Below are 280,796 nucleotides of genomic sequence, written 5' to 3'. Positions count from 1 at the left end.
TTTGCCTAACAGTTAAGTGAGGATCTGAACATCTAACCAAAGTGACTGGATTAGTATAGACTCCAATAAAAACTCTGAGAAATAGGTAACAGTTTTACCAAATGTATTTAAAACCTTGGATTCTTAGTGCCTGGAAACACTCAAGATAGCAAACAAAACGTTTTCTGAAAATACTAAGAAAAAGATGAAGAAATACTACCTTGAGCCGCAAGTAAATGAAAAATATTTTTGCTTTTACACAATGTAAAAGAAGATTCTAATTCCTTTGGATGCAAAAATTAGCTTGGAGCATACATAAACATCTGTCTCTAGAAACTGTTTAACAATGTTTGTTAGTTGTTTCCCTGACAGTTCCCATTAAAACTGCAAAATATTGGGGCATACATGGAAGGTACACAGATGAAAGCAAAATAAAAAGCACAAAACATTAAACAGCAAAGAATTTCTATTCATTGGCTTATAAATCACAACATAAAGCTGACCAATAGAGCAGACTATACAGCTAATTATTATTAAGATACATATCATTCTATCATCTAGCCACTAAGACAGTTACAATTAATTTTAGCTTTTGAATGTTTTTTGATAGAAAGAAACAGAACTAGTGTTTCATTTTTTTCTGTAACTTTACAATACAATTTATATAAAGGCTAAAGTTGCAGAAAATGACAGTGCTTCTAAAAGCATACATATGTAAAAAACCTGCTATACTGGATATTGCTAAAATGAAGTAACATAACAGCAAATGACAAATGCCATTCCATGTTTTGAAGTATGATGATACATACGTCACTAGTAGAAAGGGCTGAGAGATTCAATTGCACTGGTGATCCATGGGATGTCTGCAGATTTTTAAAACAGTAGTAAACACCAGCCTAAAACAAAAGACATCTAAATATTGGACAGTTGATGACTTCCAGATTATGACTGTAGTAAAGACCGATTCTTGGTGCTACTGGAGAAAAGCAGCATCAAATCATTGCCCAACCCCGGATGACGAATTCAGAGGATATTCTTATATGTGACTGTTATTTTTGTTAAAGAGAAATACATAATGCACAGCAATGGGAAAACAGCAGTGAAAAATACCCACAATCTACCACGTAAATTTCTTCCTTAAAATCAAGCGTGCAATTCTACCCATTGTCAGCCTGCAACAGTATTAATTTCTGTTGACGTTATATAAATAATTCCAGCAGGGCACTTTCAAGAGCAAGCCGTATTTTGTGTGTGCTATTCACTACTGTTAAAGGCCCTCTGAAGTGACTGGTTGATTCTTCTTGAATTTTAGAAGGGTCCACATTTCTGTACTAACTTCTCTTTTTAAAAAAATGCCTCTCATCGTGTTGTGTTCTTCTGCCCCTCTTCGCAATACCGCTTTTAGGAACCAGTGAGGAGACGTGAACCCTGTGGCACGACTTGAGCCTGCGTTCAAGGCGAAGACGTGCCATTCTTTCTCAAAACCTGCTGCTTTTTTCACTGTTTCTAACATCACTGGAGCCCTTTCCTGATTGGCAGCAATTCCATTTATTATATCTGAGTTAAAGTAATTGTAGGACACTTCATTTATGAAGTCGCTGTTCCTGACACGTTTTAAAGCCCATTGCCACCGTGCATTACATACTGTGCCTTCATTACTAGCTACCAACGTCTTTACTGACATGTATGTCATACCCTCAGAATATCAAACATCTTCTGGATTGCCATATTTTACTCAGTCGGGCACGTATCAAACAAAGGATATTGATGCAAATTATTCCCTAAATTCTTGGAATGTAAAAACAAACCAATTTTTGTCAAAATGGTAGGGGGAAAAACTCATTCTTTGGAACACCAGAGGGGCTACAGGTGAGCACCACAAAATGGCGGTGATAAGGCAGGGGAGCGAGTCCCCCCGGTGGAGGGGTGTCACAGACCGAGACTGTGAGGTGGCCCTTCTGCATCTCGGGTGCCATCAGCACTGTGAAAGTGACCAGGCCGTGGTGTCTCTGTGCCGGCTGAGGCCATGCCGGTACAGGAAGGGCGAGGAGAGCCAAAGACAGCAGTCCAGGCCTGCACCCAGGGCCGTGAGGCGGAGGGGGCCGGAGCATGGCTACCGCCTCGCTCGCTTAGCTTCGTCCCCTCCGTCCCGCAGGGGAACAGGGGCTGCGCTGAGCCGCCGTCAACCTACTCCGGGAGGAGCCCCGCACTTAGGGTGAAGGACCTGCTTCAGCCCCAGCGGGGCCGGGCACCGCTTCGCCGCTCTCCTTCACCGCCAGCCGCACCCCGCGCCGCAGAGAGGCGGGAAAACGTCCGTGCTGCTCTCGCGATCCTGAGCAGCGGAGCGGAGAGGCGACGCGGAGGCGGCTGCAGGGTGCGAGCCCGGCCGGAGCGTGCGGAGCGGGCAGCGCAGCCCCTCAGTGGTGCTGTCACCTCCCCGCCGCCGCTCCGCCGCGCTCCTTGCCAGGGCAGGGCAGGGTGAGGCGCGGCAGCTGCCGGCTGTCGGGCTCTCCGCTGTGAGCCCTGGAGCCCTTTCACCTGCCGGGAGAAGGGGCTGAGTCCACATTGTGAGCGGGTCAACGCGCAGCGCCCGGCGTGGCCCGGGCTCCCCCTCGGGGGCATATCCGGGGGGCGTGTACCCCCCAGGAAACACCCGTTTGCCTTATCAGTGCGAGGTGTAAAGGGGAGAAGATCAACGTTCTCGAGGGAGTCGGGGCGGCCCGCGGCCCCGGCGGTGGTTGAAAAGCGATGAGGATGCTCCATCTGCCGGGGAGAGCGCGCAGGTGGGCGGGAGGGGGGGGAGCAGCGACGCTGGAGCGGGGCTCCTCCTGAAGACACACACACACCGGGTAGCACTAAGAGACTGCATCGTGTAACCTCCTTTATCCACTCCCCGGGTCCCACGCGTATTCCTGACCCAGCTAGGAGGCAGGTGTAGGATTGCATAAAGCATCCTTCCCTCCATACCTCATGTCTGAAGGTGCAGCCCAGCCCTTCAACAGTTTAAAAACACATTAAAGTTATTACATTTCACGTCCTGGGACAGTGCTTCCCACTGAAGAAAATGCTGGCGAATGTTACCAGCTCCACTGAGCACAGCAGCCTTGCCACTTGCCTCAGCCCAACTTGCGCTAACAAAACTGTGTGCCTTTATTTATTGAGGTCCAGCATTACAAGGCAAAAATCACAGCCTGGGCATGGAAGAAACTAGAACATGATTCTTCCATACAAACTGCAGTAGCAACGAGGTTGTTTTTCCCTTCCTATTGAGATTACTAAGGCAGAGGATGGATTTAAGTCAGTAAACAAAGAAAAACATATGAGGTGGATCACAGGGTTGAAGGGAAAAGACATCAGCTTGACTGATGGAAGAATGAAGGACGGGGAAAATAGAAGCAGGATGGAAGAGATGAGCAGAATATTTCTGCCCCCCGCAGCACGGGTACTGGCCAGATGCAATGTTGCTTTCAGAAGAGTCAGTTGAACCATCAGGAAATGCAGCTTCAAAGAGAAAGAGATGACCTACCTAGCTTCAGATCAGAGATGAAGGAGGGGAAAGAAAAGAGAGAGAGAGAGACAAGTGGAAACCAGCATGTTCTTTTGGAAGCCACCCACTGGAGGCCTCTGCTCCTGGCACACTGGCGAGGCTTTGTCCTTCCCGAGAACATCTCCGGGCAGGAACCTTTCCCTGCCTAGCTCCACAGGGACACTGTTATTCCTAAGTGCCCCTGGGCAATTGCTGCTTTGCAATCCCCAAATCATTAAATAAAACCCAAGGAGAAATTGCTTCAAAGCTTTGTCCTGCCTTAAGCAATTCTCTTAAAGACACAGCCCTCCCTCCAAAACAAACAAACAGACAGAGCAACAGATTTCTAGAAGTATGAACTTAATAGCCGAGTAGCAGGTAACAATGATTTCCATAACCGGCGTCCCTGTAATTTAAACAGCGGTGCCAAGGGAGGCTGAGGTTCCCACAGACCGAGGGACCCAAGCTCACCAGGAAGGCTGTCAGTCATTTCAACAGGCTTTGGGTAAAGAGACGGCCGGGACTTCCCAGTTAATTCCCCCTAAGGACTGCCAGGAAGTGCTCCCCAGTGGGGCCTTTCAGGGCCTAGGAGCTCATTTAGCCAATCTATTTATTACAAGAACTCCCGACTTGAGGTTATCCTTCTGCACCCACCAAAAAGCAGTTTCTGAAGCTGCGGAAAGGAGGGCTTTGTGTCCCATTGGTTCCACATTGTTTTGCCTTGCTTCTGAATAGGATCCCTAAAAACAAAAGGAAATGAAAAATCCAAACACAAAAAACTAAGCCGCAAGCAGCTACTTCCCGGCAAGCGGGAAGGACTGTTTCTAGTATCATCTCTAGTAATTCATCTGTGATGAATGAGTTGCATACCTCTGAAGACATACGGTCAGTTCAGGACTCAGAAGGGGCTCCCGAGCCAGCTCCTCGCTGCTGGCAGAGGCCCAGGTCGCTACTGTCAGCCCCGACTGCATAGCTGTGTAAGATGGTGGATGATTCCCCATCCTCATATGGCTGCTCTGGTATAACCCTGCTCCTTGGAACAGCACCATGGCTGTCGGAGACCAGGCAGATGCCCACCCTCAGTCATGGCTCCAGTCCTGTTTCCAAGCCCGAGCGGTGACAGGGAGCTGGACCAGGAGCTGCACTGGCCTGGCCGTGATGCTGCGGATTTCCACAGAGCACCCAAACAGCAGAGGTGCTCCCTCACAAGAAAAGAGGGACCCCAATTCCCCAGCAGTCTTCACCTACAGGGAGCAGCCTTCAGCAAGGGCTGGAGTCCAGCTCAGTGCCAGGGGCCAGGCCAGCCCTAGCACCGTGTTTCTCTCTAATTCAGCCCCACACATCAGCCCCAGAAGCGTTTAGACACTACACTGCTTCTTGGTATCTAATCCTGGTTCTTCACCCTCTCTCAAACACACGAACTGTCCCCATTCCTGCTTTCTGCTGAAAAAGTGCTTTCGTGAGAGCCTTCGTCCCCATCCTGGAGGAAGATGTAATGAAGGGCTTTTTTTTTTTTTTTTTTTGCATTTCCATAGACATGAAATAGTTTCCCATATGACTTCTGCTCTCAGCTGCCTGCCTCCCAAGGGAAAGGACCCCCAAGAATGCCTTCTTTTCCCAAAGGATCACTTCCTATGGAGAGGGAAAAAAAAAAAAATAAAAGGTAGTAAAGAAGAGCAAGATAAGAGAATGAAAGGAAAATAAGAGGAGGGATGGAACAGGATGGGAAGGGAAGGGAAGAAAGAAAAGAAAATAAGAAGAGAAAAGAAAAGAAAAGAAAAGAAAAGAAAAGAAAAGGAAAGGAAAGGAAAGGAAAGGAAAGGAAAGAAAAGAAAAGAAAAGAAAAGAAAAGAAAAGAAAAGAAAAGAAAAGAAAAGAAAAGAAAAGAAAAGAAAAGAAAAGAAAAGAAAAGAAAAGAAGAAAAAGAAAAAATAAAAGAAAAAAATAATTTGTTGGAATTTTCGGTGAAAAGCCTCATGGAAACCAGGGATTTTAAGCAGAATGAAGATTTTATGTGAACACCCCTCAGTTTAAAGGACTTGGTGCTGTGCATGATTTAACTGCAAGTAAAGCCAGCAGCCAAACAAATCCCGATGGATCAGGGACTTTAAAACCTGGCCTATAGCTACCCCTAAAGAAAATTAAAGGTAAACCTTGGGCAGTAGAGCCTTTTTACCCGCAGCCCTGGCCTTGACCACGGCACTGTACAAGGAAGGTCTTTCCTTACCAGTCTGAAAGTAATTAATTTTTTATGAGTTTTCATAAACTTCGTTATTCTGTCATCAAATATACCAGCCGTGGTCTGACACTCCGTCTCATAGGTAATCTAAATAAGAACAAAGATTTAAGGAATACATGGTCTGAGAGTGGACATTCGGTGAACATCTCTGTTGGACCAACAGCATTTTAAGGACTCTTTGATGGTTTCAACTGTTATCAGTAACTCAGGTGAGGATCCAACTTGCACCCTTTCGCTAAATTAAGGAGATTACAGCTTTAAACATAAGTCTTTCTAGGAAGAAATTGAGTGATTGATAGCTGCTATTTCAATAATTATAGCACTCTTAAAAATAAAAAGGCAAGGACGTGAAGCGCATCGAAACATGGGCTGTTTCCCTACTAAGCATCACCCGGAGCTCGAGGTACCTCCCTCTGCCAAAGCTCCCGGGTGGCTGGGTGGAGAACGCTTCCCAAAAGCCCGGACCGAAATATAGCGGGTGATTCCCCAGGTACCCGCCCGAGGGACTACCTGCGCCCCGGCCTTGCCAGTAGCGCTGCCGGTTCGGCTAGCAACACTCCATGAACTCCCACCTCTCTGGCAATCCTGCCGAGACTTCTAGAGTAGGGCTTCTCCTTCACAGAGGTATTTTTTTTTAACGCAATACTTAACGCACATCAAAGGTTTAAAAAATGTATTCGCACCTCTGCTGCGTTTGGCAACTCCATCTGGATGAATAATCCCCAGGGACTGAGATTCTCGGTCCCAGGACAGCTGCTAACTGCTGATATTAAGATGTATAGATATGTTGCTCAGCATATTTTAGCTTTAAGGCTCTGTCCGTAGGCCAGAGTGCACACCGTTTCTATGCAAGCCGTCGGAATGGTGTGGATTGCTGGCAGTATTTTTGATCTTTTTTTTATGTACAGTTTTATTCCTTGTTCTCCTGTGGGTTCATCTCTGCAGGGTTCTGAATCTCTGCTCCTCACGCTACCTGTAGCAAGGGTCAGAGTCGTGACCTGAATTAAGGTAGTTACCACTGCCGGCTGTTAATGTCACGAGTAGTGTCCCTATTATATGGGGCGTGGAGGAAAAGAAAAAGGTGGGAAAAGGCAGAGGCGAAGCGGACACGACCGATCGCGCCCAGGCTCGCAGGCAAGTCTAATGAGACACAGAGCTGAGTCGGGAGCCGGGACGCCTCAGGACCCCGGCCTTTCCCGGGAGCCGCTCCCTGACGCGGTACCGAGTCCCGCGGGGGTGGGGGTTTCGCTCCGATCGCAGCTGGGGGCAAAGCCCGGCCCGGCGGTAAAGCGGGGGTAAACCTGTCGGGGTCCCCGCCACTGATGAAAACCCCGAAGAGGTGGAAAAGGGACGGAGCGGGGGGGGTCTTGAAGCTGATGTCTCTCGGTATTGGTAGCACAGAACCTCCAGGTCCTTCCTCAGCCAGCGACAAGCGCGTCCCCGCTGGGCTGTGCCACTTCCCAAACACAGAGCCCGGCGTTCACAGCTGGAGAGGGCGCAGAGCTGCTGGGGCTGGGCTGATATTCCCTCACGGGTCACCCTTTAAATGCTTAACACAGGATTCCAGGGTCCATTGTGGTGTTGCCTTTTCTTTTTGTTCCTCTCACCTCCCAGAGCTTCCAGCATCTCCTCATCCGGGCCGGTTTCTGGGGAACAAAGCCTGGGGACCTAGGGGAAAGCCAGCCCCTCACGCCTGCGAGGTGCTCTTGCTGCTCCTAATGAGGATTCATTTCTTTAGCCTACAGTCCTGGCTTTCATTATGGAGCCTGTCTCGGCCCGTTAATGGTCGTTAGGCTGCAGCCCAGTAACTCCCTCGCCAGATCATGTGCATGCTAAAAAAAAAAAAAAATTAAAATAAGCATAATAAAAAATGTCTTCAGTGATGTTAGTCATCATTTCCATCATCATCATCTGGCCTGTCTAAAGTAGCTACCCGTTAACACAAACATTTCACCCTTCCACCTCTCTCGAAGCAGAGGTTTTTCTCCACCAGTCCCGGTTCTGAATGCTTTGCGAGTTCCGGGGGGCTAGCGCCTTGCCTGCACTGGGCTCTCCGTCTTTATTCCCGCTGGCTCAGACCGAGAAGGTCTGGAGAGGTTATTTCTTTCCGAAAATGTTATTTGGGATCTTTCGTTGAGCTTTGCTATGGCAGAGAGGACAGGGATCCGGAGGAAGGGGACTGCAATATTTATAGTTGCTATTTTCCTTTTCTCTGATATTTTTTCCCTCACCCATTTTTTCCCTAAGCAGATCGGCAAATCAAACCTGGGTCTGTAAAGTGAAACCGAAGAGTCTCCCCTTCTATATTTTTACTTTTTGTGGAGTGTCTCTGAACTCGTGAGTTTTGTGTGTGCTTTTATGTCTCCTCAGCTCTGTCGGATTTTATGAAAATGAGCAGTATTGAAAGCTTTTCCATCCCGCTAGCTGTGAGCCTCACATAAATGATGTAAATGGCTCGAAGGGTTTTTTTCAAGTGAACTGTGTAGATCTGTGAAAATAATATCAGGGTTTTCCGTCAGAATGAGCTTAGCACTGTACTGAGGCATACCATAATCTGACCCGACACCTACGACCATCTGCGCTATCTATCTGCCTTCTGATTTACCAAATCTTCACAAGCAAAAGACAAATTGTACTTGATACTAAAGAAAAGACGCCGAGCCCCAGTCCAGCTTCATTTCTGCAGAGAAATGATTGGAGAAAATGTAAATCTGTTTAATTTCGGTCTGTGGGCAACTAGCAAAGGAGCTTTCTTGAATAAGGGGAAAAAGGAAAACAAAAATAAAATGAGAAAAAATAAGAAAAAGAAAAAAAAAGGAAGAGGGACAATAACATGATATCAAATTAAGAAGGGATTTCTTTGACAAGCTTTCTAGAAAAAATGCATGGCAAAGAGCAGAAGAGAGAACATATTGAGCTTAATTCAAAATATATGCTGCCTTTCGGAGCATGGTCCCTAATGTTGCCGGGAATAAACTGCCACCGAGCAGCTAGATGTAGAATAAAAAGTGATTGCCTTCTTGATTTCCTCCGTTCTCTCCAGAAAACAGCTCGTACCCTCATCGCTCAGAAAGCGATTTCATCCCCGCCGCGACGGCCGGGGCTTGCTCCGCTCCTCCGAAGGGGCGGATCGGGAAAAATCCGCGGGGAATGATTACTACTAGGTGATCAATATTTCAAAAGATTCCAGAAATCTGCTTTAAGTTGCTGTCCTGACCTACAAATGACTTCTCACTCCCCGCGACTATTCTCGGCGTCTATTCAGGACCATTCAGCCGAAAACAATAATGTTAAGATATATGTATAGTTATATAAAGCTTTAGTTGAACGGAGAAGGGCACTGGGCTCTTTGCAGATAATTTCTCCTCTTAACAGAGACGGACAGTCACCAACAAGGGGAAGGGGAAAGGGGGAGAGTTTTTCCTAAATCTTGGCTCTTCCTGCTGTCCTCCCGCTGCACCGATTGTCACTGACACCCTCAGCACCGACACTGTCACTGTTGCGCAGTCGGTTTTTTATCGGGTTTCTCAGCTCTGCCTTATGCTCCTCTCCAACCCGCGGTGCTCAGAGCTGCGTGCGTACAGCCCCGGGCCAGAGCCCACAGCTTTCCTGTGGACGGTGCAGGGGGTACCGGTCACTCCATCGCGGGGACCGCTCCCTCCAACTTCCTGGCAGGAAACCGCAGCCGGTGTCCCCCTTCTCCTGCTCTGCCCCTGCTCGGGCGGTGGCCCCGGGGGAGCGGAACGGGACAGGACGGGCGCCCCGGGAAGCGGGAGGGGAGCGGGCGGGGAGGTGCCGGCGACGACGGCGCGGGGACTTCCGCCGTGATTGGCAGCAGCTGACAGTGAGTGGCAGCCCCGCCATGGAAACCCGGGAGCCAATCTGACGAGCCCCGCAGCAAATCAGGCGCTCCCGCAGCAGCGCGGCTGCGGCGCGGAGCCGGCTTGTGCCTTTTCTGGTTCCACTTTTTTTTTTTTAATTTTTAATTCTTTCCTTTTTTTTTTTTTTCTTCCTTTTTCTCACTTCCCTCCCTCCCCGCCCGCCCACCCTCCCCCCGCTCCATCCTCCTCCGCCTCGCCCCTGCCCACCGCCCCCAGTCGCCGGAGCCGCCGAGCGCTCCCCATCATCTCTCTGTCCTCTTCCGTCCTTCCCGCGGCAACTCCGCCAGCGCCGGAGGAGGCAGAAGCGGAGCGAGGGGCGGGCGCCGGGGCCGCTGCCCGCTTCCCGGTGCGGGCATCGCCGGGGGAGCGCGGAGCGCGGAGCGGAGCCCGGCGCCGCCTCCATGTTCCAGCTGCCCATCCTCAATTTCAGTCCGCAGCAGGTGGCCGGGGTCTGCGAGACCCTGGAGGAGAGCGGGGACATCGAGCGCCTAGGGCGCTTCCTCTGGTCCCTGCCCGTGGCCCCTGCGGCCTGCGAGGCCCTCAACAAGAACGAGTCGGTGCTGAGAGCCCGGGCCATAGTGGCCTTCCACACGGGGAACTACCGGGAGCTCTATCACATCCTGGAGAACCACAAGTTCACCAAGGAGTCTCACGCCAAACTGCAAGCGCTCTGGCTGGAAGCGCATTACCAGGAGGCGGAGAAGCTGCGGGGCCGACCCCTGGGGCCGGTGGACAAGTACCGGGTGAGAAAGAAGTTCCCTCTGCCCCGCACCATCTGGGACGGCGAGCAGAAGACACATTGCTTCAAAGAGCGGACAAGGCATTTGCTGCGGGAGTGGTACCTGCAGGACCCTTATCCCAACCCCAGCAAAAAGCGGGAACTGGCCCAGGCCACGGGACTTACCCCCACGCAAGTGGGCAACTGGTTCAAAAACCGCAGGCAAAGGGACAGGGCGGCAGCCGCTAAGAACAGGTAAGGTGCTGCCCGTCCCGCCGGGACACAGGCCACCCTCCATCCAGGGAGACTTCTCTCGCCGGGGCCGGGGGTTTGGTGCGACGCAGCGCGGCCCCGGACAGCCCCGTTGTGGGGACGGGAAAACGACCCCGGGAAGTTTCGCCCCGGGAAATGCAGCGAGATAACGTAGGAGCAACGGGAAAAACCGACAGTTTTTTATCTATGTATTTATTTCTAATAGGGGGTTCCCCTTGGCCGCTAGCGGGGAGCTGGACAAGGGCCGTTCCGGCTGGCGGAGCTGCAATGAGCCCGCAGGACCCGCCGGCAGAAGGGCCGCGTTTAGCGGCCGAAAGGAGAGAAGCCCCCCTTTTAAGTTTTGCTTGGACATATAGGAACCTATTTCATATATGTTTAGCCGGAGCAGAGTCGGCAATGTTCCTTTCGGGCCCTGCTCGTTTGCAGGGAGCCGCCTTGACCTAAACCCCGCCGGAGCCAGCCGGGATCGTTTCTCGGAATATTTTTCTTATTTCTCTTCTCTCTCCCATTCTTCCTTTCTTTATTTTTCTTTCTTTCTTTTTCTTTCTTTCTTTTTCTTTCTTTCTTTCTTTTTCTTTCTTTCTTTCTTTCTTTTTCTTTCTTTCTTTTTCTTTCTTTCTTTCTTTTTCTTTCTTTCTTTCTTTCTTTCTTTCTTTCTTTCTTTCTTTCTTTCTTTCTTTCTTTCTTTCTCTTTCTCTTTCTCTTTCTCTCTTTCTTTCTCTCTTTCTCTCTTTCTTTCTCTCTCTCTTTCTCTCTCTCTTTCTTTCTTTCATTCTTTCTTTCTGTCTTTCTCCCTTTCTCTCTCTCTCTCTCTCTTTCTCTCTCTCTTTCTTTTCTTTCTTTTCCTTCATCTTAAAGAAAATCGCAGTGTTACCCCTACACAAGCTGAAGCCCCGGGAAATGGGGAAGGGAGTCCAGTCCCCCTTTATCCCCCCTCCAGCAACCCGGGTGGGGGTTGTCCCCACTTGTCAGCCCGCAGCCCCGCTGAGCGCAGACAGGCAGCTATACATCGGGGAAACGGGTGCTATCACCCGCAGCCCGTTTCCGTGGGCTGAGAGGGCAGATGTCAGGCCTGCTGGAGGGGCCCCGCCGCACGGGAAATGCTGCAGGGAATTACAGGGCCCTCGAATGGGACACACACAGAGACAACTGCCTCCTGGGTGTGTAGGCCGAGGAGCAGGGCAGGCCCTGGCGTGGGCATCAAGTTCCTCGGGCAGAGCCTCCAGACTGACAGGGCTAACTGGTGTGAACTGGAGGTGGGGGCAGCGGAGCGGGGGGGGGGGGGGTTGAGAGAGCCCCGGCGGGGAGACGGGGGGCTGCAGCCGGTCCCAGGGCACGGGGCCTTGCGGTGATGCTGTGTGTGCCGCTTCCTTGCAGGCTGCAGCAGCAGGTCCTAACGCAGGGCTCGGTGCGCTCGCTGCAAGCAGAGGAGGAAAGCGGCGGGGAAGCGGGGGGGGCAGCCTCCAGCCCCGCAGCCAGCCTCTCCAGCAAAGCGGCCACCTCCGCCATCTCCATCACATCCAGCGACAGTGAATGTGACATCTGACCCACCGCCACGGCAAACCGCGGGCTGCGGGGAGGGGGGCAGCTAAGCGGTGCCTTCCGACACGGCCGGGGCAGCTGGGCTCACCATCACCCGGCCGCGACGGCCAAAGCGGGGTTACGGGGCGCTCCCCTGGCACAGGCCGCCCGCCCGCGCCCCCTTCCCGGCCCGCAACAGACTGCATCAAAAAACGTGGTAAAAATCGTTGTCGCCTTTATTTCTAAGGATTTGCAGAGTTGATGCCTAAAAAAACCCAAAATAATAAAAGAGAGAGAGAGAGAGAAAAAATAAAATAAAAAGCCCAGGAAAAAAAACAAAACCCACAACAAAAAACAACAACAAAAATCCCCGAATGCCAAGTTGTAAAATGTCTGAGCGCTGCCCTTATTCCGCGGGGGTGTTTCATGTTGAAAAGACGCTGTTCCTTTGGTTGGGTTTGGCTTTACTTTAAATTACGTTAAATTTGGAGGGATTTTTATATAAATGTATAATACGTTTATTTACTTATTTAAGGGATTGCTATGGTAGATTTTTTCTATTATTATTATTATTAATTATTATTATTATTATTTTTTGCTTGTTCTCTGTGTGCACAGGTGACTTGTAGAGCATGTGCAGGACGAAATTGTATGAAGCAGCCTAAACCCATAATAAAATATTTGATGAACGACCTTCGCATCTGCTTTGAAATGACGGTGTCAGTCTCAAGCCCGCCAGGTTACGCAGAGCACATCTCCGAGGCCACGGAGATTTCAGCATCATCTCGGCAGCATCCCAACTAGCCGGGTCTCCGTACCGGCGTGATGTCTTTGCAGGGCAGGGAGCCGGGGGAGGCGGGATGCTGCGAGAGAAGTGGGGCCCAGGCTGGCGGAGGATCGGGGAGACAGGGAAGGGAAGGAGAAGGCATCGCCGCGGCTTCTCCTCTCCCAGAGGCCAAGGCTCTGGGGATTATCGTCGGCAAATTTTCGGACAGGGACGAGGGAAAAGGAAGGCAGAAAAAAAAAAAAGGGGGAAGGGGGCGAATGGTTGGGGACAGCCCATCCGGAAAAACCAAGCTTCCTCCCTCACCTGGCAAGTGCATGGAGAAGATGCGTAATTAACAGCCCTCCATGCCCGGCAAGGGCCGGATCGGGGGCGAAATAACCCCAAATCCCAGTTCCTGCTATGTGCCCGGGGCTGTGCTCACCACTCCCCTGCCTCGCTTTGTTTGGCGGCAGCTTTCCTGGAGGGCACCAAAAGCCAGGTCTGAGGAGCGTGCTAAGCTTTTTCCCCCCAGCAGAAGGATTTTATATTATACAGTTTGACATTGATCTTTAAATCGCCTGAGCTGTGCTTTTTTTGTCTGCTCGGTCTCATCGCGTTTACTTCCCTGGCCTCCGAGAGATGCCTCCCCGGTAAGCTGATTGCTCGGCTCGGTTTTTTTTCGGAAGGCGAAGCCGGGCAGAGCAATGCCCCAGCTCTCCTGCAATGGCACAGGGGCCATTTCAGCTCCTTGATGGATTGATTCGGTCGTGCTGCCTTTTCTCGCGAGGTGCATTCCCGTCTCAGCAGTGGCTTTTTCTCCTCTGTTTGCATTTAAAGCCTGACAGGCGTTGGCACCGCCGGTGTCTAAATCTGCATTTCATCCCCGATGCATGTGCCTTGATTTTCCCCACTGACAGGGACGGGACAGGTAGCAGCTATTTATTACCTGTCTTTTAAGTCCATTTACAGGCAACTGTTTTCCCCAGCGGGATGTAATTCAGGGTGTCGGAAGAGGCAAATGAGCCGCATTTTGCGAGTGCGGGAAGTGGGGGCATCTCGGGGGGTTCCAGCTCCATTCTGGGAGGAACCCACCTGCGGAAGGGACTGGAGCGCACCTTGCACCCCAACCCTGCACCCGAGTCCTACTCCAGGTTTGTTGCTGCTTAAATCCCAGCGGATTTTTTCCCGACAGAGCCAAGCAAGGGCAGCCAGGCTTTGCTGCTCAAACCTCAAACGAGGTCGGGGTTTGCCTTGGTTTGGGGGCAGCGCTTTTCACCTTCGAGGGGGTTTTGGGAAATAAAAGCGGTTTGCGTCCTCAAAACAGAATCTCCTGAAATAAACCGTGCTCTTTCTTTTCTTCCCCGGGAATCGGTGGAGCGGATTGCCATTTCTGCACTGGCTCCTGCGGGCATAGCAGCGCTTACTGCTGGGGATTTAAGCTCTAGAAAAGACGTATAAAGAGGTGGAGAATTATATTAATATATTCGCTCAGCCTCTCACAACGTAGAATTTCTAAGTAAAAAAAAAAAAAAAAAAAAAAAAGAAAACCCAGCCAAGAAACAAACAACCCCTCCCCCCAAAGAACAACAACAACAAAAACACGAACAAAAAAAAAACCCTGGAATTTGGACAACTTATATAATTAATATTATGTATTTCGACAAAGGATTTGAAGGGTATAACGGGTACTGGACCTCCCCAGTGGGCTGGAGAGGGACACAGCACAAATCAGCCCTTTGGGACAGAGAGGAGTGGAGCGCGGAGCCACTCTGAGAGGAGCAGTCCCGGGTCCCCTTCTTGCTGCTGTGGGAGGGTGAAGAGGACTGAGCATCTCCCAGCCTCACTCATCCACAAGGCCCGCGCCGGCCGCCTTCGGTTGTACCGGTAAAACCCACGGAAGAACCTCGCTTCTCTCCCCTCTTTCTCCCTCTCCTTTATATTTTTTTCTTTCTGACCTTTCCCTTCTAGCATTGAATGGGAATGCCTTTCCTTGGCATTTTCAGCATTTTTATTTTTTCCCAAAAATCAGCCCAAGCCATTGCTCTCCCCAGTCTTCGGCTGTTTTAAATATAATAACAATTATAGTCGAGAAAGGGGTGGGGACCTTGTATTTACATTAAACAAAACGCTCAGAAAAGGGTCTCTAAAAAATCTGCCTTGACCCTTCTCTCTCTATCAAAAGTGAAGTGAATGGGGAGGGTGGATAAGAGAAACAGCTTTTCCTCTCTTCAGCTTGGGGAGGGAGGGGGGGAGGAGGAGAAATGTTTGAATATTTCCGTTTCTTTTGAGAAGTGGGGCAGCCCCGGGCAGGGCTGAATGGGAAAGTCTTGTAAGCGGGCTGGGAGGCTGTCAAACTGCTCAGGGTAATCACTGCTAATGAAGGGGTCTCCAGGCCTCCCTGGGACAAAGGATGCTTACGAGTGCTTGCCGGGGCTGAATAGCTAATAAGTTTGCAAGGGGAAAGAATGAGTGCGCTGTCCGCAAATTGATTTTGTAAGAGAAAAAAAAAAAAAAAAAAAAAAGAAAGAAAGAAAGCAAAAAGCTTGCAGGTTGGGCAAAGCCTGGCCCCGGTGCAGCTGGGGACAGAAGACCCACTTATCCGGGGCTCATTGTCCCAACCCCGGCACTGCAGAGGAGGGCTGCTGCTGTTTGCGGTACAAACCGGTGTGGAAGGAGGGCTGGGGGATGCAGGAGCCTTGGAAAAGCCACACCAGCCTTTCCAGGCTGGAAGTCCTGCCCCAGCTGCTGCTTAGCACACCTGGGTGCTCCCGCCCCAGTCTTTGCGCTCCAGTTTGCACAAGCCTTGAAGAGAGCTCACCCCGGGCCCATCCCACAGCCCGATCCCACAGAAGGGAGCAACTGTGCCCTAATTGCTCTGTCACCACCTTTTGCCCCTCATCCAACTACAGCATTTTCTTTGCAGACAGAAAAAGCGGTGGGTGTGTGAAAGCTGTTGAGTATTTTGCCACTGCCAGCACCCTCTTTGGCTGATAGGGCTCCTTTACAAAGGGTCTGCTTTGATTTGCTGGCCTGGGAGCTGGATGATATCAGAGGTTAGATAGGAGACTGTGTTCACCGAGAAGTGTGGGTTCATTGAGAAGTGCCCTTGTGTGACAAGAAGACCATGTACTTCATAGCTGGGGAAGCATGAAAGCAGGCTGCATTTTGGACCTTTCACGGATCCAATTAAAGGCTTGGGAGGATCAAATTCTATCGCAGATCCAGTTACCCCTGGCCAATGAAGGGGTAATACCCTGAGAGAGTGCATAATACTCCCCAGTGATGTCTGTACCTGCGGGGCGCTGACATTTTTGTATTTGTGTTATTTCTTTCTTTTCCAGAAGATACAAATATATTTGCTGGAAGGGAGGTTGGAGGTGTGGGAGGCCAAAGGGAAAGGGCACTGTGTAGTGCAGAAATTGCCAGATTTTGAGTTGTCGCCTCCCCAAGGCCACCCGGCAGCCCCAGCACCCACAATGGAGCCCAAACCCTGGGCTGACCTTGGTGTACTCCCACACCGAGGGGGCCCGGAAGGTGAGACCCAAATGGGAATCAAGAGAAGGAATATGTCATCTTCAATGCCCTGAGGGATACAGCACTTCGCACTCTCTCAGCATTTATTCTCTGCACTGGAGTGACAGATAAAGCCCTTGGATTTCTGTTCCCTTCTGTTTCAGGACAGGCTGCAAGACCTCCAGCAAAAGGCCAGGAAATAGCTTCTCTTCCTTCATCACTTGCTATGCTCAGTCTAAACCCTCCCAAAAGGCAGAATTCTCTAAAAAGCCCATTGTAATCCTGCTGTTTTCTGGTCCATGATATGGGCCTGTCTGGCACACATCTTCCCCTGCAAGAAATGCGGCTTGGAGGAAAGTTTACAGCTTCAAACCTTATAAAAGCAAAGTGGGTTCACATATTTGTTCCTTCTGCCTCTTCACAGAGGTTGGGGAGAGGCACTGTTGCCCCAAAACCCCCTGCACTTAGTTGTCTCATCACATGTAGCTGAGCTGGTGCTACTCCATCCCAGGAGTGGCATCCCTGGGGCACCAGCCCTCACCACCATTTCCACTGTTTTGGTCCCAGAAAGCCTAAAAATGGTGCCAATCATTCAGTGCTCTCCCCTCCCAGGCTTTTCTCAAACTACATAATCCAAGGGGCTTTTCTTGCAGCTTGGGATTGACCCATAGTGCTCAGCTAAACCCACCTCTGTGGCCTTCCCCACTCTGACCCAAACACATGGCACGCATGGAGCTGGATCTGCTCCCTCCACAGGAAAAAGAGTCCCCTCTACAGCAATGCCCAAGGAGGGGTTTGGTGGAACCTCCCGGACTTTTTCCCCACTGTGCCTATCCCAAGCCGAGATGGAGATGGTGTCAGACAAAACTGGGAGCTTGCTTTATTACTGGGAGCTTATTTTGGGGATACCCAAAATCTGGATTTGCAGCTCACCTTCAGGTAATCAGGACAGCCTTGCTGGCAATGAGTCTAAATGGAGACCAGGTTCCAGCACAGACTCCTGACTGGAAAACTTCTGGCAGGGTTTTAGCTCTTCATTGTCACAGTAGAGATCTGTCATTGAGCAGGCAGCCACTTTGTTCTGTTTGCACTATTAAATGCCATGTCCTGGCTCTGCTGCCTGCTGCTTTGCAGCCCCCTCATCCTCCAAATAGGATGGCCGTGTTCATACTGCTGATGGGAAAGGCTCTGCACCCCGTGCTAACTATTGAGCTGTTCCCAGGGACCATGCAGGGCAGCTCTGCTTGGTCTGAGACAGCCCTACGCCAGGGACTCTTCTAATGTTTTAATAGGCTAAGTCATGAACCTTAGTGCCCTCACACGTTTTAATGTACAGATGCAACCAGACTAAATCACCTGAGACATCCCAAACAGCCTAAAGGATTTAGGCACATCTCCTAATTTCCGTTTAAAACTGTTCCTCTTAATTTTTTGTTTAATTTTATTTTTTGGGGGAGGCGTGTTGTTAGCAGTCTGAGAAAAAGGGAAGATGTGAAAAGAGGTTGTCATAATCTAGTGGTAGGAGCAGAACAGGAATATCCATTCATCCTGAGCACCCATGCCTTATTTGCACTACTCTCAGAAGTTCAATCCCTTAGAAAACTTCACACAAGCTGAATGCAGGTTTTGGAGGGCAGCCTCCAGGAGATACACAGCCGCTGCTGAGATCTGCATCTGCATCCACACACACAGGTATTGACCAGCAGGACAAGCTCCTCAATCTTTATTCAATAACTCCATAGTAACCCACAATGACACACCATCTGGGGCTTCACTAGGACAAGTGGGAAGTTTTATTCTAGCACTACATTCTCTTTTTCAAGATAAGTTGATTTCAACAGAGAGCTCTACGGTGGGAGAGCAGGACATGATTTTTTTCAGCTGGAAGACTTTTGCTGTATTGAATGTTCTTCTAATAACTATTAGCGGCTCCATTTTGAACAAATAACACCCTATTCCTCCTAATTTCACTTATTGAAACATATGTGCTTCTTCAGAAGCCATTATTAAAATGATTTCATACTGCATAGCTGTAACACAAGGTAGCCACAGATGGAATGACATCTTTTCTGGAACATCATTCCCCATTAAATGTACAGCGAAGAAGACACAAACAGCGATATACAGGTCCAGGGTTTTTCAGGCATTTCAAAAAACCACAAGGACATGCAACTGTTCTTCAGGGAGATAACTGCTGTGCCTTGCTGGGAAAAGCACCTTCTCATGAATGTCTCTATCAGGACACCTGTATCAGAAACTGCTCTTCAGGCCAGGTTGTTTCTTAAGTCAATTTGAAGGTTTTGTGGGTTGTTCTTCAAAATTACCTTGGCTTGCAATCACTTTCTCATGTGCCTGCTCCCATGCAGGCTGGCAGCAGGTCCCTGGAGCTGCTGTGGGGATGGAAGTCCCCAAAACTGATGTGAAGGAGATTGATCTCCGCAGGTTGCTGGCAGGGTCAGTGGGAGAGAGGAGTTCTCAGGCGGGTGACTCAGAGCACCTAATCCCACTCTAGCAATAATCCAGCACCGTCAATCTGTCTCTGTTGCCCAGAGAGACAGCCCCACCCTCCTCCCTCTCCATTATTAGCAGTGAGAAGATCCAGGCAGTTTCAACCAAGATCAGTTCTCTAATCAAGTTCACCGTCTGTGAAAGCTTGTCTCTGCTTCTTGACCACAGAGGTAGATGAGAGTCCCAAGGCCAAAGCTGAGTTTCTGTGAGTACTGTTCCCACTCAGTTGGTGATCCTTTTTATCCCCTGACATCCACAAGCACTGAAGGAGCAATGCTAACCAATTTGTTTGTTAAGCTTAAACTGCCAGAGTGTTTCACAGCAGACTTGTTTGGAGGGTCACTGGTGGGTCAGAAGTACTTCAGAGTTGCAGTGGTGGGATGTCTTCTGTAGGAAATAGTTCTTGAAGCAATACTAGAATCATATTGGTACTTATGAGCACGTAGTTCATAGCCCCTTGGTGGATCTGCTCACCCATCTTCAATTCTTGAAAGATGTTTTTCCCAGTAATATTTCACTTTATTCCTATGCAATGCCAATAAACACTCCTATTACAGTATTTTAGTTGGTCTCTGCCACTTCTTTTGGCTTTGCTTCTGCTGGAAACTCACTGTTTCCAGGAGCTGAGTGGTCAACAGACTCATTTCTCTGTTCCAAAATTTCTTTGCTAAAGAGTTGAGCTGCAGGAACTAAACTAAAAAACCATGGGACTTGATGGATATGATTCTTCACCCTGGACCCCTGCAGCATTAGGCCTTGCCTTTCACTCACCCTTCATCAACCACTGACTTTCAAGTATCTCATACCAAAACTAAGTGTTCGTAGGACTGCGGCTTAAAATAGATGAAATACAAAATACATGTTTTATAACGCAGCCTCAGAGTAAACTGAATGAGCTGCTCTGTCTGTGGCTTGTGTTTTTTAGAGACAAGTATTTGTTCTATTACTTATTGATGTTGCTAATTGCCATCTGAGGGTTTGAACAGCAGTGGGAGCAGGCTGCATTGCTGGATATGGAGCCCTTCCAAGATAAATGAGCTCTGAGAAGTAAAGAATTTGCTGTGGCAGCCCTGAAATATGTGCTGCATTTTATAAAAGCATGAAGAGCTCTGCATCTCCTTGCAGAGAGGTGCTCAGTTATTCTATTTAGGAAGCCGCAAAAAATAGTTGCTTCATTTTAAAGTCCTCAGTTTGAAAATGCTGGCCCAAAAACTCAGGTTTGAGGCATGCTTGAAGGGAGGAAAAAAATCCATTTTATAACATTTTTTGGATGTCTTTGATTTTGGAAGATCAAATTTGAACACTTTGTCTCAATGTTCCCTGAATCAAAGACAGAAGTCTTCTCCCTTTCTCATGCCACCACACCTCACACACACATACACACACAAAGGGAGGAGAGGGAGGAGGATATGAGGGATATGAGGGACAGAGCTCTTAGTGTTCTATCTGAACTAAATGTCCATTAAGGAAATAAATATGCTCAAATAAAAAAAAAGAAAAGAACCACAACATTGCATCCAGGTTAGGCATTTAATAGGTTATTTCTTTACATGTGCAGTATACATCTTTTTATATAGCTGATATCCTTGTATTGGAGCATGAACATTAACCTCCTACAATTCACCTTGGTTTGCAAACTGTAAGAATCAATTCACCTAAGATGGATGTTCACATCTAGTTAGCTTTCTGCATTATCTCAGCTGGAGAGGTCACTAAAAATAGTTGTATAGCACTTTAAATTTTCAACAGGGAGACTTTATTATCGTTTAGATCCATCATCGTTACTTTACCTACATGGTTCTTTCAGCTGAAATAATGCACAGAGCTGGTAGTGGCTAAGTGTTTTCAGAGTTCATGCACTGATGAGCAGGACAGCTTGGACAATATCTGAATTGCTGGCAACAGCAAACTGAGCAAGCTGCATGGGCAGTGTAACACTGGTTCAGTAAATCCCCACTGCTTCAACTATTTCATCAAAAATGCCCTTTTTTTCCTGCTCTCCTGCACCACAGAAGCAAGACTGAGCAGTCACGATGTGCTACCCTGATCCTGCAAACCGGTACCTTCATGAGTAGCAGTCCTCGGCCTTCCCACTGCTCCCACTAAAGTCAACGGGGTATTTGTGCCAAGAAGCATCAGGGGGCTATGGGGTCACATTCGCATTGTACAAGACAAGGCGAGAGAAGAAAAGCTGTTCTTAGCAGTGCTGCAGCATGATTTTCATTCGTTACCTCTATTACTTTTAACATTTTCCAGTGCTTTGTAAGGAATAAGTCACCTTGACGAGGATCTCATGGCCTTCCAGGCATTAGAACTTGCTGTTCACGTGTCTCCTCTATATGTCACTGTATATATATAGGTATGCATTTTGGCTGTTCAGGTTTGTTTGTGTTACCAGATGACTCAGTCATTACGAAGTTTCTAAGTTTCACCTTCCAAGTACACAGGGGTGAGATCACAGTGCCTTGGCACCGTGCCTTGGCCCAGCCACTCATGCTGGTATTGCTCATCTTGTTTGCACTTATTGCATATATTTATTTACGCAATGGAGGAAAGGCTCAGAGAAGATGTGAAATGCCTGGAAGCACCAGGAAAATATCAGGAGGCACAAAGGGCATCAAAGCAGACTGACTCCTCCATTACATTGAGAAGTGTGTGTAATTAATGAAATGCTTCTTTCAGTTCTTCAGTAGAATGGTAGTAATTATTTGCTGCATAAATAAACAGTCTTTTCTTCAGCACTAAATGCTGAGTTCTACATTGCATCTCACTGTTAATTCATGCCAGATCCAAACACATCTTAAGATTAGCAGATAGGTTCCTGTTGACTTCGGTGGCCATTAGATTGGGTTCTGCTACAATGACACAAAATCGCATTTTTCAGAAAGACATTAAAACTTTTGTAAAAAGCAGCACAGTGGAGGCTAAGCAAAATCTTTCCACCCTTGCAGTTCTGCATTCTAACTCCACAAGAGGCTGTGCTGCCAGACATTAAGAAAATCCAGAGAGTACCTCGCTGCCTTTGAGCTTGGTGAAATGCGCTACAGCTTTCCTACTGGTGGTAGAAGGAAAATGTCTCGTGATGGGTATCAAAACAGATACGACTTTAGCCATGTCAAAAGGAAAGATGTTGACTCATATTTCTCAGTCTGAGTGGTATGTCAAACGAAAGTTAGCTGTCAAGCAGAAGTTTGGGAATATGTTGTGATTTAGCTTCAGCCAGTAACTAAGGATCATGGAGCCATTCACTCACTCCTCCTGAGTGGGACAGGAAACGGACTCAGAAGAGTAAAAGTGAGAAAACTCATTGGTTGAGATAAAGACAATTTAAAGGTAAAGCAAAAAGCACACACCAAGCAAAGCAAGACAAGGAATTTACTACTTCCCATCAGAATGCAGGTGTTCAGCCATCTCTGGGAAAGCAGGGCTTCATCACGTGAATGTCCCCAGTTACTACTTCTCTTCTCAGGTTTATGGTGAGCGTAATGCCATATGGTATGGAATATCCCTTTGGGATCAGCTGTCCTGGCTGTGTCCCCTACTAACTTCTTGCGCACCCCCAGCCTGCTCACTGGTGGTATGAGAAGCAGAAAAAGCCTTGGCTCTGTGTAAGCACTGCTCAGCAATAATGAAAGCAGCCCTGAATTATCAACACTGTTTCTAGTGCAAATTCAAACCATAGCCCTGTACTAGCTACTATGAAGAAAATCAACTCAACCTCAGCCAAAACCAGCACAGAACATTTTCAACTCTCAATGTCTTCTTGAATTTTGGAAGAAGTACACACCTGAGGGTGGTTTGTGGCCATATTCCTGTCTTTCATTTCTGCCTCAAAGAAGATTCAGGAACTGGTCTTCAAAAATATTGCTACCTGAATTTTTTTGTCTTGCAAACATTTGCTCACAAGTCCTTCAATGGGTGTTGTTCATACAAGCCAGGACCAATTATAGCCAGCTGGCATCTCCTAACACCACAGGATGGAAGCTGATGGACCTTTGAGTAAGGGATACACCAGTTTAACAAATCTCTGAGTAAAAGTCAGAAAATGCAGAAGTCCGTAAACTGGGGGCTATGTTGACAAGATGGGTTGAACATGGCTTTTACGCCCAACAAGGATGAAGCACATGGATGGCCCAGCACTACATACATTCACATTTGGCTGTGTCCCTGCTGCAGCCCCAGTTTACAGCCTCCGGGGCTCAAACTGTGTCTCAGTGGCCTACTACCCACCCCAGATTTCTGTGACGTATCTTGAAGGAGCATTTCCACATCGAATTGCCAGCAAAGTGGCTTTGCAGAGCATGGGACTGCAAACACCTTGGTCCATGTTGAGTGCAGAGCCTATTGAAACCCTGAAGGTGCTCTTGGTGGACAGAGCACTATACATGACGGTGAGCAAGAAGCAGAGGAGCCAGTGCCTGGTGTACAGACCCTGATGGGCGCTATAACACATTCAGATTTATTTGCACCCTCTTTTTCACCTCTGTAATCCCCTCAGAGAGTGTGCAGTGAAAAAGGTTGGCATCAACCCCCACGTCTCTGCAGCTAATTTCAGATCCCAAGGCCAAGCATTCCCTTTCTCCAGTAGCATGAGTACATTGCCTGGCACTACCTCTGTGGCAAAAAATGGGTAAATTCAGGCTGAGGAGAGGAGACTTTGCTGGAGCACACAAAAAGCAGCAAGCAGGATCTGCCCCTTTGCCTTTTGGGAAGGGGCAGCAGCCTGGATTAGGGCTAAACGGATTTGTGCTTGCGGGACCATGGGCCTCTAATTGGGGTTTGTTGTTTTTTTTTTAATTCCTGTAATCCTGGATGATTTGGAGCAGATGCTTCGAGATTACTGCCAGGCCCAAAGGTGAGTGTGGCAGAAAACAGCCCATGCCTGGCTGGCCTGGCTGGCAGCAACGCAGAGGGCTGCGGGTGTTGCTGTGCTCAGGGGACTTCTCTTGTTCCCCCTGCTCAGAGGGGCCATAGCACAAGTGGGGATTGGCCAGAGCTGGGTTTTGGCCCTGCGTCAGGATTTGGGGTGACTTGAAGTTGCCTTTGCCCTCCCAGCAGCTTGTAGCTGCAAGGGAATGGAGCCTGCTTTCCAGGAGGTGGTTGATGGGAAAGACAAAGCCATATGCAGTTGCCAGAGACACTTTATTTTTCCTGCCTGCTCCCCAGCATGTGTGAAAATCCTCTGGGTGTTGGCAGAAACCCTCACACCTGAAACCCCAATGTGAGGCTGTGAAGGTGTCCCACCAGCCAGCAATGGCCTTGGTGGGTTCTGTGGGTGAGATCTTTCTGTGTAACACATCAAAGGATGAGCCTTCAACTGCTGTCAAGTATGACACATCAAATATTGATGTGGACAGACTTTTTTAGCAGGGCCTGTTGTGATAGAACAAGGGGTAATCATTTTAAACTAAAGGAGGGCAAATTTAGGCTACGTATAAATAAGAACTTTTTTATGATTAGGGCAGTGTAATGCTGGCACAAGTTGCCTGGAGAGGTGATAGATGCCTCATCCCTGGGAACATTCAAGGTCAGGTTGCATGGGGCTCTGAGCAACCAGACCTGGTTGAAGACATCCCTGCTCATTGCAAGGGAGTTGGACTAGATGACCTTTAAAGGTCCCTTCCAATCCAACCCATTCTGTGATTTTGAGATTCATTTATAACCTGCTATACCAGGCTTGGCTTGGCTTAGCACCGTCCTGCAGCATTTCTCCAGGTCTCTGCTGGAGTTGGGCAGCTCCAGTCTGGCTTTTGCAGGAAAGACCAAGGAACCACATCGGCCAGAGCACAGAAAGAGGCATGGGAGAGGAAGGCAATGAGTTTGGTCCATGGAATAAGTTAAAATTAAGTTTCCTTTATACCAACTCAGGGAAGTCTAAGGATATCTCAAAAAAACCCCAAACCCTAACAGTCTATAGCCGCCTTGTCCACAACGTAAAATTTATATAAGATGATGCCCAGGAATACTTGAAGTCTTTGGGTTTTGTTGGCCCAATAGGACTCCTTGCTGTCCACTCTCCAGCTCTTGCTTTCTCTGTCTTTTTACAGCTCCAGGTAGGATGAGCTGTAACCTGTATTTGATCTTTAGGAAATGGTTGCCTAACCTGACACAAAATATTAAGAGCCTGGATCCGAAAGCAAACCCATGTTTGTGGGTTCCAGCAATAATTTTGCAAGACTAATGCTGCAACCACAAGCAGCCATTTAGGCTAAAATCTCTGTTCTGATCTTAAATATTTAACAAATACCATACAGAGATATGTAATATCTGCAATATTCATAGCCTCAGCAGCAGGCTGAAAACACTTGGATTTGGCATGGGGTTATTTAAGGTTTTCCTTTGAAGACCAGTAGATTTCCATTGCTTCTTTGTCATTGAATGTTGCCATACAACATTCATAATGCAACTGATAATTCATAGGCCATTTGTGATATGATGGCCCGGAGATGGTTTCAGTAAACAAAAGCATACCTTTAATAGCTTAAACAAGATGTAGTGTACAGGTGTTCTTGTATGAGGCAGAGATTAACTATGATTATTAATAATTACAAGTGCCAAGCCAGGAAAGCACTTAAGCACAATCTCATATCCCATTGGTTTCCCAGGGCAGCCTCTCCATCAACACCCAGGAGACTTCAGCATGTACCAGTGCTCAGCACCAGCCCAGGGTGCATGGGAGCTGGAACTGTGATGCCAAGAGTGCAAAAACCCTCTCGCGTAAAAACTGCTGCACCAGCGGATGACAGTGATGTTTGCCTTGTGGGGTGAGTGTTGTCTTCCTTCTTCACTTGGAAAGGAAGAGAAGAGTTTATCTGACAACGTTCACATTAAAGGTTTGTATAGAAAAGCTTACAGCCAGGCAGTTTTATCACTGCTTGACAAAGTCAGCTGCTTAGAGAGGCTTTGGGTCAGGCTATTTAAAGGTGCCATTGATCCCCAGCCTACGCTCTGCATTTGCAAGTCTCCTCAGCTGAAAAATGTGAGACCTCAGGCCTGCTGAGGGTGATAGGGAGAAACGGGGTCCAGACCACCCAGAATCCAGGAAAACATGAACGTGAGAGTGAGGACCAAAGTTGTATATGGAGGTGTTTGGCCTAAGAAGGAGATACAGATTAGCAGAGCTGTGTCTGTGTCCCCACATGCAGTGTCACACTCCAGAGGTGTCTCGGTGCTGAGGCAGGGCTCACCTAGTTGGCACCAAGCATAACCTCTTACAGCATAGTGGTGACTGCATGGCTTAGCCACACAAATACCCTCCTTACCTGTCCTGAGCTGCACCAGGGCCGGATCAGACAAGGTGGCTGCAGGTACAGGCAGCAGTAGCAGTGGGTCCCTGTCCTCAGGCAGGATCCCTGCAGAGGAGCCCATGGCCAGGGTGAGGGCAGATGGAGGAGCTGGAACAGTCGAGCTTTAAATTTTATGTCTCCTAGACAGTGTCATGGATGCAGTGGTGCACTTATAAGAGAGAAGCAGCAATACATTTATTGCTATAAACCAGCAATTTAACAAAAGTGATAGTAAAAACAAGATTCAATGGCAAGGTACACTGGAGTATTTACTGCATAGAGGACAGAGTCAGATAAAACTCCCATTGAGTCATGAGGTTCAGAGAGGACCCCTTTGCTTTCTGACCCCTTTGCTTTCTAACCCCTTCTCAGAGAAAAGTCTAGGTGCAGCTGGATCAAGATTTAGTCTCAGATTTGGCCAGTGATTTATGTCTAAAAGATTATATGTGCTGTGCAATCAATCCTTCACATCACTTACTTAATATTTCCAAGTTTAGCATGCTGTTAACCACTTACAAGAATCTGTTGCAGCAGGGAAATCTCTCAACTTCGAGGCGTAACCTTGGGAGGCATCGTTACTCAAGGGGAGAACCTGCTCAGATTAGCCCTTGGTTATTGTATTGTTATCTGTCTACCCTGAATCCTGTGTGTCGGATGAGGCTGTCATCACCAGATGCACCCATAAACACCACCACTGATATTTATCATTTGAGCAGATTTACAGGAAATAAAGGCCAGACTGGCGGGGAGAACACCTCCACAGGCAGGCACACCTCAGGGCTACAGTTCCTGCTTAAACCTGCCGCTAGCTGATTAAAGTTGCTCCCCTTGACTCAGACCCTGACTCTTGGCCTCAGTCAGGAGCGAAAATGCTGGGGGTTTGGGGCACTCTTGCTTTGTGTTGCTGTTCTGTGTGAAGCTGCCTTCACCCCTCCAGCCACCGCTTAGCCGAAAAACAAGTCTCTGAATGAAACGTAAGTTCTAGACTATGCTGGTGGGGTCTAGGTCCGGGTCGGGATTCGGGCGAGAGGGCAGTGGGGCAGCGGAGCGCCCTCGGCGGCCCTGGTCCCGGCCCCAGCACGGAGCAACAGCTCCACCGTGCGCAGAGACGGGAGCGCAGGACACCGGCCAGGTGCAGCTCCCATCTGGCACGTTTATGCCTTTTTTATCTTTTTTTCTTTTTTTCCCCAACTTGATTATTATTATTTATTTTACTATTATTAAATAAAAAAAGCAAACCAAGAAAATCCCACTGTTTCAAAGGGCATCTTGTCACACAACTCTGAAGGAAGGATATCTTCATTATTGCAGGGCTAGAGAACCCACTGCTTGATATTGTCAGAATTACAGCCTGCTACACTGCATTTGTCAGAGCCTGCAATAATTCTGCGTGGGCTTGGTTATTTGCTTTTGCCCCACGTTTGAACGCTGACGAGGGACACAGGCTCTCACTAATGACCCTTTTCTGTTTCTTCTGAAAGGACAAGGTCACAGATTTGTCATTGTTTGGTTTGAGGGCTGCAATAATTCAACAGCTGGAGTTTGCCTCTTGCCAAAGCAATCCAAACACAATAAACCACAAAGCCATACTTTGTGCTCACTCAGATATGCTTACTCAGTATTCTATCCTTTTGATAGATGTTCATGCTCGGTGCCAAGCATGGCCAGGTCAGTGCTCATCCAGGGCAGCCTCTGAGCATTGTAGGAGCGGGTTTCACATCCACAAAGCTTAGCCAGCAGCTGGGGCAAATGCTGTAGCTGAAGCCCAAGCAGTCATGCCTGTGTGATGCCAGGGTATTGCTCTCATTAATAGCTGTGATGGGGCAGCATCTGAGGCTGCTGCTCCTGCTGGGATGGGGACAGCTTCAGGCACACCCCAGGGATGATGTGTGTGGGCTAAGGGCTGGCAAAGCTCACGTCCCAGACTGGTGAGTGAAAACACGGGGACATACACATAAGAAGGAGGACCTCTGGGGCCAAATAGGTTTTGTTCACTGTTCCCCACTCCCTGGGGATTCTGTCTGGCTTTGCTGTTCTGTAAAAGGCAAACCTGCTTCAGTTGGTACATCAACCCTGGGTCAAACTATGAGGTTATTTCTTCCTATTCTCTGGCCCACCTGTATCCTTACTGCAGTTGTTTGCAGGGAGGGGAGCACATTGATTTCCTCAGTGACCTCCGCAGGTATTTTATGTCTGTGGATGCCCTTCCCCAGTGAGGTCTGGTGGCCAGACACGCCTGCAGCCCCCAGGAAGGCAGAGGTGGGTGTCAGGCCAAATCCCTGACAAAAATCCCATCATGCAGCCTCCCATTTTTCTCTCCTCAGAGATGTCTCTGGCTCAGTTATGCCAAACCATTCCAGGAAAGCACTAAATCCTGCCTGTCTGAGCTCGAGGAGGGGAAGCCCAGGTCTTTTGATGCCACCTTGTGGAAACCTCGCTATCCTGCCGTCGCCAGTGTCCCCAGGCATCTTGGGGACACTGTTGTGTGCAGCAGGCTGGAGTGTCGATGGCTGGGGAATATTTTGAGATGAGGTTGGGTGCAGCTGATCTCATTTAGGCTGAGGCATGCACAGAAAAGCTGCTCTGGAGCGAAGAGGCTCACCCCAGCGGAGCAGCCACGTGAGGGAGTGCAGGATGTCCCACTGGCAGTTGGCATTAGTTGTGTTGTCATCGCAGCAGTGGCAAGAGGTGACACGAGGATCGTGAGCCTTGTGTCAGATCAAATGATACACTCAGGAAAAACCAGATCAGCTGCCGGGCATGTAAGTGCGTGCTTTGGCTTGTGCTCATTGTACTCCTCGATCCTCCTGTGGCAAGTGGCATGGCAAGAAAAGCAGCTGCTCTCAAAAGGATGGAGCAACCTGGAGCGAGCCTTGAACAAGCTTTAGGCACATAAATCCAGAACTGCAGTGAAAACCTTTGTAAGCTCAGCAGCCAGGCAGCGAGGTCCAAATCGCTGCCCACACTGCTTGGAAAAGAAAGTCCCCTATGCTCGCACTGCTGCCATGCCTGCGCTGGCCTGGGCTGAACAGCAGCCTGCTGGCCAAACCCTATCTCATGGAGAAGGGCAACCAGGTAATTCACTGTGGGATCTTGTCACCAGGAGTGTCCGTGTCATTTTAATATCTGAACAGCATCAAGGTTCTCATTAAATGCAAGCACAGGGGCTTTCCATCCATAAAATCCCCCCCACAAAAAAGAGGAGGAGTTGTGCGTACCCCTATCCATTGCAGCCTTGAGAGCTTCAAATGCATTCTTCCCAGGAAAGCACCCTTGCCAGCAGGCTACAAACTGCAGGCTGTGGATTTGTTGGAGGGTAGGAGGGGAACATCTTCCCTGCTGTTCAATCTGGACAACAGCAAAGTTGAGTATTTTCCTCTGCTGCAGTTTGCCAGGTTCCTGCTTTACTGTCTCCAGTACGCAAAGAATTTGGCTAACCTGCCAGATAAGTCAGTGCCTGAGTGGTGCTTCTCTGAAAAGCAGGCAGAGCTTTTCCCAGCCATCACACAGCATCAGACATCCACCACATCACAAAATTTGCAAAATCCATGCCTTAAATCTTTCTGAATATCTTGCTTTAATATTGCCTGATGACATGCGACTCAGTATTTCTGCTGATATCAGTATCTTCTGACACCAAATACAAGCATATTATGTCATTTTTAATTTGTAAAGTATGGGCAATGAAAAGTATCTTTAAAGTCAGAAAATAAATAGCAAGATGATGTATTTTTGTCTGTTTTCCTGTATTTAACTTCATCTTCCTCTTATGTGGACATGGTCTGGCTTACAGTTTAGAAACCACAATAACTTTAAGAACAGTAAAGGCTGCAAATTAAATTACCATAAATCAAATACAGTCAGTAGGACCTGGCTGATTTACGCCCAAGTTGTATTTTGGGATATTGGCTCTTCCAAGGTGCTCTCGCAAACTCGTATTCCCACCTGGGGTACTTTGGAGGAGTAAAACCCACACAGGAGGTCAGAAGTAAAATAGTGCTTGTTTTCCAGATGCAGACCTGGAAATCCAGCAGCATGATTGCTGCTTTGGGAGAGGAATCCCAGGGGTGCCACTGTACCATTTGCATGGTTGAAAAAGGGATTTATTGAGAGGATGAGGAAATATCTGCTAAATTCTGTCCTGTACCATGAGCCTGCAACATGCTGGATATCAACAAGTGTGAAATCTCACAGAAAGAAGACTTAACCAATGCCAAGCCAAAAAGTTGTGCAAATGTGACCCTCTGAAAAGTTAGGCTAGGATTTCTTTTTCAGCAGCGGTCAGTCTGTAGCTTGGTATAAATGTTATCACTTGAATATCCCTTGTTTGTGCCATTTGAATAGGTACAACATACTTTCATGTTTTCCTTTCCTTTGAAAACCTTCAGGATTGAGCCATAAATTGTATTTTCACATGAAATTCAGCTCCTCTGCTCGAGAGACCACATAGATGAACAGTAATATAATATTCCTTCCCAAGTCTGGCAGAAACGCATCCGCATTCATAAATTTAAACATCTGGCTCTACTGCAAAGTAGGTCAGAGCTCATCTGTCACAGAAGGATTTGTCAGAGATAGGGGGAATTGTATTTTCTCCCTCCTGTCTCATTTGTGTAGCAGCAAAATAAGAGCAGCCATTCCCTCCATCAGTGCTGGGAGGTGGTGGTTGTTCTCCAAGGGTACAAATATTCCCTTGCAGTGGAATTAAAGCGTGACTGGTCCCCTACCTGTGTGTCCTGTACAGCTCCCTTTTAGGTGACGCTCCTCATATTGGTCTGTGATGCCACACCAGTCCAACCTGCTGCCTAAACCTTAGCACAGGTCAACAGGAAGAAAAGAACATGGCATAGTCTGTATATCAACTGGTGCTGTGGCTGCAGCTGGGTGTTCGCAAATGTGCTGTGGGTAAACCTATCACCCCATCAGGTGTGACCGTGGCCTACTTTGTGTTGACCAGCTCTGGGACTCCTCTATCTCTAACCTGAGCATCATTCCAGTCTGGGAAAAAAGGCTTTAAAACAAATTTTATAACTACAGAAAATTACAGGGGAACAGTTTCTTGAATCAGCATCACTGGGAAGTCTCTCTAACAGCCCACTCTGGAGGGAAAAGCCCCCAGGTCTGGGTGTAAGCTCTGCAGCTCCTCAGTGTGGTCCCTGGCATCAGGTCAGCACTGCAGCATTAGCCCATTACCTCCAGCCCCATCAGCATGTGCCCTTCCTCACACTGTCAGCAGAGTTCCCCTCACTCCCAGGTTCAGCCCTTGGCACCAGCGTGGGGTCTCCTGCCCAGAAAGCAGCAGCAGGAATGTTTTGGGCTGTGTCATGGGATGTCTCAGCCCAACCGCATTGCCCACCCCAGGCAGCTTCCAGCTGCTGATCCTGCCCTCACATTTGTACCCATGCCTTGCGCTGGGAACAGGTCCCAGAAACCCTTCAGGCACGTCCCAGCCTAAGGGAATACCCGAAGCACATACTCCAGCTCATAGGCAGTACAGCAGGGCCGCTGTTGTCTCCCAGGCCTGCCAAAACCCCCAGCAATTAAGATCTTTTCCCTGCAGTCATCAAAGGACTCTGTGGTTCCCAGCGCCGGCAGCTGGGAGCTGACTCAGGGGTAGGTGAGCGCCATCAGGCTGAGCCCTCCGAGGCGGGGGGCTGCTTATGAAACGCAGCGGTGACCATGCTGCTGGCAGCTGCTTCCCTCTGGAAACAGCCTGGCAGGGGAGGGCTAACCTTTGTCTCCTTCTGGGAAAGCTGGTGTCATCCCCGCAAGGGCGTTCCCAGGATAAGGCTCATCCAGCTTTGCATCCCTGTGCTGGAGCTGGTGTTGAGCACAGCGGGGTGGCAGGGAGGGTAGCGCTGGTTTGGACACAGAGCAGAACCTGAGACAGCCGTTTGGCTCTGATTTACTGTGGAGTTGCAGAAAATTGGCAGCAATCAGTTCAGGTCTCAGTTTTCTAATGAGGGTTATTCAGGTAAAACCAAGGCAATGGGTTGTGAATGATCCTAGGGCCTGAGTAAAAAGTACTGATGGAAGAAGAAATGGGGGAATGTTGAAAGGTGCAGGGAAAGCTTCAGCCATGAGATTGAATGGCTGACAAGGAGTAATAAATCCCCCCCTTTCTCTTTACAATTAAGAGAGGTCAAAAGGAAAGTAGGGAGTGGAGCCTGGATGTAAACACCCATCCATCCCACAAACGGGATGGGCTACCAGGCCTGCTTCCAGCTCCTCTTAGAGACTTCGGTTGTGTTTTTTGGAGGAGGCTGGCACTGCCTCGATGCTCTCTGCCAAACTGCTGTGCCTGCAGGAAGAAACAGTCCCTACCCCATCCCTTCCCCAGCCTCTGCAAACACGGCTGGCACAGGGCTCAGGGAGTTGCTGCCTTCAGTTTATTTCCAATTGGCGAAACAGCTTGGAAGGAGAAGGGCTGGCTCTGTGGAGCAGTGGAAATCTCGCTCTCAGCCCTGCCCTGGCTCGCTCTCCCTTGTGCAGGAAGAAGCAGGCAGGACATGAAATGGCCGTGAGGCATCTGCAGGCATATGTAGGTCTCACTTAGGGCTGGAAAACAGCTATGGAGGGAGCTGAAGTGGAGGACGGACAGGTGTGGAGAGAGGGAAGACTGCTGCCTCCTACTCCAACAGTGCCAGCTTGCCTGGAAAGCTTTCTGTAACAGAATTTCACAACAGCAGTGAAAAGCAACAGAGAGGGCTCAGCATCCTCGCTCTGGCCAGGACCAGAGCTGCTGCTGGGTCTGTGGGTGCACAGAGGCACCAGGGCACAGGCAGGCACCAGCTCCAGGAGCATAGTGATACCTGGGGACAAACCTCACCTCGGCTTGTACATCAGCTCATGGACCACCCAGGACACCATCACCTTTCTATAGAAAAGTCAAATTCGCGTCAGCCTTAGAGAGGTTCAGCCCTTTTTAGAGTGGGGTGAGCTGTGTCCATGGAGCTGATGTGTGGGGATGCCCTTCTGGGGGCTGTACCCCACAGGGAAGAGTAGGAAATCAGGAGGAAGAGACAAGTCCCAAAACCATAAGATATCTGAGATATGTGCCTGTGCACATACGGCCATATATTTTCAGCCGTCAGCTGCTATGAATGATGGTAATCAATGCTTTGCTATTCAGGGATAAGGGCAGCCAAGTCACCCCCTGATATACCTGTATGCAGATGCTTGTGCAAGGGAGGAAAAAGGGGTGGCATAAAAAACAGTGAATCAGACAAATGAGCTTTTTTTGCCACGAGAAAGGACAGGGAAGGATGCCTGCAACATTGCAGATGTCCCACACTGTAAGTTATTTCCTGGGCGAGGCTGCGCTCCATTTCTGAATACAAATGACCCAGATTTCTCCACATTAAGACATGAATGAAATTTTTCCCATGATTTTCCGACACTCACTTTCATCCCAAGCAGTGAGCAAGCTACAAAATATCAGCCCTGCCTGTGGACTAAAAAATCTGTAAAAAAAACACATGCAGAACACTTGGTTTTATTGCCAAGTTTTCAAGCAGGAGGGACAAGACTTGGTGCCTGCAAAGTGAAACATGTACATTTCTTCTGCTGAATCAAATTCAGACTAGATTGACAGCCCCAGTCCTTGTGGTCAGATCCATTGAGGAGCACCCTGCCCTCATCAGCCTTCAGATGGGGATCCCCATTCCTGTGCATGGTCCAAGAGCAGCTGCCATCTGCTTAGTGACGTGACCTGGTGTTGGGTCCAATTCCAGGAGCTGATGTCTGTAGCACCTACACAGCAGCTCTCGTGAAGCCATGCAGACAGCTGGACCTTGGCCTCAAACTGACCAAAAATTAGTTTGTTTTGGTTCTTCTCAGCAAACTGAAGTGTTTTTCATTTTGATCTTCCCCCCCCAAAACCTAAAGGATCCTGACAGCTTGGGCTGTTGTGTCAGTTGACTTTTTAATCCAAAAATAATAACATTTTTTATGCAAAATCCTCAGCCTGCTCTGTTTCAACTCTCCCCAGAGCCCCGTAACTCTGTGTGTGCAGGGATGCCTTTGTGTCCTTTGGCACACTTTTGCATATGGAAAGAAGAAAGAGCTTTTTCCCTACCTGAATGCTCTCTCCCGTTATTGAACCTCTTTGAAGCTGAGCCATAAAAAAACCCCATATCCAGGCACAGAGCTTCCAACCAGCCCTTTTAAAGTCCTAAATGCAAATTTCTCTGTATTTTCACTGGAAATGTGGAAGGCTGCTCCAGACTATTTAGTCGCTTTCAGGAGTGGCTCTTCACATAAATACCTATGGACCAGAGAACAGGTCTGTCCTGTCCGCAGGGTATGAGCATCTCCTTGCCTGGGGCTCCCTTGCTCCCGCTGCAGACACAGGGTTGCACTATGCCTGTGGCCACATGGCTCTGGGCACCTCACCAGTGAAAAGGCTCTGTAGGATGGGAAGAGGAACAGGGATGAAATCCAAAGGAATAAAATAAATAAAAATCTGTGCCCTTGCACCGGAATAAACAATTTAACAAGGGAAGCTGGGACAGTTCTTGCAGCAAATGCAGGCACGTGCTTGTGCTTGTCTGAAATTCAGCAGCCGTGATGGGGGATGTGAGATGTGTATGGGTATAAGAAAATACCCAGAGCCACCACAGCTTTCTAATGTGTGATATCACAGCACCTTTTTCATGCTGCCTCATTTTTCCTCCCAACTAGACACAAAATACAGTAAAAGCTGAAGCTGGGGAGGAGGATTATTGTAGCCCTGATGGCAGCAGGTGAGAGCAAAGCCTCACCTACTACTCTGCCTCTGTCACATATGTACTCTTAGACTGTCAGCCCATGAAGCATCGTGATGGCCCTGTCCATCTGCTCCATGAGTATGTGTCTTAGCTAGAGCCCCAGAAAAGCTTGAGAAACATTTCTGAATAAGCGGGTAGAAGAAGATGCAGAGAGACATCCAGGCACAACATATGTGAGAGGGTGATGAGCATGGAAGGAACAGATCTAGACTTGGGTGTATTTATCCTAAAACGCATCTAAAAGAAAACTTAAGTTTTAGTAGGCAGAGGCACTGAATGGCCATGTTTGATTCTCAAGATACTCCAAAGCACAACTACCCTGGCAACCAGGTCAGATGGAGACATGGGAAAAGCAGCTCCCAAGGCTGCTAGAGATCCTTCACATGACCTTGAGTACATCATGTTTGTCCCTTTTAGTTCCTCAGAGGTAGGTTAACTCCTTTCCCTGGCCTTCTTTACCCTTCTACTAGATCTTCTATTAAAGGAGGTGATGCATTTGTATAGCAGCTATGCTCCTAAGTGGGGCAAACACTCTGCTCATCCCTGGAAAGCAGTTAAGATGTCCAGGTCAGAAAGAGAGCAGGCAGGAAGGCATGCTAGATCATCCAGATCTTCTCCTCTCCTGGACCAGCTCAGTTGCTTCAGGTGATGGTCCAGCAGCTGGTCCCAGCCCAGCTACATGAGAATGCCTGCCTGTTCAAACACAGACCTCTGCCCAGCTACAACCAGGAGGCACCTTGGGAAAGTATAAAAACAAGCAGCGAGAATAAACATCCGGATGAGGGCTGAGGAGGGAAACCAAAACACTGAGAGAAGCCAGGAATAATAAGAACCAAAAACAAATAGAAAAGAGCTAACGGGAGCAGCAGATTTAAAAATAAAATGAAAGAACAACAGCAGGGTGGAGGGACTGAGATATTTCAGGGGACTGGCAAAGTGTGTGGGGCTTTCAGGGCTCAGTTTTACAGCCATGGGGCTCAGCTGTGTGGCAGAAGCAGCCTCTCCTCTCACTGCCTTCTCTCCCAGATGTTGGGGAAGATGGAGACAGTAGGCTTGGACTCCCAGGAGCTGTCTGGTTAACAGCAATGACAGCAGCCTGCTGCCCACCCCTGCCACATCTCCCCTTAGGGACAAGCATTTTTGCTATGGAGGAGCAGGATGCAGATGTCCCAGGAGCAGATGCCCCATCCAAACCCTTCTCAGCTCCCATGAGAGGTTGCTCATTCCTCCAACCCACCAGTGAGCTGGCCCATAGGGATTGGCAAGGCTGGGACCATGTCTGCTCAACCCAAGTCCTGGGGGAAGAACACGTCTCCTGTACACCCCAAATTAGTCGTGTCCTGGCTAGATCTGTACCCTGGCTATCTTGGGAACTGCCCCAGGATGGCTCTGCAATCCAGAGCCGTTAACTTGCTCTAACATCTATATCCACAGATGAAACCACTGAAAATCAAACCCCTGAAACATTCTTTGTTGGTTCAGATTCCCTGAAGCACTTCAGCCCCTCAGGCCTGGATCGTATGAAATCAACAGGAGAAAACAAATAATTTCTTTCCCTCCGCCCAAAGAATTAACTTGGCTTGCAGCTGGAAGGTTGTATTGGATGGACTCTGCACCTGGCTGGCAGTGTGGGGTGCACAAACCCTCTGTAGGGAGGCCATTTTGGAGATAAGCCATTCAGAGATGAGTTTAAACCTTCTCCTCGGAAAACACAGCAGGGCTGCTACCTGCCTCCACTTTCTCCAAGCTGACCATAGGGTTCCTGTGCATAAGCACCTCCTCTCCAAGGAGGACCCAGACCCCTTTAGGACAGAGTCCCTGCATGGGACATTGAGACATTTGCTTTTTCTTTGGGGTTTCCCCCATCTTTCATCTGTTGTTCAGACTGGGAAGCTGTCTCCATCACCTTTCTCTGTCACCAAGGCTCCTCTCACCCTGGCACTTGAGATATGGCATTTCCGTGGTGGGACTCCAGGAGCTGCGGGGAGTCTGGGAGCATACTGGAATAAAAGAATACACTTGGGCCATCTCTTGGCCTTTGACTCGAAGCAGTTCCCTTCTCCTGAAAGCAAGACGAACTATGTTGTGGTGCTTCTACCACGAGGCCCACCACGCCAGACCTCCCCTTTCACAGAAGCCATCCAGCCTCACCAGTGCTGCAAGTCCATGGCCACCTAATTGAAACCGATGGTGAATTGTAAAGATGGGGGGAAATAAAACAATAAAACCAAATAAAATCAGTCTGGATGGAGAGCCAAGAAGGCCACGTGCCAGGAAAACGAGACACTTGCCAGTTTGGCACAGAGTGAATATTTGGCCTGTTGAGATGACATGCTGGCGCAGAGCGTGCTGAAGAGGCACTTACTATTTCAGGGGGAAAAGATAGGTAGGGAAGAGGCCAGGGACAAGGACCAGACAGAGCCCAAATGATGACTGAATCCCAAACACGCATTTAAGCATGAAGATGGGTGTGGGGGAGGATCAAGACACATCCCTGCCAAGGACTTGGCTGGTGTTTGTCAGCACAGCCTCATAAATGACAATACTGCAGCTGCTACAGACAGGCTTCCACCAAAACCAGAGCTGGAGTTACACAGAGCAAGGGACAGTGCTCACCAAGCCCATTGAAAGCGCAAAGCAACAGGAAAGGGCTGGGGAGAACACTGAAAGGGCACGGAGGATATGCAGCCAAGAGTGGCATATGGTGCACCAGACTTAAGAGTCAGAGGTTCAAAAGATGGTGAAGGTCCCAAACCCCTTTGCCCTGTGCAGGAATGAGACACCCAGATCAACACTGAGTGCTAAAATAGGGGTGCAGGGCAGGCAGATGCTCAGGTGCTCGCCATATACGCCACACCCTGGCAGGGCAGCAACCCATGGGCCCTCACAGAGGAGATAGGGGGGCTGTGCATGACTTTCCCCACTTCCCACCTCTGGCAGTGCATGCTGGCAGAGAGCACGGGCTGCTTTCCAGGATCCGCTCTCTCCTTGGCTCTTTTCCCTGGCTCCCCAGGACACGGCACAGCAGACAGCAACATGCCCGCCTCTCCATGGGCTGGTTTCTTATGACCCAGCGTAAGGAGCCTGTGAAAGGAGCAGCCGTGGCCAAGTTTCCCCTTGTTTTTACTTTCCTGGTTTCATTTTGTCTGGGTCCAAGTGGTGGGGTTTCAATCCAGCCTTTTCCTTCTGTGGCTCTCCCCACTGGTCCCAGTGGTGCTGTAAAAAAAAGGTTAAGTCGCAGGCAGCCGGCACCTCCCTGGCTCTGAAAGCTGCACCCGGCAGGATCCCGGCCGGACCCTGGGATGGACTTGCAGAGGACTAATGGAAATGCACTGCTACTTTGAGTCTCTGCTGGGTCATTCAATGTGTGAGTCTGAGCTTTCAGCATGGGTTTTTTCCTCCCTAAAGTCCCCCTTTTCTGTCTGTGCACTTCTGGATGTGTGGCCACACCAAGGCTGGACCCGCTGAGCTTTTCCAACAGTTTTCTCCTAAAAAACCCAGCAAGTTCCTTCCCTGGGTCTGTGCACCCCAGCCCCTGTCACACACCAACATAGCTGCACCCTTCACCCTGCAACCTGCTCAGGATCAGGCTCTTTGCAGCTCTCATTCCCAAAAGTGCTGCAGCCTTCATTCCCAAAAGCATGTCCATGAGACACTAATGCATTTCAGACACTAGCCCTCACGTGTAAAAGATTGAAAAGCAAACACAGGCTCACTGCTCTCTCCCCACTGCAGCCAGATTTGCTGGGGCTGAGTCCCCTCCCCTCCCCTCCTCTCCTCTGGGCATTGCCTGCCCAGCTGCACAGCATCCCCGCAAGCCGACAGGATGAGTGACGGGTAAACAGAGCTTTTCCATGGAAACATTTGTTCAACAAAGAATTGGAGATTTTCATGGCAAGTATCTGGTTTCCTCCAAACTTTTTGTTGTTGTTTCTGAAAGCTGCCCGACCGGTCTGAATCTGGCTTTCACGAGCATTTTTCCCCCTAACGCTTTCAGCAGCTTGGTTCTCCCTGCTCCTTTTTCTTTTATTTTCTTTTTTCTTTTTTTTTTTTTTCTGTCTCCCCCCCCCTCCTTTGGGTTTCTAACCTTTCTTAAAAAACACAAATGGAGGTGATGGTGTCTGTTTTGGGCTTTTCTACAGGGCACAAACTCGCCTCCCTGAGAGATTAATGATAATGGTGGGTGACCCAGGAAGGGATACTTGGCTTTCTGTGCTGATAAAAGCTTGAATGAGAGAGGTGGGACTAGGCAACCTGCTCTGGGCTACGCCTTCTAAAGGACACACAGAAGGAAGCAAGAGGCTGTCCGGGAGATAAGAGAAGATGCTTGCAGAGTGCTTGTGTCCACATGGAGTGATGTGAGAGTGCGAGGACGTCGCCCAGCCCTACGGGCCTATCCCACTCCATCCCTTTGACCTGAAGCTGCCTTTCTCCCTCTGTCTTCTTCGTGCTTGATTTTCTTCAAGCAATTCTGCACTGATCCTTAGGCAGACACGGGTTGCTCCCGGAGTGTCCCCGGCGGATGCCCAAGGAGCCAGCTGGGTCCCCAGCGCACGGCGGAGGTGACAGCAGGTGGCACTGCAGCCCCAGAAATGGGCCGGGAGCTGCTGCCCAGCAAGGACACGCTCACACCCCCATCCATACCCACACTCTCTCCCACCCACATCCACACCCACATCCACACTCCCACCCACAGTCCCACTCCCAGTCCAGGGCTCAGGGAAAGCAGCCCCCCTCCACTCCAGGGTTCACCCCCTTCTATGGGACCCCAACAACCCCCATGATTTCATGCACTATGAAGAAGGGATATTATTCCTAACCCATGCCAGAAGAGGGTGCCTGGGGGAAATCCTGTGCTTAGTGGGGGTTTGGTGCAGTGGTAAGTCCTGGAGCAGAGAAGCTCCCTCCTCACTCTGGGGGGAGATATGACTTACTGCTTGCTATTTGGGGTACAAGAGGCTAAACATGCCTGTTGGTTGCGAACAGGGAAAGCAGGAAGAGGCAAGCATTCCAAGAAGTCAAGGTAGCTCAGACAAAATGAAACCACCAGCTGCTGCATACTGGGGGGAGTTATGGAAGAACATGAGTTGCTGTAAAACTGTGAATGTGAACACAGAATTAAAAACCAAAAAGAAACGTACACCAACATCTTTCAATGAACTATACTGATTTATGCCAGTAAATTCATACCAATCCCTCCAGTTGTGCTAAGAATATAACCAGGGATGTGCCATAGCCTCTATTCCCATCCTATAACCACTCTGAGTTCAGGCTTTATTTTTAGCCCAGCTTCCTCGGAGCCGTGTCTGGTCTGATCTGATCTCTCTGGAGAGATTTATTCCTGCTAAATGCCACTCCTCCTGCTAGAAACTCCCGTTCTCCCCAGTGCTGCTGAAGGAGTTGACCTTGTTGAGCAAATTTGAAAGATAATCTGGTGAAATTTGGAACAAAACTGACAGCCAAATAGAGAAGAGAGACACCTAAAAGTGCATCCCAGGGTGAGATAGACAAGTGGCATTCAGACATCAGAATAGCTGGTTGATGGCCCAAAGGATGTCAGGATTGCTGCAGGAGGAAGGAAAAGAGGGTAATTTTCTTTCTTCCTTTGATTTGGCTGGTGTAGTATTGCCAAGCTCTTTGTGACTTGCTTTCAAGCAGTTTGCTGTGAGCGTTCAGTGTTGGTTAGTGGTGTTTGGTCCCGTGATGTTGTTTCTGGCCAGCAGTTGGTTGAGCTCATGTCTTGTAATTAGTGGGTGGGCTTGAGGAGACCACTGCGGCTTCCGATCTCCCCGGGAAAGGGAGAAAATAAGCAGGATTAAGGAATTTTAGAAAATTACAGGCATTTTCATTTCACATAAGCTTTGCCAGGAACACCAAGCCCTGGAGAAGGATGGCAACCGCAGGATGCGTTGCCCATGGGCAGGACTAAAGGACTTTGTTTCTCATCATGGTCACCCAAATAACGCTCTGTGTGTGCCTGTGTGTGTGTGCACAAATACAGAGTTGTCTGCCCAGCAGTCCACGGGCCAGCTATGGCTGTGGGAACATGGTATCTCTGCAAGATTAAAGGGATATATTCCATCTGCAAACACAGTTTTACACAGATTTCTTTTTCACAGCAGGATTGCTGTAACTGGAGGACTTGGGGGATGCAGAGGGATGTTAAAGCAGGGGAGCACTGGCTCTTGCTCATTTTTAACGAGGCCAATCTGTTGAGGTGACAACACTGTGTCCCGACCAGCCCACCCGGGCTGTCAGACCCCAGTTGAGCTAATCCCCTTCTTGCTCACATGGTTTTTCCTGCAGCAGAAAGAGACTGAAAACCAACCACAAACTCCCCAGGAAAAGGCCAATTGTGAAGCTGCAACAACTGAGCAAGAGCCTTAGGAGAAGACACAGTATTTTTCACTAGTGTCTCTATTTGTCCCTGGTTTAAGGGTCTGTCAGGGGGTTGAGACCCTAGCTCCCCAGCCTGTCTCATCCAATAACCGAGGGGACTTTTCCACTATACACATTCACTCAGCAGCATCTAAAACTGATGAACAGTCAGTACTCGGAGCTAAATGCACAGAATAAATGTAAATGCTGTTTCAGGTGGGCATCCATGCTCCTGCTTCTGTTGCAGGGTGCCAAATCTGACCACCCTGTTCCCACCTCAGAGGAAGAAAGCTCTACTTCCAGCATCACCAAGCAATTCCTTGCTGCTATGTTTCCGAAATAACAAGGTTTTCTCTGGACAGGATTTGATGACAAGTTTTGTCTTGAGAGAAGGACCGATCTGACATTCAGAGCAGAAAGGATCTATCAGCCAGACGCTAAGGCACATGCCCCAAAACATGGCTTTTTGAGCTACAATAGACACAAAATAACAATGCCTACTTTATAACTGCAAACACGTATCTAATCCTGACTTACGAGGCAAGTTGTTCTGCACAATGGCTCTATCAAGTGCATTTATTTCTATATATACGTGTGTATGTGCATGATATGTTTATGTATTCTGTCTCCCATTCAGAGTAGGTATTAATCATATGCTGTTCCACCCAAACAATATTAGAAGTGGCCTATGTCTCTCTGGTGATGACTGCTTCCACCATCACCCATGTGACTCTTGTTTGCAGGCTTGTTGCACCAGAGCTGCCAGCTGCAAGCCCGTGGGCCCTAAAGGAATTTTTGCTAAAAAGGAGCCAGCTTTGGGCAAAAGCCCATTGGTTTTCTACAGCAGGGCTTCAGGCAGCAATCATCACCCCATGGGGACATCTCATCCTGGAGACAGTGCCTTTCGCAGACATCCCTGCTGTGCTGCATGCACCCAGCACAGGAGCAGCGCGCTCCTTCAAGCCAACCAAGGACTTCTCTCTCTTTCTCTCTCTCCCCCTCCTTCTTATTTAGCAAAATAACCCTGCGATTATTTTTCCACATGAAAGTGTCTGCTGTTCAGGTGGACAATCTGACTCCAGCTGAGCCGCCTGGAATCCCTGTGGTTTTGATTTTCAGTGGAGAACAATCTTATCAGCCCAGATTGTACACAGAGATAGGGAGCCTTCGGGTAGGGTTGCATAAGCACAGATTGCCTCAGCTGGGATGAGGAAGGCTCCGCTCACTGTATTTATTTGTTTTCCCCACTGTGGGTTTCAGGTTCTCCTGGTGACCACCATTTCAGCTCTCTTTCCCCACTCATTGTTTGAGCAGCCGAGCCTTCCTCATGGATCACTGGGCAGGAGGTTCAATTTAAATCTGGCCTCAGCCCTTGGCTACTTGCATATTGCCTTGAGAGGTTTCTTGCATATAGGGGATTTTTCCCTCTCCCATTATGGTTATTCTCTGGGCAAGGATGCCATGGCCACCAGTTTGGGATGGATGTGATTCCCCCCTCCCTTGGCACACCTGTTTTGGCCTCTTCCTCTCCTGTCAGCTTCTCTTTCAAATCTGCCAGCTGCGTGGGCACCTTGTCTCCAATTGCAAAGGCAGGATATATGGTTTCCACGGAGGCCATCAGCAAATAGCTGTGACTACGTAACCCTGGCAGAAGAGGAGGAAGAGGACGGAGAGGCATCCTGAGCAAAGCAAAGCCCCAGAATGTCACCCAGAGGAGCACCAAGGGGTGCAGGCTCAGAGACTTGGGCATCTGAGAACAGCACATGCTGCAGTGGGTGTTGACATGGGGGTCCCATCCCATGTCATACAATGCTTCTCTCCCAGGGCAGTCCCCTCACGTGCCACCCAAGGGCACAGGGTGGCAGGGACTGAATGCACCCATGCGACCTCCATGCTGATGATCTGAGATGTCACTGGACCTGGCAGGAAAAGTCACCGTAAAAGTCAGAGCGTGTCTTTTGGAAAATGTTTTATGTTTGGAGTTAACCCTGCAGTGGCATGGGAGCCACCTCGTGTATGTTGAACTCCTTTTGCTGTGGGAAAATCTTGGTCTTGGTCCAGTCCACAGCTTTTGCTCTTTCTGTCTCTTTTTCTCCTGGTTTGGAGAATTTTAAGAAATCTCCCTAGTACTGATGCCTTCAGATCATGTAACATCACCTCTTTTCTTTCTCTAGGACCGATTATTAAATTTAACACATCCGTAAACCAAAAGGGACCACTGTCCAACCAGAACTGGTTGGACATCTGGTGTGCCATTAGCCCAGATCACGCCTACTAAACATCTCCCAGAAATTCATCACAATGTGGGGCATTGATTCTCCTCCTTCTAAAAAGTACACTCCCCTTTTAGGCTTGAATTAGGCCATGAGTGGGTGCAGGGTACGGGGGTGACCAGCTGCTGACCATCCTTACCATGATCATCATGTCTGGTGTCATGGGCTTTGGCCACACGACCATCCCCACCAGCCCAGTACCAAGTTCCCACAGGCTGGTGACAATTGAGCAGGCCAGCAGCACACCCCCAAAGCCCATGTGCTGAAGGTCTCCTCCAGCCCAGGTTCTGCCTGGAGGTGAGGAGCTCAGAGGCAGAGCAGAGGTGGGGTCTTGAGCAAGCAGCCTACAGCTCCCCATCACCATGCTCTTGCTTTGCCTTTGCCCTTGCCTTCCTGGCAGTTTCTTGAACCTCATCCAAGTTACCCTTCAGACCTGGAGGCCTCAGAAACAGATCCCGCACACAAAGGTAATAGATGGAGCTGCTACAGCCCAGGCTGGCAACAGCTTCTTGGCCAACATGTTGCGCTGGGTATGTCTGCCTACTTCATTAGGCACTGTGTCTCCCGGGGACAGCACAGCTCCAGCATCCCCACGTCCTTTGCCTGTACTTTTCCTGCCAAGAAACAATACAGCCTCCCTGCCAAGCACCTCCTGGGCCTTCAGGGATATTCCTCCTGATGCTGTCTCAAGCCTCATCATCTCCCCCTCCCACAGGGGCAGCAGCAATGCATGTCCCAGCCTGAGTTGTCCCAGCAGTATAACACCACCATGTGCTTTTCTTCCCTGTCACCCAACAGACTCCAGACACGATGGGGAGCAGGGCATCCACAGCTCAGCTCCACCACAAAGGGCATGTGGCACAAACCACCAACGGTCCTGTGTGCCAAAGGTTGGAAGCCACCATACCAGGGGCAGAAGTGTCCCCTGCAGCTGGGCACTGCTGAGCCCACACACCATTCCTGGCTCCTGCTCACTTCTGCTCCAGGAGAGGAGTGACACTGGCAAAGCCGTGCTGAGGCAGGCAGAAGGCAGCCTCTGGCTACAGAGAACCGAGCAATCCACGGCCAAGTGGTTGGGCAAGTTCTGTGATTTCTTCATGCGGGCACCTCTGCCCAGCCCCAGAGGGCTCCCAGCTGGTGCTCTCTCCCTCTTGCACACTTTGTCTCCCTGCTTCCCAGCCGGCTATGGGAGATTAGGCATATGAAGATCTTAATTCCCTAAATACATCTCTGATTTGTTTTAGCCTGATGCAGCCCTTCTCTTGGATGAAGCACACACCAAGGCTATGCCCATCCACAGCCATGGTGCTGCCACAGAATCCCTCCCATGCCCACACAGATAGCAGTACGGGTAGCTGTGACACCCAGCACCCCATACAGGGCAGCAGGAGTGGCAGGGGGAGAAGCATCCCTTGGGACTCAGAAGAAGCACTCTGATGGCTTGCAGATGTGATTTCATTTTTCAGTTGTTTCTAATTCACTTGGGTAGTTGGGTTGGGTTTTTTTTAATTCTAGAAAAGAGACAATTTCTTCAGGGAGTGTTAGCCACAAGCCTCATCTGGCATTGTGTTTTAGTCAATTGGTTTTGTCTTGTGTTATTAGGAATAGTGTATTATATAATGATAAGCTGCATTGACTTATTATGGGGACTATAAAGGGAGGCAGCCCTGGGCACGTGGAGCACCAGCCACCAATGCAGGACAGCCACCCCTCCTGCTTCATCATCTGCTTTTACTCTGACCTTCAGCAGGCCTGTCGTCTCCCTGGGTCTCAGTTTCCCCTCATGTAAAACACTTCAGCTATTAGCTCAAAAGCTTTTCCTTCCTTAAGTCAGGAAAAAAATAAAAAAAAAAGATATTTTTTTCCTTTTTCTTCCATCGTAAGAAGCAGATGTGAGGATCTTCTACAACTTTTCTATCACGGCTGAAAGCCATCGGAGTCTGAGCAGGTTTGGGACTGTAGCAAAGCAACCCTGATCCCTGCAGCACCAGGCTGTGGGAGAGAAGCTGAGGCAGGGAATAGGAAGTTGCAGCTCTGCCCATGGAGGCATTTTCCAAAAGCACTGGACAAGTGAAAGCAGGCAAAAGTAATTGAACCAAATCTGCCTCTTTAACCTGATTATTAGGATTGGGATTATATACTTGAGAAAAAGTTCAACCTCTGTTTAAAATCTGGAGAGGTGGGAGCAAATGCTAGAAACCATGAGTGACAAATCCAGCTGGAAGGAAAGACAGGGTGGCAGGGGATGGGGTTCAGCTTGGTGCCGTCTTTCCAGACAGCTTTCAACTGCTGTTGAGGTAAAAGGTGATAATCTCTTGGGAGCCTGGTAATTTGCTCTCTCCATCTGAAGATTAAAGCAAATTTCCATAAATAGAATTATGTCCAAGTCCAGTTGGGAAAGATGACAGTGTCTCAGGTTGCTTTGTATACTTGAGAGGAACCAAAGCTCCTGTAGACCCAGCCTCTGACACCTCTGCTCTTCCCACAGAGCACCTGGTGCCCTCAGAAAACCTGAAGGCTTTGGCCCCAGCAGGAATAGCAAAATCCACCTTTGAAGATGGATTGATGCAACCAGGCTGGCCAAGTACTGCTTTGGCTGTACCTTTATTGCTCCTGATGCTGCTAATGGCATCCATGCGCATCGGGCAGGCTAAAGCACCTCCCTCTGAAGGCAGTGTATGCAAGCACCCAGCCACCGGAAGCATCACCCTACAGTGGGCACTTCCTCAGATGCAAAACCACCAACGAAGAAGCATACTGGCTGGGCAGACAGGGAAGTTTTCCGTCTGTGCCTGTGCAGTGTCCGTGAGCTGCTCTCCAGAGGCAAGCAGGAGTAACTGGGAAGCTCAGAGGTGAAGAGTTATCTCAGGCATGTGCTGTTTTCTTTACAGATCTGCAGAGTCCGAAGCACTTCAATAACAGTTAAACAATTGTTAAATAGCACTTTATCTTCAGGCTGGATAACAGCACAAGCAGCTGCTGGCTGCCTAGTGACAGGCAGCTCAATAAAACCATCTACCCAGGAGGGAGTCTAGATGCTTTGGCCCAGTCCTGCCTGCACTGCACACCCTGCCTCATTCCAGCTGCTGGCATTTCCAAACCTGTGTGCTCAAAATGAAGCCCTGACGTCTGGCTGAGCAGGCCCGGATTGCAAAGTCACAGAGCACAGAGGTCCCCTAACCACATCGCAGCTCCAGGCTCCTGCCATTGCAGCTGGGGATGCACAGGCTTCAGGGAGCCAGGCCTGGAAATACTGTTTAAATCCATTGGCTGAGTGAGCATCCGCTCCTCACCGCGGGCCTCTGTGGAGGATTTGCTAGCACGTGGCCCAGGACGGTGGGGGCTGAAATCAGGACCATTCCTGTCCCTCTGCGGGGCCGGGGAGGCAGCAGGTAAGGGGAGCTGGGCAGGGGCTGAGCAGGCGTGTGGCCCATGCACGGCATGACACTGGCTCAGTGTGACCAAGGAAATGAAATAGGGGGGGGAAGAAGGCCTGGCTTTCTCTCCGGGTGTTTGGTTTTATACACTGCATTTCCTGGTTGGGGAATCTAAGCATAACCCCCACTCCAGGCTGCCCCCAGCATGGAGGTAGGCCGAGAGAAACATGCTGCCCGTCTGCCTCTGCAGGAGGAAGAGGCTCTTATGGTAGAGGTGACCTTTCTAAATCCCTGCTTTGGACAGACATTTCCAATAAATGCTGAAGAAAAGCCTGCCAGTTCCAGCTTTCTCAGCCTGCTCTCCATTTTCCTTCCATCCTCTCCAGGCTGAATTTAATCCGAGAAGGTTCCTTTGAGCTTTTGTGTGTTGCTGGGGGAGATGTGGGCGCACAAGGGATCGCATTACAACTTTCATTTCCTGAAATGTTTGAGGGAACATCCAGGGTTTTATCCACACATCAGGCAAAGTTGAGAGCTCGGATTTCAGGTCTTGTCACTCAGCTGTCACCAAACAAATGAGCCTCTCAGAGCTGGAGACGGAGGGAGCTACCTGCTATTCATGACCCCAAAAGCAGGTGATCACTCATGGGAAAAGCAGGTAGAATTAATCATTCCGCTGTTCTCCATTTCCTCCCCTTTTTTGGCTGACCTGGACACAGTGTGAAATCTGTCCTGGGGGGTGAACAGGAGCGAGGGGGGGATTAACTCCTTCCTGCCGGTAGAAATACAAAGCAGAGCTAGGTGAGAAACAGCCCCAGGCTGCCTCCCCAGGTTGGCTTTGCTGTGAAAAGCTTGCTGCGAGGTCAAGCCTAATCGAGGAGAGCTCAGCAACCTGTGCCTGGCTCAGCTCCAGGGCCTCCCTGCTCCCACCTGCCTTCCCTGGCCCCTTCCCCTGCTGGAGGGGCATTTCCGGGGGGGCCCTCAGCACCCTCCATTCCTCCTTGCCACCATCCGCCTGTTGGCAACCTCATCCTTCTCCCTATGAAGTAAATAGAGAGTCGGGATATGGAAAGGGCTGTACTGAGCTGTCCTGCTCTGCAGCCATCGGGCCTGGCAGCAGTCCCGACCCGCAGTTCTGTGAGGAGTACAGGGAGGGTTTGGGCAAGGGGGACATCCCCTGGCAGCTTCCCACTCAGAAAGTCAGCCCTGCCGTTGCCTGTGAGCAGAAAACGCATCTGCGTTCTTTGCTTTGGAAATAACCTTGATTTGCGAGTCCCTGCTTGGCTTCCTCACTGCTCAGGGCTGGAACCCCTGGCAGTATTTATCCTTCCTCTTCACCGAGTGACTTCGGGAAACAAAAACCAAAACAAAACAAAAAACAAAACCAAACCAAAACAGAACAAACAAAAAAAAAAAAAAAAAGGAAAAAAAAAAACCAACACATCAAGAAAACGGAACTAGAGCTTATGCATCCTCAAGACCCAGACCCCGCAGCTGCTCACCTTAAAAACCTCCCCCTATTCCCTGGGTGGGTGCCCCTTTCTGCCCTAGGGGCCGGGAGCGGCTGCGCGGCTTCGTGGCACATCTGAGGGGCTGGTTGAGGCCCCCACTAAAGGCGACGAGGGTCCTCGGCAGGGCCAGGGCCACGGCCCGGCCTGGCCCTGGGGTCCCTGCGGGACGTGCAGCGGAGTCCGCCTCAGGCTGCCTCCGGGGCTGGGCTGTCGGGGCTGGTGTGGCTGCGCTTGGGGAGAGATCCATGCTCCCATCCCAGAACATCGGGTTTTGTCTCGGCTCCACCCGCGATCGCTGATGGGCACAGACACGCGGATGCGCGTCCACCAGTGTGGCTTGTGCGCCCAAGCGCGGGACTTGCGCCCTCCGCCCTAATCCCTCAGAGCCGCGTTGGATCCTGCCCAGGAGGGCTGGGGGTCCCCCACCGCCCCAGTCGTGCCCCCCTCCCCCCCCCCGGCAAAGGATCGTGGGCGCAGGAAACCCTGCAGGAGCCGGGCTGGGCAACCCGATGGGGCAGGCGGGGCCAGGCCGGAGGGAGCAGCCGGAGCCGAGGAGGGAAGTGGAGAAAACAAATCAGCAGTCCCGTCCCGAAGCGGGGGGGGGGGGGGATCCGCGGAAGGCCCTGGAGCGTGTCCGTGTACCAGGGCCTGAGCGGGAGGGACGCGGAGCGCTCCGGCCTGTCAGGACCCTCCTGCAGAGGGTGACATTTCTCCATGGCCCAAGACCCCGAGAACAAACACGGGAACGACTTAAATAAACACGCACTTAATGATGCGAAACGCTAACAGGGGGGGACCGGCACCGGCTGCACGGCCGCAGCGAGGCCCCGACGGGGCGGGCGACGGGAAGGAGCAGCTCCCTCCCGGCCGTACAACCCCCAGCAAGCGGCTCTGCGGGTGCCCCATCCCCCCTCGGTTAGGAAGGCACCGGCTGCCCCCTCAGCCCCGAAGCGTCCGCTGGGTCGGGGGTAAGGGTAGGCAGAGGGACAGGGGCTCGCTCCGGCAAAGAAAAGCGCAGCCTGGGTGTTCTGCCATCAGCGTTGTTTAATTTAGACTGTTTAGGTACAATAGAAAATAAACCTGAAAGCACATGCGATTTTTGGTAACAAATACTCATCATCCGCGGGCTCTCTGCAAGCCGGAGGGGAAAGCAGAGAACGGGGCCAGGCGGGAGCGGGCAACAGGGAGCTGCCGGGGCGGCCCGAGAAGCACCCGTCCGGGGGGAAGCGGCCGCCAGCTCTTATTATTGTTATTACCCTAATTTTAGCCACATCGATGCATTTCACCACGGATTAGAAAGAAGCCGGGGGTGGCGGGAGCTCGCTCGCTGCCTGCCTCGCCCGGCCGCGTTAAGACATAGGCACTTGGTAAAACCCTAATACTGCAGCTCTCGCCTTTTTCTTTCTTTTTTTTTTTTTTTTTTTTTTTTTTTTTTTGGCTTTTTAGTTTAAACTACATCGAAATCCTTCCGGTAAGGCTAAATATGAAAAATGTAAACGTAACTCCCCGCCCTCCTCCCGCCACAACGCCGGGCTCAGCGCAACGAGTCGCTCCCTCTGCCCCCGGCCCAGCTCACCGCCGGCCCCGCAGGGACACGCCGGGCAGCAGCAGGGATGCGGCGGCCGCCCCGACCTCTCCGCGCTCGCTGAGCTGGGATTTGTTTGAGTGGAATCGGATCCAGCTGGGGTTGGGTTTGCTTTTTCCTCCTTTTTTTTTTTTCTCCTCTCTCTTTTTTGTAATTCCCGTTGGGACCAGCTGGGTTGAACTCGAAGGGCTGAGGGTTTCTGCTGCTCCCTGCGTTTGGCTACCCGGAAAAAAAATAAAAAAATAAAAAAAACCAATCATGGTGATGATAGTGGGAGACACTGTGAGGGAACTGGACCAGGAGCCGACATGGGGTTGTATGAAAAGAGCCGAGAGTCCCGTCAAGAAGCAGCGGGTGAGCTGTAAACTCGGGTGCTGTCCTCTATGTACAACCCAGAACCTCTGTCCCCGAGCAGAACCGCCGCTCCCGACCCTCTGCCAGCCCGCCGCGGGCCTTTAGGATCCCAGATCCACCAGGCTGGACGTGAGGGGTCCCAGCAGCGAGTCCTGGAGCTGGTGGCCTTGGAGGCTGTGAGGGGTCTGGGATGCCGCCAAGCCGCCCAGGGAGTAGCCGGAGCTCCTGGCGTGGCTGAGGTTCCCCTGCAAGAGCAGGACCGAGTTCTGATCCGGGCTTTGGGGAGGAGAAAACTCTTCCTCGGAGCTGGACATGAGGGGTTTGCTCCCGTCCAGAGGCGAGAGTTGGTTCGGCTTGTTGGTGGCCGCGTTGTTGTTTTCCGTGTTCTCCCTGCAGAAAGGCAAAAAAAAAACCAAACCCACAACGGGGACGTTATGGCGGGCGAGAGGCGCCGGGTATAGGTTCTGGGCTGATGCCCCCAGTAAATCCTTTGAGTTCTATTTCATTGTGACAGCAGATGCCTCTCTCCGGAAAGAAAACAAAAATGTAGAAGAGCCTAATATTTTCATAACGGACCGTCTCAATTTCTTTTTACCCTCCTAGAAATAGGTGTGCACCGCACAGCTCCGTAATTTGGGTGAGGAGGAAAAGTTGGACGGGGGGGGAGTGGGGTGGAATTCTTTCTCTTTTTAACTCAAAATGAAAGTGCGGCCAGGGGACGAACAGGGTGAGGGATTTTCTCTACGAGGCTCGGCGGGGAGGTTGCTGGAGGAGACAAAAAGCGGGGCGCTGCCCTCCCTGGTTGTGGGCTTCGCCGGGCCGAGCCGCCGCTTCGCAAGGAGGCCACCCCGGGCGGCGCCGCCGGGGGTGCCAAGGGTGGTCTCGATACGGAGCGGCGGCTCGGCCCGGCCAGCGCGTCCCCGTCCCGGTCACCCTCCGGTTCCTTCCCTCTCCATCCTGGGACTTCTTTCTCCTCCTCGGGCTTCGGAGTTACCGTGCCCGATTCCCGGCAATACCCGACCGCTTCCTCGGAAGCTCCGGGAATGCATCATTCTCGGTTTACTCCGGGCGGCAGGCAAGCAAACAAAGACCGCGGAGCGGCCTGGAGAGGCCGGTGAGGGACTTGCTGCTCCCTCCGGGCAGGTGGGAAGGGGGGTCCGGTGAATCCCGGGTGGAAAACCCACTTGGGTTCCCGCGAAACGACAAAACGCAGGGCGGTTTGGGGCGGGGGGGTGTAGAGATGGATTTGGGGGAGTGAGTTATTTTTGTTCGGGGGAGCGGGGAGAAAAGGGGGGGAGGGAGGGGATGCGGGGGGGTGGCACGTACCTTTCCTTCGCCTCCGCCGCTCGGTCCCGCTGCCTCCGGTTCTTGAACCAGTTGCTGACCTGGGTGGTGGTGAGACCGGTGGCTTCTGCCAACTCCCTCTTCTCCCGGGGGGACGGGTAGGGGTTGTGGGCGTACCATTCCCGCAGCACTCCCCGGGATTTCTCCTTGAAGCAGTAGCTGGTTTCCTCGCCGTCCCAGATGGTGCGGGGCAAAGGGAATTTTCGGCGGACGCGGTATTTGCCGACGGCGCCCAAGGGTCTGCCCCGCAGTTTCTCGGCTTCCACGTAGTGAGCCTTCAGCCAGAGCTGCTGGAGCTTGGGGTGGTTGTGTGGCGAGAACTGATGGCTCTCCAGGATCTTGTAGAGCTCGCGGAAGTTGCCGCGGTGAAAGGCCACCACCGCCTTGGCCTTTAGGACGCTCTCGTTCTTGTGCAGGTGGTCGCAGGCCGGCAGCGACCAGAGGAACCGGCCCAATCTCTCCAGGTTCCCCCCTTGCTGCAGCACCTCGCAGACGCAGGCGACCTGCTCCTGAGTGAAGCCAAACGACGGCAGCATCGACATGGCCGGGCACGGCGGCGGCAGGAGAAGGAGGAGGTGGCTGCAGGCACCCCGCGGGAGCGCGGCTGCGGAGGGGCGTGGGGAAGCCGCCCGCCGGACCCGGGCCCTGTCCTGGTCGCGGCCCCAGAGCGGGGAGGCGCGGCAACAGCCAGGTCTGGCGGGCGAGCGGGGATGCTCGTCGCGCGCCGGGGGGACTTTGTCCCGGCTCCGCAGCCGCCGCGCTTAAAGCGCCCGAGCCCCCGCGCCGCGCTGATTGGGCGCTCGCGGCTCGGCCCCCGCCGTGGCGGGCCTGGCCCGACCCGGCCCGGCCCAGCCCAGCCCAGCCCAGCCCCCCCCAAGCCTAGCCCGACCCGGCCCGGCGGGCAGAGCCTCGGCATGGGCGGGCGGAGCCTCGCGGCGAGAACCCGGCCCCGGCAGCCGCGGCTGCGCTTCTCGCCGCCGCCTCTGCGCGGGTGCGGCTCCTGCCCTGTAGGCGGAGCAGGGGGAGCCCCGCTGCCCGCGCCCCCGGGCGCACCTCGGGGAAGCCGCTGCCGGCAGATTTTGAGCTTCTTTCCCCAGCTTTATCGCCCCCCCCGCCCTCCTCAGCCCGCTCCCGTCCCTTGCCAAGCCGTCCCGTAGTTAATTACCATAATGTTGGGTTGAATAAATAATGTTTTAGTGAGGAGCTGGGTGATGCGCGGGGCCCATGTGCCCCCTCCCCCTCCCGTGCGGCTCTCCTGGCCCCGCTCGGCCCTGGGGGAACTCGGGGGGGGCCCCGCGGAGGCTCCCCCCACGGAAACAGAGCAGGCAGCAGAGCTGCACGGGCCGGCAGCGCTTCAATTAGTCTAATCCTCATTTGCACACCTCGCTCAAAGCAATTATATAAAAAAATTAGAAAACAATTACGCTCCCTAAACAAAGATAATCCATTGTCGGTAGCAGGGATGGGCTGGGAATTGAGGACAATGCGGGTAGATAAGGGCTGGGGAGCGGTGCGAAGGGGGTGTCTTTATGGCTGGATTTATCTTTGATTAGATAAGCCGAAACCCGTATTTCAAGCAGGCTCCAGAACGCTTTTGATTCGAGAACGAGTTTGCTCCGGGGACTCTAATAACCATCGCGGGGCTCTTTAAAACCTGTTTGTCTTCGCTAAAGACATTCGGATTTATTTGACTTTAAATGCTCAATGTTAAGAACAGCTTATCCGTGGCAGAGGCGGAGAAAGGCTCTTGCTGCCCGCTCCCTGCCCGCAGCCTCTGCCCGCGGTACGATATGGGAAAGGCCGGTCGCGATATTTTCCTAAATCCGAATTGTTGTGGGTTTTTCGCACGTACTTCGCGGCGCGGGGCTGTTTAAAATAAGCCTCTGCCACCCAGTCTGTCCAGTGACTTTACTATGCGCGCTGGAGTCAGGGCGCTTCTATATCCCATATCCGTGTGTCTGGTAATTTTCCTTTACCATTTTATTTTAGTACTTATGATGTTGCAGATGAAGTCTTAAAGAGCTGCAATGTCCTCCCAGAAGGAATGTCTGCTTGGAACAGATCCTTATTGACAAGGCAGCTGTGCGGGGACCGGAACGGAGCCTTAAACCCGGCTCTAGAATCAACTAATACCCTAAAGTCTGGAGCAAGTGCGCAGAATTATAACGCCTGGGCTCGCAGCCCCCGTCCTGGATGAGCAGCGCCCTGCTCAGCCCGGGAGGTGGGCTCCCCAGTCGTCCTTTTCGTTGGCATTAATTTGTAATTATTATATCATTTCTTTCTAATAAGGTGCTCAGCTCGCGAAAAGCACGGACCTAAGCGTTTATACCGTCAGGACGATGAGGAGAGAAACGCAGATCGGGGCTGTGGAAGCTCCTTGTCATTTACTGAGAGCTTTTTTCTCTTGCTTTCACATTTCCCCTCTTTATTTTTGACTTTTTTTTTTTTTTTTTTTTTTTTTCCTTTAAGAGGCCGACCAAACCAAACACCGCTCTTGGACTAAGCAAATTATCCCGGTGCGTCCAGCGGTGGAGCGGACAGGAGCGGGCGAGAACTGAGCTTCCCCGCGATTTCTGAGCGAGACTTTATTCCTCCGTATCACCAAAAATTGACACTAGGAGCGGACAGACTCGCCGGGGTCTTCCTGGGAGTTACACACCGCAGGCGGGACCCGGTCAGCATCAATGTTAATTATTGTGGGGGGTTGGTTTTCATCAAGAAAAGAAAGATAAATTTGAAACCTTTCACTAGAAAGCAAAGAAAGAGGTACATGAATTCCCAAAGCACCCACCCCATTTAGCCATTGAAAATCACCCAGAAAGAAACTAGTTTCGAGGCACTCCAAAGACAGAAATAAAAAGAAATAATAAATAAGCGAATGCAAATACAGAAATAACAGCAACACCCCATCGGCGCGGAGCCGCCACGGCCCCTCAGTCGTTGTTTTCGAGGAAGGAAGGGAATAAGGAGCAGCCCGACGGGATCACCACGCTCCCCCGGCACCGGTGGCTTTGCACCGCCGACCCGTTTCCCCCGCCGGGGCCGGGGCCTGGCACCTCCGTGTCAGCGGAGAGGAGGCGGCCGACCGCGGGACCCTCCGCCCGTTGCCTCACTTGCAGGGGCATCCATCGGCTCGGTTTGTGAGGGGAAATTTCATTTATTAGCTTATTTATTCGATGCAGTGTTACAGAGCGCGGAGCCGGGATGAGGACGAGTCCTATGCAGCCCTCCGCGAGTTTTCCTTGATTTCGCCAGAAATATAAAACAAAGCAGAAAAAATAACCCGAACACGACTCCCATACCCCCCCGCCCCGGCCTTAGAAATAAAGCTCTTCCCCAACCAAAAATAAATTTAATATTTCTTTTTTTCTGTAAGTGTGAGGGTCTGGAGGAAACAAACAGCGCAACGAAATCAAATAAGCGACATTTTTATTTTCCGGAGCCCCGTCTCACGGGGATGATAACAGGGGTTGGAGCCGGCGGGGCAGTAACACAACGCTGCCGCTTTCCGAACCTTTCGAAGGCGAAATCCAAAACCGGCCCATTAAGTCAATGAGGTTTGTGTTGTAGAGGGCTCCTTTCCCATCCACTTGCTGTTCTGAAAAATAGATCGCATTTCGTTATCTGGAGTGAGGATCTGCAACGTGATACCGGATCCGAGCCGCCTTCCCCGCCGAATGCGCGGGGGAGACAGCCAGTGCCCAGGCTTCTCCCGAACAATAAAGGATTTGTGTTTTCTTTCTCTCCCTCTGCCCCCTCCCTTATTATTCTATTTTTTAATGAGGAAGGACAAACCCCTCTCCATATGCATCACTCTTCTCTCGTAGGAGCCTTTGGCCCTACGCGCCTGCAAACCGGTGTGCGACCTTTAGTGACTCGAGAGTAAATTGCCCTCCAGGCACCTGTAAAAACAAATCCAAGCGCGGGACGGGGACGACGGGACCGTGTCCTCGTCCGGGCCCCCAGTGCCTGAGCCCCGGGGTACTCGACTCCTACGGCCCCACGCCGAGAGGGCCAGACCGGGCCGGGGCTGCCGAAGGAGGGACCGGCCGGGCCGGGCCGGGCCGAGCCCAGACAGGCCGGGATGGGCCGGGGGACATGGGGCAGTTTAAGGCCTTCCCGGCGTGGTCCCGGGGAGGGCGATCCCCAGGGCACAAAGGGCTCTTTCTTTGCGCACTTACCGGGACATTTTTCAAAGGATTAGAGGTGATTACGCTTTGGTTTAGGGGTTTTGTTTTCATTTTTCTTTTCTCTGCGAGATAAGTCTTTCTGTCTCTGTCCCCCCACACACACTTATTTCCTCCTGTTTATGCCGTAGGACACCCCTCCCCGTCTTCCCCCTTTTCCTGCTCCCCAATGTACCCCCTGGATGCTGATTCTTTTAAGCTATGAAGAATTTCCTTTTGGGAGGTGAAACCCTCCAGCTCCTCCTGTTCAGAGGAAAGTGCTAGTGATGGTAATACAGGGTGACACTAAATAAACAGTTAGAGCAGAGCTGGAAAGATGGAGTTAATTATCCAGTGAGCTACATTTAAACCGAGACCAGGAGGGGCTGATTTGTTTTGGCGCAGGGAACTGGGAAGGAGACGAGCCACCGAGGTCTTCTTGCTTCTCTTTAGAGGCTCCTTAATTTGTCCTTGCAGTCGCCAGCCCAGGGACCAGCTGCCCATGGCCCGATGGCGGAGCCCGGCAGTGGGCCGAGGTCCCGACTGCCCCCCGCCCGGTGCCCGCCGCCCGGGAGGGGGCCGGTGCGAGCCGTGCATGGGAGCGGGCGAGCTTAGGGGGTCTGGAAGGGGGGGTTTCCCCATGTTTGTTTGCTTTTTCTTCCCCAGAAGTTAGATAAATTACCGTCTCTGCGGCTCGCCAGTGCCTGTGCTCCTCAGGTAAGTCTGCATATGAGCAGCAGCCCCGCGATGTGCTTTTGTGTTTTAAATTTTCCCTCCTTGCTTCTTTTTCTCCTTTTTTTTTTTTTTTTTTTTTTTTTTTAAGAAGTCTGATATTAATAATCCCCGTATGCCCCGCTTTCCGGGTCATTACGGTACTGCTGGTCTCTAATCAATCCTAATGCGATGGCAATTGGAGTCTCTGATGAATGCATCTCAGGTTTCTTGTAATGGCTCTACCACATTTTCCTGGACCTCCTTCTTTAACCTGAGATGCCAGGGGGACGTCTCCGTTCTCAGCTGCTGATTACTTCAAGATGTTTGTGCTGGTGTGGAGAGAGAGGGAGCGAGGGAGGCAGTCTGCCCCTGAATAATCTGGAACTGAATTGGATGAGCCGTTTCCTAAATCAGAGGACAACGGCGGGGTTTAACTCCTTTTCTGCACGGAATCCTGCCGGCTTGCCTTCCAGCCCGCACCGGCTACGCTGCATCCCCCCCTTGGGTTCCTGTCCGTGTTCGTGACACGACCCGCAGGTACCCACACACCTCCGGGGTGCGCAGCTCCCTCCGTCAGCTGCGGACCCCCCATACAAAGGGGGACCCCCCATCTCCATCCTCTCAACACCTCCCAAGAATCCCCGTGCCGCCGGTCGGCTCCGTACCCCGCACGCAGAGAGCTTTGCCCCACGCCGTGTGTGGGAGCTCCAAACCTGGGATGGGGGAGGAAGACTTCCGCGGGCGCGCAGGGACCCGCGCAGCAACGTGTTATTAGCAAGGCTATTCGCATTTTCGAGGCATTGTTTTCCTCCCATTTCTCAGCATAATGGCATTTGCCGTAACCCGAGACAATGATAATTGTAATTTCTGCCCGTTTTTATTTTATTTTCTATTTTTTTAATAAGCTAATGCAGCTCAAGCTGGGAGGTGGTTGTCGCGGCATCGATCGCAGCTTCCTCGGAGCACCGGAGGGAGGTTCCGCCGAGGTGCGGCTCCTCCGTGGGGGAAAAACACTCCCCGGGTGCCCCTCTGCAGCCTCTCTGCGGCGGAATATGCTCCAGTGCAACGCAACAGCTTCGGCTGCGCTCCTATAAAACGAGGCTGTGCTGGACGGGGGGTTAAGTGTTTAAACGAATAATTCAGTTTCTCCGCGTTTGGATGCGATGTAAAAATTAATCCCCAGCAGAAAAGCAGCGAGGGTTGAAGACGGCCCCGATTGCCGCCGAGTCTGGCCCTGCGTGGGGAGGTAGGAGCGCGGGCGCGGATGGGATGTCTGTGCAGCGCGGGTGAGTTCTCGCTGTTCCAGCCCAGCAGCGCCGCATGGCCACGGGTGAGTCACTCGCTAAAGCGAAATAAACCATGGACATTGCCTACCCTCCGCGCCCGCGGCGGCACCGCTCACCCACGCGTGGACAAACCCGAAAAAGCCTGCGCGGTGACTTTAGGGGAAGAAGGCGGGAGCCGGGGGGCGGCAGCCCCCTCTGCACCCACGGGGTGCACCCACGGTGACGCCCGCCCATCCCACCAGCGGCAGGGACACCCCCCGTCTGCACACGGGCCTTCCTCACGCGTGGCCGGGGCTGGACGCCGGGTGCACGGGAGCGGCGTCCTTCCTTAGGTGATGCTGGGGCAGGGAGGCGTGGACACTGGGAAAACAGGGAAAACAAAACAAAACAAAACCCACCAAAACAACCCCCCCAAAAAAAAACCGACAAAAAAAATCCAACACCAAAGCCAAATCAAACCAAACAAAAAAACAAAACAAAAACAAAAACAAAACCAAAAACAAACAAACAAACAAAAAAAAACCAACCAAAAACAAAAGAAAAAAAAAAAGAGGAGAGAAAAAAGGGTGCGTTCAAGGCATTGCAGTGGTGCTGGAAAAAAAATTAAATTGAGGAGAGGGCTTTGGAAGGCTTTTTGGAAGTGGGTTGCCAGGCTTCCTCCTCGGCTCCTGGCACTGCCCAGGCCAGGAAGGGCCCCCCATGGTCAAAGGGGGCAGCCTCCAGGGGGACAGAGGGAGCCCCATCACCCACCCCCCACCCCCCACCCCCCCAACCCCAGGCCTCATCACCTTGTCCCTGCAGCTGCAGTGCGATTCAGGGTGCAAACCTGCCCCTTTCGGGTACAGCTCTGTGCCATCTTCCAGCCCAAATCCATATCCTGTACCCAGGTGATGAACAAGGCACTGCGTGGAGGTTGCTGGAGTGGCAGCGGGGTGCAGGGCAGGATTTACATACAAGGCTCAATTTACTTCTGCGCTTTGCATTTGGGCGCTGAACGAACATTTTCTTTGGTTGGGCCAAGGGAAGAGGCACTGCAACCCCTTGCATGGGCGCATGTGTGATTTTGAGAGGGCAGCCGGGCCCTGTGGCTGGGCAGCCTGTGGGGATAAGGGGTCGGGGGATGAGGGTTGGGGGCCCATCCTGCACCCGCGGTCTTGGTGTGTTTCTGAGCGAGCCGCGGGAAAGGGACCTTTCACCCCTCATTAGTGATGCCATTAGTGGCTTGGCAGAGCGGAGCTGAGGTCATGTTACATATGGCACACAGTCTGTTCAGCGCCGGCAACGCCAGCTTTGAAATTTTAGAGAGGGGAAAGGTCACCTTGCGTAAGCCAAGGTCTGGAGGTCCTCCGCTCTGTCTGCGCCCTGGGTGGGTCTCCATATGCCTCCGTCGTCGCCAGCCTCGCTCAGTCTGGTCTTGAGAGGTGCTCAGACTGTCTTCTTCCTCCTGGGTTTGCAGGAATCACCTAAATGAAGAGAATACTTTCACGCTGCCTTTCCTTTTTCCTTTACACAAAGTCTCCCCCAGCGCTGTTGGGTTGGTTTTTTTTGTCTTTTATCTTCCCCGCCTAAACCTCTCTCTAACAACTGATTATTTTTTCAAACAACATATAACACAGCTTTCCAGGAGAAAATGAGTTGTCTCTGTTTATCAGCAGATCTGCCCAGACAGATAAGTTTACCCTTCTCAGACCTGGGTATATAATTTCATAGACCTTCAAAAGTGTAGTGTTTCCATGGTGATTAAAACTTCTCACTCCTGAATCTTGCTGGGGTATTTCAGGTTTCATGACACTGGATCTTAGAAAAGCACATCTGTACAGTTGTATTTTTTTCTTCTGAACAGCCAAAAAAAGAACAAACCCAGTATATTTTGTGTTTGGAAATACAGAACACATTACGTTAAATTAGTTCCTGGTGTAATTCACTACGCTGAATTTCAGTAGGATCCTGCTGGGGCTTCATCAGGAATGGTTCCAGAGGTGGTGACTGAGGAAGAACTCACCATTTTCCCACTTATGACAGCTGACAGTGTAAGTTGTGCCCCCTCTCAGCCCCGCTGCAGAACCCTATTTTGCAAGCTTTGTTTTTTAAATACCCAGGGCCTGATACTTAAGCTCTTAAAGCAACTTGGACGGGGGTTTCTGGCATGCAGCTGTTGCAGAAGGATCTTCAAAAGGACATTTGCTTCTACACAGGTCATAACTGAAAAAGCCTTAAATGAAATAGATGCTTATCTTGAGAAGCTGGAGCTGAACCAAGAAGTGGTGCAGATCCAGGATACACCTTTCCGCCTGCTCCAGTGGGGCATCTGAACAACCGCATTAAAGGGAGCTTGTTCTGATTTCCTACTAATAGGGCTCCTTGCATGGATTTTAATTTTTAAATAGGAATAGTCTTCGGCTGCCTGAAAGGAGCGGAGGTATGAGACGGCTTATTTTCAGTAATGGAGATGCTGAGATCTGCTTATGGTTTTTGACACAAATGATGTTTTTTCTAGCATGAGGCTAAACTGCATTCTTAGTTATTGAGTGCAAATCTGTCGATTTAAATGGAGTTCATTGCAAGTGGGAGTGGGATATAGCCATAATTTTCCACTGCTGTCTGATCACTGTAGTCTGAAGAAAGCAACATATGTATAATGGTAGCTGAGATGCAGGAGGGGTGGAAGCTTTCTACCAATGAGAACCACATTAAATAATTAATTCCCAATTGCCTTTCTACATTAGTGCTTTCAGCTAAAAAAGCTGATCGGCTTTGTAAAGCCCCAGGCAATGAAACATTTGGTGCATTGTCAGTCCAAAAGTGGAGGTAATAGATATCCAGGCTGGCTGGAAAAGTGTTACTCTCCATCCTGTCATTTACATATTCCAGCTGTGAAGCCTCATTCCTCATCCCCTCTTTTGCCTTACTTTAGTTTGACAGGACAACATCTCTTCTGAGGTGGCTGCTGAGGAAGCCAAAAGTATATTTGTTTTACCAAAACGAGAGGAACTTAATGTTTGAGTCTAAAAATGGAGTATATCTCTTTAATCAGCAGACCAAACCTGATGGGTTAATAAGGAAAAGGTTGAATTTCTTCCTCCATTCCCCCCTTACCCCATCTGCTGGTCCCCCAAGCTCAGCCTGTCATCTCGGGTCAGGTTGGGATCTTCAGGGCTCGTATATCATTCACAATAAAGATCTTGCCGTGAGAAATGAGTTAACAAGCCTTTTGATGTGCAAGTCATCAGAGACTGCTCTGCTCACCTTCTGAGATGAATATACGTGTGCATGTGTGTATAAAGCTGAAGAAGAAAAGGAAACGTTGGAATAAATTGCCTGGGGAGGTGGGAGATTCTCTGTTAAAAACAGGTCTAGACAAACATCTGTCAGAAAATACTGCCGTCTATTTGATCTTGTCTTACAGCTGGGGAAAAGACTGAATGGTCTTTTGGTGGTGCAAAGTCCTTTCCAGCCATGAGAGACCATAAGTATATGCATAGATAAGTGTGCGTGTGCGTAGGTGATTATCTATCTGTGTGTGTGTATATATGAATATTGCCACATTTTTGGCGACAAGCTCTTGGCCTCCATTATAGTTTGCGGCAGTGACTCTTGCAGGCTAATTACACATAGGTCTGCCGTCTCTCCGTTTCATTAAATTTGAGTTTCAGTTCTGTTTAATGTCCTTTATGCTTCAAATATATCAAATCACAATGTCTAATCTACCAGCTGTATTTTTCTCCCCTCCCCTTTCTTTCAGCTCTTTTAATTCCAAGTGAAGTTCCTTCAATTCTGTGAGCTTTTTCATGATTCCATTTACTCCCAAAGCACATCTGTGAGCCCACTTGGGGTTACACTTCTTGAGCTAAGGTTATGAGAGTGGCAACTTATCTTTATTACAAGACAAAATAGATGGGTGCCTGGAGAAGCTGTTTGGCTGAGCAATAAGACAGCATGAAAGATTTGTTTAGGGTTTTTTTAATCACTATTTTTGCATATGATCGCTTTCCTAAGCACCCCTGTGCTTTAAAGACAACATGGCCACAGTCAATGGTGGCACCTCTATAACTTCGTTTCAAGCATGCAAACCTCGGCAGGACCCCTGGTGCTGCAGGCTGCATTTGAGAAGTGTGTTGGCAGCTTGCTTATGTTTATGCATGGAGGACAGGCAGTTACCAAAGGCCAGGGCTTGTGGTCCTTTACACAGGAGCCAATATCAAATACTTCTATTAAAATTCATTTGAAAGCAAGTTTTATCACTGCAACACATGGGGGCTACCCTAAAGACAGGGTCTTGGGTGACTCAGCATTGGAGATAGAGGAGAGGCTATTCCATGTCTTATGGAATGGCTTATATGCCAGGTAGGGGAGAAAGCGTTTTGCAGGGGTGGTGGAGAGGAAACTGTATAGTAATTCCTCTGTCATTAGCCCCAGAGCACACTTGTGCCACACAATGCTGTGATTCCCTGCGACACTGACACCTCCCAGAAGCTGTGTCTCTGAACCATGCAGAGTGGAAGCACGAGGTGCTGCAATGAGTTGCAGGGATCAACATCAAACTTTGTCGCACAAAATGAACCCTGAGTTTCTGAAGCCAAATGCTGGGATGAGCCGGACTGCAAACTCTCTGTGGTCTATGCTTTTAGCCCTTCCTACCAGCCTTCTGTAGGTGACTTCTCTTGCCAGTCCATCTTGTCCTTCCAAAAGAACTCTGTCTCCCATAGAAAAAGCATGAGTACAAAGTATAGCAACCGCACTCACTAGCTGAAATTACCAGCTACTGCAGCATATATCAGTACAGAAGATTGTACTCTGTGATGGCCATGGAGGGGACACTCCACTACCTCTGCCAAGACCAAAGCAAGGCAGCAGCTTCCAGCCTGGGGACAGGCAGGGGCAGTAATCCCTGACACTGCATGAGCACAAGCTGCCAGAGCTCATGAGTTTGTCTTTGGGCAAGGTTTGAAGAGCAACTGTGAGTTAAGCTCACCTTTTGGATGTACCCTCTTGGCAGATGTTGAGTTGAGCTCTTCTGCATGTTCATTCAAGGAATGCAAGCAACAGGGAGAAGAAGATAACTTATGAGATCCTTGGGCAGTATGGTGTACAAAACCAGCAGGGCTTTTCCACAATGTACTACATCTCAGCTCATGGTGGGACATGAAACAGGTTTTGACATCAGGAAAAGCAACTCTTCAACCCAGCCTCTGGCAGAACTTGGTTGGGCAGCTGCGTAAAGGCAAAAGTGAGAGAGGGGATTGCAACTGTCCTCTGTGAACACATCCAAGAGGAAAGGGCTATTTAGGGGGAAGAACAAAACAGGCACAGGACCGACGAGCACGGTCTGTGAGCACACACAAGCTGGACATCAGAGTAAGGTCTCCAGTCATCCATATGTGTCACTCTGCAGCAAAGGGTGATAGAAATTGCACTGATTTTACAAAGGACCTCAGTATACATATGAAAAGGCTAAGATAAGGTATTCCCCTGCTCTAACCCTTAGTATTAAAGCATCACTTTTTATAAGGTTTGCTTGCACTGAGTCAGGCAGGCACGACACCAAACACAGAACTTCCTGGTCAGCAGGTCCTTATTTGCTGTTCCAGAAGCGGCACATTTTCATGCACCAGAGGCATCAGCCATGTCAGACAGTCTTCTGGGGCGAAAGCTGGGGAAGGAAGGGGGGTTGTCTTCCCCTTTTTTAGTTTTCTGCATTCCTTTTGCTGGCAAACCATTACCATTGTGGCTGAGGTGGTTTGTCTGATGCTTCTTGGGTTTGTACTGCAGCCAGTGCTTCTGATTCTGTCTGGCCACATATTGTATTTGGCTGGTTGTCTCTCTTTAAAAATTCCTCTTTTGTTTCATTTATTTTTCTCTGTGGCATTTTAATATCTCACAACAGGCACCTCTGCAAAGAGTTTAAAGGTCTAAAACTGAACGGCTATTTCACAGACAAGCTTTAATGCAGGTAACAAATAAGAACCCTTTGTAAAAGAGAATTTGGGGAGAATATCTTGAGTGTGGGTAACACTTCTAAAACATTTCTTCCACAATACTGAAGAATTACAAACAATTCCTGAGCAAGAGTACATGCAAACCAGCAGGAATTATTTAGGTAATTAAAGACTTAAAACAATTTAAGGAGAAACTAGGAGAAAGTGAAGCTGTATCAACCTCACATGGTTTCTACAGTGATGAAAGAAAGTTCATATACATTTGGATGGGGAGTGGATGCAGTTCAGCTATGGGAAAGGAGAGAGAAGCCACAAATCCTTTATGCTATTTATTCATTCAGCCCTCTGGTAGAACAACCATTGGAAATTTAGTTGGGGCTGTCTGGAACTGACTCTGCACTGCAGACCTGGCCTTTTTATTGAGCTTAGTGAAAGCACTCCAGAGCCTTGCTTGGCCCTGGGAGGAGCTGGATGTTCAGCATTGCACAGCCAACAGACTTGTGTAAGAAGCAGCGATCCCTTGGCAGGGAGATCAGGAGTAGGTTTGTCCTATTGTGGACTTTTGTAAATACAGTTTATCTCCAACGCCCTCCTTTTGGTGACTTCAGGTAGATCTTTCCCCTCCCTCACCTTACAGGATTTTTTTTGGGGGGGGCCACAGTTCCCAAGTTCTCCTATTCTCTTTTGAAACTTTCCTGCTGGTAAGTCTGGGGAGCTTCTTACCTGGCGGGGAGCCTTTTCCTCCTGCATTGATCCTCTCCTGCCTGGCATAGCGAAGGGGATACATAAGCAGGTGCTGGAAGCCTGCAAGGGCAGGTCGGGAGTGACTGCAGCTCAAAGCCCTTCCCAAGGGCTGGTTTTGGCAAGTGCCAGCTTGGCCCAAGGGCACAGAGAACTCTTTGCCCCAGGGGAAGAGCATAGTCCTGGCTGCATGAAGACAGCTCACCATGGAGCTAGTGTGCTGCAGGATGGGCTGAGGCTGTGGTTATGCCGAAAGGTGCTCAGTTACAAGGTCTCAGGAAAGTGGAGAAATGAAGAGCAGGGGGATAGGAGCATGGATTTGGAGTAGCTAATAAATGCACAGCTTGATTAGGAAGTCAGAGCCAGGCATTTGAGCCCTGGTCTCCTCTCCTCTCCTTTTCCTGGTGCTGACCCCTCTTGCCATGACTGTGATGTAGGAAGCCACTGGAGTCCACTATAGGAAAAGTAAATATTGTTGTTTCAAATAGAAAATGGTTTATTCTATAGCAGAACAGAGGATGCCTTCTCTTTGAGAGGCCACACTGAGCTCAGAGAGGGGGAGTTATAGCCCACACAGCTGCCAATGAAGCTGCTCTTTCTGGTAGCTGCAAGCCCTGCTGCTAGACACATCACCTTAAACCCACAGGGGATGTGTGTGGGGCTGGTGTGAACACGTCCATTGGTTCCAGAGACTGCCCATCACCTCCTTCCTGCAAGCAGGTCTTTTGCTAGGGTTTGGGCTCAGTTCTGGGCAAGGTGTTCAGGGCAGGATAAAGTCGCATTGATGGGAGCTATGCAGGGCACTTTGCAGCTAGGAGCAGGCACAGGAGCCAGTGGTGCTGGGGGAAAGGAAGGGTACAGCCTCTGCCCTTTCCTACTGAAGCTGTGTGACCCTTTGTATAATTGCTTTAGCTCTGATGGCACCACTGTGATTTACAGCACTAATGCTTTGATCCAGAACATGTTGGACCATGGGACATGAATTAAAATGTGAGAGATGACTGTAAAGCACAAGTTTCCATTCATGGTCAGCTATTTGGTGCAGCCATGAGTGCAACCAGGTGTGAAGATCTTGCAGAAGGTCTGAACAGATTTGTTAGAAAGTGAATGTGAGCACAGCAGAATAAGTGCTATTAATAGGATTTACACAGATTAGTAAAATAATCTGTGCATTTCAGATTGGATTTCATATTATGGAAAAGAAAATTAAGCCACATGCCATGCAGATCTTTTAGGCAGTTATTTGTGAGTGTCATCTATTTGCCGGCAGAAGTGACTGCTCGGAAAAGTTACGGCAGCTCCATTAGTGAGTCAGTGACACCCGCTGTGAACCCAGGCAGGGAGAGTGTCTTGTGGGGTGCAGAGCTGTGCTGGATGATTCAGGAGACAACAAAGGGAGCAGCATGACAGTCATTGCTTATGCAATGGCTCTTAAAATGCACTACTGGGTGGAAAAGTGTCCAGGCTTGGCTGCATCACCACTGGTGCAAAGTGGTCCTCCCAGATCAGCTAAAATGAATAGGGAAGAGAGATGTGAAGAAGAAAGGCTCAAAAGTAATGTTTCTTCTCTAGACGTGGCCTGGAGAGGAGCAGAACTCAGTAAATGTTATTGAAGTGGGAAGGAAAAGGCCTCTTTAAAAGGGCAAGGGCAGAGTGTTATTGCTGTGCCCTGCTCACGCTCCTCCTGGTGCCCTTGTACAGGAGGTGGGAGGTGGGCAGGAACAGAGGCGTAGGAGGGATTAGCTTCTGGAAGGACCAAGCACCCAGGCTAATTTTGAGATGTCATCTGTCTAAGGGGTAAGTTTAATAGTATCTTAGCAATGTATTATATATGTTACATATATATGACATGTCACACATTTATACATTATATTAAATATATTATATATGATTTATATATATTATACATAGTGTATGTATGTGTGTGTGTGTATATATATACACACACATATATACACACACATAAAATACCTGCTCTACCAGTAGTGCCTAGCCTCAGTTTTTCAGCTGTGCCATCCCACCTGGGTGAATTTCAGCACAGATGAGAATTTCAGTACCTCTCACCACAGGGGAGGGAAGTGCTGTTACTGCCATTGTATTGATGGGGGGATGGAAATCCAGGACTTCTGGTTCCCAGTGGTTCATATCTGCTAATCTTGGAAGTTATTGTTCAGATTGCCTCTGAGTCAGGCTTGAAAAATAAAGGATAACCGACCTTTCTCCTTGTGCTCCTTCTTACTTTGCAAAAATACATGCTTTTGGAACATTTCAAACCCCATTATAGAATCATAGAATGGTTAGAGTTTGAAGGAACCTTAAGGATCATGTAGTTCCAACCCCCTACCATGGGCAGGGACACCTTCCACTAGACCAGGTTGCCCCGTCCAATCTGGCCTTGAACACTACCAGGGATGAGGCAGCCACAGCTTCTCTGGGCACCTTGTGCCAGTGCCTCACCATCCTCACAGGGAAGAACTTCTTCCTAATATCTAATCTAAATGTACCCTCTGTCAGTTGAAAGCCATTTCCCCTTGTCCTATCCCTACCTGCCCTTGTTAAAAGGCCCTCTCCAGCTTTCTTGTTGGTCCCCTTTAGATATCAGAAGACTGTTCGAAGATCTCCCCTGAGCCTTCTCTTCTCCAGGCTAAACAAGCCCAACTCTTTCAGCCTGTCTTCACATGAGAGGTGCTCCAGTGGAAAAATACCATTACCCTTCCAAATTACTGTTTTAGGCCAAAGCTTTAAAAGTCAGAATGAGCTGAGCAGCCCAGATTTTTCTTCTTGCAGCATCTTGTTATGTTGTGCGAATAAAAATCTCAAAGTTGATTTGGTTTGCCTGGGAGAACAAGCACTTGCGAATTTTCTTGGACCAGGGTCGAAGTTGGCAGCTAATGGCACATGAAGAAGGTTTCTCTCCCTGTTAGCCTGCCTCCTTTCCTGCAGCCCTTGAGGTTCACCTTGTCTTTGCCATTGGTGATAACTCAGTTGACAACCATTTGTTACAACAGGAGGCATTTGCTTATGATAATTATGGCTACACTGAAATGCAGGTTTGTAGGCAGATGGGTATTTACGTGCGGTGTTGAGCTAGGGCTTTGAGTAACCTGGCATGGGACTGCATGTGCTGCCAGTCTCAGTGGCAGTTGCCAGATGCTGTGTGCTCTGGAAATCCTGCCTGAGTTATACAGGAATTAATTTGCTTGAATTCCTTAATAACAAAACTGGTCTTACAAGGGCTGATTTTAATAAATGCATTTGTACACTATTTTGGGGGGTTTGTTTCTAAGCCAGTGAAATGTTCCCTTAAGTTATACAGAAATATATATATACATATATATTTCTTAAAAAAATAGCTACTACCTTTACTAATTAGACTGCAATAGCCTAGTAAATTAACCCAGAACGGATTTACAGACGTAACACACCTACGCAGGGAATGACATTAGCTTCTTGAAGGCTACTGTAGCCCTTCTCCTTGTCTTGCCCTTCTCCTCCTCTTGCCTATAAATGTAATAACGTTCCAGTTTCATTTTAAGTTTATGGAAATTTGGATCCAAAGGCAGCTTTGACAGATATTCTCCTGAATTTGTGGACCACTTATTAATTTTAGTTATGAACTGCTACCTTTTTTGATACCCTGGTTTATTCTCTTGAAGTGTCTTGTTGCACACAGTGCTGTCAGACCCAAAGGTTCGGAGACAGTGAGACAACATCAGCTTTGAAATAAAATGCTTATATTCCATTAGATAAATGTGATATACCCATATTTATACGTATTCTGGTTTGCAGACCTTCAGCACCTCCAGATTAATTTCTATTTTTCAAATACAGGAAGTTAAGAATGAAGTTGAGCAGGAAGCTGTGGCTATACCCCACACTCCTCGCCTACTTCCCCTCTCTTACCAACTACTAAGTATTGCAAAGCTCATAAATTGTGAAAGCTGACAAATCAGAACATTGCTTAAATTTAAGACTGAGACTTGGGGCCAGGAGATTTCAATCCTGTATTACCTGGAATATATCATTACTGACAGACTTGCTGGGATTTGGTTTCTACCAGCTATAAAGTGGGATTCTCAAATTATGTCATGACAGCCTAGTTGCCTTTGATGATATGATATGCCATTTGGAAAGGGAAGAACCATTAGATGTGACACAGCTTGGCATCCATCAGCCTTTTGATGCTGTTCCATGCCTTGATGAACTGAGGAAATGTGATCTGGGCAAATCCCCAGTAGGATGGGTGGGAAATTGTTCTGAAACAGTGATTATCTTGTGGTTCCAGGTCAAAATACCATGATCTCTTCATCAAGGGCTTCTACTCAGCATGACAGTATTTTTTATTGCTGGACAGTGTTTTCAGGAACAGATTGGATGCTGGAAGAAGGTGTGCTTCTAAAATGCAGGAAATACACCAAGATAAGGAAAACTAGAAGACAAGCTGGTGATTCTGCCTGAGTTTTACATGGTGGAGACTTGGGTCCTAAAACACAGGCTGTCATGTCTATAATGGAAGTAGAGCTTGCAAGGCAGGAGGGACTTCTTTCACTGGACTTGGCTCCGGTAAAACCTAAGCAGGAGTGCTGTTTAGTTTTGGGTGGCTCCAGTATTGCCTTTCAGTCTTCGAGTCTCTGTTAGCAGCTGCGTATTTCACAGGGATATTTAATTTATTATGGCTTGTAAAAAGATTCTAAGATTTGAGAACAATTAAGAAATGAACAAAAATAGGCTCTACGCTGTACTTCAATCTGAGGGGTTAGTCCTCCACTCCATCAGGAAATGACTTCCTTGTTCCTTGTGAGCATTGTTCACCTGAAGAAGTCTTGCTTTTGTAACCCAAATTATAAAGACTCAGATTTTTGTGTGAAAATTTGGAAGGAACAGGAGCACTTCTGAGCCATCTGTATGTTAGCAATACTTGCTGCTGTTACTGGGTAACAAACATAAACCAAGAGCAATTGGTCAGGTAGACTCATTTGCTGGAACTGATGTTTCCAAAGGAAGAGGATGAAGCAGGTTAGCCCTGCCTTTGGTTTGCCACAAAAGAAACAGTTGGTAAAGAAGCTGTTCCCAGAAACTAAGGCCAGAAGGGGTTTACTGAGACTGCAGATCTGATGCTGTGTGTAGAAAATGCCAAATGTCCACCTGGCACCTGCGTACCACGCCAGTAAATTGTCAGCGTTTCCCTGGCCAAGCCTGGGGAGGGCTGTCTGGCACGGCCTGATCTTTGTCCTGAGATCAGGCATCCTGCAGCACTGCTGGCTGGTGCAAGACAACCATGCCCAGTACGTGCACTGTGTCCCATGCTCCAGGGAGCGCTTCCAGGCAGGCTGGGCTCTTCTTGATAAAGCGATACCTGGAAATAGGTTGCTGTCAGCACTCGCTTCCAGGTACTGCTGGTTTTGAAAGTCCTGTGTCCCACCTTGCAGAAGTGCAGAAACAGCACAAACAGTGTTTTGAAGCTCTTGGGAGAACATGATTCCATTTCTGGGCAAAAGGAGGAGAAGGGCTTTCGCAGCCTTCAGGAGGCTAATATCATTCCCTACATAGGGGTGTTACGTGCGTAAATCCCTCCACATGTAGATAATATCACACCCTTAGAGTATGCAGCTCTCTTACTGATACTGCTCAAGCAGGCTTCTCCTCCAAGCGTGGCACTGATAGGGCAGTTAACCCCTGCTGCCGTTCTGCCACAAGCTCTGAGCAAGGGCACAGCACGCTCTTGCACTTTAGCAGCAGGCCAGGAATATGCACCTCTCTGCGGGTCTTCACCCTCAGCCTGGTTCACTTACTGAGTTGTGGGACCTGCTTCTATTTAGGCTGCGTGGAGACCTCATAGCAGCCTTCCAGTATCTGAAGGGGGCCTACAAGGATGCTGGGGAGGGACTCTTCATCAGGGACAGTAGCGATAGGATAATGGGTAATGGGCTCAAACTTAAACAGGAGAAGTTCAGGTTAGATATAAGGAAGAAATTCTTTACTGTGAGGGTGGTGAGGCACTGGAACAGGGTGCCCAAGGAAGTTGTGAATACTCCATCCCTGGCAGTGTTCAAGGCCAGGCAGGATGGAGTCTTGGGTGACATGGTTTAGTGTGTGTGGTGTCCCTGCCCACGGCAGGGGGGTTGGAACTAAATGATCTTAAGGTCCTTCCCAACCCTAACTATTCTATGATTCTATGTTGCCTGCAAGAGGGAACAGAGGTTGCCTCTTCTGCAGCTCTATAGTGAGCCTCGAAAGAAAGAATTTTTCTCTTTTTTTTTTTTTTCAGCCTTAATCTGGTCAGTACTCGCTTCCATCTGCATGCATACAGCATGCCAGACAATGTTTTTTAACACAGATAGCCTGTATATTTGTGTGTCATTGCAGATGTGCTTGGGTTGGTAATAGAAAAGTGTTGCCTTTTAGAACTGCCTTCTGATAAACCTACATGCGCTCGTTTGCTTAGGCAGCAGTAAATAGCAAAATCCCCAGCATCTTCCTAGGACATGGGTAGGCTCTTAGTTTGTCGTTTGTTCTTGATTTGTTATTTTAAGACACCACTGGCTTAGGACATGCCAAGAGTATGCACAGCTCAAGCTTTGGACTAACCCATCCTCGCTTCCTGTGAACGTATCTCTGTCAGCTCCTTGTACTTTGTGGGAGGTGAGTTGAACCCTTCTTGAATTGCCTTGATCTGAAAGTGTGTGGCTTTAGAGGCCTTCATGGCCCATGTGGGCATCACCTTGATGGCGTGACTCAGGCAGGAATGGTTTCTTTGAAGCCTGAGTCTTTGCCGGCTCAGTGATCCTGGTCCAGGGCCAGTCTAGTTACTGCCACGACTTAGCTAGAGGCTTATGTGGCTATTGGTCGGCATCTGAAGGTGGCTGTAGACATAGTAAATAACTGAAAGAAGCAAACTCCGCTTTGGCATAAGCAACAAGTCCTCCTGCTGCTGTCAGAGGGCATTGCATCCAAGCCGGATTTGGCTCCTGGCGATGCGGAGTGAGCCAGTGGGCAAAGCAACAGGGGGAGTCAGAGACCTGGCTTTGTCCTCTGCCTCTGCCACCACTGCCGGCACCCCCCTTCCGGGCAAACCACCTCTTCTCTCTGCGCTCCTCTTCCCTCCCAGCTAGGGTTGCTTTTATTTCTGTGTACTGTAAGCTCCTCAGGGGACAGGCTGCATTTTACAGCTGCAAGCAGTATAAGGGATACCACTAACACTGAAATAATTGGCTGTCAGCTTGCAGAGCAGAAAAGAAAATGGTGCGGTGTAACATTCTGGAGTCCTTTTGGGTAATAAAAGATCTATTGCAAAGCACTTTGGCTGCAACAACAAAGCTTATTGATTAGCCCGAAGTATTCCAAATTGGGTCTTTCTGCCCGAGAAGTAGCAGGATGAAGAATTAAAGTACTTACACAAGAGAATATTGTATATGAGTTATTGAGTAACCATCAGCTCTGCTCAAGAGCTGCTCAGTTCCTCTGGACTGCTTGCAACTTCTGAACATTTTATCTTTTTCCTTCAGCATTTGCAGGCGTGTGCCAGCTTCTGTAGCATATAAACTAGGTGCTATTTTTATTGAATCTGGCTTTAATGTAGTAGATTTTTCACACGTGTGTTGGCTTTTTATTGTTGGTCTCATTCCTGAACTTTCTGGCACCTCTAAGTGTAAAGTCAGTCATGCACACATTGTTTGGCAGATGAACTCCTATTTCTGGGAATCATTTTCCTTCTAAAATGTATTTTTATATTAAAAATGTGATCTGTATCCATAACCGAGATATAATGGCCTAAGACTCCAGCCCAAAGATTTCTGCAGCCAGAGATCACCACAACAGGGGATGTAGCCCTGGAAGGAGACCTCTGCTTTCCAAGCTGTGAGCATTTCTATTAAGATCTTGTTTTACTGACTCAGCCTCTGCCTCTTGGAGCTGAAAAATTCCCTTCTGATCTGGCACTGGGAAAAATCCAGCCAGAAACAGACAATAAAAACTTCAGTCTTCCAACACTGTCTCTCTTCCCAGTTCATCTCCCTGCTAGATCAGTCTCACTGAACCTCTCTACTACCAGCTTTATCTCAGCTACTGGTGTGGCAGCCCATGGTCCTCTCTTTGGCATCCCCGGACCCTGTGTGGAAGGCAGGGGGTTGGTGAGCTGGCTGACCACCCTTCCAAAGGTGCTCTTTTTCCCCGTCTTCACACAAGCTGTCAGGGGAGAAGTAACCATGGCTGTGTGTGGTTTTCTCGCCCAGGATGACCTGGAACACATCTGCAAAGCTCTCCAAAGTAGCAGGAATGTGCTCCGTTAGGACATGATTCATCCTGCATACTGCATGGGTGGCTGCTCGGGGAGAATTTTGACATTTGCATACACTGAAACTTTCCACTTCTCGGTTGCCTTCAAACCCCTGCACTTTGTTTGGTGGAGCACACAGGGCTGCACAGGAACCCCCATCCTGGAGGGGATCTCTCTCAGCTGGAGCTGACCCAGCAGGGGCAGTTCTCTCCCTGGCTGCATCATGGGGCAGAAATGAGAGGAGAAGCTGCTCACAGACAGATTGAAGGATGGCTTTAGACCTTCAGCCCCTGCTCCAAGCAAAGCCGGGACAGAGCTGCCATCCAGGGGTTGACTGGGAATTTGGTATCTGCAGGGCAAGAAAATATCAGTCCTACTGCTGGGGCAAAACCAAAGTGTTGCAAAGGGAAGCGCTATGAACAGGACTGAGTCATGAGTGCTGCTTCTGGGAAGGAAAAGGAGTTGGGCAACGAGGCAATTGTCTCTCTTTACCTTAGGGCTGCTCCCACTTAACTGGATTTACTTTGGCAGCTGCAGAGTGAGAGCTGGGTCAACCCCAGGCGAGAGGTGAGCGATATTCCCAGGGCTGGGGGCTGCTTCCTGCACTTTGCCACCCAGACTGCTGTCAGCAGTGCTGCATGGAGCCAGCGGGACACGGCTGCATTAACTGGGAAAGATGGAGGAATGGTGAATAATGGTATGGAAAGGTAATGTCTTAAGTGATTAAAAATGTAATTGGCATATACAACTGGATCTGACTATTTTGAAAAATAATCTCAAGAGACCTGATCTTGCTTCTTATGGCCTAAATACAATTTAAGGGGTGAAAGGGTGGCATGTGCAGGCTGTTAAGTATCTCTACTGTAAATGTACAGCACATATGTACAGGTTCATGTGCTTGAACTTACTGTTACTCATTTTGGCACCAAAACCGTAACTAGGCAATCCTGGTACTTGGAGCACAGATCTAAAGTAATGTAGTAATGTGTTTAAATCCTTTAATATTGAGAGAACATAAAACTTCAGGCTGTTCTCAAAAGACTGTCAAAACCAAATCTGATACCAAATGCAACATTTTAAAGAAATTTTTCAAACAACACAAATCTAGCAGATAGGAAATTATCTACCCCAGAAGAAACCCTGACATAGAAAGTATCTCAATGTCATGGAAGCCATGAGTAAATATTGACTCATCCTAACTAGTAGGCAGAAACATATTTCAATAGTATCTATCTAATTATGGTATAAATTTGGTTTAGGACACAGATTTAATAGCTAGGTTTGATACAAAATAGAAGATTCATGTTTTTTAATTTAGTATTTTAGAAGCAAAGTTAAGGTTTGCCAAAACCCACTCAACAGAAAATCTCATTCCAGCTTAAGTAGGCTTTTGACTGACTTCCTGGTGAGCAGATACTTCTAGTGGCCATCACCTTCACGATGAGTTGTTAAAAACCACCTCTACCTCAGATTGATTTTCTAATACCCAATTCAAAACCCCCACATTGTAGGCAAATAGAAATATTTACACAAGGTGTGTATAAATATAAAGTTTATTCAGTATAGTGTTTAGAAAAATAAGTTCACATCATCTCAGAATACAAATAAAACACTTAATTGTCCAGGCACAAACCCCTATTACAGTACAACAAACATACATACTTTAGATCTCTTTGGTTGGGTAATTAAGCACAGATACGTTTGATGACACACTCTGGGGTGGCATCACCTAACAGTGCAGTAAAGTCTTCTGATTATTCCCTCCTCTAATGCGTACATTCCGCTTAAATTTTATATTTGTTGTAAGGCACAATAAACCCATATCGCAGAAATAACTGGTTAGTTCTGGACAAACAGTACATGCAGCAGAAGAACAAACATCCTCTGAATGTGAATTCTGAAAGTCAGAAGATTCACCCCTTCCTTGAGTTCAGAAATTTAAGAAGCTACTTTTAAACTACATGAAACATACAAGTAAGGTATAAAAATATCCTTCAAGATAATAACTGCTAGGAGATACAGGAAGACTTCAGGTCTCCTTGCTTGCAAAATGTCATTACCTTTGTTTCCAGAGTTGTAAAATTACTATTCTTTATGAGATGCTTCTCGATCACAAGCACTCATGCCCCGGAGTCCTGCACACATATTTCATATGAAAATGAAGGGATGCACCCTCCTGGTTGTTCATCTGACCTTGCTAAGAAAGATGCACAGGCTTTGGTTCCTGTGCACATTGGCCAAATTCTGCCCTGCTTTATTTAACTGAAAACAGTTACTGAGGTGAATTTGCAGGATTTGAAGTAAGAATCTGTCCATTATTGTCATTAATCTGGGATTGACAGTAATAACAATAAAGATGGTTCCAGCCTTATTTTTGGGTGAAGTAGCTTTTTGAATGCATTTTCCTGAATCCACAGGTAGGGTAAAGCAGTAAATGAAAGAGGTATACGCTTTGATAGACCATGATCATTCAGTTACAACTGTCTGAGTGTCAGCCTTGTGCACTGGTTCATACTGCCACCATATACTGGGTCGAATCCATCCCTGATCCAACTCCAGTGAAATGAATGGACCATATTCTCAGCTGGCGTGAAAGAACATTAAAGTCAAAGGAACTGTGCTAGTTCAGCCCAGCTGAGGACTTGGCCGATAGCTGTCTGTGATTTATGTGGCTGAAATGTCCTTTTAGGTAAGACCACAGGAATAATGCTGCAAATAGTCCAGAAAGAGTGCCCAATTTATTTCTGGCTCTCTGCAAAACTCTGGGTGAAACAGAGGCAGCTTTAATTAGAAGTAGTAAAGAGCAAAGGGTTTCCTAACACCATGTTTTGTAGCATTTGCTTAAACTTTAAGCATCTTTTTCAAAGCTGAATCTGGGACCAGAGAAGTAGTGGAAATTGTCAATGTTTCCTGTAAGATTTCCAGTGGACTTACAAATTGCAAACATATATGAAGCTGAAATGATTCTTTATTCTCATCTGTAACAGAGAGGGAGGGAGAAGAAGGAACACATATGCCAGATAGACATACCTTCCATTTAAACAACAGAATGTGTTAAGAAGGACTGTCTGTGGAGCTTGGACACTCACTGCCATTTATGCATGTGGGTGATGAGCATCCATACCCCCTAAACACCACGTAAAATCCTCAGTTTGGGGATCAGTGGAGCAATGCCTTATTTACAGCAGCCAAAGATCCAGCCCCAGACGCTTTTCGGGGCTTTGCGTACTGTCTATTTAGAGCAGTTAGCCTGCTTGCTTGAGGGCCACATAATAAAAGCTGACCCTTATTTTACAGTAGGAGTAAAACTACTATTTAAATATCTATTTTAAAAACACTGTACCGTGCAATGAGTCTTTATATTGTGCATATGTACCTGCAGAAAACATGAGGTTATAACTACCTTAATCTGGAGGGAATGACACTTATTTTCACTGGGAGAAAGAAAAAGTAAAACTTAATAATAAGTTACTTGATATCTGGAAGACTATAATAGAATAATCTTACTTTGCCCCAAACCACAGCTTTTATGTACATCCTCCACTCCCACTGAAGAGTGGGAAGTCTCCTATTAGAAGTACCAAACACTCCAAAATGCGCATCACTGTAACAACATACACAGTTTTCATGTCAACTGTGCTGCAAAGCCATGGAATTCAGAGGCTCAGTAACACAACAAATACAAAGGAGGAAAAAAAATAATAATAAAAAGTAACAGGTACTGGTGGAACACCACAGTCTTTTCAGTTACAAGACTGGATCGCATTAACAACTGATTGCTCTGAAATACTCTCTAGCTTGCCTCCAAATATAGTCTGAGCTTCACAGACCAAACGTTAAGCCAGAAACAAGTCCTTCAGAGCCACGCATATGCTCTCCATTAACATGACAATGATACAGGGTCCTTCCAATTTTCCAAACAGTTGCACAAATTCACGCAAAGCAGCTACTGTTATCGTCATCATCATCACTTTAGTTTTATGTGTGAAGAAGAGGTGGGAAGCAGATTGCTCATGCTGGAACTCAGCAAACAGAAAAACAAGCAGAGCAGAGAGAACTCTGGCCTATCTGGGTCCCTGCTCACGTGGAGATCCCCTGAATGTCAAGGGAAGTTGTGCCAGGGGAAAATACAGCTCCATGTTCTGCTTGTGGTAATCTCCACTTTAAAGCACTTGCCTTAAACACTCTTTTTGCTCGGGAGCACATGAGGACAGGCAACTGCTAATGGGCTGTTTCTGTTTGCAGAGCATCAGTGACTCAGTACAGCCACACAGTGCACCCCTTGCACACTTGCTCTTCCCTTTCCCTGTACTTTTCCCTGCACTTTTCCCTGCAGCCCTTGGTTCTGGCTTGCAGCATGGACTCCAGTGCTTACCAACAGAGCTCAGATTCAAGGTTCCACAGAATACCTTGCACGCTGCATTCAATATAGTGCAAAACAATAGCGAGGATACCTATGCCATGCTCATGGTGCACAGAAAAAAAACATTGCTCAAAGGCTTTCCACAGAACCAGTTAACAACCAAGACAGAAACAGACCGGGATGTGCTACCTATCTATTCTTTTTCCTTGCAGTTTTTTTTTTGTCCTTTACAGTGATCTTGTTTTGTCCTCAGCCTGATTCAGAACCCACAGAAGCTTATGAAAACATTTTCCATTGCCTTCCAAAAACTTCAGACCAGGCCTCTGATGAAGATGAATACATGCTTTAGTTACCGTATATATTCACATTAGCATAAAAAATAATAAAACAAAACCACAAAGATTAACAGCATGTCATTTTCATACACCTCCATTCTTATTATTATTTTAAAGCTTAAGGATGTGCTTTTCCATGCTACAAAAACTCCTCTGGAGGAAAGGTAAGATTTGTTCGACCTGCCCATAGCCTACCTGCTTCTGTGTCCCCAGTGAAGCACAAAGATGCGAAAGGAGACCCATCGCCAGCCAAGCTGAGACCATGGCTGCTCCCATGAGCCCTTTGGGCAGCTGTAGTTCCCACCACCAGCCCCACGCTGCTTCTTCTGGAAGATTATATAAACGCACACTTGAGTGCACTCCTGAATGGAGGCCTGCTTGCCTGAAGAGCAGCTGAAGCCCTCTCACACAGGCTTTTTGGCCAATGGGTCCATGTAGACATGGGGCTCCTTCCCTGGCCTACCCATCCAATGTTTCCTGCTCAGCTGCCTGAGGCTGGAGCCAAGACCTCTCCCTTGGCGTAATGGCTCTGCCCATGGAGCCTCTCTGGACTCCTCCTGCCCTGCTGACGTGGTGCAGAAGGACCTATCTTTGGCTCTCTGCACTGCTAGCAAATGTCACCCACAATGACTGAAAGACTTAAAACTCTTCTTACTCGTGCAAGCAGGGGCACTGAAGTCAGCGGATCTACTTGCAGAAGTAAGGCATCATGATTTGGCCCTGAGGACGGATATTTGCAAGTCAGTGTTTTTATTCCTCCTGCCACTGTGCTTTAGTAACAAAGATAAGGCCACTAGGAAGAAAGGCACATGGAATTCTGTAAAAAATACACAAAAAGGTTCAACTAATTTGCAAATTACTAACAAAACAAACAAAAAACCCCTGAACACAAAGACAGAGGGGGTAGAGACAGGGGCCTCCTGGGTTTGTGAGACTGGGAGTTCATTTTCTAGTGTCAGTGTGATTAACATTTTACTTTTACAGCCTATTGCTTGAAAAACTACAAAAAGTAAAACCTTGTCAAAATAACTATGCTTACTTCCTGCTCAAACAATAAAAATAAATTAAACAGCCAGAAAACATTTTCCTTTTCAATGCATTATGTCTAAATTGAAAGGGAACATACACCATAAATAAAATCCATTGTACTAATTTTAAAAAAAGTCTCCTTTATAAGAACTGAAACAATATTTACATTCATACTGGAAAGAAAGCTTCCGAGTTGCATAATTAGAGTTTCAAATGCTGTTTTTTCTGGTGCACTGACAAAACGCTAGCTGTAACACTTACAAACCTGTAAATGTTTGATGCAAGATTTTTGGTTTGAACGGAAGTCTGCTGGGAAAAAGCAAACACACCAGTAGCAATATTATTGATGAGTTTGTTTCACTTCTTAACCTCAAACAACATAAAAGCCGGCAAGGTATCGTCTTAGAGTTCCTTAGAAATTTCTCAATGCCCATAAACTAGAAGTAAGCAGCAAAAATAGCTGCATTATTTCTACCTTTTTGGAGCGAGATTTCTGTTTTCTATCTAACGTCAGGAGTGTATACTTACTGTTGAGAGTATGTTGTACTATGGAGAGTTTAGTTAAATTATTAAGGTAGTGTCTTGTAGTTAAATCTGTACCCATTTGTTCAGTACTTGCTCTGGCATTTCCTTTCTCCTTTAATCTGCTTAAAAGAGAACACTGCATGCAAACCAAGTGTGGCAACCTAATTCCATCGCTGGAGATTCCTTTGTACATTGATGCAGATCACTTACGTGTTCCTCTGTTTTCTTTAAATGAAAAAAGCCCCAACCACCAAACAACAACAACAACAACAAAAAAACAAACAAAAAAGAACCCCACTTGGTGTTTGTTAGGGCCTCAACAGGAGACTTATCTATTAAAGACAGAAAGCAGAGGAAAAAACGTTACAAGTCTTGCATATCTTCATCCATCTGAACTGTCTGCAGTTTTGCAAGTTCTTTTTTGTCCGTTTCCAGTTCTTCACAAACCGTGTCAACGATGTTACTCATAACATACTTGGATTTTGAATCCAGCATCATTAAATTGCCAGTTGACTTACTCTCAGCATTAGGTAAGAAATTCTCTTTGACATCAGGTACGGCTTGCAGAACTAACCTGTGCTCTCTGACAAAATCTTGATGTACTTGTGCAGAGGGGTGGCTGACACGGTCTCCACTTGTAGAAACTATTTCTCCAAGTGTGGGTTGTGCTGTAGAAATGGACAACAAATCTTGACTGGTAATGAGGGAACAGTTCTGGAGGGTTGCATAGTTAGTGTTGCTGATAGATATCACTGTAGAGGTACTGGTCACGGGTGATGACATGGACTGGCTCTCCGAGATACCAGAGTTCAGTTCTGCAGCATTTAAAAGAGTAGGTGGTGTGAGGGAAAAATTATGTGAAGGTGTTACATTCACTAACGAGGAGGCCAGGGACTGGAGTCCTCCACTGGATATATTTTCAGAAGACATGTTTACATTTAGTTGCGTGCTCTGACTGACTGGCATCAACTGAGAAAACACAAGGCTTCTTTCCAGTCCTTCTTGCTTGACAGAGCCTACTGCCTGGCCTGAATTTGGAACTGTATAAACGACTGCGCTTGGAGTGAGGGGACTGAAGAAAACCTTTCCTTGCTGCACTGTTGAAGATTCAGTCGTAAAAGTTCCCCCATCAGATGCACTGGGACTTACTGAAACATTACCTAGAAGAAGGGAAGCAAAACAAAGGAAAACACAGATTACAGTTTGCAGACAGTTGTGGAGACATATTGTTAAGACATTTTGGTCTCTTTTTATGTTTGCAGGACATACATATGCTATTATATCATGCAGCACAGAATCGTGTTGTTTGTTAACAGGTGAGAGAAAATCTGATACTAAGAAATAAAAACTGTTAACAGAAACTGCTTTTAGAAAGAAATTAAAAAAAAAAAAGAGAGAGAAAGGGTTCTGGTATATTAGGTATCTTTCAGGCTCTCATGAAGTGGCAAACAGTCCTCAGCCATGTGATTAAAATGAACGTGCTTTGGCCTTCACTAGTTGCCACCACTCAATTTCTATCTAAAAATAGAATCATGAAAGGCTATTAAAGATAGTTCAGTGACAGAGTACAGCTTGTGTGTGGGAACTTGAGGCACATCACGTGAAATCCACTATTGTTGGGCAGAACCTACCTGAGCCAACCTGTAGAGAAAACAACAAACCCCAGTAACTTCTGTCCGGCTAACTAGGCAGTCCATCAAGCACTCAGAGGTATTGCCTTTCATCTCACTTTATCACTAATTTCTAAAAGCCTAACCCTACCACATCCATCATGCTGTGTAAAAATCACACAGCAACTGCCTACCCTTTTTGAAAGCCACAGCACTGCCTGCGTGATGCTGTAGCTAGCCAAAGCAAGAAGAGGTGGCCAGAGATGACCCGAAGTTGGTTTTACTGGACGTGCCACCTAAGTTGCCATTATATTAATTCCAAAAATAAGATATACTGGCTCTTGGTACTGGGTCCCAGTTCAAACACCTCCCTCTTACAAAAGCAGTTTCATTATAATTTTAAGAGGCTACACTTCGAGACACCTAAAGTTTTTAGAACAGCACTGAAGATAAATTTCTTCCCTGGGAAATATTTTATCCCTATTAATTTATGCTAATCAATGATATTTTTTGGAAGATATGATTTGTGTAAACCAGAGTAGAAGTGAGGTAATTTGAAGTTACCTGGTGATATAATTTATTGTACCTTACTTAAAACACCCTGCAGCACACTGCAGCTAGACTAAACAGCCAGCTGTCCATCCATCTCATATTAAGAAAATCAAAAAGAAATCAAAGCAGCAAATATGGGTCTTGACTTTTCTCTGCACCAGACTAGATGTACGGTGGACCGTTCTCCAGTGGGAACTGGTATTTTAAACAATGGGAAAAATATTCAGAGAGGAGCTTACTATGAATCTTATGACTTTCAAACACAACAGTTCCCCATTACTTAAGGGACAGAACTTATTTTCTCACCTTTACTGGCTGTCAGTTTATGCCTTGGAGCATGTGGATTAAATGGCTTTTGTAATTACACACGGTATTCAGACTAAATGTCTTCTTTTTTCTGTCTTGGTTCAGCTATGTACCAGTAACTTCCAGTGACCGTGTGTCACATTTTAGGATCTAATAATTGTGCATCCATTTAAAATGTGTTTGTAGACCTTCAGTGTTCCTTCCCATATCATAGCAAGAATCACTGGCTCTCTATACACATTTAATTCAAACAAGCTAATGTGAGCACAGTTTCATTTTCATTATAGTACTCACAGCTCCTGAAAGTAGAGAGATTCATTTAAATTTAATCATTTTCATAACCAAAGATATTGTGGCTAATGAGTAATAAAGCTGTTTGGTTGTGCTTTATAACCTGCTTCAAAACAAGGATCCAGAACTAGGCTTGTGCTCCCTGGGATTCATCCTGGCTGGCTACAAGTTTCAGTCTATGGTATGTTAAGACAAACTCTAAAGCAAACCTGGGGAGGAGCCTGCACACTTGGCACGTGAACCTGCGATGCCATATTTCCCTTGGACTGAACGCAGTTCTATCCAAATACCCTTGCATTTCATATCTACGAGCTATTGCTTATTTCTATAGTTTCCCTGCAGTTTAATCTTGCTTAATTAGAGGACAGAAAATGTACCAGCATAACTGTTTGGTCATGTTGTGTCTACAGGCATTGAAAATTTGCTTTTATGAAATGCTTTGGTTAAAAGAAAAAAAAAAAAAAAAAAAAGAAAAGAAAACCAACAAACCAAACCAAAAAGCCAAAACAACCACCAGAAGAACAATGGTAACAATTTCCAGCTGCTGCAATTTTCATTTTTGTGAGCCTTCTCATTAAAAGAATTCAGTGGCAAATGGGAAATATTTTGAATTACTGAAATGTGTAAAATTTACAGATATTTGTGAAGACCGGTATCCTGTGATTCCTGAGAACAGCATGAGATGAAAGGGGTGTAAATTACCAGACCTCCTTCTCTGCTCTTCCAAGAGGAGCTCAGCCTCACGCCACAGTCTGCTCATGAGCATAACCCACTATAAAGGAAGTCAAAAGGTATCTTTTGATGTACTGTGTGTAGCCATGGCTGAGATTCAATCCTAGTACCTTGGAGGAAGTGGACTACAGCTTCTAAAATGGTAAGTGTGCCTGATTCCAACTTGTTCTCATACCTTTTACTGTAAGAGACAAAACTTTTACCTTGTGAAGCTGCCACAGAAACAGGAGGCAGCTGCAGAGAAGAAAAGCCAATGCTTCCGTTCAGCAGCTGGCCATTTGTTCCTGAATTGGGGATCTGGACAATGCCATACTGGTTTATTTGGACAGGAGCAGTAAAAGTAACTACAGAGCCTCCATCTTGCGAAGCAGCAGTTTGTACACTTTCCCTTTTCACCTCTGAGCTTGGTATCAATCCCGGGAATGAGACTGGGATGTTGCTGGGGCTGAAGGTGGCTGCTGCGGCATTGGGGACCGAAGCTTGAAGGAGTTTGAAGTCCTTAACATCTTCTGATGAAGATGACAGTATATCAGTAATGGATACCCCGTTGCTCACGACACTTGATGTGGTTTTGGGCGAATTTAAGGTAACAGTCTGAGAAGCCCCCACGCTGAGTCCATTGAGAATGACGCCATTGGGTCCCTGAAGAAAAGAGCTACCATTGAAAAAGACAGAAGAGGTACTGGCAGGCACGAGGTTTCCATTCAACAAGACACCAGATGAGCTCAAGGCTATTTTAGTGTTTCCAAGCTGCTGCATGTAGACGGGCTCCATGTGGCCAGGAAGGCTGAGGCTGGTAACGCCATCAGATGAGCTGGACAGCGGATGGGGAGATAAATCCTCCTGCCCCTTACTGGATTCATCTTCTGTGCTAGGGTTGCCATCTGACTCACTATGGGAAAAGATGGAGAGATGACATTGCATTACCATGGCGTGCCAGCAAGCTCTGCAGCAAGGAGGGCTCCTTGCTTTGATAGAGTTTGGGAAAACTCTCACAAAGAGATTTTTTGTTTTTTGTTTGCCTTTGCAAGGAACTTTTAAACGAATTTCAAGTCAAGGGGAAGGTTTCTTAGAAAAGGGCAAACCAAACTTTCGCTTAAGAGAAACTTTACAGCCTGGGTTATGAACTTGTAAATAAATCTCCCCTCCAATCTGATCCGGGCGACCGAAGGGGGCTGCCTCGGGCCTCCCTCCGCCGGCCCAGCATGCCCACACGTGTGAGAAGCGCCGCAGCCATTTGGTAAATCCCTGGGCGGCACCAGTGGGAGGTGAGAGCGAGCAGGCCGGGAAGCGCCGCCCGACCCCGACCCCCTCCACCCCGGTCCGGGGGCAGGCCCGGCCGCCTCGGGCTGTGCCGGGGGGCGGTGGTGCTGGTGGGCGGCCTTTGTGCCGCGCCCGGCGGGCCGCCCCGGCCCCGCCGAACCCCTTCGCCCGGAGCTGCAGCGAGTTGATATTTTCTGACTGGTCCGCCCTCCACTGCATTTTTCGGTCGCTCCCTCCCCCTCGGTGCTCGCCCTTTGAAGTGTCCCGCGGAGAAGGGGCCGCGGCGGCACAATCGCGCCCTTGGTTGAGAAATGCCTTGGGGCCCTCCGCCGCTTTTTTCCCCTCCCTTCTCCCTTCCTCCCCCCTCCCTTCCCGTCCCTGCCCCGGGAGGAAGGAGGGGGGCGGGAGCGGGGAGGTCACCTCCACCTGCCCGCCTCGCGGCGCCGAGCCCCCGCCGCGGCCCCTCCGCTAGCGGGGAGGGACAGAAGGGGGGGAGCGCGGATCTCCGGGCGCGGGCGGAGCGGGGCCGGGCGGGGGAGGCTCTGCAGCCCCGCGGGAAGCGAACGACAGCGGGGCTGGAGGCAAAGGCCTGCGGCGGGCTGAGTCCGGCAGAGCCGCCGCTGAGGCCCGGCGCAGGCGGCCCCGCTCCTCCGCTGAAACCCGAGCCCGGCCCGCTCCCGAGTCAGGTTTCAAAACAGAGCGAGCGGCGGGACCCCACACCCCCGCACGTCCTGCGCCCGCGTCAATGATTAACTCTGTCAGGCGCGAGAATTAAATAAAAACAAGGAGTGAGGGACACAAACACTCTCCCCTCCCGCCCCATTCCCGCAGCCCGTCGCCCCGCCGGTGTCCGCGGGCTCCCGGGCCGGGGGGAAGGGACGAGGCGCGGGGCAGTGAAGGGGGCGGCGGGGCCGGGAAGTTTCCCCGCGCTGTCTCGGCGCGGCTCGCGTGCCTGCGTGCCCGGGCTGGGTGGGTGTGTGGGAGCAAGGGAGCGGGGAGGAGGAAGGAGGGAAGGACGAGGCGCACTGAAGGTAAGCGCCATGTTTGCAAGGGAAGAAAGAGCCGGGAGAAGGAAGGCAGGCGGGAGAGGGGGCGGGGAGGAAAGTTTGCCCTCACCTTTTGGACTGGGTCTCGGAAGGGTTGCGGTCCCGCTGCCTGCGGTTCTTGAACCAGTTGCTGACCTGGGTGAGGGACAGCCCGGTGATCTTGGCCAGGTTGCGCTTCTCGGCTGGCGAGGGGTACCGGTTCTGCTTGTACAGCTCCTTCAGCGCGTTGCGGGACTTTTCCTTGAAGCAGTAGACGGTCTCCTCGCCGTCCCAAATCGTCCTAGGAAGAGGGTATTTCCTCCGCAGCCTGTACTTGTCCACCGCCCCCAGGGGTCTGCCCCGGGCTCGCTCCGCCTCAGTGTAGCGAGCCTTGTACCAGAGCTCCTGCAGGAGCGGGTGGTTGGAGGAGTCGAAGTTGTGGCTCTCCAGGATGCTGTAGAGCTCGGCGTAGATGCCCTGGTGGAAAGCCACCAGAGCCCGGGCTTTCATTAGGCTCTCGTTGCCACGTAGCAGATCGCTTGGGGGCAAAGACCACAGGAACCTGGCCAGGCGGTCCAGGTTCCCACCTTGCTGCAGCGCTTCGCAGACGCAGGCGACGTGGTCCGGGGAGAAAGCCAGGGGGGTCTGCGAGGAGGAAGAGGAGGAAGAAGAAGAAGAGGGAGAGGAGGCAGCGTGGTGATTCCTGGCCAGGAGTTCCGTGTGGAGCAGTACCTGGTCCGCGGTTCCCCCCTTCGCGGCGGCGGTTGAGCCTGTGTGCTCCATGGGGAACGCGGCCGCGGCGGGAGGAGGCGGCGGCGGCGGCGCCTGGTTGAGGGCTCCAGCCGCGGCCCCGTCGGGGGACACCTTGCTGGCTTCAGAGAGGATTTCCATCACATTTTCCTGCTTGATCTCCACCGCGCTCGTGATCTCGTCCGTGGGGGAGGCAGAAGACATACTTCGGTTTGTTTTCTTTTTTTTTTTCTCTTTTTTTTTCTTCCCCCCGTCCCCTTCTCCTCCCTTCCTATCTCTCTGTAAAGTCCACTCCTCCTCCTGCTCTCAGCCGGCTCTAGCCGATCAGGTTTCCTCCCGGCCACGCAATAACCATTAAAGATAGCTGCTATAGCAAAGTAGTATAAACGGACTCCTCTCCGCAGCTCCCCCCAACGTGACTCCCAGCCCCGCTGCAATACTATATGGCACCGCAGCCTGCTGGCCCGGCCGCGCCCGCCCATTGGCTGCGCCGCGCCGGGAGGGCGGGGGCTCTCGCGTCTCCAGGGCAACCGTCAATCAAGCGGTCCCGCTCCGCTCCTCTGCCCCCTCCCCACCTCCACCTGGAGAGTGGTGCCCCGCTGCAGAGACGCCCCGCGGGCGAAGGGAGGCGGGCGGTGGCCGTGGGTCCCCTCACCTGCGCTGCCCAACCTCGGGGTGGGGAGTATCCAAACTCGCAGGGGCAAGGCGATGGTTACCCGGGGTGAGGCAGTGCACCGCGGCCTCCTGTTGATTATTCATTATGGGGGAGGGCCCCCCCGGTTACAGCCGGCGCTCTCGGGACAGAACAGACCGCTCCACCGCCGGGCAGGTACTGCCTGGTGCAGCTCGTACCTGCTTGGCCCAGCCGTCGCGGCCCTCCCTGCCGCCGGCTGGCTCTGCCTGGCGGTAGTCGTGGCCGGGAGGGGTGCGGAGCCAGGCGGGCCGGGCCCAACGACAGGCGGAACGCGCGGGGCGGCGGGCTGTGCCGGGGGGCCCCTTTGGCAGAGGCACGGTGCGGCGGAAGGCGGAAGGCCCGGATGGAGGCAGCGGGAGGGGAGGCGAAGGGGAGGCAGAGGGAGGCGGCTGCAGCTATGGCCATGGATATGGATGACCTGGGCTGCCCGCGGTGCAAGACCACCAAGTACCGCAACCCCTCCTTGAAGTTGATGGTGAACGTCTGCGGACACACGCTGTGAGTGGGGCCGCCGTCCAGTCCTGGGGGGACCGGAGGGAAAGGGCCGTGGTGAGGGAAGAGAGGAAAGGCTCCCCGGACTGGGCACGGCGGTGGTGCCGGGCGGCGGGGCCTGAGGGAACGGCCGCTCCCCAGGCCGGTCTGGGGGTGGGGGTGACCCCGGCACAGCGGGGCGATTGCGCGGCGGCCCGGGCCCCCGTTTGCCTCTCTATGCGGGAGCGCCGTGGCCAGCGGTTGGGCTTCGGGCCGTAGACGGATCGCGATGTGGGTGGGTCTGAAGCGTTGTTTCCGGCTGCATCTGTAGTGAAATACCGGGAGGGCAGCACCTAGTACTCGGCTCCTGTCCCGAAGGGGTGTGGGGTTCAGGCTATGAAATGGGAAACGTGGAGAAAAATATTTTTCTCATCAACGTAAAAACTTCTTGCTTATATCTAATACAGTGTTTGGGTAATTAAGGAGGAAGAAAAAAGAGGGGTTTTGTTTGTTCGTTTTTCTGGCATGTGAATTCTCCTGATGAGTTATGCTTTGTCTGAAGGTCTGATGCTGGTTTAAATATTTGGAAAATCCCCCTGTAAGCCTGTGCTGATGGTGCTGTTTACTCATTCGTGGGGGTTTTTTTTTGGTGTTTGTTTGTGGTGTTTTTTTTTTTTTTTTTTTTTTTTTTTTTTCAACGAGAGTCATAACTTTTTTTTCTCTTTCCCCAAAAATGAACGTTTAGATAATTCCCACTACAGGCTCTAGCTGATGTAAGTTACACATAGTTTGAACTCTCACTTTCACATCTGGACACCTTCCTTAGTTGGTGTGGAAGTTTTAAAGGATCTACTCTTAAGTTCCTTATAAATACATATTAAAAAATTATATTTTTAAACTACACATGAATTACATACAAAAGATGCAGCCTGAAAGCTTTATTGAATTTGACGTAAGTGTTGCAAGTGAACTGGATTGCAACAAAGGATTTATGCAGTTTTCTTTAGAAAAAAGCATTAGTTTTCATTTGGTCCTGTTCTCTACAGCCACACAAGCACTTCTGCTGCCATGAGTGAAGGTGTGTGGGAGAGTCCAGATGGTTTCCTGGTAGTGGTGGTGTAGGAGAGGGCAGTGTCAGGAGTGCTCCTTTGGTGGCAGTGATGCTGGCTGCATGGAAGAGCCAGCTTTAGGTGGAGTTCAGAAGCTTTTAGATGAGGCTGTGCAGCTTTAAAACGATGCCTTTATCTTGTATTCCAGTGAAGACCAAAGGGGTAGTGGTCTTGATGATCTTCTGCTTTCAAGCTCTAGAGCCACTTCCAGCAGAGGACAGCACGTTTCAGTTTGCTCTCCTGCTTTGGTACTCAGTGTTTGTTTTTTTTTTTTGTAGCTGAGCTTTGCTTGAGAAAATTAGTCATGTTTGTGCTGTACTGCACTGCGTCCAACTGCTGACACAGTATATGGGGTTGATATCATTGTCTTGGTTTCCTTGTGTCTTCTCAGCTGCACAAAGACTGTCTCTGCTTGCCCCAGCTCTTGTTGTTTGCACTTCTGCATTTGGCAAATGTTTTATCCAATACCGAATTGCTAGTCTGGATCCATGTAGCCCTGGGTTGAGGCAGCTAGTGTCTCTGCAGGGTGCTTGCTGGGAAACGGCTACACAGGCCCACCCAGATTGACCTTACCCGAACACAGCAAGGTCTTCTTGGTCCCTCCTTTACCTTCCCAGCAACGGGTGTCTGTGCAGCTGAGCAACACTGCTTTAAAGCATATGTGTGTGGGTAAAGCTGAAGTCACTATGTAAGTAGGATCACTGGATTTCTTTGGTTTTGTTGTGATTAAGGGTTCTCCATCTTGATGTGGTTCTAGTGGGTCACTTTTACTCTGTAATATCCTTGCAATACCTCCTTTAAGGTTGTGTTTTTATTATTGCTTCCATATGATGTTACAGACCCTTCATGCTGGAAGTAATTTCTTTGTAATGGTCAATAAATTCTCGTAATAAATAATCTAGAAGCTGGAAGCTCAGATGAGGCACCTGTGAATGAAGTATGAGGGGAAAAGTGGAGGTAATTGACATTTGTTCTTTCATAAATTCACCGTGTTTCAGGCGTAAGGAAGGAATATTTAAATAGTTCTCAAAGCAAAAGAGCTAACATAAGTTTCTGATGGAGATTTACCCTTCCTGTGCAACCTATTCGAGTAATTTGCTGTTCTTGCCATGAAAAATCCTAATTTCTAATCTAAATTTATTTTGTTAATTTAAGCATTTAGGAATTCTAACGTGTTTTATACACCTTGTGAACTCTTTATTATATGTTTTCTTCAGGAATGTCACATGTTTTGGGGGCTTTCTCTTTGGTGTTTTCAACACTTATGAAATCCTGTTCTTTCAGTCTCGAGTGATTTTTATTTCTTATGTTTTACATTTGTGGGCTGCTCTCATTGATTTTCTTGAGGTTTTTTCCACTTGGTTTGCGTTTTTCTGGAGCACTGGAAGTGGACAGAGTGCTCTGAGTCGTTAGTACAAGAGGCAGAGTCAAAATTATTTCCTATGCTTTTCATATGATATCTGCATTTCATACATCTCAGTAGGACGATGAGTCTTTAAGGATTTTTTTATTTTTTTGCATGGGTGATATATGTGATTTATGTTTAGCATAAACACCGGATTCTTTAGCACTTTACTGCTCAGTCTATTTCTGGGCAGAACAGTGTTTATATTTGCCTTCACTGTGCTGTTATGCGGCTGATTATTCTTACTGTTTTGCTCTGTCAAACTACATACTACTTCAGGTGACTTTTACACTTGTTTCAAGTTGCTTTGGATTCTGAGTCCTTCCATCCGAGTGATTGTAACTGTTCCAGATTATCCTCTGCTAACTGAAGAAAAAGACTTTTCTGTCCTGATATTTTCCGATGGATAATTTATGGACAAGATGTTTTCTGAGTGATTTTTGAAGTTGTTGCTTGCGGCCATAAGAAATCAAACTGAGGAAGAGCAAAATACGGAATTGCTTGCAGTAAATGGCCTCGCCTTTCCCCCTCCACCAAGTTACTTTTTGTAACAGTGGGGAATACTGAAAGGTTATAGCCATGTGGATGGCCTTGCTACCTGTTTTCTCTCTGACTGAAAAAAGAGCTGTTTTCTAAAGGTTTGGGTTTCTAATCATCTCTCAGTACTTCAGTATGTACTGTATTTGTTTAGATTATATGACTCTCAATTTAAGACCGTCAAGAGTCCAGTTAAGCCAAAACTATATTGCCTCTAGTTGCTCTTTTGCTACCTACATAGTTACTGTGTCATTTGAAGAAATTATATTCTTTTGATATGATTTGTGTGTGGGATCTTATCTGCTTCGTTATCTGAAATATGCGGGAGATAAGTTGTTTGTCTGGTTATTTGTTTCGGCATCTTCCCAGGGACTGATGGTAACCCTGACTGGTCCCTGTTTCACTGTGTATTTGGTTCCTTGCTCTTCTGTGCAGGTGCTTTTGCCGTTCTTCACACTGTTAGAACTTAATGCAGAATGGAGAGATGATCTTTGATAACTGCCTTTGTCAGTTTTCAAAGGGTAAATATTATGTCTACCAGATTTGAAAAACTTGAAGTACTCTCTCTTTACTGTAAAACCTGAATATAGTCCATAGGTTTATGGAAGCTCCTTGTCTGCAGAAGCATATTGCTTTTATCATGCTTTCTGTTTAAAGTTTGCTGATAAACATGTATGGGAAATTTCAGAGCCTTGACTTTGTTGTCTTGGGAGTTTTGGAGCCATTGCTCTAACGCGTTTCCCAGTTCTGGCTTGTATTTTTGCTCCTTTTGCTGTGATGTGAGTTACATTAGCCAGTTAATCCTTTTTAGTGAATGAAGATCAATGCAGAAAATGCCACAAATGCTTTGGCATCATCTTTTGGAGATTTTCCTTCCCATTGAACAGTAAGTTAATGCACTCCTACTTTAACTGCTGTTTCACTGCAGACGTTGTGAAGGAATATTTTCATGTTACCTTTGGTATTGCCTGCTGGTAGTTTCATTACTGGTGCTTTGACCTTTCCTATTTTGTGAACTGTGCTGTATGCTGACTAAAGAGACCTTCAGTGATTTGATTTGCAATTGTGCAAAATCTCTTGAATTTCAAATCATTAAAGAGCCTATACTTAGCTGCAATGAATTGTCAGTAAGCTTCACATCTTTCTCTGGGGTTTCAGAGAGCTTGTGGTTCTACTGTTAGTTAATTTTCTTTATTTTGTGGTTCTCTGTTTTTCCCTTCTGAAGAATTGTGAGAGTTACCTTTTTATGCCTTCTGTCAGCCAAGTTGTTTCTATTTTAATGTTCTTAGCCAGTTCCTCCCCTTTGGTTAGAATTAAACTAGAAGAGTCTTCTTTTTATTGTGTTTTTTCTTTCTCTTATTTTTTTTCTTTTTTTCCTTCTCATCTCCTACATAAACAACGGTAATCTCAAAGCATTTGAGAACTTGTTGGGCAATGTATGTCCTGTTTGTTCCTTCTTTTTTGGCGGGTGTCTGCAGTGAAGGTTCCTCTTGCTACAAAGTCCTGTGCTTTGGAGGTTTGGAAGATAATTCTTCTCTTCTGCTCTTTAATTTAAGTGTTTCTCATCTGGGGTAGATCCTGTGTGTTACAGAGTGGCTGCCTGTGCTGGCCTTCTCTTGCTGTGACCTCAGTCCTGCCAACACGTTCATTCTGGAGCTCAACACCACATATGCACATAGCACTTCTCCTCCCTTGTCCTTTGCATATCTTCCTGTGTCAATGTGCTTGACCCTATGTTAGAAGAGCTTGCATTGGCTTTCTCCTAATGCTGCATGTTTGCCATGTTCAGTTCCTCTATGGTCAGTGGGGCTCTGGAATGTGTTCACGTCCGCTTGCAGCAGAGTAGGGGTCAGTGCCCTGATAAGCACAGCAGTGCTGCAGTGAAGATAAGGGGTAGGCAGATGAGTGTGAGAGGATGAAATTGGACGTTGGGTCTCAGTTCTAAACATCCTTCAGGTTGGGCTTCCATTGCAGTTTATTCAAAGAGAACCATGCCAAGCCTTACAATTATGGGATTTTTTTTTTTTTTTTTTTATTCTTTTTTCCCCAAGGCTTTCTTCTTAGTATTTTGTTTTCCTTGGTTATTGCTTCCTGACCAGTATCTCCAGAAGTGTAATACCATGTGTTTTTGGCATTGGAGTAATGTTGAATAAGCCTTTTCCACTATAAATCTTCCCTGTCAGTGAAAGGGAGGATGATAAATTAGCAGTTAAAAGTTGTTCTAGGATGGGACTTAGTATGGAAATGTTCAGTTCAAGAATAATGGATGCCTTTTAAAGTTTATTTTCTCAAGTATAACTGAGGTTCAAGGCATCGGATACTTGGCTTTAAAGATGCTTTTGTGCAGGGGAAAGTGTGTCTAATTATGGAGCAATGCTTGATGAAAGTTCTGCAACACATTAGTTTCTAAGGTGCGCTGATGGCTTTGCCTTCTTTTAAAAGTTCACTTTCAGGAATTATATTCAAAAGTCTTTGTACATGCATGACGGTTTTTGATTATTCACACAATTCCTAATGTCTTTTCTGAGCATACAGATGCTGGGTGCGTGCTTGCCAATGAAGTTGTAATCCACCTGGCTTCATTTGAGACTCTGAATTATCTCTTACTCTGCCTGTTTGGGTTTCATGGCCTGTGTTGAGTTTTAGGAGGCAGGTTAAGCATATCCCACTGATTTACGTACATAAAGAGGAAAGGAAATGCATCCACTGAAAACTGCATTAAAAGAATGTTAAGGTTGTTATTGCAAGCAGGATTGGATAAAGAAATTTACTGTTGGTTGTAAACTTAGACCATATGGTCTCCAACAATCAGACACAAAAGTCTTAGGTGAAAAAAGTAGTTAACTGGGGTTGTTGGTTCAGCTTTGTTGTCCCCCTGCCAGCTGTAGGGAGAAAGGAAATAGGTACATAAAGCTTTTTCTTAGGAGCCAGTCCTGCTGCTCCAGCTACCTGTAGGGAGAGGAAACATGAATGTGCGCAGAACAGCAAAAGAAAAACTCTTTCCTCACTAGTGTCATGCCAGCTGTTGTGGTGCCTCTGGAAAGTGTCTTTCCCAGGCTTGATATCTCTGGGAGACAGGACACAGGTGCCAGAGCAGCCTCCCCAAGAAACTGACAGGCTTGATTTCAGCTGCTGCCAGTGTAGTTTGTTCGTGTGCTGCTGCAATCTTAGATGGTAGTTAATGAACTTGCTCTATAGCAATCTTGTTTGATGTCTTTTTCCTATCCACAAGAGACTTTTGGAAAGGTGTCAAGGCTCCTTATTAAGATATCATTTGTGCCTTCCTTTTCCCAGAGGGAGATGTATTTGTTTCTTGCTTTATTTGTTAATAAGGCTTCAAAATGCAGACAACATAAAACCAATTACTATCTCTGGGCCCACCTTTGTGTTGCTCAGGGAAGGCATCAGTTCACAGAGTTGTGTTGTGGGGATTCTGTAATCTGCCCTGCACCCTGTTATATATATTCCAAGGATTCATTAGGGGGTAATTGCGTCCTCTGAGAAATCTTAATTGCGGTGCTAACGGCTGCTAAAATGAAGAAACAGAGGAGGGGTTTCATTATTTGCTTATTTATTTTAATGTTAGGTGCATTTGGAGTTTTGCGGCTGTCAAGTTCCTCAGGAGCTGAAAGTAGGCACGTCCCTGGTGGATTTGGAGGAGTAGGGACTCATGCCAGTGCATGGAGCTGGAGTTGTTGGGAAAAAGTTTGGAATCTTGTTTAATCTTCTTCCAAGTGAAAGGATCACTTGGCTTCCTACTGCATTCTTCTCTGCAGTGTGGTTCAGGAAAATGCCTTTCTTCTGAGATGGGGGGAAGCCCTGGAGATTGTGGAAAGTAAAATAAAACTGTGTTTTAGCCAAGTAAGTTTGAGTGAAGTATTCCAGCTAGAGGTAGGCAGTGAGGATCTGTCAGACCTGTAACTTTTAACTTGAGCAAGTGGGAATTAGGTGCTTAAATATGTATTTGAAATTTATTTGGCAAGCTTTTTTCTCAAGAAACTATCTTAAATGCAAGATACACAAGGACAGTGATAGTGTATTTAAGGCTGTCATTTGCAATGTAAAGATTGGCTGTGATGTATATGATTTTTAATCATATTTTGTTAATACAAAAGTGGGTGTGGGCTCATGAGTACAAACAGTATGAGTAGTGAACCACAGAAATGTGGATGCAGGAGTTGTGAACAGGCGCGAGGGAAAGAGCCGCTGGGACCTGGTATTTACTGGACTCATGCAGGAGATAACTCATGCTAACTCATGGTACTTACTGGACTCATGCAGTTTGCTAACCTGGCAGAAAATGAGAAGCTTTTTTGGTAAGTTAATGTGGTGGCGTTTGTACAGGACTAGTGAGTTGAAGTGACTTGTGAACAGTTAGGCATCAGAGATGGTGCAAGGTAATCTGTAGGAACATGCATCCACAGGTAAGGTAAGAATAGGGTTGAAGGAGGACACAATGTTAATTTAGCTCGCACCATTTTGTGAAGCTGCATGCTTAAAAATCTGGCTTCTCTGGGAGAGCAAATGCTCTGTTTTGTCTTTTGGCTTGTTTTTTGCTGCTTTTGCAATATCACATCTCAAATAAGATTCCTAGGTGGTAGATCCTTACTTGCATGACAAGTATAAGTAATCTTGGTAGACTAAAGCAGATTTGGATTACATACAGCTAAAAATCTCAACCAGAACAGGAACTTTGTGTGGTCCTAAATGTGGCTATTTTGCTTTGGTGAGATAAGTAATGAAAAATAGGTAATTAATTCCAAGTGATTTACATCTCTGAGAGATTTCTCTTTGTTTCTTCTCTGTGAGTTGGGAATCAGGGAAGTTTTTTTACTCTTTTGTCAGGTGTGCCAGTTAGGTTAGCTGCTGCTTGTGATGAAGCAGAATTACTTTTTAAAAAGTGGAATAATGTATTCCTTCAGAAAGAAAACTTTTCCCTGACTTCTTGGGGCATAAAAATCTAGGGCATCTTTCTTCTTTGTCTTTTTGTTATTTTGTTCTTTGTCTGTTTTTATTAATTTGGATTAGATGCTCTTTAGGCTCTGTTCCCATCCCATTATTCTGCCAGAGTCTCTCCAAGTTAGTCATGGGAGGTGATTAAACTATTGCTGAAATACCCAAGAGGTTATTTCCTCTACCATCCAGTTTTGACAGTGAATATTTACTTTAAAATTTGGCTCTGAATCCTGATCTTAATACGTCTGATGAAGTGGTGTTAATGCCTCAGTTGCTATTATTCTTTTGTTTTAAAACTGACGTATTTAGAAAATCTTCTTCTCTTTTCTCTGTTATCAATTGTCATGCCTGCTTAGTAATACTTCTTGTGTGCTTAGCAAAGCTTGCAGAGTTCAGCTCTTCATTCCTGACAAGTACTTTTCTGAAATTGAAGTTGTGGTTCTGCTCTGAGATGTAACCTTGGCAAAAGGAAAACTATTGTTTATACCCTGGGATCTCCAATCAGTCAATTGAAAAGTAAATTCTTTGTTTCTGAAAATTCAGTCTGGCTAAATGTGCAGCCTGGGATCCTGAAAATGGCTGTGGGGTTTGGGTGCCCAGCTTGAGGAGTCTGCAAACATGCCCAATCCTTTTCATTGGGTAAATGCTTACCAAAGAAAGGTTGAATATGGTAGAAGTCCAGCATGGGAATGGTCCAACGTAAGTGTGGTAAATCTCTATGCCTAAAATAAGTGCTTCTCAAAAAGAAGGCAAACATGATAACCTTTTAAGCAATTTGGTACTAGGTGGGTTTTTCTTTCTTTCTTATAATTGCATCTACTGCGTTACAGTTCAAGCCAATATTGAATTCCTTTATGAGGAAGAAGGACATTTGTCTTGCTTCTGTGTGGCTGTATTAGCTACCAAATGTTAGTGAGTGATTTGCATAGGTTTAATATTTATGAAATTAGGCAAATTTATTCTAGCCATTTAAAAAAGGCCATCTCAGTAATTGTAAATTCACAGCAGAGCAGATCTGAAAGTGCCCTGTTAGGGTACTCGGAAGTTGCATTTATGTGTATGCTCTTTGTTTGGGGCACCGATTGCTTTTTCCTCAGGACACCTGAAGGTGAAGTTTGAAGAAATGCTAGGTTGGCATTTTGGAAACTGAACTGTGTACACCAGTGTTCAGATCTGGTTAGGAAATTAAGAATAAAAAACTTCTTCCCTGATAGGGACAGGCTATGGGACAGGCAGTGTTCTGAGCTTAATTGGTGGATGCTTAAGTTTTTATGTTGCCGGTTCCCTCTACTTTTGTCTTATACATGACAAAATTAGACTTTAAATGTTGTAGCTAAAAATACTATAAAACTATGTTCTAAGTTCTTCCTTTGGATATAACGCATATGGGGGAGAGAATGTATTTGGAAATTCTTGCAGATTCTTTCATGTGGAATGCAGTAAGTTGAGAAGTGAGAACAAGATGCTTCTGCCACAGGTGAACAATGGGCAAGTCATCTGATCTAATCTGGATTTTGGCTTCAAAAACACGTAGAGAATGATTTTTGCTGTTCTCACAGCCCTGCTGCAGTGATGAGCATTACGGTTAAATTATGTCTATGTATGTGCAGAATTCTGGACTTACTGTGGGCCCAACAGCTTCCTAAACATTATAAAGGAAGGTAAGTGGTTCTGCTGAGAGTTAGGAAATAGTGGGATGAGGCACAGTGAGGAGGAGGTTCTTTCTCTCTCCTCTTCCCTCCCCTTTGTTGTTTTTTTTTTTTTTTTTTTTTTGTTTTTTTTTTTTCAAAGAAGCAATGTTGAGCTAAAAGTTCCCCAGCCATAAGAATGTTCTGCTCCCTAGTTTTTATTAATTCTGAGCAGTGCGGCCAGGTTGTCAATCTCACTGCCAGGGTGGCAAAGAAAGACTGCTGTTCCTAGACAGCAAGAGGCAAGGGAGTGGTTTGGCTAATGTTGACACCCTTAGATTGCTGAGCCAGAATGGGAAGTGTTAGGTTGAATCGGGCAGGAAAGTTTGGCACTGGGGTTACCAGTATCATAAGAGTTGCTGGCAGAGCTGAGGTGAATAAGGTAGACCTCTGGTGCCAGGCAAGTACAGGCAGACAGATGTTAAACACCTTTGTCATCCTTATGTGCAATGGGTTGTGTTTTCTGTGAAAAAGAAAGGTATCTTCGTGGGAATTAGAAGCTGCACAGTCTGCAGGTGTAACTAATGACTAGGTAATCTTCAGTGTGAGTATATGAATAGCCTTGTGTAAATAGAAGAGTTCAGATTCTTCTGAGATTAGCTTTCTGCAGGTTTGAAAAGACTGAAAAATAGTCCTTACACACACTGGACAGCGTCGGGAAGGACTGTCGGTGGCAGTTGTATAGTTGATAAGCCTGTGATTGATGTGCTGTGAACTGAGATGGGAAGCTGTGTTTAAATCCCCAAGATCCCTTTGTTCCAGGAAAAAACCAGAAAACTTACCTTTCATTTTGGATGTGGCTTTATTCTGTAAAGTGGGAAAGGGAGGTTAACAGGACTGAGGGCAATGCCAAAATGATGTGGTGTTGCTGTGAATATCATCAGCTGAGCAGGCCTGGAGGAATTTAGGAGCTGGAGAGACACTTGGACAATATGGTCTTGGAGCTTAGTCTAGAATTGCTGTATTTGAACCTTTTTGTTTCCAGACTTTTAACTGGCCTAAGGTTATAGGGATAAGGGGTATAGGGGGTATGACTACATGAGGACTTAAGAGGAGTAGTGATGACTGGGCTGGAGAAGGATTTAGGACTGTCTGGAAAGACTGACAAAAAACTGGAGCTAAGGAACCATAGAGGAAGATGTGAGGTTCTAGGAGGATGAATGCCTGGGGAGCCGGTGGCTGTAGGAAAATCGGAGGTAAGGATAGTGCACATCTCTGTGTGTGTGTGTGCTTGCATGTGTGGTGAAGGGGTGTAGGTGTCTAAATGGCAATTAGCTGAGCAGGGAGTCTGTGCCTGGATTCAAAAGTCTTGCTCAGGGAAGAAGGAAGGATGCAAAAGGGATTGGCACTCCAGTATCTTGCCTTTCCTCATTGGGCTGGAGCAGCACCCAGGATATTTGAGGCACTTTACAGAGCCCTGGGGTGCAGTTGGCCAAGTTCCTGGAGCACAGCATTTCACAAGAGCTCCTGCTGCACCCATCGGATTTCCCTGCAGTAGCACAGGCTGTGTGTAACCACTCCTGCATTCCCCAGGAGCTGTGCTTTGAGCAGAGGAAATCCTATATAGCACTAATGCTCTAAAATCACTCAATCACTAAAATCACTAAATCACTCTCAAATCAGTGATGTGAAATTTGGACATGCTTCAGGCATTAATTATAGTGGCTTAATTTCCTTGTCTAGTAATGTGGGGATAATACTACCTTATGGTGTTTTTGAGAAAGTCAGTTATTTAATGCTGACTATGCATGCCAAAGACAACTGGGGGGTGGGGGGAAAGTAACCATGTTGAAGCAGGGTTTGAACAGGGCAGAATAAACAAGGTGTGAGGATAAACTGGCCTTGTCTGCATGTTCGTTAGCTGAGTGCTGCCTATGCAGAGGGCTGAAAGGGGTGGCAGTCCTAACAAGTTCGAAAGAGCAATCCTACATCTTGGTTCCTGGCAGGACATGCATATTAATTGTAAGGAAAATGTGTAATGCCCAGTCAATATGTTGTGCAGGCATGTTAGAGGAATAGCATGATATTAAGGCCTCTACCCCACTGCCTGACTTGGTTTATGTAAGGTAATAGCTCGAGGGGAGTGGATAGGGAGTAACTGAGTAACAGCTGGATTGCATAAGCCTTTTTTCCAAAGGAAACTGAGCTAACTTAATGTGAATATATAATAACTTTATATTGTAGTGCATGACCACAAGAGGGATCAGACCACTTGAATTTTCACTTTTACGTTTTTGAGTCTGCATTCTCTTTCATGTAGCTTGGTTATGGGTGTTTTACATGTAGAGATTTTAATTGTCTGATCTGATGATTATAATACTAGAAATCTAGTTGAATGGTGGGCTTATGCCTAGTTCGTTTTTTGCCTCAGATCTTTTTCTTTGTTTCAGTCTCTGGTGTAAAAATAAGGCTGTGTTACTGCATGTCTTAGGTAGTTTTACATTTCTACTTGCAAAAGAAGTTAGGTCTTGCTGTTTGCTGAGTAAGTCTTAATTTCCAATACTCTTGTTACGTTTTTTTACTTGAGTATTTTAAAAACATAACTGTGCCATTGAGTTCAGAACCTGTACAGAGTCTGTATTTTATATGAGCTTGATCATTCAAACCTTATTTCTAGGTTTCTACCAGTTCCTCTCGTCTTGAACAGTGGTTGTGTGATTGGCAAATGTATACAAGACAAATGCTGGTCTGGAAGTAAATCATGATCTTAAAGTCCTTTCCAACCCTAACTAACTATTCTATGATTCTATGATTCATTGAATATAATGGACCACAATCACTTTCTCTTACACCTGATTAGTCCAACATTTTATTTTAAAATCCATAAAGTTTTTAGGGATAGGAGAAAGATGCAAAGTTGCCTGAAGGAGAATTACCTTAACTTACTTCATTCTACTCTGTGTCCTTCCTTCACAAATATAGAAGCAGCTATATCATTGAAAATTTAATGAAGCTTTCATCTGTATAATGCTGTGCCTCTACATTCTCTGAAATGTATTCATATTTAATGAGCTTCTAGTTCTAATTTCAGGTAACAGGAACAAGTGAATATAACCATAAATCTGATTTGTCTGTGAACAACATGTCCCATGTCATTTACATTTCGTAGTCATTGATGACCAGTGTGGTATAGTATGGGGAGAGTTGTACATCTGAGCATCAAGCAGCTGCTATTTAAGTTGGCTTTTGACTGCATTTGGTAGTTTGCTAAAAATGTTCTGTCGCGGGCCTTTATTTTTTGCCCATAAAAATCAGCTTCAGAAAACAGAAGTAATGACTTTAAAGCAATGAGGCTGTTGTCCGAGTGTCATAATTGAGTGTTTAGTGTTCCTGTTGGTGTTTGTTTTGTTTGTGTAGGTTTTTTTTAATTCTTAGAAAGCCTAAGGTTAGTTCCTTAGTTAAAAGGTACAATAGTGGGAAAATACTTTGGATGTGTGAGAGAGCTGGTAATACTGAACAAAATATAGAATTGTGTATAATTGATTACAGAAGATGGAAATAGCCTAGGGATAACTATGAAAATATCCTACTGTATTCTGGACAGTTTCAAACTGAAGATTTCTGCAAAGGATTGAATGATGTACTGCTAGTCTTGGTTGGAAGGAGCATCAAGACTTATTTTGCTCTTTCTTACTGAGAGTGAATCATAATGCTGAGAAGATGGTATTCTTTACCAAATTTTATGCAATAGCAACACCTATGAGTACATAATTACATTTTCAATTAGAATAAGAAAACATTAACACTGAAATGTTGTTTTGATCATGTGAAAATATTTTATTGTACTATCTGCATTATTTAATGTATGGTCCTTTTATAATTTCTTATAATCATAACTGACATTTATCCATTAATATTTAATTGGTGTTTTGGAGTTTAATTGCAGAAAAGGACCGTATATAATGCGGTGCTATTGAATATAGGAACATAAAATTTAATAACCAGAAACATTCTCTGCAATTCATAGTATTGCCTTTGTAATAATACAAAAGGCAGTGTAGAGAATGGTATTCACTCCACCCCTTTCTTGGCATGCACTTTTCTATATCATCTGTTAAGAAGTCTTTGAGAAAGAAATCTTAATATGGTACCAAGAGAAAGCTGTGCTTGCATGGCATGTTTTAGTATCCTGATTGCTTTTGACAGGTCTTATTTTCTTGCATTAATTTCCTCAGAGTTTTACACTAGCAGAGCTAATTGTGATGTTTTCCCACATACTTGTTTAATCCAACTTTTAATGCACATTTTAGCAGCCTCACAAATGGAGCGTTGCGTGTATTACATGGATATTCTTACCCTTCCAGGTATGTGTAGCAGCCCCAGAATTTTATTTGATCTTTAACAAGACTTAACACTTGACTTTCATGATCTCCTCTGAGAGCAGATCAAGAGGAGTTGTTGGACTGGCGCCTTTCTGGAGCCAGTGTCCTGGGTGCTGCTAATGCACATCCCTCCAAGTGCCACCGGCACAGGCTTGTGTGAGGGTCTCTGAGGGGCGTCCTGCACAGTCAATTTAAGATGAAGGTGGTAGCGATAGACTTGGAGTTTGTCTTAATGTAGTCACTTTTCATATTTGGCTTGGACTTTTTACAGGAGAAGCTGAAGGTGGTTGAGATGAGGGAGAGGTGCGGGGTTTTGGGTTTTTTCCTTTGCTTTAAATAGTACCAGTTCAAAGGTCTTTAAATGGCTATCCCTCATAGTCTCTGAGTGACATCAGATCTTTTACTTGCCTGTCTGAATCACTGACCTCCTTTGGCTAGGTCAGCTTTTGAGTAGGGATTGTAACAAATGTACCAGTCCAACTTCATTTTGCGATGGTAGAGGGTTTTTTTTGTGCAAGTTTGGAGGGACTGCTTTAATTAAACACCCATTTATTTTCCTTTCCTAACTTCTGCAGACATTTTTTTTCAGATTTTTTTTCAAGATAATTAGAGTATTTTATCTAGAATCTCTTGAAGTATGTATAAACTGTACATGAATGCTACATTCTGAGCATTGTTTCCAAGTTTAGTACCCAGAAGTTAGAAAAAGCTAAAAGAAAAATTCCTTGTTCAGTCTTAGCTTGGTTCCTCTGTATATATGGTAGCATACTATTATTGATGTAGAATGCTATTTTTCATCTTGCAGGATCTGTTTTGTACCATATTCAGATATTTTAATCAGTTATTTAAAAATCAAGTTATTTTTTGGCCATATCGAGTGTATGTAGTGATTTCTTTCTTTTCCTATAGTACTTTGTGTCTCTGGATATAAAACCTTTTATGCCTGTGTATTTCTCCTGTGATGTAAAACATTGCTACCTCCATCTTACTGATGAGAAAAATAATTATGATTTTACAGGAATCTCTAAATTTTCAAGGATGTAACAAGGGGAATGTTAGAACTTCTTTCCCATCTGTCCTTCATCTTCACACAACCTGCTTCCACAGCAAACAAAAATAGCCTTTTGAGAGCCTCATAAGGAAAAATGTTAAACTTAGACTGTGCCAGTCCTATGAATAGTTGCTGGGTGTTTCAGAAAAGGGTATTTGTGTTAGTTAACGTAGTCATTTTTCAGCTTTGCTCTGCAGTATAGTTTTGGAGTTGTTTTAGAAGTTTTATTTTGTTAATACAAATAACTGTTAATACAGTTCTAATGAGCATTGAACTCATAGATGAGTGGTGAATTGTGCAACCTAGTGTTTGGGCAGGTAATATACTAGATCATCTCAGTGCTACTGAGCAAGATTAAAATTGAAGTTTTGGTCCTGGGGTAAAGGAAACTGGGTATAAAAAGAAACAGAATTTCAAAAGGAGTGGGTTTATTAGGGGCATGTTCTGTGAGGCTTTTTGTGTGGGGTTTTTTTTTTCTTTGCTTTTCTTACCACCTCGATTAATTTTTCTGTTATTTATCACACACAGTCATATCAGCACATCTGAGGAGCAGCAAGCTGTGATGCCAGTGCAGGTACAGAGAGGAGGTGGGATACGTAGCAGCAAGGCCTGTTTTGCCACCAGAGAAAACCTATTGTGCAACTGCCCCTCTGTGTGTGTCTTGTGTGGGTCCTCTGTGTGTTTGCTGAGACACTTTGGCAACTGTGTGCCTTCATATGTATGTTTTGACTATGTATTTTTAAGCTTAATTGTGAACAGAAGGCTTCGACTTTACCAAACATCTGTGATACTGCCCTTTCAGTGGTGGTGTTACTGCTTGCACTCAAATTGTTACAACTCTTCCTGCGTTCTGCTTGTAGTACGTTATCAGCTTTGCGATTGGCCTTGCTGGTAAAAGATACTGTTATGCTTTGTACATGAAGACATCAGACTCACTGGTCATGCCTTTTATTTATAAAGGTGATGGGAAGAAAAGATGAGCAGTGATGTGGTTAAATAAATAAGAAATAAAATGACTGACTGCATGTTTGTGTTGGCTACCACTTGAGTCTCTGTGGTCACTTCAGCTAATTGAGGTCCAGATGTTCCCTCTGTCACTTCCTTGTGTGCCTAACCTCTTTTTTTGGTACTAAATGGTGAACCAGTTCACAGAGGTGATCCATTTTAGAGTTTAGACTAGTTATCAGCTGAATTACTCCTTGTACTGCTCATGGGTGCATGTGCTGTTATACAGGTACTAGGACTTGAATATGGGGTGGGGAACTGTGACAGCAGAGATTTAAAAATAGGGTAAACTACTGTAGGGCTAGACTCTACCTTGGAGTTGCAGCAGCCATATATGATACCAGTAAAAAAACCAAAACAAACAAACAAACCCACCAAAAAAGAAAGAAAAAAATCTCTGCATTTAGGTACTTGTGTGTGTTGATAGCTTTGGTGCTTTGCCAGGAGAGCGCTGTCTTGGTAGCATTCCTACAGCATAAAGTTGCCACTTAGGTGTGTGGCAGCCATGCAAAGAAACCTTTGATCTCTGGTGATCCCATGCAATTTCCCCAAGACTTACTGCGGGAGTTAAGATGTTTGTTTTAGTCGACAGCCTGAGCAAGCAGAGGCTCTGTTTTTCTTTTGTGCACGCCACATGGGTTGCATGGATTTGGGTAATTGCAAGGAACTGTCTCCTTGTGTTATGTAAAGTTTATATTCCTGAAAATAAAAGGATCACTTGTGGATTACTGGAGATGTTGCAATCTGAAAAGAGCTATGCTGGGATGGATACAACTTTCTCCTTGAAGCAGGGAATATTTTCAGACCTCTTCTCATTCAGATATTTTCATAGTCCTTTCAAAGCTTGGGCTTGTGGTCTTCTAGCATTGTCACAAGTGGGAATGAAGGCTGGTACAAGTTATAGCTCAGGAGAATGATCATTGCACAGTATGGTACTTGGTAAGAGTGGTTTTTGTTTTGCTTGTTTTTCTTCTCTATTGTAAATTAAAGTGAAGATAAATACAAAGCAAAATCTGGTCATGGGAATGGCAATGAAGCAGGTTTAAAATTTAATGCATCGCAACTCATTATCAAGTTGTTTTTTCTCTTTTTTTTTTTTTTTTTTTTTTTTTTTGAGCAGTGTTTACATTGATAATAGGCAGAGGACCTTTTGTGAGTCCCAGCTCATAGTTCTGTGCGAGGAAAAGTGCTTGAATTAGCTATGGTCTTAAAAGCAAACAAATTTGAGCAGGGGAGGTGAAGATATAAGGGAACAAGAAAAGCACAATTTCCTCCTGACTTAGTTCAGAGTGTCTTGTACTAAAGTGCTTGCTCAGTTTTATGCATTATTTTTCAGTGGAGCTGCAGGATGGGATGGGGAGTAATACTGATGTTAAAGCTTTGTGGAGCGTGGGTTTAAGCATTCTTTGTCCCTTGGCTTGGGAAGCCATCCCACAACTTTGGTCTGCAGTGTGTGCAGGTGGAGAGGAGGACAAGGAGAAGTCATGCTCCCATTAGCCTCTTGAAAGTACTTTGTGTCCCCAGAGTGCTAAGCTTGGGGTCTTTTCAAATAGTAACAGATGCTGTACAGGTGAGTCAGCCTTTTGTACTGAGGGCCAGGTGTTTGACTTATTTTCAAGCTGGCATGCTAGGGCACACTGGCATTCATCACGTTTGTAAACACTTCTCAAAGTTGAGGAAGGCTTTTGTCTTGTAACCGGTTTTCTTTAATGCTCTGGGAATGACTGGCGTGACACATTTTCCCCAGGTGGCATCAGCAGCCTATGAAATACAGAGGAAGCATTTCTACTGTGTGACCTTTACAGCAGGGAGATCTTCAGGAAGGACAACCAAGAGTGAGTGTCTTTGTGTTTTTGGCACTTTGCCCAAATGTGTTCACTTTTGACTCCAGAACAGGGAATTAAAGGCTCCATGTCTTGCACCAGTCCTTTGGGCAGTGCAGTTCCTGTCCATGTTACTCTGCTGTGTGTGAATTTGGTGGTTGACGGGTCATTCTGCAGAACAGGAGGAAGATAACTTGTTTTTTTCAGTGGTGGAAAGATTGTTACTGGTGTTGCTGAGTGGAACAGAGCAGGGCTGAGTCTATTTTGCTGAGTTTTATGTCAAGCTTAGGCTCTCGCTTTTCTGAAAGAATGCTCAAGTTTTCCCTTTTTTACTCCTTTATAGTCTTTGTTTTTGAACAAAGATTCAAGAATATTTACCTGCAGGAAAGAACAGGTGAAAAGTAGTTCTGATTAGTTTTCCCACAATATTTGGTGTAAATATGGCCTCACTGCTGGGGCTGCTTACAGAGTGTAATGTTGGACAGTCCTAGATATACACACTTTGGTGCTAGAAAAAGCAGAAACTCCAGTTACGGGAATTATCCAGTGCATGTAATAAGTGCAGGTTTCTCAGGTGTCTGGATCTGTCTTTTGATTTTATTTTCTTTTTGTGTAGTGGTTTTTTGTTTGTTTTCAGTAGGCCATTGTCTTGAGGGGCCTGGTCTTGCAGACAGTGATGAACAGTTTTTGTTCACTGGTGATACCTGGGGGACTGTTCAAATAAGTGTATGGAGCTGAATCCAAGATCTCCTTGAAGCCCACCAAACACTGAGGTTTTGTTTCCCTCCTTCCTTGAGACATGTGTTGCCACAGGGCCATGAAGCTGGCTTGCCTCTGCAGTAGTAGCTGCCTGAAGGATTAGGGTAGATTTTTTTTTTCACAATATAAAAAGACCTGAACATTTTCACCTTTTGACATGTTGTGTCTAAGAATAGCTAAGCAACAGTTTACAGCTTATACATACATTTTTTAACTTACCTGTGATGAAGTATTGAGTTTTTACATGCCTTTTAAATGGCTATGTTGAGGGTGGGAAAAGTGACTCAATTGTATATTGTCAAAACCAAAGAACTTCTTTTGGCGTGGCCATGTAATGGAGCATTTAGCTTCACTTGAATCTGGTTTTGCTAAAAGCTGCAGAGCAGAAATCCCATGGGTTTGTCTGTCACTGTCAACTGCTTTCTGTGTAGGTGGGAGCACAATGCAGGTGCTGGTGACAGTTTGAACCACTTGACTGTGCCCAGAGTGACAATTGCTGTCTAGCTAATAGAACCAAAACGTACTATTGTCTTATTAGTGCATTCCCATCTTTACGCAATTAAACCACATTATATTTAAGCTGCCTCTGCTATGCACATTCCCACAGTTTTAACACTTTATCATTTAAAGCCGATGAGAATTTGACTGGGACTTAATTCCATGTATATGGTCTGGGTAGCAGTTGAGTGTGATTGTATCTGTGTGGTTGGGAGCAGCTGCCCTGAGAAGTGAGTGTGTGAATAAGTATTGTCAAGGTCTCCAGCAACAGATAAGGCGAAATGACCAGCAAAGAAATACACCTTTGTGAGGGAGAGCCCTTCTTCCATGGGAGCACTTTCAGATGAAAGGTGAAAATTTATCATCTTGGTATTCACTTGCATTAAACTTACGTAAGGGTTGGTCAGCAAGGAAGTTTCCTCACTGTTTAATATGAAGTGTTTAATGCTGAAGTGTTTAATAGTGCTGATTTCTGCAGTTCTTAAAGAAAACCCAGTTGCCTTGGTTCCATTGTGTGAAAGTTTTGCAGCCAAGTATTTGTCAGATCTGGAAACTATAATATAAATTGCTACTAAAGGTGATATTTTGGGGTGAAGTATTTTTTTGAGTAAGCATATACATCTTTAAACCCTCTGAGTCATGTATTCTATTTTTTAATACAAAACAGTTTTGAAGACTCAGCATGTCATTGTGGTGGTGATACAGCACAAGGCACAAGGTGGCACGTAGAGGCATTCTGAAAGGAGGGAAAAGAAGGGAGAATCTTACATACTTCCCTAGGATCACTAAAATGATACACATTTATTCATAATGACCCAGTCGACCCTTGTTGGCAAGCTAAATGAGGTAGGGTGATGCTTCCAGTTTTGGGGCTGGCGTCTGCTCTGCACTGGGTTGACTGAGGAAAGATGCTATGGTAGGGCAGCAGGTAATGGTTATGCTTCACAAGTACAGACAGAGGTGTATTTCTTTTTATGCTGGGTTCAGTCATGTTGGGAATGTGGCCTCATCTTTGTGATTTTTCACAACCGACTGTAGCATGTTTTTAACTGAGGAATTTTGTTAGACTGGTTAACGTTGTACATGGGATTCGGGTCATGCTGCAGTGGGTGTCACCAAACTTGTTTTACAGGGTTTCCAGGGAAAACACCCAGTGTGGTGTTTTCTGCCCTGGGTATGCTGATAGGCTGTAAAAGCAAAAGGCTGCAGCTGCTTTTCAAATAGTTCTGCTGTGCAGTGGCACCATCAGTCATGAACTACAGCCTATGCTGGTAACTGAATTATTTTCAGGGTTTAATTATTGGGTGCATGATAGCTGCAGTAGCCAGGGTGCAATCTGCAATACCTACAAACAATCTTTTGATCCCTTTTTGAGTAATAAACTTGGCTTATGTCCTTTGTGGAAGTAGGTGAGATGAGCACTTCTCTGTAGCATCGTAATGTTTCTTGGAGAAAATGGTGAGCAGTAGAACACTTTATATTTCCATCCAAATTGTTGCATGTGGGTTTAGGGGGTTTAAGCAATTGGGAGTGCCCTTAAGATAAAAGTTGCAAAGTTAAGGAAGTGGCTTAAGGTCATGGGAATCTATGAGCTTTAGAGAACTTACTAAAATTTATTGTAAATAACAGGCACATGGATTTAAATGAACTACCCTGCTAATCAGAGGTATTGGTGATGGTTGAAGGACTAGTTTTATCCATAAAGGCAAAAACGAACCCTTACATGGGAAAAGGTGTCTGTGTAAGCATTTTACAGAGCAGTCATGGTCCTCAGTACACAAATAGCCACCTACCCAGATGTGTGCTACAGCACTCAGCTTGTGCTTTCAAATTTGAAAAATTCAGGTTTCACACAACTGTTCTGAAAACTAGTCCCTAAACCCTGGTGGAAGGACCCTTGTTTGCCTAGGTTATCCCTGTTGGACATCAAGGATGATTTGTGTCTAAAGCTTGCCAGGAGTAAACCCAATAATTCATAATAATACATAATGCCATAAAATGGTGAGAGTAGATAATTCACAGCATTGGATCTTCTTAGAGATTAATTTTTGAGTAGAAGAATTTTATATTTTGTGCATATACAGTTTGCTTTGGCTGAGAATGTTAAAAGTGGTCAGTATTAAGTGGGTACCTCCAAAATATCAGCAATTGGAAGGATCATTGCTTTCTGAAAAACTGATCCTTTGCATTTTGAGTTTCTTTACCTGGTCTCTCAATCTCTGGTCATCATGGAACCTGCTAGTAGCTGTTACTTTCTTGGAGGGTCTGCAGAATCAAAAATTCATGTTTAAAATAGATATATTGATTTTTTTTTTGTTTGTTTTTAGTGAGTGGTGGATGAAGAAATCCTTTTCATTATTGTGTGTGAGCTGCTTATTTGAATGAGACTAGGAGCATATAGAAAGCATAAAGTTCTATTCAAAGGCTTTCAGTCTTCTTAGAATTATGTGCTCAAGGGTATACTCTTCTGATTTGTCTTGACTACTTTAGTGGCACTAGACAATATCAAGTGCTTACTGTGTGTGATTTATATGGATAAGGAAAATACTATGCACGGTTTTGTAGACCAGGAACAATGTTCTTTGCACATGGCTTTAATACAGCTGTTGTGAGCCTAAATAAATGCTGCTTTTGAATAATGCTCACAGATCCCATGTAATTATGGAGCAGTGTGGTGTTTATGAGAGAGCCTGCAGCATTGTTGAATGCTGCTCAGCTGATGTTTGGATAAAACTGATAAGCTCAAATATTGTCTGGAACTGATCATCTGAATCTTGGGGCAGATTTCCATTTCCTTACTTGTTTTCAATGGCTCTTTATTTAATCGGGGTAGTTCCAGTGACAGGCCATGGTGCCCATTATAAGCATAAGGTTGTAGCCATGGATAATGGTGGATTTTGAAAGACTTTTTTTTTTTTTAATATTTCAGTTAACATTATGCAAAAATAGGAATGAGCAAAAATAGGAATGAACAAAAATATTATTCAAAATTAGTAAGTTAGACCAGTCCTACGGAGGGTGGCAAGTGGGGTTTGTGCTGGAACAGGCACTCAGAAATACTTCCAAGCTATTTCCGCACACAGATAATGAGCCACATGCAAATGCCCAGCAAATCCATGCTCTGAGTTTGGTGTTTATGCATGGGAGAAACTCCACATAACAAAGGACAGATTTGTGGATGTTTATCTGACTTCAATATGACAACAATATGATTGTGATCAGCTTATGGATGTTAGGAGACAGCTGTGTGTCATCCTGTCCCTGTCCTTTGCAGTCTCTTGTCCTGGTGTCCTCATCCACTGCTGAGTAACTACACTGGGGTGTTCTGTTTTATGTGGTCTATTGCATAGCTGGTATTGATATAAATACGAACAAGAATATAATGTATTTTACTAAATACAGTAATTTTTTTACTTTTGTCTTTTTTTTCCATTAATCCTTGATGATTAATACATGCTGTCTTGCTTCTTGCTCCCACATTATGCAGCTGATTCTCCTCCTTTTCTCTCCTATTATCAAATATTGAAAGAACGAATATGCATCGCAAACTTTCATCATGATAAAGTTGTTTGAAATATGCTGCAACTCAGAACGATTTGTGTTATGTTTTTGGTATGGTGAGTAGTGTATTTGCTTCCTTAGTCCTGTTTAACCTGTGAAGCTCCTTCTAACTTCACTGAAGTAGGGCTGGTTTTTATCCCTTGCAATCTGTAGGAAATGGCTGAGATGCCAGCATAGCTAATGAATGTCTGACACATCCTCCTTATTTTTGTTTAAAACCTTCCTCTAAAAGTAGTTGCATTGAATGTGACCTTACAATTTAACTTCAGAAAGTTTTTGTGGTGTTCACCCGCTGATTTAATGTATGAAAATAGTAATTGCCATTTATTTTTAAGCTTGAGGAAATAGTTTTGTTTTTTTTTTTTTAATAATTAAATTTACAATGCAAAAATGTGTTCCCTACCAGGCTTTAAGTAGGTCAGGATCTCTACCACCCTTAGAAAGGAAATTGCAACCTGACCTGCTCAATGGCCAGTGTGGGATGGAAGAGGAGGTTTAGTGTGGTTTTCCTCTTTTTTGAATAAATCAAAATATATTTGTTTTTGAGCTCGTTCCACTGGCCACATGTTGGGTATTTCAAGGCATCTCTGAAATATTTATCATGCTGTGCCCCACTACAAATGTAATCTTAAGGTCTCCACTGTTTATGAAGCATAGTCTATATTTTATCTCCTGCTGAGAAAAGATGTGATAATGGTTGTTTAGGGATTATGTGAAAATGAAGTGAGGAATGACCCTTAAAAATTGGTAGGAAGTAGGAGATTCCCAAATGAGACTAGGGAGGTGGGGAAGCTGTTTAAATTGCTACTGTTGGGATTTTTTTAATGAATATCTCCTTTGCACTTACATGTGTGAAAATTAAGATTGGCGAGATAAAGAAGCTTTTCAATAAAATACAGTAAAAGTCTGTTGGGTTACAGAAACTAAAACTAAAGCTGTTAACTCTAATGACTTGCCTTTGTTAGTGCTGCAGTTCCAGAGGCTGCAGCCACAGAGTGTAATAAAGGTCATTAGAGGCTCTGGGAAGTGATGTGATGCAAACCAGCTTTAGGAACAAGGCTAGCACAGACACTGCTAAATAAGCTATCCTTTGCAAGGGGAGAGATGCCTTACTTCATTTTGGGTTCATTCTTTACATCTCCTTGAGCTTCTTAAAGTTAAAAGCCAAGCAGGTTTGTCAAAACCTTAGCGCTGGGTTGCAGAGCTCTCTGTGGCCTGTGGCACATTCAGGGGCAAATGTTCTGCAGCTTTTCTGGACAGTGTAACACATGGCTCGGTAGAAATGCAGGGAATGACCCTGGGGGTCCCTTGCACCTCTGTTTTCGTGTGTGATTACATTGAAGTGAACTTGTTTAGCAAGCCCTGAGTGGTTTGTTAGATTATATATACATACATATATATGTAAAATCTAACATACATATAATTTTTGTGTATATAGTTTTTGTTACATGTATCTTGCCTGTGAAAGAGATTTTTCAAAAATAGAAATGCACAAACCTGTCATTCTTTCAAGCAGGTGGTTTTTTGTGGGTTTTTTTGTGTTTTGGGTTTTTTTTTTTGAGGTTTTTTTTTTTTTTTTTATGCTAGTCTTTCTTTTTAGAAGATATTTACCCAGGTTTATTTCTTTAAGGATTAAGTCAGTATTTCAATGAAAGAGGGTAATAAAATGTTACTGTGGGTTGTTTTTTTTTTTTGTTTTGTTTTTGTTTTGTTTCTTCTGATGAAATTTTCTGCAATTGAGTGTTAAAAATTATTTAGATTCTGCTCTCTAAGGTACTTAAGGACTGCATAGAGATCATTCTTCCTTCTCTGACATCCACCTATTCAAATTGTAATAGTAAAGGCAACAGAGATTTAGCAAGTCATTCTAAATGATGCTTTAGGGCAGGAAATAAATTGAAATTCTAGTAGGGAATTGAGATACAAGGTAAAATTACCTACACTAGTCTAGGAAACTGGCCTGCTCTCAACAACAAAAATACTACAAGTCCGTAGTATTCAAAAGCTACTGGTGCTTTTGGTCTGTCCCACTGAAAATGCAGCAGTCTTGAGAAGCAGTTTGTTCCCTAAGGCTGTATTGGACTAATGAAGAGTCAGGAACAATGATTTGTTGAGTCATGACCACCACCTTTTGCTGCCCTAAAGATCATATTGGTGACCTAAGGCATGGTGTAATACAAGGTGTACAGAAGTACTCATCAGCTAATATGTACTTGCTACCAGAAGATTTTTTTTTTCCATGCTACTAGGATAAATGTCCATATTAAATTATGTGTACTGTCAGAAATAAGCTGAGAATGCTTGCCCTCTCTAGTTCTGAAAAATAACTTGTTATCCTGTCTGCTATCCCACCTGTTCTCATATTGCTTGTAACTGTGCTTTGATTCATCTTTCTAGATGTGTTTATCAAGCAGCTTTTAGGGTACCCTGAAATAACAATGGACACTAAGGGTTGTGTTCTCTCTTCTGTTACTTTTGGATAAAGCTAAAATAGCTGGGTATGCTATAAAAGCTTTGGAAGAGGGAAGAAGAGGACAGATTTTAATAAACAGTATTGGGTGCTGTTGAATTCAGAGCTTGGGAAGAGAGGAACAGCTTTTTATGCCCTCCCACCCAGTGGCTATCCCTTGTAATTTGGTTCTGGAGTCTTATTCAGGCTGAAAGGACCTTTCTGGGGGCCCCTCTCCATGCTGGGCATCTTCACAGGTGGATTTACAGTGATTATTTCCAGTGACACTGGTGAGGAGCCCTCTTTGAGGAGAAGTATTTCTCCTAGAGTTGAGTTGTCTTGCCTCACATGTTATTACACAGTTGGTAAAGAGTGTGCTGAATGCTGGGGGGGATCTTCCATTGCCAGAGTTTTTGACGATGTGAACTTACAGCAGGTGAAGCTGCTCAGAGATTCCCTGATGTGGTGCCTTCCTCCTCCCTTGCTTTGCAGCCCGGCTGTGCTGGTGCTCATGTCACATGTTTGTAGTTGGGGTGTTTCCCTTTGTCAGAGCCCTCTCAGTGTCAATACATGGGTGGAAGCTCTTGAATGGGAGTATTTTTGGTGGGATGCCCTAACCTGTCTGAAGTCTGCAAGAAGTTCAGGTGCTCAACTTGTTGGGACCTAGAGTTCACTTGAGGGTTCTCCTTCGATTCCGCTTTGAGAGCAGATCAGCAAAGCTGTGTAGGTCTGTAATAGTTTTTACAAAAGTGCCTGCCTGTGCTGCTGGGCACTAAACTGCATTGACCGGTACTAAACATAGTCCATGTTCCCTGTTCTTTTCATGCTTTAGCTTTGCGAATGGTTGAGTTCTAAATATGTCTGATTTTCAGGACTTTCATGATAGTGGTGTGATGTGCTTGCTTTGCCTGGGATTTTATATATGACAACATCCCACTTCAGCTTTCTCAATCTGGTCGCTCATTCCTGCCTTCACTTTGCCTGTTGCTATGTGCTCGTACAGGTATTTGTGAACTATACTCTCTCCATTTGGTGAACCAAATGGGAGAGTTCATCTTGCTGAAAAAATACCTCAGCAAATAACCATGTGGCTGCACAAATGTTTTTCTGGCCTGCAGGAGAGGACAGCAGGGGAAGGACAGTGTAGGGCGGTATGAAGGCAGATGATTGATAGCAGCTTCTTTAGTATTGGTGCTTACTTAATATGTAGAAACACAGTTTTGATGTTCTGAGGCTCCATATATGAACTCAAAGTTGAGGACCTCTGCGGCTCAACGAAATGGGAGTTGGTCAAACAGTTGAGTTTGGTCTCTGATTTCTGACAAATTACGTAAAAAGAAACAGCTGATTTTACTGTATCATAACAAAATCTGTGCAGGAGCTCCCACATAGCACTTTGGCGGATTGTTTTTTCAGTCTTTTCAAACCAAGAAAGCTTAGTGGTAGAGGACAGTTCTTTGATACACATTGCTTTTTGAGCGCTGACAGTATTTTCAGAGCTATTCAGAACATGGACAATGCAGTTACTGCTGCAACAGGCTGTTTCTTTTCAGTTGTTTTTAATTGTGTATACACACACCCACACTGTCCCTCTATATTAGAATAGCTTAAGGAAACTGGGCTGTGTACTTTTTATACTTCGAGTGAAATGCAAGCCCCTGCTCTTGGCAGAAATTTGGCTTGGTTCCTCACGAAAGCTGGGAGAGACTAGCCAATGTATGAACGTCATTCAACAGGTACGCTTGCAGGAGATCGGTAAAGATTTTGATTTTTGAGAGAGTGTTTTAAACACTTGCATGTTTCCCCTGGAGACTCCAAATCACTGCTGTTTTCATGGAAAACCTTGGTCATATGCCTCGTTCTCTTACAGATGTGTGTCTAACCAACTTTATTGTCTTACTTTTTGAGGTCAGACCTGAAATATGGGAGTGTCTTGTGGCAAGCCCTCAGTATTGTGATCAGGATATCCCATCATGCCACCTTTTAATTCCCCAACCTCCTCCCCTTTTACCATCTAGCTGCATTTCCTTGTCGTGCGTTCCCACGCCGTTGTTGTGCTCTAAAATGCATAGAAAATACAGAACAGAAGATTTTACTTGTTTTGGATCAAGTAAAAAAATTTGTCATGACTATTTTGGGTCCCCAGAGCGTTTATTTTCAGTTGTCGGTGTTTTAGTTTTTTCCAGCGTGATTTCTGGTGTATGCGGGTGTTTCATAGGACTGATCAAGTGAATGCTCAGAATACTTGAGCTAGCAAGACCTGTCGGCTCTGGGGGCAGTTCAACCCACACTGTTGTATAGGACTTTCTCAGGAGTCCTACATGGATATGGATATGAAAGGGGAAGGGAGCAAGGTGTCTTGTATGAAATTTGGTTAAACTTGTTAACAATAAGTGTGTGTGTGTCTTGTGAGACAGTGAGTAATGTTGGGCTGGATCATGTCTAGAAAAGCACAGTTTCTGGATTTGGGGCAGACATGGAAAGTTTCGAAATCGTGTTGTAAGTTCAGGTGTGCTGTGGGCAGCTGCTAATCCTGATAGCAGCACAACTTGATGTTTGTTGAGAACCCTGAAAGCTTGCAAAGGTTCTTAGTCAAAGAAAATAAAGCATAATAAAAAGGTTATTGACATAGTTGAATTATTATTTAGTGCGTATATTTGCCCAGTAGACTGTAATGGATTTGAAGAGGTTGTTCTGGTACATTGGGTGAATTCTTGGCCGATTTTATGCCTACTCATTGTGAAAGCACTTATTTCTCAAGGCCACACAGCTGCTATTGAAGTGTCAAGAAGTGGCCTGTCAAGTATTGGCCTGTTGTTTGACCAAGTTGACATAATTGTGCTGTAAGACATGTTTTTTTTATGATTGTGCGCTTAATTGGCTAGGCAGCAGTATCTCATAAAGAGCCACTTTAATTTAAATACCTATGGAAATATTTTCTCTATACTATCCAGACTTAATACCATAAAAGGTTCCTTACTTCTTTTTTCTAGTAAAAAAGTAAAGGCTCATCTGTGCTGGATAAATGTGAGTTAAGTTTCAGCTTGCTGCAAACTCTCGTCAGGTCCAAGCCACTTGAAATGGTTTTGTACTGGAGATGTTGAAACACAATGGGTGGTGGAAATGTTTCTGTTTATTAGTAATTGACTCAGTATGTCCTTTTTTGTTAAAAATGTCAGTCATTCAAAGCTGTAGTTCAGCCAGTACCTGGTCTGCTTTTTTTTTTTCTGGCGAGTGCAGTTGAGATGAACTGTTCTGTGTATTGGAGTATGTATATGGGTGTTTGGAAAATAGGGTTAATTGTGGCTGAGTGTCTATGAAATTTTTGAGATGTCTGGGCTCATTTAACTTACTTCTTTCTGCAATATGGATTAGAACTAGTCTGATGGAACTAAAAGAAAAGTGTGTGCATGCATCCTTTTTTCCAAAAGACATAAATAGTCGAAAAGAAGGCATGTGATGCTGAGAACTGACATGATACCAAGTATTGGCAGATACCAAAGTCTTTTTTGTTGTTGTTGTTGTTTTGCTTGTTGCTTAAAGGTGGGGTTAAAATCAGCTGTCTGGAGTCTCAATACTAAATTACATGTTAGCAAAGTAATCTCTGAGATTTTGTCTTGCAGTGTATGTCGCTGTGGACTGAACAAAGGGAAGCCACAGACAACTGGAGATTGGTTTTTAAACACTATTTATAAGCTAAAATTCTCATCTGTTGATTGAGTTATGATTTCTGCCTGAAACCCAAGATGTGTCTTACTGACATAACAAGCTGTAATCTGTACATGGCGCGTGGTCTGCTTGTGAGAAATTTACTAGTTGAAGACTGACCCAGTGTTGGTTTTTTTGCCAAATAAGGTTTTGAAGTTGTCTGCTTACAAAGTGAGAACAACAAAATCACCATTGGTAGAAGTTCAAAGAATTTGAACAGAGGAAGAGGGAAAGAGTAACTGGTGTCTTCTCCCAACTCGTCTTGTATTTGGCAAACAGTGACAAGATGGCCCAAAACACATAGGCAGCTGCCTCTGCAAGTACTTGAATAAAGATTTCTCAGGTTTGAAAAGGAAAAGGCGTATGTTTGTTCCCAACTCTCTGCTCATCTGGGAACTACTGATCTCTTAAACTCCTTTAATCCAAGGCTCTCGGAAGCATTTGGTGTCATTGCAGCCACACTTATTTTTCTTTCCTCAGCTTTTGATCCCTAACCTGTAACATGGGGAAAATTACTTTTGCTCAGTGCCTTTGGTTTTCGGATCACTGATATCATCACAGTTACAGACTCTAGAAAGAACCTGCCTATTAAGCTGTGCCTATTACTTCATCAGCCTAGAAAATAAACCTGCAATGGCCAACTGTATATAGTAGATGAACCCTTGGCTATGTAGCAGAAACCACTGTGGGTTATGAGGACTTGCTAAATGTACTGAAGGTTGCGAAATAAACAGGTTTGACAGCTGCTTGCTCCAAATTGGGCTGTTCTTGTCTCAGTTCAAGAATCTCTGTACAAGAGCACAAAGTTGTCTAGCCCAAGTTAAGCAAAAAGCCTGTGAATGTTTCTAGAAGCATCTTTGATTTAAAATCTAGATATCTTTCTGTAAGCCCTCTCACGTGTGTGTTTTTCTATTGGTTCTTAATGTTCCCTTATCATAAATAAAGAGTCATTCAATTTCTGCAAGTAAATTTCTCTCTGACATTACAATTGAGGAACAAGTGAAAACACATCTTTTTTGTGCTGACTCTTTCCATTCCATTTGTTTGTGGTTCAGGTCTTGGCTATATGGTGAAGGCTGCATTATTGGTTTTTAATCTAAACTGATTTTTCTATAGAGAGGATCATTTGTTTTAGGTGTTATTCTAAATAACAGAAATCTTGGCTATTGAAGCTAAAGAAGAGGGGCTTGGAGATTCTAAATATTTGATAATGTTTAATACTTATATCTACTAAAAATAGCCTTTGTAAAGCAAGGTAGTAACTCATTCTGTAATGTACCTAGTCAACAGCGAAGCCATAAAGATTTTTTTCTGAAATAATTAATGGTTGTGTATCTGAAGTCCTGCAAATTTCTATTATGCTCAGCAAAATCTAAAATTTTAAAAGAAAGAATATCTTGTACTCCTGCTTGTGAAAATAGCTCTTTCTTTATTCTGTTTTGTTTGCTCTCTTGCCAGCCAAGCTAGAAAAGTAAACAGTGCTATCAAATGATGCCAATGTTGTGAGCCATTTTCAACTAGTCAGTGTCCAAGAGGTTTGATTCCTTACCTGCCATCACACCTCTACAATGCCTATGTGTCCATGTGTGGGGAATGCAGGGCACATATCTTGTACTCTTTGAAGACACTATCCAAAACAAACACTCAGTTCCAGTAAGTGTAATTTAGTTGATAAATATCTAACAGTTTTCTGGAGAGGAACCTCTGCTTGTTTTCTGCAATGTACCAAAAACATTTTTAGTACGATCCTTATCCTGAAGTCCTTGAACACTGACAAGAGGACATGTAGTGCTATTTGTGCACTACAAACCATCTAGATGCTTTATTATTTGCTTTCCTCAAAAATGTGGTGTCATTTTAGACTGCTTAGAGATCAAGCCATTTGTTTTAATATTTCATGGGGATGAAAGAGAAGAACAAGGAAGCTCAAACCAGTGTCCATGCAAATGAAAATGAGTATGCTCATGTTTATTATCCTGATGTGCTAGACCAGGAGACTTTATTGTTCCTCGAGGTGTTGTGATTGTTTTTGTTGGTGGTGTTACTTAGTCTTCCCCTGTTGGCCATGCATGTGTAACTCCCTGGGCATTTTCTAATATCTGCATCCAGTTGATCCTTCCTCCTCAGGGGAGGACTCGTCACACTTCTCCCCTGCTCCAGTATAGGTCTCTCATGGGGTCACAACTCCTGCCAGCAAACCTGCTCCAGTGTGGGCTCCTTTCTCTATGGGGCCACAGGTCCTGCCAGGAGCCTACTCCAGTGCAGGCTTCCCACAGGGTCACAGCCTTCTTTGGGCATCCCCTTGCTCCTGCATGGAGTCTTCTCCAGGCTGCAGGTGGAGATCTGCTGCACCATGGACCTCCGTGGTGGACATGAGGAGGCGGGGGGACATACTACCTTGCCATGGTCTGCACCATGGGCTGCGAGGAAACCTGTGCTCCAGTGGCTGGAGTGCCTCCTCCCCTTCTTCACTGATCTTGGTGTCTGCCAAGCTGTTTCTCTCGTTTATTCCCACTACTCTTGCCTGGCTGCTGTGGCTCCTGTGCAGTAACTTTTCCCCTTCTTAAATACATTATCCCAGAGACACTATCACCATCACTGATTGGCTCAGCCTGGGTGGTGGATCTGTCTTGGAGCTGGTTGGCATTGACTCCATCTGACATGGGGGAAACTTCTGGCAGCTGCTAATAAAAGCCACCCTGCTACCAAAACCTTGCCATGCAAACCCAATACATCAGGGTAAAAACTTAAATCCAAAAGATAATGAAAGATTTTAGTGAATGTGTGAAATATAATACAGATCACAGAGCCTGTACCACCTCAGTGTGAAAAGAATTGACAGTATTGCACCCTGAGTGCTTGTTTAGATTTCATGTAAAGCTGTATACTCAGTATTGAACAATACTGAACAATATATGTACCTGTTTTATAAGTATGAAAATTTGGCATAGTTGGTTTCTATGTGCAACGTATATGCATATGCATTTAATATATATATGCATATAAAAGTTGCTGATTTAAGGCCTCCAATTTAAGAAAACATGTGGTCATGGTTTGCAAGGGAATGAAGCAGATGGTTTGCTGCCTTGCTCGTTTGGGGAAAGCTGTATGTGATGTATTGGCCAATAAAAGTTGCACTGAATAATGTCCTGCTTCCATAGTCAGACTGTCCTTTCACTAAGGCAAATGAGAAGGGTTGGACTTGCAAAGAAATGGAAGAATCCCCTGAACTGATGTGGTTTATGCACAATGTGGGAACTGTGTAATGTCAGCAGTAGTGTTGGGGTGACCGCCTCTGCTGCCTGGGATGTCTTGGCTGTTGCATGGGTTGGATGCCTTTGGGGAGGTCACGTAAATTGCTGCATATCTTTAAAAAAGGGGGGGAGGAAGTTATTCTGTACTTATAAATTTTACAGTGTGAGGTTTTTGGGTTTGGATTTTTTTTTTTTTTTAGTCACATTTTGAAATCTTTATTTCAAAACATGAAACAATTTATTAAACCCATCTTTAGTGAAATCTGCTTTCCTGGTGTTTGCGTCTGCTCTGACTTCAGTCGTCTGTAGCGCTTGTTTCAGAAGGATTCAGGAGATGTGTTTTTTTCCTTCCTCAAGAATGGGGTGGAAGTGTGTGGCTAAACACATTTGCCATCACTGGGAAAGCAGCTGCAGTTTGTTGAGGCAAGGATGACAGACTTGCTAAGAAGTAAGCTTGGGATCTGTGTGTGTTAAATCTGTCTGGAGATACAGAGGAGGCAGGATTTGGAGAAGATCCAGGTCTGCCCTTGACTTGTCTCATATAACCTCCTTTGAATTCAGAAGGAATTACCTACAAATAAATACGAGGGTGGGTGTGAATGAGTGAGAGTGGGATCACCTGACACAGGGTTCCCATAGTGAGGAGTTAACTCTTTTTTTTTTTTGGTATGGAAAGCTGTTTTCCAGCCTTAGAAACACTGGTTCCAGTTTGGGAAGACACTGAAGCACTTGTACAAAGTGCTAAGTGTTCTTCAGAGGAGGGGTTTTTCTTTCCATGGTCAAGTCTTGTGTAAACTTGAAATGTCTCTGATTTAGGGGAAGGGAGCAGGGAAGTGGTTTCAGGTGCTACTATCTGCATAATGTCTGCACACGGAGACCCTGTACTGTTGGTCCTTAGGCAATACGATGACTAAAAAAACCCCAAACCCCCCAATACAGACACCTGCACTAGGATCTACCTGCCAAGTTCTGTAGGTTTGCACTTACTTTTTTTCCTCCCTGTGATTTGGCTGCTGTGTTCAGAGAGACACATAAACAGCATAAGCTGCCAAAATGAAGGAGACCATGAAACTTTTCTTATGTATTGGGCTGTTGCATGCACAGACGTGTTAGGGGAGGAAGGAGAAAACCCTTTCCCTGCCTTGCCTTCTCTCTTGCATTTAGTGCTGCTTCTCCCATAACAGTGAGCTAAATTATTTGCATGAAGTATGTATCTTGAGTTGATGTTCAGTAACTTCTAAATTTCAGGCCTAATGTGCTAAAAGGTTTGATCTTTTCCTTCCTAGATAAATTGCATTTAAATGTTCTTAGTTTTCTAACTAAAGGAATTCTGGAGCAGGAAAACATCAAAATAACTTCGAGTTTGGTCTTTAGTGTTGGCAGCTGCTGTGCATTTTGTAACTGTAGTTCTACTTGTATTAACCAAAAAAAAAAGCTCCATTTTATTTTTTAATTGTAAGATACAATTGTGTTTGTTTTGCACTTTCTAATCTTGAAAGCAGAAGCCGGGTTAAACTGGTTGATCCTAGCCAGCTCTGCCTCTGTAAGTACTGGAACCAGTTTAGTTGGAGGTAGGTCAGCAGAGTGAAAGTTTTGGTTAAGATCCTTCGCAACCACGTCAATATTGTTTCTCTGAACTTGTTGAGCTTTTGTGCTGGGTTGGTGAATGTATCATATAGCTCAGCCCTTAATGTACAACTGCTTTGGCTTCGATATAGCAGAGCTATAAATAGAGAGTCTCTTGCCTCCCCTGCAGTAGGAAATGACTGCAGCAGGTGTTGTCCTCTGCTAGAAATTTACACTTTATTAGTACCTAAGTACTTTCTTAAAAAAAAAAAGGACTTTCTTATTGTGTGTTCTTCCTTTATTAAATGCCAACTTGGCTGGTCAGCAGGCATCTTGTTAAAATCTGAAATCTTTATTAAGACAAAGGAAACAAAAGCAGAAAGGTGTTTTTGGTTTATTTCTGTGCAGCCTTTGTGTAAAGTATATTTTATGTGCAGTTTTAAAAAGTGGTAACAGAAGGCACAGGAGAGCTGCATAATGCTGGTCGCTGGTTAAAATGGTATTTGAATTCTTCTAGCTGTGTTAGGCTGGAGTTTAGCTCAGATTTGTTACAGCAGTTCCTGTGTGGTGCTACTGGTAGATGTTTGAAAGGCTGTGGCAATACTTGTATTGCTGCTTGTGCTGAATAGTACCTTGCACTGTGAATGGCATAAAAACAATAAATGGGGCTTTTTGTGCAGCAAGGTAGTACACAGAGTAAATAAGTGTCCTGGGTTCAGCAGTAGCAGTCAGTTTTTCTCCTTCTTAGTAGCTGTTGCAGCACTGTGTTTCTGACTTTTGGCCTGGGAACAGCTGATAACACTGATGTTTAGACTGACCAAGGACTTTGTGAGTCTCATGCTCTGCCAGGGAGGAGGAGGGGCCGGGAGGAAGCAGGGACAGGACGCCTGACCCAAACTAGCCAAAGAGGTATTCCGTACCACAGCACGTCATGCCCAGGGATGTAACTGGGAGCTACCCGGAAGGGCACGTCCTCTTTTCGGTCGTGCTCTTTTCCGGCGAGCGGTATCATATTTTCTTCCCTTGTTATTTCTCTTATCATTATTATTATTGGTGGCAGCAGTAGTGATTTGTGTTATACCTGAGTTACTGGACTGTTTTTATCTCAACCCGTGGGAGTTACATTCTTTCGATTCTCCTCCCCATCCCTCTGGGGAGTGGGGGGGGGAAGTAGACTGCGTGGTTCTAATTTACAGCTGGGGCTTAAACCACGACAATAAGGATATTGTAGTCTGGTCCACGTGAAATGAATCTGATGGTGTCACTAAACAAGCTTGCACTTGACACAAACCCCATCATTGTGTTTGAATTAATTTTAAGTTCCAGAAAAGAGGCAGAGTTGTTTGGGGCAAGGAGAATAAATGCATTTGCACTGCTGAGATTGTTTCCTTTCAGCCAGTTTGGAGCTCCCTTGCCTCCTTGCCACTGTTGGGTGCTGGAGAAATAGTGAAATCAAGGAGAGAAGCACTGGCACTAGTCCTTACAGTGTGTATGTAAACAACACATAAAGGAAACGATCCTGTGTTTCAGTTACTGTTTAACATGCATCTGCCTTTATACCCCTTCCTTTCTCCTGCAGATGCGAGAGCTGTGTGGAACTGCTGTTTGTGAGAGGGGCTGGGAATTGCCATGAGTGCGATACCCTTCTGCGGAAGAGTAACTTCAGGGTACAGCTCTTTGAGGATCCTGCTATCGACAAGGAAGTGGAAATTAGGAAGAAAGTGCTGAAAATGTGAGTATCACCAGTTAAAAGAACAGAAGGCGGATGAATTGCATGAATCACCATTTAAAAAAATTAACTTACTCCTAGAAGAAAAGAGGAGATAATTTATTTTTTAAAGTGACAACCCATGAAACTGAATCCATTTAATATAGAGGAATTTCAGAGTATCTGATTTTATGCAACAACTGAATTCTCAGTTTAGCCTTGGAGGATTCCTGTGTAGCATTAGAAAATGTTGGGTGTTTCTGTGTGGCCTTCTTTGGTGAAGACTTGCCTCCTAAATGGAGGTGATAAGATACTGCTTTCCCCTTGAGGAGATGAACATGGGAATGGGGCAGGAAATAGGGCCTTGATCAGTTTAGTCCCTGGGGATGTGTTCTCAGAGTTGATGGCCAGTTCCCTTCAAAATGAAATTGACAAGAGAAGATATGTTCAGATTGTTTTCTACTTCACACAGCAACTGCTAGTAAGGAAATGCTTCCTTAGAAGTCTTGTGTTACTAGTCTGTCATGCAGATTTGAGAGCTCTTGGAGTTGGGACAAATGAGGTGTAAAATTGCATCTCACTTTCTGTGGCCAAGAAACAGCGTTCTATAAGTAAAATAAGTGAGCCAGTTGGTGTTTTGGTGGAAGAGTGTCTGCAGCCTAACAAACCTGGGGAGACTTGTGTCTGCAAAAATGTGCGTAAAGGTAAATTGTAAGCTTGGCAGCATTTATCTAAGGCTTAGGCACAGTACTTAATGAATCGTAAGATGTAGGAAACTAAAGACTAGTCAGTCTCACCTCTGTGCCTGGCAAGATCATGGGGCAGATTCTCCTGGAAGCCATGCTAGGGCACATGAGAAACAATGAGGTGGTTGGTGACAGCTTGACCAAGTTTGCTGATGGCACCAAGCTGTGTGGTTCAGTTGATATGCTGGAGGGAAGGGATGCCATCCAGAGGGACCTTGACAAGCTTGAGAGGTGGGCAGATGCCAACCTGATGCAGTTTAACCAAGCCAACTGCAAGGTCGTACACCTGGGTTAGGGCAATCCCAAGTACACCTGCAGGTTGGGCAGAGAAGAGATTCAGAGCAGCCCTGCAGAGAAGGACTTGGGGGTGTTGGTCGATGAGAAAATGAACATGAGCCGGCTTCAGTGTGCGCTCACAGCCCAGAAAGCCAACTGTATCCTGGGCTGCATCAAGAGGAGCATGACCAGCAGGTCGAAGGAGGTGATCCTGCCCCTCTACTCTGCTCTCGTGAGACCTCACTTGGAGTATTGTGTGCAATTCTGGTGTCCTCAACATAAAAAGGACATGGAACTGTTGGAACAAGTCCAGAGGAGGGCCACGAGGATGATCAGGGGACTGGAGCACCTCCCGTATGAAGACAGGCTGAGAAAGTTGGGGCTGTTCAGCCTGGTGAAGAGAAGGCTGCGTGGAGACCTCATAACAGCCTTCCAGTATCTGAAGGGGGCCTACAGGGATGCTGGAGAAGACTCTTCATTAGGGACTATAGCGATAGGACAAGGGGTAATGGGTTTAAACTTAAACAGGGGAAGTTTAGGTTAGATATAAGGGAATTCTTCCCTGTGACAGTGGTGAGGCACTGGCACAGGTTGCCCAGAGAAGCTGTGAATGCCCCATCCCTGGCCGTGTTCAAGACCAGTTTGCATGGGGCTTTGAGCAACCTGGTCCAGTGGAAGGTGTCCCTGCCCATGGGAGGGGGTTTGGAACTAGATGATCTTTAAGATCCTTTCCAACCCAAACCATTTTATGATTCTGCAGTTCTGTGTGATATTACTGAGATGTGGGGAAGTTTTGTCATTGACTACCAACATGGTGATGGGGAAAGTAGTTATAGTTTTCATGTTTGATGATGAAGTCCACTGAAGTTCAAAGTCAAGCTGGAATGAAGTCAACTTAGTTGACTAATTATGGAATATAGTTAGAACAGAAAGTATTATAAAATGCTTGATTCACTTGGATTTGACAGATTACTTTTTTTAGTAGGCAGAAAAAATGTGCGCAACTTGGAATTTGGGCGAAGTTCTTGGGTTTGGATTTTTATACTGCTGGTGTAATGTGTCTTGCTCCACAGACCAGGCAGAATCTCAGCTTTATATTTTCTTGGAAAGAAAGCACAAAATCTTGACTTTGAGAGGCTGTTCACATTCTAGCCAGTTGTCCCTTCATCTTACTAATTTTTCCATCTATCAAATGTTGGATAAATGAGTTCTGGAATGTTCTATTGATGCATAATAAGTGTGTGGCATTTTCAGTTTGCTGCTGACATGCTTTCTGTTGTTGGTGCAAAGCCAAGCTCCTTTTTCTAATACTTCTAGAAAAGCTTTTCTTGTGTCTGTTACTGTTGCCTCTGGCTTTCTTAACAGGTTTCTCATGCTAAAGGGCTGATTTGGAGCTAGGGTATTCTAGTCTCTGTTCTCCTGTTTGTGTAACCCTAGAAAAGGAATTGTCAATTAGGAGGCAAAGATAGCACCTGTTTATGCCAGGCTGGCTCCTTTCCTTTGAAAGAAGCACTTTTGTCTCCTCTGTAAGTATTCTATTTGTTGGTCAGTTGTGGGAGCAACAAAGCACATTGTTGATAAAAATAGGTCAATTCTTAATAGACTTGCAGCAAGAGCCTTACTGAATTGAAATCACATTTTTGTGTGTTTATATAAATACTTGTTTGTCTTCTCTCAAAGATACAATAAAAGAGAGGATGACTTTCCCAGTCTAAGTGAATATAATGATTTCCTGGAAGAAATAGAAGAAATTGGTAAGTCCTAATGCTTGCATTTTTGATGTGCTGTGCTCATGAGACCGTAGCTTTTTACCTTCTGACTCAGCTGCCTATGAGAATGTCCAAGTTGAATTTCTCTAATAGGATTTATCATATTGTCAGATGTTCATCTAATTACCTTTTCCTGTACATTTTAAATCATATTTGCTGAACTGTAGGACATTAAGTAAAATATTTTATCTGCCAGAGAAAAAACCCATGATTTGAAGAGGAAGCAGTGCTTTATATCTGGAAAGGAAAGACTTGCAGGGCACTGTCTGTGCTGCACTGGGAAAGATTAAACAGAGAGAAGAGGAATTGAAATTTTCATTATATGCCTCCATTAGCTTTATCTGCCATGACAGAAGCCATATGGTGTCTTTCATCATTTTTGCTTCTGCAAGTACAGTAGTTGAAGCTGCTTTGAAGCTGATGACCTTACATACCACTGTGGTAGCATTTTATGTTGCTGTGCAGAAGGAGAAGGTTTAGGAACAGACATTGATTTCTTTCTCTTTGGATTAGTTGAAGCAGAACTTTGCCCTCTGGGGAAAGGACTATGTTATCAACAGTTTATTTTCTTAGTTCTGGTGACGTGATTTATGGTGGAGTGATGGATTTTGCTTAGAAAAACAAGGATGTGTTCAAAGGAGTGATTCCTAAATGGTTTGTTTCTTGTTTTTATGAGCTTCTGAGACTTTTCCTTTTTTGTGTCCTGGAGGAAGAAGAGGTGGCTTAGAACATGCAGGAGGGGCAGTGAATGTGATTTGAAGGAAAATGTGGAGATGCCACTCCCTTTCAGTTTCTCAGAGGAGCCCTTGCTCCTCTTTGCGCTGTGGTGTTTTGTAGAAATGTATCCAATACACTTACTGCGTGAGTAATGTATCGTGTTTTTGTTGCCCTCAGAAGGATGAGGCTGGAGAGCTAAATTGTGTGGCTGGGAAACACCAGGCGCACTCTTAGGGCTCCAAATATCTGGAGGAGATGATGTGGGTGTAGTTCTGTTTGCATATTTTTTTGGATGGTGTGGGGGAAGGAGGAAATGAGTAGAAAGAAAGGATACATCTTAGCCAGAGTATCCTGGAAGAATCTCTGTGCTCATGAAAACTGCTTTTTATTTATGTAGCATTAAGTACAGGTTTCCCACTTCCTGCTGTTGCAGAGGCTTTTAGCATCTGCAACAAGGGAGTCAAAGTTTTGCCTGAAATTGCCTTAACCTCATCCATTTGTGCAAAATGTTACTGTTCTCCAGCTCTTGGGATTACGTTGTTAAATTTCAAGTGGTTCCAGAGCCGGCATTACTAAGTTGATTTAGAAGCAGCAGAAATCATGGCTGGTCTTTGTAACCTTGCGAAGAAAAGTGAATTTGTCAATAGTTGTGCTGGCCCTGCAAATGTACAGTGAAGCAGCTCAGCAGATAAGATTTAGGTATTGGAGTTAGTTACCTGAAAGGGATGCCTAAAATACTAAGAGGAGTAGTAAGTCCGACTACTCCTAGTTTCTTCATGTAGCAGCCAGGGTGATGAGAGGAAAGAAGGGGTGCAGTCAGGAGGCTCTTAATTTCCACTGTCAAAGTGGTCATTTATGCTATACTAACTTCAGGCAGATCCAGAAGCTGGAGGACAAGTGAGATTCAAGAACACTACCTAGGGTAAGAATTCAAGCCATGTTCTCCTTTCCTTGGTCACAAAGCTCATTGCACACATCGTGTTCCCCCCAAGCCCTTCCCTGCTTGCACACATGGGCAGAGTTCTCCACTTGACAGTTGTCAAGTTGCTGCATTATTAGAGTTCTTCCAGTGGCTTTGCTGTTCATGTTGCGTATGATATGACTGAACGATGTGTTAGTGAGGTGCCTTTGCATTGTTAACTTCACATTTTACTGCTGAGAGTAGTTATTTATGTTTTTTGAATATGTGAATTCCCTGCTTGCATGTGAAAAATCAGGCTGGAAGATGGGAAAGAAAGGGTGTAGTCATGCAGTGCAAAGTTTTGCCTTGTGGAACCAATGTACAGCAGGTTGGCTGGCGGCCGTTGTTGAAGCTGCTGGGTAAGGAAGCTAGGGAGCCAGAGAAGTGCACTTCCCCTTTCTCCCCTTACCCCAAACTTTCAGTTTTTCTGTAGGAGGGGTGAGGTGCAGCTTTACCCTGTTTTCTCTTTACTGGCAAGCTTCATTTAGTAAGTTGTTGTGGGGGTTTATATGAAGTAGTTGCTTGGCAGAGACAAAATGTAAACTCCTGTATAAGTATACTTCACATGATCCTAGCACAATTCTGATAGTTCTACCAAATGTTACAGGTAGGTCAGCTCCAACATTTGCAGCAATTGCACTGTCTTACTCCATTGATGTGATATATGACCTCACTTGAAACACATTTTCCTCCTTCATATCAGGCATGTTATACCTACAGACTTTTTCTATTTAAAGAAAAGAGTTGGGTGGTACAGCGGAAGTGTGTGTGTGTGGAGGTCAAGCAAACATTAGGGTAGTCACCTCTTAAGATTTCTATTATAAAAAACACATTTTTGAAGTGGTTTAGAATGTAGCCACTAAATAATGCTTTGGGCTAAAATGTGTTATACAAGGCTTTAAATAGAAACCACATTTTAAAGCAGGTTTTCCCCAGAAACTAAAATCAGTTGGACAATTTGAGAACATTGTAAACACAGTTTGTTGTCATTAACACTAAGAAAAAAAATAAAATGAAAGGGTTAAAACCTGCCTTTGGGAAAGATGTAGACAATATCCATCAATTAAGTCAGGTTTATGCCCATATGATAGGAGGGGTAAGATTAAACCTTATAGTGTTGTTACAAGTTACAATCTCTGGACATAATGCAGCTTCTGCTCACTCTTTCTACAAGGAAAGAGTTTCTTTCACTATTTATTTTTTCCCCAAAGTATCTTCATAGACAGTTTTTCAAAACCATTCTGTGTAAGCTCTTCAGAGCAGAGCCCGCCTCTGAGCATGTGTTGTACACACTGCCTGGCACCATTCTCCTGATACCTGAATGAGGCCTGTAGGCATTACCGCAAAACAATTGTTAGTGGTAATTATTGCTTCTTAAAAACGTTCAGTACATTTGACTTGGAAAGAGGCTGCTGTATTTGTGCCCTTTGGATTCCTGTATCTCATTACTCCTCTACGACTTTATGCAATACTGGCTGCCTAGTGACTTGTCTTGCTCAGAACATTTATCTCACAAGCGATCCTTTGATAGGAATAATTTCAGTATCTATAATCACTTGTGGGTTTTGTTTATTGTTCTGTGGTTTTGTTTTGTTTATTTCCTCTGTGTGTGTGCCTGGGGGTGGTACTGCTGGTCCTGACAGTGAGAATAACCCAGCTTGGAAGATGAGCGGCTTGATCGGAGGTAGATTTCAGTCGTCTCACCTGTACAATGATTTTGGTATCACACTGCTCCAGTCAAAATGATCTTTCTTAGACTAGTGGGGCTCATTTATTACTATGTTAAGGTACTTTTCTGGAAAATTACCCAGTAAAAGAAAACTGAGGATAAACAGAAGTAATTATTAATGCCTAACTAGATTTTTCTGGCTTAGCTGTGGGTTTTCTTTTGTTTCTGATAATTATTTTGTTATAATCACAGAAATGTTAGTTGGAAGGGACCTGTTAGAATCTATTTCTTCTTTTCTCTCTGTCACCCCTCTCCTACTTCTCTTAAAAATGCAGGGACCACACATCCAAGTCACCAGGCAAAGGTGCCATAGTAGCTTTGGGCTCCCCAGGCAGGCCGAGGGTGAGAGCTAGCCATTTATGGTGATCATAATTAAGGAGCTGTTTGTAGTAAGGTGGGAGGAATATTGTTTATACAAACTGATACTAGTAATTTTCAACTTTTCAGCTGGCTTATACCAGCAATGCTGATCAAATAGATCTGCATTGTAGCGGAGTAATCATCTGCTATCTTCCCAGAGAGGGTATGTTCCTACTGTTTGAATAATAATGTTACCATGTAAAAAATATTTGTTGTCTCTTAAGGACCTAGGAGAAGTCTCAGAAAATTTGCAGTGTCTCAGACTAAACTAGGGATATTTTGATGGACTGAAAGTCCTGCAGTGGAGTAACATTCATTTGTAGTGCTCTGGCTCCAGACAAATTGCTGTGCGTGCCATATAATTAATATTTTTGTCTGATTTTCTTTTTTTAACTGGATTTTTTTTTCCATTTGTTGTAGAATTGCGTAATGAATGTTGCTGTTTTAAAAAAGCAGTGAAAGCCTCCCTGTAGAGGCTGAATTTTAGTAGCAGCGAATTTTACCTAAAAAGAATGAAATGTTTCAGAAAAACACAATAGTCTTCCTGTTATACTTCAACAGATGTCTCAAGGCAAGTCATTTTATAAACCAACCAATATGAGATGGATAAGTAGATAAATAATTGTTACATACAAAACAGCTTCTGTTTCTTTTCCCTGAAGGGTTTCAGGCCAATTCCATCGGCTTATGCTATATTTCAACATGGACAAAGTAAGTCTGGCTTCTCTTTGAAACCTTTTCAAACTAGCCATCTGCTTTGCCAGTCATATTCAGATCTATACCAATATTTTTTCAGGTAGGTGTAGCATATGAGTTAGGGGTTTTTAACTCTTTATGGTTCTTCTAGTTTTAGAATTGTTTTGTTGTGTTTTTTATTTTAAATATAATTCCTCCAAATGTTCCCTTTTTAAATTTCTGGCAAAACTGGCAGGTACACCCACCCTGACAAAAGCCCTGACAAAGAAGTGAGAAAAGCCTGTGAAGACTTTCTGCCACAGCTACACAACAAAAGCCCATAAAAGTTTCCCACCACAGGCATTTTTAGTGTAGGATGGAAGATGCTATTTTCAGTTATTAAAGGACTGCTATTGATACTGATGCTGATACAGGGGTGTAAAGATCTTGCTTAACACTGTTGCAACAAAATGTGGCTCTTCGATATTTTAAGTCTGAAATGTGGATGACTTAGTTTTGAGGAGCAGATGCTGAAGACCCAAGGTAATGTTCCTCTTCAATGACCATGAATCAGTATTCAATGGGAGAAATTTGCTCTGGCCTTTGAGGGTGCTGGAGGTATGAATCTTTCTAATTGCTGGTGTCCTACGGTATCCTCAAGTGACAGAGTAGAGTAAGATGGATAGAGCAGAATCAGCATGGTATGAGCAGATGTGACTGTTGAGAGGGTTTTACCTGTAGTTTGGTTCCAGCCACAGGATGAAAACAGAAGGGGAAATAAAACTGTCTTTCACCTTGCTGCTAGTAGAGCAGTGGGCGTTTAAGGTGGCTACTGAACATTTCTCAAACACTGATGCAAAAATATATCTCTTACATGGAAATGTTACTTCATATCAAGTAGCAAAATAAACCCTCTTTTGTAAGTAGTTCTTAATAAAGGCGGGCATTGGCACATGTTTAAAACTTTCCTGCTTTTTCTAGTATGTCTCTTAAGTCTTACCATTTTTATTTTACAATTACTAGTTGAACCTATTAAAGGTAACTGAGAAAGAAGAAGAAAAACCTTGAATGTTTCAAGTAGCAATAGTTGCAAAACCTAGGTAGATCCAGCTTATTGCTGGATTATTTTTAGAGAAATACCGAAGATGTTCAGGAGCCTAAAGAGGTGTTTGGCATCTCCTCATGCTCCTCCCCTTGCACCTGAAGGTGGCATCTGGGCATCCTGCTAACACAGCATTTCTCAGATGCTATTTCTTTCTTGTGTCATCACTGAAGAGTTTAGAGAGCTGGTGTGGATTTAAGGAAGTGCTGACATTCCCATGCAGCTGCTGTCATTGCAGAGCCCTGGTCTGATAGTATGCCAACATCTTCACATGACAATTATTCTGTGCCATAATACCCAAATATTAAGCTGCTTGTCAGCTGGGAACTGTAAGATGGAAATTTGGAGGTCAATTTGGAAAATATTATGCCTTTTGGAGAGGGCAAAAAAAACCCCAACCAAAATCAAAACAAAACAAAACAAAAACCCCAAACCCTCCCAAACAAACAAACAAAAACGAAAACCCCTAAAACATTTGAAACAGAGAAGTTGTTTCCGGAAATCAAGGAGTTGAACTTTGGATGGCTTGTTTGGGTTACTGCAGTGCCTGGGGATTCCACCTGAGATGAGATCAAGACTGTGGGGATAGGTGCTGCATATAGCTACAGTACAGAGATACTGCAGTTGATCTGTAGGAAAAAGGAAGCTTTATACCTCTACTCCTGATTCTTATTGGTAGGAGACCTCCAGTATAGAGGCCTGGTTATCTGCCCAGGAGCAGTTGCGAAGCTGGAAATTGAACTCTGGCACCCTTTCAAATTCTTAAATGGCAAAACCAGTCTGCATCTCAGATCTTCCTCCTGAAGTGCTGAAGTGAGGGTGATGGGGTGGAGATGGAAGAGTTCAGCTGATTTAGGACCCGGCTCAATTAAAATGTCAGTCCTGTTGATTGTGTACGTTATTTGGAAAAGAAAAGGGGAATAAATACAACTTTTGTTGTTTTTTTTTTTTGGTGGGTTTTTTTTTGTGTTGTTTTTTTTTTTTGTTTTTTTTTTTTTTTTGTTTTTGTTTTTTTTTTTTTTTTTTTTTTTTTTTTTTTTGTTTGGTTTTTTTGCTTAAGGTTAGGAATTTCTTCAGCTGTATCTTGCCTTGCCCTTTTAGTTCAGTTCAAGGAAGTATTGAATACATTTGGTAAGAGTGAGACAGCATGGTGGTTCAGTACTCCTGAAAAGAGAGTATTCCTATTCCCATCTGTATGCTTTTAGTACTTCCCTTGTACCACCTCTGGCACTTGCCTGACCCCTTTGTTGAGCCAGTTCAGGTTACTGGAGGGTGTCTTTTGACACTGCGAAGCATCCAGGGTGTCCTGGAGTCAGAGCAGGTGAAAGAGTGAGACTTGTCCCTGCGAAGAGGGACATAAGAGCAGGGCTGCCCCTTTTGAACAGTACAGCTGGATTTGAGAACTGAGCTGCATCCCACAACTTCTCTGCCCACCTCCATTTGCTCCCTGCTTTGATTTCTTGCTGTTCCCTTTGTTGCTATTAACTGATTTACTAGTCTAGGCTATTCATGGTTTAGTTTGCCTAGAACTCTTCTAAAAGCTCATTTTTGCTTTGTGGAGAGGATGAAGGAAGTGATGTAATCTTTACCAAACTGAGATATGTGCTATCCTGATGAGTAACCACGGACTTCATGCTTCTTCCTTCCATTTCTCTCTGGCAGCCTTTGTTATACAAATGACTTGGCAGTAGCACATGTGCCCAGGGTTCATTTAGACCTAGTTGCCTGAAAACCTAGGAAGAGGGAACTGAACCATAATCTTGCAAATCCCACGCTAGATTTCACTAGAACCTTTTTCCCTTCCTTGGGGTTTGACTTAACAATGGCGTATTGATTGCACTTTCTTGCAAAGGGTGTTTATCAATGGCTGGGCAAATCTCTCTGCTGCTCTTGTAGATTTACTGTAGCCACGTGACAAACACTCTTCAAGGCCTTGAGTGCTGTATGTTTGCAGTCTTCGATACCTTTAAGGCCATGGGCATGAGCCCAGCATCCACTCTGGATGGTGGTCACCAGGCAACTTTCCAGTGATAATGGCTTTCAGTTGGAATTCACTTGACCCACAATTGAACCAGTGACCTAGGGGTGAAGGCTCAGGCATTGTATCAAATTACTAATCATCCAAACTGTCTACGTCTTTCAAACTGTTGATGATAGAAACTGTTCAATTTCTTGAGGTATCTTCTGTGCAATGTGTAGATAATTGGGAATGTTGTGCTAAACTGTGGAGCTTGCTGGCTGACCCTGCTTGCTCATAATTTTATGTGAGATACAGTCTACCAGTATGAAGAGATATCAAAAGAATGTCATTTAACCTATGAATCTGAATGCATCTGCAGATTCTGCATAATAAAAGTAAGTTATTGAGTAATATGAGAATTTTTTATGTATCTGAGAATTTGAACGGTCTCTAGTCTTTGTGCATTAGATAATCTTAGGAAATGGAATGACTTAATTTCTAACCTTGTCTTAATATGTGTGTGTTTAGGCTAACCTAATTTTACAGGATTACTGTTCTTAGCTGTAATGCTACTTGAAAAGGTTAATGTTTTACAAATACTATAATAATATTAATGTGTATCGTTATCACTATCACAAAATAGGATGTAAGACTCACATTGTCATCTACAGATGTATAAACCTAAAGGAGCTCTGCTAACAGGTTATGTTTAGCAGGTTGTGTCTTTATTTTCAGGGCATATTTAAATAAATTCTGTTTTTGCAATGTTTGTATCTGGTGCTAGAAGGGATAGATAGAGAACATAAGAGTAGTATTTCTTTGTCATAGTCATGCATGCTGACCTAATACTTTTGCTTTCTGTCTTTCTAATATTTATGTAGTATATAACTTGACCAACAATGTGGATTTGGAGAACACCAAAAGGAAAATGGAACTGTACCAGAAGGATAACAAAGAAGTCATTCAGAAAAATAAGATAAAACTGGTTAGTTAACTTCTCCTCTGCCCTACAATTTTTAATCATTAGTTACAGAATTAAAGGATTTTCGAAGTGAAGTACTTTCTGTAATGTCTTAAAAACAAGTGAAAGCTGAAGGCACTATGCAGATTTCACTTTGTATTTAAAAACTGTAATATGCTGATGTTCTGTGCTACTGATATTTAGTGTTGTGTAAAGAGACTACATTGATAGTTGAAATGTAGTCATGCTTTATTTTGGGAAGGGCTTGAAAAGAGGGGCAGGAAGTAAAATCTGCATCTAATACATCAGCATGGCATGAGTGCTGGCAGTGTCGTTGGACAATATCCAGGAGAGACAAAGTTCATTCCTGTAGCAGGACAATCATTCCTTTCTCATCTGAAGGAAAAAAGGAATCCAGATGCAGACATTATGAAGCTCCCAGGAGAGAACTGTAAAACTGAGGGAAAGCACAGATCTGGTTTATGCAAAATTTAAAATGAAGGATGTTGAAACAAACATTAAAAGTTTTGTTCAAGAGCTGATAACAATAACATCAAGAGAATTGTATATATGATTTGTATGGAAAGCATACAGTTCTTTGAAGATCCGTTCATTAAAATACAGCTTAGATATAATTTTGTTCTTTAAAAATAAACTTGTGAGTGTTTCTTTCTGTAAGAAAAGTTTAATCTGTTAAATAGTTTTTCAGTATAAAAATACACATTGTTATCAGTTCTTGAAGGAAAGTGTCTGCCCAGAGTGTGACATAACAAGGTTTTATGTTTGTATTACGGTTGCACTAAGGACTTGCTTTCAAATCAGTAGGGGAGAAGTCCTCACTTCCCTGAAGTCTGCGGCGAAACTCCTAGTGGTTTCTTTAGCGTTAGATTTCACAGGAGGAGATTGGAATCTGAAAAATGTTTGTTTGAACCTCTTCCTTTTAAAGGCAAGGAAATTTCCCTAGGGGTCCATCTCTGATCTGTTATCCTGTCTCTGACACTGTGAAATAGCCTGTGCTTCAGAGCTTGAAGAGACCTGCCAAATCTGTGGCTACATGTCTTACTTTACAATGTAGGTGCAACCTCTTAGGGTCACAATGAGAATAGTGTGCTTTCCCTGCAGCCCACCTTCTGTTCACGTATATGACTCGCAGACAGCCTGTGCGCTAGCTGTGTGATCACATCAAGCAGCACAGTAATACTCTGTACCCACCCAAGCCCCCTGGGTCTTCTGTTTTCTGTACTCTGGGGTCTCGCTGTGCCTAGAGGCTGCCTGGTGGAAGCTGGGCAAGCCTGCGTGAATGCAGACTTACTGGAGATCCGGAGACATTTCCTTTTTTATTTCTTTGTCAACATTTGAAGCATTCAACATTTCTTTTTCAACAATTGAAACTTAATAAAGACTTCATACAGTTGCTATTACAAAAACTACATGATCTTGGCCCTAAATTTACCCCTCTCCCAAGAGCTGCTCTTTTTGGCAAGTTTTGGAATGTCTTTACTCCATAAATGGTAAAAGGTGTCCTAATTTCTTGCCTGAACTTCTTATAGCAAGTCACTGTCCCTTCATTCTTGGACTCACATAAATTTTCCTGTCCACTGTAATAGCTTGCTTCTGAGGAATATAAATATTCTCTGTTCATGTTGGTGTTTTTGTTACCCTTTGCCTGTTTTAGTTTGAATTTGTGTTTGGCAAGTGGAAGAACTGAAAGCAGTATCGTAGCTAAGATCTTAACAGCCTCTTGCAAAAGAACACTGTTTTCCCATCTTTACTGGAAATATGTTGACATGATCCCAAAACTTGTAGCACTGTCTTTTAACTGGAGGTTAAAAATCAGTAGTGGTCAAGTAGAAGTAGTGCATCGTGGTTTTTCTTCATTGTTTTGAACTGATGAATTAATGTCTCCAAAAATCTATGGCCTTGTAAATTATTTTGATCTTATTTCTGCTACTTCTTTCCCCATGAGTATGTCATTGTTTCTTAAAAGTCAAAATACAAAGTTACTGAACCAGCCACCTCAGGATTTAAGTGACTGCTTGTTCTTCTGTCAGCTCTGTAGCCAGTTCCTGATAACCTTGCTACTTGTGTACTAACTCATCTGTTAGATCTGCAGATTTAATGCAGAACCATGTGGAGAAAAAGTTTAAACAGACAGGTTTGGATGAAAAAGTGAAGAACTCGTGGAGGAAGGGTTCTTGTTATAAATTGATTTTTATGTATGATTGTTGTGGTTTAACCCCAGTTGATAAATAAATACCATGCAGCCACTTGCTCACCCACTTCTTCCCCTGTCCCGGGTGGGATGGGGAGGCGAATCGAAAGTATATAAACCCCACAGGTTGAGATAAGAAGAGTTTAATAACTAAAATAAAGTATAATATACTACTAATAATAATGATAAGGAAAATAACAAGGGGAGAGAATATAAAACTAAAAGGGGAAAGGAAAAAAACCCAACCCAGCAGTGATGCACAATTATGATTACCACGTGCAGACTGATACCCAGCCTAGTCCGAGCACTGATCTGCCCTCCCGGGTGACTGCCCCCAGTTTATATACTGGGCATGATGTGCTGTGGTATGGAATACCCCTTTGGCTAGTTTGGGTCAGGTGGCCTGTCTCTGCTCCTTCCTCTCTTCTTGTGCCCCTCCCCACTGGCAGAGCATGAGAGACTGAAAAGTCCTTGATCAGGGTAAGCATTACTTAGCAACAGCTAAAACATTGGTGTGTTATCAGCATTGTTTGCAGACTAAAGCCAAAACACAGCACTGCACCAGCTACTAGGCAGAAATTTAACTCCGTCCTAGCCAAAATCAGGACAATTACAAATCCTGCTTATCTAGATGTAGTCAGTCTTGCATTCTGAGTGGACTACAGTTTTCCCAAGTGTGCCTTCTTCCTTCAGTGTCTGCTGTTCTCCAGTCATGAGACATATGCTTGTTACTTCCTGCTTTGTCACTAGATGTTTAATTGCGCTTGCTGCTTTGTTCAGTCTTGAAATAGTTTTGTCTCAACTCCGTGATGAGTGTTTTTCTTGATTGTCCTTTCTTGAATGTGGTGAAATGTGATTATGTTTTCTATTTACTTCTTGCACTTGTCATCTTGAGTTTACTTAAGGCTTCACCATGTTGATCTTTTTCTTTAGATGTTGAGACTGTGTCTAGGTTATCTTCAAAGTTGACATGACCACCACTGCCCATTGAACTCCTCTCCATTCTGTTTTACTGTTTTGTTTGGTCTTTCTTTCCAGAAGGAATTTGATCTGACTTGTGATAATTCTTCCTTTCTTGTAGTCTGATCTGATTTAAGTTTCTACATCAGTTTACTTATTTCTGACTATAACTTTTTTTGGGCTGGTCCTTCAGACTAGGTCTTCGAGCACTTCCCTACAAGCTTTCTTCTGTTTCAGTGCAAATTCCAGGCAGTCTTTACGTATAAATGTGGAAGAGGCTTGGAATGTCTTCGAGACCCTAAGCTCTTCAGTTCTGTTGACTGAACTAACTAAATCCTGTAATTCTCAGAAATAACCTCAATCAGCAACTTGGGGATTTTTTTGTTTGCTTGTTTCCTTTCATTAAATGCGAAGAGAATCCAGTTTCAGGTGGTCACTTGTTGGTGACCAGCTCTTGTAGAGCGTCACTGCTATGGTTAGTTACAGTTATAAAATGAAAGCACCTTTTCCTGGCTCTGTGGCAGGTGGTGAGGTCTGACAGCTCGTGCATCCAGGAGTAACTGGGCCTTACTGGGACCCATTGGCTTGATCTGCCTGGTGAAAGGGTGTTTTTCAGCATATTCTGGCCTCTATCAGTTAACTATACTTTATGTTACAACTTTGTAAGAACAGATTTTACCAAGCTTTTGGCTGAAATGATGTTTTGCTGAAACAGCTCCTATCAATGAATCATCTTTTTAAGTTGTATACAATTTTAATTATCTCTGCATTTTTACTGAATCTCCTTTTGCTTTAGTATTTTTTTTGTGGGGAAGATTTGGACAATGTTGACTGTATATTTTGTCCTACACCTCTTACAACCAAACTGACATTCTTTTGATTTCCTCTTCTGTATAAATGGTTTAATCCTTTCATTTCCCCCTCTCTGAGCCCTCCTCTTTTTTTCTTTCTTTTCTTTCACTGAGGTTTTCAAATACAGATTATTAAGAAGGTTAAAAAAGGCTTCTCAAGAAGTAAATCCTGAAACAAAAACTAGTCACTTTGTCCTAGTAATCTCTTATTTTTCATCTTGTGTCACATGACTATAATCCAGATGATAGGAAAAATTCCTTGTTTTCTGGGAATGTGGCATTTTTAAAGTTCATGCTTAAATATGTTCTAGCTTTTAAGCTTTTCTGTTAAAATTCACAACTTTGTAATTGCTTATTTTCCTTCTATGCCACTGATAAGCACAGTGTTGTGTGCACAGAAGGTGCAGCTGATGGGAGGGATGGCAATCGGGTATTGTGGGGTTACATTTTCAGTCACCCCAGTTGCATCACATGAGAAGTAGGATGTGTGGAAGCAGAGAGGGGTTTGTTCTAGAGTGAATGTGTCACAATGTGACCCACTGTCATCCTCTACTGTATAAAGAACCAAGACACAGATTATTACATCCAACTGCAGAGAGCAGCAAGGGTAACTTTGCATTGGACCATAAGAGGAGGTGGAATTATCATCCACAATCATCTAATTCGTGTTTCAGACGCGAGAGCAGGAAGAGTTGGAAGAAGCATTGGAGGCAGAGCGACAGGAAAGTGAACGAAGGCGACTGCTCATACAGAAAGAAGAACAAATACAGCAGATCTTAAAAAGGAAGAATAAGCAGGCACTCTTGGATGATCTGGTGAGTAACAAAACCAGAGGCTTTGAATGCTCAGTAACAGAGCAAATAGCGATTACATTGACATTAATCTTCACTATGGTTAAGTCTGTGGCATTAACATACCTGCTTCTTTGTTTCCCTGTCTTACATGTTTTGTGTTACTGTTCTCTCCGTTATTATTCATTTCAATATTACAAACAATTCTGGTTTTGCAAAGCTAAGGACTAGAGGAAAAATGCTTCTGGGATTCATAGACTTAGTTGGGCTCATTGTCCAGAATGTCCAGTTCTGGTTAGGAATTAATTCTAGGAAAACTTCTTGGCTGTTTTAATGCAAAATTTATCCTGGATAATATTCTAGCAAAGAAAAATGAAGACTTTCTTTTAGTATTTGAAGAAGGCTATTTTTCTGCTTCTACATGTTTTGATTTTTGTGGGGCTTTTTTTTTTTTTGTTTATCTGTTTTGTTTTGTTTGGGTTTTTTTTCTTTTTCCAAGTAAGCTCCACTGAAACCTCTTTTTCTGTTGCTAATTCACTTGTGGAGGTATATTTCAGAAATGGCTTTCGTGTGTCCAGCCACTCTAGCAGTTTGTGTATTAGTTGACATTTGACTGCATATCAGAAGAAAAGCTGGTATAAAAGTCTGGATTTCTGTTTAATTCATTGATAATATGAAAGTCATAGGCTTTGACTGTGATCAACGATGACTTGCAATTAGCATAGCTGATATGGTGACTACTCCATGTTGAACCTGATAGCTGAGGTGTGAGGTTCTGTCATGTCTGAGGCCATGGAAATGCCTGCTTCGTTTGCCTTCAGCTGATGACAGTTGCATCTGCTTTGGTGCATGGCTGGTCATGCAGTTTGTGAGGGCATTAAGGGAGATACTAAGTTGGTACATGTGTGCAGCTATGTCGATGTGGTTTAAAGCTGCTTGGCAGATTTAAACCAGAATTTTTCGTATTTCAGTTTATCTCATGTTTATATAGTGTTAATTCCTGTTTTGTGTTCTCAGTTCTTATTCAAGATACAGATGCTTTTCTACTTTTCCTGGAAAAGTAGAGTTCATCTTTGAACCAGTGCAGGAGGCACTGACATGAAGAGAGAGCATCAATCTGCAATTTAGGTGTTTCAAGGCCTCCTGAAGAGCTGCCTTTTTCTAAACCAAGAGTCCTAGCAACCTGTCATTGGTTTTACTGAAAGGAGCTGGTGTTTATTTTATTTCTTTTTTTTTTTTTTTTTAGACAAAAGCAGGGATGAGCAGAAAGGTTCTTTGAAAATCCTTCAAGTCTGTAACTTTGCATCCAGCAGTCTCTTTTCACTTTAAAGCTGAACGTGCTTTTATAGTCCATACTATTACAAATAGTTTGAGTAGTGGATCAATGAATAAAAACTCCCCTATGAGCTTGAATTCAGTAGCTCAGAATGGGGGTTTTGAACTGGTTTTCGACTTATTTCAATCCTGTTCTCAAATACATTGCTAACGTACTACTGGAGACCAGTGGTGATGTGTTGTTTTTTTTTTTTCTTTTGTTATTTACTTTACACAGCAGTTGGTTGTACTGGAAACCTACTTCTCCAGATGGCTTGTGGAAAGAATGGTTATAAGTAATCCCTAAAACATAACCAAAATAGGTTTTTTGGTAGTTTTAACTGTGATTGCATATGTATTGCTATCAAAACATATCTTAATATTCAAAAAAACAACAGAAAGGTGATTTTTAAAGGCTGAGGAAGGAAGCCAAGCATTTTTCAGTTGTTTCTGTTTATCAGGGGGCACTGTCAGCTTAAATTTGAGCTGAGACTTGTTTTGTAATGTTAAAGGTTTATAAAACCAGCACTGAAGTGTTTGTATAATGACTTACAAAGTCTCAGGAAAAGCAGCATTTGTTAAACAAATAAACATTTCTTATGGTCTCTGAATCCCTTTAATGCTGTGCTGCAAATCTGAAGCTAATCATAAGTAAAACTTTATTGAGAAATGCAGTGAAAGCCAAGCATAAGTAGTAGCAGTGTAAAGAATTAGTTAAAAAGAATAAAAAATCTTGTATATGTGATCAGTACTGTGCTAAACCAACAAGGATTAGGTTCTTTTGGTTTGTTGAAGTGAGTAGCTCTGGAGAGGACGCCTTTAGCTCTGGAGAAATTGCAGCATCCAGAAGTCTTGATCCTGAATGTCCAGAGACACCAAGGGAGCTCCAAGCCCTTGTCAGGCCTTGCCCAGGAGCTGGCAGCACTGATGACTGAGCACCAGTCTCATAGCTGGCAGTGCCAGGAATGGTGACCACCACCCCTAAACAGATAACACACTGTCCTGGGAGCATGGCAAACAGAGCAAGCAGTCAGGGCATGGCACGGCAGTTTGCATGGCCAGGGTGAGCAGGAAGAGTCTGGTAGCCTGTCAGGCTTCAGAGGTGAGCTCAGCCAACGGTTATTGAGACAGTGCTCTAGAATGGCATCATCTTGGCAGAACGCAAAGAAAACGAAGTCCTCTATGCTGGCCAGAAAGGACGTGGCGACCCAGACAGAGGTCTCTCAAAACCATGTAGCCATCCAGCTGTCTGGCTGCAGTGAGGGGCCAGAGCCAGTCAGTGATGTTGGATGGTAGCTGTGACCAGGTTGGTGATTTGCTCTGCATGGTGGCAGAGCTACAGGAAGAAGTGGAATGACTAAGGAGCATAAGGAAATCTGAGGAGGAGATTGGTGGAGCTGTACTCTACCATCCCTGAGAGAAGCAACCTAGCCACCCAAAACAAATTAAGGATCCCCTACTTTTGCAGTTGGAAGCAGGCTACTCCTCAGAGTAGATGGCGTATTACCCTCCAGCTTATGTCACCTTCCCAAGTACTCTACAAGATTCGAGGCTCTGCTACTTTCCTGAGAATCAGGAAAGTGAGGAAGGTGAAGTAGATAAGGGATCATCCAGGTTAGAAGAGTCACCACAGAAGAGTCAGAGAATGCATCATATCACGACCAACTCTAGTAGGAAAAAAAGAAGAGTGGTTGTGTTTGGTGACTCCATCCTAAGTGGAACGGAGGGCCTGATAAGTGCACCTGACCAGACTCACAAAGGAGTCTGCTGCCTCCCCGGGTAGGGTAAAGGTCTTCACCAGAAGATTGTCGCATCTTGCTAGAAATGAGCTGGGGTAGAATGTCAGTGTTGGAGGCCAGATCCACAGGGCAACTTAAATGCATCTATGACAATGCCTGCAGCAACAAACAGGAGGAGCTGGAAGCCATAATGCAGCAGGGAATTCATGACATAATCACTGTCAGAGAAATGTGGTGGAGTGATTCGTATGATTGGAGTACTGCAGTGGATGGGTACAGGCTCTTCTGAAGGGATAGGCAAGGAAAAAAATGGGTGGTTGTGTTTTTTTTAACCTTCCACTTGGTTAATCAGGGCTGAGCAAAATATTAAAGTACTTCCTTTATTTACTGTATAAACTCTCTCACCTGTGTACAGAGGATTATAGATCTGTTCTTAGGTGTCTTCTGTGTTGTGGAACTTGCACTCTCCTCTTCAAGAGCCCTTACTTCCCAGGCGTGAACGAAATGGCGTTGATGCGCATGGCAAAGAGTCAGGTTTTTCTTGGGCTGGGGTATAGCTTGGAGTCAAATGATAAGTAAGGTGCTTTAAAGATATAAAGTGTCTCTACTTTTGCCAGAGCCTCAGAAGTTTTGAGAGAAATCTTTCAGAATTTTTTTGCATATAACTAGCTTTGTTCATACTGTTAGTTTGTTTTCCCGTACAAAGAATTGCTAGTTTGGATAAATTCTTAAAGGACTGGACCTTTCACGTGTGTTAATAGTTAACAGAAGGGTTATCTGCGTTTTTGAAAGGACAAACAGTGATGATGTGGTGGCTTGCTGGCGTGGTGCAGGTTTCCCACAGTTGTGTAATCTGGTTACTGGTCATTGTGTGAACTCTTTAGTTGGTAGAAAATTTCCTTTAGTTATTGTACTGGAAGTGCAGTGAACGTTTAAGGAATATGAGAGGGCAGAATGAACCAGAGAAGGCTTCCCACTCTTAACTTCTCCCCCAGGATATTAAAACTGATGATTAATAGAGTCCAACATCCTTAAACTCTGGTGACAGCTAGCAGCACATGCTTCTGCATGGTGATTAGACATGTACAACACTTTGAGGCTGCAGGCTGTAAACTAGTGCATTTGTGGCCAAATTTTCTCCAGTTATAAGAAAATGAGATATCTCATTACTACAAGGCTATTAGGCTTTTAACCTCTTCCTTCTCCATCTCCCAGTTAATCACAGAAATGTGAGTGGGATCCTGTGCCTTAGTTGTTGTATTTGTGACTCTGGACCAGATCTTGTCATATGAGATTTTTTTGCTTTTAGCATTTGCAATCTAGCCATAAGACAAAGGGAATGTCACAAAAATTTGAGAGGAAAAGAAGACTGGAGAGTTATGTGAAAAGTCAGCGTGCAACATGACCGTTTTCCACGATCACTTAAGATTTCTGTAGGCTACCATCAACACCAAGGCATCCTGCAGCATTAAAAACTTCCAGCTTCTTACCCTGAAATGAGTAAATGAAAATCACAGCCCAGTTTATTAAAGCTTGTTTTGTTTTATGAGAAACTAATACAGTTCATGGTTTAATATTAGTTTGGTTCCATGAAACAGAAGTCTATGTGACATTTGAGGCCTTAGGAATAAAGTACTGCTCTAGAGCAGCCCAGGAAGAATCCGTCTGAACTTCTTCCCTGCTCTCAACTCTAGGGTCATTCTAGCTAGGAAGTCTCAAGACTTTCAGGGTGTGTGTGGATAATTGCATTAATTCATTAGAAAATTATTTGGCAGATAATTTTCTGATTCAAGAATGCAGTTGCATGCATATGTGTATGTTAATAATCAGTCTGTTCTGAGAGCTTAAGTAGTTCACTTGCTTAACTATTCATTTTACTACTTTATATATGTATATATATATATATATATATTTTAAAATTGGCTGGCTTCCCTAAAAATAAGTTGGTGAAGGAGAAAATAAATATGCTGTTGGTTGCACTTACAATACTGCCATTGTGCAAAGCAGAGCAAGGATCGTTTCCAAACGGCCTCAGGTGAAATCTAATGGGAAACAATTTCAAACTGGTCTGAGTTCACTGGTATAAAGAATGTGTCTTAGATAAACATCTGATCCAAGTTATAATACTTGGTATTATTCCTTCTCTGATTAAGTTCTAATTTTTTAAATTTTATTTTAATAAATATAGTTACATTGGCCAGTTGGAATAAGGAGCCTGTTATATTGTCTTTAATGTGGATTCTATAAAAATGGTTGTTTGCAGGTTACACTGATTTATGGGGTTGCTGCAGCTTTTTCTTATTACTGAAAATGATCGTTTTCTGTAAACTTTTACTCATAGAGAGGATACTTTGCATTATGCTGCTCTGCTGGTGATGGCCTTTCAGGCACAGCTTGCAGTTTTGAAAAATACTCAGTGTTCATTAACAGTTTTTGGGTTTAGCATTCAAAATTTGTTCCTCATGTTTACAGGAGAAGTCCGATCTTCCTGCTTCATTGCTTTTAGCTCAGCATAAGGACAGATCTACTCAGCTAGAAATGCAAGTGGAAAAACCCAACCAGGTCAGACCAGTCACATTTTCCACTGGGATCAAAATGGTAAGTCTTGCTTGTTTGTTTATTTATTTATTTATTTTTTAAATGCTTTTCAAAAGACAGGATTTCCTTATATGAAATTCAGAGGTTCCTTAAACCTAAATTGCATATTATATGAAATAGACTTTTCTCTTTCAATTAAATATGTAATTATGAATTAAATGAAAAATTTAATCATTCTGCTAGTTAGAATATATGAAATCTTTTCATTGCGTAGTTACCAAAAAGCAAGCTTTATCTCTGTCCCTGCAAGCTAAAATTTTGCAAGTTCTAGGACAGGCTGCACTTTATTCAGATTTACTTTAAGCACTGGAGTAATCTGTGTGTATGAGACAGGCAACTTTAAGAAATGATGCCAAATGGTTAAGGATGCTGTTTTCATTGTTATTAGATTCCAGGAATCAACAAGTATTTGTTAGTTCTGTGGTGGCAGCTGAAGATCTGTCAGCATTTCTGTTCTTTACCATGACATGGTACAAGTACACATCAGCCTGGCTGTGGAAATGTAAAGTTTGGGGGTAATGGGGGATGGGAGCGTGAATTACTGGTCTCTTTTGCACTTTACTGGTTTGCTGTTTTGTTTTAAATCTCAGCTGTTTTTTTAGACTTTGTGTTCTAGAATTGTAATGGTAAATGATGTCTTGAAAATAACCAACAATAATCACCTTCCTCAACAAACCAAAAAGTCAGCAAAGCAAAAGCCCTTGCATCAAATTAGCCTTCCATCAGTTAATCAATTTATTTTGTCAGGGATGTCTGTGCTGGGTTCATTATCCCCAAAAGAGTTCACAATGTAGAAGTGCTTGCAGCTTTCCCCCCATTCCCTCCTCTGCCTCCCCCAAGTAGTTCCAGGTTTTGCAGAGTTGTGCAGATTATTCTCTTGTTTTCCTTCGTTTTGCTTTTAAAATGTGAGAGTCTAGGGGATTTTCTGTTCATGTAGAAAAGCTAGTGGGCAGAAAGGTTTGTTATTCTGTTTAAAACAATTCTAACTGGATGCCTGTACTTTTTCTTGCTGTTTAAATATATTGTCAGAATTTCTTAAAGCTGTTGGTCTTTCTTCTGGGAAGAAGAAGATTAGCATATAGAATCAGGATCATAGAATAGTTAGGGTTGGAAAGGACCTTAAGATCATCTAGTTCCAACCCCCCTGCCATGGGCAGGGACACCTCACACTAAACCATGTCACCCAAGGCTTTGTCCAATCTGGCCTTGAATACCGCCAGGGATGGAGCATTCACAACCTCCCTGGGCAATCCATTCCAGTGCCTCACCACCCTCACAGTAAAGAATTTCTTCCTTATATCCAATCTAAACTTCCCCTGTTTAAGTTTTAACCCGTTACCCTTTGTCCTGTCACTACAGTCCCTAATGAATAGTCTATCCCCAGTATCCTTATAGCCCCCCTTCAGATACTGGAAGGCTGCTATGAGGTCTCCATGCAACCTTCTCTTCTCCAGGCTGAACAGCCCCAACTTTCTCATATACTACATGATGAGGATAATGGAAGTACTCTGTAATGCATCTGTAAATGGATGGTAAATGTAGTATGCGTTAATGGTAATTTCAGATCTGTAGCCCTAAATAGACTTCATCTAGGAATGGTGAAAGACTTGGATGAAGAGATTTCTAGCATCATGACATTTAATTCTTGATGTTTGGAATAATAGGGGATATTCCAGGTAACTGATTGTTACTTTATCAGCGTTCAGAAAGTGTGAGTAGATGCCTAATTTAATTTAAGTTCCAGACTAACAAAAAAAACCCCACGCTGACTGACCTCAGTCCTAGATTAAAAAAGAACAAATAGTAATAATAAAAACAGTAAGTACAGTTAACAATAAAGTTAAGTATAGGAATGTTTGATGTTAGTTACTCCTGTTGATGGAAAATGGATTATGTCAAGCAAAACAGACTTTACACTGATCAAATCACAGGTTTTGAGAAAGATGAACATTTCCATATTTCTTAATAGGGTGCTTGATTTAGTTCTTACATGACATTGTTTTTTAGAATTACATAGAAATTACATTACACAATAATAACAATATTGAGATTCTGCAAAATAAACAAATTAAGTGGCTAACTTGTAATTTCTGAAGTAGTTGTTTGTTACCACAGCATGGGAATATTTCTGTGGGTGTTCTGCTAGGATGCAGTTCAGTGTCTTGAAGCAGATGTGGAATTTCTGTGGATGACATGTAAGTTGGCAGTTTACAGGGCTGCTTTGACAAGCTGGCCTCATTTGAATGAAATGTGTTTTAATATGGCTAAATGCAAAATTATAAATAGAAGAGTAAATAACAGGCTCTGTGAAGAGGATTTGGAAGTTTAGCTAAGCAACGTAACCAGTTCGATCCTTAGCCACAGTGTGTGTATGTGGGGGCTGTGGGTATGTGAATAGTGCAGCAATAAAATAGGAAAGGATTTTTCCATTTCGATGCAGTATTGGGAAGACGGATGGATTAGAGAGTTCTGCTGACTGTATTTTTGAATACAAAAATCAGAATGCAAAGGGGAGCTAGAAAAGTCCATTCAAAAGCAGAAATATATGCTTTGTACTGTGTTCTCTCTCTTGTTTAAGAGAAAGTTAAGATCATAGAATCATAGAATGATTGACTCGATTTACAGTATGACTCAATTTCAGTAAGTACCTCCTTAACACAGAACATACCAAATCAATTGCAATTACAGTGCAACAGTAACTGTAGCAAGAAATCAGTAACCTTAATTAAACACAAAGATCAAGGATGCTGAAGGAGCAAATAAGACCTAAAGTTCACAATGTTCCACTGGTTAATTGGCCGCGCTGTCCAAATTGACTGTGGAATTCAGTGAAATCTCTAGTTGATGTTTTCAGGTTTAGAACTGGGATGTTCCTTGGAAAGTTACTGTAGTCAAATGCAAATTGTTCGTCTCAGAAGAGTTTGTTTTGTTAAAAGCAATGCTGCTTATTGTATGTGATTTGCTGTGGTTGATGATCCATGGCAGTGTATTCTACTGACAGTGTAAAGTGAGTTCCCACCTGGGCACCTTATGACATGCGTATTTTCTGGCTTGAGTGTTTTTCTAAAATCCTGAGATGCTCAGTCCATTTCTTCTGCATAGGTGTACACTTGAAATGTGTAGAGCTGTTGCTGCACTGCCCTTCAAGGAAGCAATGCTGTATAGTTGCTTTAGCTTTGTTCCTCTCTAAGCCGTGGGGAGTACCAAGAACTTCTTTAAAAATACAGTTCTAATTAATGCTCAGTTTGGCTTGAGTTCTGCAAATTAACTATAGTTCCTGTGAAAAGTCTTTGTGCTCACTGTTACAGTTTTGACAGCACACGTTTAATGAATCACTATGTATGTCCTTCCCCAGTACTTTTATTTTTTCCTAATAGTTTGGCCACTGACCTTTTCTGACAAGTGTTTTTCTTAATTTTGTTTCAAAAGAAGGGAATCCAGATAGAGCCAGCTGAGATGCTGGCTAACCCAAAGCTTGTGTTTACACAAAGGCTATAAAAATATGCCAGTTATGGCAATCCATGGAGTTCTTTCTCAGCCTGAACATGAGTTTTTTTCTTGGGATGGTTTTGGTCCAAAGATGTTCTTCAGCCTGACTGATAATCGGACATGCTTCTTGGTTTATGAGCTGAGGCATGCCCATTCTAGTCTCCTGGGGAATGCTCAAGGAAGTTGGCTCATTTAAGATGTCATATTAGCATTGTGCAGTTCCTATGCTTGCATGGTGAGGAGGCAGTGCTTTTCACTTGTAAGCTAAGCAAGAGCATCCCCTATAGCACAAGATAGACAATTAGCTCATGGGAATAGGGTGCCCTTCACTTTTCCCTTTGTTTTGGGTTTGTTTGTTTGTTTGTTTTTCCTTTCAAGTGGAAGCTGATTTTTCTTCACAGTTTGCTTATTAACTTGTGAATTCTATTTCAGTAAGTTGTAACTTTTGTGCACGAAGCATGCCTTCCTAATCAATTTGATTTGCCTCTGTAAGTGGGGTGAGAAAGTGTTTCAGAGTTTTCTGTTTATTGTGCTGATCTTAATAAGAATTATGCTTTGAGCATATCTGAATGTTTAAAACAATTACGAAAGCTAATCTCAAATCAGTGTGAAGCTACAAAGGAAACTGCAGCAATAGTTGCTGCAGTTGTGCTAACAGTTGTTGCAGTAGTGCTAAAAATACTATTTTCTGTTAATGCTTGTAACTTAGATTTTAGTAGCTATCAAAAAGAGCAAACCTTGTTGGAGATGAATGATATTTCTAATATTTCTAGGGCTTATCAGGGGGTACAAACCAAATCTAAGGTCTGGCAATAGAACTCTTCTGTTTCTTGGTGAATGGAGTGACCATTTCAGATTGTGAGGCGGCTTTAATGTGAAGGTAATTTTAATGTCTAAAAGAGGTGCTCATACGCATTGCAAATGAATGGCAGTTTGCAAATGTAGCAGTAATTAGTTTCATTACAGTAATTTAGGGTTTTTAATGTCTCTGATATTTACAGGACTGTTGGAGCCTTTTGCTGCTTGTAGATCTGCACTTACATCACCATTGCGGGTAAAAAAAGCTTAGAAGTGTAGATGTATTTAACTTCAGTTCATCAAACTGGGGACATGCAAACCTTTGAGACTGTGGCCCAGCTATTTACATGTTTGTAAAAAACATGAATGCCTCAGCTGGGCTCAGCTGCATGCTCTCTTCAGCATGTTTCAAGCTGCATACCCTGTCACTTTTCTGTTCCTTCCAGTTTTATAATGTTTCTTGCTCCTTCCCCCAGCCTCCCACGAGTCTTAGCCTCTAGTGACGGTGTTCTTGAAGTAATTTCATGTAGTTAAAAACTTAATTATGTCTAATTGGATTGCCTAAATATGCGGGAAAACAACATAGGTGTCCTCCGGCTGCCACCACTTGGGAGAGCTTGCCTTTCACATTTTATGCCCAAATACCTCTAAATTAATATAATGCATCACTGACTGCTCAATTTCTGTCACATTTTTTGTTTCCTTAATTAAGAGTAGTGGGAGTATTAATATAAATACTAGTGCTTTGTGTTGTACATGCTTCGTCATTACCAAGATGGTTGCCACCCCTCTGAATTTGCGGTTTATATAGATGTGTCAGGGAAGGAGGGGAACCAGATGCCTGGAGGGGATGTACTTGCCCAGGATTAGACAGTAGAGCAGCGGCGGAAGGAGGAATAGGATCCAGCCCTACTAAATTCCTAACCTTGTGTCTCTTCCGCTGAGCCAGGCTCCATCTCCTGTGAACAGGACCCCTGAATGGCAGCAAATTAAGAGTGAAATATCTGCTTCAGCTTCTACTTCCCTGTCCAGATCACAGCAGTGGTCTTACATTTAACTTTCTGTGTGTCTGAAGATTACCAGGATTTTATTCCAGTTATTGTAGTTTTCAGGCTATTAGTAAGTGAATGCTGGGGAGAGAGATGTGCAGTCTGAAGCAGTTGCAGCTTGCAGGAAAGAGCAGTCAAATCAATATTTCAGAGGAATGGATCTGTGTCAGACACAGGATGTCTGCGACACCTCAGGAATGCACACTGCCACTAAGCTGAGCATAACAAGTGTTAGGGAATAGATTTCGTGCAGTGTTACACTTGCAGTATTATTCTAATGGGAAATAATGTTCTTATGTTATATGGAGTTATTTCTTTTAAAACACTGACCTCATCAGCTCAGGTCAAATTAACTGTTGTTCATTATTGCCTTTTCCTGCAATATTGCTTCCTGTGCAAACAACTGCTCAGTGGCTGCTCCTGTTTTTCAGTCTGTTTCTTTTATAGCTTGTGGAGCAATTATCCAAAATCCTGTTCCAAATGCAAAGTAGTCTGTCAAAATACCTTTTTAATCAGTTGTGCTCCTTCAGAGTTGCTTAGACATATGCCAGGTACCCTGAGGTAAGTGAAGTGCGTATCACACTGTGGTTTAGCCTGTAACTATTCTGCAGCTCCCAAGAGTGCTTTGCCACCCTTTATGCATGTCAAGGAACTGTTTCAGTCTTCCAGTCTTGCTTTACCAGTTCTTACTGCTCTGGTTGGGTTGGTTGGTTTGTTGGTTTTGGTGTGTGTGGCTTTTTATTTGTTTTGGGTTTTTTTTTTTGTTTGGGTCGTGTTGTTGTGTTGGTTTTTTTAAGTGCTTTTAGTACTTGCCTGAAGTTAATAAGTAAACAAAGAAATAAAAGTCAAGCCTATTTCCTTCCTTCACTGTTAGCTCAGCTGGTCTACCTGAAACACTTCAGATGGAATTGATTTCTTTGAGGTGTATGCCAGTCTGAGTTTAATTGATGTTTTGTTTTTAATCTTCATTTGGTTTATACTACACATTTCTCTTGCACATTTCTCTTTGCAGATGGGTGGAATATATTTCCCTTCTCACAACACCTAATAGTTTAGAATCACAGCAAAAATCACAACACTTATTTTCAAGAGGAAGTAGTGTGTTTAGGAATATAGATCCTGTTGGAATAGATGTATTTGTTTTAGAAAGGGTGTATGTAAAGGTGAAGTTTTCAGTGGTGATGAGCATTATCTAGACCTCTAGCAGGAGTCTGGCTGAATCCGCACTGTGAGGCTGCTGTGCTGCCGTGCAGCCTTGGTGCCTGTGTGTGCAATGGCTCAGTGCTCAGGCACTGGGGGCTGGGTGTCAGTCCTGTGAAGTAGAGTCCATTGCAGAGGAAACCCAAATATGCTGGTGAGAGGGAAGTCCCTGTGCTTTCCAGCAGGTCTCTGGATGAGGATGCACAGAGAACCAACATTCTTGCCAAGCAGCTTTCCTGGAGTGGAGGTTCACAGGGATGGATATTTGAAAGCAGGTGCATGTAGCCCTCTAACACCAACTCTGCCAGTGGGATTCTGCAGCTGCTGAACAGCTTCTCTTGATTCCTAGTGAGAATATTTATTGCAAGTTGCTTTAGCTTTGAATTTTTGTCATCAATAACAGTATCTTGTTTTAACAATAAGCATTGCATTGATCTGCTGAGAAGGACACCTGTTTCTGAAAAGAAAACAGGGAAAAGAAATGGTGGCTGCTGGATCTCCAGCATCTCTGACAATAAATGTATATGGAATTCATGTATATGAATTGAGGGACACCAAAAATGGTGAATGATAGCATTTGCATTAGGGCTAACATGCTGTATTTAAACTATGATCCAGAGTCCTGTGAGCCACATAGAGCTTACTTAAATCTCATAGGATTATATATACAATATTCTTGCAACTTCCAAGTAGCATGATGGAGAATGATTAGCAGTAGTAAATATATTTGTCATACTAAATCTATGGCCAACTATTTAAATAAAGATGTTTTGTTAAGAGTCAAGCACATACATGCAGAACTGTGCTTAAAGTTTTTGAACTCTGGTTTTGAAGTGTATGCCAGACAAACTTTATTTGAGTGATCTATCATCAGAACGCTTCCTGTGCACTCCAGTCCACAGACTGAAGTCCCAAACATTTAATTGGGTTCTGGCCTTAGTCAGTAACTACTATTATATCAAAGTGCATAAACATGAAGCACATTATGTTGACTTAATGATTTCTATTTTTTTTTCCTAATGTAGGTAAGAAATATTTGGGGTTTTTTTTGGGAGGGTTTTCTGGGGGTGGAAGGCAAAGTAAGTTTTATGGTATTTGTTATTTCCTCTCCCCTCATTTACACAGTGCTGACCTTGGAAAAGGAGACTGGATTTTGCAAATGCAGTTCTGTGTTTCCCTATATCTCTTTGCAGGATTTCTGTTTGGAATGCCTGAGGAAAGATGCCATACTTGAAATTAAGTTGTTTAGTGGGCAGACATAATCAGAACTGCTTGACCCAATTCTGTTTTGCAGTTGGGCTCTTTCATACTGTTCTGTTCGAATAAATACTTGTTCATTTGCTTTAAGGCTCTTTTACATAGCTAAGCAGCAGACATTTATATACACATATGAATATGAGTACAAATTAGGCCCATAAGTTTGCACAGCTGTAATGACTGGAATTCAGTAAATGAATTAGTGCCAACACTGTTAATTGTGTGGGAGTGAAAAGCAAGACCAGCATACTTGCCAGTGAAGTGGCTGCAGCAGTAGAGCAGATCTACGCTTCAGCTGTTACTTTCTGGAATGGAACTGGGCATTTGGGGTTTTATGTTTCTTTTTGTTTGTTTGGTTGGTTGGTTGGTTTTTGTTTTTAATCTCCTGTTTGATTTATCGAGTTGCTCAAGAGCTTGCCTGAGTCTTTACCATCAAATTTTAGAAGCATATCTGTGTGTCATGCAGTGTGTTGTTTTGGTCCCCTGAAAAGATGCTGCTTAGGATGAGGCTTACAGGGAGGAGGCTGCTGGCTGGGCTCAGCCAGGCTGTTGTCTGCTCCCCATCTGCATGGGAGCAGGCACTGGAACAGGAGCTGGGTTTTAGGTCTTAATGTAGGATGCACAGATTCAATCCTAAACAACAGCCAGGCTTGCCACTAGCTATGATAACACAAAGACATGTTGTAAAGTGATCTAGGGAAAATGCCATTTAGGTCAGCCTGAGATCTTCCTGTTTCTGAGCCTTCTAGCGCTGAATATGCTTGAGTAGGTGTTACTGTGAGCAATAAGGAGAGATCTGACTGAAAGAAAGTGGCTGAGAGTCCAAAAAAACAGCTGGCAGGGAAATAAAGAATAATAAAAAATTTCTCAATCACTGTTTGTTTTGGAAAGATCATGCTTTAAGCACATGGAAATGCTTTACACATTTGAGAAGTGCTGACTTCCTACATGCCTTGTGAAGGAACAGCAAATCATTCATATAATGTAAACACATTTATAGATTGTTCCAGTGTAACTATTTTCAGTGCTGCTGTTCTTTTTAACAAGATAAATTTAGTACATAGCTCTTTTGATGCTATACCTTGGCTGAGAGTTGCAAACACCATAAATATTAGAGTTTGTGCTAAATGAGGAGTACAAAGTTATTGACATTTTTAATTCAGAAAGTTATTAAATAGTATTGCTTGATGCACTGCTTAAAAGTAAACATACCAGAAAGTAATGCGGGGGTGAAACAGAAATAGCTTGTCTATAAGTGCGAGTATAAGCAGTCTCATTATGTCTTGATAGAGATGATAAAAAAAGTTAAAAGCAGACAAAGTTCCTCTGTAAGGGTGGAAATTTCAGTCAGGGAAGAAAAATTAATGAAATGAGAACAGCCTTGGTGCCAAGATTGCAGTAGGTATTTGTGGAATTATATAATCATAGTGCTGGGCAGGGTTCTTGAGAGGCCGTGGGGTTCTTTCGCCTGCTGCGAAGCAGAGTCAGGAGTACTGCATGACAGGTACCTGTCAGAATCTCCTGGGCAACCTCTGGGAGCACTTATTGCCCTTGCTTTTACATTTTAGGGGAAACTTAGTAACTGTACGTTTCCTTGACAGGAAAGGTAAGGTCATTTGATGTAAGTTTAATTTTCTCAGTGTCTAGGTAGGTGCCAAAAGCAGCTTATTCTCTGTCTCTTTGTAGGAACTTTTTATGTACTTGAAGATGACAATGGAAAAAGGACTTCACAGAACTAAATATTTTAGAATTTAGATCTTAAAAAAAAAAAAATAGTTCAGATGCCTTTATTGTTACTTAACTCAATGATTAAAAGCATTGATTTCTTCTGCAAATGGTTGATAGACTTGTTTCCACTCTACAGGCTAGATGTGAAATGGCATTCATCATCTGGGATGAGGATTCTTTAGAGAAAGAAATTCTTTTAAAGAGAACAGTAAGAACGTTTAAAGAATTGTAGTAAAAGCAATGAAGTATTTGAAGCCATTTAGGCAAGCTGAAGTAATAATTTTCTATATGTGCATAGAAGAATGTATTATCTTTCTGCCGTCATCCTCTTTTCTTAGCACTTCTCTGCAGTTGTGAGAACATCGCATTTTTCTTCTAATCCTTTCTTCTGTTGCTGCCGATCAAAGTAGTTTTGTGTCATTCCTTCATCTTCTCTATTGTTTACCTGGGGAAGAGCTGGTGACCTGAAATGGCAGAGCTGGGCTAATGGCTTCACAGATTCCTCTGAGTCAGTGGTCACTTGGGTTGTGTCCATCTGTCTGATTTTGAGAGACTTGCTTATGAGGCACATTTGTGCAGACTTACCTCATAGACTAGTTTTATTCCTGGTTATTCCATCTCTCAATGAACTGGAGTCCATTTTCTGATGTTGTAGAGTATATTGACCTTGCAGCATAGCTACAAGATCAGTCATATCACAGAATCCCAAGGATTGGAAGGGACCTCAAAAGATCATCTAGTCCAACCCCCCTGCAAGAGCAGGGTAACCTAGAGTACATCACACAGGAACTTGTCCAGGCGGGCCTTGAATATCTCCAACGTAGGAGACTCCACACCCCCCTGGGCAACCTGTTCCAGTGCTCTGTCACTCTCACAGTAAAGAAGTTTTTCCTGATGTTCACATGGAACCTCTCATGCTCCAGTTTACACCCATTACCCCTTGTCCTATCACTGGACATCACTGAGAAAAACCTAGCTCCATCATCCTGACACTCACCCTTTACATATTTGTAAACATTGATGAGGTCACCCCTCGGTCTCCTCCAAGCTAAGAGACCCAGCTCTATCAGCCTCTCCTCATAAGGGAGATGTTCCACTCCCTTAATCATCTTTGTGGCTCTGCGCTGGACTCTTTCAAGCAATTCCCTGTCCTTGAACTGAGAGGCCCAGAACTGGACCTGTATCTTCTTTCTCACCTGTTCTCAGTGCCTCCTACAGACAAATTTTGGATAAGCACAGCCTACAGCTGGCTTTTCTGAAACTTGCCAGACTTAAAATGTCATGCAAGGGGAGCCAAGAGGGGGACCAAGAGAAATGGCAATAGTGGGAGGTAATCCCTGAAAGAAACGTGGCAGGGATGTTGTTATCAAGTCAGTAGCAGCAGCAGTGGTGTCATGGTGGAGCATGGGTTAAGAACTTGGGGTGTGGAAGCACAGTGCAGCAGGTGAGATGGATGGAGGAGGAGGTGGGAACTTGGATGTGACGTGCTTTGAAGAGAACGTGGGGGCATGGGGCCATCACTCTTGATAGGGGAGATTTGGGGCAGTTTGGCAGAAAGGTGGGAGTAGGATGGGAGTTTCTAGGAAGAAGGGCAGAGGGGCTCCTGCATGAGATTGGGAAATAGGGGAGCTCTGGGACAGAAGGATTTGGGTGATTGGGGCTTTTTGTACTCATCTGTTTGGATTGGTTCCTGTGTAAGAAGTCTGGTCTGTGAGGGCAGCAGGGAATGGTGTGTGCACGCTTGGGTGGTTTCAAATCTGACCCCTCCACAACTTAAGAAGGGTTCTGGTTGTAGGCAGGGATGTACGTGTAAGACTTGTTTTCCACATCATCTTCTTTTTTTGTGTTAATCTGTGTTACAATTTGCACTAGCCTTGCTAATATATTAATTCTCTACAAGGGAAAGCCCTCAGTGTGTTGACTGAGGCTATGCTCTGTGTGTTCATGTACCACCTTTCTGCACCTTAACTTGTGCTTGAGCGAACACAGTAGATAAATGAATGTTCGCTACAGGGTCTCAGAGGAGTTAGCTTTTGAGCTTTAAAACAGCACATTTGTGAAGTAAAAATACATTGACTCTAGTTTTCAACATTCAGTATTTATCCAGGATGCACTCATATTGCGCCAGAGTACTTGCAGCAAAAGATACTTGGATCAGAGAGACAATTGTCTGTACCAAGGAGACTTCAGAAGTAATTTTCCTCTAGAATGTTTGTTCAGGTGCAGAGGGTAGGAGAAAGGGATATTGTTTTAGGCAGTTGACGTTGGACATCAGAAGGTGAACTTCCCTATACGTACCTAGTCTGGACTCAGCATGTCAGGCAAGGTGTCGCTGGAAAGGAATATTGACAGCACTGGCTACTAATGAAGGAGGAATGATGCTCATGAAGAACTGCCTTGGTCTCTGAAAATTTGGCTTATCTTTATTCCTCTTTATTTTTTAAGAAGAAAAATGTGGATAATGTAGTATATCAGAGAATTAGCTATTTTAATTTATTGTTCTACTTTGCCTGAACATAGCTGCTATACAGGTAACTCATATTTTAGGGAAATACAAGGCTCAGGTGTAATTTCTGACATGTGTTACAGTTCAGCAGAATGCGTGGCAGAGCAGTAAAATCCCCTGCCTCTTGCAAAGTGGATAATAGCATGTTAATAGGTTGTATTTTATGTGCCCTCTTTTTATATAATATAAAATACGGGAAGATTATTGTGACTGTGAAGAAACCTGCTTTGACTCACTTAGACAGATGTGTGTAGTGGTATGAGCAGGAAATGGAAGGACAGAGAGCACATGTGGAACAATCTATCTAAATTAGCTGGATGGGGGCCAGGAAACTGGAACTTGCAGCATTTGCAATGGTTAGTAGAAAATGAAGTGATGGCTTTGTGTAAGAATAATGATTCTTGTATTATTCTGGGACAGTGAGGTAGATCCTGCAGGAGACAGATGTGATGTTTGAAGGAGATGCATGTATATTTGGATGACAGTAGAAAGGTAAGTAGGTTGGAGGGAGGAACAATTTAAAACTGAGGGCTGTGCACAGGAGGGAAGCAGCATATATTTTTAGGACTGAGGTCCGTTCTGTTTCATCTCTTGAAAGAGGCAGAAACAAAGAGAATACTGCTGTCTTCTCCAAAGCATAGAAGGAGAATCACAGAAACGTGATCCTCTGCAAGACTGTCAGAGGCAGTGCCCAAGTCAACAAGAGCTGCTGGTCTATGCCATGTAGGCTTGCTGACAGATCTAAAAGGCATCAATGTAGGCATCTGATCCTTGCCATCGTTATGCAACCTTTGGCACTGGGGCATAGAGCTGCCTGTGTTTCTGTAGCTGCAGGCACATGTGCAAAGCTAACATAAGAAAACCAAGCCACATACATTCGAGACCATATATAAAGATTGCTGTCTTGTAATGCTTCCCTGTGATAGGCCCTTGGAGTTCAGACAACCAGTGTTTGAATAACCAGTTAGTAAGTATTTGAAGAATTTTCTGCCTTTCCACACAGGTGGCACTTTCTGTAAGAGCGTTATGGTAGTGGCACTGGGAATGCAGCGTTTTCCCCTCTTTCATTTGGGGTGGGGTTTGAGCCAAATCATGACTGCAGGTTCAGAAAAGGGTTAAACTAGGGAGTTTTATTGTTGGACTTTCCACCAGCCACACATAAACTCTGATATGCGTAGAGTTGGAGGGCTTCCGTGTTGGCTGCTTGATAGAGGAGATCTTGGTATACATCTTTGACATGCAGATCCTGGTGCTCAAGGTCTGTGGGCACTATCTTGAATGTGCTGCACACTAAGGGATTCCCCTTCGTGGTTGTTCCTAGTGAAACATGATTAGGGTTTTCATTCATTGCAGGGGGAGAAGAAGAGGGCTTGACCTGAGAGCTGATAGGATGTAGAAGGGACTAGAGTGGGAACTTTTAAGTTTCCTTCATCTCCAACAAGTCAGTTTTCATTTATTCACCGTAATCTGCCTCTTCATGGGACGACGTCTTGAGCTTGAATTCCTATTTTAATTTATGTAGGATCTGAAGCCTAGATGGGATTAGAGCAAGAATTCATCTCAAATAGGGCAATTTTGAAATCAAGTAGGGCAATTCTGAAATCTATTCGGAATAAGAGGTTAAAAAAAAAAAAAGAAAAGATGCGTATGCTAAAGCCTAATGTATCAGCTTAGTTGCATTGGTAGTGTTGTGTACAGCATCTGCTTTATGCTAATTTTAATGTGTTTTGTGTCAGGTTAGTTAAGTTAATTTGAAATATACAATTAAACAGATGTTCCACTTTTAAAATAACAGAAATATTCTTGAAGAGTGCTGTACCTGTTTAACTGTTGGTTGCTTTTAAACGCTCTGTAACTCACTTAGGCTGTAGCTGAGTTGCCAGATATAACTTTGGCACTAAATCTGTTGAAAAAACTTGGATTTCTTTTTAAAGGACCCTGCATAAAGTATTGTGGTATCTGGGTTATTTTGTCGTGAAGAACAAAGGAGAAAACGCTGCTGCGTATTCTGTTTGGGGAAACCTCTGTCTGCAGGTCTGGAGCTGTGGAAGTGCAGTGTGGACCTGGGAAAGATGAGAGTAGAAGAGTGCATTTTCTTACATCTTTTGTATGGGGAAGCTTTTGCTATTTTGCATTCTGTTGTCTTTGTTTTTGCTGACAGAAAAGGAGGAGCAGGAAAGCTAAGGAATGCCTAGCTGAGACTTTTAGGAAGGAGAGAGAGAACTCATACCTGACACTGCCTGTGGGTGACAGGGGTAGGCACACACAGCAGTTCTTTATTTGTGCAATCAGAGGTATGTGTGTGTGCATTGTCAATTGTCCGTGACAGCTGGTGTTGGGGGGAGAGAGCTTTTTAGGGGAATTCAGAGATTTAGATCAGGGAACATTTGCTTCAATCAAAATGCTTCATTTCCGGTTAATACCAAGTGAGTGTCAGATAAAGCTAGTTCGAACATGATTTTGGGACTGGATTATCAATGCAGCTTTAGAGGGTTATTTGTTTTGGGTTTCCCAGTTTCTCCAGCAGGACATATTTTGCTGAAGGATCAATTAGAAAACCCGAAGGAATGTGGTTAGTGTGAATGACAGGGTTACTACTCTGACCACTTTGGCAGAGTCATGGAGTTTTTTTAAAACTGCCCCTTTCAGAATTCTTTTATGCTTTTATATTTTTTTTTATTCAATTAATTTTGATTTTTTTTTTATTAACTTGCATAAGGGCATGCAAAGTATTAAGCTAAGACCATGGAAAATGACTTTGTAAATACTTTCTTATTGTTCTGAAATCTAATTAAAAACCTACAAACTTCGTCATTCATCATTTTACCATAGGAGCGTATTTCTTATGAAGACAGTCTAATATCCTGCAGCAACTTCGTGGCATTACAAGAATAATTAATGGACCCTTTTAGGGCAGTGTATGTTGCTACAATATGGAATAATACTTCAGTGTTGTAAGTGAATGGTGTGCTAGGAAACACTAATCCCTCGTGTATAGTAACAGGAAGTATAAATATTACTTATTAATAATAATGTAAAACACCTTCACATACATGCTTTTTTTCTGGGCATTTCTACCTTTTTGTAAACAGTGAATTTTAATTACAGAAAATTGGTGAGAAGCAAGAACAGTTTGTGTAATTAAGAAGATCTGTTTATTTAAAAGCCTTCAGAAGTTCTGAGAGATGGAACTTAGCTGCATGAGAGGGATGAATGTTGTGCAATAATGCCCCTTCATTCCCCTTTCATAATAAATCTCTGCAGAGTATTCATCTAAAGGGCTGAATGCCAAAAAGAACAGGTTCGACTTGTCTGTGAGGATTTACACCACAGTAAAATGCACAACTGCTTTTGTAGAGGTCATTGTGAAGGTCACGGAGCCAGTATGCACCCCTGAATGGGAGCAGCCTGTAACAATGGTGTGAGAGGTTGGACTGGGTGAAATCAGTATTTAAAACCTCATATGAAATGTAGCAAGAAGCTGGAATCATTAAAACACATGACTTCAAAACACGTATGTTGTTTTGCAAGAAATGTATGGTCTCTTTTGCAGAAGTTTGCATCGCATACCCTCTGCTGAATGTCCCTCCTGGGTCAAAATGCAAGAGTGTGCTCGGTTCTTGACCATTAACATTGACATAACTTAGCATGTCTAATATAAATACCCTCAAACTGTTAATGGTCGCCTCTACCTGGTTTTAAAAAACCCCTCACTGATACTGAAGTGGATTTAATTACCTGTAATTTGGCACACCTATTTTTACAAATAAGGTCTGAGTTTGACCACAGGGTCACTATGTCTTTAAATAAAAGATGATCATTTCAAATGGCAACCAGCCATCAGTGGGGTTTAGTGCAGAGATTAATTAGTAAACTTTGGAATGCGCTACAACAAATGCAGCTGATTGGCAATAGCATGTGGAGCAGCAACTGGTGGAAAGCTAGTGCTGCTGAGCAGCAGAGGTATTTCCCAAAAGTCTTAAGAGTTGCTGTGATGTACTATGCTTTAAATGGTACTGTGCTGATTGCATCAAACCTCCATTTTTCTATTTGTGCAGTTTAGTAAGCGCACAGATTAAAGAAATCAGATGTGTATTTGGAAACAAAGCAAGCTATCTTTTATCGTTTTGATGTGATTAGGTGCACCCCATCAATGAAGAGTGATGGTGCCCTTAAACAAGAGTTTACAGAGGGTTGTGGTTTGTCTGCAGTGTGGTTTGCAATTTTTTTAACTAGGAGGACAAGTATCAATGGTGCTGTGGAATGCTGGGGTAGGAACTATTTGAAAAAGATGTTGAAGTAAATATGATTTGATTCAATAGCTGTTGCAGTAAGCCATTTCTTATAATTGTAGCCTACTTTTAAAAATTATGTAGATTACCGAGTATGTGTGTTTGCATGATTTATAATTGCTTGCTGACTTTTAAAGTTTTAAGTACATTAATTAGAGAAATTTGGAAGCATCCTATGTAAATTAGCTTTCTAAGGTTGCTTGATCTATTTGGTATGAGTAATGGATCCCATTACATGTTGTCCCTAGTGGGACTATTTTCTCAGTTTGTGTAGGCCATGGGACTGGGGCCCAGATAGTAAAATTAAGATGATTTATGTAATAAGTAACTACTCTTGAGGGCTGACTTGGAAGCCCTATATACTTTTAAAAATCTCTTTTAATATTATTGTAGTAGTCTCTTGATGCCAACCTTTAATTAAAGCTACAGTCAAGTACCCATTTAAATCAGTAAAAAAAAACCCCTCACACCAATGTTAGTGGGTCTTTGCTTAAAAAATAGCCCATACAACTTGACTAGTGTGGTAAAGTTCATTTTACTATATGTATCCTGAGTATTTAGTGAAAGGCTGCCCTTGCAGACCAATTAATGGTATTGCTGAAATAGTAATATGAAATTTTTGATGTAAAACGGGCTGAGGTGCTTGATCTCATAAGATATGGATCATCATCCTGGCTTTGACCCAGAAAATCCTTAAGCATGTGTTTTAGAATTAAGCAAGCTTGTAGTTCTCTTGTCTTAACTCTCAGTTCTGTTACTTTGTTGCATTTCGGTCTCTAGGACACATTGATGCATTGTGGTGGATCTGTGGATCAGGCAATAGAACATGCTGGTGTCTTACCTGGTTGTCAGGTGTTTGACTTCTGAGCTGTTGGAATGGTCTACAGAAGGATGAGGAACCATAGTTGTTGGGGTGCTGGTTGTTTCTCTGGAGGCCTGTTTCTGCAAGCCTCTGCTTCCTAGACGGTTGTGTTTATTGCCATAGGTAATTGCAGTGAAGCGGATGGGCTCAGTTTACACTGTCAGGTTTAGGCTTGCTCTGGCTTTGTTGGACTGGACTTGCAGGCCACGCTCCAGACAAAATAATTGGTGACTGCTCCTTTGACTTTGCGAGGCTCTTTGTGTGCTTAAACTGGGTAGTTTTCTAAGGTGAATCATTGTTGCTGAATCTGGGTCTAAGCCCCAAATAAATATGATAAAATTTTCTGATAGCAAATAGATGTTAGCTCGAGGTGCCTTTAAATGAATCCTGTGTGGAACCATGCACAGGATTGGGGCATTACAGGGTCTTGCAAAACGTTCCAACTGTCAGCACTTGGGAAAGAAAACACAAAACCCTATTATTAATCATATGTACTCTGGAGTTTCTGATTTGCTCCCCTTGATTAGAGTGATACAGTATCAGTTACTCCTATATCTGTAGTGACATTGCTTGTGACACTGAGTTTGTGTTTCGTGTGATGAAGTGGAACAGCGATGCAGATGCACAGTAGCCCAGTGTTGCTGGATGGATGGCTTCAAGGTAGATGGAGACTTGGGCTAACTGGCTTAGGAGGCAACTCTCTGTGGTCAGTCAAAATTCAGCACTTGCTGGTGAGTCTAGAAGTGTGTGTGCACTCTGAGTCAGCCTCTTATATTCCTGTATGATTGTACTACAGATTAGACTCAAAAGGCTTGGCAAATCCTATTTGTGTGGGAAGCTTAAGTGCAAAAACTTGCCTAATTTGCTTTATTTACACCAATATAATCCTGCTTAAGGCCTTTTGGAAGGCACATCTGAGTGAACAGTGTTCTAAGTTAACACAGTGTCTTTCGTGTTCACACTAAAAGCTAGTTTCATTTGAAAAGAGTGTGCTTATGGTTACCTTCTACAAACTTCTGATATATTAAATGTGGAAGAACTCAGTTCTCCTGCATGCACACATCATCTTTTGTGAAATCTGTACTTGAAAGATTTAATATCTTCAGGTTTGCTTTATGATCAGCAGTTCTTTGAACTTGTAAGCAAGAAAGTGTGGATAACTTCAAATATCTATTTGAAGTCTGATTCTAAGGAATGCTTATGTTGGTTTTGACCTTATCATGTGAAGTTTGATTGCTGTCTCAAAATTGCAGTATTCTAGCAGAAATGTAAATACAGTCTGAATTTTTTTTAGGTAACTTTAAAATACATTCTGTCTTAAAGACAGGGACTTTATTCCAGAGATCCTGGATATTCAAACCATAGAAACATATTTCTGTTCGTAAGGGCCCAGATTCAGCAGCTGATGTCTAAATTGGCCAAGCTCATTTGCACGGGCTTTCGTTCAGGAGATACTGATCTGTGCTGGTTTAGACTCAAATATAACATTTTTTGGTAATTGTGAAGCTTCATTGAATAGAGAAGGGCTAAGGGTGGAAGCTGAGTGAAATGATTTAGAGTTTTATGGAAGCACATAAAGCTGCAAGTTGTCTTGTTGTGTTTGGTTTTGGAAAGCACTTATTAACTGCTTTGACATCTCGCTTTTCTTCTTGCACATCTGCTTTAGATTGTTTGCCATAAAAGTGTAAGAATTAATCTTGCCCTCGTTTTTGTTATTGCTACCAGAAACCAAACTATTTTTATTACTACTTATATAGGGATTTGGACCTTGAACTGTTTTCAGAGTTGAGGAGCAAATGAGTTTGTATTAAATTTTTTCCCCTCCCTCACATTCACTCCAAGCTAACGGGTGAAGTTAATTAAATTAGAGTTTTTAAGTGCACAAAGATGTTAGGCATGGCTTGTTAAACTCTGTAGTAAGTGCTATTTTGCTTTATTTGGTCCAATATTGAAAATTTTATGGGAATTCAAATGATCAGCTCATGTTAGTTTGTTTCTCAGTTCAGCAGCTGCCCTGAGCCAGGGCAAGATATTTGCATCATCTGTGGAAAGCTTAGTACGTATTTTACTATATGGAAAAAAGATATGAAAGTCAAAGAAATGAAAAGCTTGCTGCATGTTTATTCCTTTGATTAACAAATGTTCTTAATACTTGTTCTTGGGGCTTCCTTTTTTTCCTATTTATTTCCCAAGAAGCAGTAAGTAGCGGAGGCATGCGATGTCAGTATAAGCACACTGCACTTGAGTGATTTCTTTCCCTGTGTTGTGTATTATTAAATTTCAAGGCATTCTGCTGATGTGGGTTCATCCAGTCCTTATGTCAGAGCATGTAGGAATCTTCCTTTCTACAATGGAAGTCTTGTTTTTAAGGCAAAACTGTCTTGTTATAAGCCTATAGCAGGAAATACTTAGGCAGCCTCTGAGTTGCTCGAAATCTGATGTTTGTGATGCAGTTGCTTTCACAGCAGTCTCCTCTTTCAGAATCTGTGGCGACACTTGGATTTTTTTTTTTTTTTTTTGTTTGAACACAAGTGTTTTAGCAAAGAAGTTCACAAAGGAGCCAGTGAACAAGATAAAACAGATGAGGCATCTCTTTATTTTATAAATAGATAAATAGGATTTTTCTGAGACTAAGTGAAATTACCGTGTGATCGTATCACTGTTTTGCTGCCAAGTTCTATTTGTCGAAGTGAGGTTGTAGATTTTTCATGGCAGGAACTGTTCCTTTTTCTTTGTACTAAGGATGTCTTAAATGTTTCTGGTTATTGTGCTTCAAGGAGTTAAAAAGCCGTAGCTACTGCAACCAGTGTAATGCAGTATGTTAGTTCTTGGGTACGTGGAGGGACTTTCTGCAACCCTCTCGGGATCTGCCAGGGCTTACAAATAGGTTTCTGATCCCATGAAGTTCTGTGAATCCTGTCCAAAGTACTGCTAAATTTGAGGTGCTATTTGAAGTGTACACAACCTTAAAAGTTGTCATGTGCCTGTGGTTCAGATTTAAGCTTCATTTTGATATAGCCTCTTACAACATAGGTGGAAACTTACACGGGAAGAAACTAAACCTGTCTGGAAGGACAAAAGAGTATGTTTTGCGCAGATTAAAAATGCAGTTGCTTCTGCCCCAGGGAGCTTTTTGTTTAGTTTGACAAAATTAATGTGCATTTTCAGAGCAGTGCTGTGAACCATGTGTTAGGTTTGCAGTGTGTCTCTTCCTGCCCTGAGAATAATTGACTAATGTGTACTTGTGCACTCTTCATGCAAATCAGTGGAAAAAAAGGCTATAAATAAACTACTTTCCACTTTTAACAGAAAGTAGTGATTTCTAAATATATGGCTAATAGGTTTCAGTGTTCATTTAAAATTTGTAGTAAATATAGTCCACAAGTATGGACAAGTATGTGAAGATGCATCACATACTACTAATGTCTGATGACACTTTCTTAATTTTCTTTAGACTTCAATTTTTTTAAATGCCTCCTTTTTGGTTTTTTGGCCTGTTTCTAATTATTTACTCTACTGTTCTCTCTTCCTGTTTTTCCTATTCCATGATTTTGCTTTCATCTGCCTTTATTATCCTTTTTCTCCATATTTTATTCCTGGTTTTGTCCATGTTGCTGTAAAAACCAACATGCTTGCTTTTGCCAGACGGTTATCAACTGTTAGCAGTCTCTCCTTAAAATCTAGCTATTCATGGAATCTCACTTTATTTCTTTTTGTTATCAGCCAGACATAAGCCGTGTTGAATGGGATGTTCTCCATCTTTATCAACATTTATCTGGGTCGAGGCTGTACGCTCAGTAAAGCAGGGAGTATGTCTCTGATTTTCACACACACACACACACACACACACACACACTCAAACAGTTTCTCATCTTCTATAGACTGAGGTCAGCTTTCCATTTGGTTTTGTTGGTTTAGCAGCCTTTCTTTTTTTAAACATCCATCAGACTCTGCATTCCTTAAAAATGAAGTTGTATAGCTGTGGCTGTTTGCATGTGAGGAAGCTGATTTTGAGAATCCCAGGAAGGCGCAGACAGTGGAGTACAGCAATGTAGGGATCTTTGTGAGCTTCTGCTAATGAAGCAGATAATTTTTCCAGGTTCCAATTTTTTTTCAGGGAATCCTAAATAATTTTCTTGCATAATGGAGGGATCTTACCAGCATAATACTCAGCGTTTCTGCAACAAAAGGAACACCAGCAGATTCAGCTGTACCAAGACTTAAACAATTGCTGCTGGTGGGCAAGCAACGCGCAGCTATTGGTGTGCTCTGACCTCCTCTGCTGTGTCTGTCCCTCTCTTAATGTTATGTATCATGGCAAAGTAGCATTTGTCAAACTGATTTCTGTGTCACAATAGAAAAATTAGGCCTGTAATGTGGGTATTAAAAACAATATTATTTTAGAGCCTTTAATCCTGTAATTACACTGGCTACTGCGGAGCTTGGGCTTTTGTTGATAGCTAAAACAAAATGATGGAGGCTCCAGAAGTCTGATGGTAAAGATGGAACAAAAGTTTGCTTAATTCTGCTTAACGCTGTATTGCTAACATAGCACATTGGGATTAGCACTAGGTTTGTGTTCCATAGTGCTATGTCACAAACTAAACAGAACATTGAGTTGAAGTCACCTGCTGTGAAATGCTTTCTCCGAAAAATGGGAAGAACCTGTGGGTTGTACTGTGAGAAGGGCAGTGCCAAGCCCTGTGAGAGCCACAGTAGGAGAAAGAAAGCGAGAGCTGATAGTGAGGTTTGCAAATGCAGTTGGCACTCCTGGGGTGTCTGAATACCACACAGCAGCAAGTTCATGGCATGTCTCTTCAATATAGCTGCAAGTGACCAAACAGATAGTGCATGCAGGGTGGAAGTCTTGGCAACCAGAGCAAAAGGTGCAGAAGCAGTTGACTTTCTGTATGCAGCACAATGGATCACCCAAAAGCTGTAAGTGCTTAGGAGCTGAGACTGACTTGGTAGCACAATTGAGTAATGAGTGTGAAAAACCAGGAGGAGTGACCTGTGGGTTTGTTAGTTACGTGAAGATGCTGTTCTGTTTTATTTCTTTGTTTCCAAAAATGATGCTGTTTTGTGTGCTGGGCTGTCCTTTGAACAGTGCTGGAAATTTTGAGGAAGGCTTGGCAGTTCCTGCCAGAACTATGGAGTCTCCACTAAAAACAAGCAAGTGACTCGTTGCAGCAAACATCCAGGCTATCCCTTGAATTCTCGCTGGGCTTCAGCAGCCAGTGCTGGAGAGGACAGTACTAAATAGGCGCTGTGATGCATTGATGTGAAGAAAAGGGCACCGGGCTTTTCTGTGAAGAGAGTAGTCACTAAATCCTGATACTGGCGCTGACCCAGAAGAATTGTATTTCAGCATGTTAGATGGACATGGGCTTTCTTCTGAGAGATTAGAGAAATGGGGCTTTTTGGCAGGAGCTTAAAGATAAGTCTTGTCAGGTAATTACTTCTGTCAGAAAGTGGTAAAGGAAAAGTTTGGAAGCAAGTAGAACTCATGGTGTGATTTAACCCATTTTGCTCCAGGGTTAATTTCCGCGGTACCTGTTTGTGTGTAACAAATCCCACATATGTGATCGTCTTTGTTAATAGCTTCTTGGGTGCTGTTGATCTCTTGCTTTATTTCTGCCATTCCTAAAGAAAGCATATTTTAAAAATCTGTTTTGGCATTCAGAAATCAAATTAAGTTACTGTGGAGGGGAAAGGAAAAGTCTAAATACAGTCAGATTGTTACCTGGCATCTGAAATCATCTACCCCAGAAAGAAGGCAGTAGGGTGGCCATCTTGTATCTCTTGTCCTGCTGTGTATGGTCAGATTCTGTTTTTGAGAACAACAGGAAAACTTACTTTGATTTTGTTGGTTTCTGTTAGATCATTTGTCCTCTTTCTGTTTCACTACCGGGATATCCGCATAGCACTTTGCATAACTGAGTAAAGAAATTAGATTTATTCTTGGTTTTCAAGAGCAGAAGACAAAGCAGTTGGTTTCAGATGTTTGTCTTTGGAAAAGCCTCACTGGCATAGGAATTTTAGGCTAAGGAATGGAATTAGCATTTTAGTTTGACATTCTTCATGTTTATTTAAAAAAGCTGTGGAAGACAGGCAGGGTAGAAGTTAAAATAATATTAACTGAGCCCTCCAAATCTATCAGTTTCGTTCTCCTTTTTCCTGAGTATTACTGTAGTGAAAGTAAGTAGTTAATCAGAATCAGAAGGCCATATTAGCATTGCTGACATGGATTTGCCAGTAGTGAACTAGGAGAGTGGAGACTGGAGGAAAAAACCATATGCAAAACAGCCCAGCTTTTGGCTCAGAACACATTGCCTAAGATATTTGCATTAATACTGTTCTGTAAGAAATTCAGTTAACACATGATCTTTCCAAAACCTGTGTTCAGTTGTGAGCTTAACAGTAAAATACTTTCCTAAGACTGCTTATACTGAAAAATTCAAAGAACTCATAATATTGTTTTAACATTCACTTGAAAGCATTTGGATAATTACACACTCAGATGATGGCATATCAAGAAGGGGTTGGTTAGCCTTTCTGTTGTGCCACATACAGTTAAAGTGATGCTCAGGATGTGTTTTAGCAGTGTCATGCCCTGCATCCCACAGTGCTCGGCTTCTTTTTGACTAGCCATGTGCTCCTTACACCAGGCAGTGTAAGAGTTAAACGAAAAGAGCATTGCTGCAAACTGGCTTAAAAAGACATAGCACATAAATATTACTATTTCTGTTATCTGACTTGTGCTGCGTTCTGGTAGTGTGGTGATAGCAGACCTGAGCAAGTTCCTAAGCAGAGAGAAATTAAAAAAGCAGAAAGTTTGGCTACATCATCTAGTCCAGCTGCTTCTAGTACAGAAACATGCTTTGTCTGGACAAGTTTTACTGACCTCAGTCTCTGGCTTCTGTCTCTTGCCTGGGGATGTTTTTGTGGCATAGCTGTTCCTCCTCTTTCCCCCACTAGTGCATTTTTGGTGTCAGTCTCCTTTCTCCTCCTCCTTGGCACTTGAGAGATTTCTGAGAAGACTGTCAGTTGTTACTTCTTTTTGCTGCTGAGGGAAGGAGGTGAAGGAAGGCAATGTCGTTTTGGAAACAGGGAAACGGAGAGACGGCAGGAGGGGAAGAAGTGTGAACGCTGCACCTTGCCCTGTTATTTCTGGACTCAGTGTGCTAAAATGACCTCTTTCTGCTAGCAGGCAAATACTGATATACCTGCATTTGCCAGGAGTTCTTCCCCCAAACCCGTGTGTGGAAACTGCTCAGATACACTGTAATTTTTATGCTCTAATAGCTGCAACTTCTCATGAAAGGACATAGATTTTCTTTAAAATTAGCTCCTTGTCACTGAAAGGGGAGCTCTTGGTGTATAATCCATGGCACTTTTTTTGTTCAATGCCATGTTATATCACAGTATGAAACAAAAATTATCTACTACTTTTATTTCTTATTATTTAAAATGAGAGGCATCTCAAACAGTGTATCTAGGATAGTGTAAAATAAGCCAGTCAATTTTATTTGTAATGCAAAGACATTAAAGGGTGTGTATGTTAAATAATCCTCTATTTCTCTCATCTGAAACCATGCAGTACATGAATGGAAAGTCAGTTGCTCACAAATCCATTGCTGTGCAGTCTTTTACATAAACAAAGTCATAAGGATAAGCAAATGCCTTCCTTCTAATTAGCAGTGTGTTTTGTGGTTCCATACATTCCAAAATGTAATAGACAGCTACGCTGCTTAAAATAATCCAAGAGAAAAAAGTCGTATGCCATGAAGATAGTGGTGGGAAGGACAGGAGGCAGGAAAATCTGTTGTCTGTGTTCTTGGAGGCCTTTTCTGTCTCCATTTGGATACTGTCAGCTTCTTTTACACAAACATTACAGCGTCCAAGGGGAATTAAAAATACTTACCCATGACCACAGAGTCAGATCTTAGGTTTGTCAGGAGAAAGCCATGCAAAAGCAGGATCTTGGACCCACTGCTTTCATTTTGGTTTTAGCATGCTGATAAATGCTTCCTAATGTTGGGAAGAGGTAGGGCTAGCTGTCTAGGTGAAATACAGGAAATTTTAACATCTTATCTTGTAGATGTGAAATGGTGTTTGGATCTGTAAAAGTGCTGTGTTAAGTCCTAAGTAACAGAACTGTCTCTTGCGATGTCTCCAAAGCTACACAACTTCCCTTTTATACCAGTCTTTTATGAAATGGGCTAGGGACCACTCAGGACAGAGACAAAACCAATGTGTTAATTGGTCAGATAGCTTTTAACTGAGATAATAGTGATCAAATTGAGCCTTTTAACTTCAACAAGATTTTTTTATAAATGCACTTTATCCTCATATCAGTGGAAATAGGGAAGGCAACACTTTTCACTGTTTTCATAGGTTTCCTTCCCAGCCTTTTTGCATCAGTCTGTGCTGTAGCCAGTGTTGTGACCACACTGTAATTGTGCAGGGCTGACCAAGTAGGAAGCTGGTGAGCTTAGAAGCCCATGTAGCCATGTCTCTGCACTGGCATTGCAAGGAGTCGGCAGCACAGATACATCCTTTTCATATCCAAAACAACTACAGAGCTGATGGGCTTGCAGGGGTTGACCAGGCTTCAGCCCCTTTCAGTAGGACTGTACGTTGTAACTTATGCTTCCATCTAACCCTTTCCTGAATAAAGGCAGAATAAAATCTGTTTTATAGGAAAAAACCTCTACCTCTGAAGTCCAGACAGCTGTAGGGCAGGAGCAACAGCTGATCATATTGGGATTTCTCCCTCAACTCCATTGCTAAGTGGAATGTAATCCACAATGCCGAAGCCCATCAGCTGAAGTTGTGATTTTGTGAAACAAAACCAAATAAGATGTGTCATACAGCTTCACAGTCTCGTTGAGGTGCAGATCTGCTGACTGGACACATACCAGTGCAGTCATTTTGCCATGCAAAAGTATGTACTCCTAATGTGTGCACCTTGTCCCAGGGTACAGGTGAGAAAGACACAAAAGCCAGTGCTTTGAAATTGATCTTGATGAACCAGATGATCTGCCACTGTTTAATGGTGAAGATATTTAACTATTGGAATAACTTACCTAGCAGTTGGGCCGTGGACCTTTATGATTTGAAATCTTTAAATTGGATGCCTTTCAAAAGAAGGTGCTTTGGCTGAACAGTCCTTGGGCTTTTTACATGCACACGAAAATGTCCTGGCCTGTGCTGGACATGAGGTCAGATCAGCTCAAGGGTGGATAGTTCCTCTATTCTGCTCCTCTTCAGATGATCTGCTCTCCAGGCCACCAGCCACCACACTGCACCTCACAGAGAGGTCCCAGCATGGCTCAGTGACTTTTCCTGAAGCAAGCATTGGTCCCCACCATACAGCTGGGAACCCCCAAATAGCAGAAGACAAATGAAATGTTTTCAATGTGTCCTCCCAGGAGTTCCCAGAGATGGGCATCTGTAACAGCATAAATGGAGGTGTGGAAAGAAGGTTGTGACGAGCCCAGTCCGTTTGTCAGGAGCCTTCCCATGTCTCTTGGCCAGCATTGGCAGAAGTTGCTCTTGTTAAAAAAGTATTAGGAATGCAGCAGTGGCAACTCTGCTAACAGTGAGCAGCTGTTCTGGTGATGCCCTCCAGAGATGTGGCTCCTGCAATCTGAGCTGCTCCCTTTTTCCACACGCAAGTTATTTCCCAAAATATTTATCATGGTTTTGAATTTTGCCTGAAACTGAATTTTCATTTCTATGGCTGGAACAAAATTGCTCTGGATTTGGAAAGACTGAGGCTTTTTTCACTCACCAGATGGGGGTGTTCACATGTAAGATGTTGATATGTCCCTTCCCTTCAGTTTGGTTGAAGAGAATTATACAGTTAAAAACTTAAAAGTCTTAGTTATACATTAATGTCTTACAATGGGTGTAACATGCCAACATGTATGTAGTTACAAGTTATAATATTTTCATGAATTTGAATAGATTGTAAATTGACAACTTCTTGCAATATAAAAAGACCCTGCAGTTGTATCTTAAACATCATGAAGTGGGATTAAGGATGAATTTTTAACCTTTCTTCCCATACCTTTTTCATTTTTTTTTATTATTTTTTTTTAAATGTGTGGTTGCCTGGTTTTAATGGTGCAGCAATAGTTTGTGGCACAGAAATAACAGCATGCTAACCATGAAAGGTGAAGTGACTCATGGCTGACTTGAGAATTCTCTTCACCACATCTCACCTTCAGGAGACTGTCGCCCTAACGGTGCTAGCAACAGCCCCTCTGGGCTCCCTGGCAGTGCAGAAACAGGCTAAAACTGTCTTCTCATCACACGCAGTGAGCTATTTCAATGGAAAACCTGAACTGCTGATATTTCCATAGATATCAGCATAGATCCATAACAGTGTTTCTCAAGGACTTGCATCTTCAATTTCCTTGGCTATTTTCTGCAACTGTCTAAACAAAAATATCTATGCTTCAAATTCAGAAAGGTCACTGTCCCTAGTCACAAATTTAATTATCAGCTTTCCCCTTCTACTAACTCTTTTTTTTTTTTGTCCTCTTTAGTTAATTTTAACCCAGTGTCCCACATTAGGAGCCTTTAGTTTCCACTTGAGGGAGTAGATGCTTACATGAGTGGCCTCAGGGAAGTGAAGCTCAAAGTGGTCACTAGCGGGAAGCTAGGGTTATACATGGTATTATACCGTGGAAAGCTTCCGATCTCTTGTTGCAGACAAAATGTCTACAAAACCAATACTACTACTTTCCTAAATTTCTGCATTTTGCAGATGTGAAGCTCAATTTCTACAGGGGAAGCCAGACTGTTCTGGGGGAACTCACAGTGCTGTCTTTTTGCTGCTGCTGCTAATTTTCATGAGCACCGTAGAATACAGTAGAAAATTGAAACTGTGTGAAAGATCAACAAATCAGTGTAGAATGTCATGCAGCAACATCTGTTAACTTTGGCTCTATCTCATATCCTCCTGACCCCTCCTTTCCAGCCACAAGTCTCCTGTTTTGTGAGAGCTGAGAGTGATAGGGACTTGGGGAGGGGGGGAATGTCTAGCTGTTTCTCAGTGGTCTGAAGGGCTTGCAAAAATACCATCTGGAATGACAGTTTTATGCTTGTGTGTTTCTATATTTTTAGTTATGAAACAAATGGGAGTTTGCTGAATGAATTAACTGTATTGTGCTGTGAAAGTCTATCTTGAGAATTGTTACATAGAGGAGCTTACAAAGGCTAGGGAGAAATGAAAGCAGCCTCCCATTCTAATTAGGGCTTTCAGGAAATCATTGATTACAGAATCAAATAGGGTTGTGCAGAGACATTTGTTTGATATTACTTCTGGTAAACAACATTTTTTGTAATAATAATTTTATTGGTGACACTGGAAGCAGCTGCACTCTCTAGTGGTAAACTTGCCTTCAGTAAAACTCCCCCCTTTCCTCCTACCTTGTCCGTATAGTTACAGCTAATGAAACATTACTTCCAAACTATAGATCCCAGTAAAAAAATTAAATGGTGAAGTAATGGGCAATATAATAGACAGTATGTTTAAATGGGATGGTCTTCGCCTGGACCAGGTTAATGATGTAAGCTTGTTCCTTGCATTGCATTTAAAAATAGTCAAACCAAAACCTTGACCCGATATGTAGAAGTTTTTTACCTTTTTTCTTGTTGTTTTTTTTTTTTTTTTTTTTTTTTTTTTAAACAGGGTCAGACTATTTCACTAGCTCCTATTCCAAAACTAGAGGAAGCTTTGTATACGTATCAACCTCTGCAAGTGGAGACCTATGGACCGGAAGTTCCAGAGCTTGGAATGCTGGGAAGGCTGGGGTGAGTAACCCAGCAAGTTTTAATTCCAGTTTCATGGCATGATAGCTGGGACTGTTACCATCTTCAGCTTGCCAACATGGGGGGGGTCTTTCTTTTTTTTCTTTCCTTTTTCTTTTTTGTAAGGATCTTAACAAAATATTAGACTTCCTGCCCAACCAACATTTTGTTTGGGTGGATAAGCTGAAATTTTTGGTCCTCTAGCCTTTATAGATCTATTGAGAGCTGGACTGGATTGCATTAGTGTTTTTAAGGTTGTCCTTGGCAGTCGTAGTGAAGTAGCTGTTCATTTTCAGTTGCACAGTATTAAAAAATAAATAAATAAAAATCTGGGGCTTAATATACCCAGCTGTAAGCCAGTAAAAATATTAAAGTTGGGCTGTTTGCCATGGAAAAGGGTAGATTTACTTGTCGACTGCTGTCTACAGTCAAACTGCGTTTGTGAGAAATGAAGCACAGAGCTTAACTTTGTCAAAAGATATAATGCAGGGCTGGTCCAGCAGCTTGGCGGCATTGTGCTGTGCAGCCATGTTTGGAAAGGAGTTTGAGAGCCCTCTGTGCCTGGGTGACGGAGGCTGGGAAGTCCAGAAGCGACACATCTGCTCTCTAGAGACGTGTTGGTAGCTGAAATGCCACCTGAAAAAGCGGAGCTACTGGGACAGTGAGTGTCACCCAACTCGTCATAGTCTAACTTTGAAGGTCAGCAACACTTAGAGTGCCTGGAAGACTATGTGGCAGAATGAGTGTGCAGAATTGCAGGGCAAGAAAGAGCTTAAAAAATAACAGTTTATGTTTGACTGTTCAATATGAGAAAATTGAAGCCACAAAGTACTGAGCAAAGTTAAAACAATATAGTATGCATTTTCGGAGACCACTGAAATCCGAACAGGAATCACTGGCACGGGAGAGATTGTATCTCATCCAGAAAATTATAGAGGTATATGGACTTTTTTAAAGTAAATAAGTAACCTAATGCCTCAGAAAATTGAAGGCTGTCTGGAATTGAGGTTATCCCTGTTTTTGCTGTTTCTGTGTCCTGCTGATGCCTGTAAATTTCATCTCATATCAAGCTTCTGAGACCAAGTATTAATTAGCAGTTTAACCTTGGGCAGAGCCAGATTCAGCCTTTACCACCTGTCTGGATGGAGCACAGCTGTGAGGGACCTCCAGTGTGAGGGAGTTTGGGGCCCTCTTGGCCCTAAGCCTCATCACAAATGAAAGGGGGCCGGGGGAGATGACTTGTGCAGGGAGGACTTGTGCCCCCGTAGGCAAGTGCTGGTGTCCAGATCAGGAGGAATCTTGTATGTTCCATGGCTGTCAGATCTAGTTGCCTGTGACACTGGTTCAAAGGCAACCCAGCACCTTGCAATATGAAATCCTTTAAATTGCAGTGTCTGTATGTGAGCATATTTGGAGCAGCATTTGCAAACAGTGCTCATAGCCTTTTCTTGGAGATGCTTTTGCATGTGTCATTTCACCCCTCTGAGCGCAAACAGCTATGAGTGTTCGACTTGGCTCTGGAGTTGCTGGATGAGTTGGGAGTGGTTTTGGTAGCAAGGGGTGGTGGGTCGGTGGTACACACCAGAAGAGTTCCTCTGAGGCTGTTTGCAGTGGGTTCGCAGCCTGTACAACTCTAACCCTGTTCCATAGGGTGTCTGAAATACCTTAAGCCGTGCAAGACGCTTCATTTATATATTTGTATTTCTGTGTTTATATGAACTCGTGCATTTCCTGTTGATGATGAATGCTTAACTAATCTGCCTCAGTCCCTGCTTTGGGTTTTTTCAGCAGCTGCATACAGCTGCCTGGATGAGGCAGAAGAGCTGGGCACAATGTTATCCACTCCTGCTAAAGATTTTTAGTTTCCTTGTCATTTGCACTCGTACAAAGATGGGTTAAATCTTTTCATGTTCTCGTTAATAATTTTGCAGTCTGGTTAATTACCGCTGCTAAAAGTTCACTCGAATATGCAGGCTATTCTCATTTGAGTTTCTGGAGCTAGAATTATTGCAAAGATGCTGCCGAACTGGAAGCTTTGAATTCACTTCTGGTAGAGAATTTAATGATCTTTTTTAGGTTTGTTTTTTTTTTTAAGATACAGATTATTATCTTCAAAACGCTCAATAGAGTGGGCTTTTTGAATATTCACATCTTAACCTCTTACCTTCTGCAAGACTCACTCCAGATTTCAGCATCACTGTTGCTTTTCTTTCATAGAATCATAGAGTGGTTTGGGTTGGAAGGTCACTTAAAGATTATGTGGTTCCAGCCCCCATGCTGGGACACTGTCCTCTAGGCAAGGTTGCTCAAAGCCCCATTGAGCCAGTAAACAGTTGTAATGAAGGAGACATCTGGCAAGAAGATTTCTAGCAAAGAGCAAGAAAAATGGTGAATCCATAAGGGATCATTTAAAAGCTTTGTTAGGGATCTCTTATAATTTAATTTAAAAATTGCTTTTTAAGATGACTTATATTATTTGCTCATTTGGCTTTACAAATAACTTGTGTGCAGTCCAGTAAGCTTGATTCAGCATCCTCCTACTGCCGAAACTGTTTTCAGTTTCTCTTGGGACTGTAAATTTTCTTTTTTTTCTGTGTACAAAAACATTTAACATCCTTATGATGCATTTTTTGCCAGTGTGTTGGGAGTCTGAGAATGGCAAAGAAATAGGTTTATTTCCCCCTCAACGCAAATGATTGGTATAATGTGTAGGGGCTTGTGTCCTTCAACACGCCCAACACTCCCCATATTTTAATGAAGGAAGATTTTCTAGGTGTAATGAAACATAGGCAATAATCCTGAATTACTTTGAATTGCATGGCTTTCTGGGAGCAACATGTATTACAGTAACTTGTAGACCGTATTTAACCTTAATGGCAGTAGGAGTGAAGCGTTATGGGAGCCAGCCTCTGATTGAGATTCCCTTGACTATGCATCTGTGGGATTACTGCAGGGAAGTCTTGGCACCTGGTGGATACACCCTGAATGTGCCAGGTTGGTGATGGTCTGATCTGGATGGTAAAGATCACTTTGGGTGTTCAGGCCGTGAGGACCAACTCATGCCTATCTTAGATGCCAAATGGAAATACGGCTTGAAGAAGAAGGGAAAACATGTATGAGGGCATCTCCCAGACCTGTGATGCTGTCCTTGGATCACTTTAATGTGCCTGTCCTGGAGGCAGGCTCTACAGCTGCCTGTCAGTCCGTGATGAGTAATAGTCGTGGGTCTGTGTCTTAGTCGCTACTCTAAATTACTGAGTTGTTCAGTGATGTGCTTTGGGAAGCTGTTGGTTTCTGGTTTGAGTTGAAGGCAACCTGCTGACAGGAGTCGTGTTTAGAGAGGCCTGTGTTATCAAAGGCCCTACTAGCACTTCTGCCGTTACTGGAAACAGGTTGGTGTACTTTGACTAAAGTTGGGAATGTCATTGTTTGAGTCGGATGGGTTCAAATCTGTTGAACTGCCAAAGTCATTGCAGGGCTGTGTGACCTACCATGGCTTTCAGGGAGTGGAAGTGTGTGGTTGAGAGAGGGAGCAGAAGTGCCTGGATGCTGACGGACTCACGCCATTAGTTTACTTTGAAGTTTCCTTAGAAGAGCAAAAAAAGCCTTTCTTTGCCCTCTTTCCCGCTCTCCCCCCATGTTTTAGCTGAGCACACTGAATTTGTGTGGTTGGAGGTCTGGATTTTTCTTACTGCAAAACAAAAGAGATGAAAAAATATAGCAAACTTTGACATGCCAAGTAGTGAAAGAGCAGAACAGGATGGGGATGGAAGTTAGTTTGTTATTTTAAAAATGTATGTTTGTTTTGTAGTTTTGATTAAGAAAACCAAAACAAAATGCAAAACCAAAACACAAAACCCTGAGGATCAAAATGATGGTTGGTTGAGGTCCTGAAAAATGTAAAGACATTCTTGGCATTAATTGTAAGTATGCATGGCAAGCAGGAGCAGCCACACAGCGTTCTCACACCAAGTATTTACAGCTGTGGAAGAGCCATACGCAACCTACTTAAAACCTGACTATAAATTGAAAATCTGCTGATGTGATTAACATTTTGGGTAAAGACGCATGAACTTTGTCTCAAAGTTTAGAAATAGTCTGTTGTAATCCAAGTGGATTGTACTCTTAACACAGTCCTATTCTCGCAAAATAGGGGCAATTTACAAGTAAGATAAGAATTTCTGTTTGCTCTCCACTTAAAAATTTTCTGCCTTTACAGGGAGCTTTTGTACAGACCTTGAAACCAAGTCAAGCCTGGGCTGCTTAAAATAAAACTGCATTTGCCTACTTAACTTTCTCTGGAGAGCTACGTCCTGAATATGTACATGTGAATATAAATATCAGGTTTACGCCAAATATCTGTACTTTTCTTTAGGGAAAAATGTGACTTCCCTTTTATCTATCAACTTGTTTTCATGTACAATCACATTGTTAGGAGTGCTGCAGTTAATTGGCGTTTTGTTTAAATGTGATGCAAAAAATAGTGGTGAACACTAATCTAATGAGGATAGGTAATATACTTTGATAATTTAGAAGTTAAAATGACACTTAGCTTAGATTTAAAAGTTAAGGACAAGTACTGAAGCAAAATCAGAGTAGCGTGGAAGTCTGTGCATACAACGAATGCCTTTTAGCTCACTGTGCTTAATAAACAACTGGATTGTTTCATTACTTTTTTTCCTGGTGTAGGACAGCTCAGTCATTTTAAATTTCAAATTAAGATGAGGTTGGATTTCATATCTGTTGGAGCTTTGTAAGCATTTAATTTTTAACCTTCATTTCAAGTGGAAAATTTCTGCATATTTCTTTGTTGTACAGTGTTGTAGGGTAATTTGAAACACATGTAGAGTTCTGGCACTTACTCTAGAAATGACTCGTGTAACTTCTTTGCTGTCAATCATAATGATTTTTTTCCTTAAGTAAGGCAATAGTAAGAATGCTCTCCAAACTATTCTTAAGCCATAGCTGATCTGGTCTTTGGCCAGACTAGTTTTTGCTAAACCCCTGTCAGTGTCTGTGTTGGGTTCAAGACAGTGAAATAACTGAAAATCGATTTTGAAGGGGTGACAGGACCACTGGGCCTTAAAAGTTGTAGCAGGTGATTTGTCACTGAGGTATGCAGATATTTCTTGAATCTTGGAAAAGGAGAAAAGCCACAAATGAAGGGCTTACTTGATCTGCTTTGGACCATTGATTTTGAACACTGAATTCATTCTGCTCCTTTGACTAGAATACAGTTTTTCAATAAGCTCAGTAGTCAGAGTCAAAAGATTGAGTAAAAGCAAGGAAAGCTTGTCTTGCCTTGGAGGGCAGGAGAGGGCTGCACTCCTTGCAGGAATTCTCTTGGCTACCAAGGCATATGGTCTGAATTTCCCAGTGTCTCCTGTTGCTGGGCCAGATGCAATCCTCAGTAGAAAGATTTCTGTCAGCTGCAATGCGTTTTGAATCTGGCACCTAATGGATGAGAATTGGTAGGTAAGAAGTGATTATGACTTTAAAGACAGCCACATTTGCATAAAGCCTTTTACAGTGAAGTATTTTTTCTTCATTTCGTCATGAATAATTGAATATGGCCAAGTGAGCAATCTGTTTCAAAAGAGAATGGAAGGAAACAGAACTGTGTGTAAACCATTGTAATTTGATTTTATTCTGGCTGTCTCTCATTTTTGCAGGCGCTTCCTAAACCTCCATAGCTTCATACTTCTCATACCTCTTGCATGGTGCCTATAAAGACTGCCTAAAGAAACTCTTTTGTATTGCTTTAGCATACTATAGAAATCCTGCAGGTTTTGTTGTAGGATTTTGGAAGGACACAAGTTCAATATAGAGGAGGTTGATTAGCACCAATTTCTCCAGCCAAATGGAAATCAAGGAAAGGAGTGCAGCTTTTTGTAAGTCTGAAACCTTACTGTTTAAGAAATCGGCTTTCTGGCAAAAATGTCTATGAGCATTTCAAACGACACCCTGTAGTATATGGTGTTTTGCATGGAGCTCTTCTGTCAAGGTCATTAGCAATTGAATATATTAAAAGTGGACTGCTTATGAAACAGAGTTTTGCTTCCTGCCCGCCCACCTGTGGGTATAGTGTGGGTTCTGTAACTGTAAAAGGTCTCAGGAGGGTTATAAAAGCAGAGAATATGGAAAATATATAAAGAAACAAAGAAGGAAGCCTGCAGACACCATGTAGTTTCTTATATGTAAAGTTGGCTGTAGTTGTATATGTATCACTAAATTAACCTCAAAAAACTGGCCATGACAGCAGAATGTCCATAGTAATTGTTTTTGTTGGCGTTTGGCTTCAGAATTAACTCATCGATCTAACATGAGTCTCTGTACTTGGAATACTGGTCTGTTAATGTTGTTTTACTTTTTCATGCAATCATGGAAAAAATATGTTTCTGCTCGAAGCAGTTGTCAAACAAGCTTCTTTCATCGACAATCAGACACAGGGCAGCTGAGTAAGGCTGTTTAGTCTAGAATAAATACTCGAGAGATTACAAGGTCGCTGTAGGAAATGTAATTATACCATTTATTCCAGAATAGTCTTTTTGTAGTGTGGGCTTGCAGAATACTAAATCACGCATTTATTAAAATACATATAATCTGAAGGAAAAAAAAAAAGGCAGGACTTTAACATAAGTAATGGAGAATTGTCTGGCAAATTGTACCACAGGATTAACCAGTAAATACTGGGGTTTTTTTTACTGAAAATAGCTAGGAAGCAAACCCTGAATTGTCTCTGCAGGTGTAGAAGCAATGCTATGAAGCAGGCAGCTAAACTAGTGTCAGGCAAAGCTGTCTGCTGATGGATTATAATGTGGCAGGAAGTATTCAGCAGTTGTGTGGGCCAAATGCGCTATATTCTGTACTCTTTGCATCTTGCCGAATCAAAGCCTTTTTACTACCAGCCTACTTTAAAATAGCTGATCGCTTGTGATAGTTCTTACCTCTTACTGAAAGCCCTGCTTTGTTTTCATCCTTTCCTTCATCCTCTGCATTGATATTGCTATCGTCCTCCGGTGACTTTGTGCATCCACAGACTTTACTCCTTTAGTTGTCCTCCATCAGCTTAGAAAAACATATTTTTGTAGAACTCAGGTTTTACATCTTCTGGTGCTTCTGTAAAGTTACAAAGTTCTGTAGCTTTTGTGCTCAGTATTTTCTTTTTCTTTACTTTTTTCTTTCCTTGCTTCTCCTGCACTCCATCCTATTGCCCTGTGAGTCCCTCTGACTCCTCAGCCAGGTGTATAATTGTATTGGGAATTGTGTAGTTGCCACAAGAAAAACAATATGTTTTGCATGTGCAGGAGTGATCTTCCCTGCTTATCTCTCACTTAAGCAACAGGAGGGCCTCAGTTTCCTCTGGCAAAGTTCGTCTGGGGGCTTTTGGGGCAGAGCCCCCAGATGCTTTCTTTAAGCCCAGACTACAGAGAGAGGAGCATCTTCACAAGGAGGAGTGAAGTCTGTCTGGTGATTGTCATGTAGAATATGGGAGCACATTGAAGACCACTGCTGAGAGGAGGAAATCCTCTTAATTAACATCTGAGCATCATTTGTGTTGTACTTGGCCGTAAAGAATGGCAGGGAGATGTCATGACAAGGAGCTGCTCGGGGCAGTTGAGGCAAACACTCATGGCTTTCTGAAGGGTTCTCTAATTTGCCCTCTACAGCATTGTAAAAATCCATTGTAATAAAACTGCAAGAAGGAAAGCTGAAAAGAGGAAGAAGCTTCCTAGACTCTTCAACATTATTGTTTCAATAAGGGGGAGTTATGTGTAACATTTAGACTCAATGGGATGGCCAGCAAAATAGATGAAAATAAAGCCAGAAATGATGCATCTTGACTTTGACACTGATAAACGTAGTTGTGAAGCAGCCTTCCAAACGGAAGTTGTTTGGTTGGATATCAAATGGCCAAATTACAAGTTTCCTGAAATGGCGGAGAGAGGCGTGGGAATGTCTTGCTTGAAGCTTTGTGCAGCTTTTCGAGCTGTTGCTTGTGATTCTTTAACCCCTTCAGATAGCTTTGTTGCGGCTTTCTTCTTGATGAGTAGCATTTCTCACAGTGATCAGGAGTCTTCTTGGTGCCCAGAGAAGCTGCATGGGGTGAGACACCTCATAGAAGTTCTACCTTCCCAAGAAAAGCTTCAGCTGGAGCTTGTGAGCACCCACAAGACCAGGCCGTAAGAAATGAGACTGCATTGGTTCTGGTGTCATGGCACAACTTAGAAAGGAGAGGAAAACTGAAGCTCTTTGGGTCTTTGAAATTGAAAGATGTCCAAGGACAGGTAAAAGGTTGTCTTGTGTGTCTTTGTAGTTAGAGGCTCATGTGTGTTGGATCAAGAGGGCAAAAGAGGAACCCAAGCCTTTTATGAATAAACAAATGCCCCAAAAGCATAGCTGTTCTTAGCTTTGTGTGTTCTGGACCCCTTTTATTCATCATGAACGCTAATGACGTGAGATGCTTTTAATTCAGTCTCTTAAATGCCGGTATTTGCAGGATGGGTGTATATTCAATGAATTCTTCAAATACTAGTCATTGTAATCGTCCACTGCTTTCATTTCAAATAAGCCTTTGTATCAAATGATTGAGATGTTACCTGGTTGCTTGACACCTGCATGTAAGGTTGCTGGCAATGCTGAAGCCGGCTTGTGATGCTGGCTGTGCAGTGCTTTGCCTCAGCTAGTACACCCCACAGCAAGGCCAGTAAACCTGTCCATTTACACACATGGAGCATGCAGCAGCACCCGCTTGAGCTAAGAAAGAGAGGACTGACCCCTGAACGGGCAGTAGTCTTGTGGAGATTGGTGGCACTAAACAGACAGCTACAAAAGCCATAATTAATTCAGCATGGTCTTAAAAATGCTTTTTTTCCTCCCTTGGGTTAGGGACATAATCCATGTTTCCTATCATGCTCTACAGCTTTGAATTGTTTTAATTTTAGTGGGGCTGCCTACAGGGGTTGAAGAACGTACCTGCAGTTAAGTTGGCTGGCTGGAAATTACGTACATGCATTTAGGAACTGGTTTTCATGGCTTTGTTTTTAAAGCCTTGCTTAATAGCTCGTTGAAAACTGTTCTAGATAAACAACGTATGTAGAGCCAGACTTCCAGAAGGAACTGGGTTGTTTGCTTCTCTCTCTTCCAAACTTAGGCATTCAAGTTAGGCCACATTTGTAATAACAAAATAGAGGTTTGAACATAATCGGACTTCACAGATGAACTATTGCTGAGGCTTGAAGGTAACGCCACCGTATTTTTGTTTCTTTACCCAAGCGGTATTAAATGTAAAAACATAAATCCTTTTCAGTGGGAAAGGAGAAGGGGAGATGGTTTTCATTTGGCATAATTTCCTGTGAGACGTAGTTCTAAACAAGGCCCATATTTACACAAGACAATACAGTTTTACAGGTACTGCTATATCCAGCACACTTTAAAATTGTTTAGCCAGCCCCAGGTATTAAATACCTTCACAATAAATGTGTTTAATAAAAGTAGATGAAGTTTGAAATAATTTTTGAAGAATTTTACAGTAGAAACACCAGTTAAATCAACCCCATTGCAGTAATAAATGTCACAAAACCAATTAATTATACTTGCTTGCCACTGGAAAATCAATTGTATAACTGTTCTTCTAAAACTGACTTTTACATTACTAAATCCTAAACACTACAGTTCTGTAACTTGTCAGAATCAGGTTTTGGTTAATAGATATTTTCAGTGATGTAATGGGAACTTCTGGCATGGAGTCAGAATATAATGTACTGTGATTAATGTTTTAATAAGCACTTTTCTTCTACTTATGATGCAGCAGTGAAATGGTTTCCTGCTTAGATTGATAGAACAGCAGGTGTGCGTAAGTTTTTCAGTTCTTCTGCTTGAAAACATTTAATGTTTTTCCTTGAGTCAAGTGCTGCTGATTGGGGGTTTTCAGTTTGTTTGTTTTAAATCCAGCTATTGCCGGTATTTGTCATGGTGATGTGGAGGGTGCCATGGAAACCGTTTCAGTACTTAGAATAATTGCTTTGCAAAAGGGGAAACTCATTAGTTTAAAAAATAGTTTTGATATATCGATGTTTTCTTCAGTTAAAGGATTTGTTTTAAAATAGTGTTAGAGTAATTCAAAAGTGTGTGAGTACAAAGTATAGTGTTGAAAATATTAGCAGGTTAGATTTATTATTTAAGTTGATGTAATACACTTGCTACATGCTTGGTTACTTTTGAACTAGAAGTGATTGTGTTTTTCTATATTTGAAATATTTCTACTGAAGAGTCTATTTTAGTAACTGTTTTTTAAGGACCCATTAATCCAGATTTGTTGCAGGGATAGGTTTTTTGCTTAGGGTTCCAGACTTCTGTTGTCTTGATGTATTGATGAGTGGTATTTCTTATAAGATGCTGCTTAAGGTGATCGTATTCTCTATGCTCTTAACATCCTACTAATTTCAGGGGGTGGTTGTGCACTTGATCTCCACTATTCCTCAGCAGACGAATATATATAAAAAGAATACGTATATGCTCAACACAGAGCATGATGACTACCCTCTGTTTAAAACAAAGTAGTCTCTCGACTCTTTCCTTTTCCACTGTCCTTGTAGGCTGGATAGTAGCAAGGAAGATACCTGCAATGGGGAGAGAGGAGAAGAGGGTGAACCCCGTAGAAAGAGGACATCCAGTGTCTTAGGTATTGCTGGCATTATTCCACCAGACAAGACTCTAGGCACCTCTGCTCTCTCATTTCAAAAAGTCAGGCAAGCCTTTCTGGAAAGATAGAAAAGGTGCTGTGGTCCTGTCTCCAATGCAGGTGCTCTTCTCTGTTCTCTGTTGATGTTAATTGAGATTCAAGATAACAGGTAGTTTCTCCATCTGTTCGTTCTTTTCCCTAAACCTGGGAATCTTGGTAACTCCTCTGTTCCCAGAAGTATCAACACATGCTTTAATTTTTCCATCAACTTTGGAAAAAATGCAGATATCGTTGGACTTGTGTTTTTAATATTTGAGAATTTGCCAAACAGCCCTTATACCTTGGTTTTATGCCAGCTCTCTATACTGGGGGAGCATCTGCCTTGCATAGAGAAGGTTAGTCATGTATTTCCTTTATTTGCTACTGCTGCGTTTATCTAGTTCTCCCTTAAAAAGATGCAGAAGGTGAGTTCTGGCTGCTATCTATTTCCTGACTCTGTTCCAGAATTCATGAGGAAATGCTCATGAATAAAGCCAAAAAAAATCTACACCTCTTCTCCCCTTCCTGTCATTAGAAGGTTCCCTCTCTCCTCCTCCGATTTTCACATTTAGGTCCTGATGGATTGGGCAGACTTCTTGTTCTGTGGTAATTGATTCTGTTGTCAAAAAGCATTCCAGAAATGAGAGAGAAAAGGAGATCTGTGCTCTGAGGCCATCTCAAACTTGGATGCATAAAGCCTCTGCTGTTCCAGACACTCTTCAGCACACAGTTTATTCTGGAGTTAAAGGTCCCACAGATACATAATCTGCAAACAATCTAAAATATGGAAAGAAAATTGTGCCTTTTTTCTCTCCCCCCCCCCCCCCCCTTTTTTTTTTTCTTATTCCATGATGTGTGTGCAGCCTACTTTGTTTTTCCTCACCAGAAGAGAAGCAAATATTGTTTGGAGGGTGTGAGTACAATAGGGAAATTTGCTTTCAAAACTCTGCTGTGAACGAGTAGTCCTGTGCCTTGAGCAGTCCAGGCCCACAGGATCCTTTTTCTTGATCTTTTGGCTTTTGTCTAAGAGCAGACGCTAAAGTTACTGTTTTTGTGAAACTTCTCTCTCGTTCTCACTCACCCAGAAGTAATCTACAGACTTTTTAGGTCTGTTGTATTTGCTCTGTTTATCCAGGCCTTAAATATGCTTGGAAAAGCATGGGCTGCAGAAGAACATAAAAACCTGGTGTCATCCAATTCTACAAATAGGTGAGCAGTCAGTAGTGTCATAACAGCTGGTACTGACTCTGGGCATGACAGCAATGATCATTCAGTGCAACAACTGCCCTCTTTGCCATTTTTCATGAATTCTCACAGCCAGACTCCTACCCTGCCTTCTCCTAGGAGCCACAGGAAGCTCACGTGTTCCCTGACTTGGTTTTGGATCTAGGGTCAAGCTGCTGTTCTGAAAAATTCCTATTGCTTGGGTGCTGAGGGCGGCAGCTTTAAAAATAAATGAAAGCTCTTGGAGGTCCAGTTCTTCTTCTGGCCCCAGCAGAGGGAATTTATAGTGGCTATGGTGGAAACCAGTTTAGACCTATAGAGGTGCCTTTGTTCCTACCCTTGGGCAGTATGTATGGATGCTACTTTCTTTTGCAGCACAGTGGGTGAACTGTGTGTGCTCACAGGCATTTTCGTATAATAGAAGAATGTGCTCAACATGGCTCAGGGATGTTTGCAAATGGAGCAAAGAAATGCAGCTACCTGTATGACAGAGAGCTGTGGCAGTGAAGCAGTATGCTGGTGCTGCAGGCTGTTCATCAGGCCCAGTTAGTAGGTATTTGGCTTTGCTGGGAGCTGTTGGCTGCTAGTTGACTTTCCTGTATTTCAGAACAGAAGTACTGAAAAAATGGAGCTATCTGCTTAGATCAACTGCCCATATGTGCTGTGGTAGCAGGTTTTATGGGCTGTCTGCCCTGGGATTTTAAGATCAGAAAAGAAAATCAGTGTCTTTTCTTTTCATGCTATTTTTATCCCCTTAGAAAAATACTTGGTGAATGTAAATATGTTGGATTTCAGTACTCATGTATGGGTCCCAATTTGTGCCTTCCTCATGCATGTGCACACATCTTGTTTCCATGGGAATAGCAGCGCAGTAGTGGAGTTTCATGTAAATGTCAGCATCTGCCCAGGAATGAAAGGTAAGTGCAGCAGGGGTTCTAGTCCCGACCTCCAGAGAAGTCTGGATAGTATTTGCTACTTACAGCAGGGAGGGCCACATAAGATGGAGTGGCTGGGTGGGCGTGATAATATAGGCTACTGGCATTTTCAAAGAACAGTGCATACTCTCTTGGGCTGCTCTGAAGGATAATTATTTGTAACAAATCCCAGAGGTTTTGTTGACTCATGACTTATATTTTGGTTTTATTCAGCATTTTTTTTGTCCTTTCTGAGGGCTCCAGCAGCTGAAACAGCATTGTCTTGCCACACGGCAGTTTCAGCTGAGCCTCGTGTTTGAAGTGGCAACACTGCTAAATAATTGTGACTTGTTTTCAGAACAGCATGTCAGCTGCCAGTTTCCTTAAGAAAGCAAAAACAATATGAAAAGCCAGGAACACAAGTAAAGGAGAGGCTTTAAAATCCTTCTCATGTAAAAAAACCTCAAAAAAACCAAACCCCAAACAAAACCAAAAAACACCTCAACAAAAAGGGTTCAGAAGATGTGCTAAATTTAGCAAAATATCTTGAAGTAATAGGAAAGTGACATCTAAATAAGTATGTGTGCTCCTTGATTCCCTTCACCTTCTTTCCTCTCCCTTTTCTGCAGCCCACACATAAACTCATTGATTACATTTTCTCTTAATGAGCTGTTTACAGAAATTTTGCCTTTTCCTCAGGTTTGCATGCTCTCAGAATAGTTGCCACATGGTGAGGGTAATGTAAGGGGGAATGAGAGCTCCCAGAAGCTCCCTACTTCCTTGCACAGTGGTGAAGAAATTGCAGTGAAACCACAAATTCTTCCAAGAAGAGGGTAGGATTTAGGGCATCAAAAATACGTGCTCTGAGAGCACACTCTGGGCACCCAGAAGAGCTGAAATTTCTGCTGGAATGATGTTACTGATAATGTTTCTGTGTGCATATGTGTATATGCATGTATCATTATATGTGATTTTACATTTACAGTGTAATAGCTCCTTGTTGCTATTTCTGTGATATTATTAGGTGTTTCTGTAGGCAGTGACAACGCATTGATTGTTTTAGCAACTACAGCTGCAGATAGGTGTTTTGCCCCAGAAGAGAGAAGCTAATGCTCTGAGAACTTATTGTAGGAAAACAGGTTGAGTACTGAATAGACAAAGGTAACATTTTCTAGAGCAGCTAATGGAATGAAGAGTCTTATCGTGCTGGTTTTAATGAACTGTAGGCTGTGAATTGATTAGAAACACTAGCTCAGGACAATCAGACTAGAGAAGGAAAGGTGCTGGAAGCACAGTGTTGGCAAATTGGGCAGTGTGTGCTGTTTTTTAAGGTGCTTGCAGAACTGCAGAGGAGGAGCTCGACCACCCAGAGAGACCGATCAGATCTGATCCTGTCCCAGATTCCTCTGTAGTCTTTGTTAAATCAGGTAGACTAAAATTCTCAAAGGCAGTTATGCACCCAAATGCCTATCTTGGTAGTTTGGCGTCACTCCATATGTAAATTCTTCCTTTTCTTTTTTGTTTGTTTTGTTTTTTGTCCCATTTCCCTACTTGTAGTACTTTGTGTATGTATCCACCTCCTTAGCTACAGAAGTAACCAGAGTTCGGGTTCTGTAAGTTGGCCACTGTTATCTCTGTGATGTTTCCAGTATTTATTAATTTGTGCAGTGCTGTGACTTGTGTGATGTGTTCTTTGCTCCTAGCTGCATGACGTTTGCTATTGAACTGTCTCTGGTTGGAAGAAGTCTGTATTAGTAAATGGTGCAGATTAGCCTGAATAATTTATCTGTTTTCTCAGCCCCCTCAGATTTTTTGACAGCTGTGCCTTTTACAAGGAGTGACTTTTATATTTTCTTTCAAATCATAGATGAAATTTGTCGAGTATCATTAGGATAAAACGAGATCCCTGAAGGGAAAATACGTTGTAAGATAATGACTCCCCCCTTACTTATTTCTTGTGTAAATTGCACTTAAATATTTTTTTCTTGGTGTAGCACGTATGAAACTAATTTGAATGTGGTACTTAAAGAAAAAAAACCTGCTTGTTTTCATTATAAACCTAAGGTTGGGCTTGATCTTTTAATTGAAATGTGTCACCAAGAAAATTAAGACCAGTGTTGGTTAAACAAATCCGTAGGTCAGTGTAGTATGTATTCAGCAACAATGCATTAAGTGGACAGAGCATATAGTGGAAGCTTTTGTACTCTAAAGGAATTAAAGGATAAGACCTCTGACACAGAAAGACAACTGACTCTGGAAAAAAGACCCATAGCATTCCTGTGGAAATCTTACCAAATCTTGCTTTCCTTGAAAATATGGAATGTACTTTTTGTACAAAAAGTAAGGATTTGGCATTGATGCAGCTTTAACCTTCATAGAGAGTTATATGAAAATTGTGTGAAATGGCACTGGTGGTGAAGCATGTGTGTGAGCTGTGTTTGACGTGGCTTCCGGGGCAGCTTGGACTTGCATGTGCTCCTGAGGATGTTGGAATAGCACAGAGGTGCTGTGGGAGGAGCTGGCTCTGCTTCTCCTATGGTTTCTGCTCTTCCATAGCTCCAGATGATGGAGCCTTTGTAGTACAAGAAATTCTCAGTCATGAAGGCATCACTTTAGCCCATAGTAGATTTATGTGCCAAAATATTATTGAAGACTTTGAAAACCTCTGTAGCACTTGTGTGGCCAATAATACGATACTTCCATGTAGCTACTTTACAGTCATCTTACTAGAGTGCTTGCCCTGCTGATGAGAGATCAGTATGGTCCTTTGCTCTCTTCCCTTAAATCACATCAGCAGCCTGTCACATGTGATGTACTGCACTTGACCAACTCGATAGAAATTATTAGCTTTATTTTGTTAGTAAAGAAATTTCGCTTGACCAAACCCTCTTTCTCAACTGAATGTCAGAGTGCCTTTGTGTAGAATACAGCTTTTTACTTCAGTATAGGTCCATGCCCAAATAAAAGTGACCTGTTTTCCTCTGTAATAAGCTCTTCCAAGCTGCTCATGAGCTTAAAACCTGTGAAGTATAGGTCCAGAGAGACACTGACATTGCTTCCTTATTACGCATCCAGTGAGTGCTCCCCATTCCCGGCTGCCATCTGGGACAGCTGGAATACTGGTCCAGTTGCTTTTAACGGTTGATTATGAGGAAATGTATTTCAATACAGAAGTTTTTTCAACACCTGCATTATCTACCATGCTGCTGTGTATTCATTTAGCATTCATTTTAACTGAAGAACTGCATTAAGCACATCATATGCGTTATCTTTCTCTCCTCTGCTGCCTTTAATTAGGAGGTTTGTACGTTGAGGTACAACAAACATTATATTGGAGCTAATGGGAAATGAGTTTGGGCTTGAGTTATAGTGGCCATAAAACATGATGAGATCTGGCACTTGGTTTAATGGTGCCAAAGAGTGGAATGACATGTAATCCAGTGACATTACATTGTATGGTGATGCATAAAGCCCTAGTGTATTATGTAATCTTAGGAAAAGAAAAACCTTGGTTATAACATTCAGTGTTATAACACAGTGTGCACAAACATGCATGTGCCTGTTTAACCTGTATGTTAAAGCAGTGGCCCACACTGTTTCTTAAATTTCTTGTTGTAACAAGGAGTTTTTATGTGTTAATGATAAGAGAAATTAAGCATTTTAAGAGCACAAAGCAGGAAAATCATCTTCTTCAATTTTTTACAGATGTTTATGATGATTGAAGACTAAAGCATTTCATAATGAAAGAGCAAATTGCATGAAAGAAGTTAAACTCCAGTACAAAGATACACTGTACTTTAATATTCTAGGGGAGTGTATCACTAATATAATAATAAGTACTAATATAATAATCACTCACCTCTTGTGTTGCGGCTTTTTGACTTGCCATAACCATGGAACATCCCTTTAAAGCACAGTGATTTCTTTAAAACTTGTTTGATCTGTCCAGTAGGTGTAGAAGCTTGTGTCAGACATGAAGATAGCAGATTCAGCTTTGACAGATGATACAGACACAGTGAAGTTAATTGACTTCAAGATTGACTTGAAGATAGGCTGAGAAAGTTGGGGCTGTTCAGCCTGGAGAAGAGAAGGCTGCATGGAGACCTCATAGCAGCCTTCCAGTATCTGAAGGGGGCCTACAAGGATGCTGGGGATGGGCTATTCATCAGGGACTGTAGTGACAGGACAAGGGGTAACGGGTTCAAACTTAACCAGAGAAAGTTTAGATTTGGTATAAGGAGGAAGTTCTTTACTGTAAGGGTGGTGAGGCACTGGAATGGGTTTCCGAGGGAAGTTGTGAATGCTCCATCCCTGGCGGTGTTCAAGACCAGGTTGGACAGAGCCTTTGGTGACATGGTTTAGTGTGAGGTGTCCCTGCCCATGGCAGGGGGGTTGGAGCTAGATGATCTTAAGGTCTTTTCCAACCCTAACTATTCTATGATTCTATGACTTCACCAGGGGAGAAGATTCTTCCAGTTATGCCAAATATCAGACAACTTTCCAGAGGTGGGGAGGGAGACATGCCTAAAGGACAGTACTGACACAGTGCTTTTCCAGGATATGCTTTCTGTGCTTTAATTTTACTTTTTTCTTATTTAAACTTTCAAGGGTAAAGTAATAAAATCAAACTAGATCAATTGCATCTTTGTTTTGGGATTCTCAGACCTCCTAAATCCATTGCCCTTCTGTGCTTCTCTTGGATTTTCTGCCTGGTTTTGTGAAGATAGAAACTTTCAGGGATCTCTATGAAGCAATGAAGTCCTGGGCTTTTAATTTTTATGCCAGTTTTAGCTGTTCTGCTTCTTCTACTTCATATCAATATTATTTAAACCCTGTCAAAGTCAACAGGTTTCTGTCACATTCTAAGTTTTTAGTATTTGAAAGGCAAAGGAGAGGACGGGGCTTTTTACTTGATTCGTTCATCCCTGGTCAGGAGTATAGCCTGTCTCATATGAAGCTGTGCAGTTTTGTGTTCCAGCACCACATGATTCTGTTACAGAAATTTCCTGTCAGTAGAAAAGGAGCCAGCAAGGCTGTCATGGTGTAGGGGTTATTGTTTTGAGGAATACAGCTCCCATTTTCTCCACTCTGACACCCTTCCCTCAGTTTTTGGTTTCAGTTAGTGTTTTTTTCCACTGCATGAGAAGTATTTTTGCCAAGAAATGAAATAGTATAAATAATAAAAAGGGGTGGATATAGGCAACTTTTTATCCCCTATCACATTCCTCTGACATTGTGACATATGACAGAGCACAGTGGTGGGCAGTGCATGCACATGCGTGTTAGTGCATGCGTGCTTTTGTACAAACACTTAGCATGCCCAACAGCATATCTGTACTACCATTACAAGGGTCTGTGTCTCTGTGATAAATTAAAGTTCATCCATAGTGAGACTGGGTGACCAGACCACATTCTCTCTTCCTGATAAGTTCTACAGGTAGTCACATGTTGCAGCAGAACAAAGGTAAACATGTCACAGGAGAGAGTTTTTGCTGGTGAGGAAGACTTGCCTGGCTGGTAAATGTTAGGTTTTTGTCCACTGGATGGGTTTCTTTCTCACTGGATGAACCCTTTGAGTCATTGATTAAGGCTGCAAGGTGCTCAGCGTTTCTTAGGGGAAAAAAAAAAAAAAAAAAGAACAAAAGAAATAAACCTGTCTTGTCTCCTTTTTTTTTCACAGTAAAGGTAGAATCTGTTTCCAATGTCCTTTTCTTTTGTAGCACAACTCTACTATATATAGTTGGCCTTTTTGTGTCTTACTGTTCAGTAACTCCTCTGGCTTTTTCAAGAGTATGTCGGTAAATCTGACACTTTATATTTTATGTGGTTGGAGGTTTTTTTGTTATTTATTGCTGGGTTTTGCTTTACAAAAGTGCCTAGAAATGTACAACACAAGTCCATCGTACTAGGCAGTGTACAGTGATTTAGAGGTGTGCGGAAGAACAGTCCATGCCCCAAGCTGTTTAGAAGTGGAGGATGCCATCTTTAAAAGAAAAAAAATAAACAACCCCCAGAACAATAACAAACTAATACAAAATAAACAACAACGACAAACCAGCTCCCTTTTATTTCGCCTGCACTTGACTCTCTTCCTACTAAATGTGGCAACGCTATGAAAACTTGTCATTCTTATGGCTTCTCCGTGTCAGTATTAACTTTTCCAGATCTTTCAGTGGCAAAGAACTCCATTCCGTTTGTGGGTTCCAACTTTTTACTCATCCTTGCATCTGGTTTTGTTGCCTTAAACCCCAGATATTTTCAGATTGACACAATATTGATCACAGTTGCATTTGGTTAAATTTGAGGTTAGTTTTACATGCGTCAGTGATGAAATTTCATGTGACTCTCTTTTAGAAACCAGGCATTCATTATCTTTAAAATAATTTTTTGAGAAACTTTATTCAGCCATTAACTGTAGTCGTATTGAAACAAGCCCTTAGTGTGCATAATTTAGATTTGGAATCGTCGTATGTTTGTTTTTTCACATTTCTGGAATGTGCTTTCAGTTCAGTTAAACAACATTCTTTTTTAAGGCATACTTTTAAAACTGTTTTTTGTAATTCTGGCAGTAAATGCTGTAACACTAATTATGCCATAAGCATTCAATGTTTTTCCATCATGAGCTGGCTATAATCCCAGTTCTGGAATACAGCTTTCTTGTTGCTCTCATTTCTTCAAGTGAAGGTGCAATTTTGTTCACAGAAATGATTTCTTAACTAACTAAAATGGGGGACTTTATTACATACTGAAGCAGTTTGAAAAGTATGTCTTTTCTTTTGAAGTCAGAAACGATTTTTGAACTTTTCTTAAAGGAAATTAACTCTTAAGAATGAGTTAAAGTAGCAGATACTGTTCAGAAACAGACTCGATTCTTGCATATGTAAATATTGTGCTCATTTAACCATCTTACTAAAAAACATGGGAATTAGTTAAACCAATACAAACTAGTGGCATTAACATATCTGTTTGTGTTGTGGATTTCAAAGCAAAACAGAACCTAGTACTACACCCCAGGTGTCAGTACTGGGACCACTGTTGCTTAGCATCTTCATTACCTGGGCTGAAGGGAAAGGGTGCACCCTCAGCAAGTTTGCAGGTGATACGAAGTTCAGCAGAGCAGCATGTGCACCAGATGGTTATGCTGCCCTTCAAAGGGACCTCGACAGGCAGGAGAAATGGTCAGACAGCAATCTCGTGAAGTTCAGCAAAGAGAAATGCAGAGTCCTGCACCTGGGGAGGAATAATAACCCATGTGTCAGCACAAGCTGGGGACCGACCAGCTGGAAAGCAGCTTTGCATGGATGGCCTTGGAGCACGCCAAGCTGACCATGAGCCAGCAACGTGTCCTTGCAGGAAAGAAGGCCAGCAGCCTCCAGGCTGTATTAGGTAGAGTGTTCCCAGCAGGTCAAGGGAGGTGATCCTTCCCCTCTGCTCAGCACTGGCAGGAGATGCATCTGGAGTGCTGGATCGTGTCCTGGGCTCCTCAGTGCAAGAGAGATGGACAGACACACTGGTGAGAGTAAGGACTTGGGATATCTGTCCTGTGAGGTGAGACTGAGGGAGCTGGAACTGTTTAATCTGAAGAAGGGAAGGCTCAGAAGGATCTTGTCAGTGTGTGAAAATACCTGATGGAGGGCAGGGAGTAAAGGGGACAGAGCCCAGAACTACATGATCTTAAGGTCCTTTCCAATGCTAACTATTCTATGATTCTATAATTCGATGATGAGTAATACAGCTGTGGGTCAACCTGAGACGTCAAAGAGGTGATCTAGTTATAAATTGGCTTTCTGTTCCTGTATCACCCTGTCAATTATATAATTTCACTACTGAGCTTAAACTTTCCAGGAAGAAACAAGTACTGAAAGAAAAAATTACCTCTGCTTATAAAATAGGAGCAAGCAGTCATAGTTGTAGTTTCTCGCTACTCGTGTGGTGAGGGACGGAAGCACTAGTTCCCTCCGAACTAGGGTCAAGACATAGAGCATTCACAGAATGCGGGTCAACAACAATTTATTGCGCAGTTACAATTCCTTATATCTGTTGCCTAAGCACCTCCCCAGAGTCAGCTGGTTCCTGTCCCGCCTGGCAACTTCCTGTCACATCACGTGATCTTCCGTGCGCCAATCCCTACAATAGTGTCCTGATGGTCCCATTGGAGTGGTCAGGCTCCTGTGTGCTCCTTTTTCTGCTTCTGGAGTAGGACGGGTAGGGTGGAGGGGGCAGCGGTCTGACCTAGGACAGCTTTCCTTATGTTAAATGACTTTCTCTAGTTCTTACATGAAGTACGACAGTGAACTTGGATAATGCCAACTAGATAATAATGCACTTGTCTGTAACAAAGCAAATGGCACTTACTTCTTCGTAGCAAAGCAAGAGTGGTTTTTGTGCCTTTGATCTCTAAGAAGTGCTCTGATGTGGTGAGATCATCTTGAGGAGGCAGTAACAGGTCTTTCATTGAATTTTATGTTCAACCAGATGTAAAAGGAAGGAGGAAAAAAATGAATTTAATGTGCCCTTATTGTGATAATTCATTTCAGTCAACAGTCTGCTTGTTTTTCAGTCTTGCTGTACAGGACTTGGTATTTGAATGGGATATTGGTGAATGACTTTAGTTTTCACTGAAAATTAATATGTCTGTCACCTTTTCACTATGGAGCTAGTTTTGCTTTCTGGATCAGTAAGACTGCCAGCTCCCCTTCCAAAACCGATTTTCTGTATCAGTGTATTTGTATGTGTCTTGATAATCCTTCCAGTTACTGCTTTAGAAGATGTGGGAAGAGGAAGATTACTTGTTCCCTGAAGGTTGCTGTAAACCAGTCATTGCTTGTGTGATACTTGATGAATGAAATATTTCCATACACCATAAAACTTTATCTCAGAGTAAGTCTTGAGATGTTAAAATAATGGTAAATATTCTGTAGACTAACTCTTGCAAGGGCTAAATAGCCTGGCCTTGATCCAGGAAGGCACTTAACAATGTGCTTAACTTTAAGCGCATTGAATATTCTTACTGGCATGAGTGAAAAAATCAATGAGACTGCTCACATGCTTAAAATAAGACATGTGCTTAAGTGTCTTTCTGGACCTCAGCCAGCGCATTCAGCCTGTGAGATGGGCTGTATTCTAATTGTGGGCAAAAGCCAGTAGTGTTTCATTTTGCTTGTCTTATGTGTTTCTGAAGAATTCATTGATATTGTCTATGTTTATTTTAATTGGTCTCCATTTCCCATCTAAGCCCTACCAACTCCAAGGCTCTGGGAGTAAAATAGATGTGCAGTTTAGGGTTGTCAAACAGCTTGTCAGGGATAGTACTTAGACTGTATATATTGCTATAGAGCAGGAACTGAACTTCAGAAAAGCTGGGAAAAGATGAGGTGAAACATGATTGTTTTCTTTGGTAGCCAAGGTTTTAATATAGAGAGAAAATGAAGAGGAGAGAGGAGAAGGGCTGGTGACACATCACACCTTTTCAGTTAACATAGTTGCTTCTTAGGAAACATTAAAGAATGCAGACAGATGCATTAATAATCTGCTGGCAGTGGCTGTAGCCTTGGCAAGTAGACTTTTCCTACCTACTATTGATTTTTCTGACTCTCAGGCAGCAATTTGCAAAGGGTGGCTTGATCCCTCACCCTCAGAACGGGCAGTGAGATGACTTGTCACGGCCAAAATGATTTTTAGTTTCTAACCAATCCATCCTGTTTCTTCAACAGCATCTTTTACTGCTTAGATGACAATTTCCACTGCTGACAACTGTGAATGATAAAATATACTATATTTAAACACAAAGGGCCTCCATGTCTAGAGGTGCAAAATAACCCACCACAATGCTACTGAGCATTTTGTTGGCACCAGCTACACTTGTAGAACCCAACCCTCAAGTGCTGTAAATCTGGGATGTTACTGGTTGGCAAGTATAAAAGCAGTGGAGCCACAGTGATCTAGAAGATCTTTGCTGTCAACTCTAACTTACTTGGGTAAGGAAATAACGTGTTGTTTTCCTCCCAGCCCTTTTGGTTTTCAACATCTAGACATCACTTTTCCTCTCTCTGTTTACAGCTTCCTCCTTACATCTGACATTGCTGTTTGCTTTCTTTTCCATCCAGGTTGTTAGAACCCACACAGCAAATTCTTCTTTGTATACTGCCTTTGAGTTGTGATTGCTGGTATTTCTTCACTTGCCATTTTTACTGGAAATTAAAATTTTTTCTACCCTTTATATATTTGATTTAGGCTAGATGAAAGAGAAACTTAGGGTAGCTGGAAAGAGGGTGGCCACAGTAAATGAAAGTCAAGCATAAACACTTCTTAAAGGATTAAATATGTAAAAGTAGGATAAACCAGTTGGCACCAAGAAATTTTACGTCATTACAGAAGTATCTCTGGAAAATGCATCTCCATGAAGGAGCAGCTGCCATTTTTAGGAGACCTCTTCCACAACAAGTCTTGAGCAGTTTTGAATGAGTTTGCTTGAGGGTTGTTGGTTTTCTTTCAGCTGCAGAAGTGTGCTTGTTACAGCACTCCAAGACAGGTTTCAAGTATCTTTCAAGGTAACTAGCAGTCTGTTAAAAAACATACAAGCAGTATGTTTTTATTGTGTACTTGCCCTAATGACCATTTATTTCTTTAAACTGTGAATGCCTCTCTTACTTGAATAAAAGCTTAATGGAATCACCTGTCACATAAAGAATTGCACATGAATTGAATAAGAGGTGATTTAAGGCTCAAGTTTAGAAGGTGTTTTCAGATTCAGGGATAGCCAATGATCTTTTAAAACAGTGAAATGATGTGCACTAAAGGTGTCAGAGCCAGAATTAGAACTGGAAGAGTGGATAGAAAATGGATTTTATGGCTGTTTTGCTGTCAACTGTTTTCCCCTTAGCTTTTCTAAAATCACTTATCAAAGCTGAAGTCTAGGTCAATGAGTGTTTGCCAGGTGTCTTCAATGTGACAGAGCCTTCTGCCACCTAGTGTTAATGTGAGTTCTCTCCTCAGCAGGATATCACCAGATAATTTATTAAATGTAAGTATTTATTAATAACCTCCCCCCCACAATTGCTCGGCACCCTCTGTAAATGTTTGAAAATGCATTTTCTGCGTCAGAGGGTTTGAGAAGCAGCTCAGTCAGTACACACAACTTCTTTGCATACACTTATTGAGGATGCAGTTTGCAAGGTGGGTTGTTATACAAATAACTCTGTTAACACTTTTCTCCCCCAGATGAAACTGAAAGATTTATTCTGCCGAACTAACTCAGCACACTTCTGTTTTCATATCTTTGCTCCTGCTGGTTCAGGAAACTGTATTAGACTGAAAGCAGCGGAGAACAAAAATTAATTCAACAGAAATTATATAAAATAATGATTCTATTTAGACCCTTAACTCATTGTCTTTTTAGAAGAGTAAAATGAAAATCTCCCGTCATCACTGCTTTTTCCCCTCTAGAAATTCCATCAGGGCACAATAGAGAAGGACAATAACATCCAGATAATTGCACCCAGATTTCACAATAGAAATGTCAAACTGTTAAAACAGAAAAATAGGCTTGATGATACTTTGTATTTAAGCCAAATAATAATAGCTCCGACCATATGTTGACCGAAGGAGTGGGGTTTTTTCCTTCATTACGCGATACAGATATTTTCAAGGGAACGGAGCAACTCTTTCCCTTCTCCCCTCCACTCATGTGAGCTGTCTTTGACTGCTCTGTGATACAGAGTGGGGCTAACTGGTTCCTTTGCAGGTTGGTGTCTGAGAGCTCAGCCAAAAGGCAGTGTGTGATTTGGGCAGGTGATCCTAACGCTTAGCCCAGCTGTAGTTTTGAGGAGGAGCTCTTGCTCCTAGCTCCTGCTCTCCTCAGTTTTCTCCCTGGCACCTCTTCCAGGTCTTCCTGAGGAGCAAATGCCAGCATGGCTGAGAGCTATAAACTTGAGCCTTAACGTCAGACTGAAATGCTGACCTGATCAGCAGCAACCAGAACCTAAAGCAGCAGAGGGTCTAATGCATTAGCTGCGATACCAGGCAGGCTGATTTTTTTCACCTTCTTTTGACCTGAAGTGTCTCATCTTTAAATAGCATCATTCAAACTGCAGTCTTTTTGCTTTCAACAATTACGCTTTTCAAATACTGCCTAAAGAAAATAACTTTGGGTTTTTATTATCTCAGATGAATAACTACGAGCACAGAGCTCTTTGCTCGTAGTTATTCATTTGAGATAATTATTAGGTTTGGCGGGTTACTTATCTGATCAGTATCAGAGGTTAAAAACCCTCTAGAAATTCTTGCACATCTTGTGCTCTTTTGTTTGAGTCATATTAAGCTGGAATTACCATACAACATGAATTCATTGCTACTGTGTCAGAACAGAGGATGCTGTGTCACAGTGAAAGCAGGATAGACCAGCTGGCCTGGAGAGACAGTATTTCATTTTTCTTCATTCATATGATGTTTTTTTTCCATCAGAAGCAATTCGGGGGCGAAGCCTGTGTCTGTGGTAAACACCTTCCTGCTGTTGTTTTGCTGCTCTCGGTCCTTTATGCTAGGGGAATAGAAGGTGATGTTTCTTCCCCCTTATGTCCAGCCTCATTGTTCTCACTGAGGTCAGTGCCCTACAGTAGCATTTCAGAGCCGTGCACCAGAGCAGGTAGTTGGAGGAGGCAAACTGGGGGAAGGTGTAGGGCCAAGGAAGGCTGTTGACCTCTATTAGTCTGCAAACCTGGCTGTGACTGTGCCTGACACCCAAGTCCCCAGGGGCTCTGTCCTCTCTTGCTGGGACTAAAACACAGTCCTTCAATATGAAAAACCCTCTGAGAGTGTGCTGGCCAGTCCATTTTCCAGCCTTGGGCCCCAAGTCAAGGTCCTTACTAGAGCTCCTGGGGCAAAAATATCTCCTCTCTGCTCACAGCAGTCTATCCAGCACTCTGCAGTTGTGATACAGTCATAACCATCTTTGTGATCTTTTCCCACAAATGTACTGAAAAAAGGGGTTAAGAAAGTGTCTGTGCATCTCCGTCCTATTCGTGTAGGTGTTCCTGATTGACTGCTCTGTTCAGAAATGGCTTCGTTTGCTTCACAGCTGCGTAATTTACGTGGAAGCTGGTCCAGGAGGAATCTCTTTCATGTAGCTCACTCAAAGCCCCAGTTCATCAATATGGATTGCTTGCCGTGCATTGGGAATTTATGGTACGCAGTGGGATGTGCGGAAGTCAGACCCAGAGTCAGAGAGTGAGGAACAGTAGGGAATTTTTATGCTAAAAGAAATCTCTCAGAATAAAAGTTGTGTTCTCTTTTTGCCTACAGAGGAGATGCTGTATTTCTGGAATCAATCCCAGGGAAATGTTCCCTTAGCCGTGGGGAAAGACACAGTGATGTCTTTTAAGACTGAAGTTGCTTATTCTTATAAGGAAAAAAAGAACCCTACGAGAACAATCCTGACTCAGGTAGTAAGTTACAAAACAATGGCTAACTTCCTCAGAGTAATAATAACTACTTAAACATATCCATGTTCTTCTGGTGACCTCTGTCCTAAATGTAGTGTGTGGAGTTGGAGGCAGTACTAAAGATGAAGAATTTGAAGATAGCGCCATGCCAAAACATTTCCGCAACATGTTAAAAAGAGAGCTACTTTGCAATTAGAAATAATGGCTTAATGGTCTTTTTAGCCATTGAAAAGGAAGAGATAGGGGATCATAGCTGAGAAAAGGCCCTTGTGTTCAATGACATTCTTCTCAGGGTCAAGTACGAGTGGAGCCTGATTTAGTCATAGACTAAATGTAGCTGCAGTTCTGCCAGTCCTCCAAAGTGTAATCTATACTAGTCCTGCAGAGTGAGTGCTTTGCTGGATTCCAGCTAGGACTGCAGTGTCCTTGTTATGCAGCAAGGCCGCTCAAGGGTGTTAAAGTGCTTACTTGCAGTTGTTGGAGCGGTTTCTGCGATGGCGGATTGATTTACTGTATCTGGAAGTTCAGACCTGGAAACGTGAGCAAGGGAGGATGCCTTGGCCGCGGTGGCGAGGCTGGGTGTTGAGAGGACAGGCAGCTGGTGGGTGACCTCAGGAAGATGACAAATGGGGGACCAGGTGCCCCACTCATCCACGAGCACTCCCATCCCCTCTGCTCCCAGAGGCGTGAGTTACGGAAGTTGCTTGTGCTGAAGGAAGGCTTCCTGTGAGTGAGGCTTCTAGAAATAAACATTAACCTTTTGTTACCGGCTGAATGCGCAGGGATATGAATTCAAGCAGCTATTTGGGAAGGCGTTTAGACAGAAATTCTTTCAGTTTGAGGGAAAGAAAAAATAATCAAATGGTAGTGGTTGAACATACTGTGGCGATGGTGTCTGGAACACCAGCAAAAATGTGTGGTGCTGAAATGTGTGGTGAGCAACAAGAAGCAAACAGTTTATGCAGCATAATCAGTGATGGTTCTTGAGAGACATGTATGAAGCCATTAAAACAACTAAATATATTACTGGGAGGAAAGTGGGATGTGAGGAACTTCCCCAATAACTGAAGAAAGAAAAGTCAGGATAGAACTTGTATAAAATATCCTTTACAGAGCTGAAACATGTGAACAAAAAGAAATTGCATAGCCTTTAGTTTTTCTTTGCTTGCAGAGGATTAATGTGTTTGCAGGTTCTGCTTTCCATTTCCTATTTTTATTTTGAAACAGGCATTTACTTGCTAAAATGAGAACTTTCAGATATTCATTGTCTTGAGTCTGCCCTGTAACAGCACAGAGATCTATAAAGCATGTTGATTTAAACAATCTGAGAATATGCCTCCTTTCTCTGACTTGGGGATTATGGTGTACTCCAGGAGCTTCAGGGTTTTACTTTATTTTGTTGGTTTTTGGGGTTTTTTTAAGTAAAAAGCCAAATCAGATTGATTTCTGTCATTGTTTTAACTTTTGAAAGTGCTGATTAAATGTAGTATTTGATTGTTATCAAAGGAAATATGCAGACACCCATTGTGAATTCTGGGCTCACAGGAGGTGCAAAATGTGTTTATCAAACATGCACTGGATTTACACGAGTTCTTGAGCGTAAATGTGTAGCTTGTGTAACTTAGTGGAAAGAGGAGGTTTATTTAAATTGTTAACTTTGCAATGTATTGTTTACAGGTGAAATTTGATTTGCAGGTCCTTTGAAGATGGGTAAAGGTCAGCTGACAGCATTCTGGGAGTTTGACTCATTTCAAAGTGCTCTAAGTCTGTAGTCTTTACCTCTGTAGTCTACAGTGCTTTAAATCAATAGCCTAAGTCCATAGTCCTTTGAGCCTATAGTCTTTCTCTACATGAAATAACTGTATTAGGGCTGGTGCCTTCTTGGGTAGGACCCTGCAGTGACACTGGAGTTGTCTAAAAATTGTTGTTAAGGCACTGCCTGCAGAAACCTGCATGCACAGCCTGCGTGTGGTGTCCAGGATTGTCAGCCGGTGGCTGAGAAAATGTGTATTAGGTCAGAGTAATACAAAGCTTGCTTTGTTCTCTAAAACCTTTCTCATCATTTACACTTTAAAACATCCACTTTTAAAATTATTATATCAGACAGCTTCTGTGGGGCAGAAGGCATTTCTCTTTGTTCTTTGATCTTAATTTCTCCATGCTTTTTCATCTTACCTGTAGGCAATAGCATTGGCTTCTCAGTTACTCTAAAGGCAAATGTTTATGTGTTAAATAAAAATGAGTGCCTGATTCTGGTCTCATGTCTGTTTAAAACCTAGAGCAGCAGTTGAATTGCTAGTTCAGTCCTAGGAAAATGCTGGAGAACGAGGTACTCTCTAAAACTTTTCTTCCTTTAAGCTTTCTTTACCAGTAGAAGAGTTGGGGGTTTTTATGACACATTGACTACTGAAGATGTACTTTGAGATGGCTGTCTAGAAAATTTCCCTCCATTCCACCCCCCATTCTCTTAGTTTTTCAGTTGAAATGTTGGGTCTCTGGAGTCTGGATTTCATCACAAAAAGAGGAAGTTTTTAGGGAAAATAGTACGGTAAAATATGATTTTGTTCTCTTCCCCCCACGAGGGGTCACTGGTTTGACTTTGTGTCCTTGCATTGAAAGAGTTGCCTGTTGCAGGCTTCACAGCTGTACTCACCAATGTCATAGGTAATTTGTAACAGTATCTCTGGTATAGATAATGGGATATATCTTACAGTTTAAGTATGTGTTTCTCCATTTGAAGAGGAAACAGTTTATGCGAAACATCAAATAAAAGTTAATTAGTTCTTATGTTAAATACTCTGGAGATTCTTTTATTGGTCATGCGGTATCTGAATGATAAGGAGTGAAGCTGCCTCTTTTGGAGTGGGAGCGCTGAGCCTGAGGTGCTGCTGGGTCGCTGTTGCAGCAGGGCACGTGTGGCTTTGAGCTGCCATCATCCAAGATGCTTGCCCTTCGGTGTAAGGGAGGAGTGGGGGAAAGAGGGAGGAATAACCTGTCACTGGTCTCTGCCTTTGGAGTCAGAACTGGCTTTATCAGCGACAGCTATATATTGCTTTTCTAGGCTTTTTTTTTTCCTCCTCCTGTCTCCAGTAGCAGAACTCTGTGCTGTTCCACTGTAGCTGAGGTGTGCTGTAGCAGCCCTTACTTTAAAGAACTTTGTGTCAGCACACATCGTTGACACGTACTCTGGCCCAGAGACACTCAGACAGCATCTGAAACAAATTGCTAATTAGAAAAAGCAGATGGAGAAGGCTAAAAAGAATCACTTTCTTTTATTGATTTGGTGGGTTGGGGGTTTCTTGGCTTTCCTCCTGGGAAAAGCTATTTCTGTTAGAACAGAATTCTTTGCTTGGAAGACACAAAACTAAGAAATAAAAGTTCTGGGAGCCATGAACTCAATCTCCCAAGTAAGACTTTTTTTTCTTAAGTATTCATTGTAATAAATAGAGACCCATTAGAGTCAGTAGGCATTTGATTTTGAAGAATTTATTGCAAGATGAAGACTTACCGGAAAGTTGGTTGAAGTTTCCCTATGAAGGGAAATACTCAAATGTCAGCTAAGTACAGGTATGTTTATTTCCAAGCATTTGGAAAAAACTGTCTTGGACATTTTAAGATTTGGCTGGAGAGGGTGCTGGAACATCTAGTCTAGGTCATGCTTGCCTAGAAAGGTAGAACCAGATGATCCTTGAGGTCCCTTCCAACCTGCTGTTCTGTGATTTTATGATTGATTTCAAGTAAGGCCCTGGAAACGTCATCAAAGATGAAGTCAGTTGGAACTAGAGGGCTGGCTCATAATGCCAACTGTGCTTTCAGCAGTCCACTCTAACAGCTGCAGCCCCTGAATAAGAGCTTCCGAATGGTGGCTTTACAAGCACGCCGTAAGCTTCTTTACCTGATCATGTGCTGGTCTGAATGAGAGGAACTCCAGGCACAGCTCTGTGAATCGGGATGAATAGGTGACTGTTCTGTGGCAGCTTCTTGGTGTGTGGCTATGTGAAATGGGCTGAGCAAGCCTGTGGCATGGAAGAGCTGGAGTCTGGGACCCATCTGACATTCGGTGAGCAGTTTCTGCTCACTAAGCCCTCAGAAAACTAGCATAGCTCAACAGTGTTACTACTAATAAAAAAATAAGACTGGCTTTACTAAGCTGAATCTGAACTCGTGGGTCTGCTATCTGCAAGTGGGATTGCTCAGGCATCAAGGGTGGTGGTTATGGTAGCTCTCTTTTGTAGGCTTTTTCAGTAGCCAAAACTGTATTGTAGTATCTAGGGTGACATTTTCTTGCATCCCTGCACTAGGGGCTGTATTTGGTCTTCTGCTGCAAGACTAATGGCTGACATAATCTGGATAAAAATATATTCTTTTTCTGTCTGCCTTGGAATCTGTCATATTTGGAGTTCATGGTGCTTAATGGTTTCTTGATACTGATTCACACTGATTGCTGCAGTTGTATACGCAGAGGCACAATAGCCAGAGGCACGAAAAGAAAGCAAAACAACCCTTGGCTGGTGCAGTGGGAACCTCCCTGCCTGTTTGCTGGTGCCTGCAGCAAACCCCACACCAGGGTTATTTGTTGTGCGTTTTTTGACTTCCTGGTCACATTCAAATGAAAGTAATTAAAACTGTTCTGCTGTATTTATCAACCAAGTAACATCTTGGTTCCTCAAGGCAGCCATGGACCTGTTCCTTTCCGGGGGAAAAGTCTTCCCCATTCAACTAGTAAGTAGATTTTTTTTTTTTCCCCACTTAATACTTGTGGTGGTGGAGGGCAGAGGAAAAGAGTGGCTGACGGTTGGTGCATTGCTGCTGTCAGGACTGGAAGTGTGACCTGGGGCATTGAGCTGGGCTCGTGAGGGGCCCTTGTGGAGTTCGTGGTTGTGTTAAAGTTTCAATATACATTGGAACAGGCTGTGCTGGCTGGTGGTCAGCAGGAATTTCTGACACCAGTAGTAGCTGGTTGGTTTGTTAAGATCTAAATACAAAGAGCGCCTGCTGAAATAGATGAAAGACTGCTATTTGCCTTCTGAAGACCTGGGATCAGGCTTGTAGGTAGTCTGTGGAAGGATGAATTGCTATTCTGGACTTCTTTTAGTATCAGTTTTGTGTTGTGCAGGTTACAGTCTGTGAGGTTTGAGTAACACCTAGTGAAGGCCTGTTCCCAAATGAACTTCCTAGGGCTATGGAATGAAGAACAGCAATGAACTCGGCTCATTTTATAAACAGATTCTGCTTTGGCTGCATGGACCGACTATGTGGTAGAACTGGTTCAAACAAATCACAGTTGAGTGGAGGAGCTCAGTTTCTTACCTGCTCAGGGCCTTACAGTAACCCAGGCCATGCATTCCTCAAGAGAAAACAGGCCACAGAAAAGTTTACTATGTGCTTCTCGCACCTGATAAGACCCAGTTTCTGCAGTGATACTGTGAATAATACATTGATAACTCATCTTAGAGACTTGGTAAATCTAATGAAAACAATTCTCTCTAGAAAGGTTCAGGAATGCAGCATGTTCTACTGCGTTACTAATGCTTTACACAATTTTCCGGACTGGAGTATTTTCCTGCTTTCATGCAGCCACTATTTATTATTTATATGAAGAATCTGGAAGATTTCCCAGATCTAATGTCTGCCCTATTACCTTCTGTCTTGGATACTGTGGATAATCAGATGAGCAGTAAATCTATTCTGTGGAATAGAATTACATGATCTTTTTTTTTTCTGTCAAACAGTTTTTGAATGATTTTTCTTTTCTTCACCCCAATAAAATACCCAATACATCAAAAAAAGTACAATCTGCCTGCCAAATACACAGTGCTCCACATGTACCTCCAGTGATGCATCTGCAGGAACACTAGTGGAGTGTATTTATCTTGGATAGACAGTGAAGGTGGTCTGAAATAATCCTAAGCACTGATACTTACAATTGGGTGGGTGAAGTACTATGTGTGTGGGGGGTGTTTGGCTTGTTGGTTGGATGTTTTGGTGTGTGATGGTTTTGGTTTGGGTTTTGTTTTGATTTTCTTTTAGCCTGGTTTGATTGTGCTCTTTCTCCATCTTCTCTGTTTCTGAGGTCTTTCCTGAGCATCTTTGAAACAGGACTGCCCTGTGAAGCAGTGAGGGGACATTTGCCAGTGATCTCGGATGTTACTGTCTGACAAGCTGTGGTTGGGTTCTCTGCTCCTCAGAAACGGCCATGCCAAGGGGTGCTGAAGCTGCCTGGGCAGTGGGTGAAAGGGCACAGGGGATCATGCTGCTGTGTAGTTCTGTGGCAGTCCCCGTCACTCCTGATGAAGTGATGGTGACACAGCCTGCGGAAAAGAGAAAACGTGAAGGAAACCCACTCCAGGAGTGACCAGACTGTGAGTCTCTGCAGCAAGTGTGAATTACACCTCTTCCCTTGAAAGCAGGAGGCTTTTTAAAAATCATCCCCCCACTCCCTGCATGGTGATGAGAAACGAGAGGTCAGGAATGAGCCCCCTGAAGGCTCATGAAGAACAAAATACAATGTGTTTTAATAGACGTGAAAGGTTAATGGGGAAGATCAACATCCAACGGCTGCAGCTAAGGAAAGGGAACTTGTTTGGGCAGAGCCCGAAGTGGAGTGCAGGCACTACAGTGGGAAGTGTGAAACCATGGGGCAGAGAACACACGGCCCTTTAGCCTTGCTCAGAAATAATGGTGCAGGCTTTTTTTAACTACAGTCTGCACTCAGTAAAAACAAGTTGCACTAAAAAACTCTGCACCAGAAAAAGCAAACCTCTCTTTCCTGGTTTCTGCTTATAAGATTTACAGATACTTAAAATAAACCTATGAAAAACAGACCTAGTGTGCTGGAATTTGCTAACTAGTGAGAGCAATTACCTCCAGGTCCCAAGACCTAACGGAGCTTGACTTTTTGGAAATAAAACTTGGCAGGCGCTTCTTCCTGCTGCTGTTGTAAAGGTGTACATGAAAAGATGTGTTGACCTCTGCCAGAAACCCCAGGAATCCAGTTCAGAGAGATTCTCCTGTGAAGGGCACAGCCAGATTCAGGCTGCACAGATGGTGATAGGTGGGGAAAAGCTGGCAAAACATTCATTTCTCATTGTGTGGCTTCTGAGTGGCAGATTCTTTGCAATTGCCTGATGTACCACAGTAATTAAACAGTCAAGAGCAGTAAGTTCAGATACTTAACAAGAAAACAAAGACCTCACTTGACAGCCAGCAGCTTGTCATGCTTGTTCCACAGGAGGAAGGGTAATTAACACAGGTTGCCATAGTAGAAGTTGATCGGAGGCTTTTTAGCAATGATTTTGTATTGCTTCAGAGATCACATACCAATTAACCATAAGTGCTGTAATAGCTGTAAATCAGGTTGTGTTATGAAACTAATGCCCCAATTTCAGGTGACCTAAAAAAAGGAAACAATAGACTCTGTCTCTCTCCTTCTAGTGCTATATAAGTAACAACGATAAGAAAAGTAATGAAAAACACAACCGACCTTTGTTAATGCAGAAACATAAAGTAATCTCCTGTTTTCTCTGGACTGCTCCATGCAGGAGTGGAAAATTGAAGTTTCTGCAATGAAAAAAAATATGACAGATGTGAAATCTGAGAGGGAATTGATTTTTATAAGACTCTCTGGCTTGGAGGGTGGAGATAGTTTCACACCAGTGTTTCGAAGGAAATTATTTGTTGTTGTCAGTATTCCTTCATCATTACTGGCTGGGGGAAGGAGCTCTTGTTTCATACAGCAGTTGTAAAAGGCCTTTGGGAAGGATGAGATTTGCCTCCTAAAATATTAAGGGACAAGTAATAAGAATGTTAAAAAAAGAAGTTAAAATCCATTAAGTGCATTCTCCCTCAAAACTAGAGCTCTCTGCAGACCAGCTTCCCCTGTAGATGAAGAGAAAGGACTGGCTTTACTGCTGTGTTTGTCAATTCCCTTTGGACTAAACACTGTGAAGTGGGTTTGTGCCCCAGGGTCTCTGCTGTGCTGATGGAAACCCATGTCCAACAGTGAGGATTGGGCTCCATTCCACGTTAGTACCAAGTAGCAGAGCTCACCTCAGCCTAGCCGCAGAAGGCAAATTCAGTCTCTCAGCTTCAGTATCACCAGCAATCACTAAGAAATGTTGCTCATGTCTGTGCATTGTGGTTATTAGGTGCAAGAAATACAGTTTTAAAACTGTAATTAATCATTTCTAAGTAACCTCTTTTTCTACACATTTATGGCTTCAATGGGTATGACTGTTTATTATGTCTTACCTATAAAATCTGACCTGTTTTATATACTCTTTATGGAAACAGTGTACAGTCATAAATTAAAAGATGCAACTGTTTTGGATATTTTACTGGTGGTCCTGTATTTTCCTGCCAGAAGTGCAGCTGGTTTAGGTTTCTCAGGATAACATTATAAAAGGCTGTATGCATTTTGCAAGTTTATGCTTGAATTGCCAAGCCAGAGGTGGAGTGACTCAACCTTCCCAGGAGCAACATGTACCGAGCAATGAATCAAAACAGCTAGCTGAAGCTCAGAGGCTCACATGGCCACTCTGAAAAGCAGTTCTCATTTATGGTATTTTATCTGGCGTTTGGAATTTGGGGCGGTCATTGTGCTGATTGTGCTGGGCCTGTGGCTGTCTTTGTATTTGAAATGGTTTTGGTACAAAACTAGCCAAGAACTTGGTCTTATATCTGTCTTACATGGGATGCAAGGACTTCTGTGGTTAAAGCACTGAATGAAACCATCCACATACCCCTGAGCAGACACCTTTAGTGGGAGCCCTTGGGTATAAGCCCTCAGAAGGGGCTGAGGGGAGCCAAGAGCTTGCAGCAGGGCTAGCGCAGGCAGCATGGTTCAGCATCAGCCTGGCTGGTTTGGTGTAAAATTTGGTGGCAAAGATGATAGCATCACAGACTGGTTTGGGTTAGAAAGGACCTTAAGATCATCCAGTTCAAACCCCCCTGCCATGGGCAGGGACACCTTTCACTAGACCAGGTTGCTCAAAGCCCCATTCAACCTAGCCTTGAACATTGCCAGGGATGGAGCATCTACAGCTTTTCTGGGCAACCTGTGCCAGTGCCTCACCAGCCTCACAGGGGAGAATTTCTTCTTAATGTCTAATCTGAACCTCCCCTCTTTCTGTTTAAAACCCTTTCCCCTTGTCCTGTTGCTACATGCCCCTTAGATGATGATGATGAAATCATGGTGCAGTTCAGCAGCTGCTTTAGCCGAAATGACAGCCTTCCACAGACCTAATTCCCTGGTGTCAGTGGACCTACTGCAGATACAGATAGGTCTGAGAGCAGAAAGTTTAGCCTTGTCGTTATCAGAGCAACCGGCATGGTTGGCTCTTGGGAACGCACAGTGCTAACTGGACAGAGCTGAAACTCTGACTTCTGTGGGAGTGTAGGAAAGCTTGTGTCATTATCATCTTACAAGAAAGAAATGCAGCCCTACCTCCAGAGTAAGTACCAAAATGCAATCCAGTGAGTGTTCTTAACCCTGTGCAGCCTGTTGCCAGAGCCAGGTTTTTTCAGTGTGTTTGCTGGGCAGCTTATCTGAAGGTGCATTGGCATTGCCATCATTTCAACTAGTAAAGCTTTATACTGACCCCTTCATAGGCAGCTAGCAGTGGGCAGCTCCATCTCCTTGCTTTCTCCCAAAAGGTATCTTTGACCTGACTGTGCTGAGAACCACACAGGTGTCTGATGTGTTTATTTCTGCTCTGAAATGCTGCTTCTCTTTGTTTCAGGTATCTCACCCATGTGCGAGCCGCCTCTCCGCAGGATGTCGCTGGGGGTTACACTTCCTCTCTTGCTTGCAGCCGAGCCTTACAGGATGCCTTCAGTGGTCTTTTCTGGCACCCCAATTAGCCGGCGTGTATCAGCCTCTGATCAAGGGACACCAAATGGAGCAAGGAGTAAAATTGCTGCCATGTGCACAATGGCTACACCACAGTCCCTCTTCTGTGTAAAACCAGCTGTGTGTAAGTGTTAGAGGAAATAAAAGCCTTTGTAAAATGTCGATGCATTTTTCTGTAGAGGGAAACTCGTTAGTCATGTAGCACATGCAGTCATGGAGCTGACAGAGGCTGAAGCATTAAGCCATGTCTAATGGAAGATGTGAATAACTCAGCTGTGTATGCTGGAGGTTTAAAGAAATACACTTGTAATATTTTTTTTAAAGCCAGACTTCAATAAAAAAGTTTGCGGTTTTACTCTTATTGCAGGGTTTTATCTGCACAGGCATATAAATGCCATTTTGATTATAACATTTAGCATCAATATTCAAGCCTACATTTTCTTCCCCTAAAACTAGTTTCTCCAGTTTAGACAAGTGGGTTTTTCCTCCTGCCAGCTGGATGAGATGAGAAACCTTGGAACTGTGCTGACACAACTCTTGTGCAGGATCCTTACCAATGTCCTTTGGTTCTTACCTTTGTCTGGAAAACAGATCTTTAGCTGGAAGTCTTTCAAGTGAGTTTCTCTAGAAGAAATCTAAGAAGCCTTGATACAAGGCTAAGTCATTAGCGTTGTCAAAATTGGGTTTGTTTTTTTTCCCCTGATAAGCTCCATTTGCTTCTGTTGTGTGTTCAGAGGTTCTTTGAGCAGGAACCTCCCTTTGTTGTCTGGCTTTTGGGATGACCCTTGTCACTCAATCTGCTGGTTTTACGTGTTCCTTCCCCTCTCCTTATAGCAGAATGTGGACTTATTGCAGCAGAGATGGTCTTTCTGTGGCAGGACCGGTCTTTGCCATGACTGCGTGTATAAACTGCAGGAGACTGGAAACCGCTCAGGATAGCGTGTGCCTCCAGAGTAAAGCCTGGCCCACGTTTTATGGGTCATCTGTTAATAGCTGTTGAATGCTGCTCTGAGGAGTGCATTGAATGAATGGATTTTTTCTGTGTTGTAATAAAGAGAAGAATAAGCTCTATTCCAGACTCAGTGCTTTCTTTGCTAAGGGAGGTGGAGGGAGGTGCCAAATTTCACAGAATCACGGAATCATTAGGGTTGGACTGGACCTCTGGAGATCATCTGGTCCAAACCCCATGCCAAGGCAGAGCCACCTAAAGCAGGTTACACAGGAATGTGTCCAGGTGGGTTCTGAATGTCTCCAGAGAGAGAAACTCCACAACATCGCTCGGCAGCCTGTTCTGCTCTGCCACCCTCAACGTAAAGAAGTTCTTCCTCTTGATGAAGTGAAACTTCTTGTCCTTTAGTTTATGGCCAGTGCTCCTTGTCCTGTCACTGGGCGCCACTCAAGAGTCTGGCACCATCCTCCTGGCATCTCTGAGATATTTATATGCATTAATGAAATCCCCTCTCAGTCTGCTCTAGACGAACCAGGCCCAGCTCCCGCAGTCTCTCCTCATAAGAGAGATGCTCCAGACCCCTGACCATCCTTGTGGCCCTTCACTGGACCCTCTTTAGTAGCTCCTTGTCTGTCTTGTACCGAGCCTGGAACTGGACATGGTACTCCAGGTGTGGCTTCACCAGGGTCAAGTAGAGCGGGAGGATCATCTCCCTTGACCTTCTGGCCACATTCCTCCCCATGCTCCCCAGGATACTATTGTCCCTCCTGGCCACAAGGGCACACTGCTGGCTCATGGTCAGCTTATCTACCAACACTCCCAGGTCCTTCTCAGCTGAACTGTTCTCTCATAGGTCAGCCCCAGCCTGCACTGGTACTTAGGGTTCTTCCTCTCCAGGTGCAGTACCCTGCACTTGCTCTTGCCGAATCTCATTAGGTTTCTCTCCACCCAATTCTCCAGCCTGTCAAGGTCCTGCTGCATGGCAGCAAAACCCTCAGGTGTATCAGCCAGTCGCCTAGCTTGATATCAGCAAACTTGATTTCTTTTACATGCTTGGTGATGACTTTGAGAAGCCCTTCTTCTTGTCTTTAATGCTCTCTGCCAGACTCAATTCTAAGTGGGCCTTAGCCTTCCTCTTTTCATTCCTGCATACCCTGACAATATTTCTAGGCTCACTTGGCTTGTCCCTTTTTCCATCCCTCATAGATTTCTTTCTTAAGAGTTTAAGATTTACTAACCCATTTTGTTGATTAAAGCCATGTTTCTGTTAGCGCAGGAGTGCCAGAAGTCCTAAATTTGGACTGTGAAGCAGCGTGCAAAAAGGGACCTGCAGTTTCCAGCGGTACGGACAGGCCCCTTAGTGTGTATCACAGGGTGGCTACATTGTTCCAGGGTGGTGAGGGCCTTGTTGCTACAGCAGGGTTTGTGGAGGGCGCTGGAGACCAAGAGCAGCTTTTGAATGTTTATGAGAAACCCGCAAGGCAGGGGTAGGAAGTCACACAGCATGTCAGAAAATGTAGCAAACAGCAACCACAGCACACATTGCTTTTCGAGGAGCAGTGGCTGGTAGGGAGAGCGTACAATGTGCCTGTCATTGACAACAGGATGACAAACAGATTGCAGCTGTTGAGATACTATTTTAAAGGGCAGCAGAGGAATGCTGGGGCTGGAACAGCAGGTTTCAAGACAGTAGGAGTGAGTCATGATGATTTTTGACCCCTGGTTTGATAATGCAGTCCAGAGACAACAGACCTCCAAAGGCCTGCTCAGAAGCCCTGGCTGTGGAGCCAAGGGAAAGGCAGTAATGCAAAACCCTTGGGCCTTACCAATTGTTTGGGTGAGAAGTAGGACACCAGGCTGCAGGCCCCAGTGATGGAGCCATAACAGCAGGACCAGGGTGATGGACATTTGCTCACTCAGTTGCTATGTGTGAGTTGGGACTGAAAGAAAATGTCTGAAACTGAGAGGATGAACCAAGGCCTCTGTCCAAATAAACTGTTTGTGGTTGACATTGCCCAACAATAGTCTGGATGTGTAAGTGAAGGCCATCAAAGGCAGAGGCTTTTCAAATCCCTGCAGAATACAAGCAGCCAGTCAGCAAGATCACTCTGGGACTGCACCAGAGGAGCAGCTTGAGGCAGGGGAAGGCTGGGAGGCAGTAGGGGCAGAGAAGCCACAGGAGGATGCGGTTCAAGGCAAGAGACCACTGAGCGGGGTACTTGGTTTCAGTCTTGCACTTCAACGCCTGTGAATGTGCCAACAGTGTTATAGCGTCTTTCCTGCTTTAATGGTGGGCAAATGCTAAGTTAAGAGCCAACTGACTACTTCCAGTCCCTAAGTACATCTCAGTGTTAAAAAGCATTTCTTCCTCAAAAGCCTAGGAACAAGTACCTGTGGCCATCTGGGACTTTCTTTTATCTTGGGTCAGGTTTTTGAAAGGTGATGGCACTTACATAGGAGCTATTACTGCATCTGCAAGCAGTAATCCCATATTCTTAGACACAAGACAGGTTTGTCAGAGAGAATCCAACCAAGGGTTATACAAGTCCCAACAAAATACAAAAATCTGTTTTCACCACAAGCCCCAGATTATCAAAGTGACACAGCAGAAAACTATTCTGGCCTGTGCCACTGATCTACCATGGGGCGTGAAACAACAGAGAGCAGAAAAATACCAAAACACATTTATTACATAAAAGCAAAGTTTTAGTTTTTTGTAGTAGCAACACTTTCAATCTGCTCACCGATCCCACAGTGAAAACCAAGAAAAGGTAACTGCAGGAAGGAAGGCTGACAGGAAAGGTGCAACATGCATTCTGCACCTCAGCACCAGAGATGAGCAACACAGGCAGTATGCTTCAAATAACTCAAAGAGTAAACCAGAGGTAATCTTAGTGTACCTCTTAAACTACGGAGGTAGTTACCGTAACTCTAGTCTTCAGCTCAGAAACTTCTCTTCAGAAAACTCATTGCTGGTACACAGACGTTTGGAGGCTTGTTTTGCTGGAAGAACATTAGAAGAAGTCAATTATTTAATGTACACTAAACAGACTGAACTAAACCACAAACCATGTAACACTTCAGGGATTTAAGAGGAAGAGATTAGAATTAAAACTGGGATTAACTGTTAGTCGTGAACGAAAACTGTTACAGCAGTAATGGGGGTTTTTACTAAATACTTCCAAAAATCCTGTATTGAGGTACATTTTGACCTACATCTCAGTGCTACCCAACAACAGTGTAAAAATAAGCTTAATTGCATCAAAGTTTCATCAAAACCTTCTTTCCTCCAGTTCACGTAACTGCAGGCTGAAAGTCTCCCCTCTCCCTCCTCCTCACCTAGTGCAAAGCCCAAGATCACTGAAACCAATGAGCTTCTGCAAGTACTTCAAGAAACAAGTGGCTGATTATATGAAAAAATAAAACTCAAATACACCATTAAAGATCTCTAGTTTCTCAATTAAAGATATCTGTTTCTCAATTAAATTGTACAGAAGCTGATTCTGCTGATGCAGTGACTCCAGACCTAAACTGAGTCAGCACAAGCATAAGGGAGAAGGTCAGGACTGGGACTCATCTCTTGGAAGCACGCCATTCCACCCTGGGTGAAAATGAAGCTCCAGTTCTGAAGTATTTAGCTCACAGAAATGTGTGCTTGGCATTAGACACCCTATCCTCCCCTATAATGCGATCTAAGGCACAAAGCTCTGGTTTATGGCCTGTGGGATGATTCTATCCAGTCCACCATTTTTTCTGTGGAGGCTCATGCTGGGATCAGAGGAGAAGACCGCTGTCACCGAGCATGTGTGAAGCCCTGCAGCTGCTGCACATGTGCAGGCTCCAGCTGGCAGCCTCCACACTCCACAACAGAACATAGGATCCTCGCCATATGGCTGGAGTGGCCCACAGGGCTGACAAGGTGGGACCAGCCTGAGACAGCACAAGGTGTAGCCTGAAATCCATGTGCCACATAGAAGGTTTGTTCCTTACCTTCATCAGGGCAGGGCCTCTTGTACAGCACATCCATGGGGATCTGGAAGCTAATGCACAGCATCTCCTTGTTGGGCGCAACATTTCTAACCAGGTAAGTAGAACAGCGCCCATCCAAGGAGGTTCCTAGAGAAGCTTCAGCTCGTTCTTGGATGTCTTTGGCTGGGTTCTCATGTTTGGAGAAACCATAGCAGTGCACTGTGGGAAGACCAGCAGTGCCACATGGTTCTCTGACCAAGAGATGCCGGAAAGCATCCAGAAATTCAACAGCCAAAGCTGGCAAATTCATAACTATGTGAAAAGAGGTTTTTTGTTCTTCTTTCTGAAACGGGAGGTCTTTACTTAGTTCTTCTCTTACTGGCCCCAGCAGGAAGTCCCGGCCATCCATATTGAATGCTTTAATTTTGTCATCTACTTTGTTCAGTTTGCAGTTGTGCAGGAGCCAGTTGTAGGATTCAGGATTGAGATCATTTGCAAATACATGGCACTTTTTCTTTGCTGCTGGAATAGCAAAAGGTCCAATCCCAGCAAAGACATCAAAAAGGACATCACCTGGTTTCAAAAGCTCAACAATACGGCTGTGTTCGGTGGACAGACGTGGGTTCCAGTAGACTTTAGAGAAGTCCAATTCATATGCAATATTATTTTCTTTGACCTGAAAGTCCAAAACATTTGCTTAAGCCTCTGTGTTCAAATTGCAGGCATATTTAAGCACTATCAGTAGTTAAGACAGCTAAAAATTAAGGTACTTTATCAAAATGTAATTGACATTTGTCCCACTAATAGTAAACATGAGTCTTATATAAACAGATCTACTCAACAGAAATAGCCATAAGGAATGTTCCAACTGGCAATCCAGATGGCTGGCTTATGGATGTCTCAATCACCAGGTGGAAATACAGCAACTTAAATTTACCATTTAAAAAGATAATAATCTGAGGCTTTTTTTGTGGCTGGCTGACAGCTCCTCTATTGAAAGCAGACCTTGGGAATATGCCTTTGAGCTCTCCTCAGTGGAGTACACATAGTAAATAAGTGTCTGAGAATGATACAGCACACAAATGGCAACACCAAAATTCAAAGTCCCTGGGAGCCACCCTGCAGTTTGAAAAAATACCATATTTTATCTCTCAAGGTGACAGCATCTAGAAACTGATACAAACCCAAACTTTGGGATGAGCACTACCTTGAGAACAGACCTAAAAAGAAAACATATTCAGATGAGAATGAAGATAATACTTCGCACCACCACACTTGAATTGTGTGACTGTGAATTGAAGTATCTTTGTATCCACATCACTGCTTCTTTCCCTTCGCCAGCAAGAAACATACTGAAACATCTGCACTACTCAGTGTGCAGTTCAGTGGTGTGCTAGATGTGTGCTTAATGAACTAATACCCTCTGCATAGTGTTTGTCACTTCTGCCTTGACAATTCAAATGCCTTCTCTGTGCATGTACAGGATGTTCTACCAAGCTATTCAACATTTTCATTTTGTAATCTAATATTTTCTCTTCTAAAAGCACAGAACTGCTAACAGTTAGGAAAAATATTTTTTGGTTGAACCAGTGGCCAAGTTTACAGCTAAAGCCAAGAAACCCTGCATGGCAGTTACGTAGTTCTTCACACCTGAAAAATGTCAAAACACAGGAGAAATGAGGTTTGTCTTGCTGCTGACTAGAAAGGGAAAAGGCACAGGCAAAATCTTGCCTACGTTACAAAGCCACTGAGATTTAGAAACACATTCTTACATTCCAAACCAGCTGCTGCACAAGGCTTGGTGAAATGAAGAAACAGCAATTTCTTAGATCAAATCCACAAAATATGCTGGCTTTAGAGTGAGCAACACCCCCTACTACAAAGTTTGTAATTAGTATGTCTGCAAGAAACCTGCTACTGTCACATATCAGTAAAATATCATGACATGCTGTTCTAGATCATTAAAATCTAGGCTGTGAACTTCAAAGAATACGTATCTTCATGATCCTTATGGTTGTCAGTTTGCCCTTGGCAGACCAGGACAAATGAGTGAAGAAGTAACTGCCAACTCTTACACTCTAGAACAGGTGACAAGAAGGGCAACATGTAAAGGATCAGTTTTAACAGCATCTCTTCAGCACATCTGTCCAGTAGATGTCTTTGGGTTTTAGTACATTAAATTTAAAATAAGAGGAGAAAAATCAACTGTACCTTGGTTACCATGTTGCTCTCTCCAGCAAGCACTTCCATTTGAAAATTTCTGTATGTGCTGTCAATAATATTGGTTTTATTTACTACACAGGTGATGCCTGGGTTCTTGTCAATTATAACTTGGCCTGAGAGACGGCAAAAGATATTCTGGTTAAGGGACCAAAATCTTTTAATGCTCTACAAGAAATACAAACACTGCTGTTTACAGTTAAATTAATTAAATTAAACGTATTAGAACAACCTTCCTCTGATGATTCAGGGTTGCAGATGCAACACCTTTCTAAGGCATGTACTTTACCCTGACCCAATACTCCATGTAGTCTCAGTGAAGTGAGACTATAGTTACTGTAAGAGGAGAGACTACACCTTCTGTGCACAGCTACAGCATTGGCAAAGGCTATTTAAAGGCAAAATACAATGCAGTGAAAAGCCCTCAAAAGTATTATTTGTACAGGTAAATAACTTATCAGTAGAATAATTGTTAAATATCTTTTTAACAATATATTAAATGTATGAATTACTTTTTTGAGAAGAGTTCTTTTACCTACCAATCAAATGTCTGTATGGAAGCTGATGGTCTCTAAGATTCAAATGAGCTATGTGACCAACACGACTAAACCCAGAGGTGACTTCTTGACCTTCAGGAAGGACTGCTCTTAGTATCTCCTCTGACTTGAAATTCTCATAAGTCAGCTCCAAGTTATACTTGGACACCTCAGGATGAACATTAAGCTGGTTTAATACCTCTTGCTCCGATTCTCCCAATGAGAAATCTGGTATTTTATGAGGATCCAGAATGAGAAATCTACTGTTCTCATCTCCTGGATCCTCAACCACTCGCTTTAGACCAGGACGCTGGAGTACCACATGTTTTAGGGACTTCAACAAAGTATTTACAATTTCTGTCTTGACTTTCAGAACTGGAACAACAATTGTCCTTTTAAAAGCTTCTCTGTTGAGTTGTGTCATCCCACGCACTCCAGGATGCGGTGAATACAGCTTGAGGTCAGCTTTATCCTCCACAGTGTCAGGCATTGTAAAAAACCTGTTTTTTCTAACTACTACAAAGAGACCAGGTATTATGCCAGAATATTGAGCCAGCAGTGTCCAAACTGCTGGAAATGATGTATTTGCTGCAGCTGTCCTAAAATTATTAGTTTTCAGTAGTCTGGCAGAGTATCCCAATCTCCATAAAGTCCTAGAAGAGAAATTATTCATTTTATAGACATTATGTAATCATTCCACTAAAAAGGCTGCAAATCACATGGATTTGCTGTTCTCTTATACTAGAATTTCCATTTGTACCAAACAATCCACAATAGTTTAGTAAAGCTCTTTATTATGAATTATATACCACAAATTTCTGTCCTCCTGCAAATGTACTTTTAGACTTCAACATTAACTTTAAGCAGTGACATAATCCCCTTCTGCTAAAACACAATGACCTCCCTTTGTTCTAATAAATGTGATATTAAGCCTAGTAAGCCAAATGGAAAAACTTCTACTGTCTTATTCCTACTGTTGGATCCTTTCTGTCTCTGGTAAGATTCATTACCAAGCAGTGATTGCTAGAAAACAGTTATTAGCAATAGTGGTCATAATCACTCTTCAGCAATTTCTGCCTCCAGGTTAAGGGGTTACACACTCCACAGTGTCTTTGCTCCACAAACTGCACATCAGAAAGACCATTAATTAAATGCAGAATTCCCCTAAAGGTACAGAGGAGCATTAGTAATGCCTGTTCAAGTAACTGAACTCCTCTTTACAGTTCATAGGATGGGGACTTGAAATGTACCTTTACGCTTCTTTAAATAGTTTCCTACACTACACATGGTCCAAAGGGGCCCAACTTTTCTGACTTAGCATCACTACTCCTAGATGGGAACTGATGATTTAGGTGCTGTGAGAGGCTGACATTTTTCCTCACTTCTTGGGAAGTTTGTTCTAAGATGGGTGGTTGACAAGAGAAATGCAAACTAGCTCCAAAAGGAAACTGGTCCTCTTGCCTGCCTCAGACATCTACACCTTGATGTAAAAGGCACTGCCCTCCTTCAGGGGAACAAGCCCTTCAAAACAAAAAAAATAAGTCCTTCAAAAAGGAGCTGAGCACCAGCCCTAGCAAAGCTGACCCTGCTCCCATCCTCCCTCCCCTGCAAATCCCAGCTCCTTGCTGGGACTCCCTACATCTCCCAGCTCATTTCCCTAAGCCAAGTTTTTGGCAACACACACCTTTTTTCCCTGTTGACAAAAACCTAAACATTATATTCTTCATGTCTGCTACAGAGAAGAAATCCTTCATCCCGGGCCTGAGCATCCCAGTGTTTTCCTGAGACATTCCCCTTCTCCCTAGCTGGAAACTGCTGGCCTAGTTCACACGGGCTTCTCGGTGTTAGGTAACCCCCAATATAAAAGCGTGGCTGGGTGGCACTGCACCCACGCCGTCAGAAGACGACTTCCCAGACTGATTATGGAAAGGCCTACCAGGCCCTCCTAACCGAGGTCCCCGTTTGCCCCATTCTGCCCCCAGAGTAACCTGAGGTAAATCAGGGAGGAGAGAACTGCTGAAGAACTATCTGCCCCAACCGGCCTCCACCAGGAACGCCGATCGTCATATACAGAGACCAGCAGGCCGCTGAGGCCCCACCCGGCGAACGGACCCTCGCCGGGGCGGAGCCTCGCCGGGGTCACCGCCCCTCCCTGAGGGGAGCCCCACTGACAGCCACCGCCTCAGGCCCACCGCGCCCGGGCCGCCCGGTGCTGGCGGAGCTGCGCAGCCCCGTCCGGAGGCTGTGAGGCCGGGGCCACCGAGGGGACCCCCTGCACCGGGACCCCCTGCTTAGAGGCCTCCCCGTTGCCACAGCTACCGCCCCTCAGCGCCCCCACCCTCACCTCATGCCGAGCCCAGCCGCGCGCATCACTACACGTCATCGCCGCCGCCGTGACGCCACGCAGCCGCGCCGAGGAAGAAGGCGGGGCTGGATCGTAGGCTCCGCCCCCTCGGCGGCGGCCCCGCCCCCCGGCGGCGCTCCCCTCAGAGACGAGGCTGCGGGGCTCGGGGTGCTATGGCGCTGCCGCCGCGGGGGGCTGGGCCGCTCCGGGCCGAGCGGGGCTGGTACCTGTCCGCCCGCGAGCAGCCAGAGGATGAGGAGGCGGCGGACGAGGACGGGGAGTCCGCGCCGCTGCTGCCGCTGGGCAGCGTGCATGTGAGGGGGTGGCTGGCGGTGCGGTGGGGAGCTCTGATGGGGCTGCGGCCGCGGGAGTGCCCGGACCCGCTCCTTCGGGGGGCGGCAGGTGCCGGCTCGGCTCTGCTTTCCCCGAGTACTCTGCCTGTCTGTCACGGGGTCGCGGTCCCCGGGGCTTGCCGCCTGCCCCAGCCGTGCTTGGCTTGGAAGAGAAGATCGGGGAGCGCGGTCGGGCGGGGTCCCACGGGCGCAAAGGTCGGGCGGATCGGTGTAGGGTGGACGGGGCTGTGCGGGCCGGCTCCCGGGGGTGATACCCGGTGAGCCCTGCGGGAAGGACTGGGCAGCACCGGACCCGTGAAGCGAACACCTGGGTCTGCTTCTGACCTGTATGATCCCTGACTGCCGAGCGCTTGGGAGTCCTTCCATTTGCTATGCTCCTTGCTTCTGCAGGGGCAGCCTGCTTTTAAGCATAAACCTCGTTGCCCTCTTCTTGAGCACTAGTGTCGCTGTCCAGGATGTAGACGTCTTGAGATCCTTATGGGACAGCATTATTATTGTATATGCACGAGGGTTTGTGTGGTCTTAAAATGAGAAAAGATACTTTAGGTATCTAAGATTTAGGTTAAGGAAGGGAAAGTTCACTGTTTCCCCCTCCCTTACTTTCCTCCTATAAAAGGCCAAAACACCTCATGCACTAATTGTTTTTTGTTCTGCACTTTTCACAGGATTCTCAAAGTCATGGTTCTTCCTTTGGTTTCTCAGTATTTAATTTAATGAATGCTATCATAGGAAGTGGGATACTTGGCTTATCCTATGCTATGGCCAACACAGGGATCGTGGGGTTTAGGTAAGTGTTCAGTTTGTACATATACTTATTTTTAAACTCAGCTTGTATTTTTAAATGGAACAAAACTTGATTACTAAGACTCCTGTGCAAAAACTGGGGAGGAAATAAATAGCTTGTGCTTTTCAGCATTGTTGAATAAGATCTTCCCTCTTTTTTTGGTTTAGTCATTCAAATCTGGCCTAATTTAAGTACTGCTCAGACAATGCATTAAATTGCCACATGGTGGCAATTTCTTGGCTATTACTGTTAATAGATTGATATTTGCATTCAAAGCTGCTGTCTCTTTTAGTTCCAGAAATGAGCCTTTGGGAGTAGGGTAGCTGCATATCTGGAAACTGTGAATCTGCTTGTCCTATTGTTTGTACTTCTGCACTTTTGCTTGCTGTACATGCTAACAGGGCCAAAGTGACCAGAATTATCACTTTTACCATTTTCTAAGCATTAGATCCACTTCACTGGGAGATAAATCTTTGTGTGTTTAGACACACTCTTATGTTCTTTTAGTAATTGATCTGTCAGACTTTCACCTTCTATAGTGTGTGACATGCTTTGGTGAACAATATGAGAAGCAACTTGGCAACTGTTGAGAAGGTCAGAGACCATATGAACCATAGTCAGCGGATATAAGCCATAAAATGAGGAAATCTTGTCTTGTGGTAGCTTACTTCTTGCAGAAGTAGCTTTCTTGAAGTGCATTGTTTTATAAAAGTGCTTTAATTGTGAGTATTCTGTGTTTTTCAGTATCTTGCTGCTGATTGTTGCTGGCCTTGCTTCTTACTCTGTATTTCTTCTGCTCAGTATGTGCACTCAGACTGGTAAGTGAAAAGGATTTATCTCTGAAATACTTCCTCATCTATGTCACAATGATATGACCCAGTATAATTACTGTCGTTAACAGCATGTTACCAAATAGCCGAGTCTGATTCACTGAAGTTGAAATATTTAATGTTTTCAAGGATTACTATTTGCCCTTTAAAAATATGATTTTGAAAACTCTTATGACAAGTCAGTGTCATAAATAAATTTTTATTTATTTTTCAAAATGCCTCTCTCCTCTTTCCAAAAAGATAGATCCTGCATTTCTGTGCAAAATTATTTTGGTGCTGATGAACTGTGCTACTTCAGTGTGTACTGTTGCTTTCAGTGAAGGCTTAAGAGCAATAAAATAGCAGTCTTCCATTCTTCTATTTGTAGTATATATATTGTTTATGGTTTGAAATGGATACCTTTTGGGTTTTGTAATGATACTGGATTATCATAATTCTCCTGGCACTTTACAAATGCATGTTTTTACAGGATTTTTGATACCAAATGAGAAGTCACATTGCACTCTATAGTAATTACACTGCTTTATATTCAAAAAGCATACTCAAATAGGAGATTCTAATATCTACCGTCTAATCTGATAATTTGTTTTAATTCTTGCTTTTAATTGAAACAATCCTAGTTCCCTGACTTCTTGTATAACAGGAAGTCTCCCATCTCTTTCAGTCACCTGGTTATTGTTTCCCATTCATCTGTTTTCCTTTTTTCAAAGGTGGTGGGAGAAAGCTTTCGTTTCTTTCCTTACTGGCTTTGTTTTCTGTAGATAGCTTTGGTCTCTCAGATGAATGCTTCCTGATTCTTCTTAGATCTGCTGCTCCTGTCTTCATCTGTTGCGTGATCTTCATACATTCTTTAAAAATATTCTTCAGAGGTAGGGTTACTTTTATGGTTGATATTTTTGGCTGCTTGATGATTTAGGATTAAGGCTTTGGTAATTTTTGTTCCCCTCTTGGAGCTCTGCTTATTGGAAAGGAATTGGAACCTGAAACAAGTAGCTAGAAAGATCCATAAGAAGTAGAAAAAGGGGGAACTTAAGGTAAATTTTTATGATCTTTGTTCACCTCTCTTTTGAGGCTAAGAAGTTCTGTATTATATAGGCATGAAGTGGTAATATGTTGCTTGTTAAAATAAAGAAATCCTTGCAAATGAACTACTAGTGAGAGAGGGAAATTAAGGATTTAAACGTTTTGAACTAAGAAAACTATTGGTGTGATGAACTTGGAGACCTAATATACAAGAATGGTTTAACTCCTCCATTGTTGTGCAAAGGCAGCAGTCCACCTCAAAAAAAGCACACAAATGAAAGCAAGGAATACTACTGAAAGGACAGGATGAAGTATTTCTCTTGAATGAAATTAGGACTTTACAGTTAGTAATTAGTTAGCGGCTAATATTGTCAGATAGAACTAACACCAGAACTATGTCTAGATAAATTTCCTGGATTTACAGCCTTCGGTGTTCTGAGGGGTTTTTTTTTGTTTGTTTGTTTGTTTTTGGGGTTTTTTTTTTTTAGCTTTTAAAATAAGATTTCTCTCAGATTATACTTTCAGTAATTCCTGTAAATCATTGAAATAATTCAATGCTAGGTAGCATTTCATGTTTTTCCTTGGAATATTGTCTTTAAAAAGCAAGAAATACAACCTGTTGTGCCTTGACAAAGCAAAATCTAAATGTTTGCTTCCAAAGTAGGTAATTCAACATTTTTCTTTATAAAACCTACATGCATTTGTGAACAATGTTACAGTATTAAGTTTAAACCATGGCAATGAATTGGAAAGATTTTTATATTTTTATTTTTTTTTTAATATTAAAAAAATGAGCTAGACAAATTTAAAGGATCAAGAAGAAAAATCCTTATGTATTAATGTAATTTTAAAAATAAGTGTCTTCAATTTTTAAATTATGTTGGTTTGGACTTTGACAAAATCACATGATCTGCGTAGGCTGTAACGCTTAGCAAGAAAAATATTGCCAAGTGTCAAGTGTTGGATTTTGATTAGTTTAGTCCACGTTTTCTCCCGGTGTTAATTCAGTATGACCTACAATGTTTTGGGGTTTGGGCTGTCGAAGGCTAAGCTTACTCTGTAAATTAGAGGAATTGGGAATTGAAGTGGGATGTACTTTGAAGTTTCATGGCTTTTATGTTTCATTTTGAGTTAGTCATGAATATTGCGGTACCTTACTTGCCAGTTTAACTTTGCACTTAGATGGATAATTTCCATTTAGTGTTAGTAATTTAATAGAAATCAAGCCAATCAGGCAGAACTCATTTATCTTTATGGCAATTGTGCCTAATTTTTTGTTCCATATATCCTTGAAATTACAGCATTAGTGCTTCCCAGTGTTCACAGGACTAAACTGATTACCAAAACAGAATTACTATAGAAAATACTTTAAGGTTTCATATTGCTGTTTGGATTTGTGTGGAAAAAATTGTTCTGTTTTTTCCTTGTCATACTTGTGTGCTGTGTATTTGTTCCTCTGTGGTAAAACCAAAACCAACTCTCTCCTCAGTACATTCAGCATTTTACTGATGTATATTTTTATGCCATTGGAGATTTCTTGTGAACAACAATTTTATAAACAGAAATATAAGAAAAACACAGGGTGAAATCTAGTAAGATGTACTTGTTTGATTACATCTCATATTCGTGTAACAACAGAGGAGAGATTAGTCCAGGTTTATGCTGAGAGCTGACTCTGGCTCATTTAATTTTGTCATTACATTTATTTTGTTAAAGCATACTGTAAGTAGTAGACTAGAATGTGAAACATCGCCCATGAGGAAATTATATGAGAGAATTAATGAAGGTTTTCTGTTGGCTTTGTTTGGGGTTTTTTTTTTGTTTGTTTTTCATTCTGGAGCATTGCTCTGATTGTGTGCAGAACTTCAGTGGAATAAAAACGCCTAAGCTTGGGCAGCCGGCAGTGTGAGTCTCCAGTCCTGTCATCTGATCTCTGTGAACGCTTGTTTCCTGTGTGTTGTTTCATTTACTTCAGTGGGACTTCACTCAGGTGTGAAGGTCTGCCCCAGCAGCTCAGATTGCAGGGCAGTGCCCTAGATTAGGATGTGATGGGAGTAGAAGCAGTACTGTACCAAATAGAACCAAAGAAGAGAAAGCAAGTGTTGCGGCAATAAAATTATGTGGGTTTGAGATTAATTCTACCCTTTGAGGCATTTACAACTGTGGACTGTTTTATTATATACCGAGAAAGTAAGTGGTGTTTCTCAGAATACTTTCATCTTTTTGATATCGCTTGAGTTTCTCATAACAAAATACAGAGCAACAATGAAAAACTTTAATATGACTTCCTTCTTTCTGAGGAGGGATTGGTTTGCGTTACCAGCAATATTAGAAGTGAGCTTCAGCTAAAACTCAACAAAAGCATAGAGGAAACCACAGGCTATTTTAATGTGATTATGTAAGTCAGGTGCAGTTAAGGGCAGGATTTTTGGTTTTGCTTTGGTGTGTTTTGTTTATACTAACATATTTCAAATAAGGGAGGTGTTTACCTTCAGCTGTCTTGAAAATAAATACTGCCAAGTTTTCGAAAGTGGCAAGATAGTGATCGATGTTTATTATAGTAAAAAGAGGAAAACTGATCCTCTGTTGTCTTTGTTGAAAAAAAGAAAGTGTAACAAATAAAATATGGGAATATCTTATATCCAGTGGTTGAGGCTAACTTCAGAATTCTTCACCTATAGTAAGTATCCCTTTCAGACGTCTCTGGGAGAAGGCAGTTTGCCATGTCTTATTATTTTTTTTAAAAAATATTACTATTTTTAATATTCAGCGAAGTTTCTGAAGAGTCTCTGCAAGAGTGTATAGCTGTATTTTACAAGTGTATATAAAAGCTATTTTGTAAATAAAAAAATACCATAAATACTGCTTTAATTCTGTCCTGGATTATATTCATTTAGAAAGGGAAAAAAAGCAAAGCTGGAGCTCTCAAGTGATTTTAAAGTTAGAAATATTTTAGCTTTTTTTCATTTGCTAACAGCTGTAACTTCTTATGAAGACCTTGGCCTGTTTGCATTCGGATCACCTGGAAAGGTGAGTGTTTATTTTCAGCTTTGTATTTTTCTTTTCTGTTTCATGCAAAGAACAGTTGTCTATCAGAAGCATAGTAGAGAGAGCTAAATGAAATAAGTAGTATGTTTGCTGCCATCGTAGTATACTGAAAAATCTTTTACGTAGCTTTTTGCTATGTTTCAGTTAGCATGTCTGGTCTGTGGAAGCCCAGACTTTAGTTAACTGTGAAATAGACATTCCTTAAACGCAAGATTTTGTGCTACTTCCTTGTCAGTGTGTTAATTTTTTAGTTGCATATACCAATACATGCTCACTGGGATTGTTGTCAGCTTGGCTCAGCAATTCATTTCAGGTTTGTTAGTTGCATCCTACCTCTCCTGTAAACTGTTATGAAACAGGTAACTGTCTAGTGTTTAACAGAGATCTAAGGTGTTTGCCTTTTGTATAGTTTCCACAATAGGAACAAATAAGAGTATGTTTAATGCATGTTAATTTTTTTGTTTGTGTTTAAAAACTTTTCAGATAAATGTTTCTTACTTGTTTTCACATGATCAAGAAAAACCCACCAGCAAACTAACTATTTTTGATATGATGTGAGCTGTGCCTTTTTTAGTACTGCATACTCAGCCTGGTTTTCCTAACATCATTGTCCAGTGATACTGGGTGCAGAGGAAATGCTGTTTATGAATGCTGCACATTTAATATTACTTCTATGCTCTGTGTTTCAGTTATACGATACTAAAGACAAATTTGACCACACAGATGTGTGATTTTAATGGTTTACTAAAACAATATAATTTTGTAAAAGTAGTTCTGCTTAACAGGCTGACATTTATTTTCTTCTGTTTTAGTGTAATTGAGAATTAAATGTGAGCTGTTAAGTGTTTGTAAGACTTCTGTAAGCATTAATAAACTGATATGAGTGTAGTCTGTGAGGATCAGTATTTATCAATCAAAATTAAGATGTGATCATGTGAACTGCAAGATCTAATAAAGCTTGATATTAGCAAGCTTTGAAATAAAATCATTTTTCTTATAGGAGCCGATCTGTACACACTAACTACAAGCCATTAGATGTAGAAGTCATAGAAATGTAGAGCTTAAAGAGATATTAAAATGTGCTTTAGTCTGCCTCCGCTCTGAAGCAGGGTTAAACACGCATAAACCATTCTTGGCAAGTATTTGTCTAATCTGTTGTTCAAAAGCTTAAATGAAGGAGACTTCACAGCTTCACTATGTAGTCAACATCAGTTTGGTTTTCTTACTCTCCCTAATATATTTTTTCATAATTTTGAGTTGAAATAATTTGTGCTAAAAAATATCCAGTCTTATTTTCAGTGTGCATGGAAAGCACTGGAATATTTCTAGGTTGGGAAGCTGTTGTTTTGATAAAATAATTAACCAAAGTCTACCAAACCTTCCTGCTGAACTGATGTTTTCTGGAACACTTACCTTTCTCTGTTGAAGTCTCTTTGATATTTGTAGATCTTTCTTAAAACTTGCCTGTGAAACGGAACACAGTAAGGTGTCTGAGAACTTGACTGTACTTTAGATAGAACATGGCTGGTAGGTACTACATCCCAAAGCAAGATTTGCTGTTTCTGTGAGTGCCTCAAACTACTGGCTTTGTTATCTCAGACTATTTTCTATTTGCAGTGTAATAAGTCATAAATCATATATTTATGAGATACATTTTCTGAATGCATTGTTTTTCATGGATCTTGTTGATTCTTAGACTTTTTTCTGGTTTACCACAGCCATTCTGAATTCTCATCCTGTTCCTAAATGCTCCTTGTCTCAGTCAGGCACAGGTGGCTTTTTTTTTTCCTTTCTTCTTTAAAGTAGTACTTACTCTTCCCTCACCTGAGTTATTTCCTAGTGATACAGACAGACTGCTGCAAGACCTTATTTAAACTGAAATCTTAGGTTGACAGTAAGCTACTGGTTAACTGATCTTGAAGTTCAGCAGTTATTCAACCTTAAGGTGATTTCCTGTCAAACATTTTTTGGAGATTTGTGAGATTGGTGGTTTTCTGCTGTTGGAAGTTTGCTGATTCTCCCTTTCCAAAAGCATGAAGTATTTGTTTCCAGCTATGGCAAATTCCAAGATGTCATACTATTTTTTTTATTTTATTTTTTTTTTCCCTTAATCTGGTGACTTTTGAACTGACTTTGGATTAATTTAAACTCTGATATGATTTTCTAGCTGATTAATTAAAAAAAAAAAAGGCAATTCAAAAGTATTCAAAAAGTAATTCAAAAGTGCACATTTACTTTTCTTCTCTTAACTGTGGCTTAGTTTTTTCCAAGTTGACTTAGTGGTAGCACTTATGTAGGAACGTCCTCCTATATCAAGAGCAGCAGTAGGTAAAAACTCTGCTAGATGATCGTACTATTGTAGAACTGAACTGAAGAGAAATGCTGGGAAAACTTTAGACACTTTTATGGTTGTTATTTTCAGTTGGAAGTTAATTCTTTGGATTCATACAAATATTTTAATAGCTTGTGATCATTTCTACTTCAGTATCATAGAATTATAGAATAGTTAGGGTTGGAAAGGACCTTAAGATCATCTGGTTTCAACCCCCATGCCATGGGCAGGGACATCAGTCCAGTGTGAATAATCAAAAATGCTAAAGAAAAGTCTACATAGTTTACAAGTTTAAAAAAAATAATGACATTCCTGACAGTTAAAAATGTTCAGGTTTTTGGAGTGAGGAACTAGCTTGTACAGATCTCTGCTGGCTGATAGTCTTTTCAGAGGTGAATGATCATTTTCATTTGCACTCACCTAATGTGAATGAGAATGGGATTAAATGTTTTCAGTGATGTAAAAACCACATCTTCTGCAGAACAGGCTTCTTGCTATAACTTCTTTTTTGTCACTTCAGAATGAAAGTGTAGTCTTTTGGGGGAGACTTTCTGCTTTCATATTCATTTTAGTTTGCATTAACTTCCATATGTTAAACTCTTCACTAAAGAAAAGATGCCCTTTCTTTCAGTACTAGTTATTGCTGTTACATCTGGTCTGTTTAAGATAATACATATGTGGTTTATGGCTGCCATAGACATACGATTTTAGTTATCCTTACTCTTTCTAAAGAAATCTTTTTTTTTTTTTTTTATAGGTCCTTGTTGCAACTACAATAATTATCCAGAATATTGGAGGTAAGAAACTTCATATGCTCAATATTAGCAGAGTATAATCTCTGCAGTCTACAAAGCTCCACAAACACCAAAGGCACTAATTAGATGGAAGTGTTCTTAAAAGCCTGATTAAAATGATAGAAAACTTAAAGAAAAGGCTTACGTGATCAAGCTAAGTGGAAGTGCTGTAGTCGTGGGGTAGATGGGGGAACTTCTGAGGCTGGATTGTATGCCTGATACTGTGTCACAGGATGTGGAACACATCCATTATAGCTGGCATTGCTAGTTGGAATTGACTGAGGAAGCATAATCTCCTGTCTGCTGTTCCATACATTTGCATCTGATAGTTACTCTTTATCATATCATGTGTTTTCTTTTCTGCTGTTAGAAATCACTTATTCATTTTAGTGATTGTATAACAACTGAATAGTTAGTCATGAAGCTTCGTATGTTCTTTATTAATGGTAGCTTTTTATTTTGTTAGTTCAGTACTTTGGGGTTTTGGGGAATTGTTTAGTTTGCTGACTTCCATCATGTGGGCTGATAATCTATGTTGTCATATGCTGGGTTGTCCAGTCACATTAATGGTAGTATTATTTTGTCTTCCTTAGTGCATGGCATAATAAAATAACACTAGCTGTCTTTGTATTAAAAAAATCACCTAAGCATTTAAACTCTTACTCAGGTATGTTCACATCCTTAACAGTTAGTTAGAAATGCCCTTAGAAATGTCTGAAAGTAGACATTGTTTAACAGAAAAAAATCAATTTTTATTTGGTCATCATTGTTTTGGATACCTTCTTTTAGATGATGGAATTATGTGAAAGCTCCTCCTCTGTCCCCTATCCACAAGAAGATGCACATGTCCACATCCATTGACAGAAGGAAACAGCATTCCAGTGCTGTTGTGATTTCCTTTAGGATTACCTGCCAAGTCCAGACAATTAGTGACTGCTGGGTTTTGTAACTGTACAGACCTACAATTAGACTAGATATCTGCTTTTGTTAAAATTGGAATATTTTCTTATACTAAAAGCTCCAGTAATAAGAACTGTCTAATTGAAATTGCTTTAAAAAGCTAAGCATTAGTTTCAGGCAGGAGTGAACATACTAATTCCAAGATGGATTATTTACTCATACAGGATTTAGAAGATATTCTGTAGCAGCAAACAGATTTGTTAATTTCCATCCCTATTTCAGTGAATAAATGAACAGTGCTGGAGAAGGAGAAATACACAGTACAGGTTCCAAACTCTCTGAGATTGTGTACAAGACTCTGTGGTCAAAGGAAATATGACTCTCCTTTCTTCCTCATAGCAGTTCATGACCTTCTCTGTGTCATTTTCAATAAAATTCAGCTCATTTACTGTAGAGCCCCAAACTAGTGCAAGCAGGACACTATCAAACCGCTTCATCTTCTACAGTGGCCTTCTCTGCCAACAAGTTGGGCCTGGTTTGCCAACCAGCAGTTTTCCTTTTAACTAGTTAAAACGTAGGGTTTTGAAAGTTGAAACTCTTCTGTCAAATATTTTTAGTAACCTCATTTTGATGGAAGCTTTCAAAATTTTGGTTTGGTTCTGGTTTCAGGGGCAAAATATTTTTCATTGAGATGGTTCATGCATCCAGTATGTTCACTTGCAAAGATCAGTTTGTTTTCAAATGCACTGAAAAGAGAAAGCTGATTATCCTTCTCTGATTTGGTGCTAGTAGTGCCTAAACATGCCCCAGTCTGTGAGGAACAGTGATCTGTGGAAATATGAATTGCAGGTTGAGCCTCCCTGGCACCTTCTCCCATACAGAAGATTTATTGTTGCTGTCATTGCAAGGAGCTGTCACAGCTTCTGTATAGTATTTAGATTTCTGTTTGGGGACAGAGCTCACTGGCTGTGTTTTTTCTCTCCTTAACAACTGCTTTTGGCAGAGTCCTGTGATGCCACAGTCCAACTCAGCAGAGTAGCAGTGTCAGGAATCGTCTTTGAGGATAACTGTACTGCAGAGTTCTGTACCTCTCACAGAGCCTTAACTCTTGAAGAAATGCATAGAAAGAAAGGGATTTTTTTTCTTGTCTTTCTGGCCCTTTTGCAAATTTTAAACGGGAGTGGTGGAACTGTGGAGCATAGGTTATTCTGAATGGGAGCCATGCTGGAATTAAATGTTAAATGTGGGTTCTGCCCTTAGTGCACTTTGGGTGTTCTGTTCTTTTTGGTTTCTATCCATTTGAAGGAAGCAGCAGCACCATGCCAGTCAGGCAGACATCCAGCCTCTGTCAGTGTCTTTGATTTCAGAGTAAGGCTAAAAATAAAATTGTTTTCTGTTAGCTCTTCCATCATCAGACCTGGGTACGTTGCATCATACGGTATCTTATTTCAGAAGTGATTGGGGAGCATGAGATAATGAATGATGGTTTGTGGTTAAAATAAGCAACTTTACTAGGGCTATTGTCACTATCTGCATCTAGTCTGAGCTTTTATACAGTTTGGACTGATCCCTTCTAAAAATAATTTAAGTGCGGAAGCTATTTACATTCATTTGTGGTGAAGAGAGTGTTTTAGTAATCATTTTAATATAGCTATGTGTTCTAATTTGTCATCTTTGGCTTTTTAAAAAGAAAGCTTGAAGTGCAAGTTTGAATTTGGCGTCCTGATTGCATACAGTTACGGATTTGTGTAGATAGGGAAGTTGATTTTTCTACTACCAGGATACCCAAAGGAGAAAAAAAAAAGTTTGTACAGCTACAGAAAAGCACCTGTTGGTCAAATTTGGAATTTAAAAGCTAAAAAAAAGATTATTTCATGTACACTGCTTGGAGTTTTAACTTGTATCTCTAACATGAGTGCTCAACTTTCCTGCAGATTTTTAATCATCTCTTGGAACACTTTGTGTTATGTCAATCCAAGTATCACAAATGAAGTACCAAGGATTAATTAAGGGTGCATCAGGATAATGCATTAACTTTGCAATATCCAAATGTAAATTAAGGTAATCTTAGATGTGACTGAAAGACTTCATGGAATATATACAAATTCTTAGCTTAGAGTGATTAAACTTCGAGACTATTTGCCTAGTTTTCCTCATATGAATAGGTACTTGTTCTTGCAATATAGATATTTGTTAATAAAGTGAAACCAAAAGGTTGAATAGGATGGCCAGTGCAACTTAGTTTTATATTGTCCTATTTGTCAGTGGTTCTTCCCAGTTCAGCAGACATTTAATCTAAATAACTAGTGATTTATATGTGAAGTGCCTTGTTCTTGAAAGAGCTAGTTAGTGTGTCTGTGGGGTAGCAAAGTGGACACTAGAAATGAAAATTATCAATAGCTACCAGGCTATTGTGTCCACTCCTCCCAGCCCTTTCCTTTCACCCCTTGTTTTTAAGTGGAGTGATCTTCAAAATGTCCATTTCTTGACTGCTGTGCAGACAAGATATCAAATGCTTTAAGCGAGAGCATCCTTGGGGAAGCTGTATGCCTGGAGGTGCAGAAGGAGCAAGAGAAGCTGCTATCGAAAACTTGAATTACATGGCTCTGCCAGCTCTGCTAGCAGTTTGTCATCCTTCCCAGAGTGACTGGAGTTGGAAGGTCTCCCTGCCATTGTTTTAATAGTGTTGTGCTTCTAGGAAGTGATGGATGAGGCACAGTGGGCAAAGCCATGGCTTGGTGTCACACAGCCCTTCCCTTCTCTTGCCATGGAAGTTCTGTGAGCTTCCTAGATGCTTTCCAAAGAGGAAAGATAGGCATTTCCTTTCCAAAAAGGAAGATAGGCGTTTCTCCTTCTGGAATTGTCCTCGCTGCAGATGTGACTGAAAAGGACAGTCCACAGCTGTGTCTGAAGGAAAATCGGTAGAAATCTCAAAGCATATGTAACAATGTTAGAGAAGGAATTAGGCTGGTGGAAAAATGGAGACAAGCACAGTGAAGTATCGCACAAGAGCAGCTATTAGCCTGTTGCCAACACTAACAAATCTTCAGCATTGAGGTCTAGCAGGAAGTATGCGGAGAGTTTTACAGCATTCTTCTCTGAGCTGCGGGCTGGTATCAGGGGAAGGTCACCGTTCTAGGGAGGTATGGCCGCGCCTGGAAAGTCTGGTAGCTGTGATACATACAAATGTAAATTGGAACTGCTGAGAACATGAGTTTAATTATTTAAAACTTATTAGCAGTGGGGTTAAGTGCAACAGTAGAACCTGCAGTGTCACTATGTAGCATAGGTGGTCTGCCTGAGGACTTTTTGCAACAGGCTTCATTTTTTTCTCATTTTCTTACAATGGGCTGAGATGAGCAGGGAGCGCTTGTGCTGCAGCTCAGTGTGAGTAATTTGACTTCCTTGGCTTGTACCCTGGTCATCATTGCAGTCACTCCTTGGAACTGAGCTTTCTGGACAGCTACCTTAGTTTTATAAAGAAGTACTTGCTTTCGAGTATAAATGCAGTTTAATTAAGTTCAATTTCTGTGGCTGGTGCTTGCAGATTTTGTTTCAATATTTTGTAATTAACATGTCCTCAAAAGTATGTGGTTTTCTTCTTCATAAGAAGAAGTAATGAGGAAAAAAGATTGTTCCGTATCCCTGGTGTTTTATCCTCGGGTCTGCCTGAATGCTGTGGGCAGCAAACTGAAGTTACAGGATTAGTTCTGATGGGAGATGCAGTTCTTTGGCTGGATTTTATGGCCTGTTAATGCAGTCAGCATGACAGCCAACACACGGAAACCCTGCTATAATTGTAATCCATGCTAGATATGTATTTACATTTGGATAGCGCTTATGTTTTCAAGCTTCTCGAAACAAATGGAGAGGTGTAGGCACGGGAAAGAAGCCTGTGTGTACGTGAGGGCAGCCTGTGGGGATGGCGAGGCCCGGCCCCGCTCCCGCACCACCATCTGCTGGCCTCGGCTGGCTGCGCACCCCGGGGCCGCCCCGCGGAGCTGCCGGCAGCCGGGCGCCTCGGAGACCGCCGGCAGCCTCCTGCCTTCCTCATACCCCCCTGGACTTTCCGCGAGGTAAACTACCGAGTATTTAACTTGCAGATCTGTTTGGGGAGTACATGTGTGCTTTCTGTGACTTAGTATGCAGAAATGCTGTGCATGGACTAAAAAAGACATTGTTTTGTCAAGTTAAGTGGGCATTTTGGTTTTGCAAGTTATTTTCTTGTGGTGGTGTTTTGTTGTTTTGTTTGTTGTTTGTTTTTTTTTTTTTTTTTTTTTTTTTTGAGGGGGGATTTGTTTGTTGTTTCTTATTTTGGTGGTGTTTTGTTTATTTATTTTGACAGGTTTTTACCTACAGTTCATCCCTTCTGAAATACAGCTTCAAAAGGAATTACAAAATTTGTCTCAAATTTAAACGGAGCACTTATGTTTTTGAGATTGGAGTGGGTGGGAATAACCTTCTTTTGTAAGCAGAGTACAATACTCTACAAACTTTGAAGGTAGATGCATGGTGCAAATCATGGAAGAACAAAACACAGCTTGTTACATGCTGAGACCTGTGTCCTCAATACCTGAAGAAATTACTGATCTTCCTTTAAGTATGGGAAATCTAATTCTGTTTTGAAACAAACTCGAGTGTTTGTTTTTGCAGTGTGGTTTGCTTTTGACCTGAAAGCCTAATTATCCTTACTGGTTCAAAATGAGGATTTCCAGTGCAGAGCTGCCTTAATTAAGGGCAGGTTTGTCAGCTCCTGTACTAATTTAACAACTGATGACATGCTGTTGTGTTTTTGTATTACAGTGAATGATGGTGGTTGGAAGGTTTGGTAATGTAAGGAATATTAAGCTTGCTTTAAAGAATTTAGTAATGGAACAAAGCTACCACCACCACCCCCCCCAAAAAAAAAAAAAAAAAAAAAATCAAAACACACACACACAAAAAAAAACAACCAAAAAGCAGCCAAACAAAACCCAAACAACAAAACAAACCAACCCACCCAAACAACAAAAATCCCAACCTGCAGCTATTTTTCAGAATGGAATGTATGATGGTCTGTGTAGAAAACCTTTCAGTTTTATTAGCATAACTGTACAAATAAACTGTGCAAATACAATTGAACTAATGAATTTTTACCAAAATAAATCTGCTGCCCACATGTTCCCCATGGAATAAGAAGGATTTTTTTTTTTTTTTTTTTGGTAAGTTTGCCCTAGGTGAATTCCACCATATTTCAGATAAAAGCTAAATTTAGAAGGACAGGGAAGCAGGGGAACATAAAATCAGCAGGATGAGTGTCCGTAATGTGAAGACTAGCAAAGAAGTTGACAACCTGTTTCTGTTCTCAAAACTTCTCGATATGAACAAGCATTCCATCTCCTTTTACACACTCTATTCTACATCTGTATTTAAAAACAAATAATCCAAAGATGTTTTCTTTTCCTTAACCTTCCACAAAGAGGAAATACTAAAGCCAGTACATCAGGTAATTGGAAGACTTCTTGCAATGAATCCCTCATATTTTTGATTTTTAAAGTGAAAACAAAGGAGCATACTCTTAAGGCCATATGGTGTGGGGGCTGTAATAGTTGATGGTTTTCAGCAGCATCCATGCATCATCTCTGGTGTTTCCACAATTCAAATTACTTAAGAGGAGCTCACTGCGATACTGAAGTACTGCCTATCTTGCTATTCCATTCTAATTCTTTGACAGGAAGAATGGGCGCTTGCTGAAAATCCTCTCATTTCACTTTCTTTCTTTGTATTCAATTTTAAACAAACTTCATACCAGCAAAGGGAGACATGAGCCCAGAGAGGTTTGTCACATACAGTTGCTAAAGAGGATCCAGCTTGGTTGGGCTGGAGTGTGTAGCAACTGGTAGTGTTTATTCTGCTATTTCTGTCTCTCAGCCTCTAATCTTTTCAGTATTTTGGGAGAAATTGGGATCTTACTGACTGAAATGTTTAGAGAATGAGAGTTACAAGCATTTTCGTTTATCTTTGTTATCTCTGGGCATTTGTGAGGAATCTCTGCCTTACCTGGTATTCCTCCAGATGAGGCTCAAGATTGCTCTGTCTGCTTTTCCCGACTCCCAGATTGGCATCCCTCTTTTTTGAAGCAGGAGCTGAAGAGCCAGTTTGGCTGTAGTGATACACTCTCTTTTTCTCCAGCCCCTTATTTTCTCCTTTCTGAAGTTTGGGGGGTAGCTTGGTTCCATTTTTGCACAGGGCTTAATAATGTAAGACATCTTTATAGCGCTTTAATATGATCAGCTGTAGAGGTAGGTTAGAAAAACTAACCAGAAGAGTTAGATTCAGTCCCTTCAATTAAATGGTTTGAAGGGATTTATCACCAGTCATTTTCTAAGGAAGCAATATGGTGTATTTTTTTTACACGTAAGTTTAATGTACATGTTTCTCCAGCGTAATTGCTATAGACTTAAGTAATTGATTTCTTTTGGGGTAGGATAATGAGGAAAAGTTATGACGCGTGTTCTGGTGACCAAAAAGCCACTCAACATGTTTGATTTTAATACTGGGCCACTTCAGAAGACGTAGTTTTTGAACGATTTTAAAAATACAACCTTGGCTTCCCTTTTCTGCAGCAACTTATGGTTGATTGGTTGGTTTGTTTGTTTTTCAGGTAGGGGCAAGTATTTTCAGTGTTAAACAATATTGTAGCACAATAAGGATATTCTGAATAATGTATGCATGGTATGTGTATTTATAGAGAGTCATATCTTGTGGTGGCACTACAGGTTATAATAATGAAAGTGTAAAAGAAGTGTTTTATATTTTAACAAACATAATTATAATTTTTTTTCTGCCAAAGAGCTTAATACCAATTTTTAGAACATGGCAAAGTGATGTGTATTTTAAGTATGTAATTTTTTGCTGCTTTCAAGACAGTTGATAGCCTATTGAATGATGAATTGGTAATTTTTATTTCTGCTGAATACTGTTTTATGGCATTTCTGTGTCATGGGCTGTTGAGAAGTTCAGACCTGCTTAGTTCTCCATCAGGTAGCTCTTAGTGCATGCTGAGAATTATTTTTAAATAACATCATATATGCAGAGTAAGGACCTAAAAATTAGAAGTCACTATCTGAAGGTTGCTCGCATTGTCATAGGTTAGTACTTGCTGCATCTGCGTATTGCTAAAGCCTCAAACTCCATCGTTGTACACCATTTGTTCTGCAGGAAACCTGGCACATTCAGTGCTAAAGATAGATACCTCATGTTGCAAAGAGGTGACATAAAGAAAACATAACATTCTTTCTTAATTTAGAGGATGAAAATGTGTTACAAGAGCAGTAAGTTCTGCTCCATTGTACTGTGTGCTTGCACAGAGTCCACAGGGGTGAGCTCTGAACGGAATGTTGCTTCTGACACTTACTAATTTTTTTTGACGGTTTGACTTCTGAAGGGGAGTGTAGGTGTATTGTAATTTTTGTATGTGATAAAAGGTGCCTCAGAAGTTAGCCATTGAAACACTGAAGTTATTTACAGAATGACAGAGGAAGTCAATATTTCAAAGTGGAATAAATCAAAGCACAAGGTATGCTCTTTGTGTTCTACTTGGTTCTACTTGTGTCACAGTTCAGCCTTGTGACTCTGTAATCTCTTCCTTCCGTTACACATTAAGTCTGCCAAGGATAGCTGATGTTTAATTTTTGCTATATAACTTGGCATTGCTTTGGTCGTGGTGGGCGTCAGGAAGTTCAGTAAAATTTCTTATATGGAGCAAAGAATACATGACTTTTTGTCTGTCACTCTTTATTCCTACTTGAGATAATTTTTTCAAGTGGTTATGCTCTTTTTGAAGATGTTTTTTTTGCTTTGGTTTCAGCTTTAAAAAAACAAACTAACAATGTTCTTTCCTCACTTTGTAGTCTGTTTGAGTTATACAGTGGTTAGTGTCTCTTCTTTCATGCTGAGTAAAGCTACAAGGAGCTGCTGCTTCTGAGGAGAATTACAGCTGTGGTTGTTAAGTGAGGGAAAAAGCAGGATTTGACTTTTTAAACTGTATCCCAGTCAGGTTTATGTGCAAGGTTAATGTCTTGTCTAAGCATCAGGGTATTTATTCATCTTCTAGAACAAACAAGAGAATATAAACTGGAGGGGGGGGGGGGCGAAACCCCAACAACCCATACTATGTGAGATTGTTTCCCATATGCCCGAAGAAAGTTGCATACAAATGTTTAACATGTGCAAGTTTCTTGGTGCATGATTGGCTCCCTTCTTAGGACTGGAATTCAGTGAAATTGGACTCCTCTTTTAAAAACAAAGAGTAAGCACACAACAAAGGGTAAGTGATCAAATGATTAGCCAGAGGCTAATAGGAATGCAAAGGAAGAGTGACAGATTGCATATTAGGAGGAAATCTGAGCTGGAAATTAATTTGAAGCTTTCTGCAGCTGAGGCTGCAAAAGAAGCAATTTTGAAATCTTTCTGAATGACATAAAGAAATGAAAATTGTGGCTTGCTTGTGTGTAAAGTATTGTATAATACAAGAAAGAAGGCAAATGGGTACATAAAGTTGCATTATAGTTTAAAGGAATTTTTCTTCTTTTGCTTGCCCCACTGAATTTTTAAAAAATCTGCCTTTGCTTAGGGTGAAATATGCATCTGCCTGTAGCTTAGCGTGAAAAATTGTGTTAATTTACTTACAAATTCTGGTGATTGAGAAATATGCATGCAGTAAGGTTCTCTGTGGTTAAATCTATATCCTGTTGTATGCAAATAGGAGAGTAAAATCAGGGCTGAAGATAAATACCTCACCAGACACAACTGACAGCTACATGTCAACAGGGAAATACACTTGAATACTGGAAAAAACAGAGCTTTTAATTAGTCAGAAGTGAATATTCCCTTATTTAGTGACCTACCAAATGGTTTTAATTTAACCTTGCGGTAGGTAGGTGTCACTTTGTATTAATAGAATTCACTTTTTTTATAGAGATCACATTACCTTTCTTCAGAATTTAACATTAACTGCTGTAGTGCAGCAGTGTATGGGTACGCATGGGATTTTTAAGGTTCAAAATATGCCTTTAAAAAAAAAAACCTCACAAACTTATTCAGAAATCAGTTTATGGAAGTTTGCTGATTTAGCTTTTTAAAATGTATGTTTTAAAGCAGTGATAAACACACTGCTGTGAAATTCTAAAGAACTAGTAAATGCAGAACAGTAAAATTTGTATACAACAGATGGTTTTTTGACAAGCTTTAAGTGTAAGTAAACTTTCGTTGGCATGTTACTAAAATTACTTGCTGCTGAAGGATGGAATTAGTTTCATCTAGGTTCTGATACTCACTGAAGCTGTTCTAAAGCTTGATTTTTCTGAGTAATTCTCAGTAAAATCTGTTTTTTAATTCATATAAACACTTGCTTCTCATGTAAAAGAAAAATGACACAACAGTATGTGAAGGTATCAGGTTGGTATAAGTTTTAATTTAAAAACCCTTTCATTTGTGCATTTGAGTCCTCTATACATTAAAGGAGAAAAGTGATACAGTGAAGTAGCCTTTGGATTTATGTGTATGCATTGTTGCTTTCTTCAGAATAGAATTATGAATAATCTCAAGTTGACACTCCTCAAGCGTAACTAACAATTTCTCTTCTGATTTGCAGTTCCTGTATAGTTTTGCAGTTGATGTTATTGTTGGGATCATCTTGGTGGGGGGTTTAGCATGAGGAGTGGAGATCTATCACTGATAATCCTCTTGCTGAGCCGTGCAGTATATAAAAAAAACCCAGAACTCTCTCTCAAGTCCTATTCTTTACCTTTCTGTCATGTATTCATTTAGTACAGCAGCAATCAAACAACAATAGAAACTGACTCTTTTAAAAACCTGTATTGTACTGATAGAAATAAATCTTATTATATACACTTGTCATTAATGATGTCTTAAAAATAATAAAGGGCAAGAACTGCTGCAGCTGAGTAGGCTGTCTCTAGCCGGTAGGTCCGTATTCCCAGGTAAAAGGTCAGGTCTATATTTTATATTGTTCTGCCTTTCAGTCTTTTAGACTATGTTTTCCTCGTTTCAAGTCTCACATTGTAACAATCTCTTTGGAGGCATCAACTAACATGAATACAGTACTCGAGGATTTGCAGCTATTTTTAAAGGAAACACATGAGAAAATAAATTGATTCTGGTGCCATGGTGTCTAATATATAACTGAGATGTTCCAGTCGTAACTGTGGTTAAAACATGCTAGTTGGTACAACCAGAGATACTGGTATCCCTCTACTAAATCTGTTTTGCTTCTGTTTTCAGCTATGTCATCTTACCTTTTAATTGTCAAATCTGAACTTCCTGGTGCTGTTGCGGGGTTCTTCAGTGAAGATGAGAGTGGGTAAGGAAAAATGTTTCATACGTGTTCTGTATTTGTCTTGAAGGAACAAGTAGCTCAGTACTCCTGAAGGAGATGGATACTGACACTTCCCTCTGATCTCATGTGCTGAAAAAACTATTTACAGAAGTTCTTGGAATACAAAATGTATTCGGCATGTGTAAGCCTTGTGCAGCACAAACACATAGAGCGTGATTTTTCCCTTACGATTTCCTATCAGATGACCTTAAAGTCTGGCAAAACTTCCATCTACAGGAATCTCTCTTCTGTAAAAATTTAAAAGGAGAAGCAGAAGGGGACAGGCGGGAGAGGAGGAGAAACATTTAAACTGCTGTCATGTTATCACTTCACATATTTCAAAACCACAGTACAAAAACCATCAGACATTTGAATTTCAGTATTTTGCTGTCTTGCTCCAGTAATTGGACTTGTCTTGGGAAAAATGCCAGTTTTCCAGACTTGGTTTATAGTTCCCTAACTTGGCTTCCAGTAAAGAGAGCTGTATGTAAGGAGCATGTCCCTCGGATTTCTATCAGAACTGTAACAAAAAATATCTGTGCTGAGACAAACATTGCAGCATCAGCACTGAGATATCTTGTTAGAGTTGTCCCAGCGCTGCTGTTATTCAGAGCAGTGTATATCTTAGATTGTGTTACAGCCGTTTTCCCAAACTGCTATTTTCAGGTATTTTGAGCTTGAAATTTTCTCTGGGTTGACATGTGGTGAAATTGTCTCAAGGCTGTGTGGTGCCTGTATTATTCCTGAATGTTGTGGGTGAATTTTCAGTTCAAAATTAGGTTTTTAAAAGATACTTTAATTCATTTTATATCTTGCCATTTAAAAGTTTTCCATTTTATAACGACCATTTTGAGAAAAGAGAGGTCGTGGTAATCTTGCTTTCTGTCCTCCTGGCCCTTGCAATAATACGTTTTTGGTAAGAGACTTCTTTTTCCTTTAACTGTTATGTTTTATGTGTATATGTTATTTTGAGTCAGCTAACTACCTCTTGCAGGTGTGGTAGTCATAAGTTTTTGATTGAGGTGCTATTGCGTTATCCTTCAAGATCATGCTTTTAACTCCACTCATCATACACAGCGGTACTGAGCATGCGTTCCAGTCTGTCTGTCCCCAAATTTAGCACATAATGTCACTACTGCTTTTAATTTTATGTCAGCGCTGTTTATGCAAGGTGACGCTTTGTTTATCAAGGTCCTAGCACAGATCTCTGGATGCAAACACTGGTGAACATGCAGACAGGTTATAGTGGTTTAACTAGATATTGCAAATCACCTGAAATGTTGTAATAGTGCTCAGTGTGCTGTCAGCACTGCTACCATCTATACTTCTTCCTTAGCTGAAATTGCAGTTTAAGATAGGAATGAAGTTCTAAAATACTCTGCATTTAGAAAGAGCTGAAATTGTCCACAGGAGTAGTAGCCACAGCCTAAGTGGTAAGCTGAATGTCAGCTGGGTCTTGTCCTGTTTCTGCCTCTGTTATTGAGAGTTCTTCCATTGAGATATTTATTTGACACAATTTGACTTCTGTGTTCTTTGCCCAAATGATTGTTTCAAACACAGTCCATGGTCAAGGAGTATTTCAGGTACGTGCATGCTGCTTACCTGCTCTGTATGCCCACATCTGTATTTCATATCTTTTGCTAGATTAATTGCCATGGTAGATCATAATCCTTTTTTTCTGTGTATTTCTTCACAGATTTTAAGAGTAGTTTTTTACTGACCATTTTTTTAATTGCAGGAAATGGTTCATCAAAAATAGGTAATCAAATATTAAGCCTAACTAGCAACTTATTTATGGAAAGGGCATAAATAATGACTAGCTTAATCAAACTTCAGCTGGACACCGGCTGAACCAGATGTGGTTGTGCAACTATTCTGTTTTTGTTAAGTCATTATAATATCTGATACTCCTTAATTTGGGTGCAGAACTTATGTTTAACTGTAGTAAGAATGTATCAATAGTGTCAGACTATCTGTGAAAATATTTTATATGCATAAACCGTCTCAAGCCATACATTTGGGAAAGCCATTTAAAGAATGTTTTACACAGTGGATTATTTTTATAGATGAAAGTTAGCAGGTGTGCATGTGTTTGAAAGGCTCTGAGCCAGTGTGTAATGCATCTTGGTGTCTTTATTAAAAACCAAAACCATACAGCATGAGCACTTGTTAATTGTGAGATGAGATGTTTGTCTGTCTGTGTAACAAGAATTCCATGTAGTTTTGATGACGTGAATGTAGTTTCAAATGAGGATTGTGTTAAAAAGTTGTAATTTGTGAGCCCTCTGTTAACATTTAATGACCCTGTCAGGAGGATATGATTGATGCAATTAAGTTGTCTTACTTGTGTGTTATATAATTGATATGGACTGAGAGTATGATCCTAATTTAGAACGTATGAATCTCTTGTCCTGTTGCATTCAGGAATGAAATTAAAGAGATTTATAAATGTCTGCTTTTATTTAAAATATGGGGGAGGTGGAGGAACATCTGCATGCCAAAGCAGTTTCAGTAGAGTCAAGGATTTATATTCCATATTTCATATTTGGAACGCTTTTATCATATAGGATTATATTTGCAGATCAAACTGATTTTAAAGACAATGTCAAAACATTTATTCTCTTTTGGAAAATAAGTGTACTTCTACCACAGTATTTTGAGGGGAAAATGGGCACATTTATTGCTAACTAGTAAATGGTCCACTCTTCAGATTTTATGAGATCTTTTAAATAAAAGAATTGGTATTCCAAAAAATAAGAGGGTTACGAAATTGTTTTCTCCTTCCCATCACCTCATTGCAGTCTTCCTCCCCCACCCTCACCACTCCCCTGACCCCAAAAAAATGTTTTTTCATTTACCATGAAGTAACCAAAATAAATTTTCCTCTGTCCTGCTGAGCTTGTGAGCTACGATGGCAACTGTGGATTTCCTGCATATTTGGAATTGGGAGACTTAAACCAGAGGTCCCACATGTACATCTAGTGCAACATTCATTATACTTTTGCCTATTGCTGTGTTACTATTCCTTCTAATCTGAAAATGCACCATACAGAAAGAAAAAGTTTAAAAATACATGTATGCTAAATGTGTAGAAATGTGAAGAATACTATAGCAGGGAGCTGATCTCAGAAAGCTGCTTTCTCACTGTAGCAGTAGCAGACCTGGGCTAGTAGTATATTTTTTATTTTTAAGAGTGATATATTTTGAGTAATTTTTAATGCGGACTTCTAGGTTACTTTAATTTTGATGTGGTGAAGATGCCCTCAGACTTGAAATTTCTCTGCTTATGTAGTGTGGGTTTTTTCAAACAAAAAGTGTCACGAGTGGTTGTCCATGATGTATGCCACTATTTAATATATATATACCGTGATTTTTATTTTTTTTAACACAGGTGTTATGCTACTTTCCTTATGATAACTTGAGGTGCTGCCTGTTTATTAGGTGCTAACCATATCCTGGACTAAATAAACTTGAAGGTCAAAGGCCAAGGTGTTTATAGGTAGTAAAGTCGGAGACTGATGTGCAAGATGTTTATCAGGACAGGATATGGTTATTGCCAGTTAGAGGGAGCCACCCTCAAGATCTTTCTGTTTTCTTAACAACTTACCCATCTATACTTTCCTCAATTTGCAGATGAGATTTTGATACTTTGAAGTAAAATATATTTGAATAGGGTTTTTTTTAAATGTGTTAACTTCATACACCTCTACTGTGCTTTTTTCACATGTATAGTTTTATGTTTAAACATTCTATCAGATTTCAGTATCATAATTTCCATCCCCTTTAATTCTTGTGTAGATGTATGCAAGAAATAAGTGATCACTTCGTGCAAAGTTAAAGATAAGAAAGTCCTATTTATTGCTGTTTGTTTTTATATCTCCTCTGGACAGCAAACGTTTCAAATTAACTGAAAGTTGACTGACTTGTTTTCTTCTATTATTTGAATGTGGTGATGGTAGGTGTAACAAAAGGTTGGCAGAAGAGAAAGTTGGTATGTTTAGGAAACATAAGGGAATTTCCAAACAGGTAGTTTGGGTAGCTTAGCTTTCTGTTTCACACTGCTTGCAAATGATCAGGAGCTAAGGTCATGTAGGAGTAATAAACTGTAAGGGGAGTTCAACTGTAAGTAGGAATTGATGTTGCTCTTTGTTACAGTTGTGTAAATATGCAACTTGGTGTAATCCAATTTGACATACATGTAGCTTATTCTACAGATTTCCAATATAAATACTTACGGAGTGTGAAATGCCCTTGCTCTTGGATTGTTGCTTTGAATAAAGGCAGGGATTTACATGTTGTGCTGCTGAGAAATAGCTTTGCACGGATGAGACTCCCGATCCGTGCAGACTCTTGCCTATGAAACATTGCCTTCAGTGCTAGTTTGTAATAAGGAAGCAGAGCGCCATCCTGTAATCTGGGAGCTCTGGTTTATACCACGATATAGAGACCAGGAATACAGATTCATGTAAATAGCATGTGAGACTGGAAATTATTTATTTTTCTTGTCCTCATGGCTATTTTGTTTAAGATCACAGTGTTAAAGTAGAACATATTTTTTTAGGACTCTTGAGCATTGTATCAGTCATAAGTAGATTTTTTCCAACAGGTCTTGGTATCTTGATGGCAGGCTGCTGTTACTGATTACTTCAATCTGCATTGTTTTTCCTCTTGCGCTTCTTCCTAAAATTGGTGAGTAATTAAAGGAGAGAACAGAATATTATTCTACTTTAGTAGCAATTACAATTGAAGACTTTAAAACCTTAATGGGTTGGTTATTTATTTTAACTGGCAGAGGGCTGGTGATGGTGGGAATTACTTAAGTTGTTGCAGCGTGTTCTGCCTTCCAGCCCTGCCTAGTTAACCCATTACTTGGGTTGCAGTAGTATTTTGTCTGCAATACTAAAATAAAATCTTTACAGCAGAACATTAAAGAGCTGCATTTACTTACAGCATGCCATTAGTGGTAAGCCAGTTCTAATTCTGCCCTACAAAACTACATAAATGATCTGTGACAGGCAGTTGGAATGTTGTTATTCTGAGTCCTAAGCCCCAGATACCAAGCACTGTAATAGAAAACATGCCTAAAAAACATGCCTAAAATGTAAAGCTTTAGCTGTACATTAGGATCACTTTCCTTATAAATTCTCTTTTATTTTTACTGTTATTTTACAGGCTTTCTTGGCTACACAAGTAGTTTATCATTTTTCTTTACGGTGTACTTTGCTCTTGTGGTAAGTTAGATAAGCTGTGCGCACATTTACTTTTTTTTTTTTCTTATTGTTTGAATGTTTTCATTAGCCTGTTTTGAAATTAATTGTCTTCCCCTCCCCCCTTAACTTTTTATATGAAATTCAGAGTTTTCTGGAAGTTCAGCATGTGCTTGCTTACGTTTGCTTTGCTGAAGCATGTAAACGGAGATGAACTTTGAAGCATGTGAAAAGATTTAAAATAATTATATTTTGAGCTGGTAAATGTAACAATATTTCTGTTTTGCTGACGGTGCATTGGAGGGAGCTGGCACGTATACTTTTGTTTCCCTACTAGTAGTGGAATGGAATTCTGTTTTCTTAGCTTCTAACTATTACTTACTGCAACTAGTGCAGAAGAAAATTTAATATACTCTGAATAAATTAGATTTACATGTATAATAGAGTGACAGAGTTCAAAAAAAGGCAAAGAAAACTAGAACTTCATTAAGATGGTTTACAAGATTCATTAATACGTCAATGACCTTATTCTTCTTCTGCGCTGAAAGGAAAAGTTCTTTTCTCTGAGCCATATGGGGTTTTTTGACCCTGATGTTCACCCTCTCAAGGCCCGTGTGAGGTAGATTTTTCCACATATCAGAAGTGAGACCTGCTAGGCAGATCTAAGAAGGAAAATGTGCCTTTAAGTTATACTATTTTTCTTTTCACAGGGGAAAACAGTGTATTAATGCACATGTGTAATATGTAGTACAACCAAGCAACTCACACTCTGTCATCTAGGTATAGAAATAAGAATCTTATTTAGGAGCCTGAAAAAATGTTCCCCCTCTTCCCTGTCATTCTGGCTTGCATTGGCTTGTGTTTAATACCTGTTTTGCAAAAGGATAAACAGAGTTGAAGGCAAGTTGAACAAACATGCCATCTAGGAGACCAAGGCAATCCATTAGGAACTAAACCATGTGATAAAACCAAACTTCAAAGCTGTCAAAACATCTCCCTAGGGTATCCCTGGAGAATTGCAGTGTTTGTAGGACCTTGGGAAGTATTCTTCCTAAACTGAACATTGAGGAGCAGCTACAGCCTCTCTGGAGCTAATGGAAATTCATTTATAATATTTATAAATTGCCTTAACTTTTGACCTCTCTCCTAAAATTTATCTTAAAAAAAAAAAAAAAAAAAAAAAAAAAGAAGGGGAAAAAAAAAAAATCAGGAAAAGGCACTAACTATAATGCTGACATAGGCCTTTGGCTGAAGCTTGTTGAAAGAGTTTTTGAAGTAAGTTCAGCTCCTGGATTTCAATGTGAATGAGTATGCATCTGTGAAGGAAGCTGTTGTAATGGGTGGACACATTTGAAAACAATTTTTGGGCTCCAGAAAGGCCTCTGGGTAAGGAAGACTTGTGTGAAGACACATCAAGGTGGGATGATTTAAAATAGGGTTTAGTTTTGATTCTCTAGCAAAAATGTAGGTAGAAAGTGCTAATGGAGGAGTACACAGACTACTGGATTTCTTATGTAGTGATGATTGCATCTGTATGCTTACTCTTTGTTGTTAAATGACAAAGAAACAGCCACAGTAAATCTGAGATCAAAATATGTAAAAGCCGTTACGGATATTTAAAGAAAACTAATACTGTTCGCAGAATATTCTCTGACTTCTCTAGGCACTGGAACTCTAAAGCATTAACTGTGGTTTAGTTTTCATATCTAATTGCTTTGAAGTGGATGATACATGCTGTTGAAATGGTGTTTTAGTTTGCACGATGTTAATTTCTGTATGGAAGATATGTTTGAATTTGTTCCAGAAGAAAACAGTCATACAGAAGTCGTACAGTTGTATTTTTCATGTACAATAATTCTGTGCATTTTCAAGTGCATACCATCTGTTCAGCTTTTTGTAAGCAAGCCACAGTTTTAATACAGCCTGTGGAAATGATAGGCACAATAGTCAGTCTCAGTCAATATAGTGTAGTGAGTGCACAGAGCAAAAGGTGTAGAGGCCTTTGTTCTCTGTACTCTGCTGTGGGGCTTTGGCAGGTCACGGATCTCCTCTCCGTTGCTTCACTATCTTTTCTTTTAAAGTTTATATACTGGCTGTAGTCCCCACTTGGAAAAAAGGTGAAAACACTGAGATGAGCTCATCTGGGAGAAAAAACCCCACATGTAACTGTTATTTCAAAGCCAGATTCTATGAGGTCTGAGCACTTTTGTTTCTGATTGTTGAATACTTCCCTGACTTGAATCCTAAGTGAAAGGAAACTAAGTGTAAGTATTAGAAGATTTCCCCTTTTTTGTGGAGACAGTCCTATTTGTAGCTTGTTCAACAAAGGTATAAATGATTCGTGATGAATTTTTTCTAAAACTCGTTTATGTTCCTAGAGCAAAATATGATGCTTATCGAGAACCTGCCATGTGTAATGAACAATGTTAAGCACAGAGATCCCCTCTTTGCTGAGTGCTGTCAGTACTGCTGAGATAAAGGGATTCCTGTTTTCCCCTTGCAGGGTAGGAAAAAGCAGTATCACTGAGAATATTAGAACATTTTTAGCCTGTAACTCTTTAGTTTTTTGCAATGTTTTTGGTGTGGCTTTCTATTTCCACTAGAACCTTTCTTTAGGTCTTAGTGTTTTTCACTTAAACCTGAATGTCTGTTATACTTAAAAGAATGTTCATATGAAATGGGCCTAAAGTTCCAGAGGAAGGTTGTGCTGCCTTCATGACCGCTCAGCTAACTGGGCTGTGCTGCCAACTTAAGAATCTCTTCCTGTTGTGGGGGGGGGGACCTCATTAGACTACAGTTGGAAACCCAAACAGATTTGAAAAACTAAGGAGGTGGATGAATATAATTACAGATTTTAAGTGCACCTGGTGTATTTTATTTTGTCTCATTTATTTCCATTTCAATTTGTTCTTAATCTGTGCTAATTTTATTTTAGAAAAATGTTTCTTTGGTTTTTAGGTTTGGCTTTTCTTGTCCTTCCTCTGCAACATTTATATAGAATTTTGTTCAGCTTGCAGGAAGCCCTGTCCCCACCACTGCCAGGACACTTTACTATCCCTGAAGCTTGCCTTTTAGCTTCATGCCCATTTTCATTGCTCAGGAAGCCTATTCCATCCTTAGGCAGAGTTTTCCCACAAAGCCTGCTGCTTTGGAGCCTTCAAAGCCTTTCCTTTATTTCCCCTGTCTGGGTGCCTTTAAAAATACAGAGATCTCCTTGAAAAAATATTTTGCCTTCTTGCTCAGCCTCATGAATGTCTTCAGCTAGCCAACAGGCTTGGGCTTCCTGGGGAGATAGCACAGCCATGCATCCGTGGTTGTAGTACTGCAGCAGCAGCCTGGCTTTGTGTCTCAGTTCATAGCTGTGCACTGTTTAGTGTGCAAGAGACATGAGCAGGGGTGACCTATGGGACAGTGTCATGCATACGTAGGATACAGGCCAAGTTATGCTTTAGTGCTTAAAGTCCCTTTATGCTTTAGTCCCTTTCCTTTTTCTCCCATGCTTGTGCTTTAGTTGAACTTCTTGATGTACTACCACCATGTTCCTATTTCTTCTGACACCCTTCCTCAGATGAGGTTGCAGTTCTTGTGGCATAGAGGGAGACAGTTTAGCTGGTCAGTAAGCAGGTAAAACAGATCTCCTGGTATAAAGCAGTGCCAGTTTAGTGTCAGAATCATGGTTGGAGGATTTCCATTGAGAATTCTACAAAGATTGCAGACTGCTGTTGGGCAAGCTACTACCTAGTTCCATACCTTTAGTTGTTATGAGTTGTTTTTAGTCATGCAATTTAAGGCATGTTACTGCCACAGTGGACTCAGTGTGCCATGTACCTGTAGTTTCCTTTCCCTGTATTTTGACCAGAGGTAGCATTTGTTTGCTTCTCATGGCACTGATGACAACAGGGAACATCTAATACTTTTCCTCTGGGAAACACCACTTGGCTGCAAGCAAAAAGTGGTTCTCTGAGCCAGGAGAAGCACTCTCTTCCATGTTATTCTTCCTGTGAATCTGAGTCTTTAATTAAGTTTTTAATTATTTGCTCTAGGCTTCAAAAGAATTATCTAAAGCCAGGCAGCTACAATAGGAAATTAATTAGGGTAAGGCGAGCAATGCAGCTATCATTTTAAACTAGGCATCTGAAAAAGGAGGTAAAATTTCTTATTTTGATTTCCCTTTGATTTTCAGCCCTGTTACTTGGCAGTCCCTAAACCAGCAGGGTGTAGCTAAAGCCCCCATGACATTCTGGGACAATAATTGCATTTATTGTTTTTTCCTTTGCTTTCTAGTCCAAACCATATGTTTCTGCCTTTTAAGATTAGCCCTAGGCTCTGCTCTATCTCTGTTAAGGGCTTGTCTGCTTAGGGAAAGAGCCTGGAATAGCTAACACAACAGCTATTCTGTATGGGAGGCAGTTAGCATGGAACACAGAGGGTGAATGTGAAGCACTGGTTGTATTTCAATTAATGTCAGAGCTCATTTCAGTCCACCACCTCCAGATAGGCACGCCATAAGGCTGCCAGCTGTGCACAGTGAGCAGCTGTATGGAATGGCACTGACAAGTTTTTCTGTCAATTTTCCTTCTTGTGGCCTAGCTGTCTGCCAGTCAAGCCTGTTCATTTACTGTGGGTGTAGCTTCCTCTTTATATACCAACAGTCTGATGTTTTAACTACATATATCTAAATTTAAACTGATTTTTAGGGTATCATTTATACATTAAATATGCTGTCTTTGCAGATTATGATTAAAAAATGGTCAATCCCTTGTCCTCTGCCTTTAAGTAGTGCCGTAGAGACCTTACAGGTAAAGTGCATGCTGTTTTGAAGTTCTTCTAATTTTATTAGTAACTAATACTTTTTTTTTTTTTTTTTTTTAAGATTAACACTTTCAGAATTACTTGTAATTTAAATTCCTTCTTCTCTTAATCATCACAGAAACTAAAAAGTTTCATGTCTGTGGTTTGGGCTTATTCTTTCATTATGCCATTTTTTTGTATGTATGTCTTATAGGTTTCAAATTCTACTGGGGATTGTAAAGCAAAGCTCTTTCATCTTTCAAAAGAGGTAATCTCTATTAACAATATGCAAACTTAAAGGGTGGTGGTGGTTTTCATGGAATTGGGGTTTAAACTCTGTACAGGATAAGCTATTCTTCTGTAAAACTAGTTATAGGGTGCTGAAATATTTCTTATACCTGCTGCCAAGTGTTATCCAGTCTCACTCTTTTTTATATGAAGGCTGGCTGTCCAAGTTAGCATTTATGAAAACATTTTACAAAGTATAAAGTATAACAGATGCAACAGCGGTCAGCCTCATGATGCAGTCAGATCAAGCCAGCATAATATGCCCTCAGCTGGAAGTCAGTGCTGCTTGGCTGTATGCACACTTTTAGTTCCTAGTGAGGTGGAACAGGTTTCCTGAAACTGCCTGGACCTAATCTTAGTTTTTTCTTACCTGAAGCAAATTATTCGGGCCTAATGCAATCTTGTGAATTTCGCTGGATGCCAGCTCTGGTATTTGTTGATTAATGTGGCAGTTAAATCATGTCATCACCCATCAAGGCTTGCAGGAGAGGAAGTATCATGTAGAACCCTAGTCTCTGTGGGATGAAGAGGAAGGGAAAAAGGTAAGAATGAATCTGTCGTATGCCTGTAGTGTAGTGGAATTTAGGAGGGACACGGTTGTACTTCTCTAAGAAAACAAAACCCAGCCCCACCCTCCCAAGAAAAAGCTGGGGGGACACGAGAGAAATGTTTTCTGTAGATGAAAGAAGAAATTTTACTTTGACCAGAAACATCTACCATGAGATTCCAGCCTTTTGTGCTTTGAAGAATCTTGGGACTCATCTCTACTTCTTTAACTTTATCAATAGGAAGTGGCATATCTTTACCAGTATGGGCCTGATCATGCCAGCATGAAAGTGTTTGTTACAGTTCAGCTTACTCCACTTGGCAGTTGAAGTAAGCTATAGTAGATGATTCATCTCTTTTATTGCAAGTTTTTGGAACAACTTACCACAAACTGTGTGGTTGCAACTTTATGTAACTATTTAAAAATTTCAGATGCGAAAGCATGTTACATATTCTGAATGCTGTATGCAGATTTTTGTTAAGGAGTAATAAGAAAAATGTGAAGTCAGGATGAAGGAATCGGTTATTTGACAGGTAGCTATGGGCATTAGAATTTAGGAAACTTCTTAGAGAATTCCGTGAATGATTCACTGACTCTGGGGCAAATCCTACTCTTTATGTAAGTACTTGGCCTCAGTATAGCTAAAAAAGAATCTTTCAGTTGTTGGTTTATATACAGCGTGACTTCTGCTCATGAAACAGTAAGCTGTCACCACCAGTTGAAAAGCTACTTATTGAGAAGGTCCATTTTTTGTGGAATAATTCAGATGCCATTCTGTGTGGTGGAGATTTATCTCAAAGCATCAATGTGGAGAGATTTCCACTGACTTCAAGCACTTGAACCAAATTCTGAATTCATCCAGATACTTTTCTAACCATTTGTAATAACAAACAATCTACAAGATATTTTTCTTCTATTTTAGAGTGCTTATGCAATACCAACTATGGCCTTCTCTTTTCTCTGCCATACGTCAGTCTTACCCATCTATTGTGAGCTCCAAAGGTAATGTATGAAAACACATGCAATATTAAAATATGATAGTATTTCTGTAATATTTTCCCTAAATCTTGAATAAATTTTATTTTCAAGTCAGTGCATCAAAAAATGCATACTAAGTAGCTTTCATGTATTTGTTTTAGCCTGTACTGACTTTTAGCCTGTACTGGCTTTAGCCAGTTTTAGCCTGTACTGGCTTTTCCTCTCTTACAGGAGAGAAAAGTAGCAAATATGATTCCATCATCAATGTCAGTACATTGTCCTGGCCTGGACAATCAGGAGAAAAAAGGTCTTTTGCTAAGGTACTTATTAGTTAATTTTTATTGCTGTAGCTGAATCTGCATTTGGTCACATCTGATTCAGTGAGGGGTTTTTGACCCAGATTCTGTTCCTGGCTCTGAATATATGTCATCCCGTATAAATCAAAATTTTGATTTAAAAAATACTCCAGAATGTCTGAATTCCCTACAAGATGGGGGTGATGTTTGTTGTCTCCTTTGAGACTGCTGTGAAAAGTGCCCTTTAATGATCAGATTAAAAATATTTTTAAAAACCCTAAATATTACTGACAGCACAGCCCTCAGCAAATCCTCAGTTGCTATAAATTAAGGCAATGCTCTCTTATGAAAGGCAAGCTGCTATGGAAGTTGCATTGTGTTTAATAGTCCACAATACAGATTCAGCAGCACTATTTTTCTATTTTTTGTGTGTGTGTTTTTTAGCCCATCCAAAAGTAGAATGCAGAATGTAACTGTCACAGGAATTGGTCTGAGTTTCCTAATTTACTTTATGTCTGCTCTGTTTGGGTACCTGACATTTTATGGTAAGTATATTCTTCAAGTGTTCTTTAGAATGAAAGCTGATAATAATGACAAATGCGTTCTTACTGGTGTACTTTAGGGTTTTTTTTGTGCACTGGCATACTTGAAAGCTCTGAAATCTTCTTTTGAAGACTAAGAATTTGCCTGACACTGGAAAGTGTTACAGTCTTTGACTTCTCAATGAGTAATGTAGCTAAACTTTGCAGGGTTTATGCCCTGAAATGCTATACAGGAAGATAGCCATCCCTAACTGCGGCTGTTGGTTTGTGTTCTCTAATACTATGTAATTAAACTACTGATGTACTGTTGGACTTATAATATTGTCATTTATATTCTGAGAATGGATTTATTGTGATTTGTGAGAAATTCTGACAGCTGGTAATAGACTGCTTGTCCAACAAGACTGAAAGGTCTGTTCTAAGGCTGTACCTTCTAGGACATTTGTAACTTAATTAACCTGGTGATATCTCACCACATTTGTTGTCTCTGAGGCTATTGCCTTTCATGAGAGGAATTTGACCCATAGGAAGCTAGCCGTAATGTTAGGTAGGTGTGAAAGTTTGCAGCATTTTTTCCTTGTCTGATACAGCTTGGGTACAAAGCATGTATTGCTTTTCTGTTTCATGTTTGTATTTTTACAACTCAGTTGGACCTAACAGTAGCTATTGCACTAGAAATCTGCTGGAAGTGGGGGAAAAATCCCATGAGTCATCCAATTTAGGAAAGCTTTATTTTAAAGGATTGCACAAAGTGACTTCTTCATGATATCTTTGTTCATGTGTAACATAAAGACAAACTAGAGAAGTGCAGGAAAAAAAAATTATAAGGAATATGAGAAAATTAGAGGGTGCATGAAGGCATATCTACTTTCGTGTCTTGACTTCAGTGAAGGGCAATGACAAAAGACTGGGGAAGGATTTAAAGATTTAAAAGGATAAGCTTGGAGCTGGGCTTCCTCTAGCACATGCTCCTGGGCTTCAGAAAGTTGTGTTGGTATCTGATACAGGAACTGAGCCAAGATATGCACAACTCTTGGAGAAGTTGTCGACGTAGTGCTTGATGAAGTAAATATACCTTTTTATTTACAAAACAGAAAAGCTGGTCGGATATAACACTTGCCCTGACAGATTCTATAGACATCTTTCATTTCTCTTTGCTGTAAAGTTTATGTGGCAGTGTGATACAGTACCAATTCAGTAACTCTACGTTTGGACTTTTGAATACTTACGGGTACAGTTTCTTTTGAGTTTAAACATAGATGACTTTGGTATTCTTGTATTTCCCAAGAACACAGATTTTAGAACCCTTGTCTACATAGTAGCCATTTTTTTTAAGGGTCCATCCTAACCTTGGCGGAAGTGTCTGTTTCATACAGCAGTTTTGGTATCCTGTCACATGTCAGTGGGATGTCTTTCTGAAGAATTGTCATTTGGCTCTCAGTATCCTGCTGTAAATTTGTTACTACAGTGCGGTTTTGCTCACATAGCACACACTATCAAATTGAATCACCTCTACTTGGTGATCATAGAATCAACTAGGTTGAAAAGATGCTTAAGATCATCAGGTCCAACCTTTATGATCTGTTTTCTGGAATAGTTTCATGCAAATGCTATCACATAAATGCATCACAGTCATCTGTTGGGATTCTTTTAATGTCTTCTGAAACCTCACCCTTTTTATGAGATTATTACATGCTAACCTGTGTTGATTGATTGGAATGAATAAAATTACTTACAAGGGACAGTAAGGCAGTAAGACAGAAGCGTTCTGGTTAGAATTCCTTTTCCTTTCAGAGTGTTTTGTAGTTCTTGATGGCCAGATTGAGATAGTGTCTAACAAAGCATTAGGAATATTAGCTTTCAGCAGCTAATAATCCCAGACTTCCATGGAGTTTTGTACTTTTTTTCCCCCAAGTATAAGTGTATATCTGTCTGTAACTGTCTGAAAATGTTCATTTGACACTCAGAATCCTTTGAAAAATTATATGGGGAATCTTGAAACCTTTAATAGCATATAGGCTGCTATTAGTGTTTCCTGACTGTCTCCATGTGGTTTGTAGGAAAACACAATTTTGAGTGACACTCTGAGAATCTGAGAGATTGAGCAGGCAGTGCAGGGTAGCCATCTGGCTCCACATGAGGGCTCAACAAGGAGTTTAAAAAAGAAAAAGAAGGGGGGGGGGGGAATTAAAACGGTAATAGTCCTAGAAACCATCAGAGTGTCTGTTACCTTTGCTGTGTCTTTGGGAAAAGGCCCTGACTTGTCCTTTAGTCTGTTTCACTGGGACATTTCTGTTTTTCTGCAAGCCTGATTTCTTTCAGTAACTCTTAGACTCAAGAAACAAACAGTGAATGTCTGAGAGAGTTGGTTTTGGTGTTGTGTCATCTCCCCCCTCCCCTCCTTTCAAGCTTCTCCTTTTTTTTTTTTTTTTTACTTTCTGGTTGTCTTGCTTAATTAACTTCTTTAAATAGAGAGAATCTGTTCCCTGTTCCTAAAACACCAGTCTGAGAAAATTAAAACATTTTCTTTAAATTGAAAACAAAAGGAGAGCTCCCTCTTTGAAAACAGACATGCTTCATCTTTCTGTGCTTCAGATGGTTTGTTCTGTTTTCTGTGAATTTAAAACATTGTGTGGTGACTGGACTTTGGAAGCTGTGATCCATTCTGAATTCCCCAAAGCGTAAAAGTCAATGTATGCCACGAAATCCCCCCAAAAGTCAGGGCAGTACTCGCAGAGCTTTCAGAGCTCTGGCTTTTGCTGTTAACTTAAAATTTTCACCTTAAAGTGGCAAAGTCAAAGGTAAAGATTGTTTGGGTTTTGTTTGGTGGGGTTTGTGTGTGTGTGGGGGGTGGAGGGTGGGGGGGGAGGGGTGGTTTTTGGTTTTGTTTTTTTTTTTTTTAATGAGAAATATCTGTCACAAATGTAACTGATGCTAGTTATTATTCTATGTGATCCAGCAATACATTGCTAACTATGGCCAGTAAAAGCACTTACAGTAGCATAGTTTTGAACATTCCCTTTTTCCTTTAAATTAGAATTGCAGCTTTTCTTTCAAACCATGAAATTCTACCTTGTGCATCACCTAATGTTTCAGGGGGAGGGAGGGTTGGGAGGGAGGAAATGCAACTTAGGAAAATTAATTTGCTTCTGGCTTTCTAGTTCAACGCAGAGAATCTAGTGTTGATTGTTTCAGACACAGAACAATCATAGAATCAACTAGGTTAGAAAAGACCTTTAAGATAATCAAGTCCAATCATTACCACAGGACTGCTGAGACAACCACTAAAGCATGTCACTGAGGGCCTCAGCTGCACCATTTTTGAAGACTTGAACATGGTTTTTGAACAGAAGTTTTACTGTATCCTTGGCCTGATGTCACCACATGTTTCTTCTGGATGCTTTCTCTTTCATATTTGTATCTTGTAGCTTTGGCTTCAGCAAAGGCTCTCCAGCAACTTGCCTCCTGAAGTTTTTTCAGTTTTCTGGAGGCTGCATGTGCTTGCGTGTCAGTAATGCCAAAGCATGTGCAACTACTCCACATAGTCACAAGCAAATTGATCAATTTGAATGGAAGCTTAAGATACATTGTTAATTATCTTAGTTCTGAAATGATTAACAAAGTAATTATTTTTTTTTTCCTGTTTTCAGACAAAGTGGACTCTGAGTTGCTACAGAGTTACAGCAGGTACCTGCCTCATGATACTGTCATCATGACTGTTAAAGTAGCCATCCTGTTTGCTGTGCTTCTGACGATCCCTCTAATCCATTTCCCAGTAAGTACTCCTCAATGTTTTGAAGCTGGCAGTAAGCAATGGTAATGCTAATGCTTTGCAGACTGCAGTATTTCAGTCACATCTAGTCTTGTGTATCTTATTCACTTGTCAGGTGATTGATCAAAGACCACATATTTGCATATGTTCCATGAAAGCTCAAAAATAACAACTAACCACTAAGCTAATTTGTGCTCTTGAGACAGATTTCAGATTAAAACTAGGCCACAGCTTTGGTTTTAATTTAGAGAATCCAGAACTTCTAAAGTTTATTTAGTTTGATTTTTTGCCCTTTTTTTGTTTTTTCCTTACCCCTTCTTAAATTGAGTTTTGCTGACTTGATTTTTCCTTTCTACATACACGCACCCACACACAAACACGCTTATATTTGAAAACTCAATTGTAAATTAGAAACACATATTGACCTGTTTTACAAAAAAAAAAAAAAAACCTACTTTAGGTCATCAGTACCATGACTGAACTGAAAATTCATTGTTAGGACCAAAAAAATGTGTGCAAGCAAAACTGTGTATCTGGAAGTAGAGTATAGAAGCTGACAACATGCTGACATTTGCTACCAAGCATGCTTAAAGAGACAAAGCATTATCTCCCAGACCTCTTTCAGTCCCTGCAAAAAAGGAGTAATTCCTTAAGACTGATGGCCATGTGATAAATACTGCTTTAATACTAAAGTAAACTCTATGCTACAGAAAGGCAAAATATTTAACTGTTACGGAATTTTTTGCATTTCAATTTTTTTAAATGTTTTTTCACATCTTGAATGATGTCATTCCTAAGTTTATGAAATTGAGATAAGATTAAATAAAGTGTATCTATGTATTTACCCATGCAATGTTTCTCTTCATATCGTGTAGGCAAGAAAAGCTGTATTGATGGTATTTTTCTCTCATCTTCCTGTGTCGTGGATTTGCCATATCCTTGTCACTTTAACACTGAATACAATTGTTGTGTTGTTTGCAATGTACGTGCCAGACATTAAAAATGTATTTGGAGTAGTTGGTAAGTTGTTGTGGTTGTTGGGGTTTTTTTTGTTTAACTTTTCTTCAGAAAATTCATTAAAATTATAAGTTAATATACTCTAATCTTGCTGTAAGTAAAAACTTACTTTCTGTTTCTTAAAGGTTCAACCACATCAACATGTTTGCTTTTTGTTTATCCTGGACTATTTTATCTTAAACTTAGCAGAGAGGACTTTTTATCACGACAGAAACTTGGGGTATGCTTTTTTTAATGTGTGCTAATTATATTCAAATGGCCTCATTTTCTATTCGTCTCAATATGCTGTAGAGCACGTAATCCAAGGGGCAAAGTTCTTGCTCACAGATTTTGTGAATTGCAGTGAGAACATTTTGGTCTGTTCCTCATGATAGCTCTATTCTTTCTGAAACTCCTCCTCCACAAGAGAATTTTGACTAGTAGTTTATCCATATGCTGGACTGCTGAGCTGAATACATGCTTTTCCCTGTAGTTTTCAGATGTTGACTTTTAATCCAATTTCTCTTCAGTTTTTACACATTACCCTGATGGTGTCTGGGCAGCTGGGACAAAGCCAAACTGCATTTAAGTGAAATGGTGTTTATGCTTGGTTTTTATGTAAGCCTTCTCAGAAACATCTTTCCCACCCATCCCTTTCTTTTTTTTCCCCTCCCCCCTCTTTTTTTTTATTCTCTTTATGGTTTCTCTTATGATGTAGTAGGTTAAACTCCAGCTGGAATTTGTGCAGCAGCTTGCTTTTTGCACTGTAACTGTCTTCATTTTAACCACTGCTCAGCAAAGCAACTTCATTACAGTGGCTAAAATGCTGACAAACTTTTTATGCATAAGTCCTTCAGCCATTCTTACAATTCACAGGGCTGCTCTTGTATTGACAAAATACGGAGTCTGAAAAAGTGTCTAATAATGATGCTCTAGGACAATTTAAAGTCTTGACTAGTTCCAACAGTTTTGGGGCCCTGTTATAAATCGGCAAGCAACCATCTCTTGAGCTGTAGTTTTATTATCATCTGGCTATTCAAAAATATAAAGAGTGCATTGTAATTTTAATTAAATTTTGAGTCAAATACAAATTCAGTTTCTTAATTTATTGAATTGTATCTGCAGGCAGATAGTGTGAGCAGGCAAACTAACTGCTCTCAGAGTTCCCAATGAAACTATCCCAGAGCAGGCTTAGTTTAGTTTTTCCCTAAACAGATACCTTGTGTTTGAAGACTGAGTAATCTAAACCATTAAAGATTATTTTAAAAGATACAGAATTTTTTCATCATTAGTTCTGAGCCGTAGAAATAATGTAAAAAATTAATTTTTGCTTTTCTTTCTTGACAGGCATGTGCGTTGGTTGTTTTTGGCATTTGTGTTGGCCTTCTCAGTTTAGTTCTAATAATTTTCAATTGGACTGACCAGTAACAGTCTGTTGTTGGTGTCTGAACTGAGCTTCAGAAGGAGAAGAACCAGTGACATGTCAAAACTACCAAGATGAATGCTGGATATCCTCAGGGAAACACTGACCAAAGCTATCTGTGGAAGAAATAATGCTGTTTTTCGCTGCATTAGTGATGTTCCCTTAATCTTGAGTCACTCTCTTCACTTACTGGACAAGTAGTCTTTGCCATTCTAAAATAACAGTTTTTCATTATGAAATCATGACGGATAAAAAGGTCTCTTGAATTTCTGCAATGCAAAAATGCTTTAGTGCACGTGGTGGACAAAAGCAGAATCTTGAACTAACTTCTGTTTGAAAGACAATGAGTTGGATAGATTTGCTATGTAGATATGCTACATCAGTCATGATGTGTGTATCTTGATGTGTGCATTTGGGATAATACACACATTGTCCTAGATGGTGAAAGATTTCTATTGCTTGAATAATTTCCAAAATTTCAGCCAGTTCATATCAAGAACTTCCTGATTCCAGACGTTTACCGTAATTTATCCTAACATGGATCCAGAAACCAACTGCCTTAGCCCAGTTTAATGGGCACATCATGGTAATATTTGTTAATTGTTTTTTGAAACACAGTTTTTATACTTCTGTTTAGTAGAATCATACTGAAGTAATTTTTTAACTTGAAGGCTTTGCCCATCTAGCATAGCAGCTTTTAGCAGCATTGGGAAGTATTTCTATTTTGCTGTTAATAATAGACATTTTTCAAGTAATATCTATTTTTGGATATTATTCAATGCACCTCACTATTTCTCCCAGTTAAAGACTTCGTTTTTCTTATTCTTATTTTTACAAGTGTTTCATATTTGACATAGTGTTTCTATATTTCATGTACTGTTGTATGTCAGAAGGTTTGGGTTTGAAATGTGAAATTCTGCCTCTGTTGAAGACAAACAAAATCTTATGTTTATGGAACCCTAATTTTACCTTGGATCTCTATAAACTTCTATGTATTCTTTTATAATTCTTTTCCTTTCATAAATGAAATGTGAATGCAATTTTCAACACCCAGCCAGGTTCTGTTAAACATGGACCCACCATGGAAGTTTCTTATATTAGTAGAAAAGTAGTAAAGCAGTAGCTGATAGCATGGTAAGGTTTTTAAAATTTATTTCTATCAGATGGGATCTGATGACTTTAAAATAGCCCAGCCTCAAGAGAGTTTATGTGCTAAGGAAGAAGCTAAGCCTCCACAGAAAGGGCTTGTGTAAAGTTAAGAAATCAGCCTCAAATGGTAAGATTGAGAGAATGGGAAAGATCTTCAGTGTTTCCAGATGCAATCATTCTTTCAATTTATCTTAGCACTTTAACATCTGAGAAGTGGAATAAGACACAAGTTGAATCATAGTGAAGTAATACATCTATGTAATATGAAAGCAGCTAGTAAATGACATTTAAGATTTTCTGCCCATAAGGTACAGAGTTAGCAAGTTAGTTGACTATTGCCAGAAAGTTCTGCTGAGACAGTTCTGTTAATATGTTGACTTCCGTATTAGCAGCTGAGAGAGGGGAGATGCCCCAGACCCTGGCATTCTAGCTTCTTACCAGTGGCTTTGTGCTATTAGCCTTTTTAATCAATTAAGATTGGATTTGGAAAATGCTGTCTGATGTGCCAACTTTAACCCAACTGTAACTGAATGTGCTTTATCCTCACTTGACTAATAGGGAGGAACAACAAATAGCAGAGTTGGAATTGCCTCCTCTATTCCTGAGCTGACAGACTAGGATTTCTCATGCCAACAGGTCACTCGGTTCTCTAGGGATTTATAAGATACTCCTTGGTTTTGATAGATGGCCTGAAGGCACCCAGGTGGTGCAGCTTGGTACTGCTTCAGGAATCCTTTTTGCTTGAGGACTATCAGGATTTTAATATAGAAATAGACATTTTGACGTGTGGTGAGGCTGGGGAACTAACAGACATTTTGGTAGGATCCCAAAGAAAAGGGTCCCAAAGAAAAGGGTCCCAAAGAAAAGACTGCAGTTACTTTTATCTAGTAGACATTCCATGACACAAGACGAACCATCTAATAGTTTGTCAGTACCAGAAACAGCATGTCCAATCTTGGCCAGAAGTTCACAACTACTGTGGCACTGGCAGTGGCTTCTGACAAAGTGTGTTTTACTTACAGAAAACCAGCATGACCACAAGATGTGACATGTTACTTGCCAAAAAAATGAACTGAGTGAGCTCACTCAGGACAAGAAAAGTGAGAGGAGGGTGCTAGGACTGGGATTACCCTTTTTCAGCAGCAGCAGCCATTAGGTAGCGCAAAACATCATGCTTTGTCCAGTAGTTTTGCTTCAGTAGGTTGAAGTGTGTGTGTGCACAAAAGGGATGCCTGTAACTGGGAAGGTCTCTTGCCTTCTTTGATCAAGGGATTGAGCAGATTTTGTCAGCATTGTGGAAGTATTAATGGTTGAGGCTTCCTCCCCATCTTGCCTTTACTCTTGCAGCTCTCCCAGGTTGTTTAACTCTTGATAACCAGATGTACCTGCCTTCCTGCCTGCAGCTACCCTCTAATAGCTGTGTTTCACAGGTTTCGTTACACTTTAGGGATTTGGTCACTTGGTATCTCTTGGCAGTAGTGCAAAAACCTAAATATATACCTTATAAAAATGTACCTTGAGAAAACGATGACAGCTGTACATCAGGAAGTGATTTTCTGACTGAACCAAAACATTTTAGGAAACCTGGAGACCCTACATTCATGTGAATGAACTGCAGGGTGTTCTGGGTTTTGTTCTGTTTTCTTTCCAGACACTAGAATTTAAGAGGAATATTTATTAGAAATTTCATGGAAGTTGTTTCTCATTTGTTATATGCTCTTGTAGCATACTGTTGAGTAAAACTTGTAGGACATCACTGCAGTCACTGTATTTTACATTCCAACCAGCAAGACTTCTGTGAAGGCACAGAACGTTGACAAGTTTTGCTAAGTTTTTCTTCTTTCCTCCCCCTGGAAAAGGTGAATCTTGCTGTGCACTGTGATGCTGTGTTTGTACACTGCAATGCTGTGTTCGTACACAAGCAGTTGGCTTTGTGTGCATTGTCTTAAAAAATGTGACAGAGAAAATATCTGAAATAGTGTTAATTTTACAGTTGATTCCTGTAATGCTACGGAAATCACGGCATCGTTGTTTTTAATCCCTGAGTATTATCATAACTAACCTGGCTATTACCTAATTGTCCTAGTAGGTAGACTTTAGAATGATGAATACCAGTGTGTGAAATTAATACTTGGTGAGAATAAATGGGAGCAATTCACACCTCTGCTGGAGCTCCATTATTACATTTTGGCTGCAAAGCAGAAAGGATAGCAGCACAGGGGTTGGTTACAGAATGTAACTGAAAAAGAGTTAGAAATATGGCTACTTTTAAGTTTGTATGATACATAAATTAAAGTATGGAGAGAGGGAGAGAGCCAGAAAGAAAAAGAACAACTATTTCCAAACTTAGAAAAATGTATAAATGCTTTCTACAGTGAAAAAGCAGAGGAAGGACTTCGGGTTTATCCTTCACATTACCCACAGGAGATTGTTCTGTTTGTTGTGCCTGCATAAGGGTTTCACTACAGTTGTGCACTTGCGTGCATTTTTTTTGAGCAGAACAGGCTTCCAGTCTGGAACTCTGTGCTCACTCAAGTGATGATAAATAGAATTTTATTTATTCTTGTGTACAGGGTTGGTTTTTTTCCTTCTGAATTTCCAGATTGATAAATTTCAGTGGTTCTGCTTTGTTACCTATAGTTAGCATTTTCTGACCTTTGCTGAAAACTTGACAGGAATGGATGAAGGGGCCCACTGTTTTTCTGAATTCATTGGGAAAGGCTGCCTTTCTCCAGCTGACCAAGAACAACAATGATGGGAAATGAATTGGTTGCCTTTGGTTTGTTTTCTCTCTTTCTCCTATTTCATTCCTGGTCTATTGAAGGCTGGTCAAATTTCAGATGGACTGTGGTAAGCTGGGTGTGGAGAGTGGCTTTTGTAAACAGCATTGTAGGAACCAGTACTGCAAAACAAAAGCACTCTACACCTCTTTGTTTTGTGGCAGATGCTCATGTTTTATTTCCATGTTTCTTAGCAGTTTGTATCTTAATATATTACTTTTCATGACAATAAGTATGTTTAAAATTCTCTTGTTTGTCCCTGTGTAGTGAAAATTGAGACACTGTGAAACTGTCCCATCCTCTCTCTGTCCCTCCTTTCACCTTCCCCTTCAGTTTTTATTAACACCAGTTGATGACACTAGGCAGGAATGTGCCATTAGCTGAACAGTTCAAGTTATCACTTGGGAGCGCAGCGTGGGTGTGAGGGTGTGGGTCCGCACTGCTCCATCCATGTCCCGCAGGCTCAGCTTGCACCTAGTGCCACCACAGCTCATGACTGAAGGCCAATGCTGGCCATGGGCACCGACCTTTTCAGTGTGCACAGGTTGGCTATTTTTGTAAGAATTTGTCTATTTGAAACATGGAGATAGCTTAACTTTTGTAACATGGGAAGACTGTTGATTTGGAGTTCTTAAATCATTTATGTTGTGTAATATACTTAAGGTACTGTATTTCCAACCCTTGCAATCTTAATGAGAATGAAACCATGATGATGCAGTGGGATCTGTCTGATTGAGCTTCTGGGGCAAATGTTAAATCCTTGAGCAGCTCAGCTCGCAAGTACATTGTTTGCATGAGAGAAAATATGGACTTCAACTTTATTACTGTCTTTCTTGTGCTGCACAAAGTATCATTTTGGTATGGATCTGGAAGTCCATGCTCCTGCAGCTTTAGTCCATGGTGCTCACATGGGAGCTGTCAATCCATGCTTGCATGTTCTGAGTTTCCATGGCCATCTCTTTTGGACAGGAGTGGAGCAGGGTTATGGACCTAGGTGGGTATTTTGCCTGACCTAGTGTGGCAAGTCTCATATAAAATAAATTCCTAACATTAATTTTGAGGATTATTTGTGACGCATATGGAACGTTTTTGTTAGCATCAGCCAATGCACATTCAGCATTGCACCTGATATGTGAGTGAAGGCAGAAGTCTGGCTGGTTTGGATAGAAATATCATTGCTTGTTGGACCTCCTTTCCTGATTAAATCTCATTTAACACTTTACCTGAAATCATTGGTTTACAGTTGACTTACATGTTGAAAGTGTTAGTTGCAGTTGCTCTGCACACTGAGAAGCCTCTGGATATGTTTACTGCTACTTCCTTATGACTGCTGGTGGGAGAGATTTTCAGTATTACAAAAGTGCTGCCTGATTTCTACAGTTCGTGGTGGTGGTTTTGGAATTTGTGTTTCAGTAGTGATCATCCAACCACACTGCATGTGGAACTGGAATTATTAAATTAATAACTCAAAGTATGTAGAAATTGCGTAACTCATGTCAAACCTGTGTGTTGTACAGCAGATGTCCTCTTTCGAGTTTGCCCTCTTTCAGATTTGCTGTGGAACAGCCAGGGCATGATCCAAAAACCGTAGAAAATAAAGACCAGTACTTGTGTAACTCATGGGATTGTCATCTTTGCTTTGTGTGTAACGTGCCTGCTCAGTGAAAGAAAAGGGACTGCTGACTCTGCAGCTGGCTCTGGACATGTGGTGGTCATGCTGCTAGCCCCAGCTCGGTCTGTAGCATGGCTTTGACAGTGAAGGGTGTCATTCCTAAAAATCATGCCTAGTTCGGTGGCAGTAGAATGGTTGTGCACTTACATGTGTTTTCCGTCATCAGTGTGGTTGTGTGACCCCTGCTCTGTTCTTGCAGAACCCAGCTTGAAATGGATGTGAGATGTGGTCTGGGGAGCCATTACAAATTGCTTCTCCCAGACCTGTCTGCTTTCAGTGCTTGATTTTACAATGAGGCCTATGCTCCAAAAAAAGGATGCAGAAAATAACTTGTCCATTGAGAACTGCACTTGCTGTCCTTTCAGGTATTGGTTTCATCGACAGCAACCCTGCCTGTCCTGTGCTGTTCTGCTCCTGTCTATGAAACAAGAGGTAGCAAAAGAGAGATGGGAGGCTGTGGCTGTGCAGCGTGTGGCTTTCGGACGGTGCTGCTTTGAGGTGGGTGCCTGGCTGGCCTGGCACATCAAGCAGGGTGAAAAACTCCTGGAAGCCCTTTGGGAAGGGCAGCCTCATGCAGCCAGGTGAGGGTCAGCAGGGAAAGCAGACAGCTTTGGTATGCAGAAGTAGCAAGCGGGGTAATGGCTGCCCTGGGAGGGCTCTGGAGCAGGAACCTGTTTTTTGGCCATGAATCATGGTGCTTTCTAATAGATGTGAGTGTGGCTCCAAGCGCTTTGAAAGGTCTAGGGGAGTCCTGAATAGAAGCAAAAAATGGAAAAAAAAACCCCAAAAGCCTCATTACTGTGCTGCTGGCTCAATTCCAGAGCTGTCTGAACGCTCACCCACATGGAAAGGAGTATCAGCAAATTTGCCTTCACTTAAGAATGTTTGTCCCGACTAGAGCTGGCACCAAACAGCAAAAACCCCAAGTGCGATGCAGAATTTGATCTTATGCTGCACCAGCTTCTTGTACCTCGTCTTGTTGCCGAGTGGGTCCTGCCCGTGCTTGGCATTTCCCTTGCCTCCAGCCTTGCTGCTTGCGTGGTGGTGGTTTCTACAGCAGCCAGGCAGCTCTTTGCACCTGGTTTAAATTTAAAGCTCATTTACACATGATGTCACACTTTTATTGTCAGCCCAGAGAAGGTCAAGACAGTTCGTTTTGGGAAGGTTTGCATTGTTGAGCCTTCACAGACCTGCCATTAATGCCTTCACCATCTGACTTCAGTTCTCTGGCATGATGCAATGAAGGCACTAGGTACATAGGATGAACGGGGGTGGTTGGCACGGTGGCTGAGCAGCCTGGGTTGCAGAACTACCTTCTTGGAGACCAAGGGTGGAAGTTACTGCTCTGTGCACCATCAAGGATTGTTTGTACACAATCAAGGATCTGGCCAGAGGAGGATTAATGAGCCCTGGAAGCTGAGGGTGTTGTTATGGGCTGTTGCCTTTCGGGAGCCTGATCTTGCTGCTCCATTGCCCGGAGTTGGGACAGAGTTCCTGGGATCCTGGTCTCTCCACCCTCCCGAGTAGCTCCACGCAATAATGGGATTTACACGCAGGGATGGAGAAGAGATTTGGGATGTGGTTAAGTCAGGACAGAACCCATAGGGCTGGAGTTGAGGGCCATGGAAATCTCAGGCTTTATTTTTACCTCCTCCAGGCCTGCCCTGCTGTTTCATTTTGTACATCATGCCGGAAGCAGGGACTTAGAGTAGCATTTCCCCAGCTGGGTTCACAGCTCATGGCTGTGAATCTCCTGTAGGAAGGGTTTAAGTAGCCTTTGTGTTTTATGGTTCCTTACAGGTCTGGCACTGCAGATAGCTTGTGAGATGTGTGCTCAGATTTTTGCTTTGGGATTTTGATGAACAACTTCCATGCCTGTTAAAGAGAGAAATGATGCATGCTTTTAATTGTCTACAGCTCACTTCTTTCTCCAAATACACAAATAAGCTTTGAAGAGCCTGAGCAGTGAAACAGAGTCAGCTTCATGTTGGTGGGTACCAGATGCAGATGCAGAGTCTGTGCCAAGGGGGCTGCCTGTTAACCTGTGCATGTATGGCGTTGGAGTAAACTTGTGAAATAACACTGACCTGTTTTAATTGACAGTCATTGCATGGTCATAGGAGGGCACCTTGAGCTTTGGGCGGGAAGGCAGAGGAATTTCCATTACTGCTCACTGACTGGGGGCTGACCAAGTTCTTCAGGGCTTGGAGTTCAGGAGTACAGAGAGCTATAGGCAAAGTCACATGTGGTGGGTCAGAGATGTAGATGGAAGGTATGCCTGGAGGTGACTTTGCTCAAAGAGCAAGAGTTAAGATCACTAGAAAGCATCTGAGACTCAGCACTTCCATAGTCCTTTCCACTGCCCAGGCTCCAGAGGGGAGTTACAGCCTTCACTGCCCTTTTGATGTTGCCTACATGACTGAATACTGGACCACCAGCACATTTCTATTGAAGGTGATACATGGAATTTATGCCCCAAGCACTGCTGCATCTTCAGAACACTGGTCCTTTTATTCCTCCTGGCTGTGTGCTCTTCTCAGGAGCTGTGCAGCACAGCAAGGTCCAGCTTGCAGACTGTGACTTGCCAGGCACAATAGTAAGAAAAGCTGGAGTGAAGAGCTAAAAGCCTTTTCATTTTATCAGTTGATATTTGTCCACAAACTCTGTCACAGGAAAGTGGACTGCATAGGATTTGGTGGGCACTGAGACCGGTGAAGGGCAAAGGGAGTCATTCCCATGGCGCTCTGGGGGTTGCTGGCTGTTACTGCAGCATGTCCTTTCCCAAGGTCCAGAAGGGGTTCGAAGTGGGGATGAGCAAGAACAGTCTCAGCTGTTACACAAGCAATGATACCGTCAAGGGCAACCAGGCCTCTTGCACAACACGATCACCAGATGGGATTAGGGAGAAAGGTCTGTGTCTCAGGGGACAGCATTGCACAATGAGGCGTGCCCCATAAGGTCTGTCATGCTCCCTGGCAGGCAGCTGTGTGGATACGGTCATTTTTGATGCTCATCAGAGCCAGCTCCAGAATGCTTGTTGAAATGGTAGGGTTTTCCTTTTGGTATTTGCTGGCACAGTTTCTGCTGCTCTTTACAAGTTGTTTCTTCTGGAACCATCTGAGCAATGGGAACGTTTGTCTGGTGCTTTTCCAAGGGGAGATTACTTGAATGATGGTGGAGAGACATTGTCTTGGCCTGGCTGCCAAATGTGAGTTGAAGACGTCTGTCTTGACATTCCTTAATCTGACAGTTCAATTTGGTGGGTCAGAAGCCAAGGAATGACATTTCCCCAGGCGATGCAAAGCCTCAGGCTGGAATGACATAGAAACCATAGAGAGATTTCCCTCCTTCCCCAAATTCTGAAAGTCACTATTTGACCTTCTTCCAGCCACTGAAGCTGTTCCACCAGGGCAGGGGCCTTGTGTTTGCCATGTCTTGTCTAAACAAGGCCTTTCCCTTTGAGCAGAGGTGTCACAGCACGTTCTCCAGCATGCTGCAGTGGGGGAATAATTTGGCTTGAGCATTTCCCCACTACCCGTTGCCCGGTCTGCAGGGGTGGAATACAAACACGAGGGCTTTAGGGGTCCCAGGAGAGACTGAGTGGAATTTCTTGCTTTGAATAAACATTAATGCTGAGAAATGGAGTCTTTTAAAAATGTGATGCTAAGTGCAGCGTTTTGCCAGGCATAAAGAAACTCCATGTACGTTTGGGTTTTGATAGCTCAGTGTTAGGCTCCAGTACCTGGGATTTGGGGGACTGTGGAACCAGTCTCTTGAATGGTGATTCTGAGGGTTTTGTGTATGTTTTAGCCCCAGTTTTGACATGCAGGATTTGCCTCTACTGACTTCAGAGAAAGTTGGATTGGTCCTTTGAAGGTGTTTGCTTTAGGGGTCTTTCTAGAGCACAAGGATACCAGAGGAGCCTTGTCCATAAAAATTAACTTGGGAGAGACTTATAAAGTGCTTAATTTGCCTTCTATTAAAATTCCTTGTTGTCCCTCCAATCCCTGCAGCTTGCTGTTAAGAAATTCAGGGCAGCCCTGCAGAGAAGGACTTGGGGGTGTTGGTCAATGAGAAAATGAACATGAGCCGGCTTCAGTGTGCGCTCGCAGCCCAGAAAGCCAACCGTATCCTGGGCTGCATCAAAAGGAGCATGACCAGCAGGTCGAAGGAGGTGATCCTGCCCCTCTACTCTGCTCTCGTGAGACCTCACTTGGAGTATTGTGTGCAGTTCTGGTGTCCTCAACATCAAAAGGACATGGAACTGTTGGAACAAGTCCAGAGGAGGGCCACGAGGATGATCGGGGGACTGGAGCACCTCCCGTATGAAGACAGGCTGAGAAAGTTGGGGCTGTTCAGCCTGGAGAAGAGAAGGCTCTGGGGAGACCTCATAGCAGCCTTCCAGTATCTGAAAGGGGGCTATATAAGGATGCTGGGGAGGGACTCTTCGTCAGGGACTGTAGTGACAGGACAAGGGGTAACGGGTTCAAACTTAAACAGGGGAAGTTTAGATTGGATATAAGGAAGAAATTCTTTACTGTGAGGGTGGTGAGGCACTGGAATGGGTTGCCCAGGAAGGTTGTGAGTGCTCAGTCCCTGGCGGTGTTCAAGACCAGGTTGAACAGAGCCTTGGGTGACATGGTTTAGTGTGAGGTGTCCCTGTCCATGGCAGGGAGGTTGGAACTAGATGATCTTAAGGTCCTTTCCAACCCTAACTATTCTATGATTCTATGATTCTATGAAATGAGCTCTTGGGAAGCTGAGGATTGATGTCCCTTTCTGTGTTGCAGAGGAAACACGCTTGAGTGGAGAGGTCTAAAAAGCAGAATCTGATGGATGCTGCCTGTAAAAACAGGTGAGGTTTTGTTGGTAATTCGGTGAATTTAAAAGCTCTTTGTTGTCCTGTGCCAACTCAGGGGCTTTGAGTGATAATGAAGGGCATGAATGGGTGTCATGGGTGCCTGAGGGTCAGTACCCTTTTCTGCTGTTGTCCTGCTGCTGTGAAAGTGTGAGAAGCATGAATGCTAGAGGCTTTCAATGAAGCCTGAATCTTCAGGATCCAACCCCTCAAGAGGGACTCTTTTTGCTCAGGCTGGGCTCTGGGACATCCGGGCTGGTCCTGGAGCAGCTGCAGGACTGCTGTAGGTTGTTCCAGCTGCAGAGAGGCCAAGGCTACAGATCACCAAGGTAAAGGGATTCCCTGGTTGTGCTGTCCCCCTGGGCCAGGAGGAAGGTGGCCAGGAGTGGAGGGGAGGAGGGAGTAAGGGGACAGGAAGGATTTGTTGGGTTCCCTCTTGAAACTGTGCTTTTTTGCCAGCCCGGAGCAGAGTGTACGTTCAAAAGCACATTGCACCATCCCTGCTGTGCAGGGGGTCTGCAGGGCTGGGGTGGGGACATCAGCCTTGCTGCTCTGTCATCTTCTGTGTCTGAGCTACCTGTGATGGTGGCCTGGTCTGCCCTTGCTGCCTGCGATGGTCCTGTTGGAACCTCATTCTTTGCCTTCAAGGAAACCAGAGGAGAGCCCGAGGTCAGAGCCTGTCACTCAGCCCCTTCTGAGCTGGCCAGAAACACGCTTGCCTGTCCCCGAGGGTCTAGAAGAGCCCCAGGGGATGGCTGAGCAGGTTGGAGATGCTCCCAGCACCAGCATGGCACCTCCCAGGCTGCTTTGCCGAAACAACTCCATCAGTGTTAACACCAGGATTATTTGACCATTGTCATTTTCTGGGTACCAGGCACAGTTGCTCACCTCAGCCCCCTGTGGCAGCACCTTGTTGGGGCTCAGCAGCTGCAGGGGTTGGTGGTGCGTCCCAGCAGCTCCAGATGCTTTCGTGTTCGCTGAGCATCAACTGAGCTAAAATGCAGCGGATGGCTGTGGGAGCTGCATCTCACCTTGCCTTGGTGTGGGGACATGCATGGGGCTCAGCATTGGGGTGGTGAGAGCACAGGGGAATAGGCTCATTGCCCAGGATGCTCTACAGGCTGCTTGCCCCCAGGCAAGAGGTCTTGGAGCAAAGTAAACCTTACTTCTAACTTTTGTTACCATGTGGTTTACATTAGGTGATGCCAATAGTGATAAGTAAAACTTAGCTTCAACTAGGGCCACAGCAGCAAACATTTTGACCCTTCACACTCAGGCTGATCTGTTTAAAGACTCATCTTTTCTGGTTTAATTGGCACTGCAGAAATGTCCAGGTTGATGAAAGCAGCAAGTGTTGTTATCAGGAGCTGCTGAGCCAACACACGGTTTAATAGGGTAGCACAACACTTTTGCTTCTGTTCTGTGTAAAAAAAAGGCTGAAATGCAAGGAGTGGAGCCATTTGCTGAACCTGCATATCTATTTTTACTCCCTTGCTGCATAATGCTCCTAGAATAAATTTTTCAGTGCACAGCAGAGTAGGAAAAAACTAGTGCTGATGGCATCTCTGCTATCCCCATTGTGCTGCAAGGAAAGAGGGCAGCTGCTTTGCTGACCTGTCACTTGCCTATACCCGCATTCCAGGTACAGGGGCCATTTGCTCGCTGGGGTCTGTTTGACAAAATGGCCACTGGGGTTTATATATAGATCCTGCGTGTCCTGCCAAGTTGCCTTGAATTCTTGTAAGTTAAATGAAGTTGGAGGGGGTGGGAGAGGATCAGCTGTAAAACAGAGCCGCTAATCTGCGGTGCCTCCGGGAGAGCTGCCGGGATGTCCCATCGCCCCCGGGGCTTCGAGCATCTGCGGGCATCCTGCTGGGAGGGGGAAGCAGGTGGTGCTCGGTTGATCCACAGCGGCTGTGACCACTGCAGGAGTGCCAGGGGCTTGAGTGATGAGGGAAGGTTGGGAGGAATATTTATAGCTTGTCTCAGTGCCGGGCCCGGGGCGTGATCGCCATCCTGGGGATGTGAAGGACACAAGTGTTCAGGGCAGCTCCCCAGAGACAGTGGGATGCAGGGACAGGGAGCACAAGTGTCCCCGTGGTGAGGGCAAGGGGTCTGCAGCACGGGCCCCCTCAACTTGCTGGGGTGAGTTCTATTCATCAACGTGTTGTGAGCAGAGCAGGAGAAAACGTTTGGGGCTGGGAGCACTGCTCACGCCCAGCGATGTCCCTGTAGGCAACCCCAGCCCACACTGAAGCCTGCCCTTGGCTTGGGCTGGGTTTGTTGTGCCCTAGGCACCGCTGGAGCTCTGCTGCTGGCCTGGAGCACAGTTCCATACTTAGCAGCTGCCCTCTTGTTTATCTGAGCTGTTTCTGAGGATTGCACGTTTTCCTTTGGGTCACGCCACTTTGGTAGTGCTGAAAACCCTTCAGCAAGAGAAAGGTTGTTTTAAGGTAGAAAAACGTTGCCCTGCCTCCCCCAGCAGCATCACAGTGGGAAAAGCCCAAAGCAGCCCTCTGCCTGCAGCCAGGCCCACATCTGCCCCCGAGTGTCTGCTGTCTTCCCCTGGAGATTTTGGGAAGTGACCAACAGGGACCGGATTCGATGTTAGTTCTTGTGTCTGCCTTGTCTAAATAATGATTTTTTTCTTTATGAAAATGCTATGAACATTTAGCATATTTTTCGCCTTTCTTTGAATGGAATAGATTACATTTATCTCCTTCAGAATTCAAGTATCTGCTTCATACTTTCTTTAACGGCACCAATAAAGATTTTTTTAAGTGATCCGGTACCTGTGCCAGAATAAGACTCCAGAGTCCCAAGCAGCATAATTGTGCCATATTGCCAGTTCCACTGCTTTGGTATGAGTTAGCAGTGCCACACACTCAGATACAGAGGTTTTAGGTTCTAAGGTTGTGCCAGCAGACAGTTTCGTCTTTGAAACGGAAGTTGTTTTACTTCTTGTTATTGTAGAGCAAACCAGGGACACAAAGCACAGTGAAGGTGTGCTCAGTGCATCGTTGTGAAAAGCCTCCTGGTGTGTAACACCAGCTCACAAGCAGGGCATGGGGCTGACTCATGGGCTTGGGTTTGGTGATGCCCTAAGCTGGTCCTTGAGCTTCACTTACAGATGAGCTTTTGAATGATGAGACAGTGAGGGCAAGAGAGGCAGATGGCCTCAGCCCACCATGTAGGGCAGGAAACTACATCAGATCCTTCAGTGAAGAGGGGATTGAGCTAAGGGCAGAGCTAAGGGCATCCCTTCTGCTGTTTGCAAGGAGGGGTGTGTGTGTCCTATGACAGAGGAAGGATGCTGAGGCTGCTTCTCTGTGGTGATGCCATGGGACTTGGGATGGTGGGTTTTGGGTTTAGAGAATATGAATACCAGTTGACTTCCCATGCCTTTTGCAGCCACTGCCTGTGAGCAGTGGTGTTTCATTCCTCAAGCTTAGCTTTTTCTGCCGCAGACACATTATTTGACTCTCCAGTGATACATGCCTTGTTTACTTTGTTTTTTTGCCAGCCCCACTGGCAACTTTTCATTCCTCCCAGGGGTATTGGTACCAGAGATCTTTCACTGGCAAACTTCCCCATCTGTCCCCATGCATGGATGCAGAGCAGGCACCTGCCTGCTCCAAGATTCCTCTGCTGTATGTGTGTTCAGGAGCTGCAGCTTTATTTCTCAGGGAAGTCTGACTTTGTTTTCAGCCCTGATGAATTCAGCCCTTCCTCCTCCTCGAGGTACCAGGCCCAGTGCTGAGACTGGCCAGGCCTGACAGCCCTAGGCAGAAATATCTGAGCTGTCAAAATCCACACCAGACATGGTATGTCATGAGTCATGTTGCATCTGCACTTTATACAGTGGGATTTATTGGTATCTGTATGCACCAGCGGGTCGCTTCAGTGCTCCCCTGCAGTGGAGACATAGTACCTGCTGAAGGGATCACGCATTCTCTAGGGTTTGGCCATGGTCAGTCTTCATTCTGGAAGAGGTTGCCACACTGTGGATATACCTTGCTTTTCTCCAACCTGCTAGTAGCCCAGCCTTTCAATAAGCACTGATGTTGTTAAAAATGCAAATAAAATGGTTTGGGTTTTCCTTTCTTCCTTTTTCCAAGCCTCATAACTTGGTCAGCTCCTGCAGTGTTTTCAGAGGTACTTGTCTGTGCGCTTTCCATGTTGATCCAAGCCCACCAGTAACAGAGCTCTACAAGATCTCCTTGTTGGTGGGAAGAGTTCTGTGCTGTTCTGCTCGCACCCCAGGACTTGAGGAAATGTTACCCAGATCTTTCTGAAATGTTTGTATTTTTGTAAAGGATTGCATTTAGAAATTTCGAACCCAGAAGCAAAATTTCCCAAATATCCCACATAACTGAAATCCATGGGAGGTGATGGAAGTTTATCTTGAACCAGTACATTATCAGTTAGGTATTGCTGCTTCTGCAATGCTAAGAGTAGCTGGTAACGCTGATGGGACAGTAATACCAAGATGTCCTTGATATGTCTGCTTTGCTCAAAAGGCCTTAGATGTCTACACTGTGTCATAAATTATTTTGAGGGATTCCCAGTAAATTTCATAAAAGTTTTCATTTTATTAAAGAACAACTAAGTAATAAGGTTTCATGAGGTGGCTTCAGGTAAAACCACTGTGCAGTTTGCCTGTCTAAGCTGATATATCTGCAAGAAACACTCAGGTCTGTATTATGCTTTCAGTAGTTTGAGTTGGTTTTTTTTATTATTATCCAATATTGTGAACCCAGAAGCACCAACTGCATAAGTGTCTGTTCGCAGCATGAGTGAGTCTCGGTGGGAAACAGTTTTTCAAGGATGACTTTGAGGCATGTTTCAGCCTTTGGTGATCGTGACTAAAGTTGTTCTCTGCCTATTCTATTCTGATGTGGCTCATGCAGAGCACAGCATATTTCATCTCAGTGTGGCCAATTCCACCTCTGAGACTGGCATGGGAGGTTAGGCGCCAAAACCCTTGGACACTTGCACACCTACATCCCTTTGTGCATCCAGGATGGAGTATGGCTGTACCTGTATATTCCTATAAATAACATGGGAATGAGAGTAGGTCTCTCACAGGATCCCTTTGAGTGTGCTCAAAGGCTGTGGCAGCCTTCAGAGCCCTGGAAAAGAGTCCTCTTCAAAGTTGCCCTGCATCAAGGATGGGGAACATCCCCCACTGAGAAGTATTGCAAATGCTATGGAATACTACCAGCGATGTCTGTGATGTTTGGTGGGGTGGTTCTGTTGCAACTTCACTGTGAACCATTAGCTCTGTCTTAAAAATGCACATATATTCCTCTATATCTTCTAGTTCAAACATCACTTTCTGAACTGTGCACCTAGAAAAAAGTCTGGTTTGTGTTTTGGTGCTCTTGCTTTGTCCAGCCATGAGCAGCAGCACATCCTATATACACCACTAGGGTAAGTAGGTAGAGGTTTGCTTTCATTCCAGGGCAGGTGCATTTACAATGTAACCTTGGTGGGGGTGATAGCTCCCCTGAAATTGCAGTTTGCTAATAGGTGGACACTTGGTACATAGGTGATGCAGTGAAGCTGGTGCCTTGCAACTGGCTTGTTTAGCGCAATAAAAATATATTGGGTTCCTAAGATGTTGACCAATGGGTTTGGGAAACAGATGATTGATTCACACAGCTGAGAAACAGGGACTGTAATATGTTTTGCCAGAGGAGACCAGTTTGACGGATGAGTTCATTTAAGGATTATGCTATAGATAGAGCTGTTGACAGAATGAATTTGTTTTTATTTTTCATCAGTAGGTATAACACAAAGCAGAGCTAATTGAAAGTAGTTTCCTTGTGGCATCTGGTTGTGTTTCTTGCTTTAAGTCTTTCACACACTGTAAAATTACACCAAAGGCTTTTCTTCACTTCGATTTGCTTTCCAAGTTTTCCATCACTGCTTTTCAAACGGGCTCCCAGTGTGTCGGACACGTTAAGGAATTGCAGACTACACAAGAAACAGAGCTGGGCTGTCATTTCTGTTTATTACACAAATGTTCTGGTGCACATCACAAATCCACACCTTGAGCGGACACACTGAGGTGTCCTCACCTTAGGGCTATTGGCAAAGCTGAAACATGAATGCCCCTACAGATATTTTTGATGGCATTTTAAGCTGTGACCTGTACTAAATATCATTCCTATGTGGACTGATCTTTTTCTGTGTAAGGCCCAAACCTGGAAGGTGATTATGTTTACCCAAGGAGTTGTTCTGAGGTTGAAGGAAGGTGTTGAGTTAAGTTCTGGAAATAGCTTTTCCAAGCAGCCAGAGAGAACAAATCCTGGTGGTTCTTCAGGGATTTGGCTCACTGCATTCATTGCTCTCCCAGTTGGACTGCTATCGCCTGCCTGGCGCAGGTTGGGTGATTGCATTGGGGTCTCAGCTCCGCAAGTGCTTCCTTTGGCTGTTTGTGGCTGTCATGGGGCTGCACCGGGATCTCTGAGCTGAGATCATGCAGGCTGTTGGGGTAGAAAACTGAACTATGGTTCAAACCCATCCTACCGATTTGATCTGTGGGTTTTCTCTTGGCTTTTTTTCTCTCTTTCTTTTCCAGTTGTGGTTAAATAAGAGTTTTCCAGAACTGACTCACGTAGGGTCAAAGAACAGGAATGCAGCAAGCACAGTGGAGCCTGCCAAACTGACAGATTCACAATCACAAGGGAGAAAATACCCCAGGTCTCTGCCACTGAGTCCAATACCTGAGAAGAAGAGTCCATGTGATTTCAGGATTATGTTGCAGGCTAAATTCTAGCCTTCACTTGGCCTCAAACCTGAACTTTAAGCACCAGCCAAAACATAATCCAAGTCTGAGCACAGGCTATGGGTCTATCTCATTTTCTGCTTGTCATATGTGCAGTCATTCAACAGAAGCTGAAATGTATTTTCCCTGCCAAGAGCCTCTGGTTTCCAAACAACTACATCAGCACAGTGAGTGATGGAGTTTCCATCAACTGCTGTAGGCCAAATGCAGTCATCTGAATTCAGGTCTTGGCAGGTATCGAAAGCTGGAGTTGTCAGTGATTTTTATATGAAATTGTACTTAATTGCGCTTTCTCATTCTCTGTGTTAGTTCTGTTAAAACTCTTGGAATTGCAGATGAATGGGAGCTTTTTATCTCTTAGCTAGTGAGTTTTTCTGTTCTTTAATTGACCTTTAAAATAATTTAGTCTGGGCTTGGATCTGGGTTAAATATAGCTGGTTATTTTCACTCTGAGTATGTAATACATGAAAGAACCTAGGTATCCTTTGAATGTGTTTTGACAAGCACCCTGTCTGTGTGCAGGTATGTATTTATAAACATTTGTGCTGTCTGTATTAAAATGACACTTCCAAAATCAAGTACTTTCCCTCCTGTAGCAAAATATTTGTACAAAATGTAATGTTAGGTTTCAAAAAAAAAAAAGGCTGTTCAAAACCAAGACGACACTTGTTGGAAAGAAGCTAGCAAGGAGGGGACATGGACTGAGCCCTCGGTAGTTATGAAGTGAACATGGAGCTGTTATTCACTTTATCCCACAAAACCAGGACTTGAAGGTGCCTAAAAAAATTGCTCAACAGCAAGGTTAAAGGAAGCAAAAGGAACTACTTTTCTAACAGGCTCCATAGCACTGCAGGACGCTTCGCTGGTGATGTTGTGGTGGCTAAAACTTTCAAAGGATAGGATTAAACATACTCATGGAAAACAGTACAGACAGTGCCTGTTGACTGCAGAAGCTACCATGGGTACAGCATCTGTCTTCTGAAGACTCTAAACTACTGTGGGCTGGAAGGTGACTGGCTGTGGGACAACTGCTCTTCCCTTTCTGGTACTTGTTTCCAAAGCATTTATTACTGACCTCTGTCAGAGATGAGATGCTGAGCTCCCGTTCTTATTAAATATGATCATTCCTATCTCCCTAATTTATATGACAAGACCGTGAATTCAAAGGAACTACCGCCTGCAAAACAGAAGCAAGGTCGCAACAGCTTCTTGCTCCCAATCCTTTGCTGAAGGCTGATCTCAGTTCAAAACAGAGCAACAAAACCAAGCAAATAAACACAAAAAAACAACACTCCCCCCCCCAAAAAAAAAAAAAAAAAGAAAAAAACACACTAAAAAAAGAGGGAGAAGAAATTCAAAGTATTTGGCAGCAGTTTCCTCTGTGTTTTCCAGACACAAAGTCCCTCTCCTTTGACCTTCTTTTCCCTTCTCTGCCTGATAGCTGAGATACCCCATGTGACATGGGAATCCCTCAACTTCCCACATTCCAGACATGAGGAGTATTTAGCTGATTTATTTTTTTCCTGTGCCTGTTACTTCAGCTTCCAGTTTTAGAGACCACAGGCCAAACCAGTGTGAAGAGGAGTCACGAATACCAGTCTCCAGCAATGCCAACTCTCAGTGTTCTGAGTGCATTAACTAAAGTGATGCTATGAGTTCTGGAGTCAGAGCCTTGAGCATGGCTGAGGTATTTGCTTCAGTGATGCTCAGTGTCCTGCAGATTGCTCTGCTGGAAGGTTTGTTCAAGCAGATGCTTCTTCTGGCGGCACTGCATGAAAGTATCTTTGTGGCATTAAAATGAGGGTACTAGAGCTGGGTGAGGAGATTGAGATGTTTCTGTCTCTTTGAAAGATGTTGCTGGGATACCAGGGTACTATACAGTAAAACCTGAGATTAGCTAGGGAGAGCTTAGGCGCAGTCACGCTTGTACAATCTTGTAGTTCATAGAAGAGGGCCAGATTCCTGTAAGCAGATTAATCCTCTCCTGGTGCTCACCATTTCTGATGTTTTAAGAGCCACCAGGAAATACTCAGCCAGTGCATGTTTGCATACTGTGTGAATGCATTTATTTGGAACTAATTCTTCCCTTGTAGGCCTTATTCCTCGGAAAGAGAGAGAGACAAAAAAAAAAAGCTGTTGAATCTAACCCATAAAATGAAAAATTGTCAAGGGGAACCAAGTCCTACGTAGCAGAGGAATCTTCTGGTTCTGGAAGCACCAATGGCTTTGAGTGGTGGCAGTGTCAGGATTTAGGCATTTCTTATTCTTCTAAGAGCTGGTACAGGAGGCAATCTGGCTAACGCAGGAGACACCCACCATGTCCTTGTGAGCTGGCCCACTACCTCCTGGAGCAAAAACGTATTGGAAAGAACTTGAGCCTCTGAGCGGGATCAGATTGAATGTAATTTCACATACCCACGTTTTCCTACCCGCCTTTTATCTCCCAGTCACCACTTTTCATCTCATGTTTGATACTGGAACAAGGCCCTGTCTTTGGTTGTTCAAAGCTAATGCCCGAAGCTGCAGCCTCCCTGAGGAGCTGGCTCTGGTTCATCATTACGCTGCTATTTATGTAGCCATTTACACCCAGATTCCTACTCAATTGCACTCTGCATATGTCTCTGGTATAAATGAGTGTCTGGAGTAGACCAGCATCATGTCTACTCTGCTTCCTACTGCCTCTGTTCTCCAAAATGAAAGACTTCATGGGGAGTGCTCCAAGGGAGTTCTGCTGCTCTTGTCTTTCCCTTTGACAACAGGGTGGGACAATGCAGAAAGCCCAAGTCCAGAAAGTGTGGTTGCAGCAGTGAGAGTGAAGGTGGGTGTATCACATGCATTCTTTGGGAGGACAAGGGATGGAAGAAAAGGTAAAAATGACCCACTCTCAGACAGGAAAACATAATCTCTGGTCCACTCACTTGACAGCCTGTGATCTCAGTCATCACATTTCCTTCTTCTATAACTGCTGCTGCCACTTTTCAGGGGGTGGAAAACCCCTTTAGCTCAGACCTACCAGTGCCACTAGGCAGCTGTAGTGATTTACAGGAGAAAAGACTCATCATCTTCAACTGTCAAGGCAGGACCTCCAATTTCACTGGAAATATTTTACTCTGCAAAATGATTTAGTGCTGAAGCACAAGATGGTCATTCTCTCTCTCTCTTTTTTCCCCCTTTGTGTATGGGATCCAGTCTGTCACGGGCGATCTGCTTACAGAGCTATAGTGTCAAACAAGACAGGTGAAAGCTGCTCCATTTTTCATGAGCCCTCCTGGGCGGTTTGTTGGAAGACAACTGCATAGCCAATTGCTGTGTCCATTTTGCTGGCACCTCTGCATTTTATGCAATGTCTGAATCTCAGCAGGCACCTCACACCTGCTAATGGCTTTGCAAGTCAGCCAATCAATTGGTTATTTATGGCAGGCATGTCTCAAAACTGTCAGGTCAAGTTTTCCTACCCTGGCGTATTTTGTTCAGAGGAACATGTAAATCCTTTCCTGCCATTTGCCTTCTGAGTGTGAAGCCAGTGGGTTAAAGTTTCAGTGATAGCAGCAAACTGTATTTTAAAGGGTTTTTCTCCTGACAGTTAGGGGCTTGGGCACTTTGTGAGTCATGGATCAGTTCATACTGCAAGATTTATAGGCATCAAGCTCTCTTTCTGGTGTCCTTTACCTCCAGAGTTTGAAATCATATCCAAGGAAATGGAGACCTCTCCAGTGTTCCAGTGTTTTTCTATTTAGGGCGCTTTTCTGAAATGCCATGGTGACATCTTAATTAGGTGCTCTCAAATGAGATACAAGAAGGAGTGCGGAATTCCTGCACTTGCAAAGTTTCATCCTGCAGCTCTAAAATCTGTAAACTCATGAATGGGAGAATGAAGCTCTTTATGCAAGTGAACTCTGGATTTCATTATCAAGCCTCTAAAGACTGTAATGATCCAGTTACTTGCAGCTGCGTACATCTAGGTGCTACAGCAATATGATTCAAAGTTAATCAGACTTCCCAATCTTGAAGACTTTTCAGTCTTGAAGACTTAAACACTTAAACACACTAACTACCAAGGAACAACTATTTACAGCAGCACCTACTGTGCACGATGGACACCTCAGTCAATCACAAAGCATTGGGTAAGGCACACTGTTTATAAATGTATGAGAGAGGATCACAGTCATCTCTCTGTTCAGCCTATACTGGTATTTTTTCAACATATGTGCAAGTTTAGAAGTGAAAAAAAAATAAAAAGTCTTGTAAAATCAAGTGAGGGAAATTAAAAAAACACACATTTTCTAAAGCCATGAACATTGTGCCACATTTCGGTGATTTGAACAATAAATTGCTTACAAAAAGACACTAACTCTTGATGACATGAAGAGGAAATCTTGTTTGCTCTCATGTCAGAAAAGAAGCCTTTTCCCATCAGGACCTAAGCAATCTTGTAACTGATAACATACTGCGAACACACCTTCAGCTTTCAACATTTCTAGAATTTGGAAAAGATGATCTTGCAAATCAAAGCTCTTCAAGTGGCTTTGCCCCCAACACTTAAAATTAAAACTAATTCAGCTGAAGATAACAAATACCTGTCTGCCAAAATTTGGACTGATCCACAAAATTCCATATAGATAAAACTAGGGGTACCTTTCTCTGCCTGTGGCCAGCAGACTGTGCAGAACAGCATGGGATTCATTGTCTTCCTTTTCTCAGAGCTCTCAACTGGTGGCTGAACCTGCTGAATGGTGATGAGCCAGTTGTAAAGGTAAAGACTGCCTTTTCCAGCCCTTCTCCACCCTCCAAGGTCGTGATTTATGGGCCTCATCCCCCAAGAAATTAGTTAAAAACTTGACATTGAGCCTTCAGGCCACACAGGATTATCTGAGCGACAAGAGCACATAAGAACAGGTCTAAGGTCCCCAGCCTTGCCCAAGGGAGGGTCACTCTCGCCCTCTGCATGCAGCCTGCTTGGAAGAGACCATTAGTCCTGGGTTTTCTCTGGAGGAGAGGAGGAGTATTGACTTTCTGGAGCAAGCTTAAAATGCACTGAAATTGTGTGATCTTCCAGTCACCACCTGATGGAGTTGCGTTCATTTAGGTTCATGCTCTGGAAATCAT

General features: G+C 43.3%; 6 protein-coding genes across 7 annotated transcripts; 3 read left to right on the top strand and 3 right to left on the bottom strand.

The window, feature by feature from the left end:
* The first annotated feature begins 9,937 nt into the window (after positions 1-9,937).
* On the top strand, positions 9,938-12,588 carry SIX6 (SIX homeobox 6). Its single transcript, XM_080619447.1, has 2 exons — positions 9,938-10,598; positions 11,994-12,588. Exons 1-2 carry the CDS (start codon positions 10,027-10,029, stop codon positions 12,160-12,162), a joined length of 741 nt encoding a protein of 246 aa, XP_080475573.1. The 5' UTR covers positions 9,938-10,026; the 3' UTR covers positions 12,163-12,588.
* Positions 12,589-50,557: 37,969 nt separating this feature from the next.
* LOC308221450 (homeobox protein SIX1) lies at positions 50,558-52,342 on the bottom strand (the record flags this gene model as incomplete). Its single annotated transcript, XM_080618446.1, has 2 exons — positions 50,558-50,846; positions 51,783-52,342. The coding sequence occupies 2 exons, from the start codon at positions 52,340-52,342 to the stop codon at positions 50,558-50,560; spliced, it is 849 nt and encodes a 282-aa protein (XP_080474572.1).
* A 27,191-nt stretch (positions 52,343-79,533) lies between these two features.
* SIX4 (SIX homeobox 4) lies at positions 79,534-86,271 on the bottom strand (the record flags this gene model as incomplete). Its single annotated transcript, XM_080619446.1, has 3 exons — positions 85,041-86,271; positions 82,865-83,553; positions 79,534-80,330 (listed from the first exon to the last, which is right to left on the bottom strand). The coding sequence occupies exons 1-3, from the start codon at positions 85,901-85,903 to the stop codon at positions 79,534-79,536; spliced, it is 2,349 nt and encodes a 782-aa protein (XP_080475572.1). The 5' UTR covers positions 85,904-86,271.
* A 256-nt stretch (positions 86,272-86,527) lies between these two features.
* Positions 86,528-210,094, top strand: MNAT1 (MNAT1 component of CDK activating kinase). The gene is made up of 8 exons (XM_080617138.1): positions 86,528-86,891; positions 122,135-122,287; positions 124,966-125,039; positions 133,440-133,543; positions 138,217-138,357; positions 143,859-143,984; positions 172,870-172,991; positions 209,029-210,094. Exons 1-8 carry the CDS (start codon positions 86,737-86,739, stop codon positions 209,147-209,149), a joined length of 996 nt encoding a protein of 331 aa, XP_080473264.1. The 5' UTR covers positions 86,528-86,736; the 3' UTR covers positions 209,150-210,094.
* Positions 210,095-212,217: 2,123 nt separating this feature from the next.
* On the bottom strand, positions 212,218-219,185 carry TRMT5 (tRNA methyltransferase 5). 2 transcript variants are annotated; one of them, XM_080619088.1, is made up of 6 exons: positions 219,157-219,185; positions 216,816-217,465; positions 216,268-216,392; positions 214,078-214,732; positions 213,012-213,090; positions 212,218-212,332 (listed from the first exon to the last, which is right to left on the bottom strand). In XM_080619088.1, the coding sequence occupies exons 1-5, from the start codon at positions 219,180-219,182 to the stop codon at positions 213,026-213,028; spliced, it is 1,521 nt and encodes a 506-aa protein (XP_080475214.1). In that variant the 5' UTR covers positions 219,183-219,185; the 3' UTR covers positions 212,218-212,332; positions 213,012-213,025. The 2 variants fall into 2 exon arrangements, with proteins under 2 accessions (XP_080475214.1, XP_080475213.1); XM_080619087.1 differs by lacking the exon at positions 212,218-212,332 and having other exon boundaries at positions 213,000-213,090.
* A 144-nt stretch (positions 219,186-219,329) lies between these two features.
* On the top strand, positions 219,330-258,443 carry SLC38A6 (solute carrier family 38 member 6; the record flags this gene model as incomplete). Its single annotated transcript, XM_080619508.1, has 16 exons — positions 219,330-219,470; positions 220,175-220,296; positions 221,038-221,111; positions 225,124-225,176; positions 228,284-228,323; positions 239,505-239,583; positions 244,205-244,287; positions 244,771-244,829; positions 249,539-249,604; positions 249,811-249,864; positions 251,354-251,433; positions 252,150-252,250; positions 255,898-256,022; positions 256,895-257,039; positions 257,162-257,256; positions 258,363-258,443. 16 exons carry the CDS (start codon positions 219,330-219,332, stop codon positions 258,441-258,443), a joined length of 1,398 nt encoding a protein of 465 aa, XP_080475634.1.
* Between the last annotated feature and the right edge of the window lie 22,353 nt (positions 258,444-280,796).

The sequence above is a fragment of the Psittacula echo genome, assembly GCF_963264785.1.
Source record: "Psittacula echo genome assembly, chromosome: 5".
Lineage (NCBI taxonomy): Eukaryota > Metazoa > Chordata > Aves > Psittaciformes > Psittacidae > Psittacula > Psittacula echo.
Note: the sequence above shows the minus strand (reverse complement) of the source record. Positions and strands in the feature narration are given on the sequence as shown.

Coding starts and splice junctions, on each gene's coding strand:
- SIX6 (XM_080619447.1), top strand. CDS start 10,027: ATGTTCCAGCTGCCCATCCTCAATTTCAGTCCGCAGCAGGTGGCCGGG. Junction 10,599..11,993: donor GCGGCAGCCGCTAAGAACAG/GTAAGGTGCTGC, acceptor GCTTCCTTGCAG/GCTGCAGCAGCAGGTCCTAA.
- TRMT5 (XM_080619088.1), bottom strand. CDS start 219,182: ATGCGCGCGGCTGGGCTCGGCATGAG. Junction 217,466..219,156: donor GCGGCTGGGCTCGGCATGAG/GTGAGGGTGGGG, acceptor TTTCTCTTCTAG/GACTTTATGGAGATTGGGAT. Junction 214,733..216,267: donor AGAGCAACATGGTAACCAAG/GTACAGTTGATT, acceptor TTGGACTTTCAG/GTCAAAGAAAATAATATTGC.
- MNAT1 (XM_080617138.1), top strand. CDS start 86,737: ATGGAGGCAGCGGGAGGGGAGGCGAAGGGGAGGCAGAGGGAGGCGGCT. Junction 86,892..122,134: donor AACGTCTGCGGACACACGCT/GTGAGTGGGGCC, acceptor TTTCTCCTGCAG/ATGCGAGAGCTGTGTGGAAC. Junction 125,040..133,439: donor GGAAGAAATAGAAGAAATTG/GTAAGTCCTAAT, acceptor ATATTTATGTAG/TATATAACTTGACCAACAAT.